Source organism: Macaca nemestrina, chromosome X, assembly GCF_043159975.1.
Source record: "Macaca nemestrina isolate mMacNem1 chromosome X, mMacNem.hap1, whole genome shotgun sequence".
Taxonomy (NCBI): Eukaryota; Metazoa; Chordata; class Mammalia; order Primates; family Cercopithecidae; genus Macaca; species Macaca nemestrina.
The window spans coordinates 76,896,920-77,140,712 of NC_092145.1; the positions used below are offsets into that span (position 1 = coordinate 76,896,920).

The 243,793-nt window shown below is 39.8% G+C and overlaps 3 protein-coding genes, 1 non-coding gene and 1 pseudogene across 4 annotated transcripts; 1 reads left to right on the forward strand and 4 right to left on the reverse strand.

Moving 5' to 3' along the window:
* Window positions 1-28,280: 28,280 nt before the first annotated feature.
* LOC105464288 (ATPase copper transporting alpha) lies at window positions 28,281-164,574 on the reverse strand. The gene is made up of 23 exons (XM_011712032.3): window positions 164,349-164,574; window positions 105,620-105,760; window positions 87,693-88,182; window positions 86,458-87,183; window positions 77,516-77,722; window positions 72,632-72,795; window positions 66,312-66,473; window positions 64,362-64,438; window positions 63,933-64,158; window positions 62,523-62,756; window positions 60,900-60,991; window positions 59,765-59,892; window positions 55,592-55,746; window positions 54,918-55,052; window positions 46,526-46,720; window positions 44,403-44,585; window positions 42,142-42,358; window positions 37,015-37,161; window positions 35,167-35,309; window positions 33,124-33,327; window positions 32,483-32,600; window positions 30,352-30,454; window positions 28,281-29,624 (listed from the first exon to the last, which is right to left on the reverse strand). Exons 2-23 carry the CDS (start codon window positions 105,737-105,739, stop codon window positions 29,348-29,350), a joined length of 4,503 nt encoding a protein of 1,500 aa, XP_011710334.2. The 5' UTR covers window positions 105,740-105,760; window positions 164,349-164,574; the 3' UTR covers window positions 28,281-29,347.
* Window positions 112,124-150,318, reverse strand: LOC105464538 (renal cancer differentiation gene 1 protein pseudogene; annotated as a pseudogene).
* Window positions 164,575-168,859: 4,285 nt separating the features above from the next.
* Window positions 168,860-176,333, reverse strand: LOC105464285 (cytochrome c oxidase subunit 7B). Its single transcript, XM_011712017.2, has 3 exons — window positions 176,175-176,333; window positions 172,957-173,081; window positions 168,860-170,568 (listed from the first exon to the last, which is right to left on the reverse strand). The coding sequence occupies exons 1-3, from the start codon at window positions 176,212-176,214 to the stop codon at window positions 170,491-170,493; spliced, it is 243 nt and encodes an 80-aa protein (XP_011710319.1). The 5' UTR covers window positions 176,215-176,333; the 3' UTR covers window positions 168,860-170,490.
* A 3,892-nt stretch (window positions 176,334-180,225) lies between these two features.
* On the forward strand, window positions 180,226-238,991 carry LOC105464531 (magnesium transporter 1). Its single transcript, XM_071088978.1, has 10 exons — window positions 180,226-180,489; window positions 191,987-192,156; window positions 196,722-196,839; window positions 210,963-211,103; window positions 211,890-212,030; window positions 213,172-213,261; window positions 214,802-214,865; window positions 224,185-224,259; window positions 234,502-234,592; window positions 236,112-238,991. Exons 1-10 carry the CDS (start codon window positions 180,292-180,294, stop codon window positions 236,125-236,127), a joined length of 1,104 nt encoding a protein of 367 aa, XP_070945079.1. The 5' UTR covers window positions 180,226-180,291; the 3' UTR covers window positions 236,128-238,991.
* Window positions 228,469-228,571, reverse strand: LOC112423638 (U6 spliceosomal RNA). Its single transcript, XR_003014112.2, has one exon. It is a non-coding gene; the product is annotated as a U6 spliceosomal RNA (small nuclear RNA).
* Window positions 238,992-243,793: the final 4,802 nt, after the last annotated feature.

Consider the following 243,793-nt stretch of genomic DNA (forward strand, 5'->3'; position numbering starts at 1 on the left):
TGTTTTTGTTTGAGATGGAGTCTGGCTCTGTCGCCCAGGCTGGAGTGCAGTGGCCAGATCTCAGGTCACTGCAAACTCCGCCTCCCGGGTTTAGGCCATTCTCCTGCCTCAGCCTCCGGAGTAACTGGGACTACAGGCGCCCGCCACCTCGCCCGGCTAGTTTTTTGTATTTTTTAGTAGAGACGGGGTTTCACCATGTTAGCCAGGATGGTCTCGATCTCCTGACCTCGTGATCCGCCCGTCTTGGCCTCCCAAAGTGCTGGGATTACAGGCTTGAGCCACCGCGCCCGGCCTTTGTTTTTGTTTTTAAAGAAGGAAGGGGCCCACAAAGGTAAAAGTGGGCCCACATTCTACAAAAGTTATAATGTGGCCCTTAATGTGTGGCCAAACTGGGATCCAAATGCAGAACCCATACTCTCAACCTTTATATGAAAAGCAAACCAGCTAAGGGGACAAGAGAAAGACGGACTCGGAGCATCATGCTGGCTTTCTTCAGCTAGCCAAAGGGTGGCCATAGAAAGAGAATACCTCTGAGGCCGGGCGCGGTGGCTTACGCCTGTAATCCCAGCACTTTGGGAGGCCGAGACGGGCGGATCACGAGGTCAGGAGATCGAGACCATCATGGCTAACACGGGGAAACCCCGTCTCTACTAAAAAAAATACAAAAAACTAGCCGGGCGAGGTGGCAGGCGCCTGTAGTCCCAGCTACTCGGGAGGCTGAGGCAGGAGAATGGCGTGAACCCGGGAGGCGGAGCTTGCAGTGAGCTGAGATCCGGCCACTGCACTCCAGCCTGGGCGACAGAGCGAGACTCCGTGTCAAAAAAAAAAAAAAAAAAAAAAAAAAAAAAAAAAAAGAGAATACCTCTGTGCTTATCTGATGTTTCATTTCTATCTTTCTGCTTCAGCTGTGCTTATTGAAATCTTATCCAAGCTTCAAGGTACAGCTGTTACTGTCTTTAGGATACTTTACCTAAACCACCTTTCTTGGAATTAGTTTCACTTTCTTCTGTACTCCTGCAGTTCAACTTTGTACAGTCATGCACTGCATAACACCAATTCAGTCAACAACAGACCACATATATTATGGTGGTCCCATAGGATAATAATGAAGCTGAAAAATTCCTATCACTTAGAGATGTCATAGCTATCATAACATCATGGCAAGAGGTGAAGCCAGCTGAGCTTCTCAGTGGGATGGGGACTTAGAGAACTTTTGTGTCTAGCTAAAGTATTGCAAATGCACCAATCAACACTCTGTGTCTAGCTAAACGACTGTAAACGCACCAATCAGCACTCTGTAAAGTTGCACCAATCAGCATTCTGTGTCTAGCTAAAGGATTGTAAATGCACCAATCAGTGCTCTGTAAAATGGACCAATCAGCAGGATGTGGTCAGGGCCAAATAAGAGAATAAAAGCTGGCTATCCCAGCCAGCAGTGGCAACCTGCTCGGGTCCCCTTGCATGCTGTGGAAGCTTTGTTCTTTTGCTCATCACAATAAATCTTGCTGCTGCTCACTCTTTGGGTCTGCACTACCTTTAGGAGCTGTAACACTCACTGCAAAGGTCTGTGGCTTCATTCCTGAAGTCAGCAAGACCACGAACCCACGGGAGGAACAAACAACTCCAGACACGCCACCTTTAAGAGCTGTAACACTCACTGTGAAGGTGTGCGGCTTCACTCCTGAAGTCAGCAAGACCACAAACCCACTGGAAGGAAGAAACTCCAGACACATCCGAACATTAAGAACTGTAACACTCACCGTGAGGGTCTGCGGCTTCATTCTTGAAGTCATCAAGACCCAGAACCCACCAGAAGGAACCAATTCTGGACACAATAGCACAATGCATTACTCACGTGTTTGTGGTGATGCTGAAGTAAACAAACCTACTGTGCTGCCAGTAGGTTTGCACCTACCATCTTACACGGTACATATTAGTTGATAATGATGATAGACAACTATGTTACTGGTTCATGTATTTACTGTACTGTCCTTTCCGTCATTATTTTAAAGTGTACTCCTTCTACTTATATATAAAAAAGTTAACTGTAACACAGCCACAGGCAGTATTACAGCAGGTATTGGAGAAGAAGGCATTTTTATCAAAGTAGGTGACAGCTCCACGCATGTTATTTTGCCCCCAAAGACCTTCCAGTGGGACAAGATGTGAAGGCAGAAGACAGTGATATTGATGATCCTGACCCTGTGCAGGCCTAGCCTAATGTGTGTGTGTCTTTTTTTTTTTTTTTTTTTTTTTTTATTAGACAGTCTTACTCTGTCGCCCAGGCTGGAGTGCAGTGACCTGATCTTGACTCATTGCAACCTCTGCCTCCCTGGTTCAAGTAATTCTCCTGCCTCAGCCTCCTGAGTGGCTGGGATTCCAGGTGCCCACCACCACGCCTGGCTAATTTTTGTACTTTTTTTTAGTAGAGACAGGGTTTCACCATATTGGTCAGGCTGGTCTTGAACTCCTGACCTCAAGTGATCCACCTGCCTCGGCCTTGTGTCTTTGTTTTTAACAAAAAAGTTTAAAAAGTAAAAATAAAATAAAATATTTTAAAATAGAAAGAAGCTTATAGAATAAAGATATATAGAAAGAAAATATTGCTGGGCGCAGTGGCTCACACCTGTAATTCCAGAACTTTGGGAGGCTGAGGCAGGCAGATCACAAGGTCAGGAGTTCAAGACCTTAGTCTGGCCAACATAGTGAAACCCTATCTCTACTAAAATTACAAAAATTAGCTGGGCATGGTGGTGGGTGCCTGTAGTCCTAGTTACTTGGGAGGCTGAGGAAGGAGAATCACTTGAATCCAGGAGGCAGAGGTTGCAGTGAGCCGAGATCACGCCATTGCACTCCAGCCTGGGTGACACAGTGAGAGTCTGTCTCAAAAAAAAAAAAAAAAAAAAGAAGAAGAAGAGGAAAGAAAATATCAAATATTTTGTAGCGCTGTACAAGGTGTTTGTGTTTTAAGCTAAGCATTAGTAAAAAAGGGTCAAAAGTGAAAAATATTTAAACATTTATAAAGTAAAAAAGTTACAATAAGCTAAGGTTAATTTATAATTATTATTATGATCATTTAAAAGAGACTTACTCTGTTGCCCATGCTGGAGTGCAATGGCATGATCAGCTCACAGTAACCTCAAACTCCTGGGCTCAAGCAATCCTCCCACCTCAGCTTCCCGAGTGGCCTGGACTACAGGCACCCAGATATTTAAAAACATTTTTTTGTAGAGACAGGGTCTCACTATGTTGTCTAGGCTGGTCTCGAACTCCTGACCTCTAGTGATCCTCATGCTTCAGCCTCCCTAAATGCTGGAATTACAAGTGTGAGTGTGTGGCAGGCCAGGTCTCACTAACATAGGCCTCCTTAACAACTGTTTCAGCACTGACTGAGTGGTTAAGTTAAATATTAAAAGCTGAAAGAGCCAGTGCTCTTATACAAAGGCTGGGATGTAACGAAAGTCCACCAAGAGTTTTGCCTAGGCCCTCCTGGGCCTTGAAGCATGACAAAATAATGAAGGAATTCTTAACAGAACCTGTTTAGGATTAAACAAGTTTTATTGGGGGTCTGAAGAAACTCCCCAGACCTCCACAAACAAGTTTACTGGGGGTCTGAAGGAACTCCCCAAATCTCCATGATTTAGCTGGAGACAAAATAAGGGTAATCACTCCAGCACCTGGACCCATTTAGACTGAATAAATTTACTGAGGTTCCAGAGGAAGGTCTTCAGGACTCAGACCTTAGTTATACATTAAAAGAAGTTAATCACTTATTTCTTTAGATAAATGCACACTTACATGTAGACATACAGCTGAGAAGTTATATAAGCACTGGAAAACTCTGTAATTTTGAGTTGATCTGGAGATATTTTCTAGGCCTTTTCTGTAACCGGTTACAGAGATAAAAACTCCCTCCTTTCCCTCATCTGCATCTCGTTAGGCCACGAGAATAAGCAGCTCGACCCTTGGTTTGGTCCGGGAACAAGCTACCACACCCAGCCTCATTTATTATTGAATAAATAAAATTTTAAAAATAAATTTAGCAAAGCCTAAATGTACAGTGTGTATAAAGTCTACAGTAATGTACAGTAATGTCCCAGGCCTTCATGTTCACTCACCACTCACTGACTCAGCCAGATCAACTTCCAGTCCTGCAGGCTCCATTCATGGTAAGTGCCCTATACAGGTGTACCATTTTTTGTCTTCTATACTATATTTTTACTGTATGTTTTCTATATTTAGGATATGTGTAGATACACAAACACTGACCATTGTGTTCCAATTGTCTACAGTATCCAGTACAGTCACCTGCTGTAAAGGTTTGTAGCCTAGGATCAATAGACTATGGTACGTAGGCTAGGTGTATGGCAGGCTATACCATCTAGGTTTGTGTAAGTACACTCATAATGTTACACAAGGGCAAAATCACATAATAATGCATTTTCAGAACATATCCTCATTGTTAAGTGATGCATGACTGTATTCACATTATAGCACGTAGCACAGTCTGCCATGTATAGTAGCCATTATATGAATGTTTATTTATTTAAAGAGTCTGTAAGGTATTGGGTATATCCGTTTCTTTGTATATACCAAATAGAATGATTTGAACGTAATACAAGTTCAGCAAACACGAGCTAAGAATATTTTCTTCCCCAGCTTCCCCAGTTTATTGTTAAGTTAAACTTCTTTTTTTTTTTTTTTTTTTTTTTTGAGACGGAGTCTCGCTCTGTCACCCAGGCTGGAGTGCAGTGGCGCGATCTCGGCTCACTGCAAGCTCCGCCTCCCGGGTTTACGCCATTCTCCTGCCTCAGCCTCCCGAGTAGCTGGGACTACAGGCGCCCGCCACCTCGCCCGGCTAGTTTTTTGTATTTTTTAGTAGAGACGGGGTTTCACCATGTTAGCCAGGATGGTCTCGATCTCCTGACCTCGTGATCCGCCCGTCTCGGCCTCCCAAAGTGCTGGGATTACAGGCTTGAGCCACCGCGCCCGGCCAAGTTAAACTTCTTAACAATCAGAGACAATCCATATTGGAATGATCTACTTTTGAGATACCAAGCTCCCGACACTGAAAATTTTCAAGCGGGGCAGGGAGGGCATAGAAAGGATTCCTCTAGTGATTGGAAGGTTGGACTAAAACTCCATTAATTGCCTTTCCAACTCTGAATCTGTGGTTTTAGAATTCTGCTTGTAGCCTCAAGAGGCAGCACAGTATTATGGCTGAAAGTATGGGGTCTGGAGCTAGACTGCAAAGGTTTAACTCTGGGCTCTGCCACTTACTGACTTTGTAGCCTTGGGTAAACATTTCACCTCTCAGAGCCTCAATATTTTCATCTGTAAAATGGAGATAATAATTGTACCCACTGAAAAACATTGTTATGAGGATTAAATGAGTTAATATAGGTAAAATATTTAGAACAGCACCTAGCACAAAGTAAGAACTATGTAAAAGTTTTTCAAATAAATAAATATATTTATGATTGCTTTCCTGCCCCCTTAACTTTGTCCACTTATATTTTGAAATCCAAAGCTGAAGCTTTAAAAAACCTGGACAAAAGTATAGCCCAAAGAAAGCTGAATTCCCAACTCCAGTAGCTATTGTCTCTGATAATGTGACCCATATCATTCTTGCTATTTGAAAAGCTTTGCAAGGACCTTCTTTTCCAATCCGAAATGTTAGGATCTTATTTCAGAACCCAAGGAGAAGGGGAGACATGCTAACCCCTTTCTTATTTTCTTGGTCAGTGTCTGTGTTGCTGCAGCTGAGGAGAGAGGCCATTTCTCCTACTCTCCCCCGTCTCCAAAGAAAAGGAGGAAGTAAAAACTGAAAAATCACAGACTGATCAGGGCCACTGGCCAGGCCTGTAGGTTAAAGATTAACCCCCACCCTAACCACTTGTGCTATCTATAGATCACAGACAATGGTATGGTGAAATGCTTGCCTTGCTTACCACCCTCACCTAGTCATGTACCCCATCCTTGCTCAATCTTTCATGACCCTTTCACATGGACCCCTTAGAGTTGTAAGCCTTTAAAAGGACCAGGAACTCTTTCTTCGGGGAGCTTGGTTCTTGAGACACAAGTCTGCCGATGCTCCTGGCTGAATAAAGCCTCTTCCTTCTTTAACCCAGTGTCTGAGGGAGTTTGTCTGTGGCTCATCCTGCTACACAGCAAGAAGAGGCTCCCTCATCTTTTGATCTAAGATGTACTTTCTGGTTTGGCAGATGGTCAAGAAAACCAGATTCCAGTCTTAGCTTTAGTGAGTCATCTGGAGCAAATCCTTTATTTGCCCTGTATTGATATGCCCATCAGAAGGATCTCACTTCAGCTTGGCTGGCTTTCATAACCAACAGCATTAATGTGAGGTTTAGGGAAGTGACAACAACTCTGGTGATCATATAAGAAGAAATAGGCCGTTCACAGCGGCTCATGCCTAATCCCAAAACTTTGGGAGGCCAAAGTGGGTGGGTCATCTGAGGGTAGGAGTTCGAGACCAACCTGGCCAACATGGCAAAACCTTGTCTGTACTAAAAATACAAAAATTAGCCAGGCATAGTGGTTCATGCCTGTAATCCCAGCCACTTGGGAGGCTGAGGTAGGAGAATTACTTGAAGCCAGGAGGCGGAGATTGCAGTGAACTGATATCGTGCCATTTCACTCCAGCCTGGGCGACATGGTTGCTGGACATGGTCGCACACACCTGTGATCCCAGCTACTCGGGAGGCTGAGGCAGGAGAATTGCTTGAACTTGGGAGGCAGAGACTGCAGTGAGCTGAGATCGCATCGCTGCACTACAACCTGGCCAACAGAGTGAAGCGTTATCTCAATAATTAATTAATTAATTAATTAAAAATAAAAAATAAATAAAAATCTAGAAGAAGCAGTTGGCCTTCCTTGTACAGAAGCCTGGAAGAAGACGTTTTGCAGAAATAGTGAATAGTAGATGACGGTTGCCAAGATATAGTTATGTTAGCCCCCAAACTTTCTCTATTTCAAACGAGGCATCTCTAGTTATTTTAGTTCTTTCATCTTCTCCCTATTATGCCCAACTCCATTAGAATGTGGTCTATGACCTTGGGCTTCTTTTGCTTTCATTTCTCCATTTTAGAACAGAACCAATGCCTGTTATCACTCAAAATGTTAAGAGGACAGGCAGAGATGAGGGAAGGACCAATGAGTGGAGACTACTTACATTTGTCAATGTTTAAGATGCACAAGACAGTAAAACCATCTCCACTACACAGTGAATTTGTGTGTGTGTGTGTGTGTGTGTGTTGGGGGGTCTCAACTCTTTATCCTACTTGTTTAAAAGTGATTTAATAGTGTTTTTCAGAGGCAAAATTTAGTTCATTCATTTAAATATTGAATTCTGGAGCAGTGGTGAGATAATACAAACTTTTCTTTGCAGTTAAGCCGATCTGTTATTTCATATCTCCTTCTCTTGGCTTCCTGTCATAAGAGTATGCTATAGACACTGAGTAATGTATATATACATTTGGCAGAAAGTATATTGAATACAGATAAATATGGTAACATTAACTGCAGGACTATGTGCTAGACATTTACATTACTTATCTCACTATATTTAATCCTTACAAAAATCTTGTGAGATTCTTATTGCCTTTTTACAGATAAGACTGAGCTTCATGTGATGTGACTTCCCCAAGGAGACACAATGTCAGGCAGAACCAGGATTTGAACTTGGATATGCCTGATTTGAGGGAGCTTTTCTTCTTCTTTCTTCTTCTTCTTCTTCTTCTTCTTCTTCTTCTTCTTCTTCTTCTTCTTCTTCTTCTTCTTCTTCTTCTTCTTCTTCTTCTTCTTCCTCTTCTTCTTCCTCTTCTTCTTCTTCTTCTCTCTTTTGAGATAGAGTCTCACTCTGTTGCCCAGGCTGGAGTGCAGTGGCATGATCTCGGCCCACTGCAGCCTTTGCCTCCCATGTTCAAGTGATTCTCCTGCCTCAGCCCCCCATGTAGCTGGGACTACAGGTGCATGCTACCAGTAGCCTGGCTGATTTTTGTATTTATAGTAGAGACAGGGTTTCACCATGTTGGCCAGGCTGGTCTCCTGACCTCTTGGTCTGCCCACCTTAGCCCCGCAAAGTGCTGGGATTATAGGCGTGAGCCACTGCGCCCAGCCTAGATTGTTAAGGGAGGAAAGAGATGGGGGACCAATAGTCAGACAGACCCTGATTTCTCTAACAAGAAGCATAGCCATCACTCTCTAGCTAGGCCTCAATTCCATCACAGAGACAGGCCTTGGGCCAGGAAACGCCATATAATCCTAAAACTCCAACCTACAATCCCAACAAGGAGATGGAACGTTCGTGACAAAAACTTCCCATAATCCCAAGTAACTTGCCCCTAAGGAGAGAATGTGCTTGTGGTTCTCAATCCTGCCCGAACATCAGAGTTATCTGGGGATACTGGGCCCAATCCCAGAATTTCTATTTTAAAACAAACAACTTGGGTATGCAGCCCGGGTTGAGAACTAAAGCTCTTAACCCAGTAGTTCTCAAACAATAGCATGAATCAGAATCACCTGGAAGGCATGTTAAACTGTGAATTGGCCGGGCGCGGTGGCTCACGCCTGTAATCCCAGCACTTTGGGAGGCCGAGGCGGGCGGATCACAAGGTCAGGAGATCGAGACCACGGTGAAACCCCGTCTCTACTAAAAATACAAAAAATTAGCCGGGCGCGGTTGTGGGCGCCTGTAGTCCCAGCTACTCGGGAGGCTGAGGCAGGAGAATGGCGTGAACCCGGGAGGCGGAGCTTGCAGTGAGCCGAGATCGCGCCACTGCGCTCCAGCCTGGGCTGGGCGACAGAGCGAGACTCTGTCTCAAAAAAAAAAAAAAAAAAAAAAAAAACTGTGAATTGGTGGGCCCCATCATAGCAGTTGTAGATTCACGTGTCTGGAGAGCAGCCCAAGAACTTGAATTTTCATCAATTTCCCAGGTGATGTTGATGTTACTGGTTCCAGAGACCACACTCTGCAAACAACTGGCATAACCTATCAGAGTTTGGCCTTGATTTCTTTTTTCTTTTCTTTTTTCTTGTTTTCTTTTCTTTTCTTTTCTTTCTTTTCCTTTCTGTTTTAGACAGAGTCTCACTCTGTTGCCCAGGCTGGAGTGCCATGGCATGATCTTGGTTCACTGAAACCTCCATTTCCCAGGTTCAAGCAAGTCTCATGCCTCAGCTAGTAGCTGGGATTACAGGCATGCACCACCATGCCCAGCTAATTTTTGTGTTAGGTTGGTGCAAAAGTAATTGTGGCTTTTGCCATTAAAAGTAATATTTTTAGTAGAGACAGTTTTTCACTGTGTTGGCCAGGCTGGTCTCGAACTCCTGGCCTCAAGTGATCTGCCTGCCTTGGCCTCCCAGAGTGCTAGGATTGCAGGCATGAGCCACCGTGCCTGGCCCGGCCTTGATTTCTAAGAATTCCTATGGCCTCCTCCTCAGTTTGCCCCTGCACCAAATCATTGCTGAGGATGTTAGAACTAACCCCAAACCTCAGTTATCAAGTCAGTCTTTACCTTGTGTATCACTACAGCAAATAATCAGTTCACAACCCTCCCAAGGTCACCACAACTTAAGCAGAGGGACACACACACATATATACTCTCAAGCTGAATTTTCCCCTCAACAGTGAAACCTTCACAACTGGCTTCTGAAGAGGAGGGCTGGCCCATCAGGGAATAGCAGTCTTTGACCTCACTCTTTCACTGGAGCCTACATAATACAGAATGCACAGATGTATCAGCAGCCAAAGTAAACACTTTTCCAGCAGGAGATAAACTTAATTCTGAGATCAGAAACCTAATCTTGTCACACTTACAAGGTTTATCATACTTCACAAGAACTTCTGAGTTTCTTTCCAAGGCTGATGACCCCATTGCTTTTGCCAGCATCCTTCAAAGGCATTGCTGAACTTGTAGATAGGGGCAGAGAATAAGGGTCTATGGAAAGCTCAAAATGTGGAATGGAGTCATAGTGAGAGTTAAAAAAAAAAAAAAAGCCATGACTCATATGGAACTCATGACTCACTCTCATGAGGAGTGTGACATTCCTTCAAATAACGCCCTATACCATCTGTGAAAAGGCACTCTAAGAGTCTCAGTCAAAAGCTTGTTATAGGTCGGGCACAGAGGCTCATGCCTGTAATCCCAGTACTTTGGGAGGCAGAGGTGGGTGGATCACCTGAGGTCAGGAGTTCAAGACCAGCCTGGCCAACATGGCAAAATCCCATTTCTACTAAAAATACAAAAACATAGCCTGGCATGATGGTGGGTGCCTGTAATCCCAGCTACCTGGGAGACTGAGGCAGGAGAACTGCTTGAACCCGGGAGGTGGAGGTTGCAGTGAGCTGAAATTGTGCCACTGCACTCCAGCCTGGGCAACAGAGCAAGACTCTATCTCAAAAAAAAGCTTGCTATAAAGTGTAAATAGCTTTTTTTTTTTTTTTTTTTTTTTTTTTTGAGACGGAGTCTCGCTCTGTCTCCCAGGCTGGAGTGCAGTGGCCGGATCTCAGCTCACTGCAAGCTCCGCCTCCCGGGTTCACGCCATTCTCCTGCCTCAGCCTCCCGAGTAGCTGGGACTACAGGCGCCCGCCACCTCGCCCGGCTAGTTTTTTGTATTTTTTTTAGTAGAGACGGGGTTTCACCGTGTTAGCCAGGATGGTCTCGATCTCCTGACCTCGTGATCCGCCCGTCTCGGCCTCCCAAAGTGCTGGGATTACAGGCTTGAGCCACCGCGCCCGGCCAATAGCTTATTTTTAAAAAAATATTCTAGGCTTTCTCTGTGGAAGTGGAAGGAATGGATGCTTCTACCCTTGGCAGTTTTTTGACAGTGCTACTATTTGAGCATTAGTGTGGGAATGGAGGAAATGAGGGAGGAGGTGACCCAGGGTACATACTCTAGTCTAAGGGATCTAATGGAACTTGGTGCCCAGAAAAAGCACTTCGGAATAGCTTAGCATTGACAATTTTCAGTCTTGTCACATGATTTTCCATGAAGTTTTACAGAAGAGAAAAGGAGGCCCAGAGAAGTAGTGACACTGGAGGACGGGAGAGTTCCCTGACTCCCTCGAGATACTTGCAAGGGTGTAGGTAGCGGGGACTCATTTTGCTCAAATTGAACTCAAACCCCTAGAGGGAGGGGGAGCATGCAGGTGAGTGGGTGCAGGAGCCAGGTCGAGTGCTGGCAGGAACAAATCCTGTATCAGCTTGTGACAGTGTCTAGCAGTTGCCCGTGACCTCTGGAGCCCCAGAAGATGTGTGTTATAAATAATGCTCTTTTAGCAGTTGTCGTCTGTGGACAAATGACTCTCCTGAAGCCTGGCCTTCTTCCTGCACTATCCCCCTTTCAGCTCCCCTTCTGCTGAGGGCCACTTCCACCGCTTAATAAAGTCTTCACATTCACCATCCTTCAAGTCCGTGTGACCTGATTCTTCCCAGACACTTGACAAGAACCCAGTTACCAAGAGGGTATGTATGACTGAAATTCAAATCCAAGCCTCCTGACCTCAAATCCAGTGCTCTTAGCACCTCAGCAGAGGTGGTACAAAACAAACCTTGATGCCTGTTCCCCAAAGGCTACTGCATAGACGGTGGGTAATATGAGCCCAGAGTTCTGTCTAGAATTCTACCTGCTCCTTCTAACTGCCTGCTCCTGGCACATCTGAAGTGTGGTGAAACCCAATCAAGAACCACTGCAGTGGTCAAAATGAAAATTAACCCTAAACTTGTATATGCTGTCGTAGAGAGTTTATTAGACTGAACATGGAATTACATTTTTAAAGCATTATAATAACTTGCATAGCAGATTTTGCACAGTAGTTACGGCAACACCCATCTTGGGATGTATGTGGGAATCTCAAACTCTTAAGAACTGCTTAAGCTGCTGGCTATGGGCAGAAAGGTATAAGCATCAGGGATCAGAGGCTTATTGGGCAATATTAAAATAAATGCTTGTCTGCCTCTATGTAATGCCAGTGTCTATGGTGGAATTTCTGAAGTAAGTTACTTTGAAGAAAAAATTATTTTTTCTTGATCCCTCAGTCTCTAGCAACGCTATCTATTTCTTGGTACCATTCTGATAAACCAAGGACTTCTTCCCATAATGCCCTGTATATTGCTGGGATGAAATCAAGAGTCAAGGAAAACAACATACCTGTGAGAAGCTCTTGGTACATGTGATGGTTAATACTAAGTGTCAACTTGATTGGATTGAAGGAGGCAAAGTATCGATCCTGGGTGTGTCTGTGAGGGTGCTGCCAAAGCACATTAACATTTGAATCAGTGGGCTGTGGAAGGCAGACCCACCCTTAATCTGGTAGACACAATCTAATCAGCTGCCAGCGAATACAAAGCAGGCAGAGAAATGTGAAAAGGCGAGACTGGTCTAGTGTCCCAGCCTACATCTTTCTCCTGTGTTTGATGCTTCCTGCCCTCAAACATCGGACTCCAGGTTCTTCGGTTTTGAGACTAAGACTGGCTCTCCTTCCTCCTCAAGCTTCCAGACAGCCTATTGTGAGACCTTGTGATCATGTAAGTTAATAAACTCATATATATATACACACACACACATATATATATACACACACACATATACACACACACACATATATATATCTCATATATATATATATCTCATATATATATGTGTGTGTATATATATATCTCATATATATGTATATGTGTGTGTATATATATATCTCATATATATATGTGTGTGTATATATATATATCTCATATATATTTCCTATTAGTTCTGTCCCTCTAGGGAACCCTGACTAATACAGTACACTTGGTACACGTTCCTGTTGTTCCTCCTTCTGTAGTCAGATTTTTTCTAAAATAAGGACCTTCTCTTGGGAATCTTTAAAACTTTATGATGGTTGCTCTCACATACCAATCAGCAATCAAGATGATTGTTCACATATCTCTTCAGACACCTCTCAGGACATGTGGCCAAAAGCCAGAAGCATTCTCTTCCTTTTCAGAATTCATCTTTTTCTCCGGGCTCTGGGGAGCTTCTTCACAAGTGTCAAAATCCTGCTTGTCATGTGTTACAAAAGCGAGCAGGTTTCTAATGAGATTTCACCTTCTGCGCATTACAGATTGCTCCACATTTCTTGCTCCCTGGAAGCTCTTGGGGTTGCTCAGCTGGTTCAGGCCCTGTTATGGGAGCAGTTCCAGCAAATGTGACTAGAATTGCACAGTTGACTGGTAGAGAGAGGCCTGTCTTCCTCTCTTTCCTTCCTGAAACCAGCGTACTGCTTTTACCTCTAGGTTCCAGCTATGTTCAAGTCTTGTGACCAGGCTGTCTCACCCTACTTTCTTCCCCTCTGACCCTTTAATTCTACCACAAACTTGGCTGCCTATCTGAAGAGATTTTCCATTTTGTCCTGCATTTAGTTTGGTTTAGGGTACAGAATTTGTTTTTCCCCTAAAATGATCCCCAAGAGAAGCTTGCGAGGAGACTGAATCCTTAAACTGCCATGCAATCAACAACTGATTTGAGACAACTACTAGACAGAGGGAAGAAGAAACACACAAAAACCCAGTTTCGGGGCCAGCCCTTGGCAGAACTGAGAAATTTCTAGCCAGGTCTTGGTAGTTTAACCTTCACATATCTCTAGTGTATCAGGGACCAAAATTGCCTTCTACCAGGCATGTCACACTCCAGAAACTTGGGGATGCACCTCCCTTTGGTAGCCCAGTGCTCTTCACATTTTTTGTTTTTTTTAGACAGAGTCTCACTCTGTCTCCCAGGCTGGAGTGCAGTGGACAATCTTGGCTCACTGCAAGCCCCGCCTCCTGGGTTCAAGTGATTCTCCTGCCTCAGCCTCCCAAGTAGCTGGCATTACAGGTACCGAGCACCACACCCAGCTATTATTTATTTATTTATTTTTTAAGTATAGACAGAGTTTCACCATGTTGACCAGGCTGGTCTTGAACTCCTGACCTCAGGTGATCTGCTCGTCTCGGCCTCCCAAAGTGCTGAGATTACAGGCGTGAGCCACTGCACCCGGCCTGGTTTTTTGTTTGTTTGCTTTGTTTTGTTTTTGTTTTTGTTTTTGAGAGTTTTGCTCTTGTTACCCAGGCTGGAGTGCAACGGCGCCATCTCGGCTCACTGCAACCTCTGCCTCACGGGTTCAAGTGATTCTCCTGCCTCAGCCTCCCAAGTAGCTGGGATTATAGGCGCTCACCACCATGCCCGGCTAATTTTTGTATTTTTTGTAGAGATGGGGTTTCACCATGTAGGCCAGGCTGGTCTCGAACTCCTAACCTCAGGTGATCCACCCGTCTCAGCCTCCCAAAGTGCTGGGATAACAGGTGTGAGCCACTGTGCCCAGCCCACTTTTAAGCACTAGAACCACAAGGTTTTAGTAAAGATGTAGTTCAAAGAAAGAGATAAAGATGGAATCATATATTCTGCAATAACTTCATAATGGAGAGGAGGTGAGCTACCCCCAGACAAGGTCTTTTTTTTGTAGGTAAGGAGACATTCTCTACCAGGATTCATGAGATTTGTGGCAGTGTCCTCATTAGGGGTGGGAGGAGGACTCTCTTTTAGCTTTTTAACACTCTTGCTGATACTATGTATCCTCTCTTGTTTTCTAATAATTATAATAGTTAATAGTGAAAATTATACCACATATATCATGTGCCAGACATTGTAATAAGTGCTTTATATGCATTTACCCAGGTAACAAGCAACTCTATGTGGTAAATATTATCATTGTCTCAGTTTTTAGATGAAGAAATTGAGGCATGGAATGATTAAGTGGCTCAGGGCCACCCAGCCAGTGAGGAGCAGAGCTGTTACGGCAAGCCCCATTCGTCCAAGCTCCATTGTGGCTTCTGTTGATCCAATGTACTGTCTGCTGGTGGGTTAGGCTACTGCCTTCTTCATTTTGGGATCCTGGATCTCTCTTGCTCATGGCACTGCCAGCTTTTCTGAACACTCTGGATATGCTTTGAGGCCTGGGCCTTAAAAAAAAATTACTTGTTTTGGCTGAGACAATTTAGAAAACCACAAAAATTAAAAAAAAAAATAACAGTCACACTAAGTGATACCACTCCTAAAACTGTCTTTTCATTAATTTTTCTGGAAATACTATTTCCTATCAGATTTTCCTTCATAAAAAAGGTCTTTAGAAGCTTACCGGTAAGGGCCGGGCGTGGTGGCTCAAGCCTGTAATCCCAGCACTTTGGGAGGCCGAGACGGGCGGATCGCGAGGTCAGGAGATCAAGACCATCCTGGCTAACACGGTGAAACCCCGTCTCTACTGAAAAATACGAAAAACTAGCCGGGCGAGGTGGCGGGCGCCTGTAGTCCCAGCTACTCGGGAGGCTGAGGCAGGAGAATGGCGTGAACCCGGGAGGCGGAGCTTGCAGTGAGCTGAGATCCAGTCACTGCACTCCAGCCTGGGCGGCAGAGCGAGACTCCGTCTCAAAAAAAAAAAAAAAAAAAAAAGAAGCTGACCGGTAAGATATCCTCTCCTTCTTTGCTACTCAGAGACGGCTTCTTTACGAATTTCCTTCCAGAAACCATTTGTGCTTAGTTCTCCCAATTAAGTTACCAAGAAAGGTAAAGTGAAAGCCATACTTTAGCTCATTTTGTAAGTAATTTATGAAATAACTTCAGGTGCTAGTAAGTGCTGTTTTTTGTAGGTGAATATACCAGAATGCTGAACTGGACACTCTCAGAATTGCACATTCTTCCAACCAAGCACAGCCTATAAACCAATGAAGTCTGATGCCACAAAGAAGAAACATTTATTTGTATGCACTGTTTTTATCTCCCTAAAACAATAAAAGGAATTCTATTTTTGTCAGATGCTTTTCTTAAATCAGTACACGACTCCCTCCGCCCTCTCCTGGGTCGGAGATGAGGCCATCTAATTTCCCAGTCTGCCCTACTGGAGAAATACCTGGAGGGAGGAAGAAGAAGGGAAAATGGCAGATTGAGGATTGATTTGTTTATGGTACTGCAATAACTCTTCCTGGAAACAGAAATGGGTGCGGGAAATGGCCTCTTCTTTACTTCTCCCCTATTGAATCCACTGACAATGAAGGTGTCACTGCGTGGTCTTTCAAGAACAGGGTCAAGGTATGGGATTTCTTGTAGGTAGTACTTTTTTATTTTATTTCATGAGAAAATAAAGGGAAGGCATAAAGAAAGTAGATAGGAAGCCCCAGACAGCATGTCCTCTAGATGGTGAATAATAATTCCATTCTCCTTGCTCGTGATTGGTTTAGGAATAGGTATGTGATGTGATTCTGACCAATAAGACACCAGGTAGATTATTCTTGGGCTTCTGGGAATGTTTCCTTACTCTTAAAAAGTGGCACAAATAAGATACTGCTACACATCTATTTAAAACGTCTTAGTCTGCTGGTAAAGATGTGAAGCAACTAGAACTCTTCTATAGCACTGGTGGAAATGTAAAATGGTACAGCCACCCTGAAAAACAATTTGGCTGTTTCTTATAAACATATACTTTCCCTGTGATCTAGCAATTGTACTCCTTGGTATTTACCCAGGGTTTCTCAATCTTGGCACCGCTGACATCTCAGGCCGGCTAATTCATTGTTGTGGGAGGCAGACTGATAAGGTTTGGCTGTGTCCCCACCCAAAATCTTATCTTGAATTGTAGTCCCCATAGTCCTTATAATCCCTGCGTGGCAAGGGAGAGGCCAGCTGGAGGTAACTGAATCATGGGGCAGTTTCCCCTGTGAAAGAAAAATATCCTGGGCCCCCAGGATCACTAAGGAAAACTCAAGCTAGAAAATGCTTAGGGGAAACCTGCCTCCCATTCTATTCGAAGTCATTCCTCTGCTCACTGAGATAGATGTATATCTCTGATTTGCCTCCTTTGGAAAGGCTCATCAGAAACTCAAAAGAATGTAACCATTTGTGTATCACCTACCTGTCACCTGGAAGCTCCCTCCCCTCTTCCAGTCCTCCTGCCTTTGCTTCAAGTTGTCCCGCCTTTCCAGACAGAACCAATGTACTTCTTACGTAAATTGATTGATGTCTCTTTTCTCCCTAAATGTATAAAACCAAGCTGTTCCCTGACCACCTTGGGCACATGTCATCGGGACTTCCTGAGGCTGTGTCACAGGTGCGTCCTGAACCCTGGCAAAATAAACTTTCTAAATTAACTGAGACCTGTCTCAAATTTTCAGGGTTCACACCCCCATGCTGTTCTCATGATAGTGAGTTCTCACAAGATCTGATGGTTTTATAAGTGCTAGGTAGTTCCTCCTGTGGTCCTTTTCCTTCCTACCTACTTTCCTTCACCTTGTGAAGAAGGTGTCTTGCTTCCCCTTTGCCTTCTGCCATGTAAGATGTACCTGCTTCCCCTTCGCCTTCTACCATGATTGTAAGTTTCCTGAGGCCTCCCCAGTCATGCTGAACTGTGAGTCAATTAAACCTCTTTCTGCCAGGCGCAGTGGCTCACGCCTGTAATCCAAGCACTTTGGATTGTAATCCAAGCACTTCGGGAGGCCGAGGCGGGTGGATCACGAGGTCAGGAGATCGAGACCATCCTGGCTAACACGGTGAAACCCTGTCTCTACTAAAAATACAAAACATTAGCCAGGCGTGGTGGTGGGTGCCTGTAGTCCCAGCTACTCGGGAGGCTGAGGCAGGAGAATGGCATGAACCTGGGAGGTGGAGCTTGCAGTGAGCCAATGCCACTGCGCTCCAGCCTGGTTGACAGAGTGAGACTCTGTCTCAAAAAAAAAAAAAAAAAAAAAAAAAACCTCTTTCCTTTATAAATTACCCAGTCTCAGATATTTCTTTATAGCACTGTAAGAACAGACTAATACACAGACCCGTGCATCGTAGAATGTTTAGCAGCATCTCTAGCCTCTATCCACTAGATGCCAGTAGCACTTCCCCTACCCCAAGTCTCCAGATATTGTCAAACATCCCTTGGTGGGGGCAAAATAGTCCCCAGTGAAGAACCACATCCCTAGAAAAATGAAAACTTATCTTCAGAAAAAAACCTGTTACCCAATGTTTATAGGAGTTTTAATCATAATTGCCAAAAACTGGAAACAACCCAAATGTCCTTCAATGAGCAAATGGCTAAACAAATGGTGGAAATCTATTCAATGAATTAACACTTAGCAGTAAAAAGGAAAGAGCCATTAATAGGCATAACAAATTTAATGGAGCATTAAATAGGCATAACAAATTTAAAGAGCATTATGCTGAGTTAAATAAGTTAGCCTCAAAACATTACACACACTGTATAATTCTATTTATAGGACATTCTTGAAATGATAAAACTATAAGGCCAGAAAACAGATCAGTGATTACCAGAGGTTACATATAAAGGAAGGGTGTGACAGAGGGATAACATCAGGGAGTTTTTTGGGGTGATAGAACTGTTTTGTATACTCATTATGGTGTTGTTTACATGTGTGAAAGCTAGTAGAACCAAATACTTTCTGTTGTATATTGCATCTCACACCAATCCGTTAATCTCCTTGTACTTCTCTGTCAGAGCTCTTACGTGGCTACATGCATTGTCAAGAAACAATAATATTTTGAAAGGAATCTATTTTTCTGAGCAGCAGGTCTGAACAGTGGGCTTAAAATATTCAGTAAACCATGCTATAAACAGATGTGCTGTCATCCAGGCTTTGTAATTCTATTGATAGAGCACAGAGTAGATTTAGCATAATTCTTAAGAACCCTAGGATTTCAGAATGGTAAACGAGCATTGGCTTCAGTTTAAAGTCACCAGCTACATTTTATCACCCAACAATTGAGTAAGACTCTCGCTTTAAAGCTTTAAAGCCAGGGATTGATTTCTCCTCTCTAGCTATGAAAGTCCTAGATGGCATCTTCTTCCAATAGAAGGCCGTTTTGTGTACATTGAAAACCTGTTGTTTAGTGTATTCACTTTCATCATCTTCTGGATAACTTACTGCAGCTTCTTCATCAGCACTTGCTGCCTCACCTTGCACTTTTATGTTATAGAGATGACTTATTTCCTCAAACTTCATGAATCAACCTTGGATAGCTTTCAATTTTTTTTCTGCAGATTCCTTACCTCTCTCAGCCTTTATGGAACTGAAGTGAGTTAGGGTCTTGCTGTGGATTAGGCTTTGGCTTAAGGGGTTGTTGTGGCTAGTTTGATCTTTTATCCAGACAACTAAAATATTCAAATTTTCTCCATATCAGAAGTAAGGCTCTTTTGCTTTCTGATATGCTTTGGATTTGTGTCCCCACCCAAATCTCACATCCAAGTTGTAATTCCCAGTGTTGGAGGAGGAACCTGGTGAGAGGTGATTGGGTCATAGGAATGGACCTCCCCTTTGCTGTTCTCGTGAAAGTGAGTTCTAATGAGATGTGGTTGTTTAAAAGTGTGTAGCGCCTCCCTCTTTACTCTCTTTCTCATGCTCCCACCATGTAAGACATGCTTGCTTTCTCTTCACCTTCCACCATAATTGTAAGTTTCCTGAGGCTTCCCCAACCATGCTTCCTGTACAGCCTGTGGAACCGTGAGTCAATTAAACCTCTCTTCTTTACAAATTACCCAGTCTCAGGTAGTTCTTTATAGCAATGTGAGAATGGACTAATACAAAAAATTGGTACCCAGGAGTGAGGCATTGCTGTAGATACCTGAAAATGTGGAAGTGGCTTTGGAGCTGGGTAATGGGCAGAGGTTGGAACAGTTTGGAGGGCTCAGAAGAAGACAGAATGATGAGGGAAAGTTTGGAACTTCCTAGAGACTTGTTAAATTGTTGTGACCAAACTGCTGACAGTGATATGGACAATGAAGTTCAGGCTGAGTTGGTCTCAGATAGAGAAGAGGAACTTACTGGGAACTGGAACAAAGGTCACTCCTGCTATGCTTTAGCAAAGAGACTGGTGACATTGTGTCCCTGTTCTAGGAATCTGTGGAACTTTGATCTTGAAAGCGATGATTTAGGGTGTCTGGCAGAAGAAATTTCTAAGCAGCAAAATGTTCAAGATGCGTGTATTAGTCCATCCTCATGCTGCTATGAATAAATACCTGAGACTGAGTAATTTATAAAGAAAAGAGGTTTAATTGATTCACAGTTTCACATGGCTAGGGAGACCTCAGGAAACTTACAATCATGATGGGAGGCACCTCTTCACAAGGCAGCAGGAAAAGGAATGAGTGCCAGCAGAGAAAATGCCAAACATTTATAAAACCATCAGATCTCATGAGAACTCACTCACTATCATGAGAACAGCATGGGGGAACCATCCCATGATTCAGTTACCTCCCACCTGGTCCCTCCCATGACATGTGGGGATTTTGATGGGATTATAATTCAAGATGAGATTTGGGTGGGGACACAGCCAAACCATATTAATTTGGCCTGGCTCCTTCTAACAGCATATGGTCATATGCATGACCAAAGAGATAATCTGAAATTGGAACATATTTAAAAAGAAAGCAGAGCATAAAAGTTTGGAAAATTTGCAGCCTGACCATGTGGTAGAAAAGAAAAACCCATTTTCTGGGGAGGAATTCAAGCCAGCTGCAGAAATTTGCATAAGTAAGGAGAAGCTGAATGTCAATATCCAAGAAAATGGGGAAAATGCCTTGAAAACATTTCAGAGACCTTTGCAGCAGCCCCTCCCCTCACAGACCTGGATGCCTAGGAGGGAAAAAATGGTCTTGTGAGCCAGGCCCAGGACCTCGTTGCACTGTGCAGCCTCAGGACATGGCACTCTGCATTGTGGTCATTCTAGCTCCAGCCATAGCTAAAAGGTGCCAAGGTGCAGCTCAGGCTGTTGCTTCAGAGGGTACAAGCCTCAAGCCTTGGTCACTTCTATGTGGTGTTAGGCTTGCAGATGCATAGTGGGAAAGAGTTGAGGCTTGGCAGCCTCTGCCTAGATTTCAGAGGATGTATGGAAATGCCTGGATGTCCAGGCAGAAGTCTGCTGCAGGGGTGGAACTCTCATGGAGAAGCTCTACTAGGGCAGTGCAAACGGGAAATGTGGGGTTGCAGCCCCCACATAAAGTCCCCATTGGGGCACTGCCTAGTGGAACCATGAGAAGAAGGTCACCATCCTCAGACCCCAGTAGATTCTCTGATAGCTTGCACTGTGTACTTTGAAAAGCTGCAGGCATTCAATGCCAGCCCGTGAAAGCAGCTTTGTGGACTGTTCCCTAAAGAGCCACAGGGGCAGAGATGCCCAAGGCCTTGGGATCCCACTTGCATCAGTGTTGCCTGGATGTGAGACATGGACTCAAAGGAGATTATTTTGGAGCTTTAAGATTTAATGACTGGCCTGCTGAGTTTTGGATTTGCATGGGGCTTGTAGCCTCTTTGTTTTGGCCAATTTCTCCCTTTTGGAACAGATGTATTTACCCAATGCCTGTACCCCCACTGTATCTTGGAAGTAACTAACTTGGTTTTGATTTTACAGGCTCATAGGTGGAAGGTACTTGACTCGTCTCAGATGAGACTTTGGACTGTAGACTTCTGAGTTAATGTTGAAATGAATTCAGATTTTGGGAGACTATGGAGAAGGGATGATTGTATTTTGCAACCTGAGAAGAACATGAGATTTGGGAGGGGGCAAGGGTGGAATGATATGGTTTGGATTTGTGTCCCCACCCAAATCTCACGTATGAATTGTAATCTCCAATGTTGGAGGAGGTGATTGGATCATGGGGACAGACTTCCTCCTTGCTGTTTTCATGATAGTGTGTTCTCATGAGATCTGGTTGTTTAAAAGTGTGTAGCACCTCCCCTTTCACTCTCTTTCACCTGCTTATGCCGTGTAAGATGTGCCTGCTTCCTCTTTGCCTTCCGTCATGATTGTAAGTTCCCTGAGGCCTCCCCGGTCATGCTTCCTGTATAGCCTGCAGAACTGTGAGTCAATTAAACCTCTTTTCTTTACAAATTACCCAGTCTCAGGCAGTTCTTTATAGCAATGCAACAATGGACTAATATACTTTATTTTTTTCCTTTTCTTTTTCAGAGATAGTGTCTTGCTCTGCCACCCAGGCTGGAGTGCAGTGGTGTAGTGGTGCAATCATAGTTTACTGCAGTCTTGAACTTCTGGGCTCAAGTGATTCTCCCACCTCAGCCTCCTGAGTTGCTAGGAATACAGTATGCACTATCACATGCAGCTAATTTTTAAAAATTTTTATAGAGAGAGTCTCACTATGTTTTCCAGGCTGGTCTTGAACTCCTGGCCATAAGCAATCCTCCCATCTCAGCCCATTTCAGACTTTTAACCTTCAAAACTGTAAGATAATAAGTTGGTTTTAACACACTATGTTTGCTGTAATTTGTTACAATAGCAATAAGAAACTAACATAGTCAGTTACCCAGCTGGTAAGTAGCAGAGTTGGTATCTTGCAAATAGGTGTGATGGATTCCAAAATCAGCGCTCTTTCCATCCATGGGGATGTGGTGGTTTTAAAGAAACTGTGGATTCAAAAGTGGAAGGCAATGGCTGTAAAAAGCAAGAAGACTGTAGGAGTGCTGATAATGGGTTATACTTGCCTTCAAATAACTTCTTCCATATGGCCTGATGTTTTTCATGTCAATAATCATGAAGTCATTTGGGTTCAAAAGCACTCTTTTCAAATTATTGCAAATACCTCTGGCAAGATCCAAAGGTCAATGGCACTTTAGGATGTATTGAGTTAATCTCAGTTTTTCTCCTATACTCGGTGATTATTAACTTCAATGAATAAATTGGAGTTTTGATAATAGTCATCCTAACTGGAATGAGATGGTATTTCATTGTGATTTTGATTTGTATTTTCCTGATGATTAGTGATGTTGAGCATTTTTTCATATACCTGTTGGCCATTTGTATGTTTTCTTTTTGAGAAATGTCTGTTAACATCTTTTGCCCATTTTTAATAGGGTTTTTTGAATTTCTTTATATATTCCTTATATATTCTGAATATTAACCCCTTGTTAGATGTATAGTTTGCAAATACTTTCTCCCATTATGTAGGTTGTCTCTTCACTGTTAATTTAGAATGGCTATTATTAAAAAAATAAGTGTTGGTAAGGATGTGGCAAAAAAGGGAAATGCTTACGCATTGCTTGTGGGAATATAATACAGCCACTACAGAAAACAGTACGGATGTCCCTGAAAACATTAAAAATAGAACTACCATATGATCCAGAAGCCCCACTAGTGGGTGTATTTCCAAAGGAAACAAAATCAGTACATCACAGATATCTGCACTTCCATGTTTACTGCAGCACTATTCACAACAGCCAAGACTTGAAATCAACCTAAATGCCCGATAACAGATGAATGGTTGAAGAAAATGTGGTATATCTACACAATGGAATACTATTCAGCAATAAAAAGAATGACATCCTGTCATTTGAGACAAGATGGATAATCCTGGAGGATGTCATTAAGTGAAATAAGCCAGACATAGGAAGACAAATACTACATGATCTCACTCATTTGCAGAATCTAAAAAAAAGTTGATCTCATAGAAGCAGAGAGTAAAACAGTGGTTACCAGAGGCTGGGTAGGGGTGAAGAGAGGGGATGATGGAGAGAGGTTGGTCAACAGGTACAAAGTTACAATTAGAAAGGAGGAATAAGTTCTGGTGTTCTATTGCACAGTAGGGTGACTATGGTTAACAGTGAGGTAATTGTATATTACAAAATAGCTAGAAGAGAGACTTTTGAATGCTTTCACCACAAAGAAATAATAAATGCATGAGGTGATGGATATGCTAACTGCCCTGATTTGATCATTATGCAATGTATACATGTATCAAAACACTGAATTGTATCCCATAATACGCACAATTAAGTTTTTTTTTTTTTTTTTTTTTTTTTGAGACAGAGTCTTGCTCTGTTGCCCAGGCTGGAGTGCAGTGGTGCGATCTCGGCTGACTGCATGCTCCACCTCCCAGGTTCACGCCATTCTCCTGCCTCAGCCTCCCAAGTAGCTGGGACTACAGGCACCCGCCACCATGCCTTGCTAATTTTTTGTATTTTTAGTAGAGACAGGGTTTCACCGTGTTAGCCAGGATGGTCTCGATCTCCTGACCTCATGATCTGCCTGCCTCAGCCTCCCAAAGTGCTGGGATTACAGGCATGAGCCACCATGCCCGGCCCAATTAAGATTTTTTTAAAAAGAAATTGGAGTTTTGATTGGGTGAGGTGAAGCAAATAATTTTGAAGTATTGGCAGCACTTCAGTTTACAGGCAGGCCTTAGTGGGCAGAGAAGATGATGACAATGAAAAGCTTGGGGTCATTGAGGCCAATAGTTACAGTATGCCAAAGACTACTCAATCTATTTCAAACTTTCCAGAGGGTGACTGACCGTACAGATGTTTTCAAATTTCTTACACTGCACAAGACCCTCTTTATACTAGCAACTTCACTTAAACCTCATCTTCAAAAGCCTTGCCTTTTATATCTCATGTCATTTGCACAACCAGGGGTCGCACCTAGGAAGGTGAAGCTGTTAAACGAGTAGGGCTGGCTGGCCCTAGTCAAATTTGTGAAAGAGGCAGCTCTATTTCTTTTTAATTTGAGCAGGGACTTTGATGCTTTAACCTAGCAAGAATTCTCAAACAGAAAGGTTTTTGTTTTGTTTTGTTGATCTGGAAGGTTTTGAAGGCTCACCTGGGAGGGAGCCATCATTGCACATCCTTCTCTGAGGTCAGGATACCAATAAGAAAGGGAAGCTGGCAAGCTGAGTGGATGCCTTGGGGATTTTACTCCTATATTGCCATTTCCCATCTTATCTCCTCACCCTGAGTAACCCCAAGGATTCTGGGGGAAATGAAAATTAGTTTTTCCTCACAAGTAAGTTTACAATGCTTTCCTTAACTCAAAGAGGAGTGTTTGGGTATGGGAATGTATCTTGGGTGGGAACTTCAAACACTCTGTATAGGGCTCCCCAATGGCGAGAAAATCTCTTTTCTCTGTTTAGCTCATTTGGAGTAGACATTCTATTAAGAATGTATTAGAGACTACAAAGGAAAGGAGGACAATAATATTCCTTCCTTTATTTCTCATCCTCACTGAATGATATGGCAGGTGTAGTGGAGTCCGAAGGAAAATAGATTTCTTTCCTCCCATCCTTACCAAAAGTGTAGTGATGCCTATAATCCACTCCCATCATAGATGAACAGTTGAAAAAAAATCTAAAAACATAACAAAGGTAGTTCAGAACTGCTGATAGAGGGGGTTGGATGATTTAACAAAAGAGACAGACAAAAAAATTTTATAACACTATAATTATAAAGTTGAAGGCACATCCTTGGCAGAAATATGATCAATTACATGCTTATTAAAAACAAACTACTGAATATCTTAACTACAGTAGATGGATATTGCACAACATCGTCCACTGCTGTTTTGGGCACCAAACAATCAATGTTTAACAACGTTTAGCTAAACATTTCTTTAACTAAAAACATAAGGTTGAGACGCCTGGTTTTGGCTACAAAAGGCATTTGTTATCAACACTGTGAAAGAAGCTCTTTTAACTGAAGAACAAGAACTCGTGCTTTGTGCTCTATCTGGTTACTCATACCAGATGGAGGGACTGCAGAAAGTTAGTGTAAAAACAGGTAATAATTTGGCAAGAATCTGTATTTTTTCTATTTTGTAAAACAATACTTAAAAATGTAGAAAAGAAACAAAACAAACAAAAACCCAAAAGGAGTGATTCCAGGAATGTCTTTATTCTTTTTAAAATAACCAGTAACCAGATGCCTCACCCAGAGAAAAAAACAAAATGGAGTAAAATAAATATCAAGAAAAATCATTTTAAAGCATGATCCATAAGTAATAGAAAAAATTCTCTTAACATACATTTTTGATTTTAAGCTGTATACACAAAAGATATGTGCATTTAAAGTTTTGGAAACATCTTGTCTACAGTGCTATTTTAAGCATTCTATACATATGAATAAAGAATACTTTTTAAAAAGTAAAGCACAATATAAAATTACTTGTTCACAAGACATCAAATTTGACATTCTAAAATGTTGATACTAAACTAGGAAAAATAACATTGCTATTTTCACAAATGACACACCATACATCTTGAGACTACAATGCTACTACTCTAATTGTGTTTTAATCTTTGAAATTCAAAAGGCATCTTTGGATATTTAAGTTTAAGGTGCCCCATAGGTGAGTCTGAACCAGCACTGGATATTAAAGTATCCTTGTTATCTTCAGACTAAGGGCATGGTTGCTGAGTGAACACAGAAGAATGATAAATGAAATACAAATAGAGAACTTCAAATATCAAATTCAAATATAAATCCATTTCCCCTCAGTATGGTAATATGTATGTGTATGTACATATATATGTGTGTGCATATATATATGTGAATATACACAAACACACATTTATAAAATTTCTCATTAGTAACTCCGGACTTAAAGCTAGCTACTAACTGAAAGCAATATTTTTTATTCCCTCCATAATCAGCTCTTTCTCCTGTAAATACAGCTTCTCTTTGAAGCTAATGAAAGTTCAAGATTGCAAAAAAGACTTATGGTAGAGAATTTAAATGTGGCTACATATTACTTAAAGCAGGACCCTTTCTAAATAGCATATTTTCTATTCTTGTTGTAAGGGCTGAAATTATCTATTTGATTATTTCAATACTATAAGCTGCTCTTCCCACTGTCCCACAATATGAATACAAGACCAAGAGGATGACTCAAAGGTACACATAATAATGGAAGAGTAACTGGCTGTGTTCAACTGCTTGAGGTGGGTGGGAGGGAGAAGGAGGGATGCTTCTTTTTTCAACATTTGCCTATCAGCTGTGTCTTCTAGAAGAAACAAGTTGAGTTATAAGATGGGTCACTTGAATTAATAAATAATAAAACTCAAACTGAAAGCATGGAGGATGGCATAGGCATTGGTCTAAAAAAGGGGCCTAGATATACAAACTCATTGATATTTCAGTGAAATGGGTTTGTCTTTCTAGATTAATAGCACCTTCATCAAAAGCTTCAGTTCTCTCTTTTAGACAGCTGAGACAGAAATTAGATCTTTTCTAAATCTGAAAGACAGCATGGAATAAGATTGTAAACTTTGAATGTGTATATATGAAAGGATAAAAGAGAAGAGGGGTAGGAAAGGAAGAACTCCATCCCCTACCCCCACCTGATTTTAAGAGTCTGCTCTAGAAAAATGATTTTTTGTATTTATTACTGACCTCAAGGGGAGAAAAGAACCAACATTTACGGAGTACAAAACCTATGTGCCAGATGTTGGGTTAGCAGCAGCTCTGCTTATGGTAATGGGAACAAAATGTTAGGAATTTACTTATGAGTCCTCTTCATTGACATATCCTGCATATGAAATTCATCTTGCAACTAACAAAGAAATTTAAATAGTCTTACAAGTACCAGATCTCTGACCAGTGTATTAGCTACCAGGCACTCACAAGGGAATTTCTAAATTCATTTGGCAATGGGAACAAGCTCCTAAATTTGTCAACCACACCAACTAGGCAAGTTCAAATGTTTTAAACTGGAGAAAAGTATATATTTAGCTAAAAAGCATCATAACCTAGGGAAATTTTAGTTTCTGTATTATGATTTTACTGTATTTTTGGCAAATGTACCTTTGTGTAATAGCATTATTTTAAAGTATGTTTGAGAGGTTATCTGAAACACTAAAAGATAAATAAAATCTATTAAATTATATATACTAGCAAAGTGATTATACTCAATTCAAAAAATACAAATTTAGGCTGGGCATGGTGGCTCACGCCTGTAATCCCAGCACTTTGGGAGGCCAAGGTGGGCAGATCACCTGAGGTCAGGAGTTTAAGACCAGCCTAGCCAACGTGGCGAAACCCCGTCTACTAAAAAATATGAAAATTAGCCAGGTGTGGTAGTAGGCGCCTGTAATCCCAGCTACTTGGGAGGCCAAGGCAGGGAGAATTCCTTGAATCAGGTAGGCAGAGGTTACAGTAAGCCAAGATGGTGCCACTGCACTCCAGCCTGGGCTACGAGACTGTCTCAACGAGTCTCTGTCTCAACAAAAACAACAACAAGAAACAAATTTAGTGAATCCAGGTAATTCTATATGACCTGTATATGTATAATAGTGTTAATCTTTGAAAATTTTTTTTTTTTTTTTTTTTTTTTTGTGACGGAGTCTCACGCTGTTGCCCAGGCTGGAGTGCAGTGGCGCGATCTCGGCTCACTGCAAGCTCCGCCTCCCGGGTTCCCGCCGTTCTCCTGCCTCAGCCTCCTGAGTAGCTGGGACTACAGGCGCCCGCCACCACGCCCGGCTAATTTTTTGTATTTTTAGTAGAGACGGGGTTTCACTGTGGTCTCGATCTCCTGACCTTGTGATCCGCCCGCCTCGGCCTCCCAAAGTGCTGGGATTACAGGCTTGAGCCACCGTGCCCGGCCATCTTTGAAAATTTTTTGAGCAGAAGAGGCTCATAATGTTAAGTTTCCGGACTGAGATCAACAGACTACATGAAGAACAACTTAGAGCCCAACTCGGCAGGAGTGAACTGAAACTGAGCACAGAGCTAGGAAACTTGAAGGAATAATTTGATATACTTTTTACAACAGTGGAAAGATGGGGAGCAGGGAACCCTACAGACCTTTAAGGTCTTTTGAGCCACAACATTTAAAAAGGAGCAAAATATTAGAACAGTTGTCAGTTATTTTTAATCAATGAAAAACCACCTAAACTTGGTTAGCTCGAAAGAAAATAACAAAAGAAGACATACTGGAGCATCTAAAAAAGCAACTGCAAGGACAAGGACGCAGGGAGAATGGGGGAAAGAAAGCCTGCAATAAATAAGGCACATCTATTTTTAAACAGCTTCAACTGTTTCCCTTCTAAAACTAGATGTTTTATACACAGTGCTTTGAAAGTCATTGCTCCCCAACGGGGCAGGGATACAGGCTTGAGAGTATCTTCAGTATCTTGAATTCAAAAGCATGAATATCTTCATGCTCTCAAACCTTCAAATTTTTCATTATCTTCTTCTTGGGCTATTTTTTTTTTTTTTTTTTGGTCAAATAAAAAAAATATATTACTTTAGCAGCAGTTCAGCAATCTCTAATTGTAGGGCTTGTAAACCTCACTGCTCTACCTTATCTGTTGTTAGTGAAAACAAAAATATACTGGAAATTCAAGTTTAAATAAAGCTAGGTTCAGAGCTGATACCTTGAAAAAGATATTTTTGCCAATAGATAAACGCAACTCAAATAGAATCCCTAATATAAGAGCATGAGACCAACATAAAATCCTTCTACAATATTTTGAAAAGTGAAGGTAACATCATGAATGCTGTGTCAGTGCATGACAAGTTAAACTGGCAGCACTCTCCATGGCCTTTTATAATGCAGTGTCATCATCTTCCCTGAAGTCTCCCACCAGGAGTGAGTGCTTGTCAGGTTCACTGGTAACAACGCTGTTTAGGGAGCGTTTATCAGACAGTAGTGAGTTTATAGAGGCTCTGCTATAATTAACAATCCGGTCCAGCAAACCCAGTTTAGGAGAATTCCTTGAAGTATCATCTATCCCAACATGAACGCTGATTTCTGAAGGACTCTTCTGTCCTATCTGGCTCCGGGCAGGCAGTTCATAATTCTCATAAGTTGGTTTCCTGTAACTGGACACATGCAAAATTACATTAGTTTGAAATAACCAAAAGTAAATGAGACGCTTGCTACATGCGCAAAAGAAAGATTTGCTCATCCACACTTGGTTTTGGTATGAAATGTATACAAGTGATCACTGGTAGGAAAATAGTTGAAATGAACTGTGTGGAGTCACATCATCAGAAATCCTACTTATCAGAGTTAGTGTACTATATTTTATCCCACTCAGTGCTTGTGGTTGCTATGCATAAAGTACACGAGGTAACAATTACATAGCTAATTATTACTGTTACCTAATAATAATATATATATTTTTTGAGACAGAATCTCGCTCTGTTGCCTATGCTGGAGTGCAGTGGCACAATCTCAGCTCACTGCAACCTCCACCTCCACCTCTCAGGTTCAAGTGATTCTCCTGCCTCAGCCTCCTGAGTAGCTGAGATTACAGGCGTCCACCACCACACCACGCCCAGCTAATTTTTGTATTTTTAGTACAGACAGGGTTTCACCATATTGGCCAGGCTGGTCTCAAATTACTGACCTCAGGTGATCTGCCCACCTCGGCCTTCCAAAGTGCTGGGATTACAGGTGCGAGCCACCACGCCTGGCCGCTAATAATAATTCTCATTAAGAATGGTTTGGGCTTATCATTGATCAATACAAGAATAAAACCTACCAAGAATGACTAGATGATAAAAGGAATACAAAATACAAATGTGAGCAAGCTATCATACTTACAGTTTAAGGAAGAGAGAAGAAAGTACTACAGAAACAGATGAAGCAGCCATTGCCGCAGATCCCATCCAGGGCTGCAAAACCAAACCAATGGGCATAAAAACTCCTAAGAAACAAGTATAGATTAGTTAGAGTAGATAATACTAAACAGATTACCAATGTGTTTCTAACATATACACGAATCATTTCTTTATTTGATATTTCTTCAGCATTTATCCCCTTGGTGGTGGAGATTTTTGTTGTTGCCATTTTTTCACTAATAGAGTGTTGCAGTTAACATTCTTGTACATGTCTCCACGTGCCCATGTCTAAGAGTTTCCATGGGGTATATACCTAGGGGTGAAATTACTGGGTCATAACATGGGCACATCTTCAACTTTATGTGGATACTCCTCAGTTGTTCTCCAAAGTGGTTTTAGTGATTCATAATCCAACCAATAGCGTATGGGAGTTCATGTTCTACAAACTCACCCACACTTGGTTTTGACAGACATAAGAATGTTTGCTCATATGATGAGGATGAAATAGACTTATACTTTTAACTTTTAATGTGCTTCTCTATATTTTTCTACTTTTTCTATGGTGATCATGTATTACTTGTATAATTATTTAAAAATTACTTGCTCCATGAATTAATCTTACAGGACTTAGACTGTTCTTTAGCTCTTTGTTCTCTCAGTATTTGTGTGTCCTTGCTGATAAACAGTTTTGTAATTGTTCTCATGTCATTTCATGTCTTTCCTTGGCCCTCAAACCAGAGAGAACAAGAAGAAAATGATAATTATTTCTTTTATGTCATCATTACTAACTCCTACCAGGTCCCTAAGTTTAGGAGATTCTCAGACGCTTATTAAATAACTAAATTATTTTTTCTCAGTTATATTCCTTTGTTCACTCTCTCTCTCTCATCTGGTCTCTCAACCTAAAAAAATACCACCTGACTATAATAGAATATTAAGTGAAGAGCAGAAAATTCTCTGTGTGCTACAATCACCACTATGTAACAAGACAAAAACTGATGCAAAATAAAAAAAAGACTAGAGGAAAATATACTTGTATAATTCTTTAAAAATCATTTGCTCCATGAATTAATCTTGCTAACAGTGTTTGTGTTTGGGTAGTCAGATTAAAGGTAAATCTGTTTAGAAAAAAATTAATTAATAAGCAAACAAATACATATCTCTGTGCAAATATATGGAGAAAGAGATGAAGCAATGTGACAAAATACTATCAGTTGGTGAGTTTAGGCGAAAGGCATACAGATTTTCATTGTACCATTTTTTTAAATGTTTTCGTAGGTTTGAATTTTTTTTTTTTTTTTTTTTTGAGACAGAGTTTCGCTCTTGTTGCCCAGGCTGAAGTACAATGGCACAATCTTGGCTCACCACAACCTCCGCCTCCTGGGTTCGAGCGATTCTACTGCCTCAGCCTTCCGAGTAGCTGAAATTACACACATGTGCCACCACGCCTGGCTAATTTTGTATTTTTAGTAGAAACGGGGTTTCTCCATGTTGGTCAGGCTGGTCTCGAACTCCCAACCTCAGGTGATCCACCCACTTCGGCCTCCCAAAGTGCTGGGATTACAGGCATGAAGTTTGAAATTTTTCAAAATACAAAGTTGAAGGCTGGGAGCGGTGGCTCACACCTGTAATCCCAACACTTTGGGAGGCCGAGGCAGGTGGATTACCTGAGGTCAGGAGTTCGAGACCAGCCTGGCCAACATAGTGAAACCCCGTCTATACTAAAAATACAAAAATTAGTAGGGTGTTGTGGCGGGCACCTATAGTCCCAGTTACTCAGGAGGCTGAGGCAGGAGAACTGCTTGAACCCAGGAGGTGGAGGTTGCAGTGAGCCGAGATTTTGTACCACTGCACTCCAGCCTGGGCAGCAGAGTGAGATTCTGTCTCAAAAAAAAAAAAAAAACTTGGAGGAAAAAAAAAATGCTTATATATTCTTAAGCTATAAGAAACATTACTGAAAATTAAAATGATTGATTTTAACATTACCTCTCACCATACCAGTAAGCTAGAAACAAACACTAAGCTCAAAACTAATAGTAAGAAGACAGGCTTCCAATATGTTAGGTCTCTAATGACTTTAGTGGAAAAAGCAATACTAGTTAAGAGTCACATACCAGCAGCTATGGGAATTCCAACCAGATTATAAATTAGAGCAAAGACAAAATTTATCCGAATCCTCTTGACTGTCTTTCTTGATAAGTCAATACTTGCCACTACATCCAGAAGATCATTCTGGGAACAGAAATATTTGTGATATTAGTAAGAGACTCTAACTTAACCAGTAACTTTTACATTTGATATTGTATATATTGAAGATTACGTCTACCTTAGGGTAATATGTGAATTAACTGCAAATCTCAGATAATGCTAAAACTTGGACTCAGCTTCCGAAAGTGTTTTTCAAAAATTTTCCTCAGGGTTCTGAAAACACTTTTAGGGGTGTATGCTGGTACAAGGATTAAATCTACTTAAAATAATCTCAGCAACTATTTGTTGAAGATCATTTTATTCCAAATCCTCTTTAATCTTCTTCACTTTAGAAACTTATAATTCTCACTTGCTTATTAGCAGGGTTGAGAAAGTCAGGGGGTAAATTAGCATGACTTCCCATAATCCCACTCCATATTCTCAAACTCTTAATGGCCGATAGCATGGAACTTAAGACAGAATTGTTGTGCTCAATATACTTTATGACACTATCATTGACCATGAAGGGCAGTCTCATACTCCTCAAAGGTCAAGCCATGGCACTTACCCTTATCAAAACCACATCAGCTGCTTCAATGGCTACATCTGTGCCTGTGCCAATGGCAATTCCCACATTAGCCATTGCCAGAGCTGGGGAGTCATTGATTCCATCTCCCACCATTGCTACCCGTTTCCCCTCCTCTTGAAGTTGCTTCACTTTAGCAACCTTGTGAGAAGGTAGAACTTCAGCAAACACCTTAGTAATGCCAACCTATGTGATAAAAATAAACTCAATTCATTTCAAAAAATAATAATGAGTACCTGAAACATAACTGAGCAATAACAAGCCATCAGTTTTCACCCACAAGATGTCCACATTTTAAAAGACTGATAATATCTAGTGATAGCAAGGATGTGGAGAAATGAGCTTTTATACACCGGTGGCTGGTGCGTAAATGGCGACTCTTTTTGGAGGGCATCTGGCAGCATCTATCAAAATGTGAGCATCATTTGGTCTAGCAATTCCACGTCTAACTCTATTTTGGACAAACTTGTACATGTACAGAAAGATACATGTCCAAAGATGTCCATTATTGCCTTGTTTGCAAAAAGAAAATTTTCAAAACCACCCAAATGTCCATCATTAGGGAAATGGTTAATTAAATTATGATACATTCATACCATGGAATTCAGTATAGAAAGAATAAAGTAACTTTTTTTTTTTTTTTTTTTTTTGAGAGAGAGTCTTGCTCTGTCACCCAGGCTGGAGTGCAATGGTGCGATCTCAGCTCACTGCAACCTCCGCCTCCTGAGTTCAAGCAATTCTCCTGCCTCAGCCTCCTGAGTAGCTGGGATTACAGGCATGTGCCACCACACCCAGCTAATTTTTGTATTTTTAGTAGAGACAAGGTCCTACCATGTTGGCCAGGCTGTTCTCAAACTCCCTACCTCATGTATCTGCCGGCTTCAGCCTCCCAAAGTGCTGGGATTACAGGTGTGAACCAATGCACTCAGCCAAAATAACTTTTTATGTTCAGATATGGATGAAGCTCCAAAGTATATTGTTATGTAAAAAAAGCAAACTACTGAATAATCTGTTCAAAATGATCTAACGGATGTTGAAAAGACCAGAATTATACTGTATATGTACTCTGTAGATGCACATACATGCATATGAAAAAGTGGCAGTGTGGGGGGCAGTAGGACTGGACGGGGAGCATGGGGAAAAGAGGACAACATTTTTACTTTATATCCTTCTGTATTTTTTACATAAGAAGGTGTTAATAGGATGGGTGTGGTGGCTCACACCTATAATCCCCGCACTTTGGGAGGCCAAGAAGGCAGATCACCTGAGGTCAGAAGTTCGCGACCAGCTTGACCAACATGGAGAAACACTGTCTCTACTAAAAATACAAAATGAGCCAGGCGTGGTGGCACATGCATGTAATCCTAGCTACTCGAGAGGCTGAGGCAAGAGAATCGCTTGAACCCAGGAGGCAGAGGTTGCAGTGAGCCGAGATTATGCCATTGCACTTCAGCCTGGGCAACGAGAGTGAAACTCTGTCTCAAGAAAAAAAAAAAAAAGAATGTATTAAAAGATTACTTGCATTATTTATTAGAAGAGTGGAGAAGGCATTCCAAAGATAAAAAGATTGAAAAATGTCAGAGGTAAGGCAAATGTGGGAGTCAGAAGCAGAAAAATGGTACGTCAAAGTGGCACATTAGGAAAATAGTTCCACTGGTAGTGTTTAGGATGGACTAGAGAAGGATGTGTGTGGAGCTATTGCTGTGTTTCAGCCATGAGATCAGGAGAGCCCAGCTTAGGCTGGCAGCACTGGTAAAGAATATGAGCAACATTTCAAAGGACGCATCAACAGAAACTGATGTACAGTGTCACGCAAGCATCCCATGAACTAAGCAAATACCTTTTTACTTATAACAGCAACACACAAAGCCCAAAGTCCTTCCAGCAAAGCATGGTAAATTTTCTCAAAGGAACTAGATAGGACAACTCAGTGATAATGAAAATAGTAGGTAATGTAAATTTCTTAGCATTTGAAGGCAAGACATAAAATGTATATCAATAATTTCACATACCCCTATCAATTACCTGAGAAGCAATAGATCTAGCTGTTTTACTGTTGTCTCCAGTCATCAGAACTACTTCTAAGCCCATAGATTTCAGAATATGGACAGCCAGTTCTGCTTCCGGCTTCACTGTGTCTGCAATGGCTATCAAGCCACACAGCTCATCTAATATAGGGGCAGCACAAAATAAGAGAACTTGGAATATGGTGAAAGCAGAATAACATTCTGACTTGAAATTTCAGAATGAAATGAATTTTCTTAAGTAAAGTTGTTCAGGGGGGCATGGCTTAACTTAAAATATCTCTGAGCCCACACAGATTTATACTACAAACTCTGTAACAAGTCTCCACATTTGGTTATGAAAATTTCAGAGTGAGGTAGGGGTTACTAATAAAGTAATCATAGGAAAATATAAAGAGAGACCTTACTGGATATTAGAAGACCCTTTTTGTTCCTTAGAAAGGTATTTGCCAATAGCCTCAAACACTTTATCTAATTTAAAGGCAAATGAAACTGAAGACTAATACTTTTTTTCTTTTTAAGGTAAAGGGTGGGCAGAGAGAGACAAAATGGGTACTTTATAGTGGGAAAAATATTACCATAAATTTTATTATTTTATTCTATTTACAAAAGTAAAATGGTATTCTATGCTTCTTCCCAGACCTAAAAAGGCCATAGTAAAATACTGCCTTCATACTTAGCAAACGTAAACGTTGAGTGGAATGAATCTCACAAATAGAAATTTACCTTAAGAAATAATTGAACAAAATAAAGCACATACAACCTCAAAGATATTTATTGTAGCATCATTTACAATAGTGAAGGAATAGTCTAAATTTCCAACAAGAGGGGAATGATTATAGCGTGTAAGATATATTATGCAGTATTATAATAAAATTATATAGCAACATTAGAAAGCATTAAGTAAAATAAAGCATAATAAAATCGTATGTGTACAAGTGATTTTAACTTTACTGAGGTAAAATTTACTTACAATAAAATCTACCCAGTAAAAAATGGTATATGTACTAACACCGTAATTCTGCAAACACACGCACATTTCTTTCTTTTTTAAAAATTTTGTTATTATTATTATACTTTAAGTTCTAGGGTACATGTGCACAACGTGCAAGTGTGTTACATATGTATACATGTGCCATGTTGGACACACACACATTTCAAGACAACTAGGAATGGAATATACAAAATTAAAACTGACATTGTGTGCCGGGCATGGTGGCTCACGCCTGTAATCCCAGCACTCTGGGAGGCCAAGGTGGGCGGATCGCCTGAGGTCAGGAGGTCAAGATCAGCCTGGCTAACATGGTGAAACCCCGTGTCCACTAAAAATACAAACAATTAGCAGGGCGTGGTGGCGCGCGCCTGTAATCCCAGCTACTCAGGAGGCTAAGGCAGGAGAATCGCTTGAACCCAGGAGGTGGAGGTTGCAGTGAGCCGAGATCGCACTATTACATTCCAGCTTGGGCAACAAGAGCGAAACTCCGTCTCAAAAACAAACAAACAAAAAACAAAGAAACAAACAAACAAAAAACCTGATATTGTGTTAGGATGATGGGATTATGAATATTATTTTACTTTGCTATTATTTTACTGTTGTTATTTTTAGGTTTTAAAAAATCCTTGATTAGCCTTTATTTAAAATATAGGCTAGGGAAGAAAGTAACAAAGGCAGGCAAATGCAAGATAATTTTAAATTAATCAGTAATAATCATGTGTTGTTGACATTTTCACTTTGCATTCAAGACACTTTTGAATAACCCTCATAGTTCAGAGGTCTCTCGAAAATATATAAATTAATAAAATAACAAATGATAACATTGAGTTATAGCATACTTATGGAAAACCTTACCATCAACTGCTACTAATACAGCAGTCCGACCTTTTTTCTCATGTTCAGTCATGAAATCATCTACATTGTTACTAATGACAAGACCATTTCTAATCATCCACTCCCGGTTACCAATGAGGACTTTATACTGTTGAGCATTAAGAGCATCTGAAAGTAGACAGAGAAATAACATTTAGTAAGTTCAATTAATCTTTATAAAAACCCATGAAGCAAGTTCTTCCTGTCTAATCTTGCACAGTCACTACATTGTATTGTTCCTAGAACATAGCCTCCAACAGTGATGTTCAAATTTTCTGAGAACATACTCTGCTCTTCCATGCCTCTGGGCCTTTGCACACATTGCTGCCTTCATCTGAAATGTCCTTATCCCTCCTCTCCAGACAGGAAACTCCATCACATTCTTCAAGAGCCAGTTCAAATATTACTTTCTGGTGAGGCTTTCCCTTCAACCTTCCACAACGATTCAATCAAATTTTAAAATACTGGGCATCAGGAGCTGAATGTGGCTAGATGAACATGTATAATCATGCTGACATCTCATTTTCTTTAAGTGGGCCCTTAGTGCTATCTGGCAACTTGACTATATTTCCCTAGTCCATTCATTCTCCATTTCTTCTAGATGGCTATTTCATACCTTCTCATCTCCCTTCAAATCTCCAACTTCTCCTGCCCCATCCTAATACCAGATGATGACTCCGCTTCCTACTTCAGAAAGAAAATAGAAGCAATCAGAAAAGAACTTCCACAGCTCTCATTGCCACATTCACTCAACTACCTGTGCCTCCTGTGTCTGTGTATCTAGCTTCCCTTCTGTTCTTATAAACTGATTCTGCTCCTAATTTAAGGCCAACCTTTCTGCTTGTGCACTAGACACCCGCCTCCTTTGCCTATTCTAGAACACCTCTCCAATAATTCTCCCTGTCCACTCCTCCACAACTTTTTTCTGCTGTACACTGTCCTAACTTAAAAAAAAATAAAACCTCTCTTGATCTCACCCACCTCTGTAGCTACCACATTTATCTGCTTCTGTACACAGCAAAACTTCCCAAAAGTATCTCTATTGGCTGTCTTCAATAAATATCTTCCCATTCTCTTGTGAACCTACTCCATTTATTGGGGTAGTCAAAAGCTTTATGCTTTTGACTCTAAGTACTCCAGTGAATTATTACAGCCAGTGATCTTTACTTTAATTCTCAGTCCTCATCTTACTTGTCCTATTAGCAGAATTTAACACAGCTGTTCACTCCCTCCTGGAAATACTTTCTTCATTTGGCTTCTAGGATACCACATTCTTAGGGGTTACCTCCTCATTGGCCACTTCTTGGCCTTCTTTGCCCATCCCTCCTCATCTCACTAACTTCTTAATTTATAGTGCTGCAGGATTCAGTACTTAACTCTTTCTTTCCCTTTATCTACTCTCACACCTTGGGGTTCTAATCCAGTCTCATGGCTTTAAATACCATCTATACCACTGCAGTCCAAGATAACTTTCTGTGATATTAGAAATGTTCTGTAGCTGCTATGTTTAATACAATAGCCACCAACACAGAGATGTGGCTACTGAGCACTGAAATGGGGCTAGTATGACTGAAAGATGAATTTTAAATTAAATTAAATGTAAATTAACTAATTTAAAGAGTCACATGTAGTTAGTGGCTATTTTCCTAGACACCACAGACCTATAAGCAGAGGACTCCCAAATCTATCTCTCTGATCCAGTCTGTTTCCTGGAACTCCAAACTTTTGTAGCCAACTGCTTACTTGGTATTTCCATTTATATGATATCTCCACTTGGGATATCTCTAATAGGTACTCAAACTTAACATGTACAAAACTGAACTCCTGATCTTTTTCCCAATACTGTCCCTCCTATGGGATCCCCCATCTTATTTAAATGATAACTCCATCCTTCTGCTTAGGCCACAAACCTTGGCATAATTCCTGACTCCTGTTTCTCTCATACACCATATATATCCAACCCATGAGAAAAATCTATGGCTCTCCTTTTAAGACACATCTAGAATTCTACCATTTCTTACAACCTCTACTATACTGGTCCAAGCTACCATTATGTTTCACCTCGATTATGACAACATCCACCAACTCATCTCCCTGCTTCTGCCCTTGCCCCCCATCCCCACAAGATTCTCTCCTGCCTCAGCCTCCTGAGTAGCTGGGATTACAGGTGCCTGCTACCACGCCCGACTAATTTTTATATTTTTAGTAGACACGGGGTTTCACCATGTTGGCCAGGTTGGTCTTGAACTCCTGACCTCAAGTGATCCACCCCCCTCAGCCTCCCAAAGTGCCGGGATTACAGGCATGAGTCACTGCACCTGGTTTACTTTTAAAATGTTAAGTCAGATTGATTTTGTCCTTCTTCTACTCAAAACCATCAGATTGGTTTTGTCCTTACATATCTAGTCCCAAACCACCTCTATGACCTTGTCTTATACCCCTTGCCCACCCATTTACTCTGCACTTGTCACACTGTTCTCCTTTCCATTCCTCAAACAAGTCAAGCACATTCCTGACTACAGGCTTTGGTACTTACTATTTCTCCTGCCTGGAATGTTCTTGCCACAGAAATCCACATAGCTTTTTCTCTCATCCCCTCAGATCTTCGTTCAAACACTACCTTGTCAGTGAGGCCTACCCTGCTCACCCTATATGAAGCAGAACCCACTACTCCCAGCACCCCTATACCCCTTGCCTCACTTAATTTTTCTCCATAGCACTATCTCCACTGGACTTATTATATTTTCTTATTTATTTGCTCACTCTCTTGTGTTCTTCCACCAAGAATGTAAGCTCCATGAAATAAGAACTTAGTTTATCTTGTTTACTGCTGATTCTTTAGTGCCTTGAACAGTGCATGACACACAGTAGGTGCTCAATAAAAGCTGTCAAATGAATTTCCTATTTGTCAGTGTGCTTGATACTAGAAGTTCATAGACAAATAATAAAGAAGTCACAGACTAGTAGAAATAGGCAGGTAAATAAATAATTATCATACACTGTCCTAATACAATAACAGAGATTAAGTACAGTTATGATTCAGGAAGAAGAGCAAATACCTCTGCCAATACATGTCAGTCAATGAAGGCGTCACTGAAGAGAGAGACATAAACTGGGTCTTGAAAGATAAGCATAAGTTCACGAGGTAGATTCCATTTGTGAACAAGAACATTACATAGAGAAAATGGTAAATGAAATGATCTAATAAGCAGGAAATGACACACCATAAGGAAGAACTGTAAGTAGTTAGGTAGGGATGGAACATGGAGTACATATGCAGTAGTGGAAAAAGACAAGATGAGTGATGCAGGGAGGCAGGAGACATATCATGGGGAACAGATCTTAAACAAAGTACAGAGAGACTGGACTTTGTCCAGTAGGAGAGAGAGAACCATTCAAGCTGGGATCCTTAACAGAGACCCGTGGATGGGTTTCAGGATACATGTGCATCTCTTGAAACAAAAATTTTCTGAGGGGTGGGCCCATAGCTTTCATCATATTCCTCCAAAGGTCTATGGCTCAAAAACAGCTTATAAACCACTGTAATCAAAGGTATTGATCAGAAAGTGATATGACTAGATTTGCATGTTAGTAAAATCACTCAGGCACGAATGGGGAGGGAGGTATTGGAACACTTAGTTGGGTAGATCATGTTTTGGGGGCAGATGGATAGATCAGCATGGAGCCAAGGAAACAGGACTTGGCTAAAGATATGGATTTTGGAGTGATAGTGGAAGTCTGTGGGTGGTAGAATAAGTGATGAGCATGAATAAGATTGTACAGAGAGAGTATGTATTATAAAATGAGAAAAAGACAACAAAACCCTGACAACATACTCTACATTTGAAAGCAAGAGAAATGAGGAACCAAAGGACAATTAAAAGGAACAGCCAGGGGTGCAGTGGCTTACACCTGTAATTCTAGCACTTTGAGAGGCTGAGGTGGGTGGATCACTTGAGGTCAGGAGTTTGAGACCAGCCTGGCTAACATGGTGAAACCCCATCTCTACCAAAAATACAAAAAATTAGCCAGGCGTGGCGGCACGCACTTGTAATCCCAGCTTCTCGGGGGCTGAGGCAGGAGAACTGCTTGAATCCAGGAGGCAGAGGTTGCAGTGAGCTGAGATCGTACCACTGCACTCCAGCCTGGGTGACAGAGCAAGACCCCTTTTCGAAAAAAAAGAACAGCCGGGGAGGTGAGAGGAGAATCTAAACAAAGCAGGGTCATGGAATCATCCCTTAGGAAGGAAGGGATGGTCAACATTGTCAAATATCTTAATGAGGTCGTGCAGGATGAGGACTGAAAAGTGACCACTGGAGAGAGCACTGAGGTCAACAATCATCAGTTAACTTAGAAAGAATGGATTCAGTAGTATGGATGGGGGAGAGGCCAGACTGCAATGAACTGAGGCCTGACTGTGGAGTAAGTGAATTCAACAAACCTAGATTACCCTTTCTAGAAATTTGATATAAAAGAAAAAGACAGAATCTATATGGGAATATAGATGGGAAAGGACAAAATCTAGATGGGAATATAGTTATTTTGATGGAAGAAATATTTATATGTTTAGGAGAAGAAACTAAAACAGAAAGAGATGAAAAATGAAGAAGCAAGGAGACCTAACAGAAAGAGGGAGGTCCCTGATGAATCAAGAGAGGGTGGGATCTAGATGAAGGGATTCATTAGGCAAGATGAAGGATACTGCTTTGCCTGAAAAAAGGAATGATTCTGGGCAAAAATATGTAAGAACACATGACCAAGAACCATAATTTTCTATATAAAAAATAAGATAATTTGCAGAGGGGACAAAGGAGAGGGTCGCAGGATCTTGTGAAAGATAGAAAAGGTTTGGAGCAGTTGTAGTGAGAAAAGAATGATCATGGATAATCAGCTAAGGCTAGACCTCATCACCCTATGGTGGTGTTAATGACCACAGTTGGGAAATGTTCTTGACTAATTTGAATGATCAGAAGGCATAGGGTAAAACTGACTTGAGGACAAGAAATTATGATGCCAATTTTTGTTTCTTCTATAACAGTTCAGGGTTATAAAGTTAGCCATATGTTCATAATTGCCCCATAACTGGTACTACAAAGAAAATTAGCTTACTTGAGATCTGGGCATCAATAATCATGGAAGACGAAGTTGATGACTGTTCATTACTGGCATCAATTTGAACCAGGGATGCATTTTTAATATTATTGTCCTCTATATTCCAGTTATTCTTATGTAGCAAGCCTTCAATATTGGTGACTTTACAGCTAATACCACAGCCTGGCACAACCTGGAAATCTATGCAGGTACCCAAGGTTTCAGTGTCCAGTTCCTAACAAACAGAAACAAAAGGATTTCCTCTACTGTTCTGATAATGCAAGGTCATTTATTAGCACAATAAAAGATAACACCAAGTTAATTCTAAATGTTTGTAATAAAATTGTCACTTATTGCCTACTTGACAGTGGATTTTGATAAGGACAAAGGAATAGAGCATCAAACATAATAATCAAAGTTACAGAAGTGCCTCAAAATCTTTGTTTTGGCCAGGCACAGTGGCTCACACCTGTAATTCTAGCCGAAAAAGCCGGCTAGGAAGCCAAGGTGGGCAGATTACCTGAGGTCAAGAGTTTGGGACCAGGCTGGCCAACATGGTGAAACCCTGTCTCTACTAAAAGTACGGAAAAAAATTAGCCAGGTGTGGTGGTGCACACTTGTAATCTCAGCTACTAGGGAGGCTGAGGTGGGAGAATCGCTTGAACCCAGGAGGTGGAAGTTGCAATGAGCCGAGATTGCGCTATTGCACTCCAGCCTGGGTGACAGAGAGAGACTCTGTCTCAAAAAAAAAAAAAAAAAAAAAAAAAAAATCTTTGTTTTAATCCCACTCTCTAAAATTTATAGAAAACATGGAAAGCTTATCAGTATTCTCTGATCTTTCCAGTAGATAATTACAAATTAAAATTTTAATTCTGTAGTCAAGTCAGGTTTTCTATTCAACACAGGGCAACAAAGGGTAACAAAGTATATATAGGGCCTTTAGTTACTAGGGGCTCTCCATCTGCTCTCTAGTCTACGTCTTTAGTAAGCCGAAAAGTTCTGGGGGCCCTCATTGTTTCCTAGCTCTTTATAGCTTCATCCTCTCTGCTGTTTGATTTTGGTGTAAGGAAGCCAGATCAGGTAATAGGTAAAAGGGAAAGAACAAATAAATGAATGGCAACACCAATGGTCGAAACTGCCACATTTTAAGTATAAAATTAGTGTGAGACAATTCATAAAGAACTCATGCAAATGAATAAGAAAAAGACAAACAATTCTGTGGAAAAATAGGTCACAAATACAAACAGGTTAGAGGAAAAGAAATTCAAATAGCCAATAAATATATAAAAAGATGCTCAACCTTATTCATAATTAAGGAAATGCAAAGCAAACCATCAAGTAAATAGTTTTTCACCTACTACATTGAGAAAATAAAAATAAAGTGTCGGTAAGAATGTGGGGAAATGAGCACTCATAATTTTTGGTGCAGGTATAAATTGGTATAACCCCTCATGGGTATTGGTAATCCTCATCATATGGGTATTGGTAAGATTCATCAAAATTTAACTGCATACATCCTTTGACTTAGCAATTGCATTGATAGGCATTTAATGTAGAGACAGACTTGCAAAAACTGATAAGGATGTTGAGTGTATACTGTAAAAGCCAAAAAAACCAAACAATCACATTATAGAGTACAATATAGCCATTAAAAACAATGAGGCAGATCTGCATTTCCTGATAGGAAAATTCACTTAATAAAATAAAAAAGCAAGGTAACAAAGATTGATCATTGTATGACCTTTCTGTATAAAGTTTAAAATATGATAAATACATATATGTGGCTCTATGCATTAAACACTGTTAACAGATGCACACCTTTATGACTATACTAAAATTATTGAATTATACACTTTAAAAATGTGAACTTTATAGTACATGAATTATATTTCAATAAAGCTGTCATTTTAAAAGACTTAATAGGTTAATAGTTGTTAAACTTTGGAGAAAGGAATTATGGAAGGGGGCAGGGAATGAGGTTTACAATTTTCAATATGTAATTCTCTGAACTATCTGAATTGTCCTTCCACAAATATGTACAACTTCTATTTTAATTTTTTGGTCAACAGGAGCTATCTGTGTGATAGGATTATAGTTCATTTGTTTTCATCTGTATACTTGTCTGTATGAAGAAATGAGTTACATACAATTAAATGAGAAAATACAAGTCTTTTTAGTCTCATACCAACCATACATGCAAATCAAACACCAGTCTGGATTTGATCCGGGGAATTCCTACAGGAGATAACTACATTAATAAACAAGAGGAAAAAATGTACCTGTTTGCAGTATTTGGTTATGGCTGCTCCTAGAGGGTGTTCACTGTTACTTTCAGCAGTTCCCACAATGGCCAAGATTTTATGGTGTGATATTCTGTTACTTTCCATTAGAAGCTTTACTTGATTCACTACTGGGGTTCCATGAGTAATGGTTCCAGTCTTATCAAATACCACTACCTTTACCTGTAAGAAAATTAAGATACAATGACTTGATGATCCTCCACATCACCTTTCCAGAAATAAGAAAAAGGTCTGTTTTGACAAACAGATGACTATTTAGTTTCTTAGTAAACTGACCTTTGACTTAATTTGACTTAAAAAACTGATGATCTTTGGGAAAATAAAAGAAGAAATACTCTTAGTTATACATAATAGCTCTCCTCTGCCAATGTTGAACTGTTTGTTCATACTGAATGACTGTGAATATATGTTAAACAACCAGAGCTAATTTTTAAGGGTTGACTGTTAACAGGTAATTAAGAGACGCCTCTGGTGCCTCAAGGTAAAAAAGAAAGGCTTTCAATACTAATGAATTATAGATCTGATGGGAAAATCTAGGCAGTAGGGAAATGATTATAAGAATAAAGGTAAAAGGCCAGGTGTAGTGGTTCAAGCCTATAATACCAGCACTTTCAGAGGCTGAGGTGGACGGATCACCTGAGGTCAGGAGATCGAGACCAGCCTGGCCAACATGGTGAAACCCCATCTCTACCAATAATAAAAAGTTAGCTGGGCGTGGTGGTGCATGCCTGTAATCCCAGCTACTCGGGAGGCTGAGGCAGGAGAATCGCTGGAACTTGGTGGGTGGAGCTTGCAGTAAGCTGAGATCGCACCACTGCACTCCAGCCTGGGCCACAGAGCGAGACTTCATGAAAAAAAAAAAAAAGGAAAGAAAGAAAGAGAAAGAAAGAAAGAAGGAAGGAAGGAAGGAAGGAAGGAAGGAAGGAAGGAAGGAAGGAAGGAAGGAAGGAAAGAAGGAAGGAAGGAAAGAAGGAAGGAAGGAAGGAAAGAGAGAGAAAGAAAGAAAGAGAGAAAGAGAGAAAGAAAGAAAGAAAGAAAGAAAGAAAGAAAGAAAGAAAGAAAGAAAGAAAGAAAGAAAGAAAGAAAGAAAGAAAGAAAGAAAGAAAGAAAAAAAAGAAAAGAAAAGAAAAGAAAAATAAACCAACAAAGTATGATTCTGGACAGGGGAAAAAATAGCTATCTCGGCTCACTGCAACCCCCGCCTCCCGGGTTCAAGCTATTCTCCTGCCTCAGTCTCCTGAGTAGTTGGGATTACAGGCATGCTACCTCGCCCAGCTAATTTTTGTATTTTTAGTAGAGACGGGGTTTCACCATGTTGGTCAGGCTGGTCTCAAACTCCTGACCTCGTGATCCGCCTGCCTCAGCCTCCCAAAGTGCTGGGATTACAGGTATGAGCCACTGCACCAGGCTAGTCTTGCAACTTTTAATTTTGAAATTATATCAAAATTTAAAATGTCTATAAAAATTACTAGCCTGTATTCTCTGGCTAGGTGAGTTTCCAGATTTGTTCTAAGATATGTTCTATGTTTACTACATACCTATGTATATAGCTTACATTCTCATAATAAGAACATACTGGTAGAAACATGGTTTTAGTTGAAGTCATGTAGCCTTGCGATGATTATGGAAAGCGTAATATGAGATCAGAGATAGGATTATATTCCTAAAGTGATAGCTGCAAACTGTCGGCTGGTGGCAGCAAAGGCAAAGAAATGGCACTGTAATTGAAGGTCCCAGTGAAGAAAACAAGTCACACACAAATAAGAAGGCTGCTAGAGTTTGGCAAATTTTCCTGGGCAAATACCTATTCTGTCTTTCTGCCATAAAGACTAGTCTAGTCTGAGCTAGGATAGGAGTCCAGGTTTTCCATATTAGGGTCTGCTCTAATAGAATAGGCCTGGAGTAGTTTTAGGGATCTTAGGCAACTAAGGCCAATCTGGAGCAGAACCAAAATAACACCTTTCCTGCCTCAAATCTCTGGATAGTCCTAGAAGCAACTCAGCTCATGGACCACAGAGACATAATTTAGGAGTATGTGTTTCTCAACAGGGGTGATACTGATAGTTTGGTGGGACAAGTTTTAGTTCTGGGGACTGTCTTACCTTATGAGCCATCTCCAATGGCTCTCCACCTTTTATTAGTATGCCATTTTGAGCACCTACTCCTGTACCCACCATCACAGCAGTTGGAGTGGCCAGTCCCAGTGAACAGGGACATGCAATACACAGAACTGTGATAGAGGCTTGGAAAGCAAATCGTATTATCGTTTCTGTTCGGGAGATACTTCTATTGTAGCCCTTTAGAAGAAAGGCATAAATTTTCATTATTAATTTAGAGCTGTACAAAACAAAAGAAACAAAACTTAACATTATTTAAATAAAACCACAATTTAAAAAGTGACATATCCTACCTAGCTACCTACATATATTTTTTAGTTACAGGTAAGAAAACACTTTCTTTCTTTTATGAACATAAGAAATTAGGACATACTGAGATTCTAGAATTACAAACTATGGACTGAATATATAAGGGCTCCATATTGAGAATGAATGTTTTTATTAGAGATCTTCAGAAATAGCTGCAAATGTGAAACATAATTTTCAAAAAATTTGATACTGAATAAACAGAAGTCTCAATCTCTGTATAGTAAAACCATAAATCTGCCTTTCACACTATTCTTGAAAGACAATGAAAAAGAATCACATGGCATGCAAAGGGACCTTAGTCATATTTCAACAAAATCCTTTTGGACATAACAATGTAAATCAACTATATCTGCTAATTAAACTCTTAGTGACGCTCAGTGTTCGCTCATGTGGGAAAAATATAATTGGTAGTTTTAGAAGAAATCTAAGACATCCTGAACTCATGAGAAAAATTCCTGAAGGAAACACATTCCAAGCTACTTGCCGGCCTGTGCACTGGCTCATATCTGTAATCCCAGTGCTTTTGGAGGTTAAGGCAGGAGGATCATTTGAGGCCAGGAGTGTGAGACCACCCTGGGCAACATGGTAAGACCTCATCTCTACAAAAAATTTTTTTTTTTTAGTCAGGCATGGCTGGGCACGGTGGCTCACGCCTGTAATCCCAGCACTTTGGGAGGCCAAGGCAGGTGGATCACCTGAGGTCAGGAGTTCAAGACCTGCCTGGCCAACATGGTGAAACCTCATCTCTATTAAAAATGCAAAAATTAGCTGGGCATGGTGACACATGCCTGTAATCCCAGCTACTTGGGAGGGTGAGGCACAAGAATTGCTTGAACCTGGAAGGCAGAGGTTGCAGTGAGCCGAGATCATGCCACTGCACTCCAGCCTGGGCGACAAGAGCAAAACTCGATCTCAAAAAACAAAAAAACACAAAACATTAGCCAGGGATGGTGGTGCATGCCTGTAGTCACAGCTACTCGGGAGGCTAAGGTAAGAGAATCGCTTAAGCCCAGAAGTTTGAGGCTGCAGTGAGCCATGATTGCACCACTGCATTACTGCTGGGGCAACAGAGCAAGACCCTGTCTCAAAACAAACAAACAAAAAAAACAAACCTTCTCAACAATCCTTTTGTTCAGTGTGTACTAAACAGACATAAATCATTTAAAGAAACTTTTTAATATTACAGTAATGGGTTGGACATGGTGGCTCATGTCTGTAATCCCATATAATAATACCATATATTGAATAGGGTGTCCTTTCCCCATTGTTTGTTTTTGTCAACTTTGTTGAAGATCAGTTGGTTGTAGGTGTGTGGGTTTATTTCTGGGTTCTCTATTTTGTTCAATTGATTTACATGTCTATTCTTGCATCAGTACCATGCTGTTTTGATTACTATAGCCTTTTAGTATAATTTGAAGTCAGGTAATGTGATGCCTCTAGTTTTATTCTTTTTGCTTAGGATTGCTTCGGCTATTTAGGTTCTTTTTCCATATTAATTTTAGGATTGCTTTTTAAATTCTGTGACAGAGGACATTAGTTTTATATGAATTGTGCTGAATCTATAGATTGCTTTGGACAGTATGGTAGTTTAAATAATATTAATGCTTCCAATCCATGGGCACGGAATGTTTTTCCATTTGTGTCCTCTTCAGTTTCTTTCATCAGTTTTTTATGGTTCTCTTTGTAGAGATCTTTCACCTCCTTGGTTAAATGTATTCCTAGGTATGTTATGTGTGTGACTATTGTAAATGGGATTGAGTTCTTGATTTGGTTCTCAAGTTGGACACTGTTGGTGTATAGAAATGTTAATAATTTTTGTATGTTGATTTTATATCCTGAAACTTTACTGAAGTAGTTTATCTGGTCTGAGAGTCTTTTGGAGAAATCTTTATGGTTTTCTAGGTATAGAATCATGTCATCAGGAATAGAGAAAATTTTTTTTTTTTCAAGACGGAGTTTTCTTCTTGTTGCCCAGGCTGCAGTGCAACGGTGCAATCTAGGCTCAGTGAAACCTCCCCCTCCTGGGTTCAAGTGATTCTCCTGCCTCAGCCTCCCAAGTAGCTGGGATTACAGGCATGCGCCACCATGCCCAGCTAATTTTTGTATTTTTAGTAGAGACAGGGTTTCACCATGTTGGCCAGGCTGGTCTTGAACTCCCGACCTCAGGTGATCCACCTGCCTCGGCCTCCCAAAAGTGCTGGGATTACAGGCATGAGCCACCACACCCGGCAGAAATGCATTAACTTCATTGTTTACCCAAAATTTATTCAGGGGTTGGTTGTTTAGTCTCCCTGTACTTGTGTGGGTTTTCGAGTTCCTCTTGGTATTGATTTCTAATTTTATTCCACTGTAGTGTAGGAAGATGCCTGATCTGATCTAGTTGTTTTTTAATTTATTGAGACTTGCTTTATGACCAAGACTATGGTCAATGTTAGGGTATGTTCCATGTTCATATAAGAGGAATGTATATTCTGTGATTATTGAGTGGAGTATTCTGTAGATATCTATTAGGTCCACTTGGTTGAGAATTCAATTTAAGTGCAGAATTTCTTTGCTACTTTTTGTCCTTGATGATCTCTCTAGTGCTGTCAGTGGGGTACTTTAGTCCTCCACTATTATTGTATGGCAGTCTACCTCTTTTTGTAGGTCTAGCAGTATTTGTTTTATAAATCTAGATGCTCCAATGTTGGGTGCATATGTATTTAAGATAGTTAAATCTTCTTGTTGAATTGAGACCTTTATCATTTTGTAGTGCCCTTCTTTGCCTTTTTAAAAACTATTGTTGGTTTAAACTCTGTTTTATCTAACACAAGAATAGCAACCCCTGCTCTTTGTTTTCCATTTGCATGACAGATCTTTCTCTATCCCTTCACCTTGAGCCTATGAGTTATTACCTGTGAGATGGGTCTCTTGATGACAGCAAAAGGATGGATCTTGTTTTTTTATTCCAATTTGCCACTCTATCTATGTCTTTTAAGTGGAGTATTTAGGCCATTTACATTCAAGTTTAATATTGATATATGAGGTTTTGTTCCTCATGGTGGTGTTTGCTAGTTTCTTTGTAGTCTCAATTGTGTAATTGCTTTATAGGGTCTGTGAGCTTTGTATTTATACATGTTTTTGTGGTGACAAGTATCATTCTTTTGTTTCCATGTTCAGAACTCCTCTGAACCTTTCTTATAGCTCTGGTCTGGTGGTGACGAATTTCCTTACTGTTTGCTTGTCTGGGGGAAGACTTTGTTTCTACTCCATGTATGAAGCTTAATTTGGCAGTATATGAAATTCCTGGTTGCCAATTTTTTTTTCTTTAGGGAAACTAAAAATAGGCTCCCAATCACTTCCAGCTTTGTAACATTTCCACTGAGAAGTCTGTGGTTAGCCTGATGGGTTTTCTCTGTAGGTAATTTGGCCCTTTTCTGTAGCTGCCTTTAAGACTTTTTTCTTTTGCATTGACTTTGAATATTCTAATGCCTATGTGCCTTGGGGATGGTCATCTTCTATAATGTTTTGCAGGAGTTCTCTGGATTTGAAATTCCTTTAGTGAATTTTTCAGTTCCAGCAGTTCCATTTTTTTTTTTTTTTTTTTTTTCTTAATATGGCTACCTCATCTTGCATATCCTGAATCGTTTTTCTGGTTTCTTTATACTGGATTTCAACTTTCATTTGGATCTCATTGAGGTTTCCTTGCAATCCATATTTTAAATTACTTATCTGTCATTCCAGACATTTCAGTCTGCTTAGGAGCCATTGCTAGAGAGCTATAACAATCCTTTGGTGTTGTGAAAACACTTTTTGTACTGCTGGAGTTCTTGCACTAATTCTTTCTCATCCAAGGGAACTTTTGCTTCCTATTTTTGAATTTGCTATCATTTCCATGGGACTTTTTCTTTCCTTCTTTTCTTTCCTTTGGGTGCTTTACTGTGGTACATGTTGTGTATGATTATTTAGCTTTGTTTTTGGTACTTTTAGGGGGCCAAGGTGCTGTACTGATTCCTTGGTTGTGGATAGCTTCTATGCTGTAGCTTTCTCAGATGCTGCTTTTTGTAGTGAGGTATTAGCCATTAGAGCTGACAATCTCCTGTAGGGTTTAGGGTGCAGAGGTCCCTGTGGACTTATCTTAAGGGCTAGAATTAAGCCTTTCTGTTAGCAGATTTTAAATTTTATGATGCAGTTCAGGATACAGACCAGTAGATGGCACTCAAAAGTAAGAGACAGCAGGTAGGTTGGTGTCAGGTGGAAGTACCTGCCCTGATGCAGGGATGGTGGGAAGAGATTACATTAGGGTGCACTCCCATTCCTGATCCTGTGCTGGCAAGAACATGATCAGCTTCTCTTTTGTGCCCTTGTTGTAGGGCTCCTGACTTTCATTTCATAAGGACTTTGTCCTTTGGTTCCCATGAGTATGCCCCTCCGATAGCTACCACTAAAATGGGTTTGGGTTAGTCTTTTCCCCCAGACCAAAGCAGGCAACTCAGTGATTTGTCTGTCCCTCCTTGCTGGGACAGTGCCACTCTGTCGGGAGAAGAAGTTGAGCCTTGCCCTTGGATAAAGCCCAAGCAGCATGTGACTCACTTGTAGTAGGGCTGGAGCCACCATGTAAAGCATGAAATATGCTTTGTCCAAGTGTGCGTTAGCTGGCTCCTGGTGGGAAATACCACTGCTGCATCTGTAGCACTGTAGGTGTGGGGGAAGGGTTTGGCAGGAGATGATCTTCTCTCCATGTCTAACCCTAACCCTAACTACCATCCTGTCCAAAGCAATCTATAGATTGAACACAATTCCTATAAAACTACTACTGTCTTCTGTCACAGAATTTAAAAAGCAATCCTAAATTTCATATGGAAAAAGAATCTAAATAGCCGAAGCAATCCTAAGCAAAAAGAATAAAACTAGAGGCATCACATGACCCAACTTCAAATTATACTAAAAGATTATAGTAATCAAAACAGCATGGTATTGATACGAAAATAGCCACGTAAATCAATTGCATAAAATAGAGAGCCCAGAAATAAAGCCACACATCTACAACCAACTGATCTTCAACAAAGTTGACAAAAACAAACAATGGGGAAAGGACACCCTATTCAATCTATGGTGCTGGGAAAACTACCTAGCCATGTGCAGAAGAATGAAACTGTACTCATATCTCTCACCATATATAAAAATTAACTAAGGATAGATTGAAGACTTAAATGTAAAAACTCAAACTATGAAAACCCCAAGAAAACCTAGGAAAAACTCTTCTGGACATTATCCTAGGGAAAGAATTTATGACTAAGACCTGAAAAGCAATTGCAACAAAAACAAAAATTAATAAAGGAGATTTAATTAAACTAAAGGGCTTCTACACAACAAAAGAAACAATCAACAGAATAAGCACAGAACGTACAGACATACAGAATGGGAGAAAATATTTCCTAAGTATGCATCCAACAAAGGACTAATATCTAGGCTCTATATGAAACTTAAACAAATCAAATCAATAAGGATAAAACAACCCTATTTAAAAGTGGGCAAAGGGCATAAATAGACACTTCTCAAAAGAAGACATACAACTTATCAAAAAACACATGAAAAACTACTCAACCTCACTAATCATCAGGAAAATGCAAATTAAAACCACAATGAAATACCCCTTCACATCAGTCAGAATGGCTATAATTAAAAAGTCAAAAAATAACAAGACGTTGGCAATGATGCAGAGAAAAGGGAATACTTATATTCTATTGGTGGGAATGTAAATCAGTTCAACCTCTATGGAAAACAGTCTGGAGATTTCTCCAAGAACTTAAAATAGAACTACCATTCAACCCAGCAATCCCACTACTGGATATCTACTCAAAGGATTTTCCTTTATTTATTTTAAATTGTTTTATCAAAAAGACAACTGCACGTGTGTGTTTATCACAGCACTCTTCACAATAGCAAAGACTTGGAGTCACCCAGGTGCCCATCATTGATGGACTGGATAAAGGAAATGTGGTATATATACACCATGGAATACTATGCAGCCATAAAAAAAGAATGAAATCATGTCCTTTGCGTAGCATGGGTGAAGCTGGAGGTCATTATCCTAAGTGACTTAATGTAGGAACAGAAAATCAAATACCACATGTTCTCACTTATAAGCGGAAGCTAAACAATGGTTACACATGGACATAAAGATGGGAATCAATGAGCAGTGGGGCCTCCAAAAGGTGAGAAGAAGGGAGGGGGGCAAGGGATGAAAAACTACTTATTGAGTACTATGTTCACTATTTGGGATATGGGGTCACCATAAGCCTAAACTCCAGCATCACCCAATATACTCATGTAATAAACAATACACCCATGGGCCGGGCACGGTGGATCACGCCTGTTATCCCAGCACTCTGGGAGGCCGAGGCAAGTGGATCACCTGAGGTCAGCAATTTGAGATCACCCTGACCAACATGGCGAAACCCCATCTCTACTAAAAATACAAAAATTAGCTGGGCATGGTGGCATAAGCCTGTAATCCCAGCTACTCGGGAGGCTGAGGCATGAGAATCATTTGAACCTGGGAGGTGGAAGTTGCAGTGAGCCGAGATCGTGCCACTGCACTCCAGCCTGGGTGACAGAGCAAGACTCTGTCTCAATAAATAAATAACAAACAAACAAACAAACCTGCACATGTACCTCCTGAATAAAAAATAAAATAAATAAACACAACAAACTAAGGCTTTATTTACTGTGAGTAGGAGTCTCGCTCTGTTGCTCAGGCTGTAGTACAGTAGTGAAATCATGGCTCACTGCAGCTCTTATCAGTAATAGTTTTACAGTGTTAGGTTCTTATTAAGTTCTCAAATACTTCAATATTTATCCAAGAGTTACAGATGGATATAGAAACACAGCTGGAAGGGGCTTTCACATATTTCTAGGCTTATGCTTCCATAAACTTCATAGATGTACACATGTTGTTGTAGAAAAAGAACAGATGCTTGTCACAAGGCCAGGAAAGATTAGGTTTGCAGACACTTTGAAGGGTGAGGGGGAAGGGAATTTGTTGGCCAAAACGGAAAAAGGAAAAACAACTCAGCAAAATGAGATTGAGTCCTGTTAACAGGCTCTCCACCTCACCGACTGAACCCCAGGTACCACCCAGGAACAGGACAGGTCAGACTCCTCTCCTATACAAACGGGGTGAACTTCCCGGGGCCCCACCCCATCCTCCCAGTGCATAGGTGGACATTATTTAGAAAGAATCAGTGGGGCGTTGGGGGGTAGGGCAGGCTTCATCTGGGACCAGCAGTCTGGTGTTTCAACCTTCAGGATGTTTTAGGCTTAAAGGTTTTCAACCTTCAGGGGTTTCACTGGGGGACCCTTGGCTGTCACCTGCATCTGTCAATATGTTAGATGCTTTCACCTATACTAATTCCAATCCTGTATCTTAGGTATTATTTTCCCTATTTTACAGATAAGAGAACTGAGGATAGTAAAAGTTACATGACTTAAAGTTTATATATCTAATTTGAGGCACAGTCCAGTTCTACTACTTTACCACTTTACAACACCATAGAGAGCATCAGAGAACTAGATGAGCAGACACTAATAATATCCTATATTTGTAAAGCATTTAATAAATTACAAATTATTTCTAATATATTATCTTATTTAACCTTCACAACAATCTTAAGTTACACAAAATGGGTATTACTGAAACTTCACTTTATAGTTGAGGAAACTGAAGCTCAGAGAGCAATTAAGTAGTCTAAGATCACATTGACAGTAAATGACGGAGCTGAAATCCTGAGGTTTTCCTCAATATATCTATAGTCCTTTGTGAAAGCAAAACCATGTCAGAAATGAGACTAAGCATAACATGTAAAAGTTTGGTATTTGTTTTTGAAAAATCACAAGTCATAATAAAAATTTTTCTCCAAAAGGAAATTTTTTATATTTATGAAAATGCAAATATTATTCTTATCACCCTCCCACTCCAAACCTTTAAAGGTCCTGGTAATTATTAAAGTTATTTCCACTGAATTACTAATGCAAAAGACTCACAAATTGTTCTGCATATAGTAAAGAGTTATTACAAGTCACTTACAGGAAAGTAGGTTTCCACAATTTCAAAATTCAGAAATCCAATTACAATCCATACCAAGAGGGTGGCAATGGAAACAAAAACAATAAAAGGAACAAAATAGCCACTGAGTTTGTCTGCAAACTGCTGGATAGGAGCCTAGAATTAAAAATAACAACAATAATAAGAAGAAGCATATCAAAGTCTTTTCTGATACTGAATGCAGAGTATATTTAGTAGTTAGCACAAATAGAAATATTTTAACAAACTTCATGTTAATGGCCAGGTGTAGTGGCTCACACCTGTAATCCCAACACTTTGAGAGACTAAGGCAGGATGATAGCTTGAGTCCAGGAGTTTGAGACCATCCTGGGCAACTTAGGGAGACCCTGTTTGTATAAAAAAATTTTTTTTAAATTAGCTGGGTGTGCGGGCATGTGCCCACACACAGTCCCAGCTACTCGGGAGGCTGAGGCAGAAGGATTGCTTGAATTTAGGAGGTCAAGTGCAGTGAGCCATGATGGTACCACTGCACTCCAGCCTGGGCAACAGACTGAGACCCTGTCTCAAAGCAAAAACAAACAAACTCCATATTAATGCAACTAAAATTTTTATCGGAAAACGTAAAAACTAGGTGAAGATTTATACTGAGAAGGCTTTAAAGAAAATAGTTTGTTTCTCCTAGCGAGTTAAGTTACCTTTGATGTTTGTGCCTCTTCCACAAGTTTGACAATTTGAGAAAGGGTTGTGTCTGCTCCAACATGAGTTGCACGGATAAGCAGCGACCCATTCTGGTTAATGGAACCAGCAATCACTGTGCTGCCAGGTTTCTTAGCCACAGGCATTGCCTCCCCTGTATGGAGAGTAGAGATACATTTAAGGAGCATAAATGATCACTATCATGAAACATATCATTATTTGTTACTTGCCAAAAATATCTAGATATAAAATAGAATCTGAACAAATGCCTAGGTAAAAGTTGCTTTCCCCTTTCCCTTGTATCAATTCCCTAGGCCAAAGCCAGGAATATAAACCTTGAACGGGAAAAACCTGTATGGTAGCTCTTGTTGGCAGATACTTTTAGAGTTTCACCCTAGTCCTAGAACATCGGTTCTTAACCTGTTCTCAAGGAACATTTAGAAATGTAGGAGGGAGTTTTTGTTTGTAATAATGACTGCACGGGATGGGGAAAGGGGTGCTACTACTTCGATTTAGTGTGCCAGTGCCAGGGTCAGGGACACTGAATTGTACTACAGTGTGTAAGAGAGTCCCCCAGAACTAAGAATTGCTCCATCCAAACTGGCAATAGCACCCCTATAGAGAAGCACACAGTCTCGTTGGGCACAGTGGCTCATGCCTGTAATCCTAGCACTTTGGGAGGCTGAGGCAGACAGATGGCTTGAGCTCAGCAGTTCAAGACCAGCCTGGGCAACATGGCAAAACCCTATCTGTACAAAAAAAATACAAAAGTTAGCCAGGCATGGTGGCATGTGCCTGTAGTCCCAGGTACACGGGAGGCTGAGGTGGGAGGATTGAGCCCAGGAAGCAGAGGATACCATGAGTCGAGATTGTGCCACTGTACTCCAGCTTGGGTGACAGGGTAAGACCCTGTCTCAAAATAAACAAAATAAAATAAAGGAAGAAACACACAGTCCCACATTACTTCCACATGGTTCATAAACTGAGTTTCTTCTAGGACTATCAGAGAGTTGAGATGGGAAAGGTATCATTTTGGTTCTGCTTCAGATTTTACCTAAGATTTCTAAAACGATGCCAGACTTATTCCCTTAGAGTAGACCCTGATGTGGAAAACCTGGACTCGTATCATAGCTCAGATTAGACCAGTCTTTACAGCAGAAAGACAGAATAGGTATTTGCCCAGGAAAATTTGCCAAAGTCCATCAGGTGTACAGGAAACTGAGACAACTTCCTTTGGTTATGCATTCTAGTAGCTAATAATCTCCAGTGATAAAAGCCTTCAATAGCTGATATGGTTTGGCTCTGTGTCCCCACCCAAGTTTCATCTCTAATTATAATCCCCACATGTTGAGGGAGGGACCTATAATCCCCACATGTCAAGGGAGGGAGGTGATTGAGTCATGGGGTGCCATTTCCCCCATGCTATTCTTGTGATGAGTGAGTTTTCACGAGATCTGATGGTTTTGTAAGTGTCTGGCATTTCCCCTGCTGGCACTTCTCTCTGTTGCCTTATGAAGAAGGTCATTGCCCCTTTCACCTTCTGCCAAGATTTTAAGTTTCCTGAGGCCTTCCCAGTCATGCAGAACTGTGAATCAAATTGAACCCCCTTCCTTCATAAATTACCCAGTGTTGGATATTTCTTTAGAGCAGTGTGAAAACCGACTAATGTAGTAAATGGAGTAAGTTGTTACCACAGGGAGTAGGGCACTGCTATAAAGATACTTGAAAATGTGGAAGCAACTTTGGAACTGGGTAATGGGCAGAGGCTGGAACAGTTTGGAGGGCTCAGAAAAAGACAGGAAAATGTGGGAAAGTTTGGAACTTCATAGAAACTTGGTGAATGGTTTTGGCTTTTTGTTTTTTGTTTTTTGTTTCTGTAACAGAGTTTCGCACTTCTTGCCCAGGCTGGAGTGCAATGGCGCAATCTCGGCTCACTGCCACCCCTGCTTCTTGAGTTCAAGTGATTCTTCTGCCCCATCCTCCCAAGTAGCTGGGATTACAGGCATGCTCCACCAAACCCAGCTAATTTTATATTTTTAGTAGAGAAGGGGTTTCACCATGTTAGTCAGGCTGGTCTCAAACTCCTGACCTTAAGTGATCCACCAGCTTCGGCCTCCCAAAAGTGCTGGGATTACAGGCATGAGCCACTGCACCCAGCCAAACTTGTTGAATGGTTTTGATCAAAATGCTGATAGTCATGTGAACAATGAAGTTCAGGCTGAGGTGGTCTCAGATGGAGATGAGGAACTTATTGGGAACTGGAGTAAAGGTCCCTCATGCTATGCTTTAGAAAAGAGACGGGTGGCATTTTGCCCCCACCCTAGAGATCTGTGGAATAGTGAACTTGAGAGAGATGATTTATGATACCTGGCAGAAGAAATTTTTTCAGCAGCAAAGCATTCAAGATGTGACCTGCATTATTCTGAAAGCATTCAGTTTTATGTGTTCACAAAGAGATGGTTTGAAACTGGAACTTACGTTTAAAAGGGAAGCAGAGCATAAAGGCTTCGAAAATTTGCAGCCTGACAATGCAATAGAAAAGAAAAACCCATTTTCGGGGAGAAATTCAAGCTGGCTGCAGAAATTTGCATAAGTAATGAGGAGCCAAATGTTAATCACCAAGACAATGGGAAAAACATCTCCAGGACATGTCAGAGATCTTGGCAGTAGCCCCTCCCATCACAGGCCCTGAGGCCTAGGAGAAAAAATGATTTTGTGGGCTGGGAACCAGGGCCTCTGATGCTCTGTGCAGCCTCAGTGACATGGTATCCTGCATCCCAGCAGCTTCAGCTCTAGTCAGGGCTAAAAGGGGTCAAGGTAAAACTCAGGCCATTGCTTCAGAGGGTGCAAGCCCCAAGCCTTGGCAGCTTCCATGTGGTGTTGGGCCTGCAGGTGCACAGAAGTAAAGAACTGAAGTTTGGGAATATCTGCCTAGATTTCAGAGGATGTATGGAAATGCCTGGATGTCCAGGCAGAAGTCTGCTGCAGGGGAGGAGCCATCATGGAAAACCTCTGCTAGGGCAGTACAGAAGGGAAATGTGAGTCTGGAGCCCCTACACAGAGTCCCCAATGGGGCACTGCCTAGTGGAGCTGTGAGAAGAGGGCCACTATCCTCCAGACCACAGAATGGTAGAGATTCACCAACAGCTTGTACTGTGCACCTGGAAAAGCCACAGACACTCAACACCAGCCTGTGAAACCAGCCATTTTGGGGGGGCTGTACCCTGCAAAGCCACAGGGGTGGGTCTGACCAAGACCTTGGGAGCCTACTTCTTGCATCAGCATGACCTGGATGTGAGACATGAAGTCAAAGGAGATCATTTTGGAGCTTTAAGATTTATTAAGATTTAATGACTGCCCCAATGGATTTTAGACTTGCATGGGGCCTGTAGCCCCTTTGTTTTGGCCAATTTCTCCCATTTGGAATGAGAGCATTTATCTAATGCCTGTACTCACATTGTATCTTGGAAGGAAATAGTTTTTGATTTTACAGTCTCATAGGTGGAAGGGACTTGACTTGTCTCAGATGAGAGTTTAGATTGTGGACTTTTGAGTTAATGCTGAAATAAGACTTTGGGGGACTGTTGGGAAGGCATGATTGGTTTTGAAATGTGAAAAGACATGACATTTGGGAAGGGTCAAGGGTGGCATGATATGGTTTGGCTCTGTGTCCCCACCCAAATCTCATCTCAAATTGTAATCCCCACATGTCGAGGAGGGGAGGTGATTGAATCATGGGGGCAGTTTCCCCTATGTTGTTCTCATGATAGTGAGTTCTCATGAAACCTTATGGTTTTATAAGCATCTGGCATTTCCCCTGCTAGCACTTCTCTCTCCTGCTGCCTTGTGAAGAAGGTCCTTGCTTCCCCTTTTCCTCCACCATGATTACAAGTTTCCTGAGGCCTCCCCAGACATGTGGAACTGTGAGTCAATTAAACTTCTTTGTTTTATAAATTACCCAGTTTCAGGTATTTCTTCATAGCAATGTGAAAATGGACTAATAGCATAACTAAAGCCACAAAGTAAATCTGAGGAAACTGATTTAATACAGTCTTAAAAGAACTTATTTTCTTTGTTCATAATTTATGTATTCATAGCTTCGACAAAAAGTGCATCATCTTTCATGTCTATTCTTCTTAACATTTTGGTCATGATCCTTTGAAAGAACATACCTGTGATGAGGGACTCGTCTACCATAGAATGTCCTTCAATAACACGACCATCCACTGGAAATTTGCCTCCTGGAACTACTTTAATGATATCTCCACGTTGTACAAGTTCTACATCCACTTGTTCTTCACTGGATATAAGTTAACATAAAAAGCACCATTATAATATGCTTCCTACCCTGACCTCTCCATGCAAGCTCTTTAGTTCACGTCAAGCTTGTGGCTCCATAATTACTACCAATGGAAGCTAGAACCAACATTTAAGCTAGGAACTAGTATGTCAGTCTTGCTTACTGTTAATGAACAGTACAGTAGCTAGCACAAAGTAGGCACTCTAAATATTTTTTTGAACAGTCATTGTTAAAAAATGAAAAGTTTTAAAAAATAATGTAATAGGTTTCATTTAACTAAAACTTTATTTATTATGTAACTTTGCCTAAACAATTTTATGAGTATAAAAATGAGAAATACAAAAGATTGAAATCTAATCAAGTCTTTAGTTTTATCTTCCAATTTACAAGTAACACAGGAGTTATAGAACAAGTTAAATGAAACCAAAAGGAAGCAAAGAGATAAATTCAGATTGTGGGATATTCTACAGAACAACTGATGGCTATTTCTTCAACAAGTCAATTGTTTTGGGGGCAGGAGGGAAGGAAGGAGAATGAAAAGAAAGAAGGGAGGTACTGTTTTAGATTAAAAGAACATAAGTCATAGGATAGTCAAATGCGATGATGCATGGATCTTGTTTGAATTCTATTTCAGGCAAAGAGACTTAAAACATTTTGGAGACAACAGGAGAAACATGAATATGAATTGGGTCTTAGGTGACATTAAGGAATTAATGTTCATTTTGTTAGGTACAATATGGTAGTATAGTTATATCAGAATATATCCTTTTTAGAGATAATACAGACTATTTAGCAGTAAAACAATATGACTGACATTTGGTTTAATACTACTGCAACAAGAAAGAAAGATAAAATGTATAGATGAAGCATGGCAAAATGTGGATAATTTTTATATCTGGGAGACAGATTATGTGAATTCATGATAGTCCTTTTTTTACTTCTGCGTATATCTGAAATTTTTCTTAAGAAGTTAAAAAAAGAGAAGAGGGAAGAGGGAAGATAAATACCTGAGGAGGATATTATCAGAATCAAGAGTTACAATAGTTGCTTCTGTAGCTTGTAGTGAAATTAGCTTTGCAAGAGCCTCTGATGTTTTGCCCTATAAATTAAAACAAACACATTGAAAATGCTAAGGAAGAAAAAGTTCAAGTCTTAACTAAAATAAAAATACAATCTTTAGCATTTACCCAAAAGACAGCTTTAGGAATATTAATTTGTTCAAAAATTAATATGAAAATGTTTCACTTCAAAATGTTTGAATGTTTTACTTCAAAATGTTTCACTAGAAAATGTTTCACTTCAAAAAGATAAAGTACACAAAATATTTTATTTTTTATTTATTTTTTTGAGACAGAGTCTCACTCTGTTACCCAGGATGCAGTACAGTAGCGTGATCTCGGCTCACTGCAATCTCTGCCTCCTGGGTTCAAGCAATTCTCCTGCCTCAGCCTCCCGAGTAGCTGAGATTACACGCCTGGCTAATTTTTGTATTTTTAGTAGAGATGGGGTTCACCATGTTGGCCAGGCTGGTCTCAAACTCCTGACATTGTGATCTGCCCACCTCGGCTTCCCAAAGTGCTGGGATTACAGGCATGAGCCACCACGCCCAGCCTAAAAGTACACAAAATATTTTTAAAAGTATTATTAGGGATAATTTATGAAGAAATTATATAAATTAATAAGAAAAACATGAGGAACCCAATAAACACACAGGCAAAGGACATATACAGGCAAATCATTCAAAAGGAATATAAACATCCGATGATGAAAAAATGTTTATCCCCACCATTAATGGAAGAAACACAAACTAAAGTAACCCTGTAATACCATTTAATGTCTATTAACTTAGCAAGAATTTGGGGGGGATGCAATGCTGGTGAAGTTGTAGTAAAAATACTTCACTGATGTACCCCTGCTGGCAAAAACTGTTACAACTTGTAGCATGAACCAGAGAAATATTTATGCCCTTTAACCCAGTAATCACATCCTCTGTAATGTCTTCCAAGATATTAGCTCAATGGAAATGACTATTAGACGTGAATATGTTCAATGCAGGATTATCTAAAAATAAAAAATTAGAAACAATCTAATGGTGAAAAATACCTGAATGGTTTAGTAAATTAAAGCAAACTGACATGACAGACTTAGTCAGAAATATTAGATAATTATCTAGACTGCAAAAATGGGGAAAAACTTTACAGTGTTAAGGGTACAAAGTAGCATGAATACTACATTTGCAACTCTGTTAAATAGAAAGGTATGTAGAATGGAATTAGAAAATGATTTACATTATAGCAAGGGAATATGGGTGAATTTTTTCTATCATTATTTTAAACCATGTGGTCATGTCAATTTTCAATTAATAATGTGATGTAAGTAAACAAGTGATAAGTATTTCTCATTTGTCTCTCTTAAAATAAACAGACATACTGTACAATCTACAGTATTAATTCCATATTTGGTAAATCTTCTAAATGGATATTTAACTTAAAATATTGCCAAAATGAAAATACGTCTTTCAGTAAATGGTTAACTACATAAAAACATGTATTTCCAATGATTGGCCTAAAAAATACTATGGTCATTTATCCACCCAACATTTTAACAAATGTCACCCTTTCTTACTTTACCTTTGCTATATGTTCCAGCCATCGGCCTAGTGCAATAAACACAAACAGCATAGGGGGTGTGTCAAAGAAAGTAATAGGGTTCACTTTGGCTCTTTCATACATTGCAACTAGAAGAATAACCAAAGAGTAGGCAAATGCAATGGTGGTTGCCAGCACAATCAGTACGTCCATATTTGCTGTCTTATGCTTCAGTGCTTTATAAGCCTGAATGTAGAAGTACCAGCCTCCGAAAAACTGCAATATAGGAATGATAATCAATGAATTTTTAAAAATTCATATATATATCAACAACTTAAAGTATCAATAGTCATTTTCTTTGGCTTTTAGCTAACCCATAAACATTAAAAGGAGATTAAGCCAAAACAATCATATTTGTATTTCAATAGATGTACATGCAGAGGGAGGTATTCAAATTGCTGCATAAGCCTGTGGGGGCTATCATCTACGGTCCAATGGATATTCCATAATACAAGGAAAATCAGATGTTTCTTCCTTTTTTTTTTTTTAAGAGACGGTCTTGCTATGTTGCCCAGGCTGGTCTCAAACTCCTGGCCTCAAGCAACCCTCCTGCCTCGGCCTCCCAAGTAGCTGGGATTACAGGCATGAGCCATCACACCAAGCAGATTTTTCTTTCTGAGGCCAGCAAAAACAGGAACTAGGAAAGGAATTACTTTTTTTTGTATAAAACTCACCCATCTTTCCAAAACTCAAACTAAGTGGTGTATCACAAGCTATGAAATCTGTTGGCTGTTTTTGTTGGTAAATATAACTGGAAAGCTTATTTCATTAAAACAGAGAAACTTAAGACTTTTTTAAAAATCATTATTGCCTTTTATAAGGATCAGATAAAGGAAAATATTTATTTGATAGAAGTATTCTATTCCTCAGTAAAAGTTTATCTCGAAAAAAGAGTTTAAAACATACAGAAAGTAATGAACTGAAGTGCCAGGAAGAAATAACAAAAATAAAGTCATTGAGCTGGGTGCAGTGGCTAGTGACTGTAAGTCCCAGCTACTCAGAAGGCTGAGGCAGAAGGACTGCTTCAGCCCAGGAGTTCAAGACTGCAGTGAGCTGTGCTTGTACCACTGCATTCCAGCCTGGGTGACAGAGCAAAACCCCATCTCTAAAAAAAAAAATAGATAAATAAAAATTTAAAAATAAAATAACGTTATATACAGTAGTAGATATAAATACGAAATCCAAAAAACTTGACCTCTTTCTTAGGGGTTAAATGGCGTCTATTATCTACTTAAATAACTACTCAGTTGAAGATTATTTCTGTAAAGCATATGGCATAAAATGATCAGACTTCCGGCTAACATCAGTTTTGCAGTTGAAAATAAAACCTTGCCTGCCAAATTTTGCTTATTTTTCATTATTAACAAATATATTTGCTAACAATTCACTTGCCTGTACAGGTACACACAATAAAAAGGACAGCAAATTCATAATGGACAATCCTGGAAGAATCTGGCGCTCCAGGAACATAGAAGAATGAAGGTTGATCATTTCTTCTTTACTCATGTTTTGACTATGGTGAAGAGTTGCAAAGTGGTGGTCCATAACCATCATATATATCATCAGTCCCATTACAGGAATACAAAAAAACAGACTCACAACAAAAGACCGCCTCCATCTTATATGGAAAAAATAAAAAAAGAAAAATAATGGTCATAAATAGCTAACAGGTAAAGATTCTATGTACTATAGAGAGATACACATTGTGACCATTTCATCCAGTATAAGGATGATATTATAAAAACTGACATGCAAAAAGGATGTTAAACTTGTAACAAGGAGTCAAAATTTATTTCTTACTGACACTCTAAAAGTACTTACTGTCTTATTTCTCGTTTATGATCTAGGTGACTTGCTGACCGATCCTTCTTGACCAAAGAAGCTTCAAAACCTAAGCTCTAAGGAAATTCATGAGAAAAAATTATTTCAGTGAACATACGTTGGGTACAGAAATTCTAAGCCATGGTATTGTCATTAAGAACAGTTCCATTACTGAGGGCAAGTCACTCTGGGGAATACAAAGATGAAGATGTGCTTCCTGTTCTTGATTGCCTTTATTTCCAAACTTTCATCAAAGAAGTGAATATTTCCTTAATTCTAGTTAATACCTATCCTATATATAACAGTTTAACTCAAGTACAACTGTCCTCAGTAGAGGTTCTCATTAATAGGCCATAAAAGCTAGCACCAGGCTGGGCATGGTGGCTCATGCCTGTAATCCCAGCACTTTGGGAGGCCGAGGCAGACAAATCACAAGGTCAGGAGTTCGAGAGCACCAGTCTCTACTAAAAATACAAAAAATTAGCTGGGCGTAGGGGCAGGCGCCTGTAATCCCAGCTACTCGGGAAGCGGAGGCAGGAGAATCACTTGAACCCAGGAGGCAGAGGTTGCAGTGAGCTGAGATCGCACTACTGCACTCCAGCCTGGGCAACAGAGTGAGACTCTGTCTCAGGAAAAAAAAAAAAAAAGCTAGCACCATACTAAATAGATTATTCAAGGCCTTGCATATGCAGTATTTATTCTTGTTTTATCAGAAAAAGAACATGAACAAAAATCATTTTCCCCAATAAAACAAAGTATAAAAAGGAAACTACCCCTAAGCAAGACTTATCTGACCATAGATAGTAATACACATTATATTTCCAACTACTAGGGGAAATGCTGCCATCTTACATTTGTTGGCAGTGCACAGTGAATAGAACAAGCATGAGCTTTGGAGTCAGAGTAATTAGGCTCAAATCCCAGTTATGACAGTTACTAGCTATGTGACTCTGGTAAGTAACTTAACTTCTCTTAATCTGGGTTTCCTCACCTCCATAATGAGTATGACCACATTGCTGTGGCAATTAAGGGTTGAAGCTTTGCAGTCTTGGTAACCGGCACATAGTAGGTACTCAGTAACACTAGTTTCACAAAAATGGTAATGGTAATGTCATCTATACTAATAGGATCTTAATTGAACCATTAAGATGCTTTAAATCACTTGAACACCAATTCTATAGCATACTGAAACTTTTAAAATACATTCACATGTATTACCACTTAAGATTTATTGAAGAACACAGGATGAATCTGTCACAAAGAAAGGGTTGTGTTGTTTGTTTTAGAGACAGGGTCTCTCTCATGGTAACCTTGAACTCCTGGGCTTAAGCAATCTTCCTACCTCTGCTTCTCGTGTGACTACCACTATGGGTGCGTGGCGCCACACCTGGCTAATTATTTTCATTTTTGTTGCAGAGACAGGGTCTCACTATGTTGCCCAGGATGGTCTTGAACTCCTGGCCTCAAGTGATTCTGCCGTCTAGGCCTCCCAAAATGCTGAGATTATAGGCATGAGCCACCACGTCCAGCTGGGTTTGGTATTTTAAATTTCTTACTTTAACTTAAAAATAGGTCTCTTGTTTTGACCTAACAAACAAAAAGCCATCAAGCAGGATTCTTCACTTTCTTAGTAACTACTATGAATCTTATTTATAACAAATTATACTTTATTTTCATTTTCTAAATATTTTGCATGTTTTGTGGTTCTAACTTGTTTGCTCCTGATTAATAGTGTAAATGTAACTTTGCCTAACTTTTCCTGAAAAAGACCAAAAAAAAAAAAAAAAGCAGACACATTTACATTAAATTTTGAGACAGATCTTGTTTGAAGTATTCAAAGGAGTTAGATTTTTTTTTTTCATTGCCTCTATCTGATGCAAACCAGAAATGATTCACAGGAATGCTGATTAAATAGGTAAGAACACAGAAACATAAATTCTTGGCACTTACTTCAATTGTATGGATAATATCTCTGGGACCAATAATTTCTGGGTCATATTTAATATGTGCTTTGTTGGTTGCCAAGGCCACGGAGCAGTACAGGATCCCTCTGTGATTTGTGAGACTCGACTCTATTTTATGTACGCAGGAGGCACACGTCATTCCTCTCACCTGTTAAAGACAAAGCATTTATTATTCAGGAATATACTTTTTCCACCATTAAACATGAGTTATCTTTTTTTTTTTTTTTTCCAGACAGAGGCTCTTGCTCTGTCGCCCAGGCTGGAATACAGCGGCGCAATCTCGGCTCACTGCAACCTCAGCCTCCCAGGTTCAAGTGATTCTCCTGCCTCAGCCTCTTAAGTAGCTGGGGTTACAGGCATGTTCTACCATGCCCGGCGAATTCTTTTGTCTTTTTTGTAGAGACGGGGTTTCACCATGTTGGCCAGGCTGGTCTCGAACTCCTGACCTCAAGTGATCCACTGTGCCCAGCCCGAGTTACCACTTTTCACAAAAGGACTCATGGGATTGCCACACAAGATCTTAATTGCACTACTAGTATGCTTTAGATATGATCATTAGGATATCATTTTTATACCACATTCAACAAATATATGGTCCCAGATAGAAAAGGATCTCATTAAAAGTCTCCCAATTCCTGTCACTACTACTTAGTGATAGAGGATTTGACATTTATTATTGTTTCTTGTATCCAAAGTCTTGCTTCCCTCTGGATTTTTTTTTTTTCATCCTGCTAAAGTATATAACCACTAGTATAACTTTTAGTGAAGTTAATGGATGGCAAAAGTGTTTTGACTATTTATGTCTAAAAAATGTATTTTTCCCTATATCTTGAGTGGGGTTATAGTTTAGCTGGGCATTAAATTCTAAGATGGATGGGCATGACTTCTAGAATGACTGTGTGAGGAGCTCAGCAAATCCTTTCCTCAAAAAGCAATGATAAAACTGACAAAAGTATCAAAAAATAGCCATTGAAATACTCTGGAAATTGACCAAAGGGCATACCACAAATTAAGAAGGATTTATTCAAGAATATCTGCTGAAGGGATATCAGTGCAAATGGTGCAGTAAGACCTCTAAAATTCTCTCTGTAAAAGCCATGAGAAAACGGGCAGAAATTGTAAGAACCATCTTTTTCCAGAAATCTGGAAATCAAACAAAAGTTTGCAGCAATCTAGGAAGCATTTATTCAAGAAAACAAGATGGAGTACAAAAAAATAGAATGAATAAGACATAGTATTTCATAGCACAACAGGATGAATATAGTAATAATAACTTAATCATACATTTAAAAATAACTAAAAGAGTATAAATGGATTATCTGTAACACAAAGGATAAATGCTTGAGGGGATGGATACCCCATTTTATATGTGTTTGTTACTCATTGCATGCGTGGATCAAAACATCTCATATACCTCATAAATATATGCACATGCACCTACGCTGTACCCAGAAAACTTCTGTGTTCTAAACAACACCACCAAGGAAGTAAAGAGACAATACCAGAATGGGAGAAAATATTTGAAAATCATATATCAGATAAGGGACTTGTATCTAGAATATATATTCTTACAACTCAGTAATAAAAAGACAAACAATCCAATTAAAAATGGGCAAAAATGGTCAGGCGCAGTGGCTCACGCCAGTAATCCCAGCACTTTGGGAGGCTGAGGCGGGTGGATCATAAGGTCAGGAGATCGAGACCATCCTGGCAGCATGGTGAAACCCCCGTCTCTACTAAAAATACAAAAAAATTAGCTGGGCGTGGCGGCAGGCGTCTGTAGTCCCAGCTACTCGGGAGGCTGAGGCAGGAGAATGGTGTGAACCTGGGAGGCGGAGCTTGCAGTGAGCCGAGATCGCACCATTGCACTCCAGCCTGGGCGACAGAGCGAGGCTCCGTCTCAAAAAAAAAAAAAAGGCAAAAATTCGAATTGTTTCTCCAAAGAACATTTATGAAAGGCCAATAAGCACAAGAAGAGATACTCAACATCATTAGTCATCAGGGAAATGCAAATCAAAACCAAAATGAGATACCAGTTCGCTTCCACTGAGATGGCTATAATAAAAAGGTAATAGCAAGTGTTGACATGCATATGGAACAATTGGAACGTCAATACAATGTTGGTGGGGATACAAAATGATACAGCTGCTTTAGAAAAAGTTTGGCAGTCCCTCAAAAGGCTAAATATAGAGTTACTAGATGACTTAGTAATTCCACTTCTAGGTATATCCCCAAGGGAATTAAAAACATAAGTTCACACAAAAACTTGTACATGAATGTTCATAGCAGCATTACTTACAATAGCAGCAATATTCATAAAGTGGAAACAACCCAATTGTCCATAAACTGATGAATAAATCAACAAAATGCAGTATATTCATACACCAGAATATTATTTGGTAATACAAAGGAATGCAGTAATGATACACGCTAGAACACGGATCAACCATGAATACACTATGGTAAATAAAAGAAGTCGGTTACAAAGGACCACATATTATATTATTCCATTTATATGAAATGTCCAGAATAGGCAAATCTATACAAATATAAAGTAGATTAGTGGTTGCCTAGGGCAGAGAGAGCAGAACCAGTACAGGTAAGAGATTAGGACTAAAGAATGACTACTAATGAGTTTTATTTTAATGGGGATGAAAATGTTTTGAAATCAGATAGTGGTGATAGTTGCACAGTCTGTGAATATACTAAAATGTACTGGGTTGTATACTTTAAAAAGGTGAGTTTTATGGTATTTCAAAAAAGCTATTATTTTTCAATCCTTAAAAACATATAAAAGCCTACTCATTCTTCATCATTCTTTTTAATATCTACTCAGTATCCCATGATATGGATGTATCATAATGTATTTAGTCCCTAATGACTGAAATTTAGTTTTTCCCTATCTTTTGCTATTGTAAACAATACTATAATGAACATCTTTGTATATATATCATTTCATACATATGCAAACATGTCTGTTGGATAAATTTCTACAAGTGGAACCTCTGAGGCAAAGGCTGTGTGCAATTTCACCTTTGACAGATATTGCCAAATTGCAAAGGCTATGTGCAATTTCACCTTTGACAGATATTGGCAGCTTGTATCAATGTACACTCCACCAGCAATACATGAGAGATCAAAAACACAGTGTTAACAAAATTGTTAACTTTACCAATCCAATAGGTGAAAATGGTACTTCAGTGCCATTTTAATTTGCTTTACTCATTACAAATGAAGTTGAACATCTTCAAGAGGTATCGTTTTTGCTTTTCTGTGAACTGTCAGTTCATATCCTTTATCATCAAAAAGAAATTTTGGGTTGATGATGTTTGTCTTATTGATGTATAAAAGTTCTTCATATATGAAGAAAATTAACCTTCATCTATGATATGAATTATAATTATTTTAATTGCCTTTTGACTTTCCATTCAGTGTTTTCCTCCCAAGAAGAAATGTTTAGGTATCTGAATTCATCAATCTATTAATCTTTTCTTTTATCGGTTTTGTATCATATTTTAGAAAAACGCTTCCTACTCCAATATTGTTTTTTTTTTTTTTTTTTTTTGGTGAGAAGGAGTTTCACTGTTGTTGCCCAGGTTGGAGTGCAATGGCATGATCTTGGCCCACTGCAACCTCCGCCTCCCAGGTTCAAGCAATTCTCCTGCCTCAGCTTCCTGAGTATCTGGGATTATAGGCGCATGCCACCATGCCTGGCTAATTTTTTGTATTTTTTTTTTTTTTTTTTTGAGACCGAGTCTCGCTTTGTCGCCCAGCCCAGGCTGGAGTGCAGTGGCGCGATCTCGGCTCACTGCAAGCTCCGCCTCCCGGGTTCACGCCATTCTCCTGCCTCAGCCTCCCGAGTAGCTGGGACTACAGGCACCCACAACCGCGCCCGGCTAAGTTTTTGTATTTTTAGTAGAGACGGGGTTTCACCGTGGTCTCGATCTCCTGACCTTGTGATCCGCCCGCCTCGGCCTCCCAAAGTGCTGGGATTACAGGCGCGAGCCACTGCGCCCGGCCAATTTTTTGTATTTTTAGTAGAGACAGGATTTCACCATGTTGGCCAGGCTGGTCTTGAACTCCTGACCTCAAGTGATCCACCCACCTCGGCTTCCCAAAGTGCTGGGATTACAGGCATGAGCCACTGCGCCCGGCCTCTAATATTGTTGTATAAATGAATTAGATGTTATCATTGGGAAAAGCTAGATGAAGGCTACATGGAAATTTTCTGTACTATTTTTGTACTTCCTTGTGAGTCTAAAAGTATTTCAGTGATGAATTGATGGATTGATGTATGATAAAGCAAATACAGTAAAATATTAATTGTGGAATCTAGCTGGTATATATAGGGTATCTACTGTACAATTCTTCTGACTTTTCTGTATGTCTGAAAGTTTCATAATATTGAAAAAAAAATGCTCCAAATATTTCTTCTAGTAATTTCATGATTTCATTATTTACATTCAATTTTGGGAGGCGGGCAAAGTCTTGCTCCGTCCCCTAGGCTGGAGTGCAGTGGCATGAACACAGCTCACTGCAGCCTCAACCTCCCAGGCTCAAGCAATCCTCCCACCTCTGCTTCCCGAGTAGCTGGGACTACAGGTACATGCCACCACATCTCGCTAAAGTTTTACTTAATTTTTATTCTTATTTTTATTTTTTAATTTTTTGAGATAGAATCCCACTGTGTCGCCCAGGCTGGAGTGCAGTGGCACAGTCTTGGCTCAGTGCAACTTCCACCTCCCAGGTTCAAACAATTCTCACACCTCAGCCTCCCGAATAGCTGAGATTACAGGCGCACGCCACCACACCCAGTTAATTTTTGTATTTTTAGTAGAGAGGGGTTTCACCATGTTGGTCAGGCTGGTCTTGAACTCCTGACCTCAGGTGATCTACCCACCTCGGCCTCCCAAAGTGCTGGGATTACAAGCATGAGCCACCACGACTGGCCTAAATTTTTACTTTTTGTAGAGGTGGGGTTTTACCTGTTGCCTGGGCTGGTCGTGAACTCCTGGGCTCAAGTGATCCTCCCACCTCAACCTCCCAAAATGCTGAGATTACAGGCGTGAGCCACCACACCCAGCCTACATTCAAATTTTTGCTTAAACTGGAACTTATTTTGGTACAAGGTTAATTTTTTTAATTATACAAATAAATACATTCTAGCTGTAAAATTTTCATTGTTGAAACGATGCAAGTTTCTCTTTGCTCTTCTCCCTCAATCCCACTCTCTTCCTGAGATAAACACTGTTAATCATGTGTATACACTAGTCTTTTCTCTAGGTGTTTATATACATACATAAGTACATATACATGTAGTTTTGCATTTTTTACTAAATGGGATTATGCCACAAGTATTACACTGCAACTTGTTTTGCTTAAGTAAATAATATGTCCTAGAAATCTTTACTTGTCAGTTAATATTGATTTATTTTACTCTTTTAACATATGTATTGTATTCTACAATATGTCTATACATAATTTATTTAAACATTCCCTATTAAAGGACATTTAATATAGATTGGTTCTAAATTTTTGCTCTTAAAATTATATAATAAATATAATCTTATGAATGTTCATATTCCTTTTTTTAAAAAAAACAAAGTCTCATTCTGTCACCCACGCTGGAGTGCAGTGGTGTGATCTCAGCTCACTGCAGCCTCCGCCGCCTGGGTTTAAGTGATTCTCATGCCTCAGCCTCCAGAGTAGCTGGGACTACAGTAGCACACCATCACACCTGGCTAATTTTTGTATTTTTCATAGAGATGGGGTTTCACCATGTTGACCGGGCTGGTCTCGAACTCCTGACCTCAAGTAATCCACCCACCTCAGCCTCCCAAAGTGCTGGGATTACAGGTGTGAGCCACCCTGCCCAGCCATATATGATCACATTTCCACAGGAAAGAATCCTAGCAGCTGATTTGCTGGGTTGGAGAAAGTGATCAATTTAAATCAATATGCCTTACACCGGGTTTTAAGACTTTATAAAATTTGAGTCTTTAATGCATCTGGAATTTATTCAATTACATGCTACTAGATAGGAATTATACTGTATTTTAAAAGTTAATTTTCATTTATTCATTCAAACCCAATTCTTTTTTGGTTAATAGAGATATGACAATTATCTTTTTACATTCCATGCTTGAAGAGTACCATTAAATCATACCTTATCCTTCCATTTTCCAGTTTCCTTAATTTTAATCATATCTTATTTTCCCCACCTTTAATTATCTTCACTACTCTTCTCTGAACCTTACCAAGTTTTTTTCTGGAAATTTTATTAATCACACAAAAATTCTTACTTACAACAAGTTCCAAAACACCATCTCCTTCATCAGCATTTTCTATCACAGTGGCTCCAAATCCAAGCTCTCGGATGAACTCTGCTATCATTGGGGGTTGTATAACAGTAGGATTATACCTTACTTCTGCCTTGCCAGCCATCAGGGCCACAAGTATAGAATATATTCCTAAGAGCATTGATAAGAAAAACAATACAGGTAACATTCTTTTTAAAAAGAGTAATGTTATAATTACCTTTTAATATTCTCAAATATGAAAGGATTTCTCTTAAGTATGAAAGGATTAAAGTGAATCTGGAGAAATTTATTATTTAACTTTTATACCAGTCTTGACCCCAAGCAATTAGAACTATTCCAAAAGATTGCCTCATTTTTCTTAAACTTTTTATTATGGAAATTTTCAATTATGTGTGTGTGTGTGTGTATAAGAACATAATAAACTTGATGTACCTATCACCTTGCTTCATAATACTTGGCTAATCTTATTTCATATACATTCTTACACCCACCACTAACTGCCCTCTATCCAGATTATGCTGAAGCAAGTCCCAGACATCACATCATTTCATGTGTAAATATTTAAATATGTACCTCTAAAAAAATACAGACTCTTTTTAAAAAATCAAAATACCATTTTCACACCTAAAATAATTATTCAATATCAGCAAATATCCAGGCAGTATTCACTTTTTTTTTTTTTTTTTTTGAGACGAAGTGTCGCTCTATCACCCAGGCTGGAATGCAGTGGCCGGATCTCAGCTCACTGCAAGCTCCGCCTCCCGGGTTCACGCCATTCTCCTGCCTCAGCCTCCCGAGTAGCTAGGACTACAGGCGCCCGCCACCTCACCCAGCTAGCTTTTTGTATTTTTTTTTAGTAGAGACGGGGTTTCACCGTGTTAGCCAGGATGGTCTCGATCTCCTGACCTCGTGATCCGCCCCTCTCGGCCTCCCAAAGTGCTGGAATTACAGGCTTGAGCCACCGCACCTGGCCAGTATTCACATTTTTACAATTGTCTTATAACTGTTTACTAGTTTAACAGTTTTTTGTTTGACTTGGATCCAAATAAGGCCTATGAATTGCAATTGCTTGAGACTGTATCTTGTACATATAAAGCATTTTTAGAAATTAATAAGACAGAGTACTAGAGAAAGGGACTCGGCTGGGCATGACTGCTCATGCCTGCAATCCCAGAACTTCGGGAGGCCGAGAAGGGCGGATCGCTTGAGTCCAGGAGTTTGACACCAGCCTGCGCAATATGGCAAAATCCTGTCTCTACAAAAAAATACAAAAATTAGCTGGGCATGGTGGTGCATGCCTGTGGTCTCAGCTACTCAGGAAGCTGAGGTGGGAAGATCACTTGAGCCTGGGAGGTCGAGGCTGCAGTAAGCAGTGTTCATGCCACTGCAATGCACCATGTGTGACGGAGTAGGATCCTGTCTCAAAAAAAAAAAAAAAATAGAGAAAGGAGTTCATGCACTTATGAAATCATAATTGTAGCAAAGAATCCAAAAATATACCAACATACACATTATAATACTATCAAATAATAGTCATTTATTTAAATTATCAGGTTTTAGTGTCTGACACACAGTAATCTAAAAAGCTCTTATTCCTAGAAAAAAAGTCCCACGCAACTTGCTAACCAAAAAAAGGAGTTCATTTTATGGCAGTCATGCTGTTCACTAGTGCAAACCTTTTTTTTTAACAACCATTCCACTTTTCTAGGCCAGCTAATGCTGTCATTGCCAGGAAGAAAATTAATTCTACATAGCAAAAATAAAGCTCTTTCTAGGAATCTGTGGCATTTGATGGCTACCTGCAGGGAATGGTGATCAACAGTCCATAGGTCAAGTCTGAGGTTTGATAAAAAAGAAAAAATGATTAAATATTAATTTAATAGCTTTAAATAAGTAAACAGAATAGTGGAGGGTGTAAGGGGAAGTGGGGATGGTTAATGGGTACAAAGAAAAAGAACGAATAGGACCTAGTATTTGATAGCACAACAGTGTGACTATGGTCAATCATAATTTAATTGTACATTTAAAAGTAACAGAGTATAACTGAATTGTTTATAACACAAAGGATAAATGCTTGAAGGGATGGATACCCCATTTTCCATGATGTGATTATTATGCATTGTATGTTTCTATCAAAACATCTCATGTACCCTATAAATATACACACCTACTATATACTCACAAAAATTAAAAATTAAAAAAATAGATAAACGTATACACGGTGAAAAAAAGAAAACAAAATACCTAATATAATCTAATTTTTCTATATAAAGTGCTTACATTTTGGGCTTTGCTGGTATCAAACAATTCAGGTGATCAGTTCATGGGGAAGTGTCAGTAATATGGGAAAGGTATAGAGAAAGTAGGAAAAAATCTTTTTGCTTCAGCTGAATGTAATCTATGGGCAAACAGAAATAGAAGGGAAAATTTGATTTTTCAAATGCCGAAAACATAAGTTCAATACTTATGTAAATTGCAGATAGTTTAAAAAACTCTTCAAACGATCATAAGAACTCTTTCTATTCATTTCTTAAAATATAATGCAGGGCCAGGTACAGTGGCTCATGCCTGTAATCCTAGCACTTTGGGAGGCCCAGGTGGGTGGATCGAGGTCAGGAGTTCAAGACCAGCCTGGCCAACATAGTAAAACTCTGTCTCTACTAAAAATACAAAAATTAGCCAGGCATGGTGGCACACACCTGTAGTCCCAGCTATTAGGGAGGCTAAGGCAGGAAAATCGCTTGAACCCAGGAGGCAGAGGTTGCAGTGAGCCGAGATGGTCCCATTGTACTCCAGCCTGGGCAACAGAGTGAGACTTGTCTCAAAATATAAATTACATATATATTTCATATATTTCTATATTATATTAATATACATTTATATATTTATATATAACATATATTATAAATATATATATATGTATAATGCAGACTAAATTGAGAGAAGACCAATGCTACTTAGTCAAAAAAAAAAAAAGTGAATGTAGTGACTCCACCTAGGCTAAAGTTATTTCTAACTGGGCTAAGAGGTTGTAAAAGGGATAATATGGAAGTAATTAGAAGAATCAGCTTAACAGACTTAAAAAAAAATTGTAACTGGCATAAGCATTGCTTGTCTCATGAAGAAGGTTATTTCTGAATTGCCCCAAAATAGTTGGTTCTTAAATTAAATAGAAACCTTGAATGCTTCTTTTTGCTTTCATTTGCTTGGCAACCTCCCTCCTTTTCTTTTTAAATTAATCTAAAAAAGAATAATAGAAGCTTTAGCCTTGAGTGCATCCCAGTTAGAAAGAATGGAGGCTAAACTGAAGCAGAAATCATAGAATGCAGACAAGGTAATATTGAACTGAAGATGGCTCTGTATACCATACATTTTGTTATAACAATGTTCTGCCCTTAATATTAATATATGAGGTGAGGTGATTACTATATACATTTTCAGTAATGTTCTTAATAGTGGGGATAAGCTTATACTAGTCCATACTTCTTTATTTAGCTCTGTGACTAACCATATGTATCATTAAGACACCTAGCGCTAGGGCAGCCAAAGTACCAAATCTATGACTTTGATCTCATGAAAACTCATCACATATCTTTTTTTCTTTCTTTCTTTTTTTTTTTTTTTTTTTTGAGATGAAGTCTTGACCTGTCGCACAGGCTGGAGTGCAGTAGCTGGCACAATCTCAGCTCACTGCAACCTCTGCCTCTCAGGTTCAAGCGATTCTCCTGCCTCAGCCTCCCGAGTAGCTGGGACTCCAGACATGCGGCACTACACCTGGCTAATTTTTGCATTTTTAGTAGAGATAGGGTTTCATCATGTTGGCCAGGCTGGTCTTGAATTCCTGACCTCAGGCGATCTGCCCACCTCGGCCTCCCAAAGTGCTGGGATTACAGGTGTGAGTCACTGTGCCTGGCCATCATCACATATCTTTATGGTTAACAAATCTACTGTGCTATACTGGGAAGTCTATAAATATGAGTGCAAATTAATAAGCCAAAACATCTGAATGTGACTGAATTTTAAAAACTGTGGTATACATTTTCTAAGATTTGTAGCCTAAAATTAACACTTGTATACAATATTAAGTAACTTGTGAACATTTTTACCACAAGCAAAGAGAACAATGTAATTCTAAACAAACTTGTTTTTGGTCTGGTGCTTGGTCTGGGTATAGTAATAATGAAACTCTTAAATATTCTAGTTGTCAGTTTTAGGCATAGCTTTAGAAGAAAATTTATGGGCCGGGTGTGGTGGCTTACGCCTGTAATCCCAGCACTTTGGGAGCCCGAGGTGGGTGGATCACCTGAGGTCAGGAGTTTGAGATCAGCCTGGTCAACATGGTGAAACCCCGTCTCTACTGAAAATACAAAAATTAGCCGGGCGTGGCGGTACGCGCCTGTAGTCCCATCTACTTGGGAGGCTGAGGCAGAAGGATCACTTAAACCCAGGAGGCAGAGAGAGGTTGCAGTGAGTTGAGATCGCGCCACTCCACTCCAGCCTGGGCGACAGAGCAAGACTCAGTCTCAAAAAAAAAAAAAAAAAAAATTATGTTCCTTTAAATCCAACACAACCATGATCTATAAAATATAGTAATCTCGTGTATTTCTTTCTGCCATTTTTTTTACGAATTTCATAGATATACAAATGTGATCATGAGGTAAACAAGAGAGGAACTTTATCTAAGGGAACAAAACACTAACAAAAACTGGCTTCCGGGACATCAGGGTTGTCCCACACATTACTGAAAATGAAAATTTTTATGAGGCCTTATACCAAGAATCATAAACATAGTTACAAAACATGTAAGAGAACAAAAAAGATGGAGTTCCCAAACTAGCACATAAAATAACAAGCTTCAAGAGTGTCTCACCTTCTTCCCGTCTTAAATTCCGTTCAATGTTTGCTACACAGGAAGCACAAGTCATGCCAGTGACCTGTACGTAACACTTAGATGAAGTCTTTGCTTCCTCCTTGTCTTGAACTGGTGTCATCCCTTTAGTATAAAATTCATTAGTTGAAGTCAAAAGTGGCATTTCCGATGAAGGCTGAGCTATTACTACCAACGGCTCATTCGTGTCTGTGGAAAGGGAAAGATTCTTTTCATTTGCAGTATTGATCATTCAACTGCATCATTGCCTCACTCACAATCCATACCTCCAGGCACTGACAATCTATTCTTTTAAAACCAGCAAGTTCCTACTATCCATTAGCATTAAGTTATCTCTACACTTTTCTCTGCAGTGACTTCCTATGTCAATACTTCCCATCCCAATTCCCAGGAAAATCTGAGTTACCTGAATAAACAAAACTTTTTTTGTTCTAGCCATTATCTCTACTCCCAATCACAGAGAGAGAGTAGTTTGTTAATGGATAGTTCTTATTTTTATAATGAAATTTGACCATCATGTTGATGATCGGCATACTGGCATCGAAGCAATTCACAATATATTAAGTGGAACAAAAAGCAATTTGCAAAAACAGCACTGCAGTGTGCTGATATTTTAAAAAAACTTTTAGTGTATGCATAGATGAGAACATGCATAAGAAAGGCTGAGGGGTTACATACCAAACTATTAACAGTGGCAGGAATAGAACCACAGACAGATGAATAAATTTCCTCTATCTATACTTCTATATTTTTTGAATTTTTAACATACATATATAATATTTAAAAATTTTTAAATGTCTGTGGACAGTGGAAGAAGAGGCAAGGAATAAGTCAGCAAAAAATCTATTTTGCACAATGGAGTATTCGGAGAATATTTATGGACTGTGGAAGCTCATATCATCCCAGAAGCTCCCCTGAAGTCTGAAATTCTGCTATTTTGTTTTAGTTTATCCACTGCAGTATTAATTACCTCCCAAGAAAGGAGAAATTATTCTAACACAACCCTGCACCTGAAAAAAAAAAAAAAAAAGCCAAAGATTTTCTCCTCCCTCATAGAGAAAAGGAAGAAAAGAGCAAATTTCCACTAGCCTATCTAATTTGTTCATTCTTGTCCTTAGACAAAACACCAGCTCATGTCTATTTAGCTAGGACACAAAGGAACCCCTGCACAGAAGAGTTGGTTTGCAGGATGTTGAAGATGAGCATGTTTGGAAGAAACTTTAACAAAAGCCTGACCATTTCCCTACAGAATAATGTAGACTTCTCAAATAAGTATATTAATGCCTCTTAAATCTGAATGCATATACAATCACCTGGGGGAGCTTGTTAAAATGCAGGTTCTGGCTCAGTACATCTAAGGTGGGGTCTGAGATTCTCCATTTCCACCAAGCTCTGAGGTGATGGCAGTGCTGCCAGCCTAGGTCTGAGTATAGCAAAGGACACTTAAAAAAAAATTTTCAACTTTTATTTTAGATTCAGGGGGTATGTGTACAAGTCTGTCACATGGGAACACCGCATGACACTGAGGTTTGGATTTTGGATGATTCCAGCAAAGGACACTTTGAACAGTACAGTGTTCCTTAATTAGCCCATCTCCGGTCTTAATTGAATCACTCTAGAAAGATACTGATTCAGATTGTGAGAACATTATTTAGAACATAGACTGTGAAATTTACCAAATAGTACTGCTGTTACGTTTTTTAAAAAACCAAAGAAAAACAAAAAGGAGGCTCAGTAGCCAAAAAGAAATCGCTTTGGTTTTGAATAAAACCATTATTTTAATCCAACCAGAAGGTTCCTTCATTCTCTCATAATTACTATTGAGATTTAATTATGAACTTGGACAATGAAAATAAAGTTTCTTCTGTCCATCACTTTACCTGTTGTTCCAGAGCAATTTCATTATTTTAGGTACCAGAGGTAACCTAGAATACCGTCTGCAATTTTCACACTCTGGAAGTACAGTGTTATATTAAAATAAGTCACAGAGGTAGTCTCTTTTAGCTACCTTAGCATGACCTCTAAACAAAGATCCATAAAATTGTATCCTTTAGCTCTGTGAGTGTGGCAAGCAAAAAAGCAAAGGCTTCTCCATCCTCCACAGAGACAACAAGGGTGTTAAAAGGTCACAATGAATAAAATGCCTGGTTTCTTTTAATTAATTTTTCTACAGGCTGTAACAACACTACTTAAAATTTAAATAAATTCAAAGGAAAGTTGATTTTCCCGCACTTGAGGCAACAATTACAAACTATTCCAAATATTTCAAGAAAGGATTTCCAATCTGATACTCAAAACTGATGTGAAGTTCAGCCTCTGGTGTAATGTGAAGAATAAATAAATAATCTAAAAATGGCTTTAAAATAATTATAAACATCATGTCTGCAGCTTACTCTCAAATAGTTCAGAAAAAAATGTATGTATGTGTGTGTATATATATAAATGTATATCTATCTATTAAGAGAGAATGATAAGCGATATAAAATATTAACTGTGGAACCTGCATGAAATTGGTAAACAGGAATTCTCTACTATTTCTTGAAGTTTTTTGTAAGCTTGAAATTAGTTAAAAATAAAAAGTCACAGCCGGGCGTGGTGGCTCACGCCTGTAATCCCAGCACTTCGAGAGGCCAAGGCGGGTGGATCACAAGGTCAGGAGTTCGAGACCAGCCTGGCTAACATGGTGAAACCCCGTCTCTACTAAAAAAAAACACAAAAATTAGCCGAGCATGGTGGCGTGAGCCTGTAATCTCAGCTACTTGGGAGGCTGAGGCAGGAGAATCGCTTGAACCCAGGAGGCAGAGGTTGCAGTGAGCCAAGATTGTGCCACTGCACTCCAGCCTGCGTGACAGAGCAAGACTCCTTCTCAAAACAAACAAACAAAAATAAAAAGGCACAAAAAGGAAGGAATTTAATCAAGTATTTAGATTGCTTTAATTGGTTAGTGATTACTTCATATATTATGCCTTTTTACTTTAAGGAAATGATGATATAGATAGTCAGGATAAAAGGCATCTCCCATTTTTCTATCTCTCTTTTTTTTTTTTTTTTTTTTTTGAGATGGAATCTTGCTCTTGTCATCCAGCTGCAGTGCAGTGGCGCAATCTCGGCTTACTGCCACCTCCGCCTCCCAGGTTCAAGTGTTTCTCCTGCCTCAGCCTCCCTCCCAAGTAGCTGGGATTACAGGTGCCCACCACCACGCCCAGCTAATTTTTGCATTTTTAGTAGAGACGGGGTTTCACCATGTTGGCCAGGCTGGTCTTGAACTCCTGACCTCAGGTGATCCACCCGCCTCGGCCTCCCAAAGTTGTGAGATTACAGGTGTGAGCCACTGCGTCTGGCCTCTCAGTACCTCTTTTAAGATTTATAGCTCACCTAGGACTAGTATGATACAAAGGCAAAATGTGTCAATCCTTCTGTATGAGAATGGGTTGCAGAGGTAGACTGTGAGACCTGGATCAGCACTGACACTTACACTTAAAAAAATGGGTAGTTACAATTCCGGTGAAATCTTAAACTCTAATCTCTAGCAGAATCACAGAATGCAATCATTTCATATCAACCTTTTGTCCCGATAATATGGGTCACTGTAGTTAAGCTCTATCAATTATTTTATGATGACACTCACTATGCCAAGGTTTTTTACCTACCCATCATGGCCATTAGTATGTATGTTATAAGCCCTAACAGATGCAGGGCATATAACTGGCTCCTGGTAATCATTTGTTGAATAATTGATTCCCGGGGCCCTTAACAATAGTAGGTTGAGGTAAAAGACATTGCTAAAAGTTACTGAGGCCAGGCATGGTGGCCCAAACCTGTAATCCCAGCACTTTGGGAGGCCAAGGTGGGTGGACTGCTTGAGCCCAGGAGTTTGAGAACAGCCTAAGCAACAAAGTGAGACTCCATCTCTACAAAAAATACAAAAAAATTAGCCGGGTGTGGTGGTACATGCCTATAGTCCCAGCTACTCAAGAGGCTTAGGTGGGAAGATAGCTTAAGCCCCGAAGTCAAGGCTGCAGTGAGCCGTGATCGTGCCACTGCACTCCAGCCTGGGCAACAGAGCGAGATTGTGTCTCAAAAAAAAAAAAAAAAAAGTTAGTGAACATGCTGCAGTCATAGTTCCTAAGGAGTAGGTAGATGCTATACATGGTGCCAGAGAATGTTCAAATACTCCTGAATTCCATTTACTAGTTTGATCACCTAAGGTAATTAAAAAGTTGCTTTTACTCTGCTCACATCTGTTATATAAACCCTCATAAAATGCTAGCTATTTTGGCTGGGTGTGGTGGCTCACACCTGTAATCCCAGCATTTTGGAAGGCCGAGGCAGGCGGATCACCTGAGGTCAGGAGCTCAAGACCAGCCTGGCCAACATGGCGAAACCCCGTCTCTACTAAAAATACAAAAATAGGGCATGGTGGCATGCACCTGTAATCCCAGCAACTCGGGAGGTTGATGCAAGAGAATTGCTTGAACCTGGGAGGCAGAGGTTGCAGTGAGCCGAGATCACACCATTGCACTCCAGCCTGGGCAACAGAGTGTCAACTGTCTCCAACAATAACAATAATAATAATAATAATAATAATAATAATAATAAAATGCTAGCTATTTTAGCTATCCATATTGTGTTAAATCTAAGCACAGAAATGGGCAGTTTCTCCTGTATCTTTGAGTCTTCATTCTGAAGGCTCCCATGTCATGTAAAACTATGATCAAACAAATTTATATGCCTTTTCTCCTAAAAAAAAAAAAGCTATTTTAAATTATAATATTTAATATTATACAGTTATGAGTCACTTAAATGATGGGAATATGTTCTGAAAAATGCTTTAGGCAATTTCATCATTGTGTGAACATCACAGAGTGTACTTACACAAAGCTAGATGCTCTTTGTATTTATATATATTTTTTCAGATGGAACACCAAATGTCCCAGCACCATTAATGAATATCATTTCTCCTGCTTGATCTGCTATGCCAATATCAAATGCCTTATATGAGGTTTCTATATATGCTCCATTATAATCTTATGGGACCACCATCGTCTATGTGGTCCATTGTTGATCGAAATGTTGTTACGACTGATATTACTATTGCCTTCAGTCAAATTTCTGGACTTGTTTATGTAAACAAAGTTATTATAGATTTAACTTAGAGATTTAAAGGTCAATGCATCACATTATGTAGATCAGTGTTCTCAAATTTTAATGCGCAAATGGATTACCTGGAAAGCTCATTAAAATTAAAATGGAGAATTTGATTTACTGGGTCTGCAGTAGGGCCAGAGTCTGATTTCTAACAAGGTCCCAGGTGCTGCTGGTCTGTGAACCACACTTGTAAAAATGTAAGTCGCAAAAATATAAACTCAACTGAATAGAAAAAATTCTGTTTTTGAGTCCTATCTGAAAGTTTATGATGCCCTTGCTTACTGTAATGACAGATACCATATGTGAACATGAAAAATATTTCAGTTTTATACCATGTGATATAAGATTATATTTGGGTTCCTATATGTCAGAGGCATAGGAATATTACAATGTAAGTAACTTGTTTTGGTGATACTGATATAAACTAATTTATGTGGTGTTCATTATTGACAACATAATCCCTTATGCATATCAAAGTATTTTAATTTAATAGGAGCTCTGAGAAATAATCCAACATTATGAAGTAGTGAAATGTGAATCAATATAATTTCAAACACTGTCATTTTCAAAAATTTTAAAAAATGTAAGTGGGCCAGACACGGTGGCTCACGCCTGTAATCCCAGCACTCTGGGAGGCCAAGGCAGGCAGATCACCAGAGGTCAGGAGTTCGAGACCAGACTTACCAACACGGTGAAACCCTGTCTCTACTAAAAATACAAAAAAATCAGCTGGGCATGGTGTCGCGCACCTGTAACCCCAGCTACTTGGGAGACTGAGGCAGGAGAATCGCTTGAACCCGGGGCGCAGAGGTTGTAGTGAGCCAAGATCGCGCCATTGCACTTCAGCCTGGGTGACAGAGCAAGACTCTGTCTCAAAAAGAAGGAAAAAAAAAATTAAGTGGTGACAGGTAAAACAAAAGTTTGCTGAAACTAATTTTAGTTATTTTTATGACTCCCTGATATAACTGCACTTATTTCCAACTTAAATTTTTCTTCTGGTTTCATAATTATTTCCTTTTGCAATTATGGATTTCCTATACTTTGTTCAGGCTTTTGGTACTAGAGTCTCTTTAACATTTTAGTGTTCTATATGAATTTTCTGATAGAGAACTATGTATCTCATTTTTAGAGCAAAAGAATCTAAAGGCCAGGCATGGTGGCTCACGCCTGTAATTCCAACACTTTGGGAGGCAGAGGCCAGTGGATCACGAGGTCAGGAGCTCGAGACCAGCCTGACCAAGATGGTGAAACCCCATCTCCACTAAAAATACAAAAATTAGCCAGGCATGGTGTCAGACACCTATAATCCCAGCTACTCAGGAGGCTGAGGCAGGAGAATTGTTTGAACCTGGGAGGCGGAGGTTGCAGTGAGCCGAGATCATGCCACTGCACTCTAGCCTGGACGACAGAACAAGATTCCGTCTCAAAAACAAAACAAAACAAAAAACAAAAAAAGAATCTATTTTTTAAGATTAGATTCTAATCTAAAATCTATTTTTTTTTTTTAAAGACAGGGTCTTGTTCTGTCACCCAGGCTGGAGTACAGTGACATGATCACGGCTCACTGCAGCCTTGACTTCCAGGCTTAAGCGATCCTCCCATCTTAGCCTCCTGAGTAGCTGGGACTATAGGTGTGTGTCACCATGCCCAGCTGATTTTTGTATTTTTTGTAGGGACGGGGTTTCATCATGTTACGCAGGCTGGTCTCGAACTTCTGCGCTCAAGTGGTCTGCCTGCCTCAGCCTCCAAAAGTGCTAGGATTACAGGTGTGAGCCACCGTACCTGGCCAGATTCTGAGAATTTCAGATGGTAATGTAAAATGGCACAGCTACTTTGAAAAACAGTCTGGCAGTCCCTCAAAAAGTTTAGTTGCCATAGGACCCAGCAATTCCACTCCTAGGTATATACCCAGGAGAAATAAAAACATATGTTCATACAAAAATTTGAACTCAAATTGTTCATAGCAGTATTATACATAATAGGCAAGAGAGTGGAGACAATCCAAATTCCCATCAACTGGTGAATGAAGAAACAAAAATGTGATATATCCATATAATGGAATAACATTCAGCAATAAAAAGGAATGATGTTCTAATACATACTACAACATGGATGGACCTTGAAAACATAATGCTGAATAAAAGAATCCAGGCACAAAAGGACAAATGTTGTATGATTCCACTTAAATGAGGTACCTAGAATAGTCAAATTCAGAGACAGAAAGTTGAACAGTTGTTATCAGGAGCTTGGGGAGGGGAAGAAGAAATGGGCAATGACTGCTAATGGGCATGTGATTTCTTTTGGGAGTGATAAAAAAGTTCTAAAATTATATAGTGATGATGGCTGGAAAACTCTGTAAATATACTAACAACCACTGGGTTGTGTACCTTAAATGGGCAAATTTTATGGTACGTGAACTATGTGTCAATTTTTAAAAGTGAGAATTCTCACTCATAGGTGGGAATTGAACAATGAGAACACTTGGACACAGGAAGGGGAACATCACACACTGGGGCCTGTCGTGGGGTGCGGGGAGCGGGGAGGGATAGCATTAGGAGATATACCTAATGTAAATGATGAGTTAATGGGTGCAGCACACCAACATGGCACATGTATACATATGTAACAAACCTGCACACTGTGCACATGTACCCTAGAACTTAAAGTATAATTTAAAAAGTGAGAATTGTATAATTTCTACCATTTGTCATCAATACAAAAGTTAAGAACTAAAAATTAATAATGGTATACCTCTGAGTCCTCTCTCACTGACATTAATCTACCATAACAATTTAGACATGTGTTTAGTAAAATCTTTTACTCAGCTTCAGGGAGTCTAAAAAGGGAATATTACTATTTGATATCTTTCATTCTAATCAGGATAGCAAAGATTAATTATATTGTCTAGAAATTGGTTGTAAAACTTTTCAATTGTTATTTCAAGCAAAAAATTTCATCTGGGCATTTTCCAGTTTAATTCAAGGCCAGGTTCAATTCTGGTTCAAAAGAACAATTTCACATAATTAAATTCCATTGAATACAGTTTTTGTTTCAATTCAAAGGTAAGAGCTGTCAGGAAATACGAAAACTTTGTGACGGCTCTGGAGTCAGTTTAATTTGAATGCCTAAATATAAAATTATAGTTAAAATCCTATTACTTATTTCAATTACTTTTGTTTTTAAAAGAGCACTGGTTTTCCCCATTATATAAATACATAGCTACATACATACATTCTTATTGTAAAAACAACTTATAAACCCAGGAAAGCACAATGGAAACAAAAATCACATTTATCCTACCGCCCAAAGATAATCACTGTTAAAATTCTGGTTCATGTCCTACCAGGAATCTTATTCATATACATAAACAATATATACATGGTATAAGTTCAGATACATTTCTTTATAAAATGTTGATCACAGTATATATATAGCTTTTCAGCTTTTTTTTTTTCATTTGACAAAATATCTCAGACAGCTTCCTGTGGCATTAATTATCTTTAATGCCATAATGTTTTATGACTTCATAGCATGTCATCATGAGTTATTTATAGTTGTACCATGAGTTATTTATTGTTTCCAGTTTTTAAATATCATAAGCAATTATACAAACATCCTTATGCATCTTTGTATACACTGTTGGCTACCTCCACAGGACTTATTTGCAAAAGTGGAATTACAGTGCCTAAGAATCATCTCTCATTGATAAATGCCTAAAGCAGCGCAAAATGGAAGTAAAAGAACATTAGGGTAATCAAAGAAAAAATGATAATTACCTGACAAGGTAGCATCAAATCCCATGTCTTCTATTGCTCCTCTCAAGGTTTCTGGAGAGGTTAGTAAAGGATCATACTCAACAGTCCCATTGCTATTTGCAAGGGAGACTCGTATGGATTTTACACCTGGCTTTTTTGATATGACACCCTCAATAGACTGCACACAGGAATTACAAGTCATGCCATCAATGTTTATCACAGTTTCTTGTGTCAGAGGCTGGCTAACTACATTCAAATGAGTCTTCTGAAGAGATGAGCTGGAGGGAGAGTTTGAGGTACTCTCAACTTCACTTGCGATACTAACTCTATATTGCCCCGGTGATACAGCCTCTATTGCTTTTCTCAGGGATTCTGGAGTGACTGAGCTTGCATTATACTTCACAATGGCAGACCTATTCTCTAGAGAAACTACTATGCTGCTTACATATTGGAGTGCAGATAAAGTACTTTCAATATTTGACACACATAATTTACAATGCATGCCATCAATGATGAAAGTGGCTGTTGAATTATTGGTATATGATGGGCTCCTTTGCTGTGAACCTTCTGAGGATTTAACTGGTGTGTTCTTTAGACGTTCTACATCAATAGCTCCCAATTTGAGGTACTTGGGCTGCTTTTTGACAAATGCTGGAAAGCCCATAGCTTCAATCTGTTTTTTCATTTCTTCTACTGAGATAAGATGAGGTTGATAAACAATGGTAGCTTCTTGATTGTCCAGGGAGACTAGTTAATAAAAAGAAACATAATTAATTTAGTTATTCCTGGGCTACTTCAGAAAACATCCTGTTTTCTAAATAACCACAAATAATTGTTTCTTTCTCATTCTTGTCATCATCTTTTCTTAATTTTTTTTTCTTTTCAGAAAATGTTATTGGCATAGACTAGAAACAAGTAAGAGATAGGACCACTGTAGCTATGGTCTCCAAGTTTCTCCATGCCTGAGTAAAATATATTAGAGGTAAAGAGTACACTAGTCATGTTGTGTTAAGAATCCTGAATTCCATGAATTGCCAACCCAGCTGCCTTTTCTTCAGTTCAAGGTTTATGTAACCTTTAATTATAATCATTACTTTCCTGACATTAATCCTGGGAATATGCTGTACCTCAATGATACAGCAAGCACTCTAGTCCCATGGATTCAAAACTCATGCTTAAGAAGAAAGGAAAAAGTTAAAAGATCAAAACAGACACCTAAGCCTTACAAAACAATCAAACAACACCAGACACATTACCTTTAATTCGCTGAACACCTTGCAGTTTCCCAATCTTTCCTTCAATGGTGCTAGTACATGAATGGCAGGTCATCCCTTCCACTTTCATCTTCAGCATGACTTCACCAGCTTGAGCCATACTATGATCTTCACAAGCTCCTGACTTTTTCTCCAGTGTTCCAGTATCTAAACTGAGATCTGGAACTAGCTCTTTTATCTGATTGGCATTCACTATAGAAGGGATTATTGTCACTGCTACAGCTCTTTGCTGAGGGTAAATTTTAATGTGTGTCACACCCTTGGTCTTGAGCAATGTGCTTTGGATATGGTCCCATGGCAAAGCCAGTGAAGCCGTAACAGTCAGAAACAAGGTGTCAGTTAAAACAGGGAGAGGGTCAGGATTATGGAGAACAGCATCAAAGCCCATGTCCTCAATAGCTTCCTGTAGGGTCTTTGGAGTCTGTAGTTTAGGGTCATAAATAATAGTTGCATTTTTTTCTTCCAGTGATACCTTTTGGAAGGAAATTCCAAAAGTCAGTTTAATTAAATTCTATCACATAGGATTTAAAATATCAATCATCACACCACATTCAAGAAGAGTGAGACAACTCAGTCTAATGGAGTTTCCCTATTAGTTTTCATTTTTACTCTTCTTGTTAGAAAGAAACATAAAATGTCTTGTGTACCTATGAGAATGGTAAAGTTATATATGCAGACATATGTGACTATGGTACCTATCAGGCATTTGAAACATGTATATTGACAAACACACCCTAGAATTTCACAACAGAGTACAAGCTACTCTTTCCTTCCACCTCCTTTCATAAATTACTCCAACACTTCACACTCTACCAACTGAAAAGGTTATACATGAAACAGGATCAGCTCCAGAAAAACAAAAGGTAATATGAAGTTTAATCTTTTAAAATGTTCAATTTCCTAAAAATATGTATAACTATTATATATCATTTTTAAAAAATAAAAATAATGTTCAATTAGGATAACTTTGTTGGCAAGAAAAAGTATAAACATGCCAGTTTATGAGTGAAGGCAGTATTCATAGGATTTTATAGCATATACTCCTATATCCCCCTAAGTCACTAGAGCATACTATTAATTTTGTTCAAAATAAGAACATCTTTATTGTTTTGCCCAATTAGATGATAAAACAATTATTATATTCTTAAAGCTTAGTTACTGCATATAATTTAACTACTGTCATGACTGCATCTCTTTGGCTGACATCTTACAAAGATTCATGATGAAGATACATAAACACACACACACACACACACACACAGACACACACACAAATATCCGGTTGGGAGTCAAAACATTTAAATTCCAGCATCAATTCTCCACTTATTAGCTAACCACACTTATTAGTTCTACCATCTGAAAAATGAGAAAATATGTCCTATTATCTTCCAGGGCTATTATAAGGATCATATGAGTAAATAGATAGGAAAGTTCTTTGTAACAGCAGTGAATTTATAAAATTAAACATTGAGCAACTACTATTTATTGAGCACTTATTATGTGTGTCAGGAACTGGGATTCTCAGGATACAAAGCTGAACATGTCACAGGAACAATAGGACAGAGAATACAGAAAAGGGATACCCATTCATCCCTGGGAATAGGGGTCAGAAAAGTCTTCTTAGGAGAGATAATACCTGAGTGTTAAAGGACAAACAGGAATCAGCAAGGATATATGAGGCAGGGAATTTCAGACGAATGGAAACAAAGAAGTAGAGAAAGGTAAGAGGCTTGAGAATTCAGCAACTGCTCTATTATGGGGTTCTATATGCCAATTATGGTTGTGATTTATCCTATAGGTAATAGAAAGCCATGGAAAAGTTAAGCAGAGAATTATGTGATTAGATTTTCATTTTAGAGAACGATCATTCTGGAGGCAATGTGGAAGATGACAGTGGAATAGGGTGGAGTGATACAGGAGGGAGGACTATCAGCTAGGAGGCTACTGCAACAGTAGTGCAATAGAGGGTCTGAATTAAGACATGAATATTGGGGACAAAGAGAAAAGAGGCAGCTCCAAGATACATTTAGGAGGATAGGGCCTCCTAACAAGATGTATAGGGTAAAGGAGGTGACTTGAATGACTTAAAGGTATCTGGTTTGGGACAGTGGATAGATAGATGGTGGTGCCATTAACTGATATCAGAAAGAGAGGAGGAAATCAGGAAGAAATTAAGAAGTTAAAGTGGAGGGAAAGGAGAGATGATAAATTCAGTGCTGGACCTATTGATTTTTGAGATGGCAGTAGGATATTAATATTCACAAGGCAGTTAAATATGGGTATTATTAATTTCTAGTGAAAAGCCTTGCTCTATAAAATAAAAACTCAAAGATATAAGTAATTCAGCATAGAAAATATCTCTTAAAATTGTCTACAATAGTTAGTTAAATCTTTTACTTATTTTAATGAACATATTTTTATTTCTTCCTTTAGCTTGATAATTGATGACTGTGTATTTGGGTGAAAATGTGAAATGTACCCATGGCATGGAATGTTTCTAAGACTCTGATAATTCTACTTGGCTAGTTGGTTCTTAGGGATGGAGGAAATCACTAGCATAAATGATCCAAAACAGAAGTGGAGAAATAATTTATATTTGGTTTTGGATTATACTATATAACATTTTCCATGAAAAAAAAACGCAGAATAGTCAAACCACGTATAGTTGAGACATATACTACTGAAAGAGATGCAATATAACAGTAGCCACCATCAAATGAAGGCTTTTGTGTCCTTGTGTTTTTAGAGGGCCTCTTTTAAACTTTAATTTCACTCCCCTGAGGTGATTTTAGGATTAAGAAAATGACTGTAAATAATTTAAACTTTCTGACTAAAGGGGAAGATGGAGAACAGAACAGTAGTTTCCAGGGGTTAGAAGTAGGGAAAATGGTAGCAAGAGGGAGTTTTTTAGGGGTAACAGGGCTGCACTATGTCCTGATTGTGTTGGTGTTAAACAAATCTATACATGTGTTAACATTCACAAAACTAAAACAAAAAATTCATAGAACTATATACCCAAAAAAGTCTATTTTACCAGATGATTATTTTTTAAACAAAAAAATTATTAAATAAGATTAAAAATTCAGTTCCTCGGTTGCACTAGCCAAATTTCAAGTGCTCATTGGACAATGTGGTTAGCCCTACCAGACAGGGCGGATACACAGTATTTCCATCATCACAGACCATTCTTGGGTGGTATTGCTCTAAGTACTACTATACTTTTTCTGATAAAGTACCAAGGTAAAGGATTCTTGCCCTTCAAATACGTTGTATCTGGCACATCTTAAACAAGACCTGGTTCCCCTGTACCCACCCGCTCCCCGAAAATATCAATTTACCAACATAGCCAGTCAGAAATTGTTCTCATTTTAAAAGCAAAAATCACTTCGTCAGGCCGGGTGGCACACGCCTGTAATCCTAGCACTTTGGGATGCTAAGGTAGTTGGGCAGATAGCTTGAGCTCAGGAATTCCAGACCAGTCTGGGCAACATGGTGGAACCCTGTCTCTACAAAAAGTACAAAAATTACCCAGGCATGGTGGCACACTCCTGTAGTCCTAGCTACTCAAGGGGCTGAGGTGGGAGGATTGCCTGAGGCCGAACGTCAAGGCTGCAGTGAGCCAAAATCGTGCCACTGCACTCCAGCCTGGGTGACAGAGTGTGGCTCTGTCTCAAAAAAAAAAAAAAAAAAATCACTTTGTCACTGGATGGTTTGCTATACTTTCTAACTGCTTTAGCCTATCTTTTATTTATAAAAGCCATAAGAAAACTATGCATAAAATTCTATACAAAAGAGAAGTCAGAGTACCCTATGCTATTTGCACGCTGCAGATGAGAAAACACTTCCTTTAGTAAATTCTATTTCTGTTTTAAAAACTGACCAACCACACTCAGCACAAACAAAAGTATCCGTCTTCAGGGTTAACAGCACTCAACTTTTCCTCTGAATGTTAGATAGCAAAGAGACTTTTCAAACCTAAGGTCTCAAAGGAAACAAATTCACAGTACAGCTCTGGGTGCTAAATCTTTGAGCAGGAAGTCAAAATGGTACTTATAGGCCAGGCACGGTGGCTCACACCTGTAATCCCAGCACTTTGGGAGGCTGAGGCGGGTGGATCACTTGAGATCACAGTTTGAGGCCAGCCTGGCCAACGCAGGGAAACCCGTCTCTACCAAAAATACAAAAATTAGCTGGGCGTGGTGGCGCATGCCTGTAATCCCAGCTACTCGAGAGGCTGGGCCAGGAGAATCACTTTAACCCGAGCGGCGGAGGTTGCAGTGAGCCAAGATTGCGCCACTGCACTGCAGGCTTGGCGGCAAAGCAAGACTTCGTTTCAAAAAAAAAAAAAAAAAAAAAAGGTACTTACGTATTCAACAAATATTTAGTACGTATTCAACAAATATTTACTGAATGCTCATTATGTGCCGGCAGTATGCTAGCTGCTAGAGATACAATGGTGAGCATTTCCAGGCAAACTCCATACAGCTGGAAAGTGCTGGCGGCAGTCTGATTCTGGGTCTGTGCTGCTCTCCTTTCATACGTGCTCTAACCCCAACCCCTGCTCCAAAAATAATCTCCCTTCTCTGCCCTATCCCACCTTCCTCATTCCCCACATTGCTCCAATATTTCAACAGCTTGTCTTTTTCTCATAATCTTTTTTAGGAACCAAGGCTGTTATTTTTATTTTCAGAGGAACTATTTTTCCATTATATCAATCGTTCCTCTGGGCCAGAGTGGTGACTCATGCCTGTAATCCCAGCACTTTGGGAGGCCAAGGTGGGTGGATCACTTGAGACCAGGAGTTCAAGACCAGCCTGGTCAACATGGTGAAACCCCATCTCTACTAAAAATATAGAAATTATCTGGGCATGGTGGTGGGCGCCTGTAATCCCAGCTACTCAAGAGGCTGAGGCACAAGAATCGCTTGAACCCGGAGGCGGAGGTCGCGCCACTGCACTCCAGCCTGGGCAAGAGAGTAAAACTCTGTCTCAGGAAAAAAAAAAAAAAAAAGTTCCTCTGAAAATAAATGTAACAGCCTACAAATTATAAATATAGCTTATAGGAAAGACTGACGATGGAGGACTATTCTCTGTTATTTTGATGAAGGCAGTAGTGGGAGAGAAAAAAGTAAAATATACCAAACGTACTGTGTGGCCTTCATAGTATTAATGGTGGTGTAGAGTGCTGTCACAGGGATTGTAAAGATCCTTTATTTTAATCTTTGTGGTGTTCTGTGTCTCTTGAAATGTCAAACATGAAATTCAGGCACAGTATACTTTATTTGCATATGATTTCTGTATAATTTGCATAAACCCACAAAGACTGCATCTTCTATTCTTAGGCAATATGAAAGCTAGAACCTTAAACAAATCACCCTACCTCTGAGGGCTTCAGTTTCCTGAGACTAGATAAAATAATCTTTTCAGTTCTAACTTTCTATAAAAACTAAAAAACTATGTTACTGCCACTTCTTTTTTTTTTTTTTTTTTTTTTTTTGAGACAGAGTCTTGCTCTGTCGCCCAGGCTGGGGTGCAGTGGCCGGATCTCAGCTCACTGCAAGCTCCGCCTCCCGGGTTTAGACCATTCTCCTGCCTCAGCCTCCCGAGTAGCTGGGACTACAGGCGCCCGCCACCTCGCCCGGCTAGTTTTTTGTATTTTTTAGTAGAGACGGGGTTTCACCGTGTTAGCCAGGATGGTCTCGATCTCCTGACCTCGTGATCCGCCCGTCTCGGCCTCCCAAAGTGCTGGGATTACAGGCTTGAGCCACCGCGCCCGGCCAACTGCCACTTCTTAGGTTGTCATCAGTACATGTTTTCTCTTCTGTATTCTTTCTTATTTGATAAGGAAAGGTGCTATAATCTGAAAGTGTCCCTCAAAAATTCATATGTTGAAATCCGAATTCCCAAGGTGATAATATTGGTGGGGGGGCCTCTGGGAGGTGATTAGATAATGAAGACAGAGCCCTCAAGACTGGGATTTGTGCCCTAATAAAAGAGGTCCGAGAGAGCTACCCTGTCCCTTCCACCATGTGAGGACACAGGGAGAAGGTGTGCCATACATGAACCAGGAAGTCAATCCTCACCAGACACCAAATTTGCCAGCACCTTGATTTTGGACTTCCCAGCTTCCAGAATTGTGAGAAACACATTTCTGTTGTTTATAAGCCACCCACTTTATGGTATTTTCTTATAGGAGCCTGAACAGAATAAGACAAAGGTGATCCAGGTTCCTATATGAAGGCCAGGAAATTGAATAAATTGCCCAAGGAACCCAACAAGAAAATGAAAGAGCTAGGGTTCAAATGCAGGTGTATGTAACTCCAAAATCTACACTCTTTCCATCTATAAATGATTAGGCTAGATAATCTACAATTTCCTTGGAAAACTAAAATTCTATGTCTATGTTTGAGCAATGTATGGCTTATAAATAATCTGAACAGTATACAATATTTCTAGTGTTTGAACCAAATTTTAGTTGTTTTTTCCCCTCACATTTCACATATTCTCCCATGCTAGTTTAAATTTGAAATGGTTTTAAAACATATTTGAGTTTTTAACAGAACTGACAATCAGAACATTCTAATATTTCCACATTTTTAAAAGTCACCATGGGAAAATAACTTAGCTCAAGTTTTAGCACATTGAAATTCCTTTTAATCCCCCAGGAATCAATTTATACACGATCATAATAAATTCAGGTTAGCATGCTGCTCAGTGTGGGAGCCTTCAGATAGTTTAAAGCTTACTTTCTTACACTTTCATATAACAACTCAACATAAAGGTAATAAGAGATTTTTCACAGCTTGAAAGGATTGTTATTTTATAGATGTGGAGACTGAAATCAGAAAAGTGAGATGATTAATCAATTATCCTGAATGTCTAATATGTTTGATTCACCACCCATAATATACTTTTGAATCAACTAAAAACTATTTATAATAAACAAAACGATCCTCATTTATAATACATACAGTCTCAATACAAATTACATTATGGTTTGTTGAAAAATAAAATGTGTTTACATTAATAGGGCAATACTCTATTTGATATTTCAATATAGAATATTGAAAATTAAAATATCATAAGAGGAAGCCATCAAGCTCCATTAACATTTATCCTATTTGAGTAACTTAAATAAAGGTTACCACTTTAAAACTTTTAAATCAGATTATAAACTAGAAAAAGACAATTCTTAAAAACTAAATAATAGTTCAAAATCAATCTAAAACTTCAAAAATCAAATATTTTAAGATGAAAAAGATGCAGATTCTGTTAGTTTTTATTACGTTGTAGCATTGCTTTTCACGAACTAAACTATCTTTAAACTGAGTACTTTGTCAGAATTCTCATTTCTAATATATTCTCATTCTCTCCCTCTCGCTTTCTTTCTCTCTCTTTTTAAAAGACAGGGTCTTGCTATGTTGCCTAGGCTGTTCTCAAACTCCTGTTCTCAAGCAATCCTCCCACCTTGGCCTCCCAAAATACTGGGATTACAGCATGAACCACTATGCCTGGCCATTTCTAATGTATTTTCACTTTGCTTCAAAAATTATACAACAAATGTATGATTGTTTGCTATAAAAATATAAATACAAAAATATACAAAAGAAATAGTGAAAGTCCCTCTTTACACCATTCCTTCACTGCTAATTTTTTTATCTTGGATTTGACCTTCCCCTGATCCTCAGAATAGAGTTCAACTAAATCAGAAACCTAATCCTCTTTGAAGCTGATTCTACATCTTCATAGATAAATGATTATTACCTACTAATGTATAATAATAAAAATGCCTATGTTACCCTAATATAGTATTGGTGACAGAGCACCAGTTTGAAAAACAGAATATTCAATGCACTGTCATTTGCCATAGAAAAAGCTAAGAAGTCAAAAAAAGAGTCCCACATAGAAAGAAAAAATATTAGATGGGTCTCTATATATTGATGTGGAACAATATCTAAGATATATTTGCTAATTTAAAAAAAAAGCAAGGTGCAGAATGATGTGCATAGTATGCTTCCATTTTTAGAAAAAGTGGACACACACACATCAAGTATATATACTGATGTACATGTAAACAGTTTTGGCCAGGCACAGTGGTTCACGCCTGTAATCCCAGCACTTTGGGAGGCTGAGGCAGGTGGATCACCTGAGGTCAGGAGTTCGAGACCAGCCTGGTCAACATGGCACAAAACCCGTCTCTACTAAAAGTACAAAAATTAGCCAGGCATGGTGGCAGGCACCTGTAATCCCAGCTACTCAGGAGGCTGAGGCAGGACAATCACTTGAACCCGGGTGGCAGAGGTTGTAGTGAGCCGAGATCACACCACTGCACTCCAGCCTGGGCGACAAGAGCGAGAGATTCCATCTCAAAAAATTAAAAAAAAAATTTTTTTATATTAATAGTCTTTCTGGAAGGATACATATACATAGGACAACTGGTTTTCCTTGGGAGAGGAATTTTACTCTGTATATGTGTTACTTTTTCAATAATAAAAACACCAATTAATTGTAAGGGGAGTAACGAATGTATTTATTGATCCAAAGGAGGAATTTAGTAACTGCTAGCATTTATGTAGTCATTTTCATTTTATTTTATTTTATTTATTTATTTATTTATTTATTTATTTATTGAGTTGGAGTCTTGCTCTGTTGCCCAGGCTGGAGTGCAGTGGCATGATCTCAGCTCACTGCAACCTCTGCCTCCAGGGTTCCAGCGATTACCCTGCCTTGGCCTCCTGAGTAGCTGGGATTACAGGTGCACGACACCACGCCCGGCTAAAGTTTTGTATTTTAAGTAGAGATGGGGTTTCAACATGTTGGTCAGGCTGGTCTCGAACTCCTGACCTCGTGATCCATGATGTGGTCATTTTTCTAAAGGATAGTCTATATTAAGAGAATGGACTATAGCCTTTATCTAATCAAAGGGGAAAAGCACTTAAAAAGTTAGCATTGTAAGTTTCAGGGACAAACTAATTTGTTAATAAAGCATTAACCTTTGGAATCATTCAGTACTTATATCTTATTAAATTTGTTTTTACATTTCTACTTTCAAAAAGGCCAAACAACCCCAGAGAAAGATCTTCACATTATCTGCCTATTTTACTTTTCCTTTGAACAGACTACCGGGGTGATTAAATTAAACTTCAGGTTAATCCCTTTAAAGTCTACAGTCTTAACACTGGCAGGACAAACAAGAAGATTACATTTATGTACTGTATAACTTAGGACATAATTTCCAAAATGTATTTAAATTCTAAAGTTGCAAAGGCAAACAGTCATATTCTATTTATTCCAAAATTAGAGATTTCCTGACTATTCACTCTCTTTGAATTCTGTTAATTAAAGCTCTAATCTGTTCTGCTGTTGCATTTTACAATAAAACAACTTACTCAATTTAATATCACAATTATATTACTTCATTCCAAACACTACCAAGAGCTCCTTGACTTAGTTGAAACACCCTTCTCTCCAAATCTGGTTTCTAAATGAACTGCATCTCAGGCTTAATTATAATCCTAGAAGTTATGATACAGAAATATTATTTTTTGTGTACATTTCTTTTTTAACTTTTATTTTAAGTTCAGGGGTACATGTGCAGGTTTGTGATATAGGTAAATTTGTATCATAGAGGTTTGTTGTACAGATTATTCTGTCACCCAGGTATTAAGCCTGGTTCCCATTAATTATTTGCAGAAATTTTAAGCTTTAACATTCTTTAAAAAGTAATCAATATTTATGTATGATCATGTTGAACTACATTCTGACTATAAATTATGTTTGGGCAAAGACAGTTTTCTATATGATGTCTAGAAAGAGAGGAATTCACACTTTGTGGCGTCTGAAACTTAAACAATTTGAAGGGCCTTCTTTAAAAAAAAGAATACAAAACCATAAACAACAAAATTTTGTACCAAAGAAAATATTCCGAGCACATAACAAAAATCATAAGTTATATGGCCGGGTGCAGTGGTTCACACCTGTAATCCCAGCACTCCGGAAGGCGGAGGGGGGCGGATCATCTGAGTTTGAGACTAGCCTGGCCAACATGGTGAAACCCCGTCTCTACTAAAAATACAAAAATTAGCCGGGCATGGCGCCGCGTGCCTGTAATGCCAGCTACTCAGGAGGCTGAGACAGGAGAATTGCTTGAACCCAGGAGGGCGAAGGTTGCAGTGAGCCGAGATCGCACCATCGCATTCCAGTCCAGACGACAGAGCAAGACTCTGTCTCAAAAAAAAAAAAAAAAAAAAAAAAAAAAAAAAAAAATTTAAATCACGAGTTATAAGTTTTTAAAGCTAACAAATATCATAAAAATCCATAACAAAAACATTTTTATTAATAATGCCTGATATACCTCTCTGATACTTTCTTTTCCTATATTTTTGGCTGTATATTCTTTAGTGCTTCATTTGACGACTTTATAAAATCACTTGTATATAAAGAAAATAAAAATAGTTAAATATTTTCTCTAGATAAAATTTTTTTAAATTAATGATAGTTTAGAAATGTTCCTTTCAACATAACAACTAGGCATTGATAAATTTTTAGAGCTGCTGTCAAATTTGAGAAAAGAGTTTCTTTCATATATGAGCTGTAAGACTTCAGGGCATTTCAAATTTACTTGTGAAGTGACTAATCTTACATATTCTTTGAACTGGTAACATTCATTTACCAGTTTTACACTGAGCCCCACACCTTCATGTCATGATGCTTAGTGAGTTGGCACCATGAGTAGTAGGGGTGTTCCAAGAAGCCATCCCTATATCAGAATTCCTTGCAAAAGCTCCACTATACACAGAAGTGACAAAGAATCACCTATATAGTCAAATAGCCTACTAACCCCGAACTAAACATATCCCCAACTCAACCTCCCCTTAGTCACATCCCCAAAATGCTCATGGCCACTCCAATATCACGCTAACACAAAGGGGAGGTCTAACAGAAGAGTCATCGAAGTAGAAATGGACAATGGTCTTGAAGGGCTGTGGTTAAATTTGTTTTACTTTTTCAAATTGTACAAAAACACATGACCATGTAAACACACTGCTGATACTCCTTCTAGAGTCTTAGAAGGTCAATGCAAATGAGGAGCTCTGAAACTTAAGCTTCATTAACTTCACAGGAAATCTGTCTCTGGCCCTCGAAGACTTCACACTTAGTAGAATATTTTTTTAAAAAAGAAAAAAAAGAATAAAGGTTACTAACATAAGGGCTTTTGACTGAAAGGAGAGAGGCAGAGTTGAAAAAGGCAGAATAAGTGTATTTTCTTTTATTTTTAGCAATGAAATTATGAATGTGCCCTGGAAAGTAGTCTTGAGTATCTGTCACCGGGATTTGTATAAATCACTGTTGACAACACAAAGTGCTTTCATATTATATTGCTGCTATTCTTCATTTTCAATGTAATCAAAATTCAATTGCATTTGTTTGACCTTAAACAGATCTTATTAAGCAGTGGTGAACTTTGGGAAGATGCAGTGGAAATAGTCATCTTATATATGACTGTGATGCAAACAGGCTGTTTTGGGAAGCAAGAATGTATTTGCAAATATCAAAGCAGAATCTAGTTTTATAGTTATGCATGGATATGTTGGCAGAGACAAATATTCACCTACAATAGTTTACTAGACAGAGAGTTGAGGGTTTTGGAAAATACTTTAGCTGTCAGTAGACAATAAGTACCTAAGTCACTTGGCAAAAAATTACATGAACTAGTTTCCAAATGGTTAAAACAGCTTTACTGCAATTAGCAGACACTACTATATAATTAGTAAGGTTCAGCTTCTGTTCTGGCCCTCAACACCAGCCCCACCTTAGATCAAGTGGAGGAGGTTTAATTAGTTTCATTTGAGGATAAATCAAATGCATGTGTCATACTTATTACTCATTGAAATTAAGCGACTCATTTTTAAAGCGTTAGCACTGAGGTTGCAGAGCTACTTTTGCTATTCTCTTTCCTAATCAACAAACTGCAAAATATGCCTTTAACTTTTGCATAGATATGATTAGGGGAAAATATTTTTATATAAATTTGAATATTTTGAAGATAAATACATAAAATAATTACCTGTCATCTCTCAGCTTTTCCAACTTGGCTCTTTCCCCAAAGATCATTAAAGGCAACTGTATCCCTGTTCGGGGATGTTGCTGGGAAGAAGCAATGTGGGAGCCTCTAAGACTGGAGTTATGCCACGGTAGATGGTGAATACAAAACAAAAAACAAAACAAAACAAAAAAACTCTACCTTTGGAGCATGTGAAAATGGAAAGTTCCTATCTAAGTATTCACATGGATGCCAACAGTACAGAAAACTTAGGAGAAGGAATACATACTATGCAAATAAAACTTTTCTAGCCACAGCTATCAACATAGTCTTAGCTAATCAGAGTGTAGAGTCAAGAAATGAGAAATACTGCATTTTCCCTCACACGAATAGTAATGTGGATCCAAAGTTTACTCTCTGGCCAAGATGAATATAAAACTTAGACATGGAAAAAATCACCTACAGTTTCAGATTAGGAAGAGAAGAATTGTCCACATATTAGCACCACACTTCATAGGACTCTTGAATTAAGGAAATGTATCAGACTTCATAGAGAGTAATGATGGGCTAATCAGCCAATTTTGGGTAATAAAAACAAGGCAAACTGAAACCAATCTACTCAAGATCTTATGAGAAATCAGAATTTTAGATAAGAATACTGCAGAGATAAAGTATAAATTCTGTATTTCACTAAAGAGCCAAGACTATTTTGAAATCTCTGAAAAATAAATGGTAAAAATTAATGTTTAGATCAAGAATAGTTAAAAAGTAGAGCTGTCACAAGTATCTGATCTGGAGACACAAAATATTGTAGTTCCAATGTAATCATTCATGCCCTTAAAAATATAATGAGCTTCTGATAATTAGAAAGAATCCATCATGTCCCTAATTTTGAATTTTGTGCTAAATCTGATGTCCAGTTGGACAAAGCTTTCGTTATAATGTAAACATCTGCTCCTGGTAGTATGTCAAAAAAATGTATTGCATGTGAATCTCAACTAGTCATAGGAAAACCATTCTGGTATTGATGCAAGCTGATCAAATTCCAAAGGGGCATTAACTTCCCGCTATTACTGTAATGAACATTGCATAAAAGCAAAATTACAGAGAACCTCCAGCAAATAGAATTACCACCAATATAAAGTTGTTTTAATGACAAAATAACATTAAAATGATAAGTATATTACACAAATGAGAATACAACTCAGCTAAAATGACACATCCAGTACTGACTCATTAAGGCCTGGCAGTAAAAATAAACATGTTTAAGAGTAAGTAATTCAGGCCGGGTGTGGTGGCTCATGCCTGTAATCCCAACACTGTGGGAGGTCGAGGCGGGAGGATCACCTGAGGTCAGGAGTTCCAGGCCAGCCTGGCCAACATGGTGAAACCCCATTTCTACTAAAAATACAAAAAATTACCCAGGAATGGTGACGTGCACCTGTAGTCCCAGCTACTTGGGAGGCTGAGGCACAAGAATCGCTTGAACCCAGGAGCCAGAGGTTACAGTGAGCTGAGATGGTGCCACTGCACTCCAGCCTGGGCGATAGAGTGAGATTCTGTCTTTAAAAAAAAAAAAAAAAAAAGTAAGCATAATATTTAAGCAAAAGCTTCTGTATGTTATTGTCAATACAGTAGGAATCCTCAAGCTTTTGGCATGAGATACTGTTAATTCTTTGGATCCTGAGATACAAGTTGGAGAGAAATAGGAAAAAAAAATGTTCAAAAACAAACTAAATAAAGCATGGGAAAGAGTACTGAAATTATATATACTACAATTAGGGCTGAGAATTGCGAAGAGTGACAAGGGAAAGGGGCGGGTAGGGGTGGTGGCAGGGGGTGGCCGAAAGGCTTAGAAATGGCAACTGGTATGGAGATATACTACGAAGTTCCAATCTACTAGTCAGAGACATCTACCTTAACAGAATACAACAGGCAGGAAGGCCTAGACCAACTCTTAGGACCATCCGCAAAACACATTATTAACTTCAACTGATAAGAATGGCATGCAAATAAATAGCAAGGATTTTTCTAGGTGATGGGTATAGGGTAGATCCTTGTACTATTAAGAGTTTCTCCACCTTTGTGTATGTTTGAAATTTTTAATGAAAAGTAAGTCTTCTTTGACCAAGTGAGGCTTATCCTGGGAATGCATGGCTGGTTCAACATTTGAAAATCAATCAGTGTAATTCACCATCTTAACAGACTAAAGGAGAAAAATCATATGATCATCTCTATATACAGAAAAAGCACTTGACAAAATTCAACATCCATTCATGGTGTTTAAAAAAACCCTCAGCAAACTAGTAATAGAAATAACTTCATTAATCTGACAAATAGCATCTACAAAACTCTACAACTAACACAATGCTAACAGTAAATGACTGAATGTTTCCCCCCACCATCATTCACTCTCACCACTCCTAATCAAAATGTAATGAAGGTTTGATAATACAAGGGAAAAAATAAAAGATATACAGACTACAAAGGAAGAAATAAAACTATGTGACCAGGCGCGGTGGCTCACACCTGCAATCACAGCACTTTAAGAGGCCGAGGTGGACAGATCACTCAAGGCCAGGAGTTCAAGGCCACCCTGGCCAACACGGCGAAACCCCAACTCTACTAAAAATACAAAAATTAGCCCGGTGTGGTGGCATGTGCCTGTAGTCCCAGCTACTTGGGTGGCTGAGGCATGAGAATCACTTGAACCCAGGAGGTGGAGGTTGCAGTGAGCCAACATTGTGCCACTGTACTCCAGCCTGGGTCACAGAGTGAGACTCTATCTTAAAACAAACAAACAAACAAACAACAACAAGAAAAACTATTTATATACCTTGATGACATAATTACATAGAAAATCCCAAGAAATCTACAAAAAAGCTAGTAGGTTTGATAAGTCAGTTTAGCTAGGTTCCAGGATACAAAGTCAACATACAAAAACCTCATAATGAACAACTGAAATTAAACTTAAATTTAAAATTTTAAAAACAGTACCATGTATAACAGCATTCAAAAACATAAAGTACTTAAAAATAAATCTAACAAAATATGTACAGAAACTGCATGCTGAAAACTACAGATTGCTGATAAAAGAAATCAAAGAATACCAACATAAATAGACATATACTATGTGCATGGATTGGAAAACTCAATATTGTTAAGATGTTACTTCTGTCCAAATGGATCTGTAGAAAAAACACAATCTCAATGAAAATCCCAGCAGATATTTTTATAGAAACTTACAAACTTTAGAATCCATACAAGATTCTAAAATTTATATAAGATTTAGAATCCATATAAGATTCTAAAATTTATATGGAAAGGAAAAGGGCCTAGACTAACCAAAACAATTTTGAAAAAGAAGAAAGAGTTAAGGAATCACAGTATCTGATTTTAATGCTTATTTTAATACTTATTATAAAGCTACAATAACCAAAACTGTGTGGTATTGGCCAAAGGACAGACATACAGATCAATGGAACAGAATAGCGCAGAAAGAAATAAACCAATAAATATATGGTCAATTGATTTTCAACAAAGGTTCACAGGCAATTCAATGGAGAGAGAACAGACTTTTTAACAAATGATGCTGGGAAAAATGGATATTCATATCCGAAAAAAAAATTAACTTCAACCAGTATCTAACAATGTATACAAGTTAATTCAAAATGGATCATAGACCTAAACATTAAACCTAAAATCATAAGTCTTTAGAAAAAGACATAGGAGAAAAATCTTTGTGACCTTGAGTTAGGCCATGATTTCTTAGATATACTAAAGCATAAGGCATAAAAGGAAAAAAGGTGGATAAACTGGAATTCGTCAAAAATAAAAACTTCTGCTCTGCAAAAGACACTTTTTAAGAGACTGAAAAGACAAGCCACAGACTGGAAAAATGTATTTGTAGAACACATATCTGACAGAAGACTCATATTCAGAATATATAATCAAAATTCAGTAACAAGAAAACAAAGAAAACCCAACTAAAAATTTGGCCAAAGGGTTTAACACACATTTCACCAAAGAAGGTATACAAATGCCTAATAAGCACACGAAAAGATGCTCAACATCATTAGCCATTAAGGAAATGAGAATTAGTGACATAATATTACATACCCATTACAATGTCTATAATTTAAAAGACTGACAATACAAATTGTTGGAGAGAATGTGGAGAAAATGGAACACTTTCAAAGTGGAACACAAACATTGCTGGTGGGAAGACAAAATGGTATTTCTACTGTGGTAAATCATTTGGCAGTATATCACTTACCAATGAGGACACCACATATGGGCTCTGTCACAACTATTCAACTCTGTGGTAGTGAAAAAAAGGGCTGTACACAATACGTAAATGAATGAGTGTGGCTGTGTTCTAATAAAACTTTACATTACTAAAACTTTACTTATAGACACAAAAATTTGAATTTCACATGCTTTTCAAAAGTTCCTAAATATTTTTTTTTATTTTTTTTCAACCATGTAAAAATGTAAAAGGTATTCTTAGCTTATGAGCCATATGAAAGCAGTTGGCAAACTGGGTTTGACCTGCAGATCATCATTTTCCAGTCCCTGCCATATATGCATGAAGTTTCTTATGATAACCATAGGTACTTCATGCAGTATTCAGAAGGCTTTTTTATAACCTGAACTACATCTTTAACCACAGTGTATCTAGAATGTTGTTGATGCTCAAGGAATGTTAAACAATAATAGCGTCTTCAACTTAAAGTCCAAGAGTCTGAAAAAAACAAACAGAAAAACCAATAATAGAGTCTTTCTTAGGCATATCATACAAGGTGTACTAATAATTTTGGCTGGGCATGGTGGCTTACACCTATAATCCCCAGACTCTGGGAGGCCCAGGTGGGAGGATCACTTGAGTCCAGGAGTTTGAGATCAGCCTGGGCAACATAGTGAGATCCCCATCGCTACAAAAAATAAATTAAAAAATTAGCTGGCATGCAGCTGGGCGCAGTGGCTCACGCTGTAATCCCAGCAGTTTGAGAGGCTGAGGCGGGCGAATGACCTGAGGTCGGGAGTTCGAGACCAGCCTGACCAACATGGAGAAACCCTGTCTCTACTAAAAATACAAAATTAGCTGGGCGTGGTGGCACATGCCTGTAATCCCAGCTACTCGGAAGGCTGAGGCAGGAGAATTGCTTGAAACCGGGAGGCGGAGGTTGTGCTGAGCTGAGATCGCGCCATTGCACTCCAGCCTGGGCAAGAAGAGCAAAACTCCACCTTAAAAAAAAAAAAATTAGCTGGCATGGTGGTGCACGCCTGTGGTCCTAGGTACTTGGGAGGCTGAGATGGGAGGATTGCTTGAGCCTGGGGAATCTAGGCTGCAGTGAGCTGTGATTTTGCTACTGCACTCCAGCCTGGGTGACAGAGCAAGATCCTGTCTGAAAAAAAAAAAAAATGAAAAATAAAAACCAAAGTATACTAGTCATTCTCTAGACATTTTCTCTTCAATTTTTAATTGCAAAATAATCACCATGTTATAAAAGAAAAAGAAAACCTCAACCCATTGCCTGAGAACATATATTTTAGTTCAGTATGATATTCAGAGTAATAAGCAGTATATAAATACTCATATACTTATAATATAATATAAATCTGTAAATATACAACCACAATATCAAGGTTCCATGTTCAGATGTTTTTAAATTGAAAATATATCTTTTTTCTTCAGAAGAGGAATTAATAGGTCAAAGAAAACTTATTTAGCTTCAAGATAAGAAAAACAATAGTTTTTATTGCCAAATGTGTCAGTGTCTCTGCTTCTAACTCAGTGTTAGAAGTAATTTCTAGTAGAATTCTCTTCAATGGCATTTGACTTCAGTTTCCAAAGAGTAACTTACCTTAATGTGATGCACGCCATTCACTTTTCCAATCTGCTGCTCAATGGTCCAAACACAGGAATTGCAAGTCATACCCTCAACAGAAATGGTAACAGAATTCACACCCATACTTGGATCCATTTTGATTTCCTCTTTACATTCCTGTTAGAAACAATAAACCCATTAATTTCAGCCATGCAAATAATCTTTCCTTAACTTTTCCCCCACCTCCCCAATTAAAAATATGCTATATTTTATATATGCTTAAGTGTCATGTTTAAAAAATTAAAATCTGCTAGTAATAAAATATAGTAAGCATTCTTCTTGCTTAGAAAAAAAAATTCTCATTACCTTTGATGAAGTAAAGGAAAGTTGTTTCTATGGCTATGCTAACTAAAAATAAAAATTTCAATACTTTAATACAAGTAACTAGCTTTCATAGAGTGCTTTCCTGATTACTAAAGTTTCCTATACATAATCTCATTTAACATTTGTAAGTAGAAATTAAGAACTAACCAAAAATGCCCCAAATCCTTACAACAGCCAGCGACGTCCCACATGATTTCCCATGCCTGTCCTCCTCGAATTTACCTGACCTCCTCTTCTACCACTCACCAAACCCTTCTCTGTGCCAGTCATACTGGCCTCCTGGCTGTTACTCATGCAAGGATGACTCCTCAGCACTCAAGGCCTTCGTTTTAGCTATTCTCTTGCTTTGGGACTTTCTTCTTCCAGATAACTGCTTGGCTAACTTCTTTGTCTGCAAGTCTTTGTTCGAATCTAACCTTAATGAGGAAGGACTATGCTGACCATCCTATTTAAAACTGCAACCTACATCCCTTCCACACAAACATACTCTGATTCCCCTTACCTCTGCTTTTTCTTTTGCTTTCATAGAACTTACCACCTGCTAACATACTCCATAATTTGCTATTTATTCTGTTTATTGCTTATTGTCTGCCTTCCTGTGGTGGTTTTAAAATATGCCCACAAATTCTTTGCTACTGCTTCCTTCAAGAGGTGGAATTTAATCCTTTCCCCTTCAGTGTGCCTGAACTTAATGACTTGTTTTTTGGTTTTTGTTGTTGTTCTGTTTTTTTTTGTCTTGTCTTGTTTTGTTTTGTTTTGAGACATGGTCTCATTCTGTCTCACAGGCTGGAGTGCTGTGGCACGATAGCTCACTGCAACTTCCGCCTCCCAGATTGAAGTGATTCTCCTGCATCAGCCTCCCCAGTAGCTGGGATTACAGGCGCATGCCACCACATCCAGTTAATTTTTTGTATTTTAAGTAGAGACAAGGTTTCACCATGTTGACCAGGCTGGTCTCAAATGCCTGACCTCAAGTGATCCACCGGCCTCACCCTCCCAAAGTGCTGGGATTACAGGCATGAGCCACCACACCCAGCCTAATGACTTGTTTCTAATGAATAGACTAAGATAGAAGTGACAAGGTGTAGCTTCCAAGACTAGGTCATAAAAAACATTGCAAGAGGAGAAAAAAGCATTGTGTTTTCCTTGTTGTCCTCTCTCCTGAATCATGCAATCTGGGGGAAGCCACCTACCATGCATGAAGACATACAAGCAGCCTTATGGAGAGGTTCATATGGCGAGGAACTGAGGCCTCATGTCAAAAACCAGCAAAGATCTAAGGCCTCCTGCCAATATCCAGGTAAGTGAACCACCTTGGAAACTGCTCCTTCAGACCCAAGTTAAGCCTTTAAACTACTGCATCCCTAGACACCACATCGACTAAAACTTCATGAGACACCCTGAGCCAGAACCACCCATCTAAGCTGCTCCCAAATTACTGAGTCATAGGAAGTCAGATAATAAATGTTTGTTGCTTTAAGCCACTAAATTTTGGGGTTATTTGTTACAATGCAATAATTAAGTAATACATTTCCCACTAGAATAAAAACTCCATTAAGATAGGACTGTTTTTTCACTGATATTAGGCTGAACCACCTAAAATCATCATAGTCAAACACTGGCAATTTCACATAAATCAATCTAATATATACCATGGAAACAGTGGTTCCTCTGATGAGGGGAAATGAGTGGTTAGGGAACAAGGGTGGGAAAAAGAATTTTCAGTGTATAACACCTTTTGTACCTTTTACTTCAAATGGTATAAAACATATTACTACATCATTTTAGTTTTGGTGAGCTCAGAGAAACTTCAACAGAAAATGCTGAACCATGCCCACTGCTACTAACAAAGCAAGATGATTAATGGACTCTTGTAACTTCTCCAACTAGTTTCTGTGGAGCTTTGAACAATTAGACCACCCAGTCTATGGTATTATGTTATAGAAGCCTGAACTAAGACATATGCATTCTTTTTAAAATTGGGATATAATTCACATGCTTTAAAATTCAGCCTTTTAACCTACAGAATGGGAGAAAAAATTTTGCAATCTACCCATCTGACAGAGGTCTAACATCCAGAATCTACAAGGAACTTAAACAAACAAAAACCATCAAAAAGTGGGCAAAGGATATGAATAGACATTTCTCAAAAGAAGACATTTATGCAGCCAACAAACATATGAAACAAAGCTCAACATCACAGATCATCAGAGAAATGCAAATCAAAACCACATTGAGATACCATCTCACACCAGAGCGGCAATTATTAAAAAGTCAGGAAACAATAGATGCTGGCGAGGCTGTGGAGAAATAGGAATGCTTTTACACTGTTGGTGGGAATCTGAATTAGTTCAACTATTGTGGAGACAGTATGGTGATTCCTCGAGGATCTAGAACCAGAAATACCATTTGACCCAGCAATCCCATTACTGGGTATATACCCAGAGGAATATAAATCATTCTACTATAAAGACACGTTCACACGTATGTTTATTGCAGCACTATTTACAATAGAAAAGACTTGGAACCAAACCAAATGCCCATCAATGATAGACTGGATAAAGAAAATGTGGTACATATACACCATGGAATACTATGCAGCCATAAAAAGGAATGAGATCATGTCCTTTGCAGGGATATGAATGAAGCTGGAAACCATCATCCTCAGCAGACTAACACAGGAACAGAAAACCAAACACTGCATGTTCTCACTCATAAGTGGGAGCTGAACAATGAGAACACATGGATGGACACAAGGAGGGGAACATCACACACTGGGCCTGTTGCAGGGTGGGGGTTGAGGGGAGGAAACTTAAAGGACGGGTCAATAGATGTAGCAAACCACCATAGCACACATAAACCTATGTAACAAACCTGCACATTCTGCACATCTATCCTGGGTTTTTTTTAGAAGAAATGAAAAAAATTCAGCCTTTTAAGATACCCAATTCAGTACTTTTTAGTACATTCACAAGGATGTGCAACCGTAATGACTATGTAGTTGCAGAACATTTTCATTACTCCAAAAAGAAATCCCATGCCCAGTAGCAACACTCCCCATTCCTCTCTACTCACAGTCCTTGGCAAACACTAATTTATTTCCTATCTCTATGAATTTGCCTGTACGGTCATTTCAAATAAATGGATTCATTCAATATGTGCCCTTGTGTGTCTGGATGCTTTCACTTAGCATAACGTTTTCAAGGTACATTGATGTGTAAAATGTATCAGTATTCCATTCTTTTCACTTTCTTGATGGTGTCCATTGAATCACAAAAGCTTTTAATTTGTGAAGTCCAATTTATCTTTCTTCTTTTGTGTTTTTTGTGTCATATATAAGAAACCATCGCCACATTCAAAGTTATGAACATTTACTGCTATGTTTTCTTCTAAGAGTTTTTGTAGTTTTGGCTCTCATATTTAGGACTTTAATCCATTTTGAGTTAATTGTTGTACATGGTGTATGGTAAGGATCTAACATACATTGTTTTACATGTAGATGTCCTGTTTTCCCAACATCAGTTTTAAAACATTCTTGAGATGTAGTTCACATATTACATAATTCACACATTTAAAGCGTAGAATTCAATAGTTGTTAGTATATTCACAGACATGTGCAACCATCACCACAGGCAATTTCAGAACATGTTTTTCACCTAAAAACAACAATAACAACAACAAAACATACCCCTTGGCTATCAGTCATCATCTCCTCAGTCTTCTGTCCTAGGCAACCACTATTCTACTTTGTATAGATTTTCCTCTTCTGGACATTTCATATGAATGGAATCATGTAATATGTGGTCTTTCATGACTGGCTCCTTTCATGTAGCATATGTTCAGTGTTCATTCATGTTACAGTACATATCAGTACATAATTCCTTTTTATGGCTGAATAATATTCCACTGCATAGATATACCATATTTTATCTATTTGTCAGTTGATGAACATTTGGGTTGTTTCCATCTTTTGGCTATTATGAATAATGCTGCTATAAACATTCATGTACAAACTTTTGTGTTTTCATTTCTCTTTGGTAATACCTAACAGTAGACTTGCTGGGTCATATAACTCTACGTTTAATTGTTTGAGGATCTGCCAGACTGTTTTCCAAAGGGACTGTACCATTTATTCTCCCATCAGCAGTATATGAGGGCCCCAATTGGTCCACCTCCAATACCTATGATCTTTTTTATTCTACCCATCCTAGCAGGTGTGAAGCAGTATCTCATTGTGGTTTTGATTCACATTTCTCTGATTACTAATGATGACAAACATCTTTTCATGTGCTTATTGGGTATTTGTATATATTTGAAGAAACGTCTATTCAAGCACTCTACCCAATTTTTAATAAGGTTGTTTTGTTGCTGTTGTTGAGTTGTAAGAGTTCTTTATATTCTTGGATATTAATCCCTTATCAGATATAAGACTTTCAAATAGTTTCTTCTATCCGGTTGGTTGTCTTTCATTCTTTTTTTTTTTTGGAAATAAAATTTGCTTTTAATAAAAATTTATTTTTTACATTTTTAAAATAGCAATTTTCAGGACATGTAAGAAAAATATTTTTCCTAATACTGAAATAAGCATATCTTTGGTATAGAAATCACACCCTATGTGCAATCTTTAACTTAAAAAAAAAAAAGTCCAGCGCTTTTACACTGTTGGTTGGAGTGTAAATTAGTTCAACCATTGTGGAAGACAGTGTGGTGATTCCTCAAGGATCTAGAACTAGAAGCAATCCCATTACTGGATATATACCCAAAGAATTAAAAATCATTCTACTATAAAGACACATGCACATGTATGTTTACTGTGGCACTATTCACAATAGCAAAGACTTGGAACCAACCCAAATGTCCATCAATAACAGACTGGATAAAGAAAATGTGGCACATATACACCATGGAATACTATGTAGCCATAAAAAAGGATGAGTTGATGTCCTTTGCAGGGACATGGATGAAGCTGGAAACCATCATTCTCAGCAAACTATCACATGAACGGAAAACCAAACACTGCATGTTCTCACTCATAAGTGGGATTTGAACAATGAGAACACATGGACATAGGGAGGGAAGCATCACACACTGGGGACTGTCAGGGGGTGGGGGTTAGGTGAGGGATAACATTGGGAGAAATACCTAATGTAGGTGATGGGTTGATGGCTGCAGCAAACCACCACGGCACGTGTATACCTATGTAACAAAACTGCATGTTCTGTACATGTACCCCAAAACTTAAAGTATAAAAAAGAAAGTTCAGAACCAGACCTAATATGCTAAACAAAACTATTCTTTACCCTTCCATCTGCAGCCTTTCATTGCACCATTGTGGAGCTTCAGAATATCATTCTGCACGCATCACCATATCTACAAAGAATTAAGATGTCATATCAAAGATATCCAGAAGTCATATATGGTACAGAATTAGATGGCTTGATCATTGAAACATAATACAAACTACCAAAAAGCGACATAAGATACAGAACAAACAAAATAGGACATTGTCACTAAGGTCAAATAATATCAAAACAATCATGCTATTTAAATTTGACGTATTGGAAGCAAAGTAACTTAGTTAGAATTATGTAAATAACTTGTAAAGCTCCAAAAGTCATAGTACAGAGCCATAAATCTGATAAGGCACTTTAAAGACAGCAATCAAACATATAAAAATACAAAAACAAAAAATATTAAGTGTAAAAGCAGTAACCATAGAAATAAATAGGAAAAAAATTCATTCTTTCTAGACAGTCTTTCATTTTCTGAAATAAAGACTTCTTAGGCTGGGCGCAGTGGCTCATGCCTGTAATCCCAGCACTTTGGGAGTCCGAGGCAGATGGATCACTTGAGGTCAGGAGTTCGAGACCAGCCTGGTCAACATGGTGAAACCTTGTCTCTACTAAAAATACAAAAAATTAGCCAGGTATGGTGGCACACACCTATAATCCCAGCTACTGGGGAGGCTGAGGCAGGAGAATCATTTGAACCCAGGAGGCAGAGATTGCAGTGAGCCAAGATCGCACCACTGCACTCCAGCCTGGGAGACAGAATGAAACCGTGTCTCAAAAAAAAAAAAAAAAAAAAAAAAAAAAAAAAAAAAAAAAAAAGACTTTTAAAAATAATCATAGCAGGATAAAAGTATTTATCACGTTTTTAAAAGCTATCATCAAAGTTAAAATCTCTGTGAAAAAGATAACATTGTCCTTCAAGTCAACAAAGTCCTGATTCATACATTTTTTAGAGAAACAACTATACTCTTCCTACTAAATACAGGAAGAAAAAATAGCTTTTTTAATGTTAGTCAACTCTTCTTTTCAATAAACATTTAGTGAATGCTGTGTGACACTGTTTTAGGTGCTGGGGATATCGAAGTAAGTAAGACAATCATTTGCTCTAGAGAACTTAGCCTAATGGAGCTGAAACTACCATTGGCAACCTTAAAGTTACCTCCCTTGGTCCATAAGATGAAGCTCAACTTCTAACTCTGCCATGCTCGGCATGTTACTGCACAACAAATAATGGTTCACTTAGTTTGCTACTGGTAGCACTGTGGCACAATTAATATTAACCATCTACTGATAAAATTAAATTTTGTAAAGGATTCTATGAAAGTTTGAAGGGCAGAAAGTGTAAGAATAAACAAGTACTGATCAACATCAAAAATAGAATCAGTATTCTGCTCTTACAAAGGTCAAGAAAACCAAGAAAAATTTCATTCTGAAGATATAGAGAACTGCTAGATATTATCCTATATATGTGGCACATGTGAAATGATCACATATGAGGGAGTATAAATTATTACACAGTCACTATCAAACAGCTAAGTATGCCAAATCAATTGTCAGGTTTCCAAGAATCACAGCGTTCTTTCAAGAGGTCCCATCATGCTTTAAGGAAACGTGCATTTTCCGGACATTTGATGGCAAGCTCTTCCACTTGAGCTGACACTGTAGATAGGGCTTCAAGAAGTTTGGTTAACAAAAATGCTGTGTCTCCAATCTGCAGCCCCACTTCCTCCAGCAGGTCTACTGTTCAGCTGCTGCTCCTGCTCAAAACGAGCCGGCCTAAACTCACAGCAATTCCCAGGGAAGATGCTGAAGAGGGGTCTGAAAATGAGGGAGAAGAGAGAGGAAGCAGGGTTGTGAAGAAACTCGTAACACCTCAGGGTCAGCCACAGGGAAGGGCTGGTGTTAACGGGAGGGTGTCCAGGTTCTTGGCGTCTTAAACAAAGAATTGGACAAAACGCACAAACAAAGCAAGGAAGGAATGAAGGGATTTATTGAAAATGAAAGTACACTCCACAGTATGGGAGCAGGCCTGAGCACAGGGGCTCAAAAGGCCCTCTTAAAGAGTTTTTGTGAGTTTAAATACCCTCTACTTGGAGTACACCCTATGTAAAAGGAGAGGATGAAGTAAAGTTACAAAGTCATTTACTTGGCCTATGCTCTTATGGGAGGATATTTCCTGTCATAGCTGAAGTGTGAATCAGCCTTATGTTCCTGCCTCCAGACCCTATTTTCCAGCCTCACTGGGACGGCAGAATCCGCCCAGAGCATCCAAACCATCTTTCAACCGCTTATACCCAAATCCTCCATTCTCTTGATAGTGCCTTTTGTGTATAAGTTTTCAAGTAGGAAGAAGTCCAATTTTACTATTCAGGACCCTCACAAGGTTCACACACTGCATTTGGTTTTATGTCTCTTTTGCCTCATTTAATCTAGAATAGCTCCTTCCATATCTCTTTTCCCCCATGAAGTGACTTTTTGAAGGTCAGTTGTCTTAACATCCATTGTATCTTCTTTTTAAAATATAAACTCTTTTTTGATAATCAGGGGGATGATAGTTGGAATGGAATTATCTCTCTTAATACCTACGTAAGGTCAGTTACTACAAGAGAACAAAAGCCCAGATAGGACAGGAAAGGCAGGTTTGGGAGCAAAGGACAAATAGGATGAGTTCAGGTGGTGAGTCCAAGATGGAGTACTTAAGGCAAGCATGAAGGTATTAGGGACCTGGGAGGGGGGTCAGTGGGAAGCAGTACAAGGGTATAAAAATGGAAGTAGAATAATGTCTAAAACAAATAGATCCTATCAAAATTTTATCTAAGGATAGTCCTGAGCCTAAAAAAGGAAACTCTTCCTTATTGTTCTTATAGCTTTGACTGTCTACCTCCAGAACACAGAACTCAAACTTGCTCCTGTATCTTATGGGTCAAACGGGGCTTGTGAGGGCTGATCTAGCAAGATTACCAGAGTTGACTAAATCGTTTTATGGGAAAACATCAGATTCAACAAACAGAATTGGCAACAAACTTTTAGAAGACAATACCTTTGGTAGGTGAAGGCTAGTTTACCTGTTTAGGAATGTAAGATTGAAATACAGTTTTATCATGGGGTATGTCCCAGAGCAAAGCACTGGACTAACTCTCAGGCTTACTGAGGAACTGAGAGAGATGAGTCAGGCAGAAAGGCACTGGATCATTCACCCAGGAAGTAAGTATTGAGAAATCCACAATGTGTGAGCACAAACAAAAATTATATTAATGAAGCCACTTTTCCCACTACATCTTAATTTAAGTCATATCAACTCTGAATACATATTTATTTCTGCTTTCGTAATTCACCTGCATTGATTTTTTTATAACTCTACTTAAATTGGACTTTACATGTGAAACCTCAGAGGAATTCCATCTCACTCTCACTACTTTATTACATATACACACAACTCTAATTGACTTTGTTATATATTTTATGTCCATCTTTTTCATTTTAAATGTCTTAAACATAGGTACAAAACCAGGAATATCTTTTGTAACATCCCATTGCATTCAGCAAAATGACTCGGAAAACAGAGTAAGATCATAAACAGTTTCATATGGTATGGAAAAAAAATGCAGGCTTCTGGGAAACCACAGTATCAAAGAGACAAAATTGGCATCCAGCTATTAGTGATGAGTGACTCTGAGAACAAAAGCATCCAACAACACTGAGGGAAATAACTTCAAGTTATTACTATGTTTTGAGCCATTCCCTAAGCAGAGATGGTAATCACCATTAGTAATATCATTTTCTAAGAGGAAGTACAATATTATGACTAGATGATCATCTCTGGTTTGGAAACAAACTACAGAAATTGAGTACAAAACATGGCACATATGAAGTCTGATTGTTCAAAACCACTTCTTAAAGCTGGTCACAGAAGCGCAAACATCATTCTAAAATTCCCCTAAAATAATCAGCACTTATAATTTGGGAAAGGCTCCTGTATTCTCAATAATCATGCAGTAAGATTTAATTTTTTTTTTTTGCTGTTGTTTTTGTTTTTGTTTCTTGATACAGAGTCTTGTTCTGTCACCCAGGCTGGAGTGCAGTGGCACAGTCTCAGCTCACTGCAACCTCCACGTCCCAGGTTCAAGTGATTCTCCTGCCTCAGCCTCCTGAGTAGCTGGGACTAAAAGCACATGCCACCAGGCCTGGGTAATTTTTGTATTTTTACTAGAGATGGGGTTTCACCATGTTGGCCAAGCTGATCTTGAACTCCTGACCTCAAGTGGTCCACTCGCCTCGGCCTCCCAAAGTGCTGGGATTACAGGCATGAGCCACCATGCCCAGCCTTAATTCTTTTTTGGATACAACTCTATCTGCACAATTTGTGATCCTTGTGGTAATCAAGGAAATTCAAATTAACACCACAATGAATATAATGCACCTCCATCAGGTAGATAAAAATCTCAAAATCTGACAATACCAAGTGTTGGTGAGGATATGGAGAAATGGGATCTCTCTTGTTCCACTGGTTAGAGTATAAATTAGTACAATTATGGAAACTGCCTCGTGATAGCTGGTACAGTTGAAAATATGCATATACTAAAACTCAACATTTTCTCTCCTAAGCATAGTACCCTAGAGTCTCACACATGTGCACAAGGAAACAAGAACAAAAATGCTCATTGCAACAATGTTGCTAATAGATAAAACTTTGGAAGTAATCTAGATGTTCACCAACAAGGAAATGAAAAAACTGGTTGTGGTATATTTATAATGAAACATGATATAGAAGTTAAAATGAATGAACTAGAGTTGTGATTCCCACTGAGAAAAGGGGTGATGTCACCACCAACAGGACATTTCAAAATGCCTGGAGACACTTTTGGTTGTCACAACTCAGAGTGCAGCAAGGGAGTACTACCGGGCATCTAGTTCATAGAGGCCATGGATACTGCCAATCATCCTGTAATGGACAAGAAAGTCCCTCACAACAAAGAATTGTCTGGCCCCAAATGTCTATAGCACTGAGAATGAGAAAGCTTGAAGCAGAACTACAAGTAGCAACAAGGATAAATCCCATAAACATAGTTTAGAAAAAAAAGTTTCAGAAGAAAGTCAAATTGTCCCTGTTTGCAGGTGGCATGATCTTATATAAAGAAAACTCTAAAATATCTACTGAAAGACATAACTAAAAAATAAATTTGGGGCCGGGCGCGGTGGCTCACACCTGTAATTCCAGTACTTTGGGAGGCCGAGGTGGGCGGATCACGAGGTCAGGAGATGGAGACCATCCTAGGACACGGTGAAACCCCATCTCTACTAAAAATACAAAAAATCAGCCGGGCATGGTGGTGGGCGCCTGTAGTCCCAGCTACTCAGGAGGCTGAGGCAGGAGAATGGCGTGAACCTGGGAGGCGGAGCTTGCAGTGAGCTGAGATCGCGCCACTGCACTCCAGCCTGGGTGACACAGTGAGACTCCGTCTCAAAAAAAAAGAAAAGAAAAGAAAATAATAATCAAATAAAAAAATAAATTTGGTAAAGTCACAGATACAAAATTAACTTATTAAAATCAGCAGTGTTTCTATATGCTAATAGCAAACCACCTGAAAAAAAAAAATTCCATTTACAATTGCTATAAAAAAAAAGATACTTAGGAATAAACTTAACCAAGGAGGCGAAATACCTCTACACTAAAAGCTATAAAACACTGGCTGGGTGCAGTGGCTCACGCCTGTAATCCCAGCATCTTGGGAGGCTGAGGTGAGCAGATCACCTGAGGTCAGGAGTTCGAGACCAGTCTGGCCAACATGGAGAAACCCCATCTCTACTAAAAATACAAAATTAGCTGGGCATGATGGTGCATGCCTGTAATCCTAGCTATTTGGGAGGCTAAGGCAGGAGAATCACTTGAACCCTGGAGGCAGAGATTGCAGTGAGCTGAGATCATGCCATTGCATTCCAGCCTGGGTGACAGAGTGAGACTGTCTCCAAAAAAAAAAAAAAAAAAAACACTAAAAAATGTCGATGAAAGAAACTGAAGATGACACAAACAAATGAAAAGCTATCCCACGTTCATGGATTGGAAGAATTAATATTTTTAAAATGGTCATACTACCCAAAGTAATCTACAGATTTAATGCAATCCCTATAAAAATATCAATGACAGTCTTCACATAGGAAAAAACTATCCTAAAATTCATATGGAATGACAAAAGTCCCCAAATAGCCAAAGTGATCTGAAGCAAAAAGAACAAGCCTGGAGGAATCACACTAGCTGACTTGAAAATATGTTGCAAGGCTATAGTAATCAAAGCAGCATAGTACTGGTATAAAAACAGGCACATACACAATGGAACAGAATAGAGCCCAAAAATAAATTCATGCACCTACAGCCATCTGATTTTCAAAAAAAGGTACTAAGAATACTGTTAGTCCATTTTTGCATCACTATAAGGAAATACCTGAGACTGGGCAATTTATAAAGAAAAGAAAATTTATTTGGGCTCATGGTTGTACCGGCTATACAGAAGCATGATGCTGGCATTTGCTTCTTGTGAGGGCCTCAGGAAGCTTACAATTATGGCAGAAGGCGAAGGTATGCCAGCATGTCACATGGCAAGAGAATGAGCAAGAGAGACCAGGGGGAGGTCCCAGAATCTTTTAAACAACCAGATTTCTCCTTCCTGTAAGAGATGGGAAAAAAAAAAAAAAAAAAAAAAGCACACAATATGTTGCTTATCACCAAGGAGATGGTGCCAACCAAACCAGTCATGAAGGATTTTCCCCCATGATCCAATTGCCTCTCACAAGTCCCACCTCCAACATTGGGAATCACATTTCAACATGAGATTTGGAAAGGACAAACATTCAAACCATATCAAACACCACTGCTCTCTTCAATAAGTGGTGCTGAGAAAATTGAACAGCCACATGCAGAAGAATGAGACTAGACCCCTACCTCTCACCACATACAAAAATCTACTCAAAATGGATTCAATGCTTAAATATAAAATCTGAAACTATGAAACTACTAGAAGAAAACATGGAGGAAATACTTTACAGCATTGGGCTTAGCAAGGAAGTTTTGAATGGACCTCAAAAGCACAGACAACAAATCAAAAGTAGACAATGGGATTACATAAAACTGAAAAGCTTTTGCACAGCAAAGGAAACAATTAACAAAGTAAAGAGACAATCTACAGAATGGGAGAAAATATTTACAAACTATACATTTATCAAGGGGTTAATATCCAGAATATATAAAGAACTTAACGCAAAATAACCCAACTAAAAAATGACCAAAAGACCTTAATAGACATTTCTCAAAAGAAGACATACAAATACCCAATAAGCACATGAAAAAACACTCAACATCACTAATTGTGTGAGGCGGCTCTTGTATTGCTATAAAGAAATACCTGGCCAGGGGCAGTGGCTCACACCTGTAATCCTACTACTTTGGAATGCCAAAGCAGGCAGAATGCCTGAGCCCTGGAGTTTGAGATAAGCCTGGGCAACATGACAAAACTCCGTCTCTACAAAAAATACAAGTTAGCCAGGTGTAGTGGCATACACCTGTATTCCCAGCTACCCGGGGGTTGAGGTGGGAGGATCACGTAAGCCCAAGAGGTCAAGGCTCTGGTGAGCTGTGACTGGGCCACTGCACTCCAGCCTAGGTGAAAGAGCAAGACCCTGTGTCCATTAAAAAAAAAAAAAGAAAAGAAAACTAAGAAATAACTGAGACTGGGTAATTGATAAAGAAAAGAGGTTTAATTGACACACAGTTCTGCAGGCTGTACAAGCATGGTGTCAGCATCTGCTCAGCTTCCAGTGAAGCCTCAAGGAGCTTTTGTTCATGGTGGAAGGTGATGTGGGAGCAAGAGAGAGAGAATGGGAGGTGCCACACACTTTTAAACAACCCATGTGAAATCACTTATCACCAAGGGGATAGTGCAAAGCCATTCATGAGGGATATGCCCCCATGTTCCAAACCCTTCCCACTGGGCTCCACCTCCAACACTGGGGATTACATTTTAACATGAGATTTGGCCAGGACACAGATCCAATCCATACCACTGATCACCAGGAAAATGCAAATGAAAACCACAAGGAGATACCAACTCACTCCAGTTAGAATGGTTACTATCAAAATAACAAAAGAAAAGAGGGGTGGTGATGATACGGAAAAAAAGGGAACGCTTATACACAGTTGGTGGGATTGTAAATTAGTATGGCCACTATGGGAAACAGTATGGTGATTCCTCAAAAAATTGAAAATTGAACTACCATATGATCCAGCAATCCTACTACTGGGTATTTATTCAAAGGAAATGAAATTGTTATGGTGAAGAGATTATCTGCACTTCCATGTTTATTGCAGCAGTATTTACAATAGCCAAAATATGGAATCAATCCATGTCCAACAATGGATAAATGGATAAACAAAATGTGGTGTATATATATACATGGAATATTATTCAGCCATAAAAAAGAATAAAATTCTGCCATCTGTCACAACATGGATGGACCTGGAAGACATCATGTTAAGTGAAATAAGCCAAACACAAAAAGACAAATACCACATGATCTTGCTCATGTGGAATTTCAAAAAAAAAAAAAAGATTGATGTCATAGAGTAGAACAGTGGTTACCAGAGGGAAGGATGGGGAGGGATGGATGGAAAGAGGTTGGTAAATGGGTACAAGGTCACATTTAGATAGAAGGAATAAGTTCTGGTGTTTTTATTGCACAGTAGGTTGAGGATGGTTAACATTAAGGTATTATACATTACAAAATAGCTAGATGAGAGGCTTTTGAATGTTCTCATCACAAAGCACTGATAAATGTATAAGGTGATAGATATACTAAATACCCTGATTTGATCTTTGTACAACATGTAGATGTATCAAAACATCAAATTGTCCCCCATAAATATGAATAATTATAATGTGCCATAAAAATAATTTTAAAAACAAATGAACTAGAAGTATTTTTATGTATCAATATATGTTGATACATAAATGCATGTTCTAAGAAAACAATGTTCTAAGAAAAATGTTCTAAGAAACATTGTTCTAAGAAAACAATGTTCTAAGAAAAACGCAAATGACAAAGTGATAGTTTGACACCATCTAATACATTTTAAAATATGCAAGACAAAATAAAACAATGTTTATGAATAAAAAATAAAATGTTGATGTTATGTCCAAAAAAAGGATACAAAGGTTTAAAAACATAAAACAATGTTATACATTGTTTTTGTATGCATACATATATAGTTGTGAAAATATAAAATAGTAAAAATACAAAAATGTGCACAGACATGATAAACTCCAAATTCAATAGACTGAGGTGGGAGAGAGGAGAGGAGCGACTTAAGAGGAGCACAAAGGGGAAATGCAACTATATATTCAATGTTTAACTTCTTAGGCTGGGTAGTGAATATACAGGTATGTTATAGTACTACCTATACTCATTGTAGGCCTAAATTATTTCATCGCATAAAGCCAGCTCATTTTCTCATTTTAGTGGGAAATGAAAAAGAAAAAAAAATAGGAAGTATGCAGAAATTAAGAGAAAAGTTACTGAAACTGAAATAATTCAATAAGTAAGACCAATGATAAATTCACATATATAAAAAGCCCAAATAACCTGTTTTATTATACCGAGGCTATAAAAACATACCTATTTTATTAATAAATAGATGATTTCTAGCTATGCAAATAACATTCAACTAGTTGTCTTCAAGGTATCTATATAATATTTCCAGATCAATTAATTTTTTTCCTACCCATTCACTTTTATTTAAAATCACTACCACCTCTAAAATGAAAACAAAAGGGGAAAGCATTAGCTTCTCTATTATTTTATATAATGCATCCTTTTCTTTTAAATTGTATAAACCTTTAAAATGAAAATTAATCTTATTAACCTGTTTCCAAAATACTGAGTGTCTAATTTCTTTCATCAAACAACCAGTATTATATAAACAGAGGACTAAGATTCCAGATGAAACAGCTGAAGTAGGCAGGTATATATTAAAAAATAACAGTTCTTGCCAGGCACAGTTGCTCACGCCTGTAATCCCAGCACTTTGGGAGGCCAAAGTGGGCAGATCACGACATCAGGAGTTCGAGACCAGCCAGGCGTGGTGGCACATGCCTGTAATCCCAGCTACTCGGAGAGTGAGGCAGAAGAATTGCTTGAACCCGGGAGGCAGAGGTTGCAGTGAGCCAAAATCACGCAACTGCATCCCAGCCTGGGCGACACAGTGAGACTCCATCTCGGGAAAAATAAATAAAATAAATAACAGTTTTTTTCATTTGACCATTCCTAAAAGATAAGGTAGCAATACTTAAACACATTAATAAGGTCGAAAAAGAACAGAACATTCAAATTAAAAGGCAACGTACTTCACTGGCCATTTTTGTGACTCCTAGACTAGTCATAGCATCTCTACAAATAAGCTGTCCTATGATAACAATACAGATACTTCAGATTTCTATAGCACTGCATGCATCTCACAACAATCCTGCCATGTAAATAGAATCATAATCTTTTAAAATTAAGGAAGCTAAAGCTGAAACTTACCTATGTTCATACAGTCAATTCAGACTGGAGTCCAAAGATAACAGTAACCTCAAAAGGATTAACTTAACAGGGCAAGGTTTGCAAAAGTCATGAAGTAAAACCAGCCAAAGGTGAGAGTGGTGTGGAGAGAATGCTTGAAAAATACCGATACCCTGCAATAAACACAGGTAGAAACAGGTTCCCCAAAAGTCAGAAATATGCCTCAAGTATCTATGTCCCTTTCCAACAGGGGCTAAGCAAGTGCTGCCATGTCAATAACAGACAAAAGGTAGAAACATGTTTTTAGTGTGTGCGGAACTTTTCTTGCAAGGCAGTTATCATTATCTCAGGAAGGAATGGGGAAGTAGAATTCAACTATTTGAAATTACAAATGAATCAGTTGCTTTTCAACAATGTTATGTGTTAAATATGGTCTTGGTGCAGGAATCTTAGAGTCTCTGAAGGCTATTTGGTGATTGGAATGCCTCTTCTCCCTCATCAAAACAATCACCTGATTACACATGTAATACCCATGTAACAAACAATCACACGTACCACCAAATGTAAAAATATTAAAAAGAAAAGAAAATTTATTTTTAAATCACCTGATTCAACTTGTCAGACACAATCTATGTCTAAATCAAGAACTGCCTGTAATGTTATTGCTTTATTCATAGGGAAACATCCATCTTACGATTTTACTTCTAAGGCAAAATAGTGCCAAAACTAACAAATGCAAAAACATTAAATGCCTATGAAAACTAAAATAACTGTCAGTATTTAACCACTTATGTAGAATAAGTTGAAAAGACAGCCTAGACATGGTGGCTCATGCCTGTAATCCAAGCACTTTGGGAGGTTGAGGTGGGTGGAGTGCTTGAGCCCAGGAGTTCGAGACCAGCCTGGGAAACATAGTGAAACCGTGTCTCCACAAAAAATACAAAAATTAGCTGAGCACGGTGGTGCACCCCTGTAGTCCCAGCTACTCAGGAGGCTGAGGTGGGAGGATCACTTGAGCCTAGTAGGCAGACGTTGCAGTGCGCCGAGATCAGGCCACTGCACTCCAGCCTGGGCAACAGAGCGAGACTATCAAAAAAAAAAAAAAAAAAAAGGAAAAAGAAAAAACACTTATTTTATATCTGTCATAACTTGTTAAAAGTAAACTACAAGAAAACAATAAAAGTTTGGTGAGGCTCAAAAGGACAACTCAGTTTCGCCAAACATTTCGAGTATACCATTAATTTTATAAAAGTCATTACTAAAAAATAATGATGCTAAATGCTAATTACCCAACCAGACATTAAAAGAGTCTTTAAAAGTTTTAATTATTAAAAAGTCTTGTGCTAAGAAAACAACCTGATGTTATGGGCTAAGGACCTTAAAAGACAATTCACCAAAGAAGATACACAGATAATATATAAGCATATGAAAAGACGCCTCACATCATATGTCATCAGGGAAATGAAAATTAAAACAATGATGAGACACTGCTACATATCTATTATTAGTAGAATGGCCAAAATCCAGAATGCTGACAACACCAAATGCTGAAGAGGATGTGGAGCATTAGGAATGCTCATTTAATGCTAGTGGAAATGCAAAATAGTACAGCCACTTTGGAAGACAGTTGGGCAGTTACTTACAGAACTAAATATAATTTACCATACAATCCAGCAATTGCACTGCTTGGTATCTGCCCAAAAGAGTTGAAAACTTATGTCTACACCAAAACCACACACAGATGTTTATAGCAACTTTATTCAAAATTGCTGACACTTGGAAGCCACCAAGATACCCTTTAGTAGGTGAATGGATAAATAAACTGTAGTGCAGCAAGGCAATCAAATATTATTCAGTACACACATTAAAGATGAGCTATCAATGGAGGAAACTTAAATGTGCATTACTAAGTGAAAGAAGCCAATCTGAAAAGGCTACATACCATACCTTCTGCTCAATTTTGCTGTGGACCTAAAATTACACTAAAAAATAGTTTATTAAAAAAAAGTATTGGCCAGGCTCACGCCTATAATCCCAGCACTTTGGGAGGCCAAGGTGGGCGGATTGCCTGAGGTCAGGAGTTCGAGACCAGCCTGGCCAACATGGCGAAATCCGTCTCTACCTAAAAAATACAAAATTAGCTGGGCATGGTGGTGCATGCCTGTAGTCCAAGCTACTTGGAAGGCTGAGGCAGGAGAATCACTTGAACCTGGGAGGCAGAGGGTACAGTGAGCCGAGACTGCGACACCGCACTCCTGGGTAACAGAGCGACACTCCATCTCAAAAAAAAAAAAAAAAGGTCTTGTGCTGATGTCAGAACAGAAACATCCTTGCAACAGAACAGAAAGTTCCAGAAACGTACATATGTGTGTATATAAGAATTCAGTATATAACAAGGGCAGCAATTCAAATCACTGAGGAAATCAGTAAGTGGTGCTGGGATAATATGCTAAACATTTAATAATTGTGAACATTTTTAGAACCCATCTTATAATCTTTAAATTAACTTCAAGTTAAAGAACAAGATGTAAAAATAAAAAGTAAAAAATACTAGAAAATATAAAAATAAATATTACCTAACAACAACAAAACATGGGGTAGGGAAAGCATTTCTAAGCAAGCCAAAACAGAAACTGTAAAGGAAAAGAGATTAAAATGTAATTAAATGAAATTTTAAAATTTTGTGTGGCAAAACCACCATGTAAACAAACTGCAAAAACATATAAAGACAGAAGAATCAAATGGATGCAATAAAAAATGATAAAGGGGATATCACCACTGATCCCACAGAAATACAAACTACCATCAGAGAATACTATAAACACATCTATGCAAATAAACTAGAAAATCTAGAAGAAATCAATAAATTCCTGGGCACACACACAAACCAGAAAACTATCGCAAGGACTAAACCAGGAAGAAGTTGAATTCCTGAACAGACCAATAGCAGGCTCTGAAATTGAGGCAATCATTAATAGCCTACCAACCAAAAAAAGTCCAGGACCAGAAGGATTCACAGCCAAATTCTACCAGAGGTACAAGCAGGAGCTGGTACCATTCCTTCTGAAACGATTCCAATCAATAGAAAAAGAGGGAATCCTCCCTAACTCATTTGATGAGGCCAACATCATCCTGATACCAAAGCCTGGCAGAGACACAACAAAAAAAGAGAATTTCAGATCAATATCCCTGATGAACATCGATGCAAAAATACTCAATAAAATACTGGCAAACCGGATCCAGTAGCACATCAAAAAGCTTATCCACCATGATCAAGTGGGCTTCATCCCTGGGATGCAAGGCTGGTTCAACATATGCAAATCAATAAACATAATCCAGCTTATAAACAGAACCAAAGACAAAAACCACATGATTCTCTCAATAGACGAAGAAAAGGTCTTTGACAAAATTCCACAGCCCTTCATGCTAAAAACTCTCAATAAATTAGGGATTGATGGGATGTCTCTCAAAATAATAAGAGCTATTTATGACAAACCCACAGTCAATATCATACTGAATGTGCAAAAATTGGAAGCATTCCCTTTGAAAACTGGCACAAGACAGGGATGCCCTCTCTCACCACTCCTGTTCAACATAGTGTTGGAAGTTCTGGCCAGGGCAATCAGTCAGGAGAAAGAAATAAAGGGTATTCAATTAGGAAAAGAGGAAGTTAAATTGTCCCTGTTTGCAGATGACATGATTGTATATTTAGAAAACCCCATCATCTCTGCCCAAAATCTGCTTAAGCTGATAAGCAACTTCAGCAAAGTCTCAGGATACAAAATTAATGTGCAAAAATCACAAGCATTCATATACACCAATAACAGACAAACAGAGAGGCAAATCATGAGTGAACTCCCATTCACAATTGTTTCAGAGAGAATAAAATACCTAGGAATCCAACTTACAAAGGATGTGAAGGACCTCTTCAAGAATAATTACAAACACTGCTCAACGAAATAAAAGAGGACACAAACAAATGGAAGAACATACCATGCTCATGGATAGGAAGAATCAATATCATGAAAATGGCCATACTGCCCAAGGTAATTTATAGATTCAATGCCATCCCCATCAAGCTACCAATGAGTTTCTTCACAGAATTGGAAAAAACCACTTTAAAGTTCATATGGAACCAAAAAAGAGCCCGCATTGCCAAGACAATCCTAAGTCAAAAGAACAAAGCTGGAGGCATCATGCTACCTGACTTCAAACTATATTACAAGACTACAGTAACCAAAACAGCATGGTACTGGTACCAAAACAGAGATATAGACCAATAGAACAGAACAGAGCCCTCAGAAATAATACCACACATCTACAACCATCTGATCTTTGACAAACTTAACAAAAACAAGAAATGCGGAAAGGATTCCCTATTTAATAAATGGTGCTGGGAAAACTGGCTAGCCATAAGTAGAAAGCTGAAACTGGATCCCTTCCTTACATCTTATACAAAAATTAATTCAACATGGATTAAAGACTTAAATGTTAGACCTAAAACCATAAAAACCCCAGAAGAAAACCTAGGCAATACCATTCAGGACATAGGCATGGGCATGTCTAAAACACCAAAAGCAATGGCAACAAAAGCCAAAATTGACAAATGGGATCTAATTAAACTAAAGAGCTTCTGCACAGCAAAAGAAACTACCATCAGAGTGAACAGGCAACCTACAGAATGGGAGAACATTTTTGCAATCTACTCATGTGACAAAGGGCTAATATCCAGAATCTACAGAGAACTCAAACAAATTTACAAGAAAAAAACAACCCCATCAAAAAGTGGGCAAAGGTTATGAACAGACACTTCTCAAAAGAAGACATTTATGCAGCCAACAGACACATGAAAAAATGCTCATCATTGGCCATCAGAGAAAAGCAAATCAAAACCACAATGAGATACCATCTCACACCACTTAGAATGGTGATCATTAAAAAATCAGGAAACAACAGGTGCCGGAGAGGATGTGGAGAAATAGGAACACTTTTACACTGCTGGTGGGACTGTAAACTAGTTCAAGCATTGTGGAAGACAGTGTGGCGATTTCTCAAGGATCTAGAACTAGAAATACTATTTGATCCAGCCATCCCATTACTGAGTATACACCCAAAGGATTATAAATCACGCTGCTATAAAGACACATGCACACGTATGTTTACTGCGGCACTATTCACAATAGCAGACTTGGAACCAACCCAAATGTCCATCAATGATAGACTGGATTAAGAAAATGTGGCACATATACACCATGGAATACTATGCAGCCATAAAAAAGGATGAGTTCATGTCGTTTGTAGGGACATGGATGCAGCTGGAAACCATCATTCTCAGCAAACTATCACAAGGACAAAAAACCAAACACCGCATGTTCTCACTCATAGGTGGGAATTGAACAATGAGAATACTTGGACACAGGAAGGGGAACATCACACACTGGGGCCTGTCGTGGGGTCAGGCGAGTGGGGAGGGATAGCATTAGGAGATATACCTAATGTAAATGATGAGTTAATGGGTGCAGCACACCAACATGGCACATGTATACATATGTAACAAACCTGCACGTTGTGCACATGTACCCTAGAACTTAAAAGTATAACTAATAAAAGCCAAAGGGTTAATCAGAGAAGCCTTACATATACCCTAATACCACCTGCAGAGTAACTTCCTGAAACCTTAATATTAGCTTTAAAGAAACAGATTGAATAAAAGTAGACCTATCGAAAAAAAATATGCACGGAGTTTCTTTTTGGAGTAATAACAATATTCTGTAATTAGATAGTGATGATAGTTAAACAAGTTTGTGAACATACTAGAAATCACTGAATTTGACCTTTTTAAAATTTTTTTTAAATTTTTTTCTTTTTTGAGACAGAGTCTCGCTCTGTCACCAGGCTGGAGTGCAGTGGCGTGATCTTGGCTCACTGCAACCTCTGCCTCTCAGGTTCAAGTGATTCTCCTGCTTCAGCCTCCCAAGTAGCTGGGACTATAGGCGTGCACCTCCACACCGGGCTAATTTTTGTATTTTTAGTAGAGACGGGGTTTCACCATGTTGTCCAGGATGGTCTCGATCTCCCGACCTCGTGATCCACCAGCCTCAGCCTCCCAAAATGCTGGGATTACAGGCGTGAGCCACTGCGCCCGGACGACATTTTTTAAATAATGAATTTATGGTATGTTAAATTATATCTCAAAAAATATATATGCCAGACAATTGACAAAATAAGAAAACCAAAATTCCAATACACATGAAGTTACTCCACCTCACTAATAACTTTTAAAATCTAAATTAAAACAGTTAAAATTACAATTAAAATAATAATTAAAACAGCTAAGATACCTTATTCCCCCTAGTAGATTGCTCACATGTCCATTACTATGTGGCTTTAAACAGAACAAAACTGGAAACGATCTAAATTTTTTACAATAGGATATTAATTAAACTCTAGTGCATCACAGTATAACAGTTGCCATATTTTTGGCTACGCAGCATTCAAACACACATCCCATGTCAAGAAAATGCCCCCACCGCAAGCGTCTTGGAAATAAACAGTACAATCCTGACTCCCATTATTAAAGCCGAAGTGTGTGTGTTGTGGGAGGAAGGGAGAAGGGAGGAGACAGATATTCCTTTTCCCCGTTCCCTTGAAGCTGAGATGCTGCTAAATGATTCTAGACTTGGCTAGTCAGACACTTCTGCCCAGGATTTTGAATCATTAGAAAGTGACATGAATACACAAGGACAGATAGAGATAATTCTCAGCACAGGCAAGAACACAGTCAAGATGCCAGCAGTGGCACTGACAAAAGTCCTGAGAAAGCCAATGCCAGTGAAGAGGTCCTCACTAGACTTCTTGGGGCACGTCCTTGGCCTGTTTTAGTCTCATTGTGTTCCTTCCTATTTTCTAAGCCTGGCTGACTCTGATTGACTTCTGTTGTCTCTATAAGCAATCCAAATAGCCTAACCAATAAATTCCATTTCTGGTTAAGCGAGCCAGAACTGCTTTATGTTGTGTTCAAGTAAGAACCCAGCCTAATGCATGTATAATAAATACCATGTGGCCATTAAAAACGATGTAGATCTCCATTTTCAGACAAGAAAAATGTTAGGATACATTAAGAAAAAGCATATTTTACACTCTGCAAAAAGTTATCTTAACCAACCTCCAATGGGTTAACTGATGGTCTCTTTTCTATCACTAAAATATTGAGATGCCCACAGCACGCTTAGCACTTAGATGCACACTTCTTGTTCCCACCAGTAGAATTGTTGGTGATTCAGCTGTGTTTGCCCTCAAGCTGTTTATGTCCACTGAACTTCTCATGGCCAAGTGATTTAATTAAATATTACATACACTGATTAAATAACAGCATGAAGTAGAGTTGTTCTCTCTATGAAAACAAAGTTGAATGCATTAGGAATGTTCGATAAGGTGAGTAGCAAAGTTACTGCTAAAATAGCTGTACATGAAGCAACTTTAAAAGATTGGGGGGTAATAATAAAAACCTAAAAGAATTCTCATCTCTTAAATTTGTTCTCTATTTTAATAAAGCCAAACTAGAAATTAGAAATCTAGAATTAAGCAGTATGTGTGTGGTTTATACAAGGAAGGAGAGGAAGAATTCCAAAGGACCCATACGCATAGAAAAGGTTGTGGCCCTACATATAAATATTGGAGAATAAGGCCAGGCACAGTGGATCACGCCTGTAATCCTAGCACTTTGAGAGGCCAACGTGGCAGACTGCCTGAGTTCAGGAGTTCGAGGCCAGTCTGGGCAACACGGTGAAACCCTGTCTCTATTAAAATACAAACAATTAGCTGGGCGTGGCAGCGTTCGTCTGTGGTCCGAGCTACTCGGGACGCTAAGGCAGGAGAATTGCTTGAACCCGGGAGGCAGAGGTTGCAGTGAGACAAGATCACGCCACTGCACTCCAGCCTGGGCAACAAAGCAAGACTCCATCTCCAAAAAAATAAAAATAAGCATAAAATAAATACAAATAAATATTGGAGAATAAATGAACATATGTTTTAGGTTTTAAAAAAAAATGACTAGGCTATATTTACATAATTTTTATGATTCCCTTCTTCAACTGACCAACCATGGTAGAGAGTTTCTACCATGTTTCCATTGTCTGTGAGGAAAGAGTCTGGACCATATCACAGAACAAAGAAGAAAAACTATCGACTTCCACTTTGTTCTTCTCATCATTGAATTTTCTCCAGTGTTTGCCCTATAAAGTCATGGCTGCAATGTCCTATTATAAATGGATATGTCCAATAAGTTTTGCTGCTATTCTTTAAGTTGTATTCTTTAAATTCAGAATACTCAGTAGAAGTCAGAGATGATTTTCCTCACACATAGTTTTATACATTTGTCTTTTCTCTCAAAATATGTATGGGCTATAGCAAAATGACTATTTTCTGAGAAAGGCAGACACTTTTTAAAAAAGATTTCTTAGCCAGGCACAGTGGCTCACACCTGTTATCCTAGCATTTTGGGAGGCCGAGGCGGGTGGATCACAAGGTCAGGAGATCGAGACCATCCTGGCTAACCTGGTGAAACCCTTTCTCTACTAAAAATACAAAAAAATTAGCTGGGCATGGTGGTGGGCACCTGTAGTCCCAGCTATTCAGGAGGCTAAGGCAGGAGAATGGCGTGAACCTGGGGGATGGAGCTTGCAGTGAGTCGAGATCGTGCCACTGCACTCCAGCCTGGGTGACAGAGTGAGACTCCATCTTAATAAATAAATTCTTAAATAAATAAATAACATTTTTTAAATTGTGGTAAAATGGCCGGGCACAGTGGCTCACACCTGTAATCCCAGCACTCAGGGAGGCTGAGGCGGGCGATCACCTGAGGTCAGGAGTTCCAAATCAGCCTAGCTAACACGGTAAAACCCCGTTTCTACTAAAAATACAAAAAATTAGCCAGGCATGGTGGCGCATACCTGTAATCCCAGCTACTTGGGAGGCTGAGGCAGGAGAATCACTTGAACACAGGAGACAGAGGTTGCAGTGAGCCGAGATCGTACCATTGCACTCCAGCTTGGGCAATAAGAGCAAAACTCTGTCTCAAAAAAAAAAAAAAAAAAAAATTGGCCGGGCATGGTAGCTCATGCCTGTAATCCCAGCATTTTGGGAGGCCGAGGCAGGCAGATCACGAGGTCAGGAGTTCAAGACCAGCCTGGCCAACATGGCGAAACCCTGTCTCTACTAAAAATACAAAAATTAGCCGGGTGTGGTGATTGGCGCCTGTAATCCCAGCTACTCAGGAGGCTGAAGCAGGAGAATCACTTGAACCTGGGAGGCGGAGGTTGCAGTGAGCCGAGATTGTGGCATTGCCCTCCAGCCTGGGCTATAAGAGCAAGACTCTGTCTCAAAAAAAAAAAAATTGTGGTAAAATACACATAACATAAAATTTACCATTTAAACCATTTTTATATGTAAAATTTAGTGGAATTAAGTATATACACATTGTTGTGCAACCGTCGCCACCATCTATCTTCAGAACTTTTTCATCTTCCCAAATTCAAACTCTATACCTATTAAAAAATAACTCCCTATTCTCCCTCCCCCTCAGACCCTGGTAACCATGGTACTACTTTATATCTCTATGATTTTAACTACCCTAGGTACTCCACATAAGTAAACCCATACAATATTTGTCCTATTGTGGCTGGCTTATTTCATTTAGCATAACACATTCAAAGTTCACCCATGTAGTATCATGTGTCAGAATTTCATTCCTTTTTAAAGCTAATGTTCTATTATATCATATATATATATATTCATACTGCATTGTGTTTATTCATGCATCTGTTGATGGACATTTGGGCTGCTACCCTTTGGGCTACTATGAACAATGCTGCAATGAACACTGGTATACAAATATCTGTTGAAATCCCTACTTCAAATTGTTTATTGTTTTGGGTATACATCCGGAAGTGGAGTTGCTAGATCATGTGGTAATTCTATATTTAATATTTTTAGGAACCACCATACTGTTTTCCACCATGACTGAACCATTTTACATTTCATCAACAATGCACAAGAGTTCCAGTTTCTTGCCAACACTTGATATTTTCTGAGGTTTTGGTGGTTTTTTTTTGTTTTTTTTTTTTTTTAGTAATAGCCATCCTAGTGGATGTGAAGTGGTAACACTTATTTTTTTTATTTCAGAAATTTCAATGAAGAATTGAAGAATCAAAATTAACTATGAATAAATGGAAAGATACATTTCATTGTCAGTCATTTCCTTGTTATTTATTTCATTTATAATGTATTCTTATAATTTTTCTTGACTATATCATATCCCCTCTCTTCTGATTTTCTGGCAAGAACTGGTTGTAATATATACTTAAAATGTGAAATACTTGGCTTTGATTTCTATTTCATGAACAATCAGCTTAATAGGTTAGCACAATAACTTGGAATGAGTTCAAAGGCATCAAGATAAAAGGATGTAACAACTGGTCATTAGTAGATGTTCTTGGCTCATCATATGCTTATTTTTAGAGTGGATATAAAAAAGGAAATGGGATTTTTTTTTTTTTTTGAGACAGAGTCTCACCCTGTCGCCCAGGCTGGAGTGCAGTGGCACAATCTCGGCTCACTGCAACCTCCACCTCTCGGGTTCAAGCGATTCTCCTGCCTCAGCCTCCTGAGTAGCTGGGATTGCAGATATATGCTACCACACCTTGCTAAGTTTTGAATTTTTTTGTAGAGATGGGGTCTCACTATGTTGCCCAGGCTGGCATCAGATTCCTGGACTCAAGCAATCCTCCCACTTCGGTCTCCCAAAGTGCTGGGATTACAGGTGTGAGTCATGGTGTCCAGCCTACCTCATCTTTTTTGACAAATATGTCTGTGATTGAAATGCAAAATCTAATGAAAAAAGCATTACCGCATATGAACACATAAGATGACCTTAGGGCTGGGAACTAGCCATCAAAGATCCTGAGGTTAAAAAATTGTAACTCAATCCATCTTATCACACCTGTAAATTTATTTTACATCACACCTTTGGATGAACAGTAAACCTCATAATTAAACATATATTTTTATTCTTGAAAAAACTTATAACCTTATAAATATAATACTATAGAATCTTAATATAGGTCTTAATAAAAGTCAGCAAATAATATTATCCTTTCAGTATTGACCTATTAAAATAATCTGGCAAATTACAATTCTGCTACTATGTAGCTCTGCAATTTTATTGTGTAATTCTGGTCAATTAGTACATATGTCTACAGGGACTCTGGTCTATAAACACAACATAAAGAGTTATCAAGGCAGATAAACGTCAAATAGTGAGCTACATCAGCTATCTAAAATATAAGAAAGATTTATAAAGTTAAAGATAATTGCCAGGCCAGGCGTGGTGGCTCACACCTGTAAACCCAGCACTTTGGGAGGCCAAAGTGGGCAGATCGCTTGAGTCCGGGAATTTGAGACCAGCTGGGGCAACATGGCGAAACACTGCCTCTACAAAAAAACATAAAAAAGTTACTTGGGTGTGGTAGTGTATGACTGTGGTCCCAGCTATTCAGGAGGCTGAGGTGGGAGGATCACCTGAGCCAGGCAGGCAGTGGTTGCAGTGAGCCAAAATGGCACCACTGCACTCCAGCCTGGGCAACAGAGTCAGATCTTGTCTCAACAAAACATTAAATAACATCCTGGGCCGGATGTGGTGGCTTATGCCTATAGTCCCAGCACTTTGGGAGGCTGAGGCAGGCAGATCACCTGAAGTCAGGAGTTCAAGACCAGCCTGGCCAACATGGTGAAACCCTATTTCAATTAAAAATACAAAAATTAGCTGGGTGTGGTGGCAGGCGCCTGTAATCCCAACTACTTGGGAAGCTGAGGCAAGAGAATTGCTTGAATCTGGGAGGCGGAGGTTGCAGTGAACCAAGATTGTGCCAGTGCACTCCAGCCTAGGCAACAAGATACTCTGTCATAAATACATACATACAAACACACACACATACATACATACCATACTGAGGAATGACAAAACTGTCCACAAAACTAAGTCACTCTCACTGGCAGACTTGAGCCTGTTCAGTCAGATAACAAGTGAGATAGCAGGGTAGAAAAGAGCCACTTGGGACCGAGCACAGGAGGATCACTTGAGGATTGGCGTTCAAGATCAGCCTGGGCAACATAGAAAGGTCCCGTCTTTAAATAAACTTTAAAAAAATAATTAGCTGAGCATGGTAGTGCACCTGTAGTCCCAACTACTCAAGAGGCTGTAGAAGGATCACCTGAGCCCAGGAGTTCGAGGTTACCGTGAGCTATGATCATGTCACTGCACTCCAGCCTGAGCTATAGAGATCCTGTCTCTAAAAAAATTTTAAATTAAAAATATCACTTGGCCTATCATCCCAACGGATGCTAAAGTCTACCAGTTGGGAGTTCTTTATAGGCACCTGAAAAGATGATCAGTTCATATACTATGTTACTTTATTTCAAACATATGCAGAAAAAGAGGGGTAAACAATTACACACTTTTTTCTGTGTACACTTTTTTCTTGCTGAAGGTTTATAGCATACGATCTAATTTACAAACTTTTTCATTTGACATATAATGTAGATGTGAAAAGATGTTCAACTAAACTAGTTAAAAACACAAATTTGAGAAATTTAAATACGAACTAAAACAATGACATCGTGTTTTTTTCTTATGATGTTGGCAAAAATTTAGAAGACTTACGTATCTATCAAGGATGGTCAAGGGTATAGAAAAATATTTTATCTTACTGTTAATGAAGTGTAAATCACTATGGCCTTTTTTGTTTTGTTTTGTTTTGTTTTGTTTTTGAGACGGAGTCTTGCTCTGTCGCCCAGGCTGGAGTGCAGTGGCCGGATCTCGGCTCACTGCAAGCTCCACCTCCCAGGTTTACACCATTCTCCTGCCTCAGCCTCCCAGTAGCTGGGACTACAGGCGCCCACCACCTCGCCCGGCTAGTTTTTCGTATTTTTTAGTAGAGACGCGGTTTCACGTGTTAGCCAGGATGGTCTTGATCTCCTGACCTCATGATCCGCCCGTCTCGGCCTCCCAAAGTGCTGGGATTACAGGCTTGAGCCACCGCGCCCAGCCTGCTATGGCCTTTTTTGAAAGGCAATTTTGCAATACTTATCAACATATGACGTGTACATAACTTGACTCAGCAATTTTACTTAAAAGAATCTAGCTACAAAAATACTTAGACAGATGTATAAAGTTATAGGTGTAAGCATATCTAAAATAGTTAAAATTTGGAGACTCTCTAAATGCCTATCAATTAGGAAATAGATAAATAAATTATGGTGCATTCATACTATAGAATACTATACAGCAGTTAAGAACAGCAAGTTAAATCTGCATATACTGACATGGAAGCATATCTGTGACTAGTAAAGGGTCTAGAAGAATACAAGCTATTAATATTGATTACCCTTTGAGGGAGTGACTCTCTTTTTACTTTATGTAATTCTATATTACTTTAGTTTCATTAAAACAAGCATGTATTATTTATTTTTTAAATTTCTTTTTTTTTTTTTTTTGCATTTATTACTTTACTATTCAGGAAAATAACAAAGAAAATGCGGAAATTAGCCAAACATTTTCTTTGCCTGAATTGGATGCATTTATTGTCTTCTATAGCTTTGGACATTTGTAGATAGCTTTTTCCCAAACCCAAGAGTAAGCAGGTCATATACAGTTCCCGTTTAAAATCAGAAATGGGCAAAGGTTAAAGATAACAAAGAGGAAACTGCAATTAAGGAAGTGAAGAAAACAACAGTAAGAGAAGGCTGATAGAAAACATACCAAAAAAGGAATTCTTTTAGTGCTGGGCACTAAAATAATTAGCAGAATGCGATTCTTTAATTTTCAAATTTGTAAGATTATTTAATCTTAAATTTGTAAGAGAATCAAAAAGAAAAACAGTTTTCTTCAATCACAAAAGGATAATTTTTAAAAAGCAGCACCAACAAGTCTCACTACAATTAGTTTAAAAGCTTAGAAGGCAGGGCACAGTGACTCATGCCTGTAATCCCAGCACTTTGGGAGGCCCCAAGGCAGGTGGATCACCTGAGGTCAGGAGTTCAAGACCAGCCTGGCCATGGTGAAACCCCATTGCTACTAAAAATACACAAAGTTGCTGGGTATGGGGGTGCTTGCCTGTAATCCCAGCTACTCGGGAGACTGAGGCACGAGAATCGAGAATCGCTTGAAACCGGGAGGCGGTGTTTGCAGTGAGCCGAGATCATGCCGCTGCTCTCCAGCCTGGGTGACAGAGCAAGACTGTGTCTCAAAAAATAAATAATAAACAAAAAACAAAAGCCTAGAAAAATCCATTTGTGAAAAGAAAATAATACTCTCAGAGAAAGAGGGCTGGATGCGGTGGCTCATACCTGTAATCCCAACACTTTGGGAGGCCAAGGTGAGAGAACTGCTTGAGCACAGGTGTTCAAGACCAGCCTGGGCAACAAAATGAGACCCCCGTCTCTACAATAAAATTTTAAAAATTAGCCAGGCATGGTGGCACGTGACTGTGGTCCCAGCTACACAGGAGGCTGAGAAAGGAGGATCACTTGGGACCAGGTCAAGGCTGCAGTGAGCCATGCTCGCCCCACTGCACTTCAGCCTGGGTAACAGAGCGAGACACTGTCCCCCCAACCCCTATCCCCCACAAAAAAAGGAGTTCCTAAACTGGTTGAGGTCTGACTTTGGGGATAGATTTGGGACAAAGGAATTTGGTAACATTTGAATTAAATCTTCTACTCCAAAACTAGTAACATAGAAAATTTATCAAATTAGGAACAAGACATGGGTAAGTTACATTAAAACCCCATGGATGAGCAATTACAGAAGTTAGTATGTTAAATGAAGATTTTGATATTAGAAGATAATATGATGACTTGGAGTTGAGAAAATATTCTTTTTTAGACTCAGTTCAATAACAAATACCAATCAATCTGCATTGGGCAAAATAACTTTAGAGGTCAGACTGCCTGGATAACTGAGACATCATGGTCATCTCAATCTCCTAAAAATAGTAAACCTGCGAGAATGTCTTTCTTTTTCTGAGAAAAATCTGCCAAAAGGCTCAAAGATCTGAATCTCTACCCTGGCATATAATTTCCATTTGGGGCCTATGAGTTAACATTGTTCCTATAGAAATAAATTCTGTTAGTGTGCTATACTTAATTAATAAGCAAAGGAATGCAGTAATTTTATTCTTATAGTCTCATAAGCTTTACATTGTCTAATAATTTAAAGATATTTTCTATTTGGATTTTATAGCATGTGATGTTAGTTCTCAGATCCACAATCAACAGAGCTTTTAAGTCAACTGGGAAAAAAATTGAAAAGAATTCACTCACGAATTATACTCTAAAGATAAAAATGAAAACTTTATTATTCCCAGTGCATTTTAAAGCCTCCGTAATGCCCATGTTTCCTATTTTTTCTTCTTTACACACATGGGATCATACTATATGTACTATTTTGCACCTTGCATTTTCCATTTAACACATCTTTTACATCTTGTATCAAGACATAGACCTCCTGCAAGGTGCAGTGACTCATGCCTGTAATCGCAGCACTTTGAGAGGCCAAGGATCACTTGAGGCCAGGAGTTCAAGACCAGCCTGGGCAACATAGTGAGACCTCATCTCTAATTATTAAAAAGAGAAAAAAAATTTTTAAGGACATACAGACCTCCACAATAAAAAACAAAACTGAACTATCCCCAAAGAAAATAGATAGACCTACCATTTTATAAAATGGTTGTAATATTCCATTGTGTGGATATGCTATATTTTATTTAATTAGTTCCTTTTTGATTAACATTTAGGTTGTTTTCAGTTCTGTGCTATTATAAACCCTGCTTCAATGAATATCCTTGTATATACATCTTCATGAGCATATCTTTTAGATAAAATTCCTGGAAGTGTAATTGCTAGGACAAAGGGCATGTACGTTCTAAACTTTGATAAATAGTTCCAAACTGCCCTCCAGAAAAACTGTATCAATTTATACACTCACTAATGACATATATAAATAGTACTTATTTATTTTTTTTTCCACATGTTCTAAATATAAATAGTACTTCTTAAGGCTTGTGATACATACTGTAAATCACCCTCTGGAAAGATATCATTTCACACTTACACTAGCAGTATAGGAGAGTGTCTAGCCACACTTTAATCAGGTACTATGAAAATTCTTTTTAAGCTTTGTCAATCTGTTATGTGAAAAATGATCATCTGTTTTTTATCTCCAATAACTTTGTGAGATTTTTTTGACCATTTATATTCTTCATTTGTGAATTGCCTGTTTACTTCCATTGTGCATTTTTCTTTTGTTTACCTTTTTTGTTACAGATAGGTAAGAGATCTTTGCATATTAAAGATATTCATCATTTACCTGTCATATATTGTTAGTCTTTTTTAAGTTTCTTGTTTATCTTTTATCTGTTTGTGGGGTTTTTAAATTTTTAAGTACCATGCCTTTGGTGTCAGGCTTTGGAAGGCCTTTCTTACCTCAATTTATATTCTCTTCTAGTACCTTTTGTACTTTACATTTAAATCCTTAACTCATCTAGAATTTATTTCAGTTTAAGTATATAACATAAGAAACTAACTTTTTTTCTTCAAAATCATTAACTGATTGTCCCAATGCCATTTGTTAAGTAAGCCACTCTTTCCTCATCTACCTGAAAAGCTACCACTATTAAATATACAGTACACTAAATTTTTATTCAGGGGTCTCTTTTGGGATGTTTTCTTCCCTTGATCTGTTATTCTATTTTGGTGCCAGTACTTTTGGGGGGGGGGAATGAAGAAATTCTTTAAAATTTTATTTATTGGAGTAAAAACACTTACCATGAGAGTTACCCTCTTAACACATTTTTAAGTGTACAACATATTAGGTACAATGTTAACTTTTAAAACTGTTGTACATTTTAATGCATTTTTTGTCTAATAAGGCACATCCCCCTTGTCATCCTTCTTTTTCAGAATTTGTCTGTGTGTTTTCAAATATTTACTCTTTCATATGAACCTTAACGTCATTGTGTCAGATCCTCCCTCCATCAAAATCTCTTAAATTTATAGACTAACTTAAATAGTTAACCTCTTTTTACAATATTGAATCTTACTACACATTTCTTAAGTTTATTCTTTAGTATTTTTGGGGTCCCCCCCCAAAAAACAAAAACAAAAACAAACTAAAGAAATAAACTTAATAAGAAGATATATATGAATAAGAGATTTTTTCATTATATTTTCTAGATGATTATTGTTGGTGTATACGTGATATAATTGTGTAACTGCATAATTTTGATATATTTAACTGCCAACCTTATTAAACTCTCTAATACCTCTCTATATTAACTCAACCTTAGTAAACTCTGTAATTAGAGTAGATGTTTCAAGAAAACAAATATATCATCTAACACACATGAATTTTCTACAGAATGTATAAATTAACGTAAATTTATATCTGTTTATTTTACAGTTCCTCTGAGAGGGGAACTGTTAAGTCAGAGCATTTTACTGTTAACCTTATACCTTTTTGCACCTTGTGTCTTCTCATTACTATGAGCATATGTACTACTTTGATAATAAAAAATAAGTTTTAAAAAAGTGCCGGCCGGGCACAGTGGCTCACGCCTGTAATCCCAGCACTTTGGAAGACTGAGGCGGGCGGATCACGAGGTCAGGAGATTGAGACTATCCTGGCTGACACGGTGAAACCCCGTCTCCAGTAAAAAATAGAAAAAATTAACCAGGCATGGTGGCGGGCACCTATAGTCCCAGCTACTCAGGAGGCTGAGGCAGGAGAATGGCATGAACCTGGGAGGCGGAGCTTGCAGTGAGCCGAGATCGCGCCACTGCACTCCAGCCTGGGCCACAGAGGGAGACTCTCAAAAAAAAAAAAAAAAAAAAAAAGTGCCACTCTCTGACCTGGCCATACTGCTTTCAGGAATAAATGGAGGGATAATGGAGAGATACTCAAAGATACTAATATAGCAATATTCATCAGAGCAAAAATAAGTGGATATATGTAATTTTTTTTTTTTTTTTGAGACAGTGTCTTGCTCTGTCACCCAGGCTGGAGTGCAGTGGTACAATCTCAGTTCACTGCAACTTCCGCCTCCCAAGTTCAAGCAATTCACGTGCCTCAGCCTCCTGAGTAGCTGGGATTACAAGCGCACACCACCACACCCGGTTAATTCTCTGTATTTTTAGTAGAGACGGGGTTTTGCCATGTTGGCCAGGCTGGTCTCGAACTCCTGGACTCAAGTGGTCCACTTGTCTCGGCCTCCCAAAGTGCTAGGATTACAGGTGTGAGCCACCACACCCAGCCAAAACAAGTGGATATAAGTTAAAAGACTAATAAAATGGGAATTGGTAAAATAAATAATATTCCAAATATTCAGTAGAATACACAACTATTATATTCAAATTTTCTGACATACAAAGACAATCAATAATATATTGAATATTAAAATGAGGGTTTTTTGGTTGTTTTTAAAAGGAGACATGGACAGACACACATGTATATACCTACATAGCAAAATTTGTAAGACTAAATGAACAGCTATCTTAGGAGTAATAATTATGGTAGTACTCTTATAATCTCTGCTGTGCATTGTGAAGTTTTCTACAATAAACATGCCTTAATTATTTACGGGAATAAACAGGGTGACAACCCTTGTAGTGTTAAACCCATAAATTCTAGGAATTAAGAGGTTCAGCTCACTACCCATGTTTATTCCTGAAACAAGTTCAAATCCCACTTTGGTTAGCCCAGTCCTCTAAGAATCCCGAGACATGTCTAGTTCTAGCAGGCTGTTTCACAAGGGTGGTATGGCGTCTGATGGTTATGAAGAGATTTAAGTTTGTAAGGAAAAAAAAGGAACTAGAACTGAATGAGGCGTTTTGAAAATGTATGTTAATATCGTGTTCCCTATTACACTTGAGATTTCAGGATACTTATAAAAAGAAAGCATTTACCTTCCATCCCAGGCTGCCTGAACCGCAAGATAAATGCTTTTCTGTAACAGAGTCTGAGAAACTTAAGTAGGTGTTATGCCCGTGAAATTTATCATTAACTTGCACAATGGTCTACCGAAAGCTCAAGCAGTGGAAAAAGTTTATCTGGTATAACCAGCAAATTCCAGTGAAGTAAGAAGTTTATGATAAATAAATGTGTGTGTGTATATCCCCATACCCATATTTTTAAACTAAAAAACACGCTTCTATGACTTTTCATATGACGTATTAGTTAATAAATCATCATTTATTTTCTTTAATGAAACCGTACTATATATGCTACCAAGCTGATAATATAGATTTTGGGGGAGGGTGATAATTAGTACACCAGACCAAATATTAAAACTAACAACATGCCCATCAATTTGGTGACAGTTGGTGAGAGAGAGAGAGGTAGTGGGGGGGTGTGTGTGTGTGTGTGTGTGTGTGTGTGTATATGTGTGTGTGTGAGAGAGAGAGAGAGAACCATCCCATGACGTCCAAAATTCCCTCATGCCATGCCTTTACTTTATAAGCAATACTTCCCTTACCCCCAAACCTTGGCATCCACTGTTTTCCTCCCTATAGTTTTGCTTTTTCAGATTTTCATATACACAGAATGATTATTCATATAAGTGGATAAATGAAATGACACATAGCCTTTTGTATCTGGTCTCTTTCACATAGCAAAATGCATTTTAAGATTAATCTATGTTATTGCATGAATCAAGGAGTGTATTCTATGGTATAAATACACAACAATCTATTCATCTTTTTCACCAGTTGAAATAACTGGGTTGTTTCCAATTTTTGTTGACTAATGCTGAACAATGCTAGTATAAACATTCATATACAGGTTTTTGTGTAAACACAGGTTTTCACTTCTCTTGGAGAGATATCTAGAAGTAGGATTGCTGAGTCATATTGGAGATACAGGTTTAATTTCATAAGAAACTGCTGGCAAACTGTTTTCCAAAGTGGCTGTGTCATTTTGTATTCCCATCAGCAACGTATAAAAGTTCCAGTTGTTCTGCACACCTGCCAACAATTAGGATTGCCACTTTTGTTTTTTCCAGACCTTCTAAAAATAAGTGTACAGTGGTATCTCACTTTAACTTTATTTACAGATGATGTTTAGGATCACAACAAAATTGAGCAGAAAGTACAGAGATTTACCAAATACCTCCTACCACCATATACGTACAACCTCCCTCGTTAGCAACATCACATACCAGAGTGGTACATTTGTTATAATTGTCATTTTGGTTTTAATTTTCATCTGCCTAATCTGCATTTCCTTTATTTGCTATTTTCATATCTTCTAGGTGAAGTCTCTATTCACATCTCTTGCCCATTTTGTTATTTGGTTGTTTCCTCATTGTTACATTTGGAGGGTTTTAAAAGTTTATTATGGATACAAATCTTTGTCAAAAATGTGATTTGCAGCTGGGCACAGTGGCACATACCTGTAGTCCCAGCTATTCAGGAGGCTGAGGTAGGAGGATGACTTGAGGCCAGGAGTTCAAGTCCAGCCTGGAGAACACAGACTGCATCTCTTAAACAAAAATTTGACTTAAAATATCTTCTCCTAGTTTATGACTTGTCTTTTCATTTTCTTTTACAGAGCAAAAGCTTTCATTTTAATTAAGTCCAGTATATCCATTTTTTATTTATGGATTATGCTTTTGGGATAATATAGATTTCTAATCACATTTCTTTTAAAGTCTTTCTTTGTACAAACAGAGTAACATTTCTCCTAACTAGCAGCCTCAGTCAAAAAGAATAATAAGCAAAAACTGCCACTAGTGTTGTTTAATGGGTACAGAGTTTCAGTTTGGGAAGATGAAGAAAGGTGGAGGTGGAGGTGGATGGTAGGGATGGTTGCACGACAATGTGGCTATACTTAATGCCATAGAACCGGTACAGTTAAACATGGTTTAAATGGTAAATTTTGTGGTATGTGTATTTTACCATAAGTTTTTAAAACTTGGCACTGAGCAATAAAAATACGTCAGGGAAGTCTATACTCTAAGTTCATGCACACTATTTGTCAGAAGAATATTTCAGGCACTGATAAACAAGGCAATGGAGCCAAAACTTCACTTTGGATTCATGAATGATGAATGAGGGGTCCATTTCCAAGATAAGAGATGGCTGGTCAAAAGGCATCATGCCTAGCACTTTGTAGACAGGTTGTCTCATTTAGTCCTCATACTTATCCTGTGAGGAAGATACTATATTAGCTTCTTTCACAATTAAGGGAACTAAGGCTTGGAGGGCAAGGTTGCCTATTCAAAGTTATATTAATACTTGGATCAGTTAAATCAAGAAGTGAAAATTAGCAGAAGCCACCAGACAATCTGACCCAAGAACTCTCACTCTGGGCCACTGCTCTACACTATCTCCAAGTCTGTAAAATAAAACTGCCTTCACTCAGCTTTTGTTGTGAGAAATTTAGAAGGTTTAGAAAACTAAAAATTATTTAACAAACATTCCTTGGGTACTGTTAAAATGTAATTTCACTAGACTGGTTTCCCACAGTACGTTGAACAAAGATAAGTTACATGTTATCAGTTACTCTGCAGTGGAGTGGCTCTACATCTCAAGTCAAACGGCCTGGTGTCAAATCCTGGCTCTGGCTTTGTGCTAAAGAATCTTATGCATCTTAGTTCATATGAACAAAATTGCTCATTTGGGGTGATAAAATCATACAACCCTAGAAGCTTCTTTACTCAAAATGTGTTGTTTATGTCCTATCTTGAAGCCTCCAAAATATAGGTAAGCTTCACTGTTACTGTGAAGACCCAGTAATGCTTAGAATATTTTATATCTCTATAAAAGTTGGCTTTTTTTTATAAAAAGAATTACCTTGCACAAATCACTTCATCGATAAAATGGTTAAGTATTTAACAGCAGTGGTTCTGGAATCAGGCTACCGCTGTTCAAATCCTGGCTCTGTCACTTGCTAAATTTAAAGCCCTGGGCCTGTCACTTGTCTCCTGAAGCTTTAGTTTTCCATGACTGAAAAAGAAAAGAATTATTATAGCATTGCTATGAGCATAAAATGAAACATTCTATATAAATTGCTTAGTATAGTCCCTCACACACAGTAAGACACCAGTGCACATGAACTATTCCTGCTTTTTATTAGTAATATTAAAATGTGTGGGGGTAGCATTATAAATCAAATCATAGACAGGGCATTTTGCAAATCTGCAGAGACAGCAATACTCTAAGTAATTAATTCTTAAAGAACTCAGCCAAGCCTGGTGGCTCACTCCTGTAATCCTGCATTTGGGAGGCCAACGCAGGTGGATTGCTCAAGCGCAGTAGTTCAAGACCAGCCTGGGCAACATGGTAAAATGCCATCTCTACAAAAGACACACACACAAAAAAAAACCAGGTGTGGTGGTGCACACCCGTAGTCCCAGTTACTCTGGGGGCTGATGCGAGATCACACCACTGCACTCCAGTCTGTGCGACAGAGTAAGACTATTTTAAAAAAAAAAAAAAAAAAAAAAAGAACTATAACTTATCTCACTTGGTGCTCATAAACATTGACCACCCCAACTAAAGCTACCCTCTGCCAGTCCCTCTGTATCATGATCCTTGTTTTATATGTTATCAGATAGGTTGAGCATTCCTAATTTGAAAATCTGATGTAAATGACGAGTTGATGGGTGCTGACGAGTTGATGGGTGCAGCATGCCAAAATGGCACAAGTATACATATGTAACAAACCTGCACGTTATGCACATGTACCCTAGAACTTAAAGTATAATAATAAAATAAAATAAAATAAAATTTAAAAAGATCACTTAAAAAAAATAAAATAAATAAAATAAAATAAAATAAAAAGAAAATCCGAAACCTTAAATGCTCCAAAATCTGAAACTTTTAGAGTGCCAACATGATACCACGAGTTGAGAAATTCCACCCCTGACCTCATGTGATGGGTTGCAATCAAAATGCAGGCACACAACAGTTTATTCAGCATCCCTAAGGGGAAAAAAAAAAAGGCCCTCCCAGCTCCCTTCAGCTGCAACGTACCTGCGTGCATTCATAACAGAATAAGAAATCATATCTGTCCAAAATATCAAAGAGAGACTTCTAAGAAAAAACCATTGTTAATGAGGCAGAAGACTCTTGAGGAAACTTTAGGGTTTTTTTGGAGACAGGTTCTTGCTCTGTTGCCCAGGCTGGAGTACAGTGGTGTTATCATAGCTCACTGCAGCCTCAAATTTCTGGGCTCTATCAATCCTCCCACCTCAGCATCCCAAGTAGCTGGGACTACAGGTGTGTGCCACCACGCCCAGCTAATTTTTTGTTAAATGTTTAGTAGAGACGAGGTCTTGCTATGTTGCCCAGGCTGGTCTCGACCTCCTGAGCTCAAGCAATCCTCCTGCCTTGACCCCCCAAAGTGCTGGGACTACAGACATGAGCCATCACGCCTGGCCTAGAGAGACTTTTTTTTTTTTTTCTTTTCTTTTTTTGAGACGGAGTCTCACTCTGTAGCCCAGGCTGGAGTGCAGTGGCCGGATCTCAGCTCACTGCAAGCTCCGCCTCCCGGGTTCACGCCATTCTCCGGCCTCAGCCTCCCGAGTAGCTGGGACTACAGGCGCCCGCCACCTCACCCGGCTAGTTTTTTGTATTTCTAGAAGAGACATTTTTAAAAGCCATGCAGCAGAATGCCTCCTCATCCCTAGAGGACCCATTTTCTGGTCCTTCACCTATTTCTAATGTTTCTTTTCACCTAAAAACATAAAATATAGTATACAGTAATCTTTTAATCAAAACACAGTATCATAAGTAGAGACTGAAAACTTGTTGTTGTTTGTTGCTGTGGTTTAACGGCTAAAAAAGAACTTAAAGAATAATAATAAAAAAAAAGAAATCCCCCCCAAAAAAGAAGAAAGAAATTATACCAGAATCTTAACAGTGGCTAATCCCTGGATGGTGGAATTAAGAGTGATTTCTACTTTCTTCATTTAGTCAGCACATATTTATTGAAGTCCCATTATGTTTCAGGTACTAAGCTACGTGCTGGTGATACAGCAGTGAAGAGGAGCACTGTCTCTTCTTTCATGGGGCTCACATTCTCGTGAGGGAGATGGACGATAAGCAAACAAAGGAATGTATAAAATCAAGTAGTGAACCAGGCACAGTGGCTCATGCCTGTAATCCCAGAACTTTGGGAGGCTGAGGCGGGAGGATCACTTGAAGTCAGGAGTTCAAGACCAGCCTGGTCAACATGGTGACACCCTGTCTCTACTGAAAACACAAAAATTAGCCGGGTATGGTGGTGTGCACCTGTAATCCCAGCTACTCGGTGGGCTGAGGCAGGAAAATCACTTGAACCGGGGAGGTGGAGGTTGTAGTGAGCTGAGATTGCACCACTGCATTCCAGCCTGGGTGACAGAGCAAGACTCTATCTCAAAAAAAAAAAAAAAGCAAAAGTCAGGTAGTGATAAATGCTGTAAGAAAAAATAAATCTCAGAAAGGAGAGATATCTAAATATTGACTGGGGCTGGGCGCGGTGGCTCACGCCTAAAATCCCAGCATTTTGGGAGGCCGAGGCGGGTGGATGACTTGAGGTCAGGAAATTGAGACCAGCCTGGCCAACATGGTGAAACCCCGTCTCTACTAAAAACACAAAAATTAACCAGGTGTGGTGGTGGACACCTGTAGGCCCAGCTACTCAAGAGGCTGAGGCAGGAGAATCATTTGAACCTGGGAGGCAGAGGTTGCAGTGGGCTGAGATTGCCCCCACTGCCTGGGCAACAGAATGAGACTCTGTCTCAAATAAATAAATAAATAAATATTGACTGGATTTTGTTTTTACATTGACCATTTATCAATGTTCTAATCAGAAATAAAAGTATTTTTATTTTGGAAAGTTAACATATTTCAAGGATACCTTTGTAGGATGCATGCATCAGATCCCCCTTTAAGATCTCTGAATGACAAAAATGTAAAGGGTATACTTCAGTTATTTTGAAATTCACTTCTGCAAAATACCTCATTCTTTAATGATACTCAATAAAAGATACTATAGATTTGTATAGATTACAAAAGACTATGAGCCACACTGGAAGCTCAGTTTCATGAGATTCCCAGAGGCTCACCTAAAACTGCTCTACTTAATATAGAGGAGTCTAATAAACCCCAAAAGAATTGTTTAGTTTTAATTCTGAAACTGTGGATTTGTCACTCTAGAGAAATTTGTTGAGATCACTTTATGGAGATAAAAAACAAAAGCCTTATTACTTTCTGCAAATGCATATAGTGAGCCATGTCTTTTCTTAGTTCTCTGAGACCGTAAAGTTTTGAGACAAAAGAGTCTGGAGATAAAGGCAAAGAGGGAACCACAGAAACACTTCATAAGCAGAATATTGCAGAAGTCCAAAGAAATAAATTTCTAAGTGCAGCCTCCATTGATTAATAATAAAAATGTATATGTGAGTTTGAAAGCCTGGACATTACAGACCCTCCTCCCCCCATCAGGAGGATAAGGGCATGGGTACTGATGATGGCTTTTTGTTGAGCTATTTTTACTCTGTACTAGCCTCCCTTTCTGAATGAACAAACTGCATTCGGAAAACTGTGGAGTAGAGTTAGTGGCATACCTAATGACTTCAAAGGACAAGTGACTCCCACAGAGATGAAGTCTATAACCCTGGCTTCATTAGCACCATTTAATCAGCAAAACCAAAAAGGTACCAGGTAGGTTTATACTACCAACCCTATTCACGCTAGCATTTGACTCATGTTGGTGAAGACTGTAATACTCAGCATATGTAGTGTATGTTGGTAAACCATCTTGGTGATTATGCAAAGTTATCTTTCCTCTTAGAATAGAATATAATCAATCTTGCCAATACTTTTTTTAAAGCAGTTAACATATTGGGAGAAAATTTATTTTGTCATAATTTTTATAGCTGAAATATTTATATGGTATGATTACAAAGTAGTATACTGATGTATTTTTCAGAATACTTAGACTTTTCATAACATTCTTGTTTTTCATATATTTTCTCTTTTCATACCAAGGTCCAAAGAACAATTTTCAGCACGAAGGAAGCAAACATTCCAGAAATATAGTCTAGATCTACATCCCCACCCATATCCAACCCTTCAATTTCTTTCAAGTCCTGTTTTAAAGACTTAGGCTGGCTGGACGTGTTGGCTCATGCCTGTAATTCCAGCACTTTGGGAGGCCGAGGCGGGTGGATCACCTGAGGTCAGGAGTTCGAGATCAGCCTGGCCAACATGGTGAAACCCCGTCTCCACCCAAAATACAAAAATCAGCTGGGCATGGTGGCACGTGCCTGTAGTCCCAGCTACTCGGGAGGCTGAGGCAGGAGAATCACTTGAACCCGGGAGGCGGAAGTTGCAGTGAGCCGAGATCATGCCACTGCACTCCAGTTTAGGTGACAGAGCAAGACTCTGTTTCAAAAAATAAAGACTTAGGCCAATAAGGGTGAAAATCTGGTTACATTCTCTCCTATTCAAAGCTGAATCACTGTCAGGACAGATACGGATGAAAAATTATGTACTGGCCGGGCGCGGTGGCTCACGCCTGTAATCCCAGCACTTTGGGAGGCCGAGGCGGGCGGATCACAAGGTCAGGAGATCGAGACCATGGTGAAACCCCGTCTCTACTAAAAATACAAAAAATTAGCCAGGCGCGGTTGTGGGCGCCTGTAGTCCCAGCTACTCGGGAGGCTGAGGCAGGAGAATGGCGTGAACCTGGGAGGCGGAGCTTGCAGTGAGCCGAGATCGCGCCACTGCACTCCAGCCTGGGCGACAGAGCGAGACTCCGTCTCAAAAAAAAAAAAAAAAAAAATTATATACTGGAAATGTGTGGGAGACCAGCTTCTGGAAAGAAGTTTTTAAGAAAGGAAACAGTACTTTAAAATTGTCAAAGACAACTGGTTGGCCAAGTATTTTATACAGATAAAGGGGAATGAATTCACAGAAGGCCCATATCATTTCACACCCTTGAGAGTTTTCAACTGGCAGGTTTCAAGTGATTTGTAATTATAAGCAAGCAGAATCCCAAATATTGATGGCTATGAAAAATATACTGAATTGCTAGGAATAAAATAAATTGTGTGCTAATTCAAATGCACACTTGTTGAACAGAAATCAAGACAAATAACTACCAACAATAATATTTACTATTTATGTAATTTAAATATTTACTATTTCTATAAATTCATCATAATTTGCAGGAAGTTTCCCTTTCCAGAATCCATTCTTCAGTTCTGTGGATTGTGCTTTCTTAGTTAGAAATCACTAAAATGAACTTTATCATCTCAAAAAACTGAGATTATAAAAATAGGTTGAAATCTTTAGAAACCTGGTTCTGGTAGAATAAAAAACATGCTGTACTTAAAAGGGGGTTATTCCCCCCCATTTTAGATAGGCAATTTTCACAAAGTAGATGCTTCCCTTCAGTTAGTTGGCTTTAAAGGGGATTCAAATTTTTAATTCTGAAAAAATTGTAGGGAGTCAAGCTATAATCAAATTCTAAATTTTCGTTTAGTATATTCTGTTGTAGCTGTGAAATAAATTATTAAAATGCCTCTTGACTATCCCCCTTTTTTCTTTTGATGAAGGCTGCACACACATACACACAAAACATAAACTTAAATGATGAAGGCTATGTACACATACACACAAAAACATAAACCTAAATAAGCCATAGGCTGAACTTATTAATTAACATCCTATGTCTAAAAACTATTTCTGTCTAATGTTTTATCATTGACAACACCTTCTTTTGAAAGCGGTATGAGTATGAATGTAGGAAATTAAATGTGGACATATCAGCACATGAAAAAAAGGAAAATAGGCTCTGTCTCAAAAAAAAAAAAAAAAAAGAAAAAAGAAAAAGGTAAACACATTAAACTAGGAATTACCATACTTTGGCATCACTGAAACAAATTATATCTGGCCAGATACTTTCCAATGAGTTTCCTCAACATGCACACACAACAGTAAATCTGATGGACGTGGCTAGATTAATCTGAAAAGCTTAATATCATAATTATGAGTCAGGTTCCTAAAGAGTGTAAAGAGCATGGGCAGTATAAAAAGACAAATGGAGAGCCAAAATTGCCAATTTAGACTAATAGAGGGAAAAAATTGTGCATGGGGAGAAGGAAAGCTGGTTTGCCTTGTCAGAATCTAGGGTGCAGATGAAAATACAGCAGAAAATAACAACAAATCTTTACATCCATATAGCATATTTATTTATCAATAAGTCTTTCATAAATTATGTCATCTGAGACAGCAGATACATTCATTAGATCATTCAGTCATTCAATATACATTGAAAAGACCACCTTTGGCATCAAACAGACTTGGATTTGAATCCAAATTCTGTTGCTTACTGCTGTATACCTTCAGCAAATTGTTTGGTCTCTTCTGATGCTCAGTTTCCTCATCTGAAAAATACATATAACTCTTACTCATGGGACTGCTGAGTGATGTACATGAGATAACATGTGTAAAGTGCTTGCACATAATTCCATTTTCACCTTACTAATATGGCTAAGTGCATGTAATTTTTAGGCTCTGCACTAGTCCCAGTTGGGGATTAAAAGGTAAATGAATATAACACAGGCTTTAAGGAGTTCAGGAATGCAGGGTATTCTGGTGCCCTAAAGGATGAAGGAAGGGAAATCAGGGAAGCCTTCACAGAATAGATGCTTTAATTGTGTCTTTTTTCACTCTCTCCAATGTAAGAAATAAATGTCAAATGGAGAAAAACAGAAAATATAGATGAGCAAATATAAAAAATAAACAACCAATTGGTCTATCACTGAGAAATAACGAAGACTAACATGTTGAGGGTTGTGTGTGTGTGGTGGGGGATGTATGTAAGCCTAGGAGGATATTATATGTGTGTATACATATAAACACACATTTTTTTGAGACAGTGTCTCACTCTGTTGCCCAGGCTGGAGTGCAATGGCATAGTAATAGCTCATTGCAGCCTTGACCTCCTAGGCTCAAGCAATCCTCTCACCTCAGCCTCCTGAGTAGCTGGGACTCAAGGCATGTACCACATGCCCAGCTAATTTTGTATTTTTTGTAGAGCTTAGTTCTCCCAATATAGCCCAAGCTGGTCTCAAACTCCCGGCCTCAAGTAACCCTCCTGCCTGGTCCTCCCAAAGTGTTGGGATTACAGGCATGAGCCACCACACCCAACAACACACACATTTTAAACAAAAATGATATACTATTCTGGTTTACAGCATGTTTCTTTTCATTTAACACTATATAATAAACACTTTTCTATGACAGTAAATATTAATATATAACAATAGCTAATACTTTTGGCCGACCACAGTGACTCACGCCTGTAATCCCAGCACTTTGAGAGGCCAAAGCAGGAGGACTCCTTGAGGCCAGGAGTTCAAGATCAGCCTGAGCAACATAGCGAGACCCCGTCTCTACAAAAAATTTAAAAACTAAAAAATAAATAAAACATAATAGCTAATATTTTTATTTTTATTTTTTTGAGGCAGAATCTAGCTCTGTTGCCCAGGCTAGAGTGCAGTAGCGTGATCTCAGCTCACCACAGCCTCCGCCTCCTGGATTCAAGTGATTCTCCTGCCTCAGTCTCCCAAGTAGCTAGGATTACAGGTGCCCACCACCAAGCCTGGCTAATTTTTATATATTTTTTAGTAGAGACAGGGTTTCACCATGTTGGCCAGGCTGGTGTCGAACTCCTGACCTCAAGTGATCCATCCGCCTCGGGCTCCCAAAGTGCTGGGATTACAGGAATGAGGCACTGTGCCCGGCCTAGCTAATACTTCTAAGTAATTAAATGTTTACAGCAACCTGATGGGATAGATACAATTACTATCCCTGTTTTATAGACAAAAAAATTGAGATACAGAGAGGGTAAGGAACTTTCCCAAGGTCACACAGTTAGTAAGTGACAGATTTGAAATTTGATCCCAGTAAGCCTGGTCCAGAGTCTGTGCTTTTAACCACTAATATATATGCCATAATTTTAAAAGGCTGACTAGAAGTCCACTATATGAACATATCATAATTTAACCCATCCACTATTGTTAGGTAAACCGGGTCTTGAAGATTGAGTAGGAGTTCTCCAGAAGAATGGAAATAAATTTCAGATAAAAGAGCCATGAATAAAGTTACAGAGTTGTCAAACAGCATGGCATATTTAAGGACTACCGTTGGTATGGCTGAGGCATATGGCATGAACTTTAACAATAAGGAGATTGTAAAGGTAAGTAAGGTCAGATCATGAAGGACAAATTTGATAGAGCGAAGCCTGGAGTTAGGAGGACCAGTTAAAATATTATTACCCAACAATGGAATATTATTCAGCCATAAAAAGGAATGAAATTCTCACCCATACTACAACGTGGATGAAACTTTGAGACATTATGCTAGGTAAAATAAGCCAGACATAAAAGGGCAAATATTGTATTATTCCATTTATTAAAAGTACCTAGAAATGCTTATATACTGTTGGTGGGAATGTAAATTAGTTCAGCCACGGTGGAAAGCAGTTTGGAGATTTCTCAAAGAACTTAAAACAGAACTACAGTTCAACCCAGTAATCCCATTACTGAGTATACATCCAAAAGAAAATAAATTGTCCTACCAAAAAGAGACATGCACTTGTATGTTTATTGCAGCACTATTTACAATAGCAAAGACATAGAATCAACCTAGGTGCCCATCGATGATGGATTGGATAAAGAAAATGTTGTACATATACACCATGAAATACTATGGCCATTAAAAAAAGAACAAAATCATGTCCTTTGAAGCAACGTGGAATCAGCTGGAGGCCATTATCCTAAGCAAACTAATGCAGAACAGAAAACCAAATACCATAAGTTCTCCCTTATAAGTGGTAGCTAAACAATGGGTACTCATAGACATAAAGATGGCAGCAATAGATCCTGGGGACTACTCGGTGGGGAGGGAGTGGGGCAAGGGTTGAAAAACTATTGTGTACTCTGCTCAGTACCTGGTTGCCGGTATCAATTGTATCCCTACCTCAGCATCATGCAATATACCCAGGTAATAAGCCTGCACATGTACCCTCTGAATCAAAAATAAATATTGAAATTATTTTTCAAAAAGTACCTAGAATAGGTAAATTCATAGACACAGAAAGGAGAATGAGGTTATCAGGGGGTGAGAGAAGGCAGAATGAGAAGCTATTATTTAATGGGTACAGAGTTTCAGTTTGGGATGATGAAAAAAATCTAGAAATGCATAACAGTGATGATTGTACAACATTAAGAATGCACTCAATGCCACTGACTTGTACTTTTAAAAATGGTTAAAATAGGGCCAGGCACAGTGGCTCATGCCTGTAATCCCAGCACTTTGGGAGGCCAAGGTGGGTGGATCATTTGAGGTCAGGAGTTTGAAACCAGCCTGGCCAACATGGTGGAACCCCATCTCCGCTAAAAATACATAAATTAGGCCAGGCGCAGTGGCTCATGCCTGTAATCCCAGCACTTTGGGAGGCCGAGGCAGGCGGATCACGAGGTCAGGAGATGAAGACCATCCTGGCTAACACGGTGAAATGCCGTCTCTACTAAAAATACAAAAAAATAACTGGGCGTGGTGGCGGGCACCTGTAGTCCCAGCTACTCGGGAGGCTAAGGCAGGAGAATGGCATGAACTCGGGAGGTGGAGCTTGCAGTGAGCCAAGATGGTGCCACTGCACTCTAGCCTGGGCGACAGAGCAAGACTCCATCTCAAAAAAAAAAAAAAATACAAAAATTAGCCAGGGGTGGCATGTGCCTGTAATCCCAGTTACTCAGGGGGCTGAGGCAGGAGAATTGTTTCAGCCTGGGAGGTGGAGGCTGCAGTGAGCAGAGATCACACCATTGCACTCCATCCTGGGCGACAGAGTGAGACTTCATCTCAAAAAAAAAAAAAAAAAAAGGGGGTTACGAAAGTCAATATTATATTATGCATATTTTACCACAATTTTTTTTTAACAGGCTACTGCCCAAAAGGGAAGTGATTAGGAACTGAACGGAGATAGAGAGGAGAGGACCAATTTAAGGAATTTTAAGAACTAGACAACAAATTTGGTGACTGAATGTGGAGGTGAAGAAAAAGTAGCTCTTAGGTTTCTGGGTAGATAAGAGTGGCATTATTAGTTTCCTTTTATAGGTAAGGAAACAAAGTCCCCAAAGCACAAAGTAATTTGTCCAAAGTCACAGTTCATTAACAGCAGAAAGAACTGAGATGCCAGACATCTGATTCAAATTCAGTGTTCTTTCCACAACATAATACATTCAAAAAGAATATTATGTTTGTGTAGTACTCTTTAATTTATGAAGTGTTTTTGCATACATTATTCCACTTGATACTGATAACACCCTATGAATTAGACGAGGCAGGTATTATTTTCTTGATGAGTATACTTAAAGAGAATAAGAAAACTTATGCAACTCCTTGAAATCCTTAGACAAAGATGTAAATTTTATCTGTTGGATTAAAGGGGAGCCTTAAAGTGGGAAGCAAAGATACTCAAATGATAAACGTGTTGGGACTATCATGGCTGCTGGATGTAGGAGGTATTGAAGGGAATACAGGACTAGAAATAGAAGTGGTTTGGGTAGCTTCCAGGGCTGCCACATTGCATAAGTCCATGTCATAATTTTTACAGACTGTGGCTGCTGCCCACTAGATCTGTATAATGCAACAGCTACGGATGAAATAAGGTAGGAGTCTCAAACCTGCAAATCGGGATCTACTGGTAGATCTAGACACCTCATCTCCTATAAAGCTTTATGCTGGTTCCCCATAATGTCTTCTCTCTGCTACATGTCTCAGCTAAGATTTCCAGTGTGAAAGGAAGAACAGCACAGCCAGCAACTACTTCTCAGGAACTACACTGTCAGTATCTGCCCTGATCTCATGACTCTGAGATTAAAAGAAGCTCCTCCTTATAACAAGGTTAGACATCACCATAATAAAAGATTGGGAGGAGACAAAGGTAGTCTGGTATGATCATTTCTACTTTTCTGGTGGAAAAAATTTCTTAAAGGCACCTGAATAAGCAGCTATGCATGATGGCTCATGCCTGTGTACTCCCAGCACTTTGGGGAGGCTGAGACAGGAGAATCACTTGAACCCAGGGGTGCAAGACCAGCCTGGGCAACAAAGTAAGATCACGTCTCTACAAAAAAAAAAAAAAAAAAAATTAAAAACTAGCCAGGCATGGTGGCACATGCCTGTGGTCCTATCTACTTGGAATGCTGAAGTAGGAGGATCGCTTGAGCCCAGGAGTTTGAGGCTGCAGTGAGCTGTGATCGTGCCACTGCACTCCAGCCTAGGCAATAAAGCCAGATCCTCTCTCAAAAAAAAAAAACAAAAAAAAAAACAGTGCCTGAACAATACTGTCAAATGTTCTTGGAGCATTATTATACTTACATTAAATCCAAAGGTAACAAGAAAAAATACAGGTCATAACAGGTATTCATTTGGCAATCCATTCACGCCTTAAGCCATGTTAAGAGAGTACTAACACAGGTTACAAACAATACTTACTACATAAGCTTCTGACCAAGTTGAGTTTAGGTAAAATACAAAACTGGGACACAACTGGTCTAGCCAGATACTTCAAGTATAGAAGACAATCTAAAATTGACCAGATGCTTCAAATGTAGAACATAACCTAAGCCAACTATTGGTAGCTCTCAGATGCCCAAGTCAAATAGCTGCAGTTTAGTTTCTCTTCTTCATATTTAGACAAGGAAAACACAGTACCATTAAACGCAACTAGAAACAAAGACAGGCAAATGTACTGTTTTGCTTGAAGACATTTCTGATGACATTCTACCAACCATCACAGAATGTATTTCTCTTTCCTTGACTAACCTCCTTTTATTTCTCCCAACCTTTCCTTGGACTTCCTACTGGCACTTCATGTGTACATTGCTTAACTGATACAAGGGTTACTGACCCCAGCCACTCTGTAAATATCATTTTATTGCCTGTAGAGTTGGGTCACTGAGAAAACTTACTATAAAATTCTAAACTTAAACAAATTAGAGTGGAGATGAGATCAAACCAAGGCAGTATGACCCCAAAGCCCCAAACTCTCTCCGGAACAGTGTATCCAAAGGACTTTTAGACAGACTTAAATAGTTCTTCAAAGCATTCAAAAGATGGTCTGCATCTGTCACTTGCAATGCTCCTCCCCAACATAAAATCTCTACTACAATCAGGCAAGTCCCTTCACTGACTGCCATGCAGTCCATGCTCTTATCATTTATTTCTATGACTTTGTTTAGAACTGGTCCCCTCACCTAGAATGTTTTCTTGCACATATTTAAGTTCTATTACTTCACTAGACTGTAAACTCCACAAAAGCAGGACCATACGTGCTATGTTCACTATCATACCACCATTGAACATGGTGGATACTCAATAAATCACTGTTGAGTAAGAAATGAAGTCCCACCTCGTTCATGAAAAATCATGTCAAATACTCCTAGCTACTTTCTTTTTAAATTCCGAATACCCTGGAATCAGTTTCATAGTTTAGTAGTACCTAATTTCTCTCTGCTTGGTATTAAACTTCTTTCTCTTGCTAGACACTGGAACATATGCCTTATACTTATTTGTATAGCTCACAGTAAACACTGAATATGCAATAAGCACACAATAAAAATGTACTAATCGAAGTGCTGACATGCTTTGTAAAACTTCAATTTACATACAACTCTGTAAGAATGCAGCTATTTGCAGAGTAGGTGAGACATACATAAGGCCTTTTCCCTTGCTTACACTGTATCACAACTTATTCAGTACAAGTATGGTTCAGCATTTGACAATTAGGGAATGTGGAAAATCTCGATGGCCTAGAGTCTGTGGCTCACTAATTACAGAAGTAGATTGTTATGAGTTTCCTTGATAGGGAAACAGGATGAGCACATCACAGTGATTTGATCTGCCAGCTGTCATAATGAGCTTTAAGATGCCATGTTAGCATATGTAGGTGTACTATAGGCTACCGGGGGACCCTCTCAATCTGAGTTTTCCATTTTCTTTCTCTCTCTCTCTTTTTTTTTTTTTTTTGAGACAGGGTCTCACTCTGTCGCCCAGGCTGGAGTGCAGTGGCATGATCTCAGCTCACTGCAGCCTCAACCTCCCAGGCTCAAGCAATCCCCCTACTTTAGCCTCCCCAGTAGCCGGGACTACAGGTGCACGTCACCACGCCTGGCTATTTTTTGCAATTTTTGTAGAGATGGGGTTTCACCTTGTTGCCCAGGTTGGTCTAGAACTCCTGAGTTCAAGCAATCTACCCACCTAGGCCTCCCAAAGTGCTGGGATTACAAGCATGAGCCACCGCGCAAGCCAATTTTCTATGGTGTAACTTAGAAATTAAGTATTAGGCTGGGCATGGTGGCAGGGCCGGGAGCGGTAGCTCAAGCCTGTAATCCCAGCACTTTGGGAGGCCGAGGCGGGTGGATCACTTGAGGTCAGTCAGGAGTTTGATACCAGCCTGACCAACATGGCAAAACCCCTTCTCTACCAAAAGTACAAAAACTAACCAGGCATGGTGGTGTACACATGTAGTCCCCGATACTTGGGAGGCTGAGACAAGAGAATCGCTAGAACTCAGGAGGCGGAGGTTGCAGTGAGCCGAGATGGCACCATTGCACTCCAGCCTAGGTGACAGAGCCAGACTCCATCTCGAAAATAAAGAAATAAACAAAAATAAACATTAGGTGTTTTAGTATATTTTTTTTAAAGACATGGTTTTACTCCCCATCACCCAGGCTAGAGTGCAATGGTGCAATCTTGGCTCACTACAACCTTACAACCTCCGCCTCCAGGGCTTTACCCATCCTTCTGCCTCAGCTTCCCGAGTAGCTAGGATTACAGGTACACACCACTACGTCTGGTTAATTTTTGTATTTGTAGGAGAGATGGGGTTTCACCATGTTGCCCAGGCTTGTCTTGAACTGCTGACTTCAAGTGATCCACCCACCTCGGCCTCTCAAAGTACTGGGATTACAGGCATGAGCCACAGTGCCTGGCCCAGCATATCTTTAAATAACATAATTAGCTAAAAACAAAATTATGGTTCCCTACTTTTGAGATTAGTTTTAAATTACCAAGGAAATTATGAGCTACCAATATCTTAATCATTTAATCACAAAATCAATTTGCTCATTCGCACATTAAACGACAAATGAGTATTTCCCATTTTAAGACAAACAAGGAACTTAATTCGAATATACCTACTTTGCTCAAATGTCTATGTACTTTTAAAAACACAGTTCCTTTATGTTAGGTAAGAGCACAGGTTCTGAAGCCAAAACTGACTGGATTTAAATCCCAGTTTAACCACCTGCTAGGTCTGGGAATAAAATTTGGCCCTATGAAAGAGTATGTGTACTCTTAGCAAAATGCAAACAATAAAGTATCAGATCTATTTTCCACACCAGACAGAGGAACAATTCTGGTCACCGTCACTTATTTGCATCCAAAAAAAATAGTAAGAGTCAAGATCCCATGACTTATTACTTGCCCTAAAGAAAGAGGAATCTGTGGGTTATTTTTGCAATAAACACAGTGGACAAACTCTTAAGCAATTCTAATCATACCTTGGCACTCAGGGTCAAATAATGTACTGTACTAAATAAATTATCCTTCAGCCAGGCATGGTGGTTCATGCCTGTAATCCCAGCACTTTAGGAGGCAGAGGTGGGCAGATCACCTAAGGTCAGGAATTCGAGACCAGCCTGGCCAACATGGCAAAACCCCATCTCTACTAAAAACACAAAAATTAGCCGGGTGTGGTGGCGGGTGCCTGTAATCCCAGCTACTCAGGAGGCTGAGGCAGGGAGAATCACTTGAACCCGGGAGGCGGAGGTTGCAGTGAGCCGAGATCGTGCCATTGCACCCCAGCTTGGGCAACAGAGCGAGACTCTGTCTTAAATATACATACATATATACATATATATATATATATATCTCCTTTTTCCCATCATCACTCAAAGAACTTAAGGCTTTAAAACTATCTGAAGGTTTTAAAGATTTTTGTGATCAAAATTAATCCTATTATCACCTAGGCAGAAACAGATGTGCAAAATAAACACTTTGCTTTAGATGAACAATACGTGAAGATATATGACACCAATCTGATTACTAAGAACATAAAAATGCACTTACAGGTGTGATTAGAAATTAATAACAAGATATTGTGGATAAAATCTGAAGTAAAAAGTAACATTTAGAATTAACAGCAAAATAGAAGAAAGCATTTATTGGTCAAAATGAAGCTGGCTTTTCCTTCAGGCCAATGGTGTAAAGTTTTTTAAAGAAAGTAGGCTGGGAGCAGTGGCTCACTCCTGTAATCCCAGTACTTTGGGAGGGTGAGGCAGGCAGATTGCTTGAGTTCAGGAATTCAAGACCAGCCTAAGTAACATGGTGAAACACAGTCTCTACTAAAAATATAAAAAAAAAAAAATAGCAGAGCATGGTGGCCCGTGCCATAGTCCCAGCTACTCAAGAGCTAACGTAGGAGGATCACCTGAGCCCAGGAGGCAGAGGTTGCAGTGAGCTGAGATCATGCCACTGTAGAACTCCAGGCTGGGAAACAGAGCAAGACCCTGTCTCAAAAAACAGAAAAAAGAAACTGGCTGTATGCAAATAATTTAATATAATATTGTTTTAATAATACAATCTATTAATAATTAATACATATATTTAATAATTTATATTAATAATTAAAATATATTAACTTAATAAATTTATAATTAATAAGAAGTCTTAGAGCAAACAATTTTATCATCATCAAAAAAGTTAGATATCTTCTTTTATGCCTACCACAACAAAGGATATTACACTTGGAATTCTTTAACAACTAAGCTCTCCTTAAGTTTTTGTTAGCTCAAGGATCAACTCTTAAGTATCCTCATGACACTGTAGGTCAGCTACAAGTTTATCCTGAATAGTTCTGATAATTTTCTTTAGAGGGCTTCTCACTTTTAACTTTTTTCTCTCTGTTCTTATATCTCTGTTGACAGTTTCTCAGGTCTTAATAGAAGTTCTTTTAATGCTTTACTCTCCTGAGTGGCAGGTAGCACACTTCAGGTAGCACACTCAACAAAGCAGAAACCATTTTCTCCACAATTCCAAGAAGTATACAGTGAGCGCTCTGCAAACTCTCAAGTGGGAGTACGGAAGGGAAGTAATTCAGATATTCTTCCCTCCCTATCTGCTTTTATTGAGACATCAATTGCACATGCAGGATCAGCAGCAATTACAATGGCACAAAACAAAACACATTAACTTTTTTTCCAGGTAATGACTTTATTTTTTCAGTTAACATAACCCGCTCACAGTACAGCATACTAAATCACAAACTACAAATCCAAGGAAGTTAATATCTTTATTAAGTTACAAAACTTTGGCAAATCAATACAGTACTCTTTAACATAATAAAACCATATTTTTTGTTGGAGTCATATGTTACTTTAGTGATAATTTTCACTCCAAAAATATTTAAGTGCCAAATCAAAACACTGGTTTTTAATGGTGGTTTATAGCAGAGCAAGTTATTTTAGACAAAATACATTTTAAAACTACACAATTTCTCCAAGTGAGTTCCCTTGTGCAAGCTGTTGAAGTGTACAGCAGCAGGGCAATGGGTGTCTGTAGGAGGTTCTGCTCTGTTCTCGGGCTGGTCTGAAGTCAGATGGAGAAAACACCTTACCTTTTTACAAACAAAATCAACTAAGGGTCTGGCTCACACCTGTAATCTCAACTAAGCTCTGTGGCTCACACCTGTAATCTCAACACTTTGGGAGGCTGAGGCAGGAGGATTGCTTGAGGCCAGGAGTTTGAGACCAGCCTGGACAACACAGCATGATGCTGTCTCTACACAAAATTTAAAAATTAGCTGGGAGTGGTGGCACACACCTGTAGTCCCAGCTACTCAGGAGGCTAAGGTAGGAGGATTGCTTAAGCCTGGGAGATCGAGGCTGCAGTGAGCTATAAGGGCGCCGCTGTACTCTAGCCTAGGTGACAGAGCAAGACCCCATCTCTTAAAAATAATAATAATAATTAATTAATTAAGTAGCTAGGCATGGTGGCATGCACCTGTGGTTCCAGCTACTTGAGAAGCCAGAGGATCATTTGAGCCCGGGAGATTAAGGCTGCAGTGAGATATGATTGTACCACTGCACCCTAGCCTGGGCCACAGAGCGAGGCCCTGTCTCTAAAAATAAATAAATACATAGATAAATAATAACAATAACATCTTTTAAAATAAAAATAAAATAAAATAAGGTTAATGGTCAACCTAAAACAATATCCCTACAATGTGAAATAACCCATTTATTTCAACTGGTAAATTGTTAAAAATGCACTCCTGATCATAGGTCTGAAAAACTGGACTTTTACACTAGAGTTTAATAGTAAAAATAAGCAAAACTCTTTTTTCATCCTTGTGACATAGCTGTATAATTCTAAATGCGGACAAAAAATATGGTACAAAGTACACATAACTGGCTCAAAATGGGGTATTTTACCCTCACTTCCTTCAAGGAAAGAGGTATCTGTGAAAACTGATGTAGTCTACCAATATCTTATACATTTGGGAACACAAAGATTAGGAAATCACTTCAATTTGCAAACAGTGCTGCAAAAAGTAAGAACATTTTAGGAAACCAGAAACACAGGACCCTTTTACTTTAATGAAACACATTCTAAAGGAATTTTGATATTTTTCTTGCCAAACTATCTCAGCAAGTTAAGCAAGTAATGTCACATTAAATCAACCTGAAGACTGAGATTTAAGAGGGAAAAACATGATTGCTGGGATGGTAGACTGAACTAAAATACTCTGCCTAGCCATTGCCTATCACTCGTCTGTCCCCCAGTCCCCCAACACTCTTGCCCCGGCCCCATGTTGAGTTATATCCTAAGAAATATTGTTGTCTAAAAAACAAAACACTGTAAAACCTGAACTGCCCTTTAACAAAGATGAATAGAAGGAATTTTGAGACAAAACTCCCAAATACTATTCTCATCTATGCTAGTGCTTGTATGAGTTCACACAAAAATCTCTCCTTGCAATTTACTTTCCCAACTGGCAAATGAAGAGTATTTTCACTCATCAAGATGTCCAAAGTCTTGATTAATAAAGTTTGCCAAGAGCTTTTAAATATATATAGATAAAAGGAGTTATAACAGGAATTTATTTTTTTAAAATGTATTTCCTTTAGCACCCTCACAGAAGTGAAGGTTGTAGAGTGTTAGCTGGGGTTATTTTTGCACTCTTTTTTCTCTCTCTCTGTTGTTTTGTAAGCAAATTTTACTGCTTCTGCATGCATTTTTCAAAGAAAATCAATCTTCTGCTTTAGAGAACAGAGATGTTAACCTATCCTTCGGAGGGATTAGTGTTTAACCTTATCTTGAGGGCAGGAATCAAGATCTTTCTAAGGCTATGATCGAAAAGAAATGTTCCTATCAAGTTAAGAAGACCAATAGAGAGAAATCAATTTAGAGGAAAAAAGGAAAAGCAGAGACTCCTTGGGGAAAACCTGGAACAGCTGCTCACTTCAGAAAATGTTATTCATTCCCAACAATTTAAAAAATGATTCCAAATTATATTTAAGGCACAACACTCAATCAGAATTAAAGTATAGCTAGCAAGTTTTACATTTTTCTCTTTTCGATTTGAGTTTACATCAGAATTAAGCCTCATACATTAACATTGTTTTTGTCATGTCCGTGTATTTTTTTCTCTATATAAGCTTTTTTTGTTGGCTGAAGGGCAGTTGGATATGTCTGTGAGCTGACTAGTTTTGTATTCTATATTTTTTTCTAATTTTAATCAGTGACATCTTGGAAGATGTGGCTGTTAGAAGTAGGGACATTGACATACAGTGTGTTACTGGATGTCGGGCAACTTTCCAGACCCCCACGGCTTTGCTCACATTATTTCTTCTATCTATCAGTCCAGATAGATGTCTTCCTTTTCCTCCATTCCTGCAAAGCCAAATCCTATCTATTTTTCAAAGCCCAGTTCACATGCTCCCTTCCCTGCACTCTCATAACACTTCCTGTTTCTACTATAGAATGTTCGTGAGATTTTTTAAATGTTTAGGTAATCGTATATCTTTCCTACTACATTGAGACCCTCAAGTACAAAAAAACTCTCTCATGTCATGACCTTAGACACAAGAAAATGTTAAATATAATAAAATGCCAGTTCAAAAATAACCATTAAAAAGGATGCAATAAGCATCGTAGTAATTCAGTCAGTGGGGCTGCTAGAAACCGTTGTCTTCATAGCTGATTTCAACTGACTCAATTAGGACTCAATTGTATGTAAACTCTTTTTTTTTTTTTTTTCCTTCTTTTTTGGAGACAGAGTTTCGCTCTGGTAGCCCAGGCTGGAGTGCAGTGGAGAGATCTCGGCTCACCGCAACATCCGCCTTCCAGGTTCAAGCGATCCTCCTGCCTCAGTCTCCCGAGTAGCTGGGATTACAGGCGCCCGCCACCACGCCCAGCTAATTTTTGTATTTTTAGTAGAGACAGGGTTTCGCCATGATGGCGAGGCTGGTCTCGAACTCCTGACCTCAAGTGATCCACCCTCCCAAAGTGTTGGTATTACAGGCCTGTGGGCCACTGCGCTCGGCCTATTGGATGTAAACGCTTTTGAGGCCAGGAACTCTGTCTTATTTCTCGTGCATCGCCCCCTCCCCCGCCCCCGCCCCCGGCCAAAAAAAAACAAAAATTAATAACCTCAGTATCATCTAATTCAATGTTCTACACATATTCTCAGTACAAAGCCATACTATTGTAGATGAAGAGTCTCGGATTAAAATAAAGATCAGATCCTGGAAAAACGCTGAATTGTGAACCAGTAAGAGTTTGTGCTTCAGATAATCTCAACGTCTACAACGAGGAAAAGTGTCAAAGATAAGATGCCACAGGGGTGGACAATGGAGAGTAACTTTACTGGAAAGGGGGCACAATGAACAAAACTAAGTGGAAACAAGAGTGTTCTCTCAGTATATACCTTACGCTCCCAGAGCAAGACAAGAAGCCAAATATCTATTTTTCAATTATTATTTCATCAATTATGGTCATTTTAGTAACCTTAGCTTCCAAAGTATAAAGAGGTGTCACTAAGCAAAGACCCCAGTCCATGTGACTTCCAATGCCAAACACAAACTTTCTTGTACCCTCAATTAATTGGGTAACGTAGGCCATAGATGATCAAGACACTCTCTCCAAGAGGGTACAAGAAAGTGACACAGGTCAGGATTTAATTTCCCCTCCTCTATCCCCTGTTAGGGGAGGTAAAACATAAGTGTAGTAATATCTGAATTGTGAATAAGTGAGACTTTCGAGACTGCCCCAGACTAACATGACCTTCTCGCCACACTCGTAGTACAAACTGACAGCACACAAGACTCCCTGCAGGAGAAAGGACGATGGGAAGCCAGTGTAGGACTTACCTGGTTTCTCTATCCTATGGTTAAACCTCTGGAGCTACGCAGACCGTGGCAGCGATAAATCCACGTACGCAGGCTCCAACAAAGCTCACACAATCGGAGAAGTCACAGTAGCCGTGGCTGCGGCGGCGGCAGCAGCAACTCCTGCGGCGGCGGCAGCAGCAACTCCTCCCTCTGCTTCTCTTTTCCCACCCCCAGCCGCCGCAGCCAGACGCCTTTATCCCTCCCTCCCTTGACTACCCCCACTTCCGGGTGATGCCCCTGCCGGAAGCTGGGCCGCCACGGGAAAGAGAGCGACAGGTCACGTGACAAGGAACGCGTGGTCTAGAGCCAAGCTTCTCCCGCCCCCTGCTGCCCCCGGGCAGACACGCAGCCTCGGGTGGGTCTTTGTTAGGGTACAAGTCCGCTACCCCACCCCGCCCCCACGACAAAAACAAAACCAGAAAACCCATACTAAAACAGTGCCTTTGTCATCTTTAGTTTCCTAACCTCAGGCCAAGATGTAACATAAAAGTTCCTTATAAGTCATCTTCCACATAGTTCATCTTTGCCCAGCATGAAATTCACGTGCATCTGTTAGACTGTGTTAACTTGCTTCCTGTAGACTGTGTAGCCTAATTCCAGATGTAAATACCAGAACTATGAATTTGCCCTCTTTCCTCCATTGAAAAATGACACCAAGAGGAAAACGTTTATAAATTCATAATTTTTATATGTGTGTTGAGGGGGTAGGACGTCACTTAACCATCTTCATAGTGCCATTCCAAGCTCTGAACCACTCTCCCATTTATTCATTCACTCGTCCCTCATTTTAAACACCTAGAAGATTCCAGTGATGCAAAAATGTTAGTCTCTTTTACCATGAGTTCATAAAGAGATGAGATGCATAAAATGTAAACAATGCAATAAATGGTACAGAAAACATTTGAGAAAAGGGTATTATTTTATTTGTTTTCCAACTTGACATTTTAAAAAGCAGCAAAATTCTAGGATTTTTGAAACTATGAACATTAACAGTAAAAAGAGGGAGAGGCTCCATCTCACTTATTTCAAAGCAAGATGTGGCCTTTTCATATTTCCTTTCATGAAGTATCTGTCATAAGATGTAGAACAAAACTAATCACAGGGCTATTTGTATTTTCATCTGGAACCATTTGAACCCAGTTCCCACAGAAGAGTATGAAGTCTAATAATGTTGCAGAAATCAAAATAGTACACAAAATACAAATATCAAGTAAATATTTGTAAAAGACTTAGAACAGCATCCGGCACAAAGTAAGCATATTTAAGTGTTGAAATAATTTCCATCCTACCTGTTGTCAAGTCCCTATTAAGTCTTGACAGGCAACATTTAAAATTACCCATAGATCGACATTTTAGGTCTGTGATTAAGTATTTCAGAATTATTCTCCCCCTCTTTTTTTCTTTTTCTTTTTTTTTCCTTGAGACGGAGTCTCACTCTGTCGCCCAGGCTGGAATGCAATGGCACGATCTCTGCTCACTGCAAGCTCCGCCTCCCAGGTTCACACCATTCTCCTGCCTCAGCCTCCCGAGTAGCTGGGACTACAGGCGCCCACCGCCACGCCCGGCTAATTTTTTGTATTTTTAGTAGAGACAGGGTTTCACCATGTTAGCCAGGATGGTCTCGATCTCCTGACCCAGTGATCCGCCCGCCTCGGCCTCCCAAAGTGCTGGGATTACAGGCGTGAGCCACCGCGCCCGGCTATTCTCCCCCTCTACACTCATCCACATAAATATAAAATTAGCCTCAGGACTCATCTTCCCAGGCATTATTTTGTAGTTATCAATGTGTGCAGCCTTAATTACGATACAAACTCAGCCCCAAATTTAAAATCTTAAAAATCACATCATAGGAAATTAAGATAGCTTTTAAGTGGGTTTCCAAATATTAGCAAGTTGGTTTGTAACTATATTAACATTGTGTTAAGCATCCAAAAGAAATTCACTAAAAGGCAAAACCAAAAATATAGCTTTATCAGAAGCAGAATATTGAATCTACTAGCTATCTAGTATTTTTATGTAAATATTAAAGTTTATCACTATGAGCTGCAAGATCCTCTGCCAACCATGTACATTCTTAGGCACTCTAACGTAAAAACCTAGAGAGCTATGTATATATTTCGTTGTTGTTGTTTGTTTGGTTTTGAGAGTCTTGCCGTCACCCAGGCTGGAGTGCAGAAGTGTGATCATAGGTCCTTGTAACCTTAAACTCTGGGGCTAAAGCGATCCTTGCACCTCAGCCTCCCAAGTAGTTGGAACTATGGGCACACACTACCACACCTGGCTAATTTTTGTTTTCGTGTGTGTGGAGATGGGAGTCTCCCTTCATTGCCCAGGCTGGTCTCGAACACCTAGCCTCAAATGATCCTCCCACCTCAGCCACCCAAAGTGCTGGGATTACAGATATGAGCCACCAGGCCCAGACTAAAACTCTGTCTTTAAATGCATCATCCCTAATCCTCCTTACCAATGCACAAGCATAGAAGGGAATGTCTTCAAGAAATAATCAGGTTTGCTGGGGTATCAGATAGCAGGTATCCCTAAAATGCTTATGAAGTGTATTAATAACCCCAATGATGTTAAGCCAGGATGGGAACTCAACATCTGTACCTCTACAACTACCACAGAACCTATTTCTAGGTAAGTTAAATGAATCTAAAATAACAGAACACAGGTGCTAAAATAATTCTGTCCTAGAGTGAAATTAAGAATGGGATTTATGAGATTGGGCGCCGTGGCTCATGACTGTAATCCCAGCACTTTGGGAGGCCGAGGCAGGTGGATCGCCTGAGGTCAGGAGTTTGAGACCAGCTGGTCACCATGACAAAACCCTGTCTCTACTAAAAACACAAAAATTAACCAGGTGTGGTGGTGGGCGCCTGTAATCCCAGCTACTTGGGAGGCTGAGGCAGGAGAATTCCTTGAACCCAGGAGACCCTTGAACCCAGGAGACAGAGGTTGCAGTGAGCCAAGATCACACCACTGCACTCCAGCCTGAGCGACAGAGCAAGACTCTGTCTCAAAAAAAAAGAATGGGATTTATGACATTCACACTCATGTTAAAATATTTCATAGCCATCCAAATAAAGGATTGGCAATGCTTTAAAGGTAAGTAACTTACCTAAATTCTTCAGACATAGATACTTGAGGACAGAAGACTAATTTGATGACTTTCCAACTCTAGGTGTAACTAAAACTCAAAGTGATGTTACAGGTACATTGAGAAAATTTGTGTGAAAGGATATTTTCTTGGCTCTGAGAGCGCTAGGAAAACTCCAAAGTCAGTATATATTGTGATGACACACACACACACACACACTGCTTCATTTCTAGTAGTGGCCATAATAGTTTTAGAATTACTCATCAGGACAAGATAACTACAAAACTAAGTTCAAAAAGTGTGTTCAAAGATACTACCACCACCAGGTTTTATCACACAAAGCAACATATAATTTTGGTCGCAAATGGACACAGAAAACATTCTAAATTGTCATATAGATGACAACTATCACTTAGCTTAGTACAAACCATACTGAAACTGCCTCCACGTCTTAAGAAATAGTGTTAATTCAGTGACAAAAAGGTATATAATTGAAGGTTGACACTTCCTTAAATGCATGTTTATTTTACTTCAATATCTCTCAGGGTTATATGTATCTGAATACTTCAGTACTATTTTGAACATTCTAAATATGAAATACCATAAAGCATTCAAATTTATCAAATAGTGATACAATATGTTTACTAAACTCGCAACTTAATTTATAATGACTTTCAATTTTTCCTCTTCAAATAAAATCACTGACTTTGGCCCATTTGATGAGAAACTAGGACATATCCCATGACAGCATACTTCCAGCACTCTAAGTAATAAGCAAAAAATAATTTAGCTAATATAGACAGGTACTTGACTGAAATTCTACTTTCTGCTGACTTGATCACTATCAAGAAAACTACTACAAAACAAACAAACAAACAAACAAAAAAAAACACCACCGATTACAGCTCTTAGCCAAGAAAGTAATGATATATAAGCTGGGCACGGTGGCTCACACCTGTAAGCCTAGCACTTTGGGAGGCTGAGGTGAGCGGATTGCCTGAGGTCAGGAGTTCAAGACCATCCTGGCCAACATGGTGAAACCTCATCTCTACTAAAAACACAAACAATTAGCCAGGCACGGTGGCAGGCGCCTGTAATCCCAGCTACTAGGGAGGCTGAGGCAGGAGAATTGCTTGAATCCGGGAGGCAAAGGTTGCAGTGAGTCGAGATCGTGCCAGTGCACTCAAGCCTGGGCAACAGAGTGAGACTCCATTTCAAAAAAGAAAAACAAAGAAATATGTGCTGCAGATACTGTTTTTCTTCAGGTAACATACATAAAATCCAATGTTATGTACTAAAATAATAATCCACAAATCCAAACATTGTTAATAATTATAGCAAGTCAACAGGTGACTGAGAGTAGATAACGGGGAACAGATTGCATTTGACAAGATTTTCTTTTTTTTTTTTTTTTTTGAGACGGAGTCTCGCTCTGTCGCCCAGGCTGGAGTGCAGTGGCCGGATCTCAGCTCACTGCAAGCTCCGCCTCCTGGGTTCATGCCATTCTCCTGCCTTAGCCTCCCGAATAGCTGGGACTATAGACGCCCGCCACCACGCCCGGCTAGCTTTTCGTATTTTTTTAGCAGAGACGGGGTTTCACAGTGTTAGCCAGGATGGTCTCGATCTCCTGACCTCGTGATCCGCCCGTCTCGGCCTCCCAAAGTGCTGGGATTACAGGCTTGAGCCACCGCGCCCGGCCCGAAGATTTTCTTTAATATCATAAACATTCCTAATAATAAATATGATGAAAAACCAAGAGCTATAATCAAGATGAATATGCCTGAGCACTTAGGGAGGCCGAGGCAGGCGGATCACGAGGTCAAGAGATCGAGATCATTCTGGCCAACACGGTGAAACCCCGTTTCTACTAAAAATACAAAAATTAGCTGGGCATGGTGGCGCATGCCTGTAATCCCAGCTACTCGGGAGGCTGAGGTAGGAGAATCACTTGAACCCAGGAGGCAGAGGTTGCAGTGAGCCGAGATCATGCCACTGCACTCCAACCTGGCGACAGAGCAAGACTCCGTCTCCAAAAAAAAAAAAAAATTGAATATGCAAAACAGCCAAGGAGCTAGTAGCTAGTCTTCAGACAGGCTAGGAGTTTCTTTTATAGGACCACTCCTCCCTTGGGTCTGGTGGCACTTCTAAGTTTTCTAGGCAGGAGTGAAAAGGAGTTAATAATGCCAATTCCAAGTATAAATACAAATGAGAGTCACATATAGTAGTAGGCATAACCAAAATCCAGGCCAAATTTTTGGCTCAAAGGTGATCTACAATAGTTCTGTGATCAGTTATTTATAAACATAATTTCAGCTTACTATAAAGTTGACTTCCAGGTCAAAGGCAAATTTTCCTTTCACATTACCTCATAAAAGCCATTTAAGGGCTGGGTACCGTGGCTCACACCTGTAATCCTAGCACTTTGGGAGGCTGAGGCAGGCGGATCACCTGAGGTCAGGAGTTCGAAACCAGCCTGACCAATATGGCGAAACCTTGTCTCTACTAAAAATACAAAAATTGCCAGGCGCTGTGGCTCAAGTCTGTAATCCCAGCACTTTGGGAGACCGAGGTAGGTGGATCACGAGGTCAGGAGTTCGAGACCAGCCTGACCAACATGGTGAAACCCCATCTCTACTAAAAATACAAAAATAAGCTGGGCCTGGTGGTGCGTGCCTGTAATCTCAGCTACTCAGGAGGCTGAGACAGGAGAATCGCTTGAACCCGGGAGGCAGAGGTCGCAGTGAGCCGAGATGGCGCCACTGCACTCCAGCCTGGGGGACAGAGTGTGACTTCGTCTCAAAAAACAAAAACCTATTTAAGCAGTTGCGCAGCATTTGACTTTAACATAAAGGCTAAAGTGATCAAGCTTGGTTTCATTTACAAAGAAACAAAACCTACAATGAAGGTTTCAAATGTACTTTATTTCTTCAGTAATGCCATATCTTAATGGGTACACAGTGCTATAATTTGGCATCAATTATGAGCTGTTTTTTAAACAATTCATTATTACACCAGCTGGGATGATTACTGATTTCTCCACTCCTTTGGGGTAACTCTGCCAACAGGGGACAGGTTCCATTCTATTCCGATTTGTGTTGCTACCTGTAAGAATTAAAATGCTGTCAGTTACATGCTTAAAACAGAGTATACTCTCCCTTAGAGACTATTTCTTGAAAATGACAGATATTCTGCTCTATAGGTTAAAAATACACAGAAACTCACCTGGGTAGATCTAATACCCTCCATATAGGCCAAACCTGATTGCTGTCCTAATTTTCTAGTGCAGTGCTATTGTTCAATAGAACTTCTTGAGCTGAAGGAAATGTTCTAGATCTTCACTGTCCCAAACAGTAGTCATTAGCTACATGTGGTTACTGGTCACCTGGAATGTGACTAGTATCACTGAGGAAATGAATTTTTAAATTGTATTTAACTCAAATTTATACTTCACATTTCTATACTACCCACTCAAAACACTGATTCCCTCAACCACGTCTACCTAGTAACTGCTAAAGAGTGTTTTGTATTCTCTGTATCACTAAGGAATATTTCACCTCCAACAGCTCCTCTGATCAAACATTTGTTCAACATCTGTTTATCCTTCTAATTAAGGATACTTTTTTTTTTTTTGAGACAGTCTCACTTTGTCGCCCAGGCTAGAATGCAGTGGCACGATCTCGACTCACTGCAACCTCCACCCCCTCCAAGTTCAAGCGATTCTCCTGCCTCAGCCTCCCAAGTAGCTGGGCTTACAGGCGCCCACCACCACGCCCGGCTACTTTTTGTATTTTTAGTAGAAATGGGGTTTCACCATGCTAGTACTAAACTCCTGACCTCAGGTGATCTACCTGCCAGGGCCTCCCAAAGTGCTGGGACTACAGGCGTGAGCTACCATGCCCAGCCTAGGCACACATCTTAATATTTGATTTCAGGAAAATCAAAACAAAAATTAAAAAGGCCTATTTATTTAAATAAAGATTATTACGGTAAGGGTTAATTTGTATCTTTTTAAACCAACTTATGTATTTATTAAGACTTCAGGCCGTGCACAGTGGCTCACACTTACAATCCCAGCACTTTGGGAAGCCAAGGCAGGCAGATCAAGAGGTCAGGAGATCGAGACCATCCTGGCTAACACGGTGAAACCCCATCTCTACTAAAAATACAAAAAATTAGCCGGGCGTGGTGGTGGGCGCCTGTAGTCCCAGCTACTCGGGAGGCTGAGGCAGGAGAATGGCATGAACCCAGGAGGCGGAACTTGAAGCGAGCCAAGATCACGCCACTACACTCCAGCCTGGGTGACAGAGCGAGACTCTGTCTCAAAAAAAAAAAAAAAAAGACTTCAGGACTCCTACTTTTTGCCAGTAAGTACAGTGACTGAAAAACAGATTGTTAAATGTAAAATGTAAAGAAACTAAAATATAAAAAGTTGTATTACATCTCATCTGTCAGGAATATTGTGCTAAGTTCTGAGCGCAAAATTTTAAAAGAAAAATTGTTAAGTGGAGTTATGTCCACGAAGGTGATCCAAGGTAGTAAAAATCCTGGAAACCATGAACAAAAAAATTACTGATAAAACTAAGGATGTTTAATTTGAAAAAGAAAATTCAGGAGATATGATAGCAATTTTCTATTATCTGATGGCTGTTATATGGAAGTGGATCAGAATTTCTGTGTTGCAATGAACGATGGTTAGCATAGGAAAAAGGCAGATTTTTAACTCACCATACGATCCTTTTAACAGCCACACAAGGCTGGGCGCGGTGGCTCACACCTGTAATCCCAGCACTTTGGGAAGCTAAGGTGGGCGGATCACCTGAGGTCAGGAGTTCAAGACCAGCCTGACTAACATGGTGAAACCCCATCTCTACTAAAAATACAAAAATTAGCCGGGCATACTGGAGGGTGCCTGTAATCCCGCTAGTTGGGAGGCTGAGGCAGGAGAATCCCTAGAACCCAGGAGGCAGAGGATGCAGTGACCTGAGATCACGCCACTGCACTCCAGCCTGGGAAACAGAGTGAGACTCCGTCTCAAAAAAAATAAATAAATAAAAAACAAAACCAACATTAGCCAGGTATGGTGGCGTGCGCCTGTAGTCCCAGCTACTCGGGAGCCTGAGGCAGAAGAATTGTTTGAACCAGGGAGGCAGAGGTTGCAGTGAGCCAAGATCATACCACTGCACTCCAGCCTGGGGGACAGAGCGAGACTCCTTCTAAAAAAACAAACAAACAAACAAAAAACAGCTACATAATATGGAAAGGGCTGCCTTGTGATCCAGTAAGCAATTTATTACCGGGAATGTTAAGAACAGAAGACAGATGAATGCTGCGGGAAAAAAACCTCTGTACTGGGTAGGTAATTAGATTACAGAATCTCTCAAGTCCCTCCTAACTAGAAATGTACACTACTATGTTAAGACACTTTGAATGCACAGACTAAATGAGAATGAAAAACATCTAAAATAGAAATTATTAATCAATAGTACTTACATATGTCCATGTAGCAATACAGAAAGTGGCTCCACCAGCTAATACAGCATTACCGTATTTGTCATGAAAATCAGGTGTACGTTTCTGGTGGCTCTGCCTTGCCATTGTTTGCTGAATGCTTCGAACTTACAGGAAAAAAAAATTACAGAAGCATATTATCAATTGTCAGGAAAAGAAAACATATGTGATTGATACTGCCAATCAGGAAAGCCAAGGAAGTTAATTTTACAGTATTATGTAGTTCAATAAAATGTTAAAACACATGGTAGCTATTAATCAAAGCAAAGCAGTGTACTTTGAAATGCATCAAAAAGAAGATGAATTGACAGATGGACAGATACGTGATAAAACATAGCAAAATGTTAACTGTAGAATCTTTGTGGTGGGTATATGGGTGTTCATACAATTCTTCCAACTTTTCTGTATGCCTCAGAGTTTTCATAATAGTATTGGGAAAAAAGCAAAGAACGAATGATGTCAGTAACATTCTCTACAAAGTGGTATTTACATAACCCCTGAAATTTTGGCTCCCATTGATTAATTAGAATACTTATGACTTAAATTTTCATTAAAGTTTACTAACAGAGCCCAACAACTTACAACATACAAGGGTGAACGAACTCAAATGAACTTCAAATTAAAGCACACTAAATGCTTATGATTGTAAAATTACTACAGTAACAAAAATACTCGCCAAAACTAGAGTAATCTTGATTTTTAAAAAATTAGTGGGCTGGGCACAGTGGCCCAGTAATCCCAGTACTTTCAGAGTAATCCCAATACTTTTGGAGGCCAAGGTAGGAGGATCGCTTGAGGCCAGGAGTTTCAGACCATGTGGGAAACACAGTGAGACTCTGTCTCTACAAAAAAATTGAAAATTAAAAATTAGCCCGGCGTGGTGGTGCACATACACCTGTAGTCCCAGCTACTCAGGAGGCTGTAGCTGGACGATGACTTGAGTCCAGGAGTTAGAGGATGCAGTGAGCTATGATCACACCACTACACTCCAGCCTGAGTAACAGAGCAATTCTCTGTCCCTAAAAATAAAAATGAGAAATGGGGTACATAAAAAAGTGTAAGACAGAGATTCTGTCCTCAAGTAACTTCCAGTCTAGAGGATTACACATGTAGATAAAAATCAGTATCGTACAAGTTAGCAGAATTAGCTAAGGAGTTAGTTTTTGAGCAGAATGATAAACTTTGCTGTTACTATTATACTAGTAGAAAGAGAACAAAAAAGTTTCCAAATGGACCCTGGAGGAACTAAAAAGGAGGGCTTCGGAAACAGCCGAGACTGGAAAAAGCTTGTTTCTAGCTGTTTTTTTTTTTTTTCCTTCCTGTCCAATTTAAGTAGCAGGTCCTTATTGTTTTAAAGAGCCTCAAAAGGTACTTACATATATAATGAAAAGCTAGGGAACCTGAGGCAGAAGAATTACTTAAACCTGGGAGGCTGAGATTGCAGTGAGTCGAGATTGAGCCACTGCACTCCAGCCTGGGCAACAAGAGCGAAACTTTGTCTCCAAAAAAAAAGAAATTGCAATGTTGCCCATTCACTAGCAATTAATATTTCTACGTGGTGCAATGGGTTACTTCAAGATAGTTATCTGACCATTATTGGATCTTCTAATTGTCTTACATAGCTTTCCCTTTTCATCTTTTAGTCACACTGGGATAGGCAAATTTACAAATATTTCATAATATATTCTGCTCCAGAAAAGATAAGAAGTGGGCATGTGAATTCCACACTGAAAAAAAATAAAAAACATTTCCTGAGGTACAAGGTGGCCCTATTTGCTCAAAAAGCAAAGAAATTAAGACTACCAAAAAATTCTGCAACATCTCATAACTTCAACACACTCATGTAACTCTGGTGGATTTCATTAGCCCTCTCCTCTGTGACAACTGTTTAATTACCATACATTGGTGATCTCATAAAATCCTCAACAACCCCATGAAATAGGTATTATTTACAATTTATAATTTAGGCATTATTTACAAATTACTTATTTTACAAAGAAGGAAACTGAGGTTGAGAAAGGCTAAATCATATGCCCAAAGTAAAAGAGATAATAAATGCTACTTTTGGAATATGAAAATAGTCCAGCTAATATTTTGTAGTTATTTTCAAAGTTGCTTACGTGTTTAGAAGACAATCTAGTAATATCCTCCAATGATTCTGTTAAGTGAAAATCAAAAGATGGCTAAACAAACTAAATAGTAATTCAGGGTCACCTTCATTTTGTAACAACTGCCCACGTTACTGAAGGTCACCTTCTGCCCAAATCAAGTATGAAAATTAATTTGTTCTCCTCAGTCTACTGCATTTTCACTACATAATGCTGGTCTCAAAACTCCCTGTACCTGCCCAACCTTTTAATGAGAAAAAAAATGAACACGATTACTTTCAGGACAGCTAACATTGTTTTTGTTTTTTTTTTTTTTTTTTTTCCCGAGACGGAGTCCCGCTCTTGTTGCCCAGGCTGGAGTGCAGTGGCAGTCTTGGCTCACTGCAACCTCCGCCTCCCGGGTTCAAGCGATTCTCTTGCCTCAGCCTCCCAGATAGCTGGGATTGACAGGCGCCCGCCACCACGCCGGGCTAATTTTTGTATTTTTAGTAGAAATAGGGCTTCACCATGTTGGTCAGGCTGGTCTCGAACTCCTGACCTCAGGTGATCCGCCCGCCTCGGCCTCCCAAAGTTCTGGGATTACAAGCATGAGCCACCGCGCCTGGCCAGCTAACATTGTTAATCCACAAATAACTTCAAAGCTGCATCGATACCATTTAGGTTGTTTCCCTGCAATTAAAACATGTGAAGAGCTAGATTTGCAGTTTCCGTCTATTGCAGTAATAGGAATTGGAGAAGATATTCTTCTATACAGGGTTAGGAGTAAACATATCCCCAAAGCTAAAATGTAGGACATCACTTAAGGAACGAGGTGTCTACCAAGAGTGTCCTTCCCTGAAATCATAGGTTACTGAAGAATTAAAAAGCAGAGCTAGACTATCACTCCGATAACACAAAGAGAGCAGGAAACCGAAACAGAAAGACTGGGTGATAAAGCCAATGCTAACGACATCATCCCAATAACTTGGGACAAGATGGGAGACAGCATTCAGGATTAGAAGGCCGAGATGTTGGTAGAGGGAAAGGATACGAGGCTGCGAGGATAAATTGATATAAGGTTGTTGTAAATGATTTGTCATAATTTTTGCTCACCTTGGAGACGATTTAGTGCGTTTTTGACCAAGGGAAACATCGTGAAGGTGAAGCTAGAACTGCGACAATGGAGCTGCTGCTTTGGTGCAAATTCGCTTCAGGTACCCTTGAACAGAGCTGAAAAACAAAATGGCTTTCAGCCGGGATTCTTAATGACATTTGGTGCAATCTCGCGAGATCTGTAAAACCTATAGTAATTGCAAGCCTTTTTACCGCGAAGAAAAAAAATGGCCTTTTGGGAAATGTAGTTTCCGGCTTTATAAAATGACGTACGGTGGGTGGTGGTTAATGAAGAATGAAAGAACTCCTCTAAGCTAGGTTTAGAGCTCTATAGAGGGCAGCAGAGACACTGATCTTCGGCGGAATCATTTAAGAAACTAGGTTCAAAATGGTGTTAAAGTTCCACAAGCTTCGGTTTGGTATCTCCACACTAGCTCTTTCTTCTTTCTGTTCCTCCAAAACTTCCTTTACTTCCGTCATATTTTTTTTTTGGTCTGCTATTACTACTATACTAATTGGCTTAGCTTTTAGTTTTCAAATAACTTCAAGTTTAGAGAAAAGTTGCAAGAATAGTAAAAACTATTGTAATATGTAGATAAATATGTGATAAAACAAATTTAGAAAGCTATTGGCCGGGCGCGGTGGCTCACGCCTGTAATCCCAGCACTTTGAGAGGCCAAGGTGGGCGGATCACGAGGTCAGGAGTTCAAGACCAGCCTGGCCACGATGGTGAAACCCCCGTCTCTACTAAAAATACAAAAATTAGCCAAGCGTGGTGGCGCGCGCCTGTCGTCCCAGCTACTCAGGAGGCTGAGGCAGAATAATCGCTTGAACCCAGGAGGCGGAGGTTGCAGTGAGCCGAGATTGTGCCACTGGACTCCAGCGTGGGCGACAGAGCGAGACTCCGTCTCAAAAAAAAAAAAGAAAAGAAAAGAAAGCCGTTAGGCCGGGCGCTGTGGCTCACGCCTGTAATCCCAGCACTTTAGGAGGCCGAGGCGGGTGGATCACGAGGTCAGGAGTCGAGACCATCCTGGCCAACATGGTGAAACCCCGTCTCTACTAAAAATACAAACAATTAGCTGGGCGTGGTGGCGTGTGCTTGTAATCCCAGCTACTCTGTAGGCTGAGGCGGCAGAATCGCTTGAACCAGGAAGTCGGAGGTTGCAGTGAGCTGAGATCGCATCACTGCACTCCAGTCTGGCAACAGAGCAAGATTCCGTCTCAAAAAAAAAAAAAAAGAAAAAAAGAAAAGAAAAAGAAAGAAAGAAAGAAACAAAAGAAAAGACTACATGGCAAAACCCCTTCTCTACTAATACACAAAAACATTAGCTGGGCGTGGTGGCACACGCTAGTAATCCCAGCTACTCGGGAGGCTGAGGCATGAGACTTGCTTGAACCAGGGAGGCGGAGGTTAGGGTGAGCCAAGATCGCACCGCTGCACTCTAGCCTGAGACCTGTCTCAAAACAAAAAGCAAAATACATACAGTTCAGTGGCATTAATGGCATTCACATTGTTGTGCAACTATCACCATTATCCATCTCTCTAAGACTTTTTCATCTTGTAAAACTAAATGATTTGATAATACATTTTGACTATTGAAAATATTAACATTATTCCAAAAGTCAAAACTAAACAGACTAGTGTACTTAGAGAAGTGTCATTCCCTCCCAACTGTTGCATTTCATTTCCACCAATTCCTATGGGTAACCAATTTCATTACTTTCTGGTTTATCTTTCATGTGTTTCCTTTTGCAAAAATAGGCAAATACCTGTATGTTTTCTTATTTCTCTATTTTATACAAATGTAGCATAAAAATCCACTATCGTTTTACGTAAGTCTTCCTCATTCCTTTTTTACAGCTGCAAAATCTGTGGTGTATATGTGCTATAGTATATTCAATCAATCTCCTATGTTGGAACATTTAGGTAGTTTCAAGAATATTTCAGTTTCAATAGTGCTGAAATGAGTAACTTTGTGCACACATATTTTCATATTGCTGGATGTATCTCTCCAAGGTAGGTTACTAGAAGTGGGATTGCTGGATTAAAGGATAAATATATGTGTAGTTATGTTAGATATCGCCAAATTATAGATGTAACATTTTGCCTTCCCGCCAGCAATGTATTAATATAAAGGGTGCCTGTCTCCCCACAGCCTTGCTAATAGCATGTAGTGTCAAGCTTTTGGATTTTTGTCAATATGATAGGTAAGATATCCCTTTTAAACTTTAAAATTTTTATTTTTAAAACATACACACAGTAAAATTCACTTTTTAGTGTACAGTTCTATGCGTTTTGACAAATGCATACAATTATGTCACCACCACCACAATTAAGGACAGAATAGTTCTAGCATCATAAAAACACCCTTGTTTGACCTCTTTGTAATCAACCCCTTTCCCTAAACCTAGCCCCTGGCAGTCACTAATCTGTTCTATGTACCAATGAGTTTGCCTTTTCCAGAATGTGATATGTCATATAAATTGAATCACACAGTTTGTCTCAGTGTACTTTTATTTTGCATTTTCTTTTTTTGTGTGTGTGTATATATACAGAGTTTCACTCTTGTTGCCCAGGCTGGAGTGTGATAACACGATTTCAGCTCACTGCAACCGCCGCCTCCGGGGTTCAAGCGAGTCTTCTGCCTCAGCCTCCTATGTAGCTGGGATTACAGGCCTGCGCCACCATGGCCGGCTAATTTTTATATTTTTAGTAGAGACAGGGGTTTTGCCATGTTGGTCAGGCTGGTCTCGAACTCCCGACCTCAGGTGATCCACCCACCTCGGCCTCCCAAAATGCTGGGATTACAGGCATGAGCCACCGCACCCGGCCTGCGTTTTCTTAATATAAGTTTCCATAAATAATTTAATTTTTTTCACATCTCTACTTCACATCTCTTCACTTAAGAACCAGCTATTTTTCTTTCCATCCCATCTCCTTGTCTCTCCAACATACTGAAATTAATTTCCTGTTTTTTTTTTTCCAGTAGCGCCTAAAATAATAGTCATATAATATTTTCCACACCATCAAAATGAATCCATATTGCAGGCAGATTGATTTTATCTTGTTGGTGTTTTTCTTCTTTACAACCTTACTTTTGCACCCATCCCCCAAACAAAATAATGAATAAAAGGAAGGAATTTGCTGTCTGTACCCTGCAATTAAAGTCCTTGTTGGTGCTTTAAATAGTGAAGTCAAGGAGTTTAACTGATTTAAAAATAAATAAATAAATAAAAATGCAGCCGGCCGGCGCGGTAGCTCACGCCTGTAATCCCAGAACTTTGGGAGGCCGAGGCGGGCAGATCACCTGAGGTCAGGAGTTCGAGACCAGCCTGCCCCAACATGGCGAAACCCCGTCTCTACTAAAATACGAAAAATTAGCCGGGCGTGATGGTGGGCGCCTGTAATCCCAGCTACTCGGGAGGCTGAGGCAGGAGAATCGCTTGAACCCGGGAGGAGGAGGTTGCAGTGAGCCGAGATCGCGCCACTGCACTCCAGCCTTGGCTACAAGAGCGAAACTCCATCTCAAAAAAAGCCATAAATAAAAACTTTTAAAAATAATCTTGGATGTCCTCTTTTTTCAGCGCCCCTGGCACAGTTTCTAGAACACAATAGGTATTCAACAAGCTCTTGTTCCTATTTACATTTTTAAATTTCCCTCAGTGATATTAGGTATATTTTTGCTTTCCTACTTTTATTTTTTCACTTTGAAGTACTTTGGAGGCAGGATGACGGACTAGATAGCTCTTATCCCTCGCTTGGCTAGGTCCCATTTTTCTAAAATATTACATGAAGGAAGCGAATTCCAAGGACTTCTAAATGAGCCTTTGGGTGAACTATTCCGTTCCAGCAACTTCAAGCCATTTTGGACTCAGTAACGCCGCAATAGTTCACAACTGCGCATGCGTGCTTGGAAAGCGGCAGCGCGCTAGATGTATACGTATCGAGGAAGGGGCGGGTCATTATCTTTAGCGGACCAATGAAAAACCTCCAGATTATCCTTTTTCTATTGGCCTGCCGGGGCCAGTTAGAAATCAACCGTCTGTTAGCTGGCGTGTGGCGCCTGGGCACTGTGACGTAATGTGAGGGGTCGCCCAGCAGGGCTGAGCTGGACCAATGAGGAAAGGCAAGGGGTCGATTTGCCTGTTCTCACGCCCCACCCTCAGACCTAGCCGGAGCAAAGTTTCGCTTATAGAAGGGAGAGGAGCGAACATGGCAGCGCGTTGGTGGGTTTGGTGTGTCTCTCTGACCATGGCGGTGGCGCTACTCATCGTTTACGACGTTCCCTCGGCCTCTGCCCAAAGAAAGAAGGAGGTGAGGACGCGGTTTCCAGCGACATGGACTTTTCCCAATGACTGGGGCTTGAGAGGGTCTGTTCGCCTCATCCCAACCCCCTTTCCCTGCCGCTTCTATGCCTGATGGCTTCAATTCCGCGGTTTTCGGAGTTGTGGAATTCGTGAGAGAAGGAACTGTAACTCTTCGTCTTCTGGGGATGTAGAGTTTGAGAGTGGGGTAGGGTAGGTGACAGCCCGACTTCTATAGGCTTGTGAATCTGCATAGCTATGAGTTTTGACACTTTTGAGTGTGGGCCCCGTCAGGTGTTGGGGGTGGGGAGTTCGACTTAGATCCCGGGAGTAGAATATCTGAGACTCTCTACTGTTAGCAGATGTAACTCCCTGAATGATGTATAAGAGTTCTCTATTTTGTAGCATTTTCATTTCAGGAGTGTGAGAGTTAGACCGAAGAGTGAAATTATGCCAGATTTATTATTTTGTCCAAATAATTGTTTCAAGACAATTTACCAGATTGAAAGCTCCTAACCATTTTCAATCATTCTACAAATGTAAGCATGCTAGGCAATGTTCTAGGCGCTTGGTATACATAAATGAACAAAACTAAGATCTTGTGGAATTTATAGGCTTTGGGAAATGGAGGAGATACAGTATTCTCACCATTAAGCAATTCAAGTAGAGGAATTTTAAGTGTGTTTTCAAACGTTCGTAATTTGGAGTCATATACTCTTAGAACTTTAAGACTACTAGCAATTATTTATACCCTCTAATTTTATAGATGAGAAACATAGAGTCTTAAATTTAGAAAATGGACAAGGACTCAAACCCTACTTCAGTCATTCTAACGCTATTTCCTGTACATTCTGTGCTTCCTCTGTTACAGAAGAACTGTACACATACTTTAAAAATACCAGTTAAGCACTTCAGATACTTGTTCTACTTGAACTGAATTAAGAAAGAAAGCTATCTTCTCTATGTTTCTAAGTATTCGAACTATCACATAAGAAGAAAAGCTAAGCTAGGAAATTAAACTTAATGAGTTGCTTATTAGATTGGCAAAGAGTACAATAAAAATATACAATTGTCAAAAATATCATGAAGTGAGCAGGCTCAGACACTGAAACTAGAAATTGATGTCCTTCTTTGGGAGGATCCTAAGCTATTATGTGGAAAACAAGATGCAGAGCAATACATAATTTTATGTCTTACAAATTTTTTATGCTGAAAACAGCATCCCCTATATATAAATATATGTGTATGTATAGAGAAATCTCTGTAAGGATACATGACAGTACCTTAACAGTGGCTATCTCTGGGCAGTTGGGACTGTCTATGAGCGGAACGTTTTCACTTTTTACTTTACATGCTGGTATTGCTGGTATTACCTGATTTTCCACAATGACCACAATTTTTTGTTCTTTTTCTTTTCTTTCTTTTTTTTTTTTTTTTTTTTTTTGAGACAGGGTCTTGCTCTGTTACCCAGGCCGAAGTTCAGTGGCGGGATCATGGCTCACTGCAGCCTCGACTTCCTGGGCTCTAATGATCCTCTCACCTCCACCTCCCGAATATCTGGGACTACCAGCATGTGCCACAGTATCCCCGGCTACTTTTTTATCTTTTCGTAGAGACGGAGCCTCTCTGTGTTGCCAGGCTAGTCTCGAACTCCTGGGCTCAAGTGTTGCTTCCGCCTTGGTCTCCCAAAGTGTTGGGATTACAGGTGTGAGCCACTGTGCCTAGTGCATTTGTTCTTTTTAATTAAAAAGTGAAGGCTTGGCCGGGCGCGGTGGCTCATGCTGTAATCCCAGCACTTTGGGAGGCCAAAGATCGAGACCATCCTGGCTAACACCGTGAAACCCCGTCTCTACTAAAAATACAAAAAAAAAAACACACACTAGCGGGGCCTAGTGGCGGGCGCCTGTAGTCCCAGCTACTCGGGAGGCTCAGGCAGGAGAATGGCGTGAACCCGGGAGGCGAAGCTTGCAGTGAGCCAAGACCGCGCCACCGCACTCCAGCCTGGGCGACTGAGCAAGACTCCGTCTCAAAAAAAAAAAAAAAAAAAAGTGAAGGCTTTTTAAAACTTAACATTTCTACCAGTGAAATTAAATTTATTCATTGACTCACTGAATTGGAAGCAGAATGGCCTAGCTGAAAATAGGTTGGTTTTTTTTTTTTTTTTTTTTTTTTTTTTTTTTTTTTAAGGAATCAGCACTGAATTGTATACTTTAAAATGGTCAATATGGTGAATTTTATGTTATGTGAATTTGATGTTAAGGCAATAGATGACATGCCTTCCTTGATCCTTCTGTATTCTCTTGGAAGTACATTCACCCTTTTCATGCATGTACAGGACTTATGCGAGAATATCTTCCTTTTCTCTTACCCCACCCTTTCATTCACCGGAAGATTCCTGCTCTTCAAGTCTTAGCTCAAACAGTATCTTCTTTCTTCCTCGGCTAAAGTTTTCTTGGTGCCTCCAGGTGAACTGAGATGAATTCAGCACATCATATAGTTATTGTAGGTATGTATGTATGTATTTTGAGACAGGACCTCTTACACAGGCTGCATGCTGTGCAGTGGCACTATCATGACTCATTGCAGCCTCTACTTCCTGGGGCCAAGTGATCCTCCTACCTTGGCCTCCCAAAGTGCTAAGATTACAGGAGTGAACCTCCGTGCCTGACCTGTATTGTCCTTGTTTATATGCCAGTCTTTGCCCTAACACTGTAAGCATCTTGAATGCTGAAACTTCTTAATTAATTTTTCTTTACCTCACATCCAGCATTGTCAAAATGTCCTCAACAAACATCGAATTAACTGTGTACTTACATAAAATCAGGAATCTGTTCTTTCTTTTTATAAATAAATATATATATATATATATATATATATATTTTTTTTTTTTTTTTTTTTTTTTTTTCCAGACAGGGTCTCACTCTGTTGCCAAGGCTGGAGTGTAGTGGAATGATTGTAGCTCAGTACAGCCTTATGACCTCACTGGGCTCAGGTGATCCTCCCACCTAAGCCTTCCCAGCTGGGACTACAGGCATGTGCCACCATGCCTAGTTATTTTTTGTATTTTTTGTAGAGATGGGGTTTTGCCGTGTTGTCCAGGCTGGTCTTGAACTCCTGGGCTCAAGTGATCCACCCACCTTGGCCTCCCAAAGTGCTGGGATTACAGGCATGAGCCACTGTGTTCAGCCAGGAATCCGTTCTCTCAGTTGTAGGTTTTCTTAGATTTCACAACATAAAATTGGATTTTCTCATCAGTAAGCGTGTAATTTATATAGGCTGCTAAAGATGATTTAGTTTTTCCTCCTTCCCTCTCTGAGAATGGTTTAGGCTGTTTTTAAAAAGATTACTATGGTACTCCTTAGACACAGTTTCAAAATATGGGTGTTCTGTTGCAGAACATTTTTTTTGTCCATTTTTGAAAACACTATTTTAAAAAAATTCCAGGTCTATCTACTATAGTAAACTTGACTTTAAATAATAGGATATTGTCTGATCTTAAAATCTATTTTTTTGCCAGATGCAGTGGCTCATGCCTGTAATCCCAGTACTTTGGGAGGCCGAGGCAGGTGGATCACTTGAGGTCAGGAGTTCAAGACCAGGCCGGCCAACTTGGGGAAACTCCCTCTCTACTAAAAATACAAAAAAAAAATAGCCGGCCATGGTGGCACATGCCTGTGGTCCCCGCTACTCAGGAGGCTGAGGCATGAGAATTGCTTGAATGAGAGAGTGAGACTCTGTCTCAAAAAAAAAAAAAGTATGTGTGTGTGTGTGTGTGTGTGTGTGTGTGTGTATATATATATGTTATTTTTGAAAGATACCTCCCCTAAATGAATATGATTAAAAATCACTCAAGTTCCTCATAGTTGTCTGTTGTTAAATGGAATGCTAGCCTGCTTATTATTCATACCTTTTAACAATGCTTTCATTGGAACGTGGCCTTATTCTCCTTTTCACATTTTTAAAAATGTTTTGTAGAGACGGGATCTCACTATGTTGACCAGGCTGGTTTCAAACTCCTGGCCTCCAGCAGTCCTCCTGCTTTGGCCTCCTAAAGTGACAGAATTACAGACGTGAGCCGCTGAGCCCAGCCATTTATTCTCTGATATTTGTCGAATGCATTCTACATGCCAGGCACCATAGTTTATACTCATTATCTATAATCCACACATTAACATTGCAGAGTAAGCAACCCCCTTTGGAAGATGATGGGACTTGAAAGATGAGGGGACTGGCCAGGCATGGTGGCTCATGCCTATAATCCCAGAACTTTGGGAAGCTGAGGTGGCAGGATCCCTTGAGGCCAAGAGTTTGAGACCAGCCTGAACAATATAGCCAGGCTCGTCTCTGTCCACCCCATGTAGGTAGGTAGGTAGATAGATAGATAGGTAGATAGATAGATAAGGGAGCTGACAGTAAGTAAGAGGGAGGTTGGGGGCTTGCTGAGAGAAGCACAACTCTAAGAAATTGAGCTGAGATCCCACACTGGTCTGTCTAGTTCCAAAGCCTATGTTTTCTGCTAGGCAACAAAGGCTTGTTTTTGCAGCGACTGGTTTTATTTTATGGTGAATCCTTTCCCCTTTTTGTGGAAGGGAAGTTGTTTGTCCTCGCATCTGGTGTTATCTTAGGCAGCATGATAAAAATGAAAAAGCATGGTCTTTGATAAAATTATTCATATTTCTTCTGGGAATCTATAATAATAAATAAATAATATGAAACGTGGAAAGTGATGAACACGCAATGCATACTGAAGCATAATAAAACTGGTCATCATAATGCTAGGATGGCAGATGGGTCTCCCTCCCCAATTTTCCAAAAAAGTCTGTAGTTTTAAAAAGGATATGCTTTAATCCACCCCCAATGATGTTTAACAAGTTACTCTGAGTCTCATTTTCCTCATCAGAAGAATGGAAAAAATGCTGATTTCTTTGGCTATTGTGAAAATTAAATGAGATGAGGGCTGTAAGGTACCTAATGCAGTACCTGGCATATAGAAGACGTTAGGTAATGTTAGAAAGACGTTAAGTAAATGTTAGAAAATAAAGTGAGATTCCTCTGGGTGGTAAATGTTTTCCAGTTGATCTTTTTGGGATGTTTAACAAGGCAGGCTATCATTGGAAAAACTTTGCTGTGAGAACTGACACTTGAAGGTATCACATGTGCAAAAAACCCCGCAGTTCTCTAGAAAATATCTGATTACAGAGAAATAGGCTTAGTAGCAATTGCAGAACAAATAAATGGAGATACCACCAAAAAATAAAAAACTAAGGAAAGGGGACAGCCATAGATTTTAACCCTATCCAGGAAGTAGGTGAACTGATAATGGAGCAGATGGCATTTAAGGATTAAAAATGCTCGCTTCTCTGTTCACTGTCTTCTTCAGTAATTATCTGCCAGTTATATTTCCAGATCTGTTCCAGATCTCTTAATTTAAGGAGGGAGCTGGAAATGTATACCTTAACTAAGAATTTGTTTCGTTCTACTTCATACTAACACCTGAAGACTGGTAGATGATTAAGAAAGCTGAAAATATGAAGAATTTTTATGAATAAACCCTGATGGTTAGAACAAAGACACGAATAAGTTTTGGGAGTACTATTCAGCCATAGAAAAGAATGAGATCCTATCATTTGTAACAACATGGATGGAACTGGAGGTCATTATACTAAGTGAAATAAGCTGAGCACGGAAAGACAAACATTGCATGTTGTCACTTATTTGTGGGAGCTAAAAATGAAAACACTGGAACTCATGGAGATAGAGTGTAGAATGATAGCTACCAGAAGCTGGGGGTGGTGGGGGAGGGGGGATTCTTTATGAGTACAAAAAAAAAAAAAAAACGGAATGAATAAGACCTACTGTTTGATAGCACAATGGAGTGACTATAGTCAATGATAATTTAATTGTAGATTTAAAAAATTAAGAGTATAATTGGATTGTTTGTAACACAAAGGATAAATGCTTGAGGAGATGGATATCTCGTTTTACATGATGTGATGAGTACATATTGCATGCCTGTATCAAAACATCTCATGTACCTCATAAATATATATATATATATATCATTCATAGAGATATACATGTGACAAAGTTGTGGTCAGTATTAGATGAATTCAAATATGCTTATACATATATATATTAGAGGTCATTGTGAATAAGGATTATAATTCCTCTATTTTATATATATATATATTAGAGACAGGGTATTGCTCTGTTGTCCCCCCTAGAGTTCAGTGACATGTGATCGGAGCTCACTGCAGCCTCGAACTCCTGGGCTTAAGTGATCCTCCTGTCTCAGCCTCCTGAGTATCTGGGACTACAGGCACATGCCACCACACCCGACCAATTTTATAATATTTTTTACTAACTAGGTCTCGCTATGTTGACCAGGCTGGTCTTGAACTCCACGGCTCAAGCAGTCCTCACTCCCTAGCCTCCCAAAGTGCTGGGATTACAGGCTTGAGCCACCTTGCCTGGCCATAAATTTTTTATGTAGACCTGCTTGAAAAAGTTTATTCAAGAATTTTTGTGTAAGAAAACTCCACATATTTATAACTAATTCAAAGTACATACATTTCTTTTGTTGGCATGATTATATATCTATATGGTTGAATAGAGATAGGAGGATGTGGGCCGGAGGTGGGTGGATCACGAGGTCAGGAGATCGAGACCATCCTGGCTAACATGGTGAAACCCCGTCTCTACTAAAAATACAAAAAACTAGCCGGATGTGGTGGCAGGCGCCTGTAGTCCCAGCTACTCGGGAGGCTGAGGCAGGAGAATGGCGTGCACCCGGGAGGCGGAGCTTGCAGTGAGCCGAGATCACGCCACTGCACTCCAGCCTGGGCGACACAGCGAGACTCCGTCTCAAAAAAAAAAAAAAAAAGAGAGAGATAGGAGGATGTAAAACTATGTAAATACCTGTTACTGCTTCACACTTGTTTTTCTCAGCCCCATACGGATTATGTAGTCACCCTGAATAAAATAGCTAAATCATATTTGTATTTGCTGGTAACTGTCAAGTTTAATTCGAAAATATGGCAAAATTAATGATTGCTTCTAAATATAGATTGTATATTTTAAAATGTGAACCGATATTGTCTGTGCTGTGATAATCATTAAAACAGTATCAAATAATAGCAATTCATTTTGTTGGAAAAACTGAAAAAATTTGATCTATGCAGTCTTAATTTAAATCAAATATTCCCGATCTTCCTGGTTCACTCTCTCCCACAGCCTTTACCAAATACTTGTTTCATTGTTCCACAGTCTTGTTAATTATTTGTTATAACCAGTCTTTCTTTCTTTCTTTTTTTTTTTTTTTTTTGAGAAAGAGTCTCACTTTGTCGCCCAGGCTGGAGTACAGTGGTGCCATCTTTGCTCACTGCAACCTCCCCCTCCTGGGTTCAAGCGGTTCTAGTGCCTCAGCCTCCCAGTAGCTGGGACTATAAACGTGTGCCACCCTAACTTTTATATTTTTAGTAGAGACAAGGTTTTGCCATGTTAGCCAGGCTGGTCTCAAATTCCTGACGTCAAGTGATCAACCCACTTCAGTGCTGGGATTACAGGCGTGAGCCACTGCACCTAACCTGTTATAACCAATCTTTCAAGAGTGTATATATTTTTCTGTGGGTTTAGAGTGTGTTCGGTTTTCCATGTGTGGCATATTCATTTTGTGGCCCTTACCAGAATTTTTTCGTATCTGCTACAAAACTAATTTTTTTTTTTTTTTTTTTTTTTTGAGACTGAGTGTCACTCTGTCACCCAGACTGGAGTGCAGTAGTGCGATCTCGGCTCACTGCAACCTCCACCTCCCGGATTCAAGCAATTCTCCTGCCTCAGCCTCCCGAGTAGCTGGGATTATAGGCACCCACCATCACGCCCAGCTTATTTTTTGTGTTTTTAGTAGAGACGGGGTTTCACCATGTTGACCAGGCTGGTCTTGAACTCCTGACTTCGTGATCCGCCCTCCTTGGCCTCTGAAAGTGCTGAGATTACAGGCGTGAGCCACCGCGCCCAGCCTACAAAACTATTTTTTATACAGCCTTTTTCCATCATTCATAGAGATATACTTGTGACATAAAGTTGTGGTCAGTATTAGATGAATTCAGATATGCTTAAAGGCAAATCAGGCTGGGCATGGTGGCTCACACCTGTAATCCCAGCGCTTTGGGAGGCCGAGGCGAGTGGATCATTTGAGGCCAGGAGTTCAAGACCAGCCTGGCCAACATGTTCAAACCCCGTCCCTACTAAAAATACAAAAATTAGCTGGGAGTGGTAGTGCGTTCCTGTAATCCCAGCTACTTTGGAGGCTGAGGCACGAGAATCACTTGAACCTGGGAGTCAGAGGTTGCAGTGAGCCCAGATCATGCCGCCACACTTCACCCTAGGCATGACAGAGTGAGACTCTGTCTCAGAAAAAAAAAAAAAAAAAAAAAAAAACAGGCAAATCATGCATTTTTCGAATCCATGTTACTTTCTAAAGTGAAAAAAAGTTTTGTTTCTATGTAAGTGTTTAATGTGTACAATTATCATTTCTTTCTTACATGTTAATGTAAGCAAGTCAGTCAATTCCTAGTTAAATTTCATTAATTAGAAATTTAGTACACACTGAGTGCCTACTGTATGGTAAAGAGTTGTGGGTCTCTGTTCTATTGTAGCTAATAGTCTAGAAAAGGAATCAAATGTCAAAGTGTCTTAAAATGGTAAGTGCTAGAATATAGGTAATGGGAAATATAACTGGTCAAATGCTTCTGAATGATGAACCACTCCATGATTTCCCAGCTTTTTCTAGACACATCTCTATAAAGATGAGCAAAATCATAAATTAGCATTAACTCTACATTGAGATTCTTGTTTTCTTTGTTAGCTCTTCCTGCCTTCTTACTACTCAAGGCAAGGATTAAACATTGAGGGTGGGGCTGGGCACAGTGATTCACACCTGTAATCCCAGCACTTTGAGAGGCCAAGGCGGACGGATCACAAAGTCAAGAGTTCGAGACCAGCCTGGCCAACTTGGTGAAACCCTGTCTCTACTAAGAATTCAAAAATCAGCCAGGCGTGGCAGTGTGTGCCTGTAATCCCAGCTACTTGGAAGGCTGAGGCAGGCGAATTGCTTGAACTCAGGAGGGCTAGGTTGCAGTGAGGTGAGACGGTGCCGCTGCACTCCACTCTGGGCAACAGAGCAAGACTCTGTCTCGAGAAAAAAAAAAAAGAAAAAAGAAAAAGAAAACATTGAGGGTGAAGATGAGGGGAATGATAAATATGATGGCATTTAATTTCAAACTTAAATCCTGTTAACCATGCTTTTCTTCCATGGCCTCATGATGATTAGCTAAAAAGGAACAAACAAATTAGCTCTTTTTTGTGTGTAGACATAAATTTTCATTACTATAGGACAAATGCCAAATAATGTGGTTGATGGGTTGTATGGTAAATGTATCTTTAGTTGCCTGATTTTTTTTTTTTTTTTTTTTTTGAGATGGAGTTTCACTCTTGTTGCCCAGGCTGGAGTGCAGTGGTGTGATCTCGGCTCACTGCAACCTCCACTTTCCCAGGTTCAAGAGATTCTCCTGCCTCAGCCTCCTGAGTAGCTGGGATTACAGGCGCCCGCCACCACACCCAGCTAATTTTTTGTATTTTTAGTAGAGACAGGATTTTATCATGTTGGCCAGGCTGGTCTCGAACTCCTGACCTCAGATGATCCACCCGCCTTGGCCTCCTAAAGTGCTGGGATTACAAGCATGAGCCACTGCACCTGGCTTTTTTTTTTTTTTTTTTTTTTTTTTTTGAGACAGAGTCTTACTCTGTCACCCAGGCTGGAGTGCAGTGGCGCAATCTCGGCTCACTGCAACCTCTACCTCCTGGGTTCTCTGCCTCAGCCTCCCAAGTACCTGAGATTACAGGTGCGCACCACCATTCCTGGCTAAATTTTTTTTTTTTTTTTTTTTGTGACGGGGTTTTGCTCTTGTCGCCCAGATTGGAATGCAATGACGTGATCTCGGCTCACTGCAACCTCCGTCTCCCAGATTCAAGTGATTGTCATGCCTCAGCCTCCTGAGTACCTGGGATTACAGGCATATGCCACCATGCCCAGCTAATTTTTTTTTTTTTTTTTGATACAGAGTCTCACTCTGTCGCCCAGGCTAGAGTGCAGTGGCATGATCTCAGCTCACTGCAAGCTCCGCCTCCCGGGTTCATGCCATTCTCCTGCCTCAGCCTCCCAAGTAGCCGGGACTACAGGCGCCCGCCACACCACGCCCAGCTAATTTTTTGTATTTTTAGTAGGACGGGGTTTCACTGTGTTAGCCAGGATGGTCTCGATCTCCTGACCTTGTGATCCTCCCGCCTCAGCCTCCGAAAGTGCTGGGATTACAGGCGTGAGCCACCGCAGCCGACCTGTATTTTTTTTTAGTAGAAATGTGGTTTCAACATGCTAGCCAGGCTGGTCTTGAACTCCTGACCTCAAGCGATCCACCGGCCTCGGCCTCCCAAAGTGCTGGGATTACCGGTGTGAGCCACTGCACCCAGCCAGTTGCTTGATTTTTTAAGACTACCAAACTGTTTTCCAAAGTGGCTGTACCACAGTACATTCCCACCAGTGATGTATGAGAGATCCAGTTTCTCCATATCCTCAGCAGCATTTGATATTGTCAGTATATTCTGTTTTATTTTATTTTGAGACAGAGTCTTACTCTGTTGCCCAGGCTGGAGCGCAATGGTGCAATCTTGGCTCACCACAACCTCCACCTCCCAGGTTCAAGCGATTCTCCTGTCTCAGCCTCCCGAGTAGCTGGGATTACAGGCGCCTGCCACCATGCCCGGCTAATTTTTATATTTTTATTAGAGACGGGATTTCACCTGTTGGCCAGGCTGTTCTCGAACTCCTGACCTCTAGTGATCCACCCATCTCAGGCTCCCAAAGTGCTGAGATTATAGGTGTGAACCACTGTGCCCGGCGCAGAGAGTAAAATTTTTTTTTTTTTTTTTTTATTTTTTTTTTGAGACAGAGTCTCGCTGTGTCACCCAAGCTGGAGTGCAATGGTGTAATCTTGGCTCACTTTGCAACCTCTGCCTCCCGGTCTCAAGCGATTCTCATGCCTCAGTCTCCTGAGCAGCTGGGATTTTGGCATTTTAGGCATGTGCTACCATGGTCAGCTAATTTTTGTATTTTTAGTAGAGACTGGGTTTCGCCATGTTGGCCAGGCTGGTCTCGAACTCCTAGCCTCAAGTGATCCGCCCGCCTCAGCCTCCCAAAGTGCTGGGATTACAGGCATGAGCCACCACACCCGGTTGTAGAGACGGGGGTGTCACTATGTTGCTCAGGCTAGTGTTGAGCTCCTGGGCTCACATGATCCTCCCACCTCGGCCTCCCAAGTGTTTTGATTTTAGGTCTCACATTTTCTGTATACCTCAGCTTGTTAGTATTGGTTTTAAGTAAGTTGCCTAATTAAAAGAACTTAAATGCCAAGTTGAGTATATTAATAGCATGCTCACTTTGTCTTTTTTAGATGGTGTTATCTGAAAAGGTTAGTCAGCTGATGGAATGGACTAACAAAAGACCTGTAATAAGAATGAATGGAGACAAGTTCCGTCGCCTTGTGAAAGCCCCACCGAGAAATTACTCCGTTATTGTCATGTTCACTGCTCTCCAACTTCATAGACAGTGTGTCGTTTGCAAGTATGAACTTCAACTACACTTTAAAATTAAATAACTCATATAACGTTAACCATTTCTCAATCCCAGAAGAGCCAAATCAGTGCAGTAGGTAGTTAAATAATGTATATACCTTACTCAGGATGTCTATGGTAGCAATACTATTGCTCTTTTATAGTCAATTCTTGATTATCCACATTAGCGGGGGAAGCATGGATAAATAATTGTGGTAGCCATCATAAAAGTAACTTAAAGATCAGTCATCTTATAAATTAGTATCAACTTGGCCGGGCTTGGGGGCTCACGCCTGTAATCCCAACACTTTGGGAGGTCGAGGCAGGTGGATCTTCTGAGGTCAGGAGTTCAAGACCGGCCCAGCCAACATGGTGAAACCCCGTCTCTACTAAAAAAAAAAAAAAAAAATACAAAAATTAGCTAGGCATTGTGGTGCCTGCCTGCAGTCCCAGATATTTGGGAGGCCGAGGCAGGATAATCGCTTGAACCCGGGAGGCAGAGGTTGCAGTGAGCCAAGGTCGCGCCACTGCACTCCAGCCTGGGCGACACAGCGAGACTGTCTCAAAAAAAAAAAAAAAATAGTATCAACTTATGTGACTGTATGCCAGTAACATTGATGTAGTATTTTATTATTATTTATAAGTGCTTTCAACTTCATGCTCTTGTATTGTCAAAATCCCAAAAGGTAGGTAAAGCAAATATCCTACCATTTTTGGAAGAAACAGGCTCCAGAATTTTAACTGGTCTACCCAATGCCAATACTTGAGATGCTTACTAATGTAATAATGGTGGCTTCATCCAAGTTTGGAATTCAAGAAAACTGGTAATTTTCTTTTCTTTTCTTTTCTTTTCTTTTTTTTTTTTTTTTTTTTTTTTTGGAAACAAAGTCTTGCTCTGTCACCCAGGCTGGAGTGCAGTGGCGTGATCTTGACTCACTTCAATCTCCACCTCCCGGGTTCAAGCAGTTCTCCTGCCTCAGCCTCCCGAGTAGCTGAGACTGCAAGTGCACATCACCACGTCAAGCTAATTTTTGTATTTTTAGTAGAGACAGGGTTTCACCACATTGGCCAGGATGGACTCGATCTTTTGACCTCATGATCCACCCACTTCGGCCTCCCAAAGTGCTGGGATTACAGGCGTGAGCCACCACACCCGGTTGGTAATTTTTTTTTTTTTTTTAAAGATGCAGCTGGGTGTGGTAGCTCAGTCTGTAATCTCAGCACTTTGGGAGGCTGAGGCAGGAGGATCACCTGGGCCCAGGCATTGGAGACCAGACTGGGCAACATAGTGAAAATTTGTATCTATAAAAATAAACAAAATTAGCTGGGTGTGGTGATGTGCCTGTAGTCCCAGCTACTCTGGAGGCTGAGGTGGGAGGATCACTTGACCCTGGGAGGTCAAAAGTGCAGAAAGCTGTTATCATCCCACTGCACTCCAGCCTGGGTGACAGACCAAGACCCTGTCTCAAAAACAAGCCAACAAAAAAACAAAGATGCATGGGATCTCATGTGAAATCTGAAAAGGTTGAACTCCTAGAAGCAGAGTAGAATTGTGGTTTTCAGAGGCTTGGGAGAGGACAGTGGGGAAAGTGTACCAAGTTTTAGTTAGATGAGAGGAGTAAGTTCTGGTGATCTATTGCGCAGCATGGTGACCATAGTTAATGTATTGTAGATTTTGAAATTGCTAAAAACATTTTAAATATTCTCATCACCAAAAAATAATAAATAGGTAAGGTGGTGGGTATATTAATTATTTTTTTAATCCCAAAGATCCATGATTTAGGGATGTTTCTAATTTCCCAATTGTTTTATAGTGATTGTAAACCTTGGAGATGGAGACTAGTCTTGCTTAAGTTTTCATCAAACAGTGGTTTCTTGATTTTATTTTATTGTTTCTTGATGATCTTAGGAGCAAAGATTGCTATTTCTTTTTAAATAAAAGCGCCATGAACAATTCAAAATGGTGGATACTAAAAAATAAAATACCTTTTGCTTTTTAGTGTCTTTTTACTCATATTTTTAGATCAGTGTATCTGATTTGGTAATTAACTTTAAATAAAATGACAAAGCTACTGTATGAATAATTGGTTTAGTAAAAACTCGGAGGTTCTCCAGATTCTGACAGTCTGAGAGTCATGCAAAGGAATAGACAGCTTGTTTCAGAATGGTGTGTTCTGCCACCCCAAGCCTTGATAACTTTTCTTTAACGATTTTCTCCCGGGAGCTAGGGTATAGTCAAGGTATTTGGTTCCATAGTGCCTATTTTGTGGAGTATATGCTGAATATAAATTAAAAATAAATAAAAGAAGAAAAAGGAATCATAAGTAATAACTGAATAAACTTGAAATATAGAATTATTTCTAGTTCCATCAGTTCACTCAGTAGGAATCAAGAGTATACAAAAATAGCAGGGAACAAACACAAACTCCTTCATAATTCTCTTAAATGCAAATTAATGTAATTCTTACTAACCTAAGCTTTTACTGTCATCTTACTTTCTATAAGACCAAATTTAATATTAACTCAAAATTTTCTACACTCATTCAACAAATAAAAATTAAGCAACAGCAACATGAATAATACTGTATTTGTGGTGCTATTGGGATGAGAATTGTAAAATAGATACCCTACCCTTATCATCCGGTTAAGGAAATGAGTTACACATATGAAAATTTAGATGGCAATATAAGGCAATTTGTGATTAAGTACCAGATCAACTGTACATACAATAAACACTGTAAAATTTCAGGAAAGAAAGTTAATAGGAGTGATTTGGATTGGCCTAATGGAGGAAATAAGATTTGTGTTAGGGCTAGACAAATGGATAAGATGTTGATACGGGCAGGATATTCTGGTTAGAAGCATGATGTACACAAGGGTACAGGGATAGGAGTAAATAAAATATTGGGATTAAAGGTTACTGTTTGATATTGATTAGTAGTAAGACTAGATAAAAACTAGATGTATTGTTTGAAGCTATGTGATAAAGAACCTTCAATAACTAGTAAAGGAGGTTAAAGAATGTATTCTGAAGGTAATAAGAAAACAACAGTGATTTCTGAGAAATGTTTCAGGAAAGTAGTAATTTAGGAATATGGATGTATGTTGCAGTGTAAGGATTGGAGGAGGGCTGGGCATGGTGACTCACACCTGTAATCCCAGCACTTTGGGAGGCTGAGGCAAGCGGATCACCTGAGGTCAGGAGTTCGAGACCAGCCTGGCCAACATGGTGAAACCCTGTCTCTACTAAAAATCCAAAAATTAGCTGGGCATGGTGGTGGATGCTGTAATCCCAGCTACTTAGGAGGCTGAGGCAGGAGAATTGCTTGAGACTGGGAGGCAGAGGTTGCAGTTAGCCAAGATGGCGCCACTGCACTCCAGCCTGGGCCACAGAGTGAGACTCCGTCTCAAAAAAAAAAGGAAGGATTGGAGAAGGAGAAACCAGAGTCAATATTTTTAAATATCCTACTATTAGATAACAAAGATCTGACCTTAGATGATAGCAATAAAAATAGACAAGAGGGTATGGAGTGAAAATTTTATCACAAATAAGAATTGACAGATCATGAGAACTAAAAGCATATAGGAGATATGGAAAAATGCAAAGATGACTTGAGGTTTCAATCATTTCTGTTTTTTTTTTTTTTAAATTTCATTTGAGATGGGGTCTCGCTCTGCCACCCAGGCTGGAGTGCAGTGGTGTGATCTCGGCTCACTGCAGTCTCCACCTCCCAGGTTCAAGCGACGCTCCTGCCTCAGCCTCCCGAATAGGTGAGACTACAGGTGCCCACCGCCATACTCTGTTAATTTTTTTTATTTTTGGTAGAGATGGGGTTTCACCATATTGGCCAGGCTGGTCTCGAACTTCTGACCTTGTGATCCGCCCGCCTCGGCCTCCTAACATGGTGGGATTACAGGCATGAGCCACCACACCTGGCCTAATTTTTGTATTTTTAATAGAGACAGGGTTTTGCCATGTTGACCAGGCTTGTCTTGAACTCCTGACCTCAGGTGATCCACCCACCTCAGCCTCCCAAAGTGCTGGGATTACAGGTGTGAGCTGGCCTCAATTAATTTCAATTCCTAGACTCTTCTTATCTTTCATCCTAACAATTTATCTGATTGTGTTATTTACTGAGTAGCTTTTGCACTTTAGATTTTTTAAAATGGATTAATGTTGTATTTCTGCTTTCTTTAGGGAATACACTTCTGTCTTGTCTTTGAACTGTTAGAAGTAATTTAGGGTATTGAAAGTTACTGTAGAGACAATTAGCTATATATTTCCAGTGATTGTTGAAAGAGTTTTGGGATAAGAGACAGGCACAAAGTATGAGGCGGAGTCAGGTAATTACTACTTCTCATGAAATCCCTAACTTTGGATAAGGCTTCTCTTATGCCAAAACAAGGTTTGTCTTAACCCTGTCAGCAGAGTCTGACCTACTTGTTAGTGTTTTTTATTGTTTCTCCCTTTGGAAAAACTGCTATTGCTTGCTTGGACCTGTTTTACTGGTGATAAACGAGATTGCTTTCAAAAATTGTTTTATATGTTGTCTTCACAAATCTCATTGCATCCAGGCAAGCTGATGAAGAATTTCAGATCCTGGCAAACTCCTGGCGATACTCCAGTGCATTCACCAACAGGATATTTTTTGCCATGGTGGATTTTGATGAAGGCTCTGATGTATTTCAAATGGTAAGATCTTTGGTTTATTCTGCTATGTAAAAATAGGTAAAATATAGTGAAAGTGGAATACATTTTTTTCGGTGGCTATAAGACATTAAATGGGATTGCTCTTATGTAAGATCTAGAGTAGCAAACTAAAAGCTAAACTTGAGCTAACCATAAAATGTAGTTATCAATGCTAACCTACTAGAATATGGAAATTGGGTAGTATTTAGATAACATATATTTTTATTGTAGTAAAATATATAAAACAAACTTTATCACTTTAACCATTTTAAGTATATAATGTATTAAGGAATTTTTTAAATCACAGCACGAGTCCCACCATTATGTAATATTGAAGTCTTTAGTATAGCTATCTATACTATAGATATCTTTATTCCCTTACCTCTTTTAAAAAATTTTTATTTTTATTTCAATAGTTTTGGGGCAACAGGTGGTTTTTGGTTACATGGATAAGTTCTTTAGTGGTGATTTCTGAGATTTTGGCACACCCATCCCCCGAGCAGTGTACAGTGTACCCAAATATGTAGTCTTTAATCCTTCATCCCTCTCTGACTCTTTCCCCACAAAGTTCCCAATGTCCATTATATCAATCTTATGCCTTTGCATCCTCATAGTTTAGTTCCTACTCATAAGTGAGAATATAACGATACTTGGTTTTCCATTCCTAAGTTACTTCACTTAGAATAATGACCTCCTGCTCCATCCAAGTTGCTGCAAAATACATTATTTCATTCCTTCTTATGACTGAGTAGTATTCCATGATTTATGTATACCACATTTTCTTTATCCACTCATTGGTTGATGGACACTTAGGTTGGTTCCATATCTTTGCAATTGTGAATTGTGCTGCTATAAATATGCGTGTGTATGTGTCTTTTTCATATAATGACTTTTTTTCCTTTGGGTAGATATCCAGTAGTGGGATTGCTGGGTGAAATAGTAGTTCTACTTTGAGTTCTTTAAGGAATTTCTATACTGTTTTCCATAGTGGTTGTACTAGTTTACATTCCCACCAACAGTGTTAAAAGTATTCCCTTTTCACTACATCCACGCCAACATCTATTGTTTTTTGACTTTAATTATGGCCATTCTTGCAGGTGTAAAGTAGTATTTCACTTTTGATTTGCATTTCCCTGATAAGATGTTGGCCATTTGTATATCTTCTTTTGAGAAATGTCTATTTTTGTCCTTTACCCATTTTTTGATGGGATTGTATGTTTTCCTCTTGCTGATTTGAGTCCTTTGTAGATTCTGGATATTAGTCCTTTGTCAGATGCACAGTTTGCAAATATTTTCTCCCACTCTGTGGGTTGTTGGTTTACTCTGCAGATTATTCCTTTTGCTGTGCAGAAACTTTTTAGTTTAATTAGGTCCCATTTATTCATTTTTGTTTTTGCTGCATTTGCTTTTGGGGTCTTAGCCATGAATTCTTTGCCTAAGCGAATGTCTAGAAGAGTTTTTCAGCTGGGCGTGGTGGGTCACGCCTGTAATCCCAGCGCTTTGGGAGGCTGAGGTGGTCGGATCACTCGAGGTCAGGAGTTCAATACAAGCCTGGCCAACATGGTGAAACCCCGTGTCTACTAAAATACAAAAATTAGCTGGGTGTGGTGGCGGGTGCCCGTAATCCCAGCTACTCGGGATGCTGAGGCATGAGAATCGCTTGAACCCAGGAGGCGGAGGTTACAGTGAGCCGAGATAGCCAGCCTGGGCAATAGAGTGAGACTCAGTCTCAAAAAAAAGAGTTTTTACAATGTTATCTTCTAGAATTTTTGTGGTTTCAGGTCTTAGATTTAAGTTTCTGGTCCATCATGAGTTGATTTTTTTGTCCCCTTACCTCTAGTCTTAGTAGAAAAGTAGATCTTTTCTTGTTTGAAACTGAACCTGTTTCCTGGGCCCTGGATCACATACCCACCTGCTCTGTCAATCATGACCCCTCACAACTATTTTTTGTTTTTGAGACAGAGTCTTGCTCTGTTGCCCAGGCTGAAGTGCAATGGCACAATCTTGGCTCACTGGCAGCCTCTGCCTTTTTGGGTTCAAGCAATTTTCCTGCCTCAGCCTCCCAAGTAGCTGGGATTACAGGTGCTTGCCACCACGCCTGGCTAGTTTTTTTATTTTTCTTTTTAGTTTTAGTTTTTTTGAGATGGAGTTGCACTCTGTTGCCCAGACTAGAGTGCAGTGGCTCAATCTCAGCTCACTGCAACCTCTGCCTCCTGGATTCAGGTGATTCTTCTGCCTCAGCCTCCTGAATAGCTGGAATTACAGGTGCCCGCCACCACGCCTTGCTAATTTTTTTTTTTTTTTTTCTGAGACGGAGTCTCACTCTGTCACCCAGGCTGGAGTGCAGTGGCACAATCTCGGCTCACTGCAAGCTCCGCCTCCCAGGTTCATGCCATTCTCCTGCCTCAGCCTCCTGAGTAGCTGGGACTACAGGCGCCCGCCACCACACCCGGCTAACTTTTTGTATTTTTAGTAGAGATGGGGTTTCACCGTGTTAGCCAGAATGGTCTCAATCTCCTGACCTCGTGATCCACCCACCTCTGCCTCCTAAAGTGCTGGGATTACAGGCGTGAGCCACCGCTCCCGGCCATTTTTTGTATTTTGAGTACAGATGGGATTTCGCCATGTTGGCCAGGCTGGTCTCGAACTCCTGACCTCAGGTGATCCACCCACCTTGGCTTCCCAAAGTGCTGGGATTACAGGCGTGAGCCACCGTCCCTGGCCTATTTTTAACTTCAGCCTCTCTACTAGTTCTTTCCCCTTGCATATAAATACTTAAGGACAGATTCAATTTTGTCTTTGTTTATAAATGTGTCTAATTCATGTATTTGAACACATTTTACTCAATTGTATAAAATATAAAAGGAAAAAGCTGGATATAACGCCTTGCTATACATCTTCACATGAATGACTTCCCAATCTAAAAATTTATTATGTCCCAAATTAGACTCCTTTCTCTTCCACTTTCACCCAAACTTCATCTTATGTTCTGTATCATTAATGACACTTCTTTTTTTTGTTTTTGAGATGGAGTCTCACTCTGTCGCCCAGGCTGGAGTTCAGTGACTCGATCTCCGCTCACTGCAAGCTCCGCCTCCTGGGTTCACACCATTCTCCTGCCTCAGCCTCCTGAATAGCTGGGACTGCAGGCGCCCACCATCAAGCCCGGCTAATTTTTTGTATTTTTTTTTTAGTAGAGACGGGGTTTCACCGTGTTAGCCAGGATGGTCTCGATCTCTTGACCTCGTGATCTGCCTGCCTCGGCCTCCCAAAGAGCTGGGATTACAGGCGTGAGCCACTGCACCCAGCCAATGACACTTCTTTGTCATCTTCATTTTCTTGTACAACATGTGTCATAGCCATACCCCCTTGACTTTCCAAGGCCCACATTCATCTCTCATTCAAGCTAATGCGGTAGCCTTTTAACTGGTCTACTTACCTTCCATTTAGCGCTCTCTCCATATTGCCTGCTATAACATTTCCTAGAGTTTTTTCTACGTGGTATTAATAAGAATTCTTGGAAAAAAATAAATTTGGGAAACCCTAGTTTAAACAAAATTAAGTTTCCTTTTTACTTCAGGGTTCAAAAACTGGGAAGGGTCTAAGTTCTTACCCTACTTGCAAGCTAACAACTTAGCCTGCCACAGTTTCATGGATGCTGGCAGAAAATATGACACTCCTGAGTCAGAGTCCAGCAAAGGACTTTCTGCTGTTTGTTTTTGAGATTGGGTCTTGCTATGTTGCCCAGGCTAGTCTTGAACTCCTGGGCTCAAGTAATCCTCCCACCTTAACCTCCTGAGTAGCTGGGATTACAGGCTTGTGCCACTATGCCTGGCTCAAGTTAAAGGACTTTACTACTCACAACAAGTAGCCAAAACGTCATAGGTTCCCCAAGCCCCATTTCCCATAGGGCAATCCAAAGAGGGCCAGTGGTCAGCTACTCGGAAGGTTGGGTCAGGAGGATTGCTTGAGATCAGGAATTTGAGGCTGCAGTGAGCTGTGATTGTGCCTCTGCACTCTAGCCTGAGCAGCAGAGCCAGACCTCAACTCTTAAAAAAACAACAACAAAGAGGGCCAGTGGGCTGCATTATGGGAGAGGAATACCAAGCTCTGGGAACCCACATTTTCTGTAATGGATAGTAAGTGTGCCTCCCCTTTGCTATGGAGGGAGACTGTGTAACCGCCCAAGGGGTTCACTTTGCTGCTGCCTAGACAGAGCCAATTCATCAAGACAGAGGAATTGCAATAGAGAAAGTAATTCATGCACAGGCAGCTTTGCGGGGGACCGGAGTTTTATGATTACTCGAATCAATCTCCCCGAGCATTCGGGGAGCAGGGTTTTTAAGGATAGCTTGGTGGGTGGGGGGAAGCCAGTGAGCCAGGAGTGCTGATTGCTCAGAGATTAAATCATAGGGAGTTAAAGCTGTCTTATTGTGCTGAGTCAGTTCCTGGGAGGGGGCCACAAGATCAGATGAGCCAGTTTATTGATCTGGGTGATGTCAGCTGATCCATCAAGTGCAGGGTCTGCAAAATATCTCAAGCGCTGATCTTAGGAGCAGTTTCGGGAGGGTCAGAATCTTGTAGCCTCTAGCTGCATGACTCCTAAACCATAATTTTTCATCTTGTGGCTAATGTTAGTGCTACAAAGGCAATCTAGTTCTCAGGCCAGAAGGAGGTCTGCTTTGGGAAAGGACTGTCACCGTCTTTGTTTAAACTATAAACTATAAATTTCTCCTAAAGTTAGTTCAGCCTATGACCAGGAATGAGCAAGGACAGCCTGGAGGTTAGAACCAAGTTGGAGTCAGTTAAGTTAGATCTCTTTCCCTGTCTCAGTCATAATTTTGCAAAGACTGTTTCAACTATCTTCCAAAGATATACAAATATCCTTGAGAAGATTGTCCAGGACCAAGTCAGTTAGGGCCCTTGTCCACAAGATGTGCCGAAACATGAGAAACTCGTGAAGAATTGTCTTCCAACACAGCTTTTGAGAGGTCAGAGACATTAACATGCTGATGCTGATACGTATTATACTTTCCAATGGGGGCTCTAATATACAGAATTTCTCATATCGGACCACTTAATGGAGCATTTGGCTAGATTCCATGGAACACGTTTTTGAAAGGAGTAGTGTATAGACTGAAGCCAGAATTCCTTAGTCCTAACTTCATGTACTCTACTCCAGTCACACCTTTCCCATAATCATATTCTTTGATGCACTCTTTTTTTTTGTTGTTATTGAGATGGAGTCTTGCTGTCACCCAGGCTGGAGTGCGGTGGTGCGGTCTTGGCTCACTGCCAGCCTGTGCCGCCGGGTTCAAGAGATTCTTGTGCCTCAGCCTCTGGACTATCTGGGATTACAGGCATACGCCACCATGCCTGGCTAATTTTTTTATTTTTAGTAGAGACGGGGGTTTCACCATGTTGGCCAGGCTGGTCTCGAACCCCTGACCTCGAGTGATCTGCCTGCCTCGGCCTCCCAAAGTGCTGGAATTACAGGCATGAGACACCACGCCTGGCCTGATTCACTCTCGTATGTCAGCACTGTTGATTGTTGGTTTACAACAACGTGAAGCATCCTTTCTTCCCTGTCTGCTTTCTCTCCACTCTCAAAATTCTGCTTACATTTTAAGCCTTGTTTCAGATACTCCCTGTAAGCTTTCTCAATTTCTCCAAATAAAAAATGAGTCACTCCTTTTCTTGTATTGTTATACTACTTGCCTTAAATTTCTGTTATACATTTATCCACATTTTGTCTTACAGTAGAGTTAGCTCTGTAGTTGTTTGACAGTCTCCCTTAGAATATAGTTACTACTTAGTTAATGGCAGAGCCATATCCTATAGCTGTTGGTGCTAAGCACATAACAGGTATTCAGTAAATGTTGAAAAAAATGGCTTAATGTTTCCATTTTACAGTATATCATTCATTGTGCTATTCATATTCCAGTCTCACATAGCCATTACCATAAATCAAAATCAGTGCATTTATAAAAATATTGTAACCTAAAAGGTTAGTGCATTTAGGATTTATTAGACCAAAGGAAACAATTTCTAGAGTTTAAGAAATTGAGGCCGGCCGTGGTGGCTCACACCTGTAATCCCAGCACTTTGGGAGGCCAAGGTGCGGGGATAACTTGAGGTCAGGAGTTCGACACCAGCCTGGCCAGCATGGTGAAATCCCGTCTCTACTAAAAATACAAAGATTAGCCAGGCATGGTGTTGGGCACCTTTAATCCCAGCTACTTGGGAGGCTGAGACAGGAGAATTGCTTTAACCCAGGAGACGGAGGTTGTAGTGAGCCAAGATCGTACCACTGCACTCCAGCCTGGGTGACAGAGCTAGACTTTATCTAAAAAAACAAAAAATGCTTTTTAATTCTCTACTGTTTAGGCTGCGAGTATTTTTGGAAATTACAATTTTTAATTTCATTTATTTTAGCAAGATAACATACTTTCTGTTAGTGATTTATAAAAACAGAAAACCCAATTTTTTTCGACCTTAGTTTTTTTACTGATAACATAATATTTGTACATATTTATGGGGTACATGTGATATTTTGTTACATTCATAGAATGATCAAGTCAGGATAGTTGGAGTATCCATCACGTTGAGAATTTATCATTTCTATATGTTGGGAACATTTCAAGTCCTCTCTTATAGCTGTTTTGTAATATAATACATTGTTTTTAATTACAGTCACCCTATTCTATCGAACATTAGATCTTTCTCCTTCTAACTGTATGATTGTACCCATTAACCAACCTCTCTTCATTGCCCACTCCCGCACCCCTCTCCCCCCACACCCCCCCACCACAACACACACACATACACTCTTCCCAGCCTCTGGTATCTGCCATTCTACTCTGTACCTGCATGAGTTCAACTTTTTAGCTCCCACATATGAGAACATGCCATATTTGTCTTTCTGTGCCTGGCTTATTTCACAAAATAACCTCCAGTTCCATATTTCTGCAAATAACATGATTTCATTCTTTTTTATGGTGGAGTATTCCACATAATTCCATTGTGTATATACACCACATTTTCTTTTTCTTTGAGATGGAGTCTTGCTCTGTTGCCCAGGCTAGAGTGCAGTGGCACAATCTTGGCTGACTGTAACCTCCCAGGTTCAAGCAATTCTCCTGCCTCAGTGTGTTGAATAGCTGGGATTACAGGCGTACACCACCCTGCCTGGCTAATTGGTTTGTATTTTTAGTAGAGATGGGGTTTCATCATGTTGGCCGGGCTGGTCTCCAACTCCTGAGCTCAACTGATCCACCTGCCGCGGCCTCCCAAAGTGCTAGGATTACAGGCGTGAGCCACTGAGCCTGGCCCAATACCACATTTTCTTGATCTGTTCGTCTGTTGATGGATGCTTAGGTTGATTCCATATCTTTGCTATTGTGCTGCAGTAAACATGGGGGTGCAAGTATCCCTTTGATATACTGATTTCCTTTCCTTTGGATACATATCCAGTAGTGGCATTGCTGGATCAAATGCTGGTTCTATTTTTAGTTTCTTGGGAAATCTTCATACTGTTTTTCATAATGGCTATACTAATTTAATTTCCCACCAACAGTGTATGAGTTCCCTTTTTTTTTTTTTTTTTTTTTTTTGAGATGGAGTCTCTCTCTGTTGCCCAGGCCAGAGTGCAGTTCTCAGCTCACTGCAACCTCCGCCTCCTGGGTTCAAGCGATTCTCCTGCCTCAGCTTCCCAAGCAGCTGGGATTACAGGCGCACACCACCACACCCAGCTAATTTTTGTATTTTTAGTGGAGACGGGGTTTCACCATGTTGACCAGGCTGATCTTGAACTCCTGACCTCAGGTGATCCACCCGCCTCGGCCTCCCAAAGTGTTGGGATTACAGGAATGAGCCACCATGCCTGGCCATGAGTTCCCTTTTCTCCATATCCTTGCATATGTTTTTGTTTGTTTGTTTAAGGTAAAGAAAGGCAGATTTGATTGTTCAGTTCCCACCTATGAATGAGAACATGCGGTGTTTGGTTTTCTGTTCTTGTGATAGTTTGCTAAGAATGATGGTTTCCAGCTGCATCCATGTCCCTACAAAGGACACAAACTCATCCTTTTTTATGGCTGCATAGTATTCCATGGTGCATATGTGCCACATTTTCTTAATCCAGTCTGTCACTGATGGACATTTGGGTTGATTCCAAGTCTTATCACTTGGACTCGGGAAGGGGAACATCACACACCGGGGCCTATCATGGGGAGGGGGGAGGGGGGAGGGATTGCATTGGGAGTTATACCTGATGTAAATGACGAGTTGATGGGTGCTGACGAGTTGATGGGTGCAGCACAGCAACATGGCACAAGTATACATATGTAACAAACCTGCACGTTATGCACATGTACCCTAGAACTTAAAGTATAATAATAATAATAAAAATAAATAAATTAAATAAATAAATAAATAAAATAAAATAAAAAAAAGAAAGGCAGATTTATTAGAGAAAGTAGGAAAACACATTGCAAGGAGGCAACAGACAGGCGAGCAGAAAAGGAGCTTTTCTAATCATAATAATGATAATGATAGTGGCCATCCTAACTGGGAGAAGATGATATCTCACTGTGGTTTTGATTTGCGTTTCCCTGATGATTAGTGATGTTGAGCATTTTTTCATACACCTGTTGGCCGTGTGTGTATTCTTTTGAGAAATGGCTATTCATGTCCTTTGCCCACTTTTTAATGGGATTATTTGCTTTTTTACTGTTGAGTGATTTGAATTTTTTTTTGTTTCTATTTTAGTTTTCTTTTTAGAGTTGTTTGAATTTTTTGTATATTCTGGACATTAGTTCCTTGTTGAATAAATAGTTTGTAAAGATTTTCACCCATTCAACAGATTGTCTCTTCACTTTGTTGATTGTTTCCTTTGCTTTGCAGAAGCTTTTTAGCTTAATATAGACCTATTTGTCTGTTTTTGTTTTTGTTACCTCCAGTTTTGTACCTTGAATAGTTTTTAATATTAATTTCCATTACTCTATTTTAGAGCTAGATTTTAGAGCCAAAGGTATAAGGATGGTAGTGTGTCCATCTGTGGAAGAGATTCAGATCTTTCTCTAAGTAATAGTGTCATATGCCACAGTATGCAAAAGCTAAGCATGTGTGAAAACTGATACCTACTAAGAATACTGTATCTTCTTTTGGCTCATTAACCTCCAAGGAATTTCAGAGTCTACAAGGGGTTTTGGTGGGGTTTTTTGGTAATTTTTAGTAGTGGCAAAATATATATAATTAATTTATTATGTTTACCTTTTTTTTTTTTTTTTTTTTTTTGAGACGGAGTCTCGCTCTGCCGCCCAGGCTGGAGTGCAGTGGCCGGATCTCAGCTCACTGCAAGCTCCGCCTCCCGGGTTCACACCATTCTCCTGCCTCAGCCTCCCGAGTAGCTGGGACTACAGGCGCCTGCCACCGCGCCCGGCTAGTTTTTTGTATATTTTAGTAGAGACGGGGTTTCACCATGTTAGCCAGGATGGTCTCGATCTCCTGACCTCGTGATCCGCCCGTCTCGGCCTCCCAAAGTGCTGGGATTACAGGCTTGAGCCACCGCGCCCGGCGTTTACCATTTTTTTAATGTACAGGTCAGTAGTGTTAGGTACATTTGCATTGTTGTACAGCCAATCTCCAGAATTCTTTCATCTTCCAAAACTGAAACTTTATAGCTATTAAACAACTTCATTTCCCCACTCCCCCAGTCCCTGACAACCACCATTCTACTTTCTGTCTCTGAATTTGACTGCACTAGGTACCTAATATAAGTGGAATTATATAGTATTTTTCTACTTGTGACTAGCTTATTTCACTTAGCATTATATCCTCAATGTTCATCCATGTTATAGCATGTGTCAGAACTTCCTTTTCAAAGCTGAATAATATTGTATTGTATGTGTACACCTTATTTTGTCTACCCATACATCTGTCAGTGAATACTTAGGTTGCTTCCAGTTTTTGGCTATTGTGAATAATGCTGCTATGAACATGAGTGTTCAAATAATCTCTTCAAGACCCTGCTTTCAGTTCTTTTGGTTATATACTTAGAAGTAGAATTGCTAGATCATATGGTAATTCTATTTTTACTCTTTTGGGGAACCTCCATGCTGTTTTCCGTAGCAGATACACCATTTTACTTTTCCACCAATGGTGCACAAGAGTTCTAGTTTCTCCACATGCTCGCAACCACTTGTTCTTTTCTGGGGTTTTTTGTTCATTTGTTTTGGATAATAGCCATCTTAATGAGTGTGAGGTGGTATCTCATTGTGGTTGTGGTTTTTATTTCCATAATGATTAGTAATATTGAACATCTTTTCATGTGTTTGTTGGCCATTTGTATGTCTTCTTTGGAGAGACGTCAAGTTCTTTGCCCATTGTGTGTGTGTGTGGCTTTTCTTTTCTTTTTTTTTTTTTCTTTGAGACAGAGTTTCACTTTTGTTGCCCAGGCTGGAGTGCAATGGTGCGATCTCGGCTCACCGTAACCTCCACCTCCCAGGTTCAAGCGATTCTCCTGCCTCGGCCTCCCGAGTTGCTGGGATTACAGGCATGCGTCACCATGCCCAGCTACTTTTCTCGTATTTTTAGTAGAGACGGGGTTTCTCCATGTTGGTCAGGCTGGTCGCAGACTCCCGACCTCAGGTGATCCACCCGCCTCGGCCTCCCAAAGTGCTGGGATTACAGGCATGAGCCACTGTGCCCACCCGTGTTGCCCATTTTTTAAATCAAGTTGTTTTTTGTTGTTGAGTTGTAGGAGGTCTTTATATATTCTAAATTTTGATGTTGTTTTTATTTTGTTTTTGTTTGTTTGTTTTTTGAGACAGAGTCTCACTCTGTCACCCAGGCTGGAGCGCAGTGGCACAATCTTGGCTCCCTGCAACCTCTGCCTCCCAGGTTCAAGCAATTCTCGTGTCTCAGCCACCCAAGTAGTTGGAATTACAGGCATGCGCCACCAAACCTGGCTATTTTTTGTATTTTTAGTAGAGACATGATTTCGCCATGTTGGCCAGACTGGTCTCAAACTCCTGGCCTCAAGTGATAGACCTGCCTTGGCCTCCCAAATGCTAGGATTACAGGCATGAGCCACCATGCCCAGACTATTCTGAATACTAACTCCTTATTAGATAAATGATTTGCAGATAATTCCTCCCATTCCACAGGTTTTCTTTTTACTCTGTTGATTGTGTCATTGGGCTACAAGATATTTTCAGGTCGGGCATGGTGACTCATGCCTGTAATCCCAGCACTTTGGGAGGCTGAGGCAGGAAGATCACTTGCGGTCATGAGTTCGAGACCACCTTGGCCAACATGGCAAAACCTTGTCTCTACTAAAAATACAAAAAAAAAAAAAAAGTAGCTGGGCATCATGGTGCATGCCTGTAATCCCAGCTACTTGGGAGGGTAAGGCAGGAAGATCGCTTGAACCCAGGAAGCAGAGGTTGTGGTGAGCCAAGACTGCACCAGTGCACTCCAGCCTGGACAACAGAGTGAGACTCCTTCTCAAACAAAAGGAAAAAAAGATGTTTTCGGATTAACTAAGTTGTTGTAAAGATATTTTATTAGTAAGCAGGGAAGCACAAATTAATAGTATGATAATGATAAAGTACAGCCTTCATTCATCAGATCAACTTTTGGCAAGTATGTAGGGAAATGGATACATTACTGCATTGTTAGGTAGAAGTATATCTTGGCACAGCCACTTTGGAGGGCAATTTGGCTATATCCATTTTTTTTTTTTTTAAGCCAGAATCTTACTCTGTCGCCCAGGCTGGAATGCAGTGGCACGATCACGGCTCTCTGCAACCTCTGCCTCCCAGGTTCAAGTGATTCTTTTGCCTCAGCCTCCTGAGTAACTAGGGTTACAGGCACCCACCACCATGCCCAGCTATTTTTTGTATTTTTAGTAGAGATGGGGTTTTACCATGTTGGCCAGACTGGTCTCAAACTCCTGACCTCAAGTGATCCACCTGCCTCGGCCTCCCAAAGTGCTGGGATTGCAGGCGTGAGCCACCTTGCCTGGCCACTATATCCATTTTAATTAAAAAATATTTCTATCCTATGACCTAACAATCCCATTGCTAGGAATCACTTTCACATGGGTATAGGGAGATATGTGCAAGGATGTTCACTGCAACATTATTTTTAGTTGGTAAAAAGGAAAACAACTAGAAAAATGCCATTAATATGATACCATTTATGTTAAAACAGAAAGCAATATTATATGTTTTCTGGTAGTATAAACACCAGATTATTAACATTAATAAATTCAAAAAGATCTGGAAATGGTAACTGTGGCTGCCAGAATGCACTAGAATTGGTCCTTATAACCATATAATGTTTTTAAAAATAGTTTTTACAAGATAAATGTGTTTATATGTTACTTAGTTTTTATTTTTTATTTGTTTATTTATTTATTTAGAGACAAGAGTCTAGCTCTGTCGCCCAGGCTGGAGTGCAGTGACACAATCTCAGCTCACTGCAACTTCCGCCTCCCGGGTTCAAGCAATTCTCCTGCCTCAGCCTCCCGAGTAGCTGGGATTACAGGTGCCCACCACCATGCCCAGCTAATTTTTTTATTTTTAGTACAGACGGGGTTTCACTGTCTTGGTCAGGCTGGTCTCGAACTCCTGACCTCATGATCCACCCACCTCAGCCTCCCAGAGTGCTGGGATTATAAGCGTGAGCCACCATGCCCGGCCAGTTTTTAATTTTTTATACACATTTTCAAAAATGTAAAGGTGGTGTAACTAAACAAATATTGAAGAAAGAGTTTGACCTAAAATTTGGGCAGCATTTGGTAGACTGAACATTGTGTAAGATTTGGTTCTTAGCTTTGCAATCACAGAAATTGAATTTTAACAGGATAACCAGAATTTATTTACCTCTAGGGATTTTGTGCCTACTGACCGAGGCATATCAATCTATGGCCATTGGTAATGGAAGGAGTTATCTATTAATTCATTAATTTACCATATTATATAGGCAAAGAGACCAAAATAATGATAAGCAGTAGTCAGTACATGCTCTCACCTTATGGGAAAGTCTGAAAACTTACTGTTAGAAGGATTTTAACTAAAGAAATCAAAGCATGGGAGTTGGATTATTTTATTAGCTGAGATTTTAAAATTATTATTGTAAGGCCGGGCACGGTAGCTTATGCTTATAAACCCAGCACTTTGGGAGGCTGAGGCCGGTGGATCATTTGCAGTCAGGAGTTCAACACCAGCCTGGCCAACATGGTGAACCCCTGTCTCTACTAAAAATACAAAAATTAGCTGGGTGTGGTGGTGCACACCTGTAATCCCAGCTCCTTGGGAGGCTGAGGCAGGAGAATCGCTTGAACCTGGGAGGCACAGGTTGCAGTGAACCAAGATCATGCCACTGCACTTCAGCTTGGGCAACAGAGTGAGACTCCATCTCATAAATAAATAAATATTGGTTTGTGCAAGCCAATCTCTATAAGATTGTCACCAACCTGGGTAACAGAGTGAGACTCTATCTCAAAAAAATAAAAAATGATATAATGCAGATTGAGAGGGTTATGGTTTCTTTACCTTAGTATTTACAGTGTTGTCTTTTCAAATATATCATGATGTCATGATGGAGAATAGAGAAATGTGATGCTCATCAGTAAACATTTATGAACCTTTTTGGAATTGACTATTTCTGCATGTAGCCTCCATTTTGTATTGTTTTTCACTGCCGTTTTAGAGCATTATTTTATTATCTTGGTTCCTCCAGATTGAGAATGCACTCTATTTGGAGCTTACTCAGCTACATAAGATTATTTTAGTGCTCATAAATGTATTCATTTTGCATAATCTCTGAACAGATTAAAATATCTGTGGTATGGCAAAGTTTCCATTCTAGTGGAGTAAAATATAGGTTTCTTAGCTAGGAATGTATATTTGGTGAATAGTGGGTAATGCTTAAGGTCACAGGCAGCTTTGTTTTTAAAGCCTGCTCCACCACTTACCGCTTTCCTTGGGTGAACCAAATCACTTAACCTACCTAAACCCAGGCCTCCTTGTCTTTGTAAAATGCCTAAATTTCAAGATGTTAACTGCAATTAAGATTATTTTCCTGATAATGTATATTTTCATGGGCTCCTTTTTATTCAGCTAAACATGAATTCAGCTCCAACTTTCATCAACTTTCCGGCAAAAGGGAAACCCAAACGGGGTGATACATATGAGTTACAGGTGCGGGGTTTTTCAGCTGAGCAGATTGCCCGGTGGATCGCCGACAGAACTGATGTCAATGTAAGTTTCCCAACTTTGTAGACTGTTTCTTGGCCATTATCCCCTTTGAATCTTACTGGGAGGCCCTAATTAGTCTTGTCCCCATATCACTGAGGTGGCACTAGTTTGTCAGTCCCTTCATAAGTAGCATTGAACAGAATCATCTTGATGAATGAGTGAAATTGCAAAACACTCTCTGTTACCCTATTCAACATGGAAACCACTCTTTCGATCTTCTTAAGTCCGTGGGTTATCTAGTTGCACCTGGCGAATCCTTCTTAATCTAAAAGATGTTATGTTGTGGTTAAATAGAATATTGTACCTATTCTGTCCTATTTTAGGTTACATTATAGACTATTTTGATTGGGATAAAATAAAAAGAATCATTTTTCTGAAAGTAACCACACTAATTTTGATTGCTTTCACTTCAGATTTTATTTTGACCCATATAACTAGTAAAAAAATTTTTTTTTTTTTTTTGAGACGGAGTCTCGCTGTGTCTCCCAGGCTGGAGTGCAGTGGCGTGATCTCGGCTCACTGCAAGCTCCGCCTCCCGGGTTCACGCCATTCTCCCGCCTCAGCCTCCCAAGTAGCTGAGACTACAGGCGCCCGCCACCACGCCCGGCTAGTTTTTTGTATTTTTAGTAGAGACGGGGTTTCACCATGTTAGCCAGGATAGTCTCGATCTCCTGACCTCGTGATCCACCCGCCTCGGCCTCCCAAAGTGCTGGGATTACAGGCTTCAGCCACCGTGCCCGGCCGTAAAAAATTTTATACTTTAACATGTTTTTCTCTCCTTTCCATTAGATTAGAGTGATTAGACCCCCAAATTATGCTGGTCCCCTTATGTTGGGATTGCTTTTGGCTGTTATTGGTGGACTTGTGTATCTTCGAAGAAGCAATATGGAATTTCTCTTTAATAAAACTGGATGGGCTTTTGCAGCTTTGGTGAGTGAATTTTAGAAGACAAAAAATTATTTGAATAAAACTAATGTATTTTTAGATAAACTTTTATTTATATGAGAAGTAGCATTTTATTTCTTACCTGAGGAAAATAGTTTTATGTATTTTTATTTTCTGTCTTAAAATCATTTTGTTTCATTCATTATCTCATTAGGATGGCCAGAACTTCAAGGAACTGATTATACCTGCCTTTTATTCAACCTAAATGACAGACTGTCATCTCTATGAAAATCTCTAGTTGTTCTGGAAATATTATTCTTTTTTTTTCTGAGACGGAGTCTTGGTCTGTCGCCCAGGCTGGAGTGCAGTGGTGCCATCTCGGCTCACTGCAACCTCTGCTTCCTGGGCTCAAGCGATTCTCCTGCCTCAGCCTCTCTCGAGTAGCTGGGATTACAGGTGCGTGCCACCACGCCCAGCTAATTTTTTTGTATTTTTAGTACAGACGGGGTTTCATCCTGTTGGCCAGGCTGGTCTTGAACTCCTGGCCTCAGGTGCTCTGCCCACCTTGGCCTCCCAAAGTGCTGGGGTTACAGGCATGAGCCACCATGTCCAGCCTGAAAATATTACTCTAAAACGCCTTTTCACTGTTCAATTTTGAAACTTGTGTCTGCATAGTTATAATTTTTAAATAGTGTTTTCCTGGTCTGGCACGGTGGCTCATGCCTATAATCCCAGCACTTTGGGAGGCTGAGGCGGGCGGATCACAAGGTCAAGAGACCGAGATGAACCTGGCCAACATGGTGAAACCCTCTGTACTAAAAATACAAAAATTAGCTGGGCCTGGTGGCGTGCATCTGTAGTCCCAGCTACTCGGGAAGCTGAGGCAGGAGAATCGCTTAAACTTGGGAGGTGGAGGTTGCAGTGAGCCGAGATCGTGCCACTACACTCCAGCCTGCCGACAGAGTGAGACTGCATCTCAAAAAATATATATATGTATATGGTGTTTTCCTTTGAAGTATTACCGAATTGTGATCCTTGGGATGAAATATAAGCCTTAATCAATAAATCATTTATCTGCAAAAAATTCTATGTCTTATCTAAACAGATGCACATTTTCATATTCCTATTATCTAATCAAGACAAGGACAGTTTGACCATGAATATTTTATTATTTTTTGTTTCCTAGTGTTTTGTGCTTGCTATGACATCTGGTCAAATGTGGAACCATATAAGAGGACCACCATATGCCCATAAGAATCCCCACACAGGACATGTGGTAAGGGAAGTCTGGGATTTCTTTCCTTTTGTAGACCAAAGTTAACTCAATGATTATTACACTGTGAGAACAGTGCCAGCATATGAAGGAGCTGGATTTAGTCTTCACTTTTCAGTCTCTCTGTGTTAACAAGCTTCCATCACTGATAAGACCATGCAGTGCTTTTTTTTTTTTTTTTTTGAGACGGAGTTTCGCTCTTGTTGCCCAGGCTGGAGTGCAATGGCATAATCTCGGCTCACTGCACCCTCCACCTCCCTGGTTCAAGTAATTCTCCTGCCTCAGCCTCCTGAGTAGCTGGGATTACAGGCATGCGCCACCACGCCCAGCTAATTTTGTATTTTTAGTAGAGACAGGGTTTCTCCATGTTGGTCAGGCTGGTCTCAAACTCCCAACCTCAGGTGATCCACCTGCCTCAGCCTCCCAAAGTGCTGGGAATATAGGCCTGCAGGCATGAGCCACTGCACCCGGCCGCAGTGCTTTTAAAAGTGGGAAATTCCTTTCCCATTTGGTGAATCGTTCTAACCAAGCTGGCTAAGAATGAAAGACAGCCTTCAACTAAATAGAAAATTTCATCAAGTACCTGAGCATCCTCTGTTTCTAAGCACTGTGCTAAGTGTTATTAAATATAGTGATAAACAAGAAAAACGTGATCCCTGTCTTCATGGAGCCTACATTATTGTACCTCATGGTCTTGTACACTTAAATACTAGTTTTCCCACCCAGGTGCAGTGTTTTGCATTTGTAGTCCCAGCTACTTGGGAGGCTGAGGCAGGAGGATGACTTGAATCCAGGAGTTCTAGCCCAGCCTGAACAACATAGCAAGATCCATCTCCTTTTAAAAAAAAAAAAAAAAAAAAAAAACAAGGCCAGATGTGGTGACTAATACCTGTAATCCTGGCACTTTGGGAGACTGAGGCAGGAGGACCACTTGAGGCCAGGAGTTCAAGACCAACTTGGGCAGCATAGTGAGATGCCATCTCTATGAAAAACAAAAAAGAAAAGAGAAAAACAACTAGTTTTCTGACATATTCTATTGTTGAAAATGTAAGTACAATATCCAAGCATTTGGGAGGCTGAGGTGGGAGGATTGCTTGAGCCCAGGAGTTTGAGACCAGCCTGGCCAACATAGCAAGATCTCATTTCTAATAAAAATTTAAAAATTAGCTGAGCAGGCATGGTGGTACATACTTGTAGTCCCATCTACTTGGGATGCTGAGGCAGGAGGATCGCCGGAGCCAGGACTTTGGGGTTGCAATGAGCTATGATCATGCTACTGCACTCCAGCCTGGGCAGCAGAGCAAGACCTTGTCTCAAAAATAAACATAGTATTAGTACAATGAAAAGACAAATAGAGAAGAGATAATACAAAAATAGCTTTATAGTAACCAAACTTACTGATGAATGCCAGAGACCCAGAGTATGTCACATGGTTTATCAGGTGAATTAATAATTTCATAGTTTAAAATATCCCGTTTTAGGGTTAGCATACCAACATTTAACGTATACCTAAAGATTCCATTTTGTCTGTTTTCCCTCCTAGAATTATATCCACGGAAGCAGTCAAGCCCAGTTTGTAGCTGAAACACACATTGTTCTTCTGTTTAGTATCCTTTTACAATAAGTCTTTCTTACTGTATTTTGTCTGTTTTCTCACAGTCTAGTATTCTCTCTACAGCATTCGGCTGGGGCTGTTCTCTTAATGCAGGTCACGATATCCTTTGAAAATCATTACTGTGTCATCCTCTCCAGCCCAAAAAACTAAAGACTACTAGGAACAAATCTGTAGTCTGATAGGGCCAGGTTTATTGGCTTATTAATACAAGGACGACTGTACATTAGAAGAACCATGGAACATCTTAACAAAGAAAAGATAGAGTTGTAATAGGATTTGGGAGAATAGTGGAGTTTATATGAAATTTAAACAAAGCATTGTTTTGATAGGCTAAAAGCAGTGTAAGACTGTGTAAAGGGGTCAACATCAGGTCTGAACTGTGAAGCAGACCCAGGGTTCTGTTTTCTTGGAAACTACAAAGTTAACATAAATGTGGAATTTTTGTCTTCAAAAACTTCTTCTTTGAAGCTCTATACCTTGGTTGTAAATTGAGGCTACTTAGAAATTATACTTGTAAATTGAGTGACTTAGATCTGCCAAGCAAGAATATTTCATTTTTACTCACATAATTGCAAGAAGTCTATTTAAAGACCAATATTCCTCAGTAAGAAAACAGTAGTTACTCAGAGATGGGGGATATTTTGACATTTTACAGCTGAAGTGTGTGCTAGGGAAAAATTCTTCCTGTGGACTTTGCAGCTGCTTTATGTGTGTGTTGTTCCATCCTCTTGAATGACAGGGAATATTTTTACTTTCTTGGCCCGAGCTAATTTTTATTTTCTTACATCTAAAAGTGGATGCCTCTGTAAGCTGCAAAGACAGGTAAAAGCAATGTCAGATAAGTAAGAATCTAAATTTCATAATATTGCTAAACATAGTTTACCCACCTGAATACATAAGCACTGACTCTGAAACAAATCAACAAGGCGAACAAATGTAATGTTCCTGGAATTGTGCTTCTCAGCCAGGGTGTCCTGACATTGATATACTAGAATCAGCTGGGCGTGGTGGCTCACACCTGTAATCCTAGCACTTTGGGAGGCTGTGATAGGTAGATTGCTTGAGCCCTGGAGTTTAAGACCAGCCTGGGCAACATGGCAAAACCTCATCTCTACAAAACAATGCACACAAGAAAATTAGCCAAGTATGGTGATGCATGCCTATGGTCCCAGCTACCAGGGAGGCTGAGGTGGGAGGATCGCTTGAGCCCAGGAGGTCAAGGCAACAGTGAGCCGATATCACACCACTGCACTCCAGCCTGGATGACACAGTGAGACCCTGTCTCTAATAAAAAGAAAAAAAAAATGAAAATTAAATATATATTTTTTCTGATTGCAAAAGGAATACAGATTAAAGAAAATTTAGAAAATACAAATAAGTATAAAGAAAAAAATTCAAAATCACTGAAAATTCTGTCTTTAGTAAATGTTTGTGTATGTCTTTCCCAGTTTTATTATACTATGTTGATGATTAGAGATTTTAAGGAAAACATTCTAAAAAAAAATTGAGCTTTTGATTTTAACTGATTTTAATTGAAGGATATTTGGGAAAATATTCTTATGCACCGTGGAAAATATACTTACTGCTTAACATCCAGCCCAAACCTAGGAGAGTTAATCTATTCAACCATGAAATGGTGAGCTGAAAGATTAACAATATATACCTAGTCCATATGAGAAGAAAGAAGACTGAGACCAGGCGCGGTGGCTCGTGCTGTAATCCCAGCACTTTGGGAGGCCAAGGCAGGTAGATCACCTGAGATCAGGAGTTCGAGACCAGCCTGGCCAACATGATGAAACCCCATCTCTACTAAAAATACAAAAAAAATTTGCTGGCCGGGTGCGGTGGCTCACGCCTGTAATCCCAGCACTTTGGGAGGCTGAGGCAGGCGGATCACAAGGTCAGGAGATCAAGACCATCCTGGCTAACACGGTGAAACCCCATCTCTACTAAAAATACAAAAAATTAGCCGGGCGCAGTGGCGGCGCCTGTAGTCCCAGCTACTCGGGAGGCTGAGGCAGGAGAATGGCGGGAACCTGGGAGGCGGAGCTTGCAGTGAGTTGAGATCTGGCCACTGCACTCCAGCCTGGGCGACAGAGCAAGACTCCATCTCAAAAAAAAAAAAAAAAAAAAAATTGCTGAACCCACTGGTGGCGGGTGCCTGTAATCCCAGTTACTCAGGAGGCTGAGGCAGGAGAATCTCTTGAACCTGGGAGGCGGGGGTTGAAGTGAGCAGAGATTGTGTGATTGCTCTCCAGCCTGGGCAATAAGAGTGAAACTCCATCTCAGGGGGTAAAAAAAGACTGAAAGAAAAATATTACCCAAACTTTATTTTTTTAATCCTGAAATTTACTTGAAAATGTTCGTTTATGGACTGGGCTTGGTGGCTCATGCCTGTAATCCCAGCACTCTGGGAGGTGGAGGCAGGCAGATCGTTTGAGGTCAGGAATTTGAGGCCAGCCTGGCCGACATGGTGAAAGCCCGTCTCTACCAAAAATACAAAACTTAGCCAGGCGGCCAGGCGTGCTGCCTCACACCTGTAATCCCAGCACTTTGGGAGGCCGAGGCAGGCAGATCACCTGAGATCAGGAGTTCAAGACCAGCCTGGCCAACATGGTGAAACCCTGTCTCTATTAAAAATACAAAAATTAGCTGGGCATGGTGGTGCACGCCTGTAATCCCAGCTACTGGGGAGGCTGAGGCCAGAGAATTGCTTGAACCTGGGAGGCGGAAGTTGCAGTGAGCCGAGATGGTGCCACTGCACTCCAGCCTGGATGACAGAGTGAGACTGTCTCAAAAGAAAAAAAAGAAAGAAAATGTTCATTTATAGTTTGATGAATTCAGCCTGGCCAACATGGCGAAACCTCATCTCCACAAGAAATACAAAAATTAGCCAGGAACGGTGGTGTGCACCTGTAATTCCATCTACTCAGGAGGCTGAGGCATGGGAATTGCTTGAACCCAGGAGGTGGAGGTTGCAGTAAGCCAAGACTGCCACTGCACTCCAGCCTGGGCAACAGAGTGAGACTCTGTCTCAAAGGGAAAAAAAAGAACAGAAAAGTATGGTTTGATGGACTAACAAATTATTGGTTTGATGGATTAACAAATTATTACACCTTGGAAATTTTCCGGATCTTGAATCAATTTGTCTCACTACTACTTTGAAATTGAATAATGGAGCAAAAGAGCAATTAAAATTGTAAAATATTAATTAGTTGATTTGGGTTTTGTTCGTCTTTTAGCTTTGTCTTAAACTTTTAAATATATAAGAAGTTTAAGAAATTAGAAAATTGTCATTTTACCTCTCCCTAAAGATTGAGCATTAGCCTAAGGTTTCATATACATTTGGAACAGATTGCAAGCCTGTTGGGATATAGAATGTCTTGTGTTCGGTTATTAGGATGCAAAAAGTGAACTTTTTTCAGGGTCAGACATATATACAGATTGTAAGACAGTGACTTAAGTGCTGTGTACCAGAAATAGTGAGAAAATGAATAATTTTGTCAGAAGTAAGGAATATTAGGGAAGGCTTAACCACTCCCCAACCCCCTTTTTTTTTTGAGTGGAGTCTCGCTCTGTTGCCCCGACTGGAGTGCAGTGGCACCATCTTGGTTCACTGCAACCTCCACCTCCTGGATTCAAGCGATCCTCCTGCCTCAGCCTCCCGAGTACCTGGGATTACAGACGTGTACCACCACGCCTGACCCCTCTTTCTTTTTTATTTATTTATTTAGTTAGTTTTTTGTTTTGAGACGGAGTCACACTGTGTTGCCCAGGGTGGAGTGCAGTGGCATGATCCCAGCTCACTGCAACCTCCACCTCCTGGGTTCAAGCGATCCTCCTGCCTCAGCCTCCTGAGTAGCTGGGATTACAGGCGTGCACCACCAAACCCGGCTAATTTCTTTATTTTTAGTAGAGACAGGGTTTCACCAGGTTGGCCAGGCTGGTCTTGAACTCCTGACCTCAGGTGATCCACCCGCCTCGGCCTCCCAAAGTGCTGGCATTTCAGGCATGAGCCACCACACCCGGCCCCCACTTTCTTTTAAAGTAAATATGAAACCTCAAGACCAGTAACATTGTTTACAGCTTCCAGGTTGATAAGAATTAATAGACTGAGGCCACCTCTCAGTAGTAGTTATGATTTTGGAAAATATTCACATGTTTATTATTAGTTTAATGTTGTACAATTTATTGCATGATTAATAAAGCAGACTATATAATCAGTTGCCTGATCTAAGCAACCTTTAAAATTACATTTTAAGTGTTGAAATTATACAGAAAAGTTTACAAAAGTTTACAGTTTGATGAATTTCCTTTTTTGTTTGTTTGGTTTTTTTTGTTTGTTTTTGAGATGGAGTCTTGCTCTGTTGCCCAGGCTAGAGTGCAATGGTGTGATCCCAGCTCACTGCAACCTCCACTTCCCAGGTTCAAGCGATTCTCCTGCCTCTGCCTCTGGAGTAGCTAGAATTACAGGCACCTGCCACCACGCCTGGCTAAGTTTTTTTGGTATTTTTAGTAGAGACGGGGTTTTACCATGTTGGCCAGGCTGGTTTCGAACTCCTGAGCTCTACTGATCCGCCCGCCTCGGCGTCCCGAAGTGCAAGGATTACAGGCGTGAGCCACGGTGCCCAGCCCAGTTTGATGAATTTTCGCAGAATGAACACACTTATGTAACCAGAACTCACATCAATAAATAAAATTTTACCCACATCTCAGAGCATTCTCCATCATCATTCCTCCTGATTGCCACTTCCCACCCAGAAGTAACTGCTATCCTGACTGCTAACACTATGGGTTTATTTTACCTATTTTTGTTAACTTACATAAATGGAATCCTACAGGACTGGGTGTGGTGGCTCATGCCTGTAATCCCGGCACTTTGGGAGGCCGAGTTGGGCAGATCACCTGAGGCCAGGAGTTCGAGAGCAGCCTGGCCAACATGGCGAAACCCTTTCTCTAGTAAAAAAATAATACATAAATTAACTGAGTGTGGTGCTGCATGCCTGTAGTCCCAACTACTTGGGAGGCTGAGGCAGGAGGGTGGCTCAAGTCCAGGAGGTGGAGGTTGCAGTGAGCTGAGATCGCACCACTGCATTCCAGCCTGGCTGATAGAGCCAGACCTAGTCTCAAAATACAAAGAAAAAAAAAAAGAAAGAAAGAAAGAAAGCAAACACAGTAAATGGAATCCCACAATAAATGTATTTGGATTTTTTTATTATTATTATTTTTTAAGAGATTTAAAGAGGTTGTGTTGCCCAGGCTGGAGTGCAGTGGGGTCACCATAGCTTGCTGTAACCTCAACCTCCCAGAATCAAGCAGTCCTCCCACATCAGCCTCCCAAGTAGCTGGGACTATAGGTGTGCACTACTGCACCTAGCTAATTTTTGTATTTTTTCTAGAGACGGAGTCTCGCCCTGTCATCCATCCTGGTCTCAATCTCCTGGGCTCAAACAATCCTCGTACCTTGGCCTCCTGAATTTTTAAAATAAAGTAGCAGTATGGAAAATGTTCACCTTTAACCTGAAACCTTAATGGTATAAACTACGTTTACTTTTGCATATTCTCTTGCATTCATTTCTGTATGAATGTTTCATGGTAAGGGTGTTCATGTTTTATACTTATAGACATGTTTTGCATGGAGTTTGCTATCTTAATATAAGCATTTTCTATGTTGTATGGCCTTTATATTTATAAAAATACATAAAAATTACAAAGAAATCTGAAAATACAAAGAAAAAGAAAAGTAGTCAATATTCTTAATATTTATATAATGGATATATCATATCCATGTTGCCCAGGCTGGTCTTGAACTCCTGACCTCAGGTGATCCACCCGCCTTGGCCTCCCAAACTGCTAGAATTACAAGCGTGAGCCACCACACCTGGCCTTCTAGTAGCTTTTAATAGCCTAGTTGTTGTATGTTAATGGAATACTGTCTCTATTTCTGCTCAGTTCTCCTGGAGTAACATTTAATCAGGACTGTGTAATGTATGTATTTCATTGTTTGTATTCCTCACTAGAGTGTAATCTTCTTCATGGTAGGATCTTTATTTTGTTCAAGTTTTTATTTCTAACACTTTATAGTGCCTGCCATATAGTAGGCAGTGTTAGTAAAAATTTAAAGATGCAATAAATGAAATAAAACAGTATACACTGAAGTGCATCATAGCTGTTGACAGCTAAGAAGAGTACACAAAAGACCAATGGAAAGCTCATTCAAAGCAAAAGCACATAAACCATGATACAAAGATAAGCTTTCCCCAGAACAAGTCTCGATCATTAATCAGAGAGTACCCAGTAATCAAAGCCTATAGAAATGATCAATCTTTGGCCGGGCATGGTGGCTCATGCCTGTAACCCCAGTACTTTGAGAAGCCGAGGTGAGTGGATCACCTGTGGTCAGGAGTTCGAGACCAGCCCGGCCAACATGGCGAAACCCAGTCTCTACTCAAAATACAAAAATTAGCCAGGCGTGGCGGCATGCGTCTATAATCCCAGCTACTCGGGAGGCGGAGGAAGGAGAATTTATTGAACCCGGGAGGCAGAGGTTGCAGTGAGCCGAGATGGTGCCACTGCACCCCAGCCTGAGTGACAGAGCAAAACTCCAAAAAAAAAAAAAAAAAAAAAGAGAGAAAGAAAGAAAGAATCAATCTTTACACAAACTTGCAGATAAATAACTCAGAAAAAATTGCTAGAGAAGAGACTTGGCTGAACAACTGAAAACATGATGAATGGGCATCATCCCTAACAAGAGGCTATTGAAGAAAGAACGCAAGATGGGGCACAGGCACATTGGTTCACGCCTGTAATTCCAGCACTTTGGGAGGCCGAGGCTGGAGAATTGCTTGAGCCCAGGAGTTTGAGACCGGCCTGGGCAACATAGTGAGACCCCATCTCTACAAAAAAAAAATCAACAAAACAAACCTGGCATGGTGGCATGCACCTGTAGTCCTAGCTACTGAGGAGGCTGAGGCAGGAGAATCTCTTGAGCCTGGGAGGTGGAGGTTGCAGTGAGTTGTTATTGTGCCACTGCACTCCAGCCTGGGTGACAGAGTGAGACCCTGTCTCAAATAAATAAATAAAATAAAAAATTTTTTAAAAGAATGCAAGATGGTAATGAAGGGATGAAAAGTCAAATTTTAGAGCCAATTATAAATTCAGACATAGAGCCAATTATAAATTCAGGCCTCATTAAACACATGTTTTTCCCTTTCTGCTTAATGATACCCACATGTGGTAACATATGACATATATGTACGTATGCGTAATTGATTTGGGAGTGTTTTACTGCTGTTAGTATTCCCTAAACTTCAGGGTGGATCTGTCAGTCTTTTCTACTAAAATACATTCTATTTGCTTTAAAATTTGAATTTGCTTATTTTAACATTCAACCATGCCATCTGTTACCTATTTGTGTGGTTAGTTCTATTTTGTATTTATGCAGCTCCTATTAAGGTGAATAAAAGTGTGGTCATGGCACATGTGGGATTTTTCCTTTTTTCTTTTTTTGAGACAAAGTCTCGTCCTGTTACCCAGGCTGGAGTATAGTGGTGCCATCTCGGCTCACTGCAACCTCTGCCTCCTGGGTTCAAGTGATTCTCCTGCCTCAGCCTCCCGAGTAGGTGGGATTACAGGCGCCTGCCACCACGCCTGGCTAATTTCTGTATTTTTAGTAGAAACGGGTTTTTGCCATGTTGGCCAGGCTAGTCTTGAACTGCTGACTTCAGGTCCGCCTGCCTGTGCCTCCCAAAGTGCTGGGAGTACAGGCGTGAGCACGGCTGGGATTTTTCTTTTTTATTGGAATAGGATAAAATTCGATAGGTTAGTAGTAATTTGTGCTTTAAAGGCTAATTATGGATGCACTTGGCATCTTGGCATGGGGAAAAAATTAAAAATAAAGTATTGAAACTATGGAGAATTTTTTTTTTTTGACACACGGTCTAGTTCTGTCACGCAGGCTAGAGTGCAGTGGTATGATCACGGCTAACTGCAGCCTCAACCTACCAGGCTCAAGCAATCCTCCTACCTCAGCCTCCCAAGTAGTGAGGACTACAGGTGTGTGCCACCATGCCTGGCCAATTTTTTATACTTTTTGGTAGAGACAGGGTCTCACCATGTTGCCTCGGCTGGTTTCGAACTCCCAGACTTAAGCAGTCCGCCCACCTCGGCCTCCCAAAACTGTTAGGATTACAGGTGTGAACCGCTAAACTAGGCCAGGAGAAATTTTTGAGAAATTAATTTTCAAATAAGAAGTATTACTGTTCTCCCTAAATGATATATATTTCAAATGTGTTCTTTAGGGAGGTGGGTGAAATATTCAAAATGGCTATTTAGGGCTGGGCATGGTGGTTCGCACATGTAATCCCAGCACTTTGGGAGGCCGAGGCAGGTGGATTGCTTGAGGTCAAGAGGTCAAGACCAGCCTGTGCAAAGTGGCAAAATCCTACCTCTACCAAAAAAAAAAAAAAAAATTACAAAATTTAGCTGGGCGTGGTGGTGAGCACCTGTAGTTGCAGCTACTCAGGAGGCTGAGGTGGGAGGGTGGCTTGAGCCCGGGAGGTGGAGGTTGTAGTGAGCTGAGATTGCATCACTGCACTCCAGCCTGGGTGACAGAGCCAGACCCTGTCTCAAAAAAAAAAAAAGCTATTTAATTTTTTTTTTTTTTTTTTTTGAGACGGAGTCTCGCTCTGTCGCCCAGGCTGGAGTGCAGTGGCCGGATCTCCGCTCACTGCAAGCTCTGCCTCCCGGGTTTACGCCATTCTCCTGCCTCAGCCTCCCGAGTAGCTGGGACTACAGACGCCCGCCACCTTGCCCGGCTAGCTTTTTGTATTTTTTAGTAGAGACGGGGTTTCACCGTGTTAGCCAGGATGGTCTCGATCTCCTGACCTCGTGATCCGCCCATCTCGGCCTCCCAAAGTGCTGGGATTACAGGCTTGAGCCACCGCGCCCGGCAATATTTAATATTTTTAAATGTGTTTGAGGTCAGGGCAATAACTGAATGTCCAGACAAGTTATTTCAAAGTACAATTTTGGGAAAACTCATATTTCATCTGTAAGTTATGGTGGGACATTTGTTTAAAGTATCAGTTTTTCTTTGTGCAAATGAAGTGATCTTCCAATTTTAATTTTTTATATCTTCAGAGGAAATAATCGTCATGCTGTATAGATACAAGATTCCTTGTTTTGGTTTTTTATAATGAAGAGTTGAAGGTTTATATATTAATTTTAATTTTCTTCATGAGAAATTGGAAATGGTAAGATGGGATGTCTTTTATGTCTGTGCGAATTTCTCCTTAAACAATTTTTCTAAGATGGTGGAGTTACCTTAGGAATGGTGCTTTTATGTGAAGCTGCTACCTCTGACATGGATATTGGAAAGCGAAAGAGTAAGTCACCTTACTCAAAATGTAACAGTGCTGCCTGTAATATGGAAAAAGAGTGATCTCTTAATCACTTTTCCTCTTACCTATAGGATAAGTAGGTTATTTTACCCCTTTACTATTTTTTCTTTAAATGTCGTGTCTGTTATTAAACCCCTTTACTATTATAAAAGTAGTATATGCTCTATAGAAAATGTAAAAAAAAAAAAAAAAAAAAAAAAAAAAAAACAGAAGCATGAAGCATTTATTCCACCACTGAAAAACTAATTATTTGTAAACTGAAATATATTTCTTTGCACTTATAAAAACATCTTAAAAACTATATATATAAAATTTTGACACTTCACACCCCCCTTTTAAACTGGAGTTAAATAACTAATAACTTTTTCTATATACGTAATTTTAAACTTATACTCTGTTTTTGTTTGTTTTCTTTAAGACAGGGTCCCACTCTGTCACTCAGGCTGGAGTGCAGTGGCATAATCATAGCTCACTGTAACCTCCGCCCCTAGGCTCAAGCTGTCCTCACACCTCAACTTCCGTAATAGCTGGGACTACAGGCATGTGCCACCATGCCCAGCTAATATTTTGTACTTTTTGTAGTGATGGGGTTTTGCCACTTTGCCCAGGCTGGCCTCAAACCCCTGGACTCAAGTGATCTTCCCACCTCAGCCTCCCAAAGTGTTGGAATTACATGCGTGAGCTGCCGTGCCTGGCCGACTTATACTCTATATTGTAATTTAAGTATTCCAATTTTTTTCAATGTTTAGTTTTTTCCTAATTTCAATTATAATTATTCTTCCGTAACTATCATGATACATTAAGCATCTTTTATTTTTATTTTATTTTTATTTTTTGAGATGGAGTTTCGCTCTTATTACCCAGGCTGGAGTGCAGTGGTGCAATCTCGGCTCACTGCATCCTCTGCCTCCCAGGTTCAAGAGATTCTCCTGCCTCAGCCTCCTGAGTAGCTAGGATTACAGGCACCAACCACCACGCCCAGCTAGTTTTTTTTGTTTTTTGGTTTTGTGCTTTTTTTGTGTTTTTTTGTTTTTTGTTTTTTGTAGTTTTCATAGAGATGGTGTTTCACCATGTTGGCCACGCTGGTCTCAAACTCCCGACCTCAGGTGATCCACTCGCCTCGGCCTCCCGAAGTGCTGGGATTACAGGCATGAGCCACCCAGCCCAGCCATCATTCTTATTTTACGTTGTTTCCTTCAGGTAGATTCCTAGAAGAAGAATAACTGTGTGATCCTCTGTCTATTTTCAATTCTCTTGATGTTTTAATCATTAGAGATTACTTTGGCAAGTTAAAATAATTTAGATTTCTACTACTGGTATTTAAGAATGTTTGTTTCAGCCGGGCACAGTGGCTTATGCCTGTAATCCCAGCACTTTGGGAGGCCGAGGTGGGTGGATCACTTGAGGTCAGGAGTTTGAGGCCATCAAGCCTGATCAACATGGTGAAACCTTGCCAGGCATGGTGACTCACGCCTGTAACCCCAGCACTTTGAGAGGCTGAGGCTGGTGGATCACGAGGTCAGGAGATCGAGACCATGGTGAAACCCCATCTCTACTAAAAATACAAAAAAAAATTAGCCGGGCGTAATGGCAGGCACCTGTAGTCCCAGCTACTTGGGAAGCTGGGGCAGGAGAATGGTGTGAACCCGGGAGGCAGAGCTTGCAGTAAGCTGAGATCTTGCCACTGCACTCTAGCCTGGGCGACAGAGCGACTCTGTCTCAAAAAAAAAAAAAAAACAACCATGGTGAAACCCCGTCTCTACTAAAAGTACAAAAATTTGGCCAGGCACGGTGGCTCACGCCTGTAATCCCAGCACTTTGGGAGGCCAAGGCAGGTGGATCATGAGGTCAGGAGTTCGAGACCAGCCTGGCCAACCTGGTGAAACCCCCGTCTCTACTAAAAATACAAAAATTAGCCAGGCGTGGTGGCATCTGCGTGTTAATCTCAGCTACTTAGGAGGCTGAGGCAGGAGAATCGCTTGAACCCAGGAGGTGGAGGTTGCAGTGAGCCAAGATCGCACCATTGCACTCCAGCCTGGGTGACAAAGCAAGACTCCATCTCAAACAGCAAACAACAAAAAAAAATTAGCCAGGCATTGTGGCGCATACCTGTAATCCCAGTTACTTGGGAGGCAAGGCAGGAGAATCACTTGAACCTGGGAGGCGGAGGTTGTAGTGAGCTGAAATCGCGCCATTGCACTCCAGCCTGGGCTACAAGAGTGAAACTTCATCTTAAAAATTAATAATAATAAAGAAGGATAATAATGTTTCATTGTTTTTTTTTTTTTTTTTTTTTGAGACGGAGTCTCAAAACACTTGTCGCCCAGGCTGGAGTGCAGTGGTGCGATCTCGGTTCACTGCAAGCTCTGCCTCCCGGGTTCGTGCCATTCTCCTGCCTCAGCCTCCCACAAGTAGCTGGGACTACAGGCGCCCGCTACCATGCCCGGCTAATTTTTTGTATTTTTAGTAGAGACAGAGTTGCACCGTGTTATCCAGGATGGTCTCGATCTCCTGACCTCGTGATCCGCCCGTCTCAGTCTCCCAAAGTGCTGGGATTACAGTCATGGGCCACCGCGCCGGCCGTTTCATTGTAATTTTATCAACATTAATCTCATAAATATGTATCTGTTTTATAGATACATATAGATTTGCTAATCAGATAAGGTGGAAATATATTATTTTGTACTACTTTTATTGTTATAAGGTCAAATATTTTCCTAAATGTTTATTAGTCATTTGTGTTTATGTTTTTCCTTCTATAAATTGTCCTTTTATCTTTTCCATTTATCTGTTAGAGTCTTAGCCCTTTTATTTGGTTTGCAAGGAATTTTTTTTTTTATTTTCGAGATGGAGTCTTGCTCTGTCTCCCAGGCTGGAGTGCAGTGGTGCGATCTTGACTTACTGCAACCTCCGCCTCCCGGGTTTAAGCAGTTCTCCTGCCTCAGCCTCCCATGTAGCTGGGATTACAGGTGCACGCCACCACGCCCAGCTAATTTTTGTATTTTTAGTAGAGATGGGATTTCACCATGTTAGCCAGGCTGGTCTCGAACTCCTGACCTCATGATCTGCCTGCCTCGGCCTCCTAAAGTGCTGGGATTACAGGCGTGAGCCACCCTGCCCGGCCAGACTTTTTTTTTTTTTTTTTTCCAAGGCAAGACCTTACTCTGTTGCCCAGGCTGGAGTGCAGTGCCGCAATAATGACTCACTGTAGTGTCGAACTCCCGGGCTCAAACAATCCTACTGCCTCAGCTTCCCAGGTAGCTATGACCACAGGCTCATGCTACCACTCCCACTTAATTTCATTTTATTTTTTGTAGAGATGGGGTCTCACTTTGTTGCCCAGGCTGGTCTGTATCTCCTGTGCTCAAGCAACCTTTCCCACTTTGGCCTCCCAAAGTGCTAAGATTACAGGCATGAACCACCATGCCCAGCCTGCATGAACTTTTTATATATTAGAATATTCACACATTGTTGTCTGTTACAGAGAGAAGCTAACAATGTAATTTGGTTTTACTTTCTTGAAATAAGTATAGGTCAAGATTTTCCTTTTATGATTAAAAAGTTAAATGTCAACCAGGCATGGTGGCTCACACCTGTAAATCCCAGCACTTTGGGAGGCCGAGGCGGGTGGATCACCTGAGGTCAGGAGTTTGAGACCAGCCTGGCCATCATGGCGAAACCCCATCTCTAAAAAAGCAAAAATTAGCCAGGCATGGTGTCATGTGCCTGTAATCCCAGCTACTCGGGAGGTTGAGGCATGAGAATCGCTTGAACCCAGGAGGTGGAAGTTGCAGTGAGCCAAGATAGCACTACTGCACTCCAGCCTGGGTGACAGAGCGAGACTTCATCTCAAAAAAATAAAAATAAAAATGTTAAATGTCATCAAAATTACCCTACCTAAATAAAGTCTAATATTTACTTTAACTTCTAGAAAAAAGATGAAGATACTGAACTTCAAATTTGAGAAGTACTTGTTTTGCTCAATTAAAATAAATTTTTTTTTAGCTGGATGTGGTGCCACACACTTGTATCCCAGCTACTTGTGAGGCTGGTACAGGAGGATGACTTGAGGTCAGTGAGCTATGATCACACCACTGCACTTCAGTCTGGGCAGCAGAGCGAGACTCAATCTCTAAAAGCATAAATTAATGAATTTTTACATATTAGAAAAATATCAGTTTTTAAATTTTTTTTTTAAATATGGAACACTTCACGAATTTGCATGTCATCCTTGCACATGGGCCATGCTAATCTTCTCTCTATGATTCCAGTTTTAGTATATATGCTGCCAAAGCAAGACTTTATCAGTTTTTAATCCAGTCAGTATACATCCTTTCACTGCCTGACTTTTTACGAGATCAGGCGCATTCAGGGTGCTATGGCTGTAGACTCTGCCTGACTTTTAAAAAATTGCCTGTTTCAGTGTTTATTCTTGGGAAAAGGCCATCAAAGTACACTGCTGACATGAACTTAAATTGTTAAACACTTTGGCAACATATACTGAAATAGTGACAATTTGATCTAAATTTCTTACCTAACAAAATGATCACAAATTAATAGATGTTTCTTTAGCATGTTCTGGGAACTGCTCTAAGCACTCTTAGATGTATGAAAAGAGGAGGATACAAATATATACAGAGTGATGCTATATATATGTATGTGCACATTTTCTTTTTCTTTTTTTTAAATTTGAGACAGGGTCTCACTCTGTCGCCCATGCTGGAGTGCTGTGGAGAGATCATAACTCACTGCAGCTTTGACCTCCCTGGCTCAGGTGATCCTCCCACCTCAGCCTCCCTACTGGTGGGACTACAGGCATGCACCTCCACACCTGGGTAATTTTTGGTAGAAATGGGGCCTCGCTACATTGTCCAGGCTGGTCTTGAACTCCTGGGCTCAAGCAATCCTTCTGCCTTGGCCTCCCCAAATGCTATGATTTACAGGCATGAGCTATCACACCCAGTGTATGAGTACATTTTCTTAGAGAATAAAAGGCTAACTTGTCTACACTGAGCATGTGTTAATACTCAGAAAAAATATTTTAATTTTTGTGGGTACATACTCGGTGTATATATTTATGGAGTACATGAGATGTTTTGATATAGTCATGCAATGTGTAATAGTCACATCACGGAGACTGCGGTATCCATCCTTCAAGTATTTATCCTTTGTGTCATAAACAATCCAATTATACTTTTTTAATTATGTCAAAATGTACAATTAAATTTTTATTGACTGTAGTTATCCTGTTGTGCTATCAAATAGTAGGTCTTATTTATTCTATTTTTTTTGTACACATTAGCCATTCGTACCTCCCCCGGCATTCCCCAACTACCCTTCCCAGCCTCTGGTAACCATCCTTCTACTCTCTGTGTCCATGAGTTCAATTGTTTTGATTTTTTGATCCCACAAATAAGTGAGAACATGTGTTTTTTTTTTTTTCTGTACCTGAATTATTTCACTTAATGATTTCCAAGGCTGGGCATGATGGCTCACTCCTGTAATCCCAGCACTTTGGGAGACCAAGGTGGGCAGATTATTTGAGGTCAGAAGTTCTAGACTACCCTGGCCAACGTGGTAAAACCCTGTATCTACTAAAATACAAAGATTAGCTGGGCGTAGTGGTGCATGCCTGTAATCCCAGCTACTTGGGAGGCTGAGGCAGGAGAATTGTTTGAACCTGGAAGGCAGAGGTTGCAGTAAGATGAGCTGGTGCCACTGCACTCCAGCCTGGGTGACAGAACGAGACTCCATCTCAGTAATAATAATAATTTCCAGTTCCCTGTTATTGCACGTGACAGGATCTTATTTTTTTATGACTGAATAGTACTCCATTTTATATATGTACCACATTTTCTTTATCCGTTCATCTGTTGATGGACGCTTAGGTTGCTTCAAAATGTTGGCTATTGGGAACAGTGCTGCAACAAACATGGGAGTACAGATATCTCTTTGGTATACTAATTTATTTTTCTATGGGTATATACCCAAGTAGTGGGATTGCTGGATCATATGGTAGCTCAATTTTTAGTTTTTTGAGGAACCTCCAAACTGTTCTCCTTAGCGGTTGTACTAACTTACATTCCCACCAACGGTGTACAAGGGTTCCCTTTTTTCCACATCCTCACCAGCATTTATTATTGCTTGTCTTTTGGATATAAGCCATTTTAGCTGGGGTGAGATGATAGATATCTCATTGCAGTTTTTATTTGCATTTCTCTGATGATCAGTGATGTTGAGTAGCTTTTTTATGCCTATTTGCCATTTGTATGTCTTCTTTTGAGAAACGTCTATTGAATTATTTTATTGTTTTTTTTTTTTTTATCAGGTTATTAGATTTTTTTCCTGTAGAGTTGTTTGAGCTCCTTTTATATTCTGGTTATTAACCCCTTGTCAGATGAGTACTGTGCAAATATTTTCTCCCATTCTGTGGATTGACTCCTCACTTTGTTGATTGTATCCTTTGCTCTGCAGCAGCTTTTAAACTTGAAGTGATCTCATTTGTCCATTTTTGCTTTGGTTGCCTGTGCTTCTGGGGTGTTATTCAAGGAATTTTTTACCAGACTAATGTCCTGGAGAGTTTCCCCAATATTTTCTTGTAGTTGTTTCATATTAATAGTTTGCAATCTTAGGCTGGACAATGTGTAGATTGCCTGTAATTCCAATGCTTCGGGAGGCCAAGGCGGGCAGATCACTTGAGGCCAGGAGTTTGAGACCAGCCTGGCCAACATGGTGAAACCCTGTCTCTACTAAAAATACAAAAATTAGCCGGGCGTGGTGGCATGTGCCTGTAGTCCCAGCTACTTGGGAGGCTGAGGCAGGAGGATCGCTTGACCCAGGAAGTGGACGTTGCAGTGAGCCAAGATCATGCCACTGCACTCCAGCCTGAGCAACAGAGCAAGAATCTGTCTTTAAATATATATATATTAATATATAAATAAATATATAAATAAATATATATTAAATATATAAATATATAAATAAATATATATTAAATATATATATGGTTTACAGTCTTAGATTTAAGTCTTTAATCCATTTTGACTTGATTTTTCTATATGGCAAGAGATAGGGGTCTAGTTTTGTTCTGCCTATGGATATCCAGTTCTCCTGGCACCTTTTATTGAAGAGACTGTGTTTTCCCCAGTGTATGTTCTTGGCACCTTTGTCGAAAATGAGTTCACTGTAGGTGTATGGGTTTGTTTCTGAGTGCTCTCTCCTCTCCCATTGGTCTGTATGTCTGTTTTTATGCCAGTACCATGCTGTTTTGGTTACTGTAACTCTATAGTATAATTTGAAGTCAAGTAATATGATTCCTCCAGTTTTGTTCTTTTTGCTTAGGATCGCTTTGACTATTGGTCTTTTGTGATTTCATATAAATTTTATTTTTTCTATTTCTGTGAAGTTGTCATTGGTATTTTGATAGGGATTGCATTGAATCTGTAGATTGCTTTGGATAGTATGGACATCTTAACGACATCGATTCTTCCAGTCCATGAACATGGAACATCTTTCCATTTTTTGATGTCCTCTTCAATTTCTTTCAGCAGTGTTTTATAGTTTTCATCATAGAGTTCTTTCACTTCTTTGGTTAAGTTAACCCTTTTCCCATTTGCCCTGAGAATACTCACCAGCAGTGCTTGTGGCTGCAGTGTTTACCCTGAGATAACTCTGCCACAAAATATCTTGCTTTAATTATTATTTTCACATCCACTCTAGTATATCAACTTTGGAAATAAAATTGATATGTCAGATATCACTGGGTTCAAGTGATCCACTACCACTACTGAAAACAGATTGCTGTAAATAGAGTAATATACTAGATATCATTCCATTTGTATTTCTATTATAGTGGTATTTCCATTTATAAAATATAGTAATTATTGATCACTGAAAATGTCAAATCCTAGAAAATGTAGCATTCCACGTGTAATGTTTACACCATTCTCGAACAGTTGTTGGCCAGAGATTCATTTGATGAATTCAATTTTTCTGAAATAGACAATTCTGATGATTCAGATGATTCTGATGTTCTGTTTAGTAATAACTCCAACAACAGTTTTTCTGTTTTAACATTGAAAATCAGATTTACGGCCGGGCGCGGTGGCTCAAGCCTGTAATCCCAGCACTTTGGGAGGCCGAGACGGGCGGATCACAAGGTCAGGAGATCGAGACCAGCCTGGCTAATACGGTGAAACCCCGTCTCTACTAAAAAATACAAAAAACTAGCCGGGTGAGGTGGCGGGCGCCTGTAGTCCCAGCTACTCGGGAGGCTGAGGCAGGAGAATGGCGTAGACCCGGGAGGCGGAGCTTGCAGTGAGCTGAGATGCGGCCACTGCACTCCAGCCTGGGCGACAGAGCGAGACTCCGTCTCAAAAAAAAAAAAAAAAAAAGAAAATCAGATTTACTTCGGCCTCAAAGAGCATGATTATGTAAAATTAAATGAGCATTGGCAGCAAGCTGCACTTCTTTTTTGTAAATGGGAAAAGAATTAGAGAAATATTGTTTAACATTTACACATTAGCCCCTAGTCATATTGTGTGAAAATTAGAAAAGGCAAAAGAATTGTTCCATAAGTAAAACAAAACTGAAAGTTGATTTTCTTTTCTTTTCTTTTTTTTTTTTTTTTTTTTTTTTTGAGACAGACTCTCACTTTTTCGCCCAGTCTGGAGTGCAGTGGCGTGATCTTGGCTCACTGCAAGCTTTGCTGCCCAGGTTCAAGCGATTCTGCTGCATCAGCCTCCCAAGTAGCTGGGATTACAGGTGCCTGCCACCATGCCTGGTTAATTTTTTTCGTAGTTTTTAGTAGAGACAGGGCTTCATCATCTTGGCCAGGCTGGTCTTGAACTCCTGACCTCGTGATCCACCTGCCTCGGCCTCCCAAAGTGCTGGAATTACAGGCGTGAGCCACAGCACCCGACCGAAAGTTGATTTTCTTATCATTCACTAAGTAAGTTTCCCTAGAACAAGCTTGTCCAGTCTGTGGGCCACATGCGGCCCAACACAAATTTGTAAACTTCCTTAAAACATTATGAGGTGGTTTTTTTTGCGATTTTTTTTTTTTTTTTTTTGCAGCTCATCAGTTTTCATTAGTATTAGTGTATTTTGTGTGTGGCCCAGGACAGCTCTTCTTCCAGTGCGGCCCTGGGAAGCCAAAAGATTGGACACCCCGCCCTAGAGCTTCCTTTGCTGTTGGACACATGCTTTCCTACATCCCTATCTCTATATTTCTTAGCCATTTTTAGTCCAGGGAGTCAAAGAGCCTCACGTCATGGCAATCCATACTTGAGCATTTGGGGATTAGTATTTGTAGTTCACTTTAATAACTGCTGTGCTAATGTAGAACATGACATGTGGGATTAGTGGAGAGAGCTATGAATCTAGGGTTTGGGATCAGATTTTTTTTTCTCATTATTCAAATAAGAAATCCATGTTGATTGAGTTACATAATATAAGGCTGTGTCATTACCTGTGCGTGAATAAAGTATTTTCAAGTGAGGCTATCACAGTGAAGTCATCAGATGTTTAAGTTAATATTTATCAATAATACTACAAGGCCACTTTTAGGGGTTTTAAAGTTCAATAAATAAGTAAGCCAGGCACAGTGGTTTATGCCTGTAATCCCAGCTCTTTGGGAGGCTGAAGCAGGAAGATCACTTGAGCCCAGGAAATCAACACCAGCCTGGGCAATGTAGTGAGACCATTTTCTCAAAAAAATTAAAAAATTAGCCAGGCATGGTGGCACACATCTGTAGTCCCAGCTACTCGAGAGGCTATAGTGGGAGGAGTGCTTGAGCCCAGGAGGTTGAGACTGCAGTGAGCTGTGATTGTGCCACTGCACTTCAGCCTGGGCAACAGAGCAAGACCCTGTCTCAAAAAAAAAAAAAAAAAAAAAACCCAAAAAACAAAATGGGTGATTTTCTTGTCAATAGTAAGACAGTGTTTCTAACAGTAAACCCTTCAGTGTGATGGCTTTAAAGGAATTCATTATTCCATACATTTGAATTGCATAATTATGTGAAGGAGTTACTCTATTACATTGTAATGGAGCAAATTAAAGGGGAAGGCAGATTCCTGAAGATCAAGAAATGGCGATGAAAATTGTTGAAAAGTTTAGATTTATCAATAATGTATACCCCTTCCTTTTCACTCTCTGAAAGTGTAGACTGCCCTGGTTATTTATTATATTCAACCTGCTCATTTTACTCTCCTTTTATTTTTCTGCAGTAATGTGTGTGGCTGGTATTGGACTCGTTGTATTATTCTTCAGTTGGATGCTCTCTATTTTTAGATCTAAATATCATGGCTACCCATACAGGTATGATTCTTCTTTTTTATTTATATAGTGATTACCAATACTTGGAATGATTAGAGTTGATATTGCTTTGTAATATTGTTCTTTTTGCTTTGCTTCCAAACTATTTTATCTTCTATTCATCTATTTTTTTATTTATTATTTATTTATTTTTGAGATGGAGTTTTGTTCTTGTTGCCCAGACTGGAGTGCAATGGCGCAATCTCGACTCACTACAACCTCTGCTTCCCGGGTTCAAGCAATTCTCCTGCCTCAGCCTACCAAGTAGCTGAGATTACAGGCGTGTGCCACCATACCCGGCTAATTTTGTATTTTTAGTATCAACAGGGTTTCACCATGTTGATCAGGTCTCGAACTCCTGACCTCAAGTGATCCACCTGCCTCATCCTTCCAAAGTGCTGGGATTATAGGCGCGAGCCACTGAGCCCGGCCTATTCATTTATTTTCAGAGACAGGGTCTCACTCTGTCACTCAGGCCGAAGTGTAATGATGTGTTCATAGCTCATTGTAACCTTGAACTCCTGAGCTCAAGCCATCATTTCACCTCAGCTTCCCAAGAGGCTAGGACTACAGTTGCACATGACTACACCCAGCTAATATTTTTATTTTTTGTAAAGACAGGGTCTTGCTATGTTATCCAGGCTGGTCTTGAACTTCTGGCCTCAAGCGGTTCTCCTGCTCAGCCTCCCAGAGGGCTGGGATTATAGGCATTAGCCAGCCACCATGCCCAGACAGCTGTAATTCAGATATGTTCCATATAAAAATTAATTATAGTATAATGGACAATATTAGTATGTGATTTCTCAGGAACATCTTTTAGGTTTATTTTGCCATACCTAGTTGATTCTAGATATCTCTATAATACATAATGATTAGAACATTTTATGCCATTATTTATTCACATAGCTCCTTGTCTGTATACTATACTTCCTTTTGAAGAAGAAATGATTTTTTAAAATGTTTTTAAAAACTTCTCACCTCTACTTTTTTTAAGAAACAGAGTGCCACTGCACTCCAGTCTGAGTAATAGAGTGAGACCCCATCTCAAAAATAATAATTATAATAATTTATCCTCTACAGAATACTAATTGGGATGTGAGGGTAATTTTGCTGGAACTTCTGTTAATTATTTGATCAGCAGCGTTGATTCAGTAGCAGTGTTGTGTGCCTGTAGTCCCAGCTACTCAGAAGGCTAAGGCAGGATGATCACTTGAGCCTGGGAGTCCCAGACCAGACTGGGCAACATAGTGAGACCCCATCTCTAAAAAAACAAAAAAATAAAATTATTAGTTAGTGTCTCTTTTCAGGAGATAGTTTAGCTTGAGGGTTGTTCTATTTCGTTTTGTCATAAGACTAATGGGTCTCTCAGTGTTTCTCACTTTTTGTTATTGATACCCAAAGATTATCTCGTACGTACCAAAATGCTCTTTTATCTGTTAAAACCGACATACTGCTTATTGATTAAAAGTAAAGCCTACTTTTCTTTCAGAGACTAATAGATTGGTATATATTTTTGTTTCAGCTTTCTGATGAGTTAAAAAGGTCCCAGAGATATGTTGACACTGGAGTACTGGAAATTGAAAAATGAAAACTGTGTGTGTTTGAAAAGAAGAATGCAACTTGTGTATTTTGTATTACCTCTTTTTTTCAAGTGATTTAAATAGTTAATCATTTAACCAAAGAAGATGTGTAGTGCCTTAACAAACAATTCTCTGTCAAAATCATGAGGTATTTGAAAATGATTATCCTCTTAACCTTCTCTTCCCAGTGAACTTTATGGAACATTTAATTTAGTAGAATTAAGTATATTTTTAAAATTGTAAAACTACTACTTTGTTTTAGTTAGCACAAAGCTCAAAACTACTTCAGTTAACTTGGTCATCTGATTTTATATTGCCTTATCCAAAGATGGGGAAAGTAAGTCCTGACCAGGTGTTCCCACATATGCCTGTTACAGGTAACTACATCAGGAATTCATTCTTAGCTTTTCCATCTTTGCGTGGATGTGTATACTTTACGCATCTTTCCTTTTGGGTAGAGAAATTATATGTGCCACGTGGTCTTCTGAAAATGGAACACCATTCTTTAGAGCACACGTCTAGCCCTCGAAAAGACAGTCATTTCTCCTCCTCCTTGTCTATTTCCTACTGAAATACAGTGCTGTGATTTTTTGTTTTGTTTTGTTTTGTTGTTTTTTTGAGACAGGGTCTCGCTGTGTCACACAGGTTGAAGTGCAGTGGCGTGAGCTCGGCTGACTGCAAACTCTGCCTCCCAGGTTTAAGCGATTCTCCTGCCTCAGCTTCCCAAGTAGCTGGGATTTACAGGTGTGCACCACCATGTCAGGCTAATTTTTGGATTTTTAGTAGAGACAGGGTTTCGCCAAGTTGTTCAGGCTGGTTTTGAACTCCTGGGCTCAAGTGATCTGCCCACCTCAGTCTCCCAAAGTGCGAGGATGACATGTGTGAGCTACCACACTAGCAATGTCTATACTTCTCGATAGCTGTGAACATGAAAAAGGACATCTATTGGGAGGCCAAGGCAGGTGGATTGCTTGAGGCCAGGAGTTAGAGACCAGCCTGGCCAACAAGGCAAAACCCCATCTCTACTAAAAATATGAAAATTAGCTGGGCTTGGTGGCTCATGCCTGTAATCCTAGCTACTTGGGAGGCTGAGGCACGAGACTTGCTTAAACCTGGGAGGCGGAGATTGCAGTGAGCCAAGATCATGCTACTGCACTCCAGCCTGAGTGACAGAGTGAGATTCTGTCTCAGAAAAAAAAAAAGTATCTCTAAATACAGGATTATGATTTCTGCTTGAGTATGGTGTTAACTACCTTGTATTTAGAAAGATTTCAGATTCATCCCATCTCCTTAGTTTTCTTTTAAGGTGACCCATCTGTGATAAAAATATAACTTAGTGCTAAAATCGGTGTGACTTATACATGGTCTAAAATGTTTCTGCAAATTAGAGTTTGTCACTTACTCCATTTGTACCTAAGAGAAAAATAGGCTCAGTTAGAAAAGGACTCCCTGGCCAGGTGTGGTGGCTTACGCCTGTAATCTCAGCACTTTGGGAGGCTGAGGCAGGCGGATCATGAGGTCAGAAGTTCGAGACTATCCTGGCCAACATGGTGAAACCCCATCTCTACTAAAAGTACAAAAATTAGCTGGGTGTGGTGGTGGGCGCCTGTAATCCCAGCTACACGGGAGGCTGAGGCACGAGAATCACTTGAACTCAGGAGATGGAAGTTGCAGTGAGCCAAGATCACACCACTGCACTCCAGCCTGGCAATAGAGCGAAACTCCATCTCAAAAAAAAAAGAAAGAAAAGGACTCCCTTAGAATGGGAAAGGAAAATCATAAAATACTGAGGTGTTGCCTGTATATAGAAATTAAGCGTTTCTCGAAAGCTGTTCTGTGTTTTGCTGTTATTTTGTCTTTATTCTCTTCCTTTAGGTGGAGAAACAAAGTACAAATTTGAAGGGATTTTTTTTTAAATTTTGTCTTTTTTTTTTTTTGTCGGTGGAAGTAACCATATGTGCTAACCAAATTTCTGTGAAGAATGTTTTCATGGTTATCATTATATCTAACTATAACCTCCCCATAGTTGTGAAGAGTAACCTGAAATGCCACTGTTGTGGAAATAGGATAATTGTAATTGTGAAAAAATAATTTTAAGGAAATCTTACAAGTATTACATTAAAAAGATACTATGACTGCCACCTGCTATTTACCTTCTAATAACCCTGCCATGTGGTTTGCAGAAAGAGATGGATATAGTAGCCTTAGAAGAAAAATTTTATGTGGGTTTTTTTGTTTTTCATTACTAGATTTCATGGATGAGGGGATATGGTTGACCTTTTACTCTTTAATGGAGCAGCCACTTTTTGTTAATTACTCACCTGTAAATTGTGAGATTCTGAATTCCTTACCTGCTATTCTTGTACTTGTCTCAGGCCAAATCTATGCTATGGTTCTTATGAGACTTGTATGAAGATGCCCTGATTTGTACAGATTCACCACAGGAATACTACTGCCATGTAATCTGTATAGTTCCAGATAATTTGACATGAACATTGACAGAATGACAGTTTTTTGTATTTGCTTTTTCTCCCTTTAAGAGCACATTCTTCTGTAAGGAGAAAGGCAGCATTCTGGCTAAAATGTGTGGAAAGCTAATTTACTACACTTATAAAATAGTGTTACTTTTGTGAAAATTTTGAATTAGCTTTCATATGAAGTGCCTTAAGTAGACTCTTCATTTACTTTTCTAGTAATGGTTTAAATATCATTTGTTATGCATTTTTAAGATACAATTCAGAAAGACACATTGTAGTGGCAAAGATAACCAAATGTCTGGCTGTTTGCTTTTTGACCATATCAATAAACTTTTACAATCTAAATTCTGAGTTTTTGATTACCATCTAAAGAGGAGTGAGTTTTAAACACTAAACTAGAATTGCAAAATTAGGATATTCCATTTTGAAGTTATAGTTAAATTCATTTAAATTTCATATTGTCCTAAGGACAGTTTGATGGGACAGTTTCTTTAAGTATTTCTGGATTGGGATATATTCTTCTAGGAATCTATACATGGTCCCTCATTCTTAATGTTACCCATTAGGTGAGTCAGAACAACCAAGATGAGTAGATAAATGACTGTTTGCAACAATTGATCTACCTTTCGTCCCAGACAGTGAACATTCCTTGACTAGGTAATTTCCTTTTGGTAATAAAAACTTGATTTGAAAATTACCCTGGCAGATTATCAAGTTATATGAAACTAGACAGCAGCTCATTTGCAAACGTGGAGTAGAAACACTGCACAGGGAGTAAAGAGATCTGACACTTAGCCCTTGCTCTGTTTCTGTCTAACTATATGACCATAGGTGTCACCTGAACCTCTCTGAACATATTTCTTTATACTAAGTAGAGTGTATTAGACTAAATTACCTTAGTAGTCTTTCCTGCTGTATTGTTCTATTATGCAAAATATTAAAGATGTACTTAAATTTGAGTAGATAATATTTTTATATCTGGATTTGGTGGTGAACTAAAATCAGTTGAAATGGAGGATGTTCTGCAGTCAGATTTCTGAAGAAGCTAGGAAATGCTGGTGGAGGCCATTATAACTACAAATTGCTTAATATGCATTGAAATATTTTTTAGAAAGGATGCACTTAGAACTCTATTAGACCGTTCTTGCATTGCTGTAAAGAAATACCTGAGATTGGGTAATTTATAAAGAAGAGGGATTTAATTGGCTCACAGTTCTGCAGGGTGTACAGGAAGCATGATGCTGGCATCTGCTCAGCTTTTGGGGAGGCCTCAGGAAACTTACAATCATGGTGGAAGGCAAAGGGGGAGCAAGCACATTACATGGCCAGAGCAGGAGCAAAAAGGCTGGGGGAGTTGCCACACACTTTTCAATGATCAGATCTCGCGATAACTCACTATCGCAAGGACAGTGCCAAAGGGATGGTACTAAACCATTCATGAGAAACCTGCCCCCATCCAGTCATTTCACACCAGGCCCCACCTCCAACATTGGGAATTACAATTGAACATGAGATTTGGGTGGGGACAAAGATCCAAACCATATCGGAACCAATATGTTAATAAGATTTTTTTTTTTTTTTTTTTTTTTTTTGAGACGGAGTCTTGCATTGTCGCCCAGGCTGAAGTGCAGTGGGGCAATCTTGGCTCACTGCAGCCTCCACCTCCCGAGTCCAAGCGATTCTCATGTCTCAGCCTCCCGAGTAGCTGAGACTACAGGCAAATGCCACCCCACGCCTGGCTAATTCTTGTATTTTTAGTATAGACAGGGTTTCACCACGTTGACAAGCCTGGTCTCAAATTCCTGACCTCAGGTGATCCACCTGTCTTGTGCTGGGATTACAGGCGTGAGCCGCCGTGCCCAGCCTCGAGGTCTTGATTTACATGGGTTCAGCCCAATTCTGAGCAAGAATGAGGTCAGCAACTATAATAGTATGCTGTTACAACAGAAAGTCAAAGCCAAAAGGACCTTAGGTACCATTTAAATCAGCCCCTTCATTTTGACTGCTGAAGAAACCTGCCATAGAAAAGTGAAGCAATTTACTGAAGTTTATTCCAGGGTCGTGCCTACAGGTTTCCTATTTAGCTGCAAATTCCCTATGGATTACATTTCAAGTGTAGATGCAAATTACTCCCTTGAAACCATACTGTAGTTCAAGCTTATCCAACCCGCAGCCTATGGGCCGCATGCAACCCAAGATGGCTTTGAATGCAGCCAAACACAAATTCATAAACTTAATTAAAACATTAAGAGTTTTTTTCTGATCATTTTTTAGCCCATCAGCTATCATTAGTGTTAGGGTACTTTATGGGTGGCCCAAGACAATTCTTCCAATGTGGCCCAGGGAAACCAAAAGGTTGGACACCCCTGCTGTAGTTCGTGCTCACTAGGTTTGCTTCCTGACATCTAGATTGCTTGGAGAAGAGTCCTAATGAGAGAGATACTTCCCTAGAGGAGCTGAGCAGACTTCCTAAAGAGGAAGGAGTTTAATCTACCTTTAATCTGTGAATGTAGAATTTAGGTGGGGACACTGTATATTAGGGTTCTGTAGAGGAACAGAACTAATAGGATAGATGTGTATATGAAGGGGAGTTTAGGCTGGGCACAGTAGCTCACACCTATAATCCCAGCACTTTGGGAGGCCCAGGTGGGTAGATCACTTTGAGGCCAGGAGTTCAACACCAGCCTGGCCAACATGAAACCCTGTCTCTACTAAAAATACAAAAATTAGCCGGGCATGGTGGTGTGGCATGCACCTGTAATCCCAGCTACTCGGGAGGCTGAGGCAGGAGAATCACTTGAACCCGGGAGGCGGAGATTGCAGTGAGCCGAGATCGAGCCGCTGCACTCCAGCCTGGGCAGCAGAGCAAGACTCTGTCTCAAAAAAAAGGGGGAGGGGGAGTTTATTAAGGAATATTGACTCACACGATCAAAAGATGAAGTCCCACAATAGACCATCTGCAAGCTGAGGAGCAAGGAAGTCAGCCCATGTCCCAAAACCTCAAAAGTTGGGAAGCCAACAGTGCAGCCTTCAATGTGGCCAAAGTCCAAGAGTCTAAAAGCTGAAGAACCAAGTCCAATGTTCCAGGGCAGGAAGCATCCAGCACAGGAGAAAGATGAAGGCCAGAAGACTCAGGAAGTGACGTCCTTCCACGTTCTTCTGCCTGCTTTATTCTAGCCATGCTGGCAGCAGATTAAATGGTGCCCACCGAGATTGAGGGTGGGTCTGCCTCTCCCAGTCCACTGACTCAAATGGAGGGTATTGTTGGCAACACTCTCACAGACACACCCGGGAACAATACTTTGCATCCTTCAATCCAATCAAGTTGACACTCAATCATCACAGAGGGAGGTAGCTGGCAAGATGGCGAAATAGGAACAGCTCCAATCTGCAGCTCCCAGCGAGATCAACGCAGAAGGGAGGTGATTCCTGCATTTCCAACTGAGCCTCCGCTGGTGATACCCAGGCAAGCAGGGTGTGGAGTGGACCTCCAGCAAACTCCAGCAGACCTGTAGCAGAGGGCCCTGACTGTTAGAAGGAAAACTAACAAACAGAAAGGAATAGTATTAACATCACCAACATCAAAGACCAAAGGTAGATAAATCCACGAAGATAGGGAGAAACCAGTGCAAAAAGGCTGAAAACTCCAAAAATCAGAACCTCTTCTCTTCCAAAGGATCACAACTCCTCGCCAGCAAGGGAACAAAACTGGATGGAGAATGAGTTTGATGAATTGACAGAAGTAGGCTTCAGAAGGTGGGTAATAACAAACTCCTCCGAGCTAAAGGAGCGTGTTCTAACCCAATGCAAGGAAGCTAAGAACCTGGAAAAAAAGACGAATTGCTAACTGGAATAACCAGCTTAGAGAAGAACATAAATGACCTGATGGAGCTGAAAAACACAGCACAAGAACTTTGTGAAGCATACACAAGAATCAATAGCCAAATCAATCAAGCAGAAGAAAGGATATCAGAGATGGAAGATCAACTCAATGACATAAAGCGAGAAGACATGATTAGAGAAAAAAGGAGTGAAAAGAAACGAACAAAGCCTCCAAGAAATATGGGACTATGTGAAAAGACCAAATCTGTATTTGATTGGTGTACCTGAAAGTGACAGGGAGACTGGAACCAAGTTGGAAAACACTCTTCAGGGTATTATCCAGGAGAACTTCCCCAACCTACCAAGACAGACCAACATTCAAATTCAGGAAATACAGAGAACACCACAAAGATATTCCTCAAGAAGAGCAACCTCAAGACACACAATTGTCAGATTCACCAAGGTTGAAATGAAGAAAAAAATGTTAAGGACAGCCAGGAGGAAGGTCGGGTTACCCACAAAGGGAAGCCCATCAGACTAACAGCGGATCTCTCAGCAGAAACCCTACAAGCCAGAAGAGAGTGGGGACAATATTCATCATTCTTAAAGAAATGGCAAGGCCGGGCACGGTGGCTCACGCCTGTAATCCCAGCACTTTGAGAGGCTGAGGCAGGCGGATCACGAGGTCAGGAGATCGAGACCACCCTGGCTAACACGGTGAAACCCCGTCTCTACTAAAAATAGAAAAAATTAGCCGGGCGTGGTGGCGGGCGCCTGCAGTCCCAGCTACTCAGGAGGCTGAGGCAGGAGAATGGCGTGAACCCAGGAGGTGGAGCTTGCAGTGAGCCGAGATGGTGCCACTGCACTCCAGCCTGGGCGACAGAGCGAAACTCCGTCTCAAAAAAAAAAAAAAAGAAAGAAAAGAAATGGCAAAGACTTGGAATGAACCCAAATGCCCATCAGTGATAGACTGGATAAGGAAAACGTGGCACATATACACCATGGAATACAATGCAGCCATAAAAAAGGATCAGTTCATGTCCTTTCCAGGGACATGGATGAAGCTGGAAACCATCATTCTCAGCAAACTAACACAGGAACAGAAAATCAAACACTGCATCTTCTCACTCCTAAATGAGAGTTGAAAAATGAGAACACATGGACACAGGGAGGGGAGCATCACACACTGGGGCCTGTCGGGGGTGGGAGGTTGGGGGAGGGATAGCATTAGGAGAAATACCTAATATAGATGACAAGTTGATGGGTGCAGCAAACCACCATGGCACATGTATACCTATGTAACAAACCTGCACATTCTGCACATG

Bases quoted from the DNA above. Each gene is read 5' to 3' on its own strand.
- LOC105464285 (XM_011712017.2), bottom strand. From the start codon at position 176,214: ATGTTTCCCTTGGTCAAAAACGCACTAAATCGTCTCCAAG. The intron at 173,082-176,174 runs GTGAGCAAAAAT...TTTTCCTGTAAG, and splicing joins CGCACTAAATCGTCTCCAAG to TTCGAAGCATTCAGCAAACA. The intron at 170,569-172,956 runs GTAAGTACTATT...TAATTCTTACAG, and splicing joins GTATTGCTACATGGACATAT to GTAGCAACACAAATCGGAAT.
- LOC105464288 (XM_011712032.3), bottom strand. From the start codon at position 105,739: ATGGATCCAAGTATGGGTGTGAATTCTGTTACCATTTCTGTTGAGGGT. The intron at 64,439-66,311 runs GTAAGTGCCAAG...GAATTTCCTTAG, and splicing joins ATATTATCCATACAATTGAA to AGCTTAGGTTTTGAAGCTTC. The intron at 32,601-33,123 runs GTAAGTGCCATG...TTCTGTTCCCAG, and splicing joins CTGATGTGGTTTTGATAAGG to AATGATCTTCTGGATGTAGT.
- LOC105464531 (XM_071088978.1), top strand. From the start codon at position 180,292: ATGAGGAAAGGCAAGGGGTCGATTTGCCTGTTCTCACGCCCCACCCTC. The intron at 212,031-213,171 runs GTGAGTGAATTT...TTTGTTTCCTAG, and splicing joins GATGGGCTTTTGCAGCTTTG to TGTTTTGTGCTTGCTATGAC. The intron at 214,866-224,184 runs GTATCCTTTTAC...AATTTTTCTAAG, and splicing joins ACACATTGTTCTTCTGTTTA to ATGGTGGAGTTACCTTAGGA.